At 40.2% G+C, this 288,358-nt stretch overlaps 4 protein-coding genes, 1 long non-coding RNA gene and 2 pseudogenes across 8 annotated transcripts; 4 read left to right on the top strand and 3 right to left on the bottom strand.

The window, feature by feature from the left end:
* Nucleotides 1-19,951: 19,951 nt before the first annotated feature.
* LOC122642938 lies at nt 19,952-45,859 on the top strand. The gene is made up of 3 exons (XR_006330132.1): nt 19,952-20,128; nt 45,220-45,345; nt 45,473-45,859. It is a non-coding gene; the product is annotated as an uncharacterized LOC122642938 (long non-coding RNA).
* A 22,027-nt stretch (nt 45,860-67,886) lies between these two features.
* Nucleotides 67,887-81,311, top strand: LOC122643485. The gene is made up of 3 exons (XM_043837103.1): nt 67,887-68,773; nt 81,058-81,159; nt 81,281-81,311. The coding sequence occupies exons 1-3, from the start codon at nt 68,085-68,087 to the stop codon at nt 81,309-81,311; spliced, it is 822 nt and encodes a 273-aa protein (XP_043693038.1). The 5' UTR covers nt 67,887-68,084.
* Nucleotides 81,312-96,860: 15,549 nt separating this feature from the next.
* On the top strand, nt 96,861-157,183 carry LOC122642422 (uncharacterized protein YpgQ). Of its 4 annotated transcripts, none has more exons than XM_043835890.1 (9): nt 103,701-103,711; nt 110,290-110,461; nt 119,986-120,016; nt 120,131-120,149; nt 123,580-123,677; nt 125,063-125,161; nt 128,158-128,330; nt 139,964-140,055; nt 157,170-157,183. In XM_043835890.1, the coding sequence occupies exons 2-8, from the start codon at nt 110,303-110,305 to the stop codon at nt 140,048-140,050; spliced, it is 666 nt and encodes a 221-aa protein (XP_043691825.1). In that variant the 5' UTR covers nt 103,701-103,711; nt 110,290-110,302; the 3' UTR covers nt 140,051-140,055; nt 157,170-157,183. The 4 variants fall into 4 exon arrangements, with proteins under 4 accessions (XP_043691821.1, XP_043691825.1, XP_043691822.1 ...); XM_043835887.1 differs by lacking the exon at nt 157,170-157,183 and adding an exon at nt 140,373-140,480; XM_043835886.1 differs by lacking the exons at nt 103,701-103,711; nt 157,170-157,183 and adding an exon at nt 96,861-96,890 and having other exon boundaries at nt 110,295-110,461; nt 139,964-140,141.
* Nucleotides 140,529-151,506, bottom strand: LOC122643484 (annotated as a pseudogene).
* Nucleotides 157,184-168,856: 11,673 nt separating the features above from the next.
* Nucleotides 168,857-249,087, bottom strand: LOC122644017 (tubulin-folding cofactor E-like). Its single transcript, XM_043837609.1, has 15 exons — nt 248,663-249,087; nt 245,804-245,974; nt 238,399-238,445; nt 234,336-234,482; nt 234,170-234,244; nt 230,736-230,845; nt 230,503-230,645; nt 230,344-230,405; nt 218,804-218,911; nt 218,670-218,704; nt 199,227-199,292; nt 194,033-194,124; nt 193,863-193,939; nt 193,692-193,769; nt 168,857-168,993 (listed from the first exon to the last, which is right to left on the bottom strand). The coding sequence occupies exons 1-15, from the start codon at nt 248,946-248,948 to the stop codon at nt 168,895-168,897; spliced, it is 1,596 nt and encodes a 531-aa protein (XP_043693544.1). The 5' UTR covers nt 248,949-249,087; the 3' UTR covers nt 168,857-168,894.
* A 4,289-nt stretch (nt 249,088-253,376) lies between these two features.
* Nucleotides 253,377-256,884, bottom strand: LOC122643483 (tubulin-specific chaperone E-like). The gene is made up of 3 exons (XM_043837101.1): nt 256,563-256,884; nt 255,466-255,542; nt 253,377-253,532 (listed from the first exon to the last, which is right to left on the bottom strand). The coding sequence occupies exons 1-3, from the start codon at nt 256,882-256,884 to the stop codon at nt 253,377-253,379; spliced, it is 555 nt and encodes a 184-aa protein (XP_043693036.1).
* A 19,678-nt stretch (nt 256,885-276,562) lies between these two features.
* On the top strand, nt 276,563-286,105 carry LOC122644040 (annotated as a pseudogene).
* Nucleotides 286,106-288,358: the final 2,253 nt, after the last annotated feature.

The raw sequence follows: 288,358 nt of genomic DNA, 5'->3' as shown, positions 1-288,358 counted from the left end.
CTATCTAAGTGTGTCAAAACCATTTACTGTTATTTTAAAAAATCATTTTGTTCATCTATAGCTACCCATATTAGCGTGGGGGCTGAGAATATTATCTAACACAAGGGGAACACTATTATACTAAGGGGATCACTTCCATGCTTTAAAAAGATTCCGAGCTCATCATTGTCTAGGGCTACTCGGAGGCGACAAAATGGGGTGTCTACACCCGCATAGGCAACGATCATGACGGTCCCATAGGCACCAATTGTACTCGGAATCCGGTTTTCGGCCAATGCCGATGCCCATTAGGTAATTTTTTTTTGTTTATAAAATTGCAGGGAGAAAAATCTCCCACTGATCACCTATAAAAGCCCCAATGGCCTCTGCTATCGGACACAGCTGCGATCACAGACACTACCCATAGGCCATGTTCACGGCGATCAGGAATGCACTGAATATGATCACCAGCCAAGTTGGTGGCCATCAGAATCATTTTTTTTTTCAAATCATATGTGGGAATAAATCTCGCTTTGTTTGCAATATCTAGCCAATGCTGCCACGGTTGCCGCTGTGAGGTTGGCTACTAGGCAATCTCTTGTTCCCTCTTTCTAAAGAAATGAGTCATCAAGGAATCCGACATTGATCGTCTGTTAAAACCCACAGGCCCCCTCCACCATTCGGGTGGTATGTGGAAGTGTTAATAATTTTTATTATGGTGGTTGTGGCCTCTTCAGAGCATTTTGATTCAAAGACCGTTAATGGTTGAAAAACCTTAATCAGACAATCAAACATACAACACGAGGCAAATACCACTTGCTCTGATACCACCTAAAAGGATAAATTGAAAGGGAGAACTTGCATAATTTATCTCCAGCATTCAGACTGAGGTTTGCCATCTCTATCCAACCCTTGAAGTGTTTGACGTTCTCCGACGAGAGGCTAAAGATTCTGAAGAATGACAAAGACAGTTCTTGGTAATCTTTTAGTTTTTGCCTGTCTCTCTATCTCACACTTTGATGGTAAGATGTGTATTTGTTTAAGTAAAACTAGGGACCCCAATACTCTATTATTTATTATCTCTATTTAATAACTTCTCCCATGAAGGTGGTTAGGTAGTTATGTTCTACTACTCAAGTGCAACCTAGCGGATTGACCACATCCACTAGCAGGTTTGTATTTGATTCTGAAGCTTCAAACCTTGGTCAAACTCAACCAATCAAATATATACATTGATAGGTAGGTACTCTACAGAGAGGGGGGAGGGAAGCTAACAACCAATAGGTTTGAACTCAAGACCTCCTGGTGAGCATGGGCTTAGCACACCACAGCTTCACCAACTGCGCTAGGCAGTTGTTGTTACCAATCAAATATATTCCAAAGATTCTAAAATTGCAATTAATGGAGGAATTAATGCTCAAGTGTTAGAGTAATTTAAAATGATTCAAAAGGGTTGGGGTTTTGTGAATCAGGACTACCATATTAGCTAGATTAGAAAACTTGGATTCGAATGTGAAATTTAAATCCAAAACCATTCTAACCAATTAGATTGTGTTTACAACAATTTGTTGGTTTTAGAAAATAAAAACTATAAGATGCAAATTGAATAAATCAATGATTTTTGACCTGTAACAAAATGGAAAGAGAATATGGAGATTTGCCATAAGCTCAAATGAGAGTAAGTTTCCCTCCACCCAAAGAGGACGGTTCACTCACCATCCTAGGGTTCACAAACCCCTCCTAGAATTTTAGTATGTTCCAAAATACCCTCCCGATACCCTTTCTTACCCTCTCCTGCCCATAGTGAATGGGATCCCGTTCACCGTGGGTGGAGGGAAACTCGGTCCAATTAAATAAGAACAAATGCATATTTAGAGGAAGAAAGAGATACTGCATAAGCCCTCCTCCAAAATAAGGTTGTTCCTAATGGGGTCTCCTAAAGAAAATTTAGGAAATTAAAATCAAATATGCTTGCAAAGATTGAAACAAAGAAGCACTTGACTAGCTTGCGAAATTCATGTGCTATTGAAATAAATCCTGGAGAAATAAAAAAATTTCTTTGTGGTTTACAATTCGTCAAATGGGAAAGAATTGCAAGTGTTAACCATTAGAAAGAAGTGTTTATCTTCTAAAAGAGTATCCATACCATCTTCATTTATTGACCGAAACTTATCTCATTTAAGTTTTTGAATTTGTTGTAACCTACACTAATTTCTGATTTGGTGGGGCAGTCTATAGATTTTTTGAATTTTTTAATTTTTTGTAACTTACAACCATTTTTTATTTGATGAACGACACTCTTTTTGACCATGTGAATAGCATAAGAAAATGCATTTGTGGGCACATGCCCCAAATTTATCATGGATGAACATTAGAGGCATAATATAAACAACCAAAATTGCGGAGATGATCATACATGATTTTTTTAAAGGACTTCAAAAGGAGTGAGACCATTAAGAAGTGGGTTCGGTGTGCAATTTGTTATATAACTTCCCATGCATTCTATTGATTTCGTATTTGGTTGGCCACTAAGTTAGCTAAATGTGACCAATGCCTTCCTCTTCAACCAAAATAATAATAATAAACAATGCCTTCCTCCACAGTGATTTGGAAGAAGAACAAGGAGAACAAAGAGTTTGTCACCTTAATATGTCAGTAGATGAGCTTAAACAAGCCTCTCACAAATGGTTCTCAAATTTTTCTATCTCTCTTATTGATGCAGGTTTTGTGCAGTCCAAAGTCAATTACTCTTTATTCACTTCTATATGGAAATCTTTGTTTACTATATTTTAGTTTATGTGGATGATACCATAATCACAGGCAATGACTCTACCTCTATTAACATACCCAATAAATTTTTGCACTTAAGAATTCATATCAAAGATTTGGATCACTTTAACATATTTTATTGGGATTGAGGTTGTTCATTCAAGCCAAAAGATTTATCTCTCTCAATGCAAATATGCCTTAGACATTTTGACTAACACAAGCATACTCAGAGGGCGTCCATTAGAATTTTTCATGGAACAAAATTTGAAACTTCAACCAAAGGATGGTCCACTCCTCTCTTATCTATCTATTGCTTGGTGTTTCATAGGTTGCCTCTTCTATTTTACAATCATGCATCTTGACATTGCTCATTTTATCAAACATCTCAACCAATTGATGAGTAAACCACAAGAATCTTATTGGTGAGCAACTTTGCGTGTTGTTCACTACATCAAGTCCTCTCTAAGTTCTCTCCTCCTCAAGTTATCTCATATTACATGCTTACTTTGATTCTAATTTGGGAGGTTTTTGTACTACCAGAAGATTTGTCACTTGCTTACTGTAAATGTAATTTTGGCACGACCATATGATTGGAGTACGTACATGAGCAAGTCATCACATATTACATGCTCCTTTTTTTTTTGGGTAGAAATATCTCATATTACATGCTCATTGTGATTCTAGTTGGGGAGGTTTTTGTACTTCCAAAACATGTCAAGCCAATGGTCTTATTGGAGGGGATGCCTCACGATTCTTATTCAGGGAGTTCCACATGGTCAAGGAGGAGAGAGAGTGTACATGAGAGCGATGTACACACCACATTTTTTTTTTTTTTTTACTTTATTTTGATTTTAAGTGATAAATTTTTGGGTTTTTTACAATTACCACCCCAAAAACTTTATTATTTACTATTACCCCCCCCCCAAAAAACTTTGAAACAACTGTTACCCCCCCTTGTTGCATACTAACAACCAACTACCCCCCACCGTTACAGACCCGTAACGGTGGGGGTTAGTAGTGAGAGTGTGCCTTTGTCATGGTTTTTTAAGGACCAAAATGCCCTTAATAGTGAAATAAACCGTTGTCACAGATATTTTAGGACTAAAATGCCCTTAGTAGTGAAATAAACCCTAGTTCAAAGGGTATCTTCATTTTCTCTGCACTTCATCCTCTTCGCTTCATCTCTGCTCTTCACCTGCTGCTGCAAACCGGAGGAAGAAGAAGAAGAAGGTCTCAGCCCTCTTCTCAGGCCACGATTTCTTCAGGAGTACAAAAGGATAGAGAGGTGCCACCGTTAAAGCTCTCGGAGCAAGACAGAAGAAAAAAACACAGTTGATTGCTCTCTGAGAAGGGAAGAGAGAAGCGAGCAAGGACAAAGGTATATTTTTCTGCTCAAACTCGGTAAGAACTAAGGTTTTTCGACTGAAATTTCTATTTGTTTTGAATTTTTTGAAAAGATTTACTGTCAATTTGTTGTTACCATAGATCTGTTTCGTTTATTGAACTTATCTGTCTCTCTTTTGTTTTATTCTTTCCATACCCTGCAACAATGAATAAAGTAGAAGTCTGCTATCTACTTCATTCCTTCATCCCTACACTGTTCTACAGTCATTATAAGTTGTCTTCAACCTTCAAACCTCTCTGCTGCAAGTCTCAATCTGTGATTAGTTTCTAATTTGTAGCGTGACCAACAGTTCACACACCAACCCCCTGCACACTTCCCTTGATTGTACTCTGTTTCTATGATATCGGCTTCCATTTCGATTTTCTCAACGGCCTGGAACCAATTGGTCGCCATGTCGGTCTTTACTTTTCCAACTGTTTCTTCTGCTTTTAGAGTGGTTTGATCATCATTCCTCCTTGCCTTTAGATTTTGAACTACAGTTTGAAGGTCATTGACATTGTCATTGGACCTTCTCAAGTGGTTTATCTATCGAACAAAGGGAGCAATCAGATAACTGTCAATAACACTCACAAATGGCCCAACGAACTCCATGAGAGGATGGGAATTAAAATCAGAAAAGGATAAAATAGAGCAAATGTGAATGAAGATCTGACTGAAATTTTTTGGAGATAAATTGGAGCGATGTATCTTTGTATGAAGATCAAGAAAATGCTAAAGGATTCAAAATGCAAAGACAAAGAAGCTTGCAAACCAACTTATGAAAATGGCAGAATTAGAGCTATAGATCAAGCAGAGAAAGAGAGTCGATAAAAATGCAGCTACAGAATAATAGAATGAAGCAAAGATGATGATGAAGGAAGGTGAAGAATACTTGAGACTTGAGAGGCCCGGCCAATAGTTTGGTAGGACCTGGTGAAGCAGAAGCTTTTACTTTACACAAGTGTGTGTGTGTATTTTTTAAGGTGGAGAGCTTATCTATTATAGCCTTAACTGCCCATTTATCAGCAGTAGACACCTCTCCCTTAGACTTCTTAACAAGGCACACAGATTCAAAATACATCAGCCAAGATGCATCATACAATATAAAATCCCAATGTCAGCCCTTTGACACTTTATTGCATTAGATAAGCTACCATTTCTTGACAGTCCATCCAGACAGTATGTGATTACTCACCCCTGTTCTTGAGGTCCTTGCAGCCTGGGCATGTCTTCTTCTCCTTATTTTGTCTAGTAATAACTTCCTGAGATGGCAAAGCATTGACTCACCTAGTAATTTGTTGTTAAAATTTAAGCTTGTCTTGACCAAGAGATCAAGGTACTCATTGAGTGGTCTTGAGAGAATGCACTTGTGCTTGGTTCTAGGACTTGGGGAACAAGTGGATAGTGATCTTTTTGTCAACTCATTTAGATCCCTATGTACAAACACCCAGCTGCAAATGGGTTTCTAGTAAATGAAAAGCCAAGGAATTTGTAAAGAAATTATGGAAGTGGGTATTTGTTTGACAATTCATGAAAACATCAAATACTTCTTTGTTTAAAAAGGAAACAAAGACTAATTAATCTATGGCTTGTTCTCTTGGAATGTTTGCAGGTAAGATGTCATCTGGGAGTGTGAATACTGGCTGTGCAAGGTGGGTGAGGTTCCAAAACATGGAATGTTATTGCCGGAGGAGATCTGCTGTGAGGATTTCAGAGTCAATGGACAACCCAGATAGGCTGTATTATATTTGTTTTAACAGAGACAATGGTGGTTGCAGATTCTTCAGATGGGCAGTACCCATTGGTGAAACAACCCAATCTGTGCATGGTAGTGATGCACCAAACAATGAGGGTGAAATAGAACAGCAGAGAAGTGAAGAGATCGGTAGTCTAAATATTAGATTGAATACTGTGGAGAAGAGTGTAGCAATAATGAAGATCACAAATCAAGTAGTAATAGTTCTGATTGTATTGTACTGTATTTGGAATGTAGTGATTTAAGTCTGGGAATTTCAAAGTCATTTTGTTGAAGTCTATTTTGGTTAGTCTTGGGTTGTAATCATGGATGTTTTTTAGTTTTGGGTTGTAATGATGGGTGTTAATTATGGTTGAATATTGTAGTAAAGTAGCATCTTGTGAACTGTTCTCTGGTATTAGAAAGGCGGTAGAATTAAGCATCCATGGTGTATGTTCAATACTCTCTTGACTACTGGATTTGTTTATTAACTTCTTCCTGCAGCCATTTTGCCCACTTTAATGTCATGAGAATCAAAAGATGATCAAGGAACCACAAACCCACAATGGATGTTGGCCATGGCTCTGTTTTCTTGCTCAAAAGGAAGTCCATAGCTCTGTAGTTTTGACCCTTGAAACACTCTCCAACACTTCAAATGGAAAGCCAAAGACTGATTGTTATTAACAAAATCCCTCATTTTCAGCAACTGTTTTCCATTACTTGGAATGAGTGAGCTTCTCTCAGAATCATCATCTCCACTGTCCAAGGAATTTATACAAAAGCAGGATGAGTTTGAGCCAGGAGAGATACAAAGACAATCCAAGAACTGAAAAGAAAGACTTCCTTAATTTGGTGCCTTTTTTATATTTTTTTTTCTTAAGTTTCCAACAGGTAAGTCTCTCTCTTTTTCTCTCTCGAAAGGCCAGGAAGAAACAGCACCCAATACCAGAGTACCCAATACTTGCTCTAAGGGGAATTTGGCAGTTCTGTAGAAAAATCAGTTATTTTGGTAAATTACCAAATGGTACCTAGACCTTGTAGTTAAGAGTAAATACTTGTGAAATTTCAGAAACAGAAGGGGAAATTAGACAGTGAATAGAGGCTGGAAAAATTCAACTGTAACTTGTTTGTTAAAGATTTACTAGCCTAAATTGTAACTTTAGGGAAGGGATTGGATATTGATATTACGTGAGTTTCACTAAACCAGGAAAGGCAGTTTTATAACAGATTAGGGACAGTTGGACTGGTAATAGGAAAGCCAGAAAATAAGGCATGGAAAGCAGACCTGTTGATTCAAACACTGGAACCAAATCCTCTACATGTCGACCACCAATTAAAATATGGACCCCAATTACCCCTAAAAGACAAAACTGCTGGAACTGATGGCTAAATTTAGGCTCCATTCTCCTTAGCCTGGGCTTCCAAATAAAGTTACATAAAAAATAGCACAGAGAAATATGGAAGTTTGTATCACATAAAAAATAGCACAGAGAACCTCAAACACAGAGATTCACAAATAAAGTTACTGAAAATCAAGTCCAAAGGATAGGATAGTAGTCAAGCCAAGTCAAGACCAGTACGAGTACATGTAAATAGTCTCTCTAAAAAAGTCACAATGAAATTACAAAGACCCATTGTGCTTAATCTTGTTACAAACAACCTATGACCCTACACCTTAATACCAGCCCAACTCCAAGACATATTTGTAACTCCCAAAGACATGGTTGCAGCATCTCATTGAAGTTGGCTCCTCAGCTCAAGATCACCTCACCATACCTACAAGTCATGAAACAAATTCCAAGTGACCAACTATACTTAAGTAAATGTTAAATGTTTGTTTTAAACAAATCAAGTTAATCAAGTTTTACACCCCATTGATAATTAGTAATTTAACTCATACCATTATTGTTGTGGGTTTGCTCTTCTGAATGCTATAACCTTTGCAGACTTGGCAGCCATTTTTCTCTTCACCTTCTCTTGTGCAGACACAATTGAAGTTGTAGTAGATTGCTGTGAGGACCTCTGTGAGGACCTGGTTACCCTCTGTGAAGAGGTAGCATCATCATCCCTGCTATTTCTCTTTCTCTAAAAAAGGCAAGAACAAAAACATTAGATTCTACATAGTTTTATCATGCAAAACTAAATATGACATTGAGTATGTTATCATGCCATACCTTAGGAGCACTGTGAGAAGTAGATGGTCTCTTGTCTTTATACTTGCAAGTCCTCTTGTTATGATCAGTACCTCCACAGAGTTGACATTTGATACTCCTTGTCTTCTTCCTTGAATTGCATGGGGCTGCCTCATTTGATTCTCTTCTCCTACTCATACGAGGTCTACCAATCCCCCTCTTTAATATTGGAGGAAGCAAGCCAGTCTCTTGTAGTGTACTAAGATCACTCATTGGGTAAATTATTTCTTGATAGGCCATTAAATATCTTTCTGTGGTGTAAGCTGGATCACAATAGTCCTCTAAAGTTCCCCTATAATTTGGAATGCAAACTCCAGCATGTTTACAAGGTAATCCCGTTGCTACCCAGACCCCACACTCACAAGTTGACTCAGTCATGTTAACAATATATCTTAGGCCAGATCCATCTTGTATCTCAAACAGCTCTCTACCTGCTGAAATGGGTACACAGTGCCTCATACCCTTTCGTACCACCTCCAGTTTCTCACAAATTATTGGAGTCAGCCTTGTGACACTGGTTAAGCCACTCTCATACCTTTTATGTAATCTTTTCATCATCTTCACTCTAAGACCATCCACCAAAGTAAGGATAGGCTTACTCCTCAAGGGTCCTACCCAGTGATTGAATGACTCAGTACAGTTGTTGGTGATGTGGTCACTTTTGGCTCTATGATCAAAAGCATGTCTTGCCCACATCGGTACTGGTGTTTTCATCAACCAATCATAGGCCCCTTCATTATCTTCCTTCATTTCATTCATAGCCTTTTGGAATCCATAGGCATTATATGATTTGCATGCAGCCCAGAACTGGCTCCTTAGTAGAATGCCACTACCCCATCGTGACTTGAAGTTATTGTATAGGTGTCTGCAGCAATGCCTATGGTGTGCCTCAGGGAATAATTTTGCAATAGCTTCAATAAGACCCTATATATGAAAAGAATATTCACTAGTTAAAAACCTAAACATTGTCATAAAATCACAAATATAATGTCAATGATATTAGTCATACCTTTTATTTATCTGTCATAAATGTATATGGAAGTCCTGTAGGTGTGACTGGACCAATGGCATCACGTAAACAACTGAGAAAGAATAACCAACTGTCAGTGGATTTATTCTCAAGCACACCGTAAGCAACTGGATACATGCCATTGTTTCCATCCAGTGAAACAGCAGATACAAGAACTCCACCATATATTCCCTTCAAATGACATCCATCAAGGCCCAAGAATGGCTTGCATCCCTTCAAAAAACCTTGAACACAAGCATTAAAGCATATAAACAAACGCTTGAACTGACGATCTACTCTGTATTCATCTCTGATTAATTCACTCTCTACCAGTCCATGTTGGAATCCATTCTGATATTCTATCGCTACTTGATTCCCAACATTTGCTATCATTATCATGTCTGCATAACTTTCCAGTCTCCTAAATGCTTTTTTATGACTTGAACTATCTTCCCCTAGGGCAATCCATTTAGCCCTATACAATTGCATATTGCCTATATCCAATGAATACTGATCACTCAACAGTTGTTCCATGGTTTTCAGACTCACATCTGGGTCCGATCTAATTTTGGACCCAATCTTTCCTGCTATCCAACATGCACTTACTCCCTTATTTCTAATCAATTTCATACATGTGTGAGTGGGAGTAAATGTCTTGATAGCAAATGTAATGCCATCTTTTAAACGTGAAGCATATATCTTCCATGGACACCCTCTTCCTGCACAAATTGCACTCACCTTTTTGCCCTCATTTTTTTTATCTTCAATGTCTTAAAACATTCTTGCACTTCATAATCCTTCAGGACTTCTCTGAAGTGCTGCGCATTCTTGAACATTTGTCCAACTGTCAAATGGATCCTATTGCTTGGATCCCTCACTATATCAGACTGGGTGGAACCATCCTCTTCCTCACCATTTGATCCCTCTTTATTGTTCTCTTCCTCTTCTGCATCACTTCCAAATTCTTCATAGTCTTCATCACAACTCTCTGAACTCTCACTTAAATCATCAGATTCTCCAGCTACATAATCAGAATCTGATGTGTCATTGTTCACTTCCTGTTCCTCACCCTCAAGTACCCTGCTAGCTGATGGATTGGTTGGATCAGCTAATGGAATGATTGCATCATTACTTCCCAAATCTATAGTGGTAGTAGTAGTTGTAGTAGATCTCACAATACTAGCACTCCTACACCTACTAGACATACCAACTTCAGTAAAAGAAACTCCACTATCATGCATAACTGCAGAACTCCTATTGTCAAATGTGACTCGGTTATGAGATGCAGTAGTTGGCCCAAGAACAGCGGTCTGATTGCTATTATGCATCACAATAGAACCACCCTTTTGAACATTCATGTCACCATCCCTTTGAATATTTTTGGCACCATCCCTTTGAGGGTTACTGAGGCCACCCCTTCTTATATTAGCTTTTGGCCTAGTACTTGTAGACATATTAGTAAGGGGAAAAATTGGATATGGTGCTCCAATCTCTGGTCTATTTCTTGCAGTATCACCCACAAACTGGACATGGTGTCCATTGATGGTAACATGATCAGTGTTGTTACCAACTTGGACATTGTAGACATACATGTGGATACAATCCACCTGAGTACCAAGCTTGTTTAACATTTCCATCACATCTTTATCTGTCTTCACTACCATATCTTTCATATTGTCAGTTGTCATATATTTGACATTGAAGTCCACAGATCTCCCTTTGGGAACAGTACTCAAAAGTGAGTTATATATATCACATACCATATCTAGGTAACCATATCGTTCAACATCAATAATCTTTGTAAATGTACCTTGAAGATAGTGATACTGTACTTCAGTCATTGTCATCTTGAAGATTAGAGACTATTTGGCTGCATGGTATATGGATTTTATAGAAAAGTGGGAGAAGCAATAATTAATCACATTAGTCAAGAACAGTCATTAAAATTCAGGTTTGACAAATTACATCTAAGTATCAATATTATTTGATAAACTTCTCAACTAAAGAAACAAATACAAGATTATCCATTAAGTCAGGTACAAATTTATATAAAGCTTCTATTTTCATTTCTATAATTCCAATAACTTGTAGTGCAACAAGGAAAGTAAAATTCCCCTCCCCCAATGGGAACTTGGTGGAAGATGCAAGATGAAAGGGAAACAAGTGTTATAAAAAAGAGTTGCAAGTAGTACTTGCATATTTGGGTGCAACCAAAGAAGCTAGAAGAAAAAGGAAAACAGTAAGCAAGTCAATAAAACTTGGGAACTGGCTGGACTCCATATACAACTGAATTATAAACTAAAATGAAGGGCATGAAAAATAATAGAAAGGTCCTTTTATTGACCCCAACTATGCATGTGAAGGTCATCACTATTTTTTTCATGACTCTGCGGATGCTAAGTAAATACACAAGATCATGTTACACATGAAATTAAAGAGACTGCAGCCCATGCAAACTAAAACTGTCATGACCATCCTGAAGCTATGCAGATAGCTAAGTTGTTTATGCCTGGAACACTCATTGCCAACAAAATTTATCATGAAAGCTTTCATTCCAGAGAACTAAGTCATGACAACAATAACCACATGAAAGAACCTCACATGCATTCAACTCCACCTTCAAGAAAAGCAAAACTAGATTTTAGGCCAGCAACCATCTACACATGGAAAAGCTTATGAACAAGAACAAGGGATATCTTTCTGGGGAAAAAGGTTTTCTTAACAAATGAGAAGACAGAATTCAACCGTTCGAAGGGAAAGACTAAGTTCACTTGATATTAAACCAATCACAAGATGCACTTGAGCATAAATTCATCTTTCTACAAACTGTACACCTCTGAGTCAATTTAACAAAAAAAAAAAAAAAAGGAAAAAAGGAGTTAAGCTTCAACTTCTGGTTTCCGTTGATGATTTTACCCTTTCAAACTCGTGAGTAAAGCAGTCTAAAAACTATGACATAGCAAAGTCAGACAGAAAAACTTTCAGAACTTGTGATTTTACACTGCAACATTTGCCCCTTGGGAAAGAAAGGTTTGCAAAATAGAGCGCTAATGCATCCACCCACCTGCTCTCTCTCTCTTATGATGTTCTGTGACAGAAAAAAAATAAATGACAACTAGTACCCATCCCACTCATCAAATTTCAGCCCTAAACAAGCAACTGAAATGCCTAAAAAATGAGTCTAAGGTGACAAGATTATGAACAGGCCACTATGTAAAATGTCATGCTTGTAATTTTGTGAAACTTCACAGTGACTTTTCAACCACTTCCCTTTACTGTTTTGAGCTGAAATTTAACCAAAATAGGATCTTAGAACAGGGAATAAGTCACACGAATGGTATATTCAGGCTGTGGTAAGGTTGATGGGTTAAGGGAATGGATCAGAATAGGGAAAACAGTATAGTAACAGTTTAGGGGATGGGAACAGAATAATGATATGTAGATAAAGGCCTGAAACAAATTAGTGTTTAATTTCAGGGGCTTAATTGCAGGCAACTAGTGAAATACTTCCTGCCAATCTCAAAACACAAGGCTGAGACTAGAGGACTCAATCCAAGGACAGGCTGAGATGGTAGGGGGGAAGTAACAGCAGATCCACAGGTCCAAAAGGGTTGGAATTTGGATCGAAGGGTCCTCTAACAGGGGGAAGAACTAGAATTAGAAGGTAGGGTCAAATTAGAAACTAATCACAGATTGAGACTTGCAGCAGAGAGGTTTGAAGGTTGAAGACAACTTATAATGACTGTAGAACAGTGTAGGGATGAAGGAATGAAGTAGATAGCAGACTTCTACTTTATTCATTGTTGCAGGGTATGGAAAGAATAAAACAAAAGAGAGACAGATAAGTCCAATAAACGAAACAGATCTATGGTAACAACAAATTGACAGTAAATCTTTTCAAAAAATTCAAAACAAATAGAAATTTCAGTCGAAAAACCTTAGTTCTTACCGAGTTTGAGCAGAAAAATATACCTTTGTCCTTGCTCGCTTCTCTCTTCCCTTCTCAGAGAGCAATCAACTGTGTTTTTTTCTTCTGTCTTGCTCCGAGAGCTTTAACGGTGGCACCTCTCTATCCTTTTGTACTCCTGAAGAAATCGTGGCCTGAGAAGAGGGCTGAGACCTTCTTCTTCTTCTTCCTCCGGTTTGCAGCAGCAGGTGAAGCGCAGAGATGAAGCGAAGAGGATGAAGTGCAGAGAAAATGAAGATACCCTTTGAACTAGGGTTTATTTCACTACTAAGGGCATTTTAGTCCTAAAATATCTGTGACAACGGTTTATTTCACTATTAAGGGCATTTTGGTCCTTAAAAAACCATGACAAAGGCACACTCTCACTACTAACCCCCACCGTTACGGGTCTGTAACGGTGGGGGGCAGTTGGTTATTAGAATGCAACAAGGGGGGGGGTAACAGTTGTTTCAAAGTTTGGGGGGGTAATAGTAAATAGTAAATTTTTTGGGGTGGTAATTGTAAAAAACCCTAAATTTTTTAAAGTCACATTGCATGCCAAGCCAATGGACTCACAAGAAGGGGAGGGGGTGCCTCATGATTCGTATAAAGAAGAAACCACATGGTTAGGGAGGAGAGAGAGTGCGAGAGCAGTGTACATGCTGCATTTTTTACTTTTTTTTTTTTTTTTGAGGTAACATACTTTCAAAGTGAATTGGATAAGGAGAGATTATTATAATTCGTAGCTCTATCCATTCATATGCCATCACTTTCCATGAAATAATCCAAATATCTATTTGATTGAATTGAAGATAAACCATATCTTTCTTCTTTGATATCAGCAACAATGAAAATCATATTTTATTATAAATAATTTTGACATATAAGAAGACCAACAGGTAAGAAAATTTAGATGATTTCCATGAAATAAAATATCTTTCAATAGTAAATATATTTTTGGTGCCACCCTTGGCTTGGTGGGACGATCTCTAACTTTTAATAGTGGAGACTAAGTCAGAATCCTCTCCCCACTTGAGTACCCTTCCCCTAGATCTCACAAAGTCTATGGGGTATGGGTCCTGCACTCCAAAGATGGGTCCCACACCCTATGGACAGTGTAAGATCCAAGGAGAGGGTACTCACATAGTGAGAGGAACTGGATTTGTGGAGACTAGGTTTGATGGATTATGGGGTGGGATAGGTTATGATTTAAAAAAAAAAAAACTTGTATTTTGATTTCTCTTGGTTGAACAAATTTTGTAAGATTTTTTCCTGATGAGGATTTATATATTCATCAACGAAAAGGTAGAGCAATGGTAAAGTTAACTTTGGGAGTGGGGGTTATTTGGTGAGGAGTTATGATTGTACCGAAAAAATGAAAAGACTTGTATTTTGGTTAAAATAATTATAGGGCAGGAGATCGCTACTTTGGTCGCATGGTCCCTACACCAACATCTGGGCCAATAGGGGAGCATGCTTGGGTATCTACCCAGGGGGTAAGGGCATCATTTCACGATGCCCTGGAAGAGTGTGCAGCCATGTAGGGGGTGCCACAAGGAAGAATCTTTTACCATTATATTTAATAAATGTGCAAGAGATCGTTGCTTCTTCATGTAGCCCTACACCAATGCAGGGGCCAATGAGCTCCTGTGTCTTAGCATAGGAACCATGCGACCAAGTAACGTTCTATTTTCCTTAATAAATTTTCAAAAAAAGGAACAAAAAATACCAATAGATAAAAGGTAGAATAATGATATTGTGCAAGATATACCTATTTTTTATCCTACATGGAGGGATGATGTGATGATCTCTTGTACATATAAGGTCCCCTTTAATTGCCAACATTCCAAACTCAATGGTTCAACTTAACCTTTAGGTCCTGTTTTTTTGAACCTTTTGTTCTATTGCTTTAAAGAATTTTGGCTTGAAATTTGATAGGACGATAAAGAAGGATAACACCAACATATGCAACTATAAAAAAAAATGAGTCAACATAAGTTGTCATGTGCTAGGAGCCAAGCTAGGGGCCATGTCCTCCAAACCCCCCTGGACCTTTATCTGCTCCATTTCCTGGGCAGGTCCATTTCCCAAGTTCCTCTAATAGAGGGGGCATAAATGACCACCCTACCTCTGCCCAAACACATTGCCCGGATGGGATCCACACCTTCTATTAGAGGAACTTGGAGAAATGGAATGCAGGAAATGGAGCAGATAAAAATACAAACCCCCTCCCCCCACCCCCCCTCATAAAAAAAAAAGTAAGACCATGAAGAGGTAGTTTTGTTATTTATAAAAACAAGCTATTGCCACCATTATAAAGGAAAAAAATTTGTATCCAAATAAAGGGGAAAAAATAGTTTGGTAGCTCCATAAAAAGTATCTAGTGTCTTGGATTATGGATTCTCTAAAGTGAGCACTTAGTGCGGAATATGTCACTGGGTGCCTTTAAATTTATTACTTTTTAGGTTTTATTAGCTGTGGCTTAAACCTCGATGTTAATAGCTTGCTAACTTTCCAACATAGAAGGGAATAGAAATATTTGGTCAGGTTATACAAGAAACTGGTTCAGCAGAGTGGTCCATATGATTTGAGGTTTTTTTTTTTTTTTTTTTTTTCTTTTTCTTTTTTCTTCTTCTTCTTCTAATCCAGACTTACAATTTGAATTTGGGTTCTAGATTGTCACTCCACAGTGTTACCTATCTATTCAATGGATAAAATTGCCATATCCGCCATTCATTATTGGCTAGTTAAAAATTGGTCAAGAACTTTGGCTCCAAAATAATCGAAGTGGTCCTCTTTTTATCCAATGTTTAGATTGAAAAAATTACCCTTTCCACTGTGACCCTACTTATATTGAATCATTTTGTAATGCAAATGGAACCAAAAAAAAAATAAAAATGTAGAATGTTCTTTTATGAACTAAATTTTCCTTCATGATTGTGTAATTCCCCCATTTACAGGGGACCTAAATCTGTTGCGTGGTATTGGGAGGGGCCTACAACTAGGTTTTGTCAAGTAACAAAATATCTTTTACAATTATCACCCCAAAATCTTTCATATTTACTATTACCCCCCCCCCCCCCAAAACTTTGAAACAACTGTTACCCTCCCCTGTTACATACTAATAACTAGCTGGCCCCCACCGTTACAGAACCGTAACGGAGGGGGTTAGTTGTGACAGTGTGCTATTGTCACAGATTTTCTAGGACCAAAATGCCCTTTTGGGGTGGTAATTGTAAAAAACTCCCTTCTCCTCCTCCTCCTTCTCCTTCGTCTTCTTCCTGCTCACATTAATCGTACGAACCTCCAAGCTGGGTTTAGGAGAAGAAGGAGGAGAAGGAGATCCTTTATTTTTTGTAAACCCAAATTTACCCCTCCCCTATCCATTGCCTTCTCCCTCCCTGCAACCCCACCCTTGGCGAATACCCATTTGTAGTCTGAGTTTATGAACGACGACAAAGATGGTGCTGGAGAATGTTCGATCTAATTTCTCTGCTTCTCTCTCCTCCTTTTCCACGCTCAATCCATTTTCCTTTTCCAGATTTTGTTTTCCTCTATCATTGTGAATGTGTTTTTCCCCTTTTTTTTTTGTGTGTTTTTTTCTTCCCATTGTAGATAAAAAAAGCTGTCAGTTATTAGATCTGGTTTTCTTAGTTGGAAGGAAGGTATCCAATGCTTTTTAGTTTACGAATAGAAAAAATATTTGATCAATTTAGAACGGAATTTGGCAGTTCTTGATTCGTTTACAAGCTCCTTGATTTGGTTAATCTCTCTGGCTTTTTCCAGTTGATCTTTCCTTCGAACTGGATATTTCTTTTTTTTGCAGTTTTGAGCTTAGGTCGTTTCATGATTTCCCCCTTTTCTTTCCTGATATGAAAAGATAAGACAGTCTCTTTTAACTCTTGACTGTTTATGTTTATTATCTCTGTAATTGAAACTGCTACATTGTCGAACAGTCCAAGAACAAGAACTAGATTTTGGTTTTGATCTGTTGTTTCAGGACAAGTTCACGTCTTTTTTTTTTTATCTTCCACCCATTCTCTTTTAATTGAATTTCATCCGGTTACTTGAAATTTGATAGTTTAAGAGATCCATGGAAGCTAGTGGTGGCGGTGGTCGAAGAAGATTGACACATCAGGTCTCAGTCGTCGACACATCGAATCTTAGAGATCTTCTCAGAATCAGATACGACGACGAGAGCTACAGAGAATCCTTGGCTGGGCTAACCCTCAGTGCAATCCTCGGTTGCGATGCGACGAGACTGGTGAGAGTTCCACCGGTCAGCCGTACAATCCTGGACATCATCGAAAACGAAGAAGAAGAAGAAGGAGAAGGACGAGGACGAGAAGGGAGTTTTTTACAATTACCACCCCAAAAGGGCATTTTGGTCCTAAAAAATCCGTGACAACAGCACACTGTCACAACTAACCCCCTCCGTTACGGTTCTATAGCGGTGGGGACCAATTAGTTATTAGTATGCAACAGGGGAGGGTAACAGTTGTTTCAAAGTTTTTGAGGGGGTAATAGTAAATATGAAAGATTTTGGGGTGGTAATTGTAAAAAACCCAAAAAAAAAAAAAAAAAACTCAAGTAACAAAATATGGCTAAAAATTGGGGCGAGTGCATAATATTGATCAAGGGCATTGCGTGTGTATAAATATACTTGAGAATTCATGCCAATAGATATGGGACATGATTGAATAACAGTTTGAAATTTGACATGTGGTTTATCCAAACTATTTGTTGCCTATACAAAATTCAAAATTGCCACAACATCCTACCTTGTGGGAGAATTAGGAGTCTTGCGAGAGAATCCTCTCTATAGTAGATTGATGTAAAGGCAAAGTTGTCTTTAGTTAATTACCATAATACCCTTATTATAGTATGATTCTTTTGCACCAAACAGTTTTTGGTAAATAGTACTTTAGTATTGTTTCATTAAAAAATAATAAATAAATGAAGATGGTGGTGTGTCAACTCTCAAAAGGTGTTTTTAATAAAGGCAAATATTATTTTAACCAAAGTTAGTGACAAAGAAGATGTAAATTTTTTTTTTAACCTATATACTGTACCACATTTTTCTCTCAAATTATTTTAATTTTTAAGGGAGAGGGATAAGCACACCGCCTGTGTGCACTAAACTAGCGAGCAACACTAATGGGGGCATAGGATGGGGTATCATATAAGAGGGAGTATGGGTCATTTCAAAGGGTGACGAGAGAGAGATATATACATAATGGGTGCTAACTTATGGTACACCGAAAGTGTGCTCAATCTTTTCCCTTATTTTAAAAACTTTTGTTTTACCCCCAACTTAAAGAACTATTGAAAACTTTATTGAAAAAAAAAAACCTTTTGAGAACAATACCGGACAAAGAAGAAGGTTACAATTTCTCATTCACCCCTCTAGTTAGATGCATCTTTTAAATAATGGATAAATTAAAAAAACAAAAAATTTGCGTGCTTACACTCTTTGTGTTGTGGTAAGAAAATATTAAAAAGATTGAGATGGTGAGGTATGGAAAAAGATAGTTTTATCTATTTATCTTAATCATGCAATAAATATGGACCGAGTTTCTCTTCACCCATGCATGATTTAATATGGGTATCAAGATCGGTATAAGTCTCGATCAATACTAACACTGATATGGATCAGCCACATCAACCTATATCAGATGATTTTACCCTCAGTTTTTAAAGAAAATTGATGTTTGGATGCTTTTGCCCTTACTATGAATCATTACATTGGTACAGTATCAACCAAGTATCTACACTAATATATCCAATCTGATTCCGATATTTATAACCATGCACATATAGTGAAGGACGTACCATCGGATGCCAAAATAGAGGGATATATAATTTCAACCCCAAATAATAGACACTAAATGTTGATGATGGAACAAGAGTCCTATCATATAGTCACATCATCTGGTTGAGGGGATTCTTCCAGCACACTAGTTAAGGAAAACTTTCACCTTAAAACATGGTCACATGATTCACATCACTAGTGTAAAGAGATTTCTCTTGTTCACCATTTTTTTTGGGCCGCCTGGAGGGGGAGAGGGGGTGTGTTTTTTCATGTACGGTGATGCATGTGCACAATCGACATTAAATGCGATTCAATTGACAGAATTGCTCAAATGACATAAAAACCCTTGTCCGCTTATTTGATGGAGTCGATGAGAGAATCCCCTGTACCTTCCTTATTTTTTTTTGTTAAAATCGAATTTTTAATCGAATGTTGATCGGTTGAAGTTGTATAAAATGGTAAGTGGCAACTACAAATGGTCAAGTGGCAAGTCCCTCACCTACGCATGGCTAACAACCAAACTTCCTCCTGTAACGGGACCACACGAAGATCGCAAAATCAATCCAAAGAAAAGTCTATTTTGCTACAACTGTACATGGTAGATCATATTGATTCTCCCCAACATTTGATCCTAGCCATCCATTACATACAACAATAAGATTATGGTCCCCACAGTTATAAATGTACATCATTTATGTGTACCGTCGGTACATCAGAAACATTCTCAGTAGAGATCTACGTGATCTAAACATGCAAAGATACTTATCAGAAAAAAAAACAAAGAAAAAAAACATGCAAAGATCACATAATGGGGACCACATCTTTTTGAGCGTTAGCTGGGACTGGATAAATGTGATGCAAAAACAAAAAAAAAAAAACACAATATAACTAAAGAATTGTTTAAACCATATACTTTTTAATCTAACCGTCTGATCAGAATATTTTTCAGAATTGTGAATCTTTTATTCTAATCCAGCGGTATTATGCACGTGCTCACATCTAAACGTAGATAAATGTCCTTGCTATCTCACCAAATTTACAATTCAACAACTTCCTTTCCTTTCTTCTGTGATTTTTCTACTCACGAGTAACGATTGGACCAAAAAATATCGTTATTACTACAAATCCTTTCTCTTTCCCTTCCCAAATTTTAATCACAGTCTCTGGTTTTTCGTGCCCCTCTCTCTCTTTCTCTCTTATCGTTCAAGGATTAAAGAACAATAGATCAAGACAGATTACCTTATAAAGGGAGCCGTCGAAGCGAAGCGAGAAAAGCGCGGATATCGGAAAGCTAATGCAAAGGTATCTTTCTAGTTTCTTCCCCGTTTCTTCCTCCATTTCTGTTAAAGAATTTCCCCCCCCCCCCCTTTCTTTCTGTTTTGTTCATATCTAACACTGCTGCAGTTAAATTTATCGGAGTTTCTTGGACCTTTAAATTTAGAGACTTTGATTCAGTGTAAGATTAGTTAAATCTATTGTGGATTTTTAGTACTATTAATTTTTAAAGTTTGTTGGTGATCAAATGTGGTCGCAGATATTTCAGGCTCCGTATGATAAATTTAGTGACGGTTTTGATTCGCTGTTAAATTTAGTGAAGCTTTTTCTCAACTCTTGTTTTGTATAATTATTGTTATTATATATTGGTGAATTGGATGACGCAGAAATATAGAAGGAAAAGGGAGGAAAATAATGAATTTAAAGAGGGTTTGTTTTGTTATTTGATTATATAGCGGCTGTTTAAATTTAGGGGTCACGGTTCTGTGGAGTTAATTGATTATGTTAATTAGCGGTTGCAGTCTGTTAGTGCACGATCCGTCCCGTTCTCCGAATGGCTGTACTGACCCACAAAACAACGTATGGGTCAACCCTTGCCCGTCTGGGCCGGCCGATCGAGCTCCGATGCCAAAATTATATTGCGCATGCACAGATAATTCAAGAATTTGAAAAAAGAGACATCCTTAAAACTATGGCATACCTGGCTATTTATAGGTTTCAAATCGTAGATCGTCATAGGTTTTTGTTGACAGCAGATCTTTGTCTCGATCTAGTAAACGCTGAAGTGGAGCGTCGTTTGAGTGGACACTTGTCTTAAGAGATCACGCCGAACGCATGACCCTAGCTCATGCGTCCCGTGTGATTTGGGAAAAGTAATTCCCTCTTCGCTTGCGCCTTCTTTGCCTCGGTCTTTTAAATGATCGGCTCGGTAAGAACCGGGCCGATCATTTTCTCGGGCCGTGGGGTTTAATTCTCTGCAGATTTGTACAAGATCGGTTCAACGTGGCCGAGCTGACGTCGAATAAACCTGGGCTGAACACGTGTCATTACGCCATTGGCAGGACTATGGTGGGTACATCATATGCCCCCCCACTCACCTGGACCATTTATGGTCTGGGCGAATAGGGCTTAAAGCCGTCTGGCGTCTGGTAGCGTCGTTCTCTGGTAACCGAGCCGATCTTCAGCGAATCGTGCTTTACACGTTGTTTGGATCCTGTCGTGCACCTCGAACTTCGCACCACCTATTGGCCACGTGTCGGGTTAGGGTCATAATGGTTCGGGTAGTCAGACCGTCGTGTGACAATGTCCATTAGATACGTGCTCTCCTGACCGTTGGATTCCCACGTCCCCTGGCTATAAATTGGAGAACAGTTGTGCTCCATTTGTCGTCCGCTGTTGTTTTGAAGGTCGCGCTGCCCCTTTGATCGGTTGGTTTCGTAAGCTCAGCACGTCATCTCATTCCAGACGAGGCGCCTTGTGATTTCTTCGGCTACAAGTAAGTTCTGCTCTCATCTCATGGGTTATAGTGGTGACGAATATAAACTGCCCGGGGTAAGCCCCTCGATTAAAGGTTATAGCCGTGACTCCGCCCCCAGCACGTCCAGCTCTTTAAACCTTGAGGACTTGCTTAGCTCGGCCTCTGATGACCTCAGCAAGGTTTGGCCCGACCAAAATGCGGCGATGGAGCCTGATCGTGAGATCCATAACCCCCCAACCCCGCCCCTCGATACGGGAGCATATGTCCAGGCGGCTGCCCCTGTCGTAGTTGGCGAGGTAGATGCCGATGTGGACATCCTGGGAATAGAGTGCCAAGGCTCCGTTCATAATGGGGCCGAGGAAGAGGCCGATCCTACCGACCGAGCTGGTTCAGAGGAGGTAAACGATGGCATCAGTAGTGCCGAAGAGGACAAAGACGAGGATGAGGAGAACGACAGTGACGAAACAGTATTTGACGAACCGGAACAGAGTGTGTACAATGTGGCTTCTATTCTGCACCCTTCCGATCTGACCTGGATCAGGAGACAATATTCCATTCTTGACGAGGTCGTCCTGAGGCTTCCCTCAAAGGAGGAGATGGTGTGTCATACCCAGGTTCCCTGGGTGAGTTTATATGAGAAGTCCTTTCACAATGGTCTGAGGCTTCCTACTTTGGACCTTGTGAAAGAGATTTTTAACCACTGGCAACTCACCCCTTGTCAATTGGTGCCTAATTCTTGGAGAATCATTCTTGGATTTTTCGTGTTCTTTAAAGGATTGATTGTGAGCCGAGCTTGTTGCTTTTTTTAAATTATTTTATGCTCAAGAAATGCAACCTGGACGGGTGGTATTATTTCACTCATCGTAAACTTGGAAAGAATAGGAAAGGGGTGCCCCTCTTCGTTGCCATGCCCACATCAGTCAAAAATTGGAAAGATCGGTTTTTTTATGCCGATATTCCCGGGTCACCCTTTAGATAGGAGTGGCTCGCAGTCAAACCGAGGGTTGTGAACCAACCTCTTCCCTTGAGTAGCGAGGATGAAAGGGCAATCGCCCGAGCCTCTAAGGCCAAAAGATTCGATGTTCGGAAGCTGAACTCCGATGATTTTCTTCAAGCGATGAATTTAGGTGAGTTTTAGTCGGCTCGTACCATAGCTCGCGCCCTGACCTTGTTGCTTTGGTCTGACATTGTTTTTCGTTGTTGCAGTGACGTTCAAGTTGGACACAGATAAACTTGCTCGAGCCGCTCTAGAAAAGAAACGAAGACTTGCCGGCGAGGGTGGGAAAGACAAGGGAAGAGGGGAGACGAGCTGATCATTGGCTTCCCTTCATAAGGAGAAAGGGAAAACGGCCGACAATGTTCCTTCTCGACTGCCCAAAGGCGATTCCAAAGTGCCTCCCCCGTCTGGTATTGTTGCAATTGACTCGGAGGGCAAGACAGGAAGGAATGATCGGAGGGACGAGAAGAGGAAAAGGGACGAACTTCCCTCCCCCCAACTAACAGGGGAAAGTCGACCTTGTCTCCCTCTGACAGGGATAAGAAGGAGAAATTGAAAGAGAAAGAGAAAATGCCCGAACCGAACTACTCCATTCGGTGGAACTTGAAGGCCGGGGACTCGGCTATGGATGACGGGGCTATCGCGTATGAGTGGGTTTCTAAGTGTCACCTTCCTCGCGACCGGAACGAGCTGAGGAATTTGTCTGATGGGGCCTTTCTGCTGATTTTTACAAGGTTTTGAGCATGGTACGTACTTCCTTACTACATCTTTCTGGCCCGTCCTGCTTCTCTTTTTGTTTGTTTGTTTTTAACATGATATTCCCCCTTTTGTGTTAGGGGTTTGCTTATGCGGCTGAGGCCGGCTTTCGGGTGGAGACTCTTTCCCACAAGCTCTGGGATTCTGGTCTTAAGCTCAGCACGGCTTTGGGTGAGAAGAAAGCTCTCGTAAAGGAGAAGGCTGCAGCAGATGCTACCATTGCCGAGCTTCGGACCAAACTAGCCAATCTCTCCGTCCAAACTACTCTCCTGACCGAAGAGCGGGATCGATACCATAATCAGAAGGTGGATTTGGAGAAGTTTTTAGCGAATGCCCGGGCAGAGCTTTGCGAGACGGTTAAGATGGCCAACGAAGATCGTCTTTCCGTGAAAATGTCCGTTATCGAGGACTTTAAAAGCTCAGAGGCTTTCTGCGTGCTCGTCACGTCTTACAACGCCGATGCGTTCGAGATGGTGCTAATCATGCTTTCCGCCATGTGCTATCCAAGCTGCCGACCTTCAATTTCTCTGATTATGATTACTATACTCCCACTGGCGAGACCGTGGTTGTTGAGGGGACTGATGGTCAGGTCGAGGCAGGATTAGAAGTTGAGCAAAAAATCCAGGTCATCGAGGCCGATGTTACCAAGCTCAATGATACTGTCGATGTCAAAGAGGATGGGGAATTGTAATTTTCCGACCTGCATATATGTTGGAGTCTTCTCTTTTCTTCTCTTTTTTTTTTTGAAAAGGTTGCAAAGATGTTCTACTTCTTCTTTTTGGAAGGACTAGAAAAATGTAGGGGGCTGGAAAGATGTAGGGAAATTGTATAGGACCCTTTGATGAGTTAAACAATCTTTTTTTTTTTTACGATCTTTATGGATTGGAGGTCTTTACCAACCCGGAGGTCGGCCTCGTCTACTCACGGATGAGGACGATCTTCGCTGATGCCTCTTATTGGAGTTCTTTACCAACCCCGAGGTCGGCCTCGTCTACTCACAGATGAGGACGATCTTCGCTGATGCCTCTTATTGGAGGTCTTTACCAACCCGGAGGTCGGCCTCGTCTACTCACGGATGAGGACGATCTTTGCTGATGCCTCTTATTGGAGGTCTTTACCAACCCGGAGGTTGGCCTCGTCGCTCACTGATGAGGACGATCTTTCGATGCCTCTTATCGAGGTCTTTACCAACCCGGAGGTTGGCCTCGTCTGCTCACGGATGAGGACGATCTTCGCTGATGCCTCTTATTGGAGGTCTTTACCAACCCGGAGGTCGGCCTCGTCTACTCACGGATGAGGACGATCTTCGCTGATGCCTCTTATTGGAGGTCTTTACCAACCCGGAGGTCGGCCTCATCTACTCACGGATGAGGACGATCTTCGTAGGATAGTAGACAAAAGGCTTGATAAAACGTTGGAAATCGTATTCATGTATCTTTTGGCTGTGTAACTTGAACGAAACAACAAAAGAGTTTCTTGATCATCTCCACATCTTTTTATTGATAATATTTCTTCATATGCTCTGAATTCCATGGCCTTGGGAGTTCTTCCCCATCCATCGTCTTGAGGTAATAGGTGCTGGGCCGAACCATTTTGGAAATCACGTAGGGGCCTTCCCAATTGGGGGATAACTTGTTGACGTTCCTTGGGTTTGAGGCACTGGCTTTTCTCACTACAAGGTCGCCGAGCTGAAACCATCACGGCCGAACTCTGCTATTATAATACCTGGCTGCTCTTTATTGGTGGATCTCATTTCTGATTCTTGCATCTTCTCTTACTTCCTCCAAAAAGTCTATATTGGCACGAAGGCCCTGCTTGTTGGAATGTTCATCAAAGTATGCCACCCGATGTGAGGTTGCTACCACCTCTACTGGAGCCAAAGCCTCGGTCCCGTATGCCAACCGGAACGATGTCTCTCCTGTGGGCGTTTTGATGGTTGTCCTATAGGACCATAACACGCTAGGAAGCTCATCTACCCACTTAGCCTTGGCGTCTTGTAGCCTCTTCTTCAGCTCGTCCTTGATTGTTGGTTTTGTAACCTCTACTTGCCCATTGCACTAGGGGTGTGCTATCGAGGTATTGCAGAACTCAATCTGGTATAAGTCGCAGAAAGCTCGGAATGCTCGGTTATCGAACTGTTTCCCATTGTCGGTGAGCAGGACCCGAGGTAATCCAAACCGGTAAATGATTTTGTCCCTGAAGAACTTTTCGATGTTCTTCTCCATAATTGTTGCTAAGGGCTCAGCCTCTACCCACTTGGTAAAGTAGTCTATGGCCACAACTAGATACTTTCTGTTTCCCGCGGCTGGGGTGAAGTTGCCGAGCAAATCCATCCCCCACATAGTAAAGGGAATCGGGTAGAGCATAGGTGTCAGGTGGGTAGACGGTCGGCGCGGCACCGATCCGTGTAGTTGGCATTGTTCGCATCGCCGAACATATTCTCTAGCTTCCCGCTGCATGTTGGGCCAGTAGAAACCCTGCCTCAGTATTTTGTAAGCTAGGGATCGCCCCGCCATATGGCTTCCGCAGATCCCTTCATGGACTTCCTCCAGTGCGTATCGGGCCCCATTTGGTCCAAGGCAACGCAATAGGGGGCTTGATACCGACCTCTTGTATAATGCTCTGTCTATCCACGTATAATTCGCAGCTCGTTGTCGTACGACGTGTGCTTCCTTTCCGTCAGCCGGCAGGACGTCGTGCTTTAAGTACTGAATGATGGGGTCCATCCAGCTTGGCCCCTCTTCTATGTTGCTAACTTCATCTGTCTGATAAGACGGCTTGCTCAGCTCTTCGATGTAAACAGATCGGTTTGCTGGGAAATCTGTATCCGTCAACCTTGATAACGCGTCAGCCCGCACTATTTTCTTCCCGGGGGATTTGCTGAATTTCGAAGCTTTCAAATTGCCTGACCAACTCCTTGGCCTTCGTAAGGTATTTCACCATCCGATCTTCCTTGGCCTCATAGGCGCCTCTTACCTGATTCACGATCAGTTGGGAATCACTATGAACTAGTATTCTTGATGCTAGGACAGCTCGTGAAATTCGCAATCCTGCTAAGAGGGCCTCGTATTCAGCTTCATTGTTAGAAGCTGGGAAAAGGAACCGCAGCGCATATCGGATCTCGAACCCTTCTGGGCTAATCAGAATTAGCCTTGCTCCACCTCCTTTTGTTCGACTTGATCCGTCTACAAACAACATCCAACAAGGCTCTCTGGGTCGGCTCGGGCCCGGTTCGGAAATGGTGTCGGGAAAAGTGCACTCTACCACAAAATCTGCTAGTGCTTGGGCCTTGATGGCGGCCCACGGCTGAAATTCAATCTGATGCTCGCTAAGCTCTACTGCCCATCCTACGAGTCGTCCTGAGAGGTCGGGTCGGTGCAATATCCTCTTCAAAGGCTGATTGGTCATGATGATAATTATATGGGCTTGGAAATACGGGCGCAATCTTCTCACCGCGGTCACTAGTGCAAAGGCCAGTTTTTCAATATGAGAGTACCTCAACTCAGCATTTACCAGTACGTGACTGACATAGTACACCGGCCTTTGTACCTGGGCTGTACAATCTTCTTTCACCAACACTGCACTTACTGCAACCTCAGAGGCAGCTAAATACATCTGCAAGTCCTCTCCGTGGTCGGGTTGGACGAGCAATGGAGGGTTTTCCAAATATTTCTTCAGGGTATTGAAAGCCCCCTGGCACTCATCCGTCCAACAAAACTTGCGCGGGTCCCTTAACCCCTTTAAGGCTTTGAAGAACGGGTGGCATTTGTCCCCGGCGCTACATAAATCTGCTAAGGGCGACGACTCTCCAGGTTAGTCGTTGGACTTCCTTCACCGTCCGTGGCGGTTGCATTTCTTTGATTGCCTTGATCTTTGTGGGATTAGCTTCGATGCCTCGCTTAGATACCATGTAACCAAAGAACTTCCCTGATCCAACCCCGAATGCACATTTTGCCGGGTTGAGCTTCATCTGATGCTTCCTGAGGACACCAAACACCTCATCAAGGTCGGCTATGTGGTCTTCCGATCTCTTGCTCTTGACGAGCATATCATCGACGTAAACCTCCATGTTCCTGCCGATGTGATTCTTAAAGATCGTGTTGACCATCCGTTGGTAGGTTGCCCCAGCATTTTTCAAACCGAATGGCATCGCTGTATAGCAAAAGTTCCTTGTTCGGTTCGGAATGCTATTAGAGACTCATCCGCCTCACACATCTTTATCTGATTGTTGCCCGAGTAGGCATCCATAAAAGTCAACATTTCATAACCTGCCGTTGTATCTATGACCTGATCTATTCTTGGCAATGGGTAGTTATCCTTCGAACAGGCTTTGTTAAGATCGGTGTAGTCTACACACATGCGCCATTTGCCGTTTGACTTTGGCACCATGACCACGTTCGCCAGCCAAGTGGGAAACTCAATAGGGCGAATGAAGCCCAAGCTCTTCAACTTGTCAACCTCTTCCTTAATCGCCGCCAATCTGTCTGTAGCGAAATTTCGACGCTTCTGTTGTACGGGCTTTTTGGTCGGATCGACCCATAACTTATGTTCGACCACATGTCGTGGAATTCCCGTCATCTCGGCTGCCGACCAAGCAAATATATCGGGGTTTGCTTTGAGGAAATCAATCATCTGCTTCTGATGCTAAGGGCTCAGCTGACTTCCGACATAAACAACTTTCTCGGGGCTCGTCCCTAGCTGTACTGCAACAAGTTCTTCCACCGGCTCTCCCCTTCGTTCGACCGCATCGTCCCTATGATTGGGTACCTCCACCGTGTAGGCCATTGCTCGGCAGTCGACCTTTGTCATTTTTACAAAAGCCGCGTAACATTCCTTGGACTTCTTCTGGTCAGCTCGGCATACTCCGACCCTGTTGTCTGTTGGGAATTTTATCATGAGATGTTTCGTGGAGACAATGGCTCCCAATGAATTTAAGGATGGCCGACCGAGGATCACGTTGAAAGCTGATACGACTTTCACCGCCATAAAATTTACCCTTATTGTCTTCGTGTTCAGGTGGGTCCCAGCCGTCAGCGTCATCTCGATCGTACCTTCAATGGTAGCAGATGCCCCAGAGAACCCGTACAGGTTAGTGCCATCTGGCTTGAGATCGGTGTCGGCGAGTCCGAACTGTCGGAATGCTTCATATGACATCATATCGACCGACGCGCCCGTGTCTACAAGGATCCGGTGGACCGGTCTGTTGTCGATTACTGCCTGTATGACCACTGCGTCGTCATGGGGCCAACTGATATTCTCCATATCATCATTGGAGAAACTAATGACTGGTTCTTTCTTGGCCTGCTTGTTTGCTGCTTCTGCGACCCCTACGAACCGAGCATGGGCTTTCGCCTTTCTGATAGACTCGGGTTTGGGTCCTCCCACAATGGTGAGTATAGGAGCGCCGGGTGCGACCTGACTTGTTTCTGCCCCCTTCGTGTAATTAGAACGTTGCCCATCGGTCCGGATCGGGATCGTCCTTCGTTCCTTTCTGTCCCCGGGTCGATCTTCATTCCTCCTATCTCGTCGGCCCTCCCTTCTATCCTCATCGTGGTAAGGGTGGTTTGTTCTCCTTTCCACCTTCGCCCTGTCCACGTATCGTGCGAGGTGTCCTTCACTGATTAGCTTCTCTATCTCTTTCTTCAACTGCCTGCAGTCATTGGTGTCATGTCCAGTATCTTTGTGAAATCGGCAATACTTGTTCGGATTCCTATCTTTGGCCTCGGTGAACATCGGGTCTGGCCAACGAAGTATTCCTCGGTTATGAATTTGTAGTAATATCTCCGAGCGCTTTGTGTTGAGCAGCGTGTAATCTGGGCTCAGCGCCCTTTCCCTCCGATCCGACCTGGTCCTCTTATCATCTCTTCTGGCTTGATGGTCGTCATGGCGATCTCTACGATCTTCTCTGTCAGTAACCTTCTTTTTGTCTGGCCCCCCATAGACTTCGCCTCGCGCTGCTAATACTTCAGCCATGTTCGCATACTGATTACATCGCCCCATGAGCTCAGGCATGGTGGTCACCTGGTTCAGGACTAGGGACTTAACTAGCTCCTCATCGGTCACCCCATTGTGCAAGGCATTAAATGCCATGGTTTCATCCAAGTCTTCCACGTCCAAAGACTTGTTCATGAACCGAGTTAGAAATTCTCTGATCGGCTCTCCCTTCTTCTGCTTCAACGCGAACAAGTTCGCCACTGTCTTCTTTTGCCTGATACTGCTCTAAAATCGTACCACGAAGGCCTTAGCTAACTCCTTCCAATGATTGATTGACCTCGGCTTTAACTTCGAGAACCACAGCGTGGCTTCCCCCTTAAGGGAGGCGGAAAAGGCTCGGCACAGCACCGCGTCTGTCCCACCGTAAATCATCATGACCGAAATGTAATAGCTGACGTGATCTACAGGATCGGTCTTTCCTTAATACATGACAAAGTTGGGCAGTTTGAAGCCTCGAGGTAGGTTGGCGTTCAGGATCTCGTCGGTGAACCGGTGATGTTGGGCTAAGGCATGCAATCCATTCCCCTTCTTATCCAAGCTTTTTACCCGATCGTCTAGTTCTTGCAACTGTTTCTCCCAGGCGTGGTTCGGATCAGGCTCAGCATTCTTACACTTAGACTCGCCGACTTCGATCTCCCCGCCTAACTTATTCTTCTCGGCGTGCGGGCTCTTTGAGCCATTACGTCCCCCCATATTTTTATCCCCCCTCCGGGCGCTTCTCTGGCCTGCTTGTCCCCCCTCCTGGATTCGATGTCCTGCTTTAGACCCTCTGGGACTCATCGAACGTTGGGTCGAACCTCCTGCTGGTGGCGGTGGTGGTGGGATGACCTGCTCAAGATGCCCTTGCCGAGCTATGGAGTCTAACCGTTCCAGACATGTACGGAACAACGTTTGATTCTCTAGGATTTGGTACTGCAATTGTTGAAACTGCGTGTTGGTGACCGGTGCACTTGGGTCAAGGCTGCCTAATCCAGATAACAAGGGCTGCAAGGGTGGTAGTAAGGTTCCCTGACTCCCCTGGACTGTGGGGTGGTTACTTGGTCCTCCTTGTTCGACGATCCCATGCTGTCCTTCTGTTGGCGGCAACCGTGCTTCCTTTGATGTCTGCCGGGTTACGGGTTGTCCTCCTCGGGACGTCTCAGTCCCGTCTGTAACCATGGCTTTTAGTGTGGTTTCCCACAGACGGCGCCAATCTGTTAGTGCACGATCCGTCCCAATCTCCGAATGGCTGTACTGACCCACAAAACAACGTATCGGTCAACCCTTGCCGGTCTGGGCCGGCCAATTGAGCTCCGATGCCAAAATTAGATTGCTCACGCACAGATAATTCAAGAATTTGAAAAAAGAGAGATCCTTAAACCTATGGCATACCTGGCTATTTATAGGTTTCAAATCGCAGATCGTCATAGGTTTTTGTTGACAGCAGATCTTTGTCTTGATCTAGTAAACGCTGAAGTGGAGCGTCGTTTGAGTGGACACCTGTCTTAAGAGATCATGCCGAACGCATGACCCTAGCTCATGCGTGCCGTGTGATTTGGGAAAAGTAATTCCCTCTTCGCCTGCGCCTTCTTTGCCTCGGTCTTTTAAATGATCGGCTCGGTAAGAACCGGGCCGATCATTTTCTCGGGCCGTGGGGTTTTATTCTCTGCAGGTTTGTACAAGATCGGTTCAACGTGACCGAGCTGACATCAAATAAACCTGGGCTGAACACGTGTCATTACGCCATTGGCAGGACTATAGTGGGTACATCACAGTCATTTCCGGTTTTCTGCAATTAGTGATTTTTTTTTTTAAAAAAATATTATTATTTTTTGATTTAGAGTTGAACATGGACAAATTTCCGGTTTTCTTTTTTCTGTTTTCCTTTCAAGTTTTGGTTCCTGGATATCATATCCTTGGCCTCTGCCAATGTTTATGCTCTTCTGTTTGGAAGTTATATGTTGTTTAGAAGATTTATCATACAGAGGTAGGCACATGGTGTTGGGAACTTTGTCTCTCTTTTCGTCAATATGTTATTATGATTGTCATTCTATGAATTTTCTTTTCCATTTCGTGACTTGTATGGAAGATGGATTTTTTTCTGCAAGTCTTGGATGCAGATAGATCGCTTTGTGTAAGTTATAGCTTTTTTTTTTGTGTTTCTCTAAGTTATCCTTGAGAAGATAGGCTCTTTGGTCAGGTTTCTCTGTATATTCTTTCTGAGAATGTAAATGCCCTCTGTAATAGTTCAATGTACAGGGTATTCTCAGATGTGAGTGGTAAATTAATACGACTTCTGTAATTATATTAACTTTCATTTTCAGAATGTGGGAGTTTCTTTAGTAATGTTGTATCCAAGAATTGAAGCTTTGGAGAAAAGTTAATTCCATTTGAAAGAGAAGAGTTTAATGGTCCTTATCTACGTGTCATTGTGTCCATGTGTTTGGCCTTCTTTGAGGGAGAATAGTTAATTTGTGTTTGTGCTTCATGTATTGGACTATTGCACAAAATTCCGACTAGGAACTGATGTAGTTTGGACTGGCAGTGCCCTTTTAGAGTTTAAGGTTTTGAGCCTTATTTTATTTGTTCAGGTACTGCAGCTGTTAGCAACAACTTTCCTGCCACAATTATTAGACTGCATAATTCAGTTGGTTGTGCTTTTTTTCCAATATTTCAATAAATATTTCTATTGTTAGTTGTTTCGCTCTTGGAGTTTTGTTTGTTATAGCTTGTACTAGAAGTATGTGCTCTATTGTTCTTACTATTGTTTTGTGTTTGAGGCTGGAATAAAATCCTTATAAACCACACACTGGTTTTGGGAAATAATCGAGTGCTACTAGTCCTTGTGGCCAGAGTAAATGATTAACTTCCACAAGCAAGTGTAAAATGTGTTGCCAACTTTTCAGTCCATGGAGCATAACACTTAACTTGATGTTGTATGTCAAATATCTTCCACGTTCTCATTGGGCTTCTTTCCAAATGTGCAATTTGGTTCTATAGATAAAATCTCGTTTTGCTATTGATAAAAAAATAATAATAATAAATTAAGGAAAACTTGCAATTCAATTTCCTTGATCCTATGCCCACCTTTGACCTAGAAGGATTTTCCTTTGAACTTTATATATTGTTCAGATGTGTTTGGTAATACACCTTGATTTCTATGGATACCTTGTCAGATGCCTTATTCCTCTCTTGAGAGATCAATTGTATATACTGTACATTTGAATGAAGTACAGCTTCCATACCAATGCATGGAAGCTTCATATATGGTTAATAGTTTGTAGACTTTAGCAAATGTAAAATAGCTCAGGCTTTTTAGTATCTTCTTTGACAACCCTAGAACACATGGAAATGCCTAGAAAGCGACTCATTAACTAGATACTGGGTTTTGTCATGGTATATTAATGTTTCCTTTTGATATCATTTTGGTAAGGAATTTTTGATGTGGTTTCAGTTTTCTTTCCTTTGCTGTTTTTTGTCAAGTCATGAGAGTGCAGTGATAACAATTTTTTAAGCAATGATTGGAGGGGTTTTTATTAATATATGTTTTGTAGATTAATCTGTACGAAAATGTTATAGCAGAAGCACGGTGAATGAGGAATTCAACCAAAAAAAGAAAAAAAAAGTAAAAATGTAAATTGTTCAGAAAAATGTATCAAGAAAAAGAAGAAAATTTAATACCCTCAAACCAAATATTGCAAATTATCTTGGAAACCCGAACACCTAGGTATTCTTTCTTAGATGCTGTCTATTCCATGGATCACCCAATTGATGTGCACATTTATTGAGCACTTACTCTGTCATAGATTTACTGATTCCTCTCCATTCCCCCATCCCCTGTTCGTCAAAGTAAAAACTGAAAGAACCCAAGTCCAAGGAAATCCATGTCTCCCGGGTTTCTGAATCAACTATGAACAAACAGTGGAAGGAGGCCAAATTTACTTTCATGCTATATCACAGAAAATGAAGAGATGTTTGGAGGGCTTACTTATTTCATAGAACACACATGTTGGCTCGTTTGCAACCTCTTCCTTAAAGATAATCTATCTAAAAAAAAAAAAAAAGAGAGAAGGGAAAACTGTCTACCTCAAAGATGGTCAAGAGTGAGTAGCTTATCAAGAGCAGCTCTCAACCTAGAATTAATGTCCTTAAAGATCAGGCACTAGAATAATCTTAATGGAGGTCTTAAAGCTGGAGTTTGTAACCTATTTTCAACAAACAATGGAATTATTCTGACCCACCTCCCCCCAGGCGTCTGCATCATTGAACTGGACTGAAATATTGGGTACAGAAATACACAACCTGCAATTAGGGTGGGATTTTGGTATCACTCCTGATGTCTAGAGTAGTCTCTTAGGAAGCACTTTGTTTTGTTTCCTATTTTTTTATTCTTTTGGGAGTTGGGGGTTTGCAATTTACTATTCTTCTGAGTGATTTTTGTAGTTAACAAATACTTACTGTAGGTGGTACCCACACAAACTAAGGAAGTGATTCTTGGGATGAGAAGCATAAAAGTTTTGCTTCAAAGTACAACTTCGAAAGAATGAAAAATCCAAGAATCAGTCGTGGAAAAGAATTCTAGTCAGTCTAACTTCGGAGAAGGAAAAAATTCTCTCAGATTCACTCTGAAGAAGTGATACCAACTTTTCCCACATATTGGTGCAAATTCAAACCCTAATTTAGGGAAATAGGGCTATAAGGCTTGCTGGAATGATTGGAATCTAGTATGTGTGTACAAGGAACAGATATAAACACTCTGAAATTTATCATGAGTTTGATAAAGAAAACTGATGAGGACATAATGAATAACAAAAAAGATGTTTAGAATGGAGAATAACAGATTTCAAACTTGGGAAATAGATAGAAATTGATTAATTGAATAAAAGGACAGAACAAGGAAGTGTGGAGCAATTGATAAATCATCAGAACAGGGAAGATTTTAGGGTTGGGAGAGAACTAGTAAAATATAAAGCAGATTGACTGGAAGTTTTGTCAAGTCTCCTACGGGATCTGTTCTATCAAGGGGAAAAAAATAAGATCCCTCTAACTGAATCGAAGGGGCAATAGATAAAAGAGGATATGAGAGAAAACAGGGCAGTATATATGGGTATGTAAATAGATGAGTTTAAATCTGATTTAAGTGATCAGATTTAATAATGAATAGTAGCTGAAACATATTTTTGGAGTTTCAGATCAAACTAAGCACAGAAAGAGTAGAAATAGAGAAATTGATTGAAAAGTATTGCAGGAGTGAGAGAGTAAAACTAACGTGATAATTGAGAAATTCAGACCTGATAAGAATTTTACTGAAGAGAAAGAGAGAGAGAGAACTTGAGAGTAAATAAGCAATTACACTGGCCTTTGCATGTCAGAACTTCCATACCAAAACTGAACTCTATTTTTTCTCAAAAACTGTAAATGAATGGAGGCTGCATCTTTTACTGTCTCTAAAGTAAGAAACCACCAACTCAGACTTGGACTCTAGAAAATCTATTAGTATACTCTTAAGAACTAAAACTGGAACTCAAACTGTTGACATAACAGAAGCACTGCATGAAGATCCTCTCAACTTAGCTTAATTTAAACATCCAATATTACATATTTGTCCAACCTGTGTAAAATAGAATATAAGAAATTTTCAGCTACCAACTTGAGCCTCTTTTTGGGCGCAAAATTGATTTTGAGGCCTTGTTCACCAACCTGTTTTGCCGTTCTATTATGTTCTGTGAGAGAACCAGAACAGTTGGTTGCCCTACAGATCTAATTCATAGTTCCAGATTTAATTTTCTGATCTGGTTTTTTATTTCTCTCATTGCGTATCTCTGTTATTCGCCACAATTATCAATTAATTTGCTGGTGAGTGTTTTGGTTTTTAAGTGGAACCTGGAACCGCTGTTATGGGTGATACTGTGATCCCATTTCTTTGACCTATGAACCTCACTGAAACAACTCAAATTGGTTTTGAAATTTGGGGTCTGGTTCCTCATTTATAAGCGATTCAAGAGGGGTATAAGAATTGTGTGTAAGATTTTTTTTATTGGTCAAGTTCCAAGTTGTGTTGTCTTTGCTAGGCAGTAAAGGTACTGCAGAAAGAGCTTTGAAGAATTGTAAATATTTTTCCATCCATATATTGAATTTGTTATTGGTTGTTTTAAGAAGCCATTGTGTTAGCAGTCCTTTCTGTTGAATTATTTAAAGTTAGCTACCGATAAGTTAGTCCTGTTAGAAATAAGTTTTTCTTGTTTAGTATGGAAATATATTTTTCTGGGATCGATTAAGTGGAGTTGGTTAGAAGGAAAAAGGAAAAAAATTGGGTTGAACATTTTAAACCTTATTTGTTAGATTATATTTTAGTTTTCAAGGCGCCTACCTTCTGGAAATAATTTATAGAACTCCTTTTCTAGAGAATACTTAGAGTTACATGCGGTCAACTTAATCATATTTGGAATGAGTTTGCTTATACCTTCATTGCTTCGTTGCAACTAGGTTGAAATAGGATAAGAACCTTTATCTTACTTCTTCAGTTATTACAAAACATATCTCCCATGGATGCTGGCCTTTGTTATTGATGAACAATGTCCGATAGATAGATAAGAACCTTTATCTTGTCTCCTCAGTTATTACAAAACATATCACCCTTGGATGCTGGCTTGGTTGTTGATGAACAATGGTCAATGTATACTATTTCCTGACTTTATATTCCTCCTTTTGTTCAAATGGTTGCTGGTTCTGGTAAAATTTGGAGTAAACAAATGCCACATAGTGAGTGAATTTTTAATTTCTAAAGTATGAAGGAGTAAACAAATGCCACTTAGTGAGTTAGTTCTTACTTTCTAAAGTATAAATGAATTATTTTGGTTACTTTTTATACTCCCACGAGGAGTCGGATTTGTTATAATTCTATAAGCAGATCCCAGGGAGGATGCCAATAGAATAGTCTGCTGTTAATTTAGGAGGTTACAAATTTTTGAAGACATACGTTGTCTTTAGACGTTGCAAGTCCATTGCATAAATCTTGGTTCTGCAAGCTTTACCATGTTGATAGTGTAAGACTTGTTTTTGAGACCTAGCCTTAATTCAGCTGGTTTGTGATGCAGTTGCTCTAGTTTGGTTGGACAAACATGAACCACTTTGGAAGCCCAAACAGAGCGTTGGTTCTAAACATAGTTGTCACGGCATCTAGGCGACCTAAGGCACTGGTGAGGGTCCAAAATCAAGGCGACCAAGGCGCCTGGATGCCTAGGTGGCGCCTTGACAACTATGGTTCTAAACCAGTTTTCTGGTCTGGCAAGGGCTGGTAGTTTACTTAGGATGCAATATTTTATTTTATTTTTTTGATTGGGTAGATACATGGGGGATGTTTTCTTGGGGTTATTTAGTTTCTTCTTTTCCAATTTAATTAGGAAGATAATAGACAACACAGACTTGATTATTTAATGAGAATGAGATCTAATTTAGTTTGCTCATGGTGGTGAGTGTGGTGTGCTTTGCTGGTCGATCATTGCTACCCCTCTTTTCTTTATTCTTATTCTTCTCCTTCCATTTTCCCTATTATCTTCCTAATCTCAGTTTCTGTTCTAGCAGAAGAGTAATTAACAGAGGGTTGGTCGGAACTTCTTCGGCAGAACTCTGTCTGGTCCAATATCTTGATCGAAGGTAGGGTTTCATAGGCGATCAGAACCCTGGAGTTACTTTTCCCAAGCCCTCCTCTGTTACGAGCAAGTAAACCCGTTGCAGGTCTGGTTTGCCTTTACCTCCATATCCAGTTTCTGGAGTTGGTCCTTGTGTTGGTGCCTACCCAATGGTGTTTCTATGATCTGGAATCAATCTTGCTAAGGATTATGAACCTGTTTGAAGCTTTTTTGTGCATTTGTAGCATGAGTTGGATGCCTGAATCACTCGCATGGAACTTCCTTTACCGCTGGTTCTGTTGTGCTCAAAGGTTGAAGAAAACCATTTCCCTTTCCCACGATTCTTAACCCTTTTACTTTATTCTTTAGTTTTCCCATGATGCCCTCTCCTTTATATCTTTTTCCACCATGTCCCTTAGCTAACTTTTACTACCTGCTTTACCCTTGTTAAATAAATCCTAAATACCTTACCCTTTGCTTTTACCTATCCAACAGCTTGAAGATTCTGATTATTTACAGCCTTGCCATTTTCCCTTGCAACTACAACATGTTTATAGTATTTTGCCATTCATCTCAATTGTGGAACTGTAGTTTGTTTGGGTGGGCGCACAATCAAGCCAATTAGTCCAACCTGTGTTTGCACCAGTTTGAGTTTATCATTAAGTGTACTATGTGAAACTCAATTTTCAAATAAGAAAGCCGTTTGATTGATCTAATAGGACAACTGATGACTGATTTCTTTCATTTAATTAAGACTTAAGAAATGAATGCAGCTGCTTTTCTCCCCCCTTCTTTTTTCTGTTTAGATAATTTATTTTACTAAGCTTTGTTGATTATGTCATGAAGACTTGGATGATTTGGACGTTAACTTAACCATTCTGAGATCATGTGTTGAAAAGGTTAGGACAAAATGCATAGTGTTCCTTGGGGTTGTAATGTAGTCCTAGGTTGGTAGGAGACCAACTAGGAACCAGTACTACAGGATCTATTATGAACTGGTAATCCGATTGGGGCAGAAAATGGTTTTAGGTCAAAATTAGGGTTAGGGTTTGAGGTGCTGGTTATGCTAGGCAGGTGTAGAGGAGTCTTATCAGTGAAGGTCTTGAGATGTTTTAATAGAGGGAAGTATGCTGATTTGAATTAACAGCAATATGGGGTTAGGATTTCGGGTTTTTGAAAAGAGTAAAAGAGGAGAAATCTAGGGTTTAGAGTGGGAGGATGAGGCTAGGGTTTGGATTGAGCCCTATAGGGGCAGGGATGGAGAGTTTGATCTAAAAAAGATGAGATTTTGCTGGCTGGTTTGGTCTGGGCAGTATTTTGGTTATGGGAATGTTGTCTAGTGATGGAGGGGATGTTAGGGTTTGGTGGTTTAGTAGATTAGGAGAAGAATTGGGGGATGTGGAATGTTTTAAACTTACAGGAATAGCAGAATTATCCTGGCAGCAGCTTGTTTGAAGGAGAAACTTGAATAAAAATTGAATCTTTGAACTTGAACTTGAATAAAAATCAGATCTTGAACTTGAACTTGAATACAAATCAAATTTTTAACTTGATCTTGAAGTTGAAGGAGAGCTTCAAAAGAACATCCAGGCTTCATACCGCAAGGTGTTGATTGGATCAAACACCAATCCCACCAGCCTTGATCAAACACAAGACAATCTCCAAGGGAGAAGAAGAGCAGCCAAAAGCTTTTCATTAATCCAAATTCGTGTACAATATTTGCCCCCCTTACAACCTTATATAGAGGACTCCAAATAGACTCCTAAACTAAAAAAGAAAGGCCTATTCCAATCCTTAATCTATTAGACTCAAAACATGGCTGGACTTATAGAGTCCTAATCCAGCCCAACCTAAATAACAATTAAATAGTCACATTAGCACTTAAGTTGTCATATGACCACTTCACCAAGTCACATGATCACTAACCAAATAAAAAGAAATCTACTAACAAAGCCCGTATGTAACATTATTACCCATAGTTTAGGCCCATAAAAGTATCTAGTACATAGAAAACCCATGGGATCAAAGGTTCAACATGTATATTACCCAACTAGACTTATTCCTATTAAAAGAAGCCCAGTTTGGTGATAAAACTGCATCAGGTTGTGGGTACATTGGTACAACTAATATTTTCAGAAGTATTGAAGAGGGTTTAGCCAGAGAAGAAGAGGTCTTGTTTTTCAAGAAGCTATACTGTTGCTTCAAATGATGAGATGTCAGGAATACAAGAGAGACTTGATGGAGAGTTAGAGGTATAGCCTACCTCTAATCTAAAAAATGTAAATGTATAGTGTTCCTAGGAGAGTGGTATCACTAATACTTTCAACAGAATGTGGATGGTGGAAAAATTGAAACAGAGAAGTAGAATGTTTTGAAAAACAATACTGGTGCTTCAGGTAATGAGAATAAGAGAGAATCCTAATGGGAAGTTACAGGTATAGCTGAGAGTATAGGTTTTGGCTTTCTGTAGCTTCTGTTATGTTATTGTAGAAATGCTTATGATTCTTCTTGCAGTCGAGCTTGGACTTTGGATCTTGCTTCCCTTGGGGTTTGGGGTCCCCCTCCCCCAAATTTTTGGTAGGGAGTAGTTGCTTTTTTCTTCTATTTATTCATTTCGCTAATAATTGGAGCCTTTATATATGCTGGAGTTTCTAGCTGGTAGAGTGGAGAATTATTGGCAACAGAAAATTGAAAACTTATTTTTCTGTATCACAAAACTGAAAATTCAGCAGCATATCTATACACGAAAAAAAAAAAGAAAGAGGAAATAGAGATCATTGGTGATGCAGGTGCACTATCTTGGACCGACCCAAACCCGTTTGGAAACCTAGACCGAGAACCGGGTCCAAATCTTGGTTTTTAATCTAGTAGGATATTTTAGGACTATTTATTTTTTTTTAATATTTTGTTAGGAGATAGGCTGGTAGCTACGTATGAAGTTAGTAGTTTCCTTAGTTGAGTAAAATTAGTTTTCTTAGTTTCCTTGTTGGGTTAATTTCTATTTCTTGTTTGAAATTTTCTTAATATATTGGCTTGTGATCGATGATACAGATTAGATTGACAAAAGAATGAATTGAGTTGTTTGGTTGAGGCCTGTGTGGCTGTGTGTGTGCGATCTTCTTCCCACCCCCCCTTCTTCTTATGCGATTTCCTCTCCCCTGCACTGAGATTTATCTCAGACTTCTTGACTTCTCCTAATCGTCCCTCTACCAATTTGATATCAAAGCTGAATGATCCATCATCCTTCCCCATCGATCTCTCTCTCTCTCGGTCTCCCTCCCCTCCCTTCGATTCCTGACTCCTGCAGCAACACTCCCTCCCTCGCAACATCCCATCTTCCTTTTTCCACCCGCAATGACTCACAAACGCACCCACCATCCCCACTGTCACCTCAATCGAACCCCTTTCTAGGGTTCCGACAGCACCAATAAAAAAAAAAAGATGTGAGAGAAGAATTTTAGAGGTAATCACATCAAGCATTCCTGGGTTCGTCGCTGCACTCCGGTGTATGATACTCGCAGTCTCCTAATCGAAGTTGAAGTTCCACTGCTGGTTCCAGAAATAGGAGAGTGCTTTTACATGTGTTCACCACTGGTTTTCCAAAGATCCATAGCAGAGAATCCAGCTCCAAACTTCCATGTCACCCGATAATCTCGTGTGGGAGATTTCTCCTTCACTTACTGGTTTTTCTCTGACGTTGTGAAGGAGGAGACGATCTCCTCTTCTCGAGCCACCACTTTATTCCTTATTTTCTTATTTTTTTTGGTTTTCCCATTATACTCCCTAGCACCTTTTTATTCTACCTTGTCCTTTTTTAAACTTCCTTCCTAGTCTACCCCAACCTTATTTTGTCCCTCCCTACTTTTATATTTTAAATCCTTTCAAGGTTCTTTTATTTACGGTTCTGTCACTAACTCCTTGATTTGAGTATCCTCTTATTTGTGTGGGCCATAGTGATTCCAAATACAAACCTGGGCATGAGTTTCTTTGTGTTTAGGTTTAAAATTTGCTTGCCCAACGGATAGCTTGCTGATTTGTTTATTGATGAAAGGCAAAGCAGCAATTTCGTCTAGCGATCTATGGTAGAGATGCTATCAAACAGTGACAAAACCATTATTGAGTCTAGGATTATGTATTCGTCGAATTCTCTGATCCTGAAGTATTGTGATGGTGCTTATTGTGAAGAGTTCGAATCTTCTCATTGCATTATTAAATTGGGTCAAGAATGGTTAGAAGAACGAAAAGGTGTTGTTGATTGTGATAGAACCTACAACTTTTTCACAAGCGCCAAACATTTGTTCTTCATGGATCGGTTGACGAAATATCCTTGGAGTCAAAGAAGGTGATACCGATAGTGCAGCCACAGGATGAACCGAATGAGCCAACACAAGAGGAAGACCACTCAGATATGGAACAACAAGTACCGGTCAAGGAAGACGAGACAAATATTATGGGTGAAGATCGAACGGGCTCTACTGCAACACCAAGCATTCACATTGAATTTGTTCTTCCTCACAGTTTTTCCAGCTATGGATGCAACCCTAAGGCTTCAAATTTTGGATTTTCGTCCAGTTGCAGACAATGAGCAGATAACCCCTGTTAGTGTGCTTGTATTTCTACTATTTTACAAAACTCGTAGCCGAGTTTTCCTCAGCACTGGGGGAATTATGCAGCCATGCAGGTGCACTATCTTGGACAGGCCCAAACTCGTTTGGGAACCCAGACCGAGAACCGGGTCCAAGTCTGGGTCTATGGTCTATTAGGATATTTTAGGACTTTTTTTTAAATTTAAATCTTATTAGGGGATAGCTATTTACGAAGTTAGTAGTTTCCTTAGTTTAGTAAAATTAGTTTTCTTACCGTATTCCCTTAGTTAAGTAAAATTAGTTTTCTTAGGCCTGATTTGGTATGATTTCTATTTGGAAATTGTTTGGTTTGATTTTTAATCTGGAATAGAAATTCTGAAATAGGTGAGGAGATATTTCAGTTTCAATTCTGAATTTGAAATTGATTTCACTATTGCAATTTAATGAGCCCATGGTTAATTTGATGGGCAAAGTATTAATTTCATGTTAAAAATAAAACACCACCCTTCTTCTCCTCCTTATGATCTCACCACCACCATGCCCCCACCACCTCCCTGCCACCACCACCACTGGGCCTCTGCCGCCACTGTTGTCACCACCACCTCAACACTACCACCTCCACTGCCACCGGCCCACTGCCGCCACCATCACTGCTATCACTGCCACCATCACCCCGCCACTATTGCCACCACCACCACCATCCTGCCTCACTGCTGCCTCTACCACCACCCTCTTTTTGGTCCTGCCTGTCCTGCTACGCACTGGCACCATCATCCTCTCCCAAAGAAATGTAGAGAATTTATTCTTAGAAATTGAACTACCAAATGGATTTCTTATTATTGAAATATTTCAAATTGATCCAACCGAAACAATTTCAATTTCTTGACCAAAATCTATTTGTTGACTATTTCATGAAATCAAATCCAAAGTTGAAATAGAAATCATACCAAATCTGGTCTTAGTTCTCTAGTTGGGTTAATTTCTATTTCTTGTTTGAAGTTATCTTTATATATTGGCTTGTAACCGATGATACAGATTTGACAAAAGAATGAACTGAGTTGTTTGGTTGAGGCCTGTGTGGCTGTGCGTGTGCGATCTTCTCCCCCCCTCTTCTCCTGCAACACTGAGATTCATCTCAAAATTCTTCCCTTCTCCTAATCGTCCCTCTACCAATCGGGGTTTAGGCAATGCAACCATAGTTTTCTAAAGCCTGAGACTATTAAAAGACTTGCCAATGGTTTTGTTATACTACTGTTTGGTTGATTATGTATACAATATTGCCTAGTATATTCCCTGTTTACTTTACTGTCTTTGTAATTTTTTTTTGGTACTGTATTTGCCTGTTTTTCTTAGTCCATTAAAGAAGGTTAGCACTTAGCAGTGAACATCTAATCAACTTCCTAATCTAGCCAATTATGTTTCTAATCTCTTGCCAAATTTGCCCATAAATTTGCAATTATAGAAAATTGCCTTATTGATTCGGATTGAAAGATCTAAAAGAGTCAGGGGCAGGCCTAAAATAATCCTAGGAGAGGTGGTGGGGAAAGACATGCATAGCTTAGGTCTCATTTCTTGTATGACTTCGAACAGAGCTGATTAGAGAACCAGGATTCATGTAACCTACCCCATTTAGTTGGTATAAGGCTATGTTTTTGCTGTAGAGAATTGCCTTATACCATGAGGGGAGAACTGGGCCCATCTAATGGTATTGATCAAGGTTCAAGAAGTTGGTTTCTATCAGTGTTTCGACCCTGGTTGAAACCTATAATTTAGATTTCGACAGAAACTTGACCGAAATCCCGCATCGTTTTGTTTGACCATAGAAATGGTCAAACGACTATAATTGGACTGAAACTTGACAGTGACCTTAATTAAGCATCCCTAAACACAATGAAACCTTTAGATTGTTGGAAAAAACACTCAAATTGTTAGTTTGATTTCGTACATTAAATTGGCAGTGTTTGCCGTATGGCCCGTACCTTGCCTGTATATTTCTCAAAAATAGCCTATGTTACACATGATTTAGTACTATAACATATAAAATATAATGAAGCCAATTAAAATATGCAATTGCAAGTTACAAATTGAGAAAAATCATTTAATTTAAATTTCACAATATTACATCATAAGTGTACAGTCACTGACTTCACATCAAATGTGCAAATAGGCAAAAGTCCCCTGCCCTTTGGCCTAGTCTCCTACTCTATGTTAATACCACATAGGGTTTCAGGTGGGCTCAAAAGATGAGGAAGACTTGCTGCTGAGTGCTGACAAAACCGTTCCTTCGACTTGATCACAAAAGATGGCTATGTCATGGTATGTCAGAAGAAATGTTCAAAGTCCATCACAACAGCCTGATATGTCTCATCATCCATATACTCTAGGTACCCCAACCTCGGATACAGATCACTGGGTCGGGAAGAAGAAGATGCTATCCACGAAAGATGCCACAACCTGTGACTGATCATCATGAGTAGTGTGGAATGGAGATGATGAAGAGCCATGCTGATCAAACCCACCATACCCACCACCCACCATACCAATGCTAGATGTGTCTGGAAATGATGGTGCGCGCCAATGTCCTGACTGCCCAAACCAAGTATATCCGCTGCTACCCTCCAGTCTGAGGCCTCCAAGTGTGTTAGACAAGGAAGAAACATCTATGTCCATGTTAACGCTGTCGTGCTCCTCATCTGGTCCCCATCTGCAGCGCAGGTGTCTGGTATAACCTGCATGTGTGGGGGGCATGTGCACCATTGACTGTGAGCCTGTAGATTGGCCAATGGTGACCAACATAAATAGAATTAAGCTCCAACCACTAAGTATTAACACTATGTTTCAAAAATTGGTTGCAAGATAATCAATTCTTTATACCAAAAATTTAAATCATAATTTCAAAACAGAAAATTAAATTCAACTCCATGAATTCATTGATCGGCTAATACTATTTAACAGATAAAAATTGAAGCCTAACCACTACATATTTACCCCTTTTTTTTTTGTAAAAAATTACTTGTGAAAAAAAAAGGTATTACGTCAAACTGTTAATCTTTAAGCAATCTCCCTCAAACTTGCTAAATCTCAGTTATAGATGACTTGAGCTAGCTTCCAACAAGTTCTTCCACCAAGAGTTGCAGCTGGAATGGCCAAAATCAAGCAAAAATTAAAGTTTGGAGTCAAAATACAGATTTCGGTTGAAACATGACGAGTTGAGTTTGAAATTGGTTGAAGCAGTACCCATTTCAAACGACTTATGGTATTTAAACTTAAGTGAATGTAACATTTCGGCGAAACGAAATCACTGAAACGTGTCGAAATGTTGACCGTAACATGTAAGTTTCGGTCGAAATCTGGTAAACCTAGTGAGTCTCATAGCATTTTGTTTCGAACTGTGCTGAAACCCATTTTTTTTTGGTCTATTTCGACCATCTCCACCAACTTCTTGAACCATGGTACTGATGGATATTGACTGGTTGCAGACTGTTATGGGTTTCCCACAAAAAATATAAATTTTGATTCAAAAATATTTTACCATTGGTACTTACGTGGACATCTGATTAGAATGTTGGTGCTTCTCCTATAGCTTTTGATTCACTAATTGAGCTTTCATTGTGAAAATTAAGATTGGATTGATTTTCGCTGTTAATTGTTTTCAATAGCACTTCCCCTCTTTAACTGTTAAGTGTCAACATGAACAGGTGAAACAAAAGATGCCGTGTTCCATTCGGAGAAGCAAGAGCAAAATTGAGAAAGTTGTGAAAGGAGGAAGTCGATCTCTGTCAAGGACATCTTTAGAACAGAGCAAACAAAAAGCTTTTTCAAAGGTAATACACTCTTTTGTTGCAAGGTTTAACCTTCCAAATGCTAAACTCCCGTTGTTACCTTGCTTTTGGTAATTCATTTACTGTCTGTGACCTGTTTTGGATGATGGATGTCCATATTATTTTTCAGGATCGTGAAGTATCTGATTTCATTCAGAAGAATTCTGATAAAAGGTAATATATGATTTGTTTAATGTTTTTTTTTGTCTGATGCATGGAACTCGGGTTGATTTGGTGATAAGTTGGGTTTGTCTATGGGAAGCGTATAATGTAGCTGATTCTCTCTATGCATAAGTTGTTAAATATAGGTATGGTGTTATTAAAATTATAAAAGTTGTAGCATTTAGATTTTACACAAATTCAATAGCTTCATGTATTTTTAATGATTAATGAAAACTTTTATTGCAAGGAGGAAGAGATAATACTTGGAAGAAAATATACTGGCAAATAAGGGCTGACAGAGATAGGCCCCACAAATACGACTAGGACAGTAAAACACTTCCAAAACAGAAAAAAGTGCTTGTTCAGGGGAGTTTTGTCTAGTCTGAAAAATTTAAACAAGCAGGGTATTTATTTTGGGCAGAAATCGGGAATGAGTATTTTTTTTGTTTTTGGGGAAGGAGTTTAGTGCCACATGCAATTATCAAGGCTATTTTTTTTTGGGAACAACCCAAGCTAAAAGAGGTGGGGGGGGGGGGGGAACTGTTGCAACTTCTTCACCCCTTTCCCAGAAAACTCGGTCATAACTTCGTATAAAGGGGAGCATTGGCAGCACTCAGCAGTGATGTAGGTATATCCCTCTCCTTTCTCTTCATTTCTCTCTCTCTCTTCCAACATCATTTTGCCCTTCCTTTCTCATCTGATCTTTCTCCGCTCCTTTGACTCCAAATTTCTCTCTCTTCCATCATCATTTTCCCCTTCCTTTCTTATCTGATCTCTCTCCCCTCCTTTGACTCCAAATTTCTCTCTCTCTCTCTCAGGTGGTTTAATCTTCAACCAGAAAAATCTAATAGAATACTAGAACAGCAGGATCAGACACAGGAAACAAATTCAGAATAGAAAGAAATGTTGTAACTTCAGGCAAACTAGTTAGAATGGTCTAAAACTTCAATCGATGGATCTGTTCAGTAGGTAGAACTGATCTGTAGAATTTGAATTGATTCTGATGACATAATTGTTACCTTCCAAATGAGTCCTGTGACTATAAGGACTGTTTAATAGTTGGTTGAGAGTTGATGCAATCAGTCTGATGATTCAGGAAAACAATAAAATAATCTTGTGGAGGATAAATCAGAAGCATGGAGCACTGCACTTACTGTGAGAGGGTTGGTCATTCTATTCTTGCATGCAAAGACAGGAAGGATGTGAATCTGAGAGATCGTAGATCCGACTATAATCGTGAGGAAGGTGGAGGGGTTGATTACGGTGTCGATAGTAGGTCTTCTGATCATAGATCAGACGATCATCTCTCTCATGCTGGGTCTGATGTCTGTTCTCTTGCCAGATTGAACAGTAATTGCTCTCTTCCAGGGTCAGAGGGAAATATCCCTGTGGAGGAGTCAATGCAGGCTATTCCGGAGACCGGCGATGACCAGGTGATGCAACAGGCGGATACCGCTATTGAGTTCTCTTGGCCCCAGCGGATCGTAGTCGTGGTAGAGGTCATGGTTGGCCTCCTGGTTTAGCAAATAGGACTGCATGAAACCCTACTCGAGGAGGGGGAAATGCTCATGGCCATGTGGAAAGGCCTAGCCCTCATGCACGTGAGACGACCAGGGCTAAGGGTGTATAGTTTATGGCTAGAATTGATATGGCATCCAAGGCTAAGGAGATCGAGGAAGGTCTCCCTGAAACAGCCACAAGGAGGTCAAAGCGACACCCTAAAGAGGATTAGGTTTCTAAGAACTCTGGTCACCCCGTTTACTCTCGCCATTAATCTGTTCCGTGTCCTCTTTTGGAATATACGAGGAATAAAGAAGGTAGCTGCTAAGGTTGCCTTGAAGAGTTTATTGAAGGACGTGTCGCTGGATATTTTGTCTTGCGGAACCTATGGGGTGGAGGTTTGTAAGTTTCCCAGCCTTGTCTTAACTAACTTGGGTTATTCTTTGAAATTTATTCATAATAGCAAAGTGGATAAAATCCCTATTTTATGGGTGTTGTGGAAGTCGTCTGTTTCTCAGCTGTCAGTGGTGGCATCGTTTGATTAGGTTGTTTCGATCAGTTTGCCTTGGATGGGTCAGCAAATCTTTATTTCCATGGTCCATGCAAATTTCTTTCGAGCTAAATGAAGGGAGTTGTGGATGGACTTATCTGCTCTCCCTGTTGTGTCGGCCCCTTGGTTGGTTATTGGTGATTTCAATGCCACCCTTGAATCTCATGAAAAGAGAGGTTAGTCAAGGGGCTTTTAATTTGGGATCGGTGGCTGGTTTTTTTGGCGCTATGATTGACACTTGTTTCTTGATTCAGATACCCTCTCAGGGGAGGAAATTTACTTGGTTGAACAATAGGAGATCAGGCCATGTTTGTGCTGTCTTGGATAGGGGTCTTTGTAATAGTGCGTGGCTCAAATTCTTTACGAATTATGCTCAAAGAGTTCTGTAGGGAGCTTCTTCGGGTCACTACCCTATTGCAGTATCTTGGGACTCTTTCCTGAGACCCAGGAATTGTCTGTCCAGATTCCATCGTTTCTGGATGGATCATGATAGTTTTATGGATGTGGTGAAAAGTTTTTGTAGTGTTGAGGTGACGGGTTCCCCAATCTGCAAGCTGTCCCACAAATTGAAATGGTTCAAATCTTTCTTGAAATCTTGGGCTCGAAAAACCTTTCCAAATATTGATGTGGCTCTGAAGGAGGCAAAAGTGGTCCTTGAGGATATTCAGGAAACCATAAATGGTGGGAGTTAATGATTGGCTGTTTGATCAAGAAGCAGATGCTAAGACAGCTTACCTAAATGCTTTGAAGCTCTATGAGAAGCTGTGGGCTGAAAAGTATAAAGCAAAGTGGTTATCTGGTTGTGATAGGAATTCAAAATTCTTTCACTTGTCTACCAAAGTTTGTAGGGCGAAAAATATGATCAGATGTCTAAAATAGTCAGATGGCACGGAAATTAGTGATCCTTTTCTCCTGGGTAGATATAGTTGGGAAAGAAAGAGAATGATTTTGGCTTGTCCAAGAGATAGAGGCCACCACTTTATTTATAGTCTAACATTATTACAAATATGGAAAATAAATCTTAGCACAATCAATATGTGCAACATGTGCATAATAAACCTAGACACTACTTGCATGATACAAGGAGAACCAAACCAAACCGGAGAAGGCTGTGTACATTTGACCCTTCCCAGACCCTGCTAGACGTGGGAGCCTTGTGCATTGGGTACGGCCTTTTTTTTTAACAAAACCAAACCGGGTCAATTTCAATTTCTTCAACAATCGAACCAGGTCAATTTCAAATCCTTTAACACTCCCCCTCAAGTTGGTACACGGATGTCATGCATGCCCAACTTGGAAATAATAGGATGGAAGGTCTTGACTGCTAATTGGTTCTCTGGAGTAACAAACTGAGTACAAATTAGACCATCTTCAATTTTCTCTTTGATAAAATGTCGATCAATTTCAACATGTTTGGCCTTGTCATGTTGAACTGGGTTATGGGCTACACTGATTGCAACTTTGTTGTCGCAGTAGAGCCTCATAGAACCCTCATGGGTTATCTTTAGATCACTGAGAAGCCTTTTTGGCCAAATAATTTCACATACTCATTGAGCCATTGCCCTATATTCAGCCTCAGCATTGGATCTGGAAACTACAGACTGTTTTTTTACTTCACCAGGTGACTAGGTTTCCTCTGAGGATTGTGCAGTAGCCTAAGGAGGAGCAGTGATCATCGATGGAGCCAGCCGAATCGGCATCAGTATAGGATTCTAATTTTAGACTTCCATTGTTTGAGAATAGAATACCTTTTCCAGGAGCTGACTTCAAGTACGGAAGCATTCTGTATATTGCCTCAAGGTGAACAGTGTTTGGATCATGTAGGAAACGACTAACAACTCCCATAGCATAGGCAATGTCTGGCCTGCCTGGTATGAGACAAATATAATGTCTTCTTATGAGGCGCTGATATCGTTCCTTATCCACAGAATCACCACCAGTGCTGCTGAGTTGGTGGTCCACTTCAATGGGAGATTCAACTGTTTTACAACCAAGCATCCTAGTTTCTTCAAGAAGATCTAGAACGTACTTTCGATGGGAGATGAAGATCCCTTTACTGGGTCGGGCTACTACTTTGATTCCCAAGAAGTATTTGAGATGTCTTAGGTCTTTAGGTCGAACTCGGTTGCCAATCGAGTCTTTAGAGGAGAGATTTCTTCATCGTAATCTCCAATGATCACTCTATCGTCCATATAAACAATGAGTGCTGTGACCTTGCCAATTCTGTGTTTGATAAATAGGGTATGATCTGCATTACTTTGTTTGAAGCCGAACTTTTGCATAGCCTTCTGAAACCTACCAAACCAAGCCCGGGGGGACTGTTTCAATCCATAAAGAGATTTCCGGAGTCGACACATTTTGCCAGCTGTAGTAGATGATTCAAAACCTGGAGGAATGTCCATGTAGACTTCCTCTTCAAGATCACCATTGAGGAAGGCATTCTTCATGTCCAATTGCTGAAGATTCCATCCCATGTTTGCAGCACAAGATAACAGGGCCCGAACTGAATTCATCTTTGCCACTAGGCAAATGTTTCCTGATAATCAATACCATAGGTCTGGGTGAATCCCTTGGCAACCAACCTAGCCTTATGCGAGCAATGGTTCCATCTGCATTTTGCTTTATAGTAAATACCCACTTGCATCCGATTGGTTTCTTTCCATTAGGACAAGGTACAAGCTCCCAAGTGTCATTTTTCTTTGAGGTTTGCATTTCCTCTACTATGGCATTCTTCCTTTTTGGGTTAGTGATGGCTTCCTTCCATCCCTGTGGAGTAGACACAGAAGACAGAGAAGAAACAAAGGCATGATAGGAGGGGGACAAGGACTTATAGGAGATAAAGTTAGAAATAGGGTGTTTGGTGTAGGTCCTTACTCCTTTCTAAAAGTAATAGGATGATCATCATGATCAGGAGGAGATTCATTACCTGGTGCCTGGGTTGGTGGAACCTGCTCGGGAGGCGGAGGTGAATATGGTATGTTTGAGATAATCCTTTTCTTGTGCCGATAATAGGTGATGAGATCCTTTTGTTTGGTAGCATCAATCTCACCCACTTGCTCCCCTTGAAGACGAATAGTATCAATGACAAAAGGAGGTGAAGGATTCTCTCTCCTAGAGTCTCCCCTTGAAGAGAAGATTGGTAATAAGGTTCATCCTTGTGAAAAATCACGTCCATAGTGATAAACAACTTGAGAGAAGGGGAATGATAACACTTGGAATGATAACACTTATAACCCTTCTAAGAAGCAAAATATCTAAGAAAGATGCATTTGAAAGCCCGTGGGTCAAGTTTTGATCGAGAGGGGGAAGAGTTGTGTGCAAAGTAGACACAACCAAAGATACGGGGCAGGAGATGAGAGGCAATAGTGGGACCAGGAAGCTGTTTGACTGGTGTCTTAAAATCGAGAGCAGTAGATGGAACTCGATTGAGAAGAAAGGCAGCAGTGAGGATAGCATCACCCCAATAGTACTTAGGAACCTGAGTGGTAAACATCAGAGACTGAGTGACCTCCAGAAGATGGTGGTTCTTTCATTCTGGGATATCATTTTGCTCAGGGGTGTGGACACATGAGGTCTGAGAGATTATTCCATGTGTACCTAGATACTGAAGAAACGAACTATCAATGTATTCCGTTCCATTGTCACTGCGGAGAACCTTGACCTGGGTATTGAACTGGGTTTAGATCATTCTGTAGAAGGACTTGAAGCAGGAGAAAGCGTCAGATTTGGACCGAAGAAGATACACCCAGGTTAGTCGAGTACTGTTATCAATAGAAGTGATAAACCGTTTAAACCAACCCCGAGCAATTGTCCGAGAAGGACCCCACAAGTTAGAGTGAATAATAGGAAAAGGAATTTTATTATCACTTGAAAAATACGAGGAATGGGTGTGCTTAGCAACTTCACAGTTATTACAATTAAAATGATCCAAATTACACTATTAGACTAAATAAGGAAACAGACGACGTAAAATATAAAAGGAAGGGTGACCGAGACGACAATGCCAATAATGGAGCTGACAGAGAGCATTGTCTTCACAGGTAATATGAGCTGAAACTGGAGAGGACCAGCAGTGAAACTGGGATCTAGGTAGTAAAGACCATTCCGTACTCTACCATATCCAATCGTTGCCCCCATCGCTTGGTCTTGGAAAACATAGTAGGAGGAAAAAAAGTGAACAAAACAATTAAGATTAGTGGTAAGACGGTAAATGGAAAGCAGGTTGGCATAGAGGTTGGCAACATGCAAGGCAGAAGATAAAGAAATAGTGGGAAAGCATGAGATAGACCCTTTACCAGAAATAGCAGAAAGAGAACCATCAACGACTCGGACCTTGTCTTTACCCGAACAAGGGGTATAAGCAGCAAACAAGTCCGAGGAGTTGGTCATATGATCCGAGATACCAGAATCTATTAGCTATGAGGAGTCAGAATGAGAGGACGCAAGAAAAATACCTGACTGAGCTAAATAGGAAGCAGGGGAGGTAGAAGAAGCCATGGTATAAGAGGCAGAACCAAATTGAGTCACCATACATTGGAGCTGAGCTACAAGTTGCTCTGCAGATATAGATGGAGTACTAGCAAGGACCTCAATAGTTTCAGTTAAGTGATCCTGAGGACGAGTAGAACCAGCTTTACCTCCCTTCCCGGCCCCTTTGGGACAGCATGTAATTTCCAGCAAGTCTCCCGACTGTAACGGCGACGGCCACAATAGTCACATTGTATGGGAGTACGAGTAGTACCAGCCTTATTGATCGACCCAACATGGTCCCCAGGTAGGGAGTCCTATGGTGTAGTAACAAGAGGAGACCGAGGAGCAGTAGGAGGTATCATGACAGAATGGCGGTGATCCTTATGCTGAATCATATTATAGGCTTCAAGCAGATTAGGAATTGTACTCCTGTTCAGTACTTGAATGCATATTTGATCATACTAAGGGTTAAGGCCAGTGAGGAAAGCATACACTCGTTCCGTTTCACGTTCCTTTGCAAATGTGGCTGCATTAATAGGGCTGGTAATGGTAACAAGATATAGAAATCCAATTGTTGCCATAATGTCATAAGGGCAGAGTAATAGGCTGATACAGAGAGGTCTTTCTGTCCAGTTTCTTGAGCATGACGACGAATTTCATAGATTTGAGCATAGTTGCTGGCTTCTCCTTGGCTGAATTAAGGACAAAGCTGGAACTAATGGAAGGCTCCATTGAGTTCAACAAGAACGACATGATTAGGTCATCATTAGTTAACTAGTTATACATAGCTGGAGATTCAGTGGACATAGGTGTATCACCAGTAATATATCCCAAAACATGGTTACCACAAATGGTAAGAAGGCAAGCACGAGACCATGCTAGGTAATTGATCTATTCAACTTAGTGGGTCCAGGTTGGAGAGAATGATGATGGTGAGGGGCAGTAGGGCGACTCAGGTCACCGCTCCCAGTACCAACTGTTGTGCTAGAACCCTCCATTAAAAAAAAGGACCAACAAAATGCACTTCAGTTGAAAGGAGAAAAGTTACTCACAACACAGAAGGCCAATAAAGAAGAGGCAGCAGTCACAAATTTACTAAACACACATTAGAGGTGTGTAAACGAAGACAGGTGAAGCACAAGGAGGCCAAGTGAAGCCTAGGAACGGAGGCAGAAGCATAGAAAGAGCAGGGCATGTCTTCGATAGAGCCTGTAGAGGCGGCAACAGGCTTCTAGAGGAGCAACAGGGGCCTCAAAGGGGCCAGACGCAGTGTTGGAATGCCGAGGGAGGTTGGCAACAGTGGTGGGAGGCCATGGCGGTCGGTGATAACAAGAGCGGGAGACCCTAAGAGGTTGGCAACAGGGGCAAGAGGCCCTAGAAGGTTGGCAGCAGGGGCGAGAGGCCCTAGGAGGTCGGCAGCAGGGGCAAGAGGCCCTGGTGGTCGGCGGCAGCAGGAGCAAAAGGCCTTGGTGGATGTAGCAGGGGGCGGAAGACCCCTAGTTGGGTTCAACAGAGCTGGAAGCCTTGGTCGATTGCTAATAGGCTAGGGTGGGGTTCTTAGTAGATACAGATAGGAGGCGAGAGCCCTGGGAGGCACAACGGCAGTGGTGGAGCGGCCATTGGAGCTAAACAGTGGTGGCGGATGTGGGCGGCAGCGATTGTGAAACCCGGTCAAATTTCCGAATAAATTTGAACTTTTGGAACTTGTGTGATTTCAGGTTCCAGCTCTCAGTTTATGGTAGCATCGATGCTATGGACTATATCGGTCGAGGATACAGACGAATCTCTTGACACTCCTATGGAGGACTCCAGGGATTCTTCTCAGCTTGCTCTGTTGGAGTCAGAGAACCCCCGTGAAACCCTGCACCGGAGTTACCTGTGCCGGATCTGCTCTCTGGAGGCCATGCAAAGGCTCTCCCTCAATTAAAATTATTGTAAGTGTAATTTATTTATATTTATATAAGTGTTTTGTACGACCGATTAGGATTAGAGGGGGTGTCTATGTAAATTTGCCCCTGTGGGACCCACTTTCCCAGTGGAGAACACTGTCCCGGACATTTACCCGTGTCCGGATCACCCTTGATGTCGCATGACATCATTTTGTACCTGAAATAAGGTAATAAATACAAAAGAATCAATTTTAGAAATAATTTATGACCAAAAGACGATTCTGCCCCTTAGTGGTTAAGTGTCATATATATATATATAACTTCTCTTAAATCATTCACAATTCACATCTTAGAGAAACTGAAAATTCGTTCCAGCATAGGAGAGAAAGAAAGAAAGAGGAAAAGAGAAGAGAAGAAGAGAGAAATTGGGGCTGCTCTTGAAGGCTTACCTCCCACAACCGAACCTGAACTTGAATCTCCATTAGAAGTGCTTCCAGCACCTGTTCTGCCTCTAATTTCTGGTAAGCCCTGAGAACCCTTGCTGTATCCTTCTCCTTCTCCTCTAAGTTTAGTTTATTTTTAGTCTAAATACACCTAAGATGGCTGGACTCCATTAAAGCTTCAAAGTTAAGCTTGAATAATTAGATTTTGTTGTGAAATTGGGCTGTTCTAACTAATTTCAGCCTAATCAGACCTGAAATTGAGCGTTAAACTCTAATTAGGCCTTAAGTGTTGAAGCTATTACCTGTATAGTAAACCCTAACTTAGTTAATTTAGGTTTAATTGAAGAAATTCCTAAATTAACTAACTAATTATGAAATTGGAAACCTAGGTAGACTGACCCACCTTGAAATGATGTTAAAACATCAAATTGGGCCCATGCATGTAAGGATCTGCCCAAAAATAGCAAAAACCCCAAATTCGGACACACCCCCAGATGGAGTTACAGGTCCATGGGCGGTCGACCGGCCCTGTTGGAGTCTGCATCCGGCTGGTCCTTTTTGGTGCCCTTGCTGCCCTGTTATGTTGGGAATTGTCCTGACTTCAAATTAGACCTAATAAATACTGTTTTGTCATGGTGTTTAGGTCTGTTTTTCTGCTGTCCTTGTTTGCTTTGCTGTTTTATTGGAGAATTACTTGACTGAACTAAACTCTAATGCAGGTAAGGGGATTCGACATTAATTTCCTGCGTGTTTATCACATTAATTTCAACTTTATGCTGAATGCCATGCTCATGCATCATTACCTCTATACCTGGAGCATGTAGTTTTCTAGTTTTTATTTAATGCATTAGATTGCATATAAAATAGGTTGCACAAAGACATACTGCATTGCATTTGCATTGATTATTTATATGATGTGAATTTATGATGATGGAATTCGGTAATTTATAACTCAGATCATGCTTGCCTCATCATGTTTAGACTACACTGGGCTAGGTTGATATTCATTACCCAGTACTGCGCCCCTTACCAACTGGGGGAAAGATGTTGGACAACCCGTGGCAGAGACCGATGTGTTAGTTCCGGGATGCCATCTTCTGTCCCATGTTAGTGGGTCCCTAATTCCGCTGTGGGAATAAACAGGCAGGGTTGGTCATTTGGGGGTCTGTCGGGGTCCGATGTGTTAGTTTCGGAACTGGCGGGTCCTCACCGTGGTAGAATGGTTTCGCTCGGGTGACCGAAGGGTTAGTTCCGGGACCGAGGTTAGCATCTACCACTAGTAGTAGTACTTATACCTCATGAGACTTAGTAACTGTGCTAGGAGCATACTAGTTAGGACATGCATAATGATTTACTGTGTATGTATGTTTCCCCCACCCCTTACTGGGCTCAGTTGAGAGCTCACCCCAGTGGACGTCCTTTTTTTTCAGATGAGACTACTGCCGTTACCGTTGCTGGTTCTGTGGGGATTGCTCCTTCTCAGGATGCTTTTTCTGTTACTGGAGTTGATACTGCTGTCCTTATTGAACACGATGCTGCGTGCTCCTGCGATGACTGCGCGTTCTCATGAACGTTCGGGCTGACCAGGCTACTCTCCTTCCTTTTTGGTTTATAACACTTTTGTATAGCTATAGTTACTAACCTGTTGGTTTTTGAGCTTATCTTATCTCTTTTTGGGTATCAATGTAAATGATGTACAAACAAGCTTCTTTTGAATATAATACTATCATTAGTCTTTCCTTATTTATTGTTTATTGCTCTATTATTGCTTCCGCTGCATTTTTAATTCTGATCATTATGGATGAAACTGTGAATAGAACACTGCATTTGCGATCCTGGTGGTATTCTCTGGGTGTCTGAGACATCCAGTCACACTTGGCCCTTTTTGACCGGGCCGGGGTGTGACAGCGATGGTAGTCAGTGGTTGTTAGTAATTGTCATACGTGGTACGACATGCGTTGGCGCATGTTCAATCAACCATGTCTGACTTGGTGAGGCCGGAGCCTCTAGATCGGTGGTGGTGCTCTATTGGCTGCGACAACAGAAAAAAAAACCAAGAAGAGTTTTTTCGCTCTAATACCAAGTTGAGAAAGAAAGAAAAAGAATGATTTTGGCTTGTTAAAGAGACAGAGGCTACCGCTTTATTTATAGTCTAACGTTTATAGATCATGAACTCGTCTCGAGTACAGGTTTCGAGCTGGCCAAATAGCGAGTTGGGTCCAGATCTTGGCGAGATCTCAACGAGTTGGGGTATTTTTTTTTCCCAACTAGATGGCTGGTTTTGCTGGCTTTTAAACCTATTTTGGGGCTGAAACTTGGTACACAGCCTATTTTGGCCATTTAAACACAATGGCACTATCAGATTTTACAAAAACAAAGTCCAAATAGGAGTTTCACTTTGGACCCGAGGTTGGTAGGCGACGCCGTACTAATAGGCCCTATTATGCATATAATTTAGTAATTAAAAGCAATCAAATCATACAATTAATATAAAACAACTTAAGTAAACATTACAAATATTAAAGTGTACAATACATCTATTTGTTTAACATATTACATCTATCATCCCATGCCATGTGACCGAAGCACGTATTCAGTCCCATATCGTTCCACAAAGTCTTCCCATGTCATAGTGCTACAGTGTTGCATATAGATTGGCACAAAACTCATATAAGTGTTGTCATCAACATATTCCAAGTCCCCTATCTTAGGGTATAGAAGAGCTGGTTGCGATGAGGGCCATGAGGCATGAAATCCCAGATAGTCAGGTGCGCGCCAGAACCAAGCTGAAAAACTACATCGCGCGCGTTAGCGCAACGGTACTCCTAGATCCGCTTTACTCCGCCCAAGTGCTTGCGCCATTGCTACTGTCATACTAAGGCTGCTGAAATACCATCGCCATTTATGGGTGTAGCCGGGTTGGGACTGGGAATATGTCCAAAAAACCTGATCGAGTGCTTTGCTTGTCGAACTCATGTGTTGACTGCCCAAACTGACCATAGCTACTATATGCGGAACTGGTGCTCTCGTGGCCATAATCATAGTCATGATGAGGCTGAGATGTATGCCACAACTGACGTTCACTAGTAGTATCTATACTCATGCTTCCAAAATTTCAAGCATGGTCTTCATACTCATGTCATCATCATAAGCCTGTGACTGTTTGCGATGCGGGCGTCTCTTGTACGTAGTGGGGACACCATGGTCTTGCTCTTATGTGGCATGCTTAAACTAAGACTCACCTGTGTAATGCACAAGCCCTGCTTGCGTCCCCAACTCATACTGATAAGGGTTTCAACCGGTACGGTTTCGGTATGGTACGGAAAATAGGTACCAAATACCAATACCGTACCATACCGCATAATATGCATATTTTTAATACCAATACCGTACCGAATGAGTACAGTTTCGGTACGGTATGGAAAACGGAATGGATTCTATACAAAAACGGTTTCAAATTCGGTATTGAAATCTGACTTGTAAAACGGTATTTATTCGTTAAAAAATCTGCAGGTGCCAAGAGAAGAAGGTCTGATCTTGAATTCAATAGAACTTCTCAAAATGGTACTTATTTGATATAAAAACTGCAAGATTGTATGAATCGATGGTGATTAGGGATTAGGGTTTTCTACTTTTGTGTAGCGTAGGAGAAATAACCGAAATAAGATCAGCCTCAAGAACTAGCAAGGCTCAGAGCAATCTCCTTCTCTTCTCCTCGGCCCTTCCAAAATCTACCTCTCCTCCACCCCTTCTTCCACCAGTAAAACTGATCCCTCTAAACCACTGATGGGGTTTACAGAAAACCATTCTCGCACCTTCTTATCTACCGGCAATCCCTGCCTCGACTTCTTCTTCCATGTCGTCCCTAATACAGCACCGAAGAGTATGAAAGAACGGTTAATTTAAGCATGGAATTACAATGCTTCAACCACTCTCAAGCTTATGTACAACTTGAGAGGTGTGAGAGGAACTAGTAAGTCAGACAGGGAGGCATTCTATACTGCTGCACTGTGGCTCCACAAATATCACCCTAAAACCCTCGCCTGGAACGAGAGTGAGAGAGAAGCTTTAAGAACCATCAATGTTAAAACTTAAAATAAGATGTTTGTTTTTTCCCCGAGAGGCCGAGACTGAGAGAGAAAGATATTGAGTTACCAAAAGAAAAAAGAGAAAGATATTGCAATGGCTGTGTGGCTATCACTATCAGCCTGTCATTCACAATTCCCAAGAAAAAAAAGCATGTCATTCACTCATTCTTACCTTTTTTTTGTTGATAAACTTCACTTATTTTTACCCTTCTATGTGGTACGGTACCATATGTGTAAAATGGTACAGTATCGGTACATACCAATGGTTTCAACTTAGAAACCGATACCGTACCATACGGAGGGTAATACTATTTTTTTTCTTACCGTACCGTACCGAATTTGTAATGGTACGGATTGGTACGGTTTTATGTGATCGGTTTCGGTTCCAAATTGACACCCTTACTGATATTGCTCGCGCATCCCCTCATGACGATTAGCATAATAACCACCACTCCGCATGCTACCAGCACCACCACTAGCATGGTCATCACTTCCTGCTGTAGCTTCAAAAGGTCTCAGTGACTCTGAATGCACACACCCCTCTTCCGACATATATTCGTCAACATCTGTTCTGACTGCGGACACATTGGTGGGGTCTGGTCTACCCCCAGCCTGATCCATTTTTGGCTGCACTACAAATATAAATTATTAGGAATATGTATATCTTAAATGTAATGCCACCTACCAGGGTCTAACTTTTGTCTACCCTCCACTGTAGCTTTTCGACTAAAACTTGCTCTGGCCTCTATGAAGTATTGGATTTGTTTTTATTTTAAAATTCAAACATGCCTTGCATTAGTATTTACTATTTAGTAATTAGTACATGGTACAATAAATTAACTAATTACATTCCTTTATTTATTACCAAGTCCCATACTCTCACCTCGTCATTTGCTTCAACCTGTGTCGATGCATTGGGCTCCAACTTCTCAATAACATTTTGAACTGCCTCTAGCAATTCTATTTTAGCCTAAGATTATGCGAATATACTTATTTTTCAGATAGTATGCTGGTAAAGTGGAAACCACAAATATAACTTGTTAGTGACTTAATGCTTTTAAGTTTTGAATATGTAAATGTAAAAACTTATATAAAGTGTAAATTATATTTAAGTTTTGAAGTCACCAGCTTTATGCAATGGATGACTCATGTGCTTCTCCCATTGATCATCAATGATGTTAATGTATGCCCTTGCACTCCGGGGTATGGCAGCTCTAATCATTTCCTTCATCTTCTGAAGGGCAACATAAATGTGGGGCAAGGTAGGCTTCTTCTCTGTATCAACCATCCTTGGTACTACCACCATTGGCTCTAATATGGCAACAACTTTATTCAAGTCTCGCCAGAATAAGTCATTTTTCCGAGATCTCGTCGAATTCTTTGTTCTTTATTATTGTGACGGTGCATATTGTGAAGTGTTTGATTCCCCTCAGCGCATAATTAAATTGGGTCGTGAATGCTTGGAAGCACGAAAAGGCATCATTGATCGTGACAGAAACTTGTGCACCTTACATCTTTTTCACATGTGCCAGATATTTAATCTTCATGGGTTAGTTGATGATGTTTGTTCTAAGCCAACAGAGGCAACACCGGTGATGCTGCCTCAACCAGAACAACAAATAGTGGCAACAAAAGATGAGAAGAACGTGGATCAAGTAATGACGGAATCCAGTGCAGTGAAAAGCGACTCTCTGTCATGAGTTCGTCCTTCCCATGATTTTCTAGACATTGATGCAACCCTAAAGCTTCATATTTTGGATTTTCTTCATGTTGCAGACATGGATTCTATAGCCCCGGCTTGTGAGCTTTTATTTCTTCCATTCTACAAAACTCGAGGACGAGTTTTTCTCAACACTGGGGGGATTGATGCAAATACACTATCTTGGGCCGACCCAAACCCATTTGGGTATCCAGACAGAGATGAACCGGGTCCAATTTTATTTATAGTTCAGTAGGATATTTTACTTTATGGTCTATTTTGCAAGTGGGTCCATTAGGAGTTTGATTTATTTGATAATTTCATTTTGTTGCTGAGTCGTGGTAGAGTTAGAGTTAGGCTTTTATTTTTAGAAGTCCAAGATATAGTCGAGTTCTATTTTAGTTTTAGAGTTAGCATAGGAGTGTTTTGGTTCCTTTTATTTATACCATGTAACCGTGCAATTAGAACTCAGATTGAATATAGAATAGTTGAGTTATGGTTTGAAGCCAGTGTGGCTGTGCATGTGCACTCTTCTCCCCCCCTCTTCTTATGCGGTCTTCTCTCCCCCTGCTACTCTGGTTTTTCCCTGCTTCCTCTCTTCTCCTAACAGGCCTCCACCAGTCTGGCTGACTGAAGCGCTGATATTAGAATGGATTCAAGATTTAGAGACTTTGTTGATATTGCTCCATTTAAACAGCAATCCTTGTAGGACCTCCATGTCACTTACCTAGCTGACCCTGTTTTGGATTGGACCACCTAATTAATAGGATACTGTCTACCTGTCTTGCCTGACACTTAAAGATGGAAAATACAAAAGAGAAGAACTAATCATTATCCATAACTTCTGAACTCAGGACATAAGGCCCTAAAATAATGAACAAGCCTCTTAGGTGTCTATAACGGTGGTCAGTGATGACCAAAAGTTACTGAGATTGTCGTGTTAGGAACTAGTGACAGTCATGTTAGAGGTCTTCTTTTACTGCCTATGTCAAATAAATTCTATTGTGAATGCCAAAGCATAAAAAACTGAACCTCCACATTCGTCATTGAGAGTTGTGACATCAATGGTCAATTATCTTATCGACCAGTGTCCTTTAGATAATGTAGTCCTAGATTGGTAGGAGACCAACTAGGAGCCAGTAAACTAGGATCTGTTATAAACAGGTGAATCGTCTAGGTCAATCAAAGAGGTTTTTTTTTGGTCAAATTAAGGTTAAGGTTAGGGTTTGATGTATAAGTTATGTCAAGTTGAGGTAGGGGAGTCTATTAGTGAAGGTTATGTTAAGTTTCGATGGAGGAATGTGTGCTGGAATGAATTGGCAGCAAGTTAAGATTAGGGTTTTGAGTTTTGAAAGGTGGAAGATGATGGAATCTAGGGTTTATAATAACAAGAAATCAGGTGGTTGATTGGGCTTAATATTTAGGTTGAGTGTGGGTAGGGTGGAGGGCAACAATATATGCTGAAAGTTACAGCTAAATCAGATGGTTAAATATGGAGTTATGGAGATTCTCTAGTAGAGATTGGAGAGAGGGGCAAATTTTTAATTTCAGAGAATCGGCTGGGTGGATGGTAATGAAATTTGGATAACCTCTCTTAGGGTTTGAGGAAGATTCAATATATAAAATTTAGCAGGTTCTAACTGTTAGATTTGGCTGGGCAGAATCTTGCAAAAATCTCCTTGCATGTGACCTTCTAGAAGGGAAGAAGAACAGTCACAGATTTTCAGTTCTAAACTTACTTGGGGATGAAGAACAGATTGGATCAGACATGGGGTGATGTTGTAGGCTTGAGCAGTGCTTGATGAAGTAGAATCACTCTTGAAATCAGAACTTGAATGTAGAACTTGAACATAATAGCAATGGAGAAACCAAAAACCAATTCGAACCACCCGGGCTTCATACCACAAGGTGTCAATTGGATCAAACACCGATTCCTTCAATGATCCACCAGGTTTCACACTGCAAGGTGTTGATTGGATCAAACACCAATCCCACCAGCCTTGATCATACACAAGACAAAAATCTTCAATGGAGAAGAAGAGCAACAAAAAGCTTTTCATTAATCAAAATTCGTGTCCAATGTTTGCCCCCCTTATAACCTTGTATAAAAGACTCAAAAATAGACTCCTACTCTAAAAATGAAAGGCCTAACCCAATCCTTAACCTATTAGGTAACTTAAACTGACTATGAAACTGAAATACTAAAGGAAATAGACTCAAAACATGGCTGGACTTTTAGAGTCCTAATCCAGCCCAACTTAAATAACAATTAAATAGTCACATGATCACTTAAGTGATCACATGACCATTATCCAAATAAAAAGAAATCTACTAACTAATCCCGTATGTAACATTAGTTCCCATAATTTAGGCCCATGAAAGTGGCGTATTACATAGAAAAATGGGATCAAAGAACCAACATGTATATAACACAACCCTAGACTTATTCCTAATAAAATAAGCCCATTTCGGTGATGATCTGCATCATTAGGCTTTAGTAATTTACCAGTGACCATTAGTAATTGCTCAATCACTGTATGCTACATCACACGGCACTTGTCCCTGCTTGTTCCCAGTTTACCATTTTCTTAGAACTCTGATATGAAGCAGCACACAATGACATATGACATTCTGACACTTATATCGTGTGCCAACTGTCAAACTTATACCTACCTTAACAGGTTACTTTGAATCCACATTTCAGAATCTGATCGAGTGGTCGGTTTGTTACCTTGGGAGCCTTGGGGTCCTGTAAACATTTTCCTTAGCAAAATACATGTTCTTGAAATGTGTGGTTCACCTGCTTTGGATTAAGTGGCCGGTTACCTAGGAGACCTTGGGTTCCTGTAAACAATTTCCTTATGAGAATATGCGTTCTTGAAGTGTTTGAACTGTTAACCACACATTGTAAGCATATTTAGTGAATAAAGATACTAGGATGCTGTTTTTATTTTCTGTGAGTATAATGTCAGCTGGTTGTAAATCGTCAATGTGGGTGCTCAAAGCAATGATCCCCATAAAGGCAACTTTTGGTCCACAATAGCTATGTGAACCAAGGTTTGAGGTCTTGGTTTTGAACCTGGTTTCGGTCAGGCTTGAAACTGAGTTGTCTCCGATCTCGGCTGAATTTGTGAATTTTTTTTTTCCGGCCCCTGGTTTCGGTCAAGCTCGAAACTGAGTTGTCTCTGATCTTGGCCGAGTTTGTGAAATTTTTTTTTCCGGTCCCTGGTTTCGGTGGCCATATGACTTAATCAGGTCATGAAAGTTGCAGGATAACCTATTTTAGGCCCTATAAACAATAATAGAACCCTTAAATTTTAAAAAACCTAACTCAAAATGGTAGTTTGACTTTTGGCCTATGGTTGGTAGTCTATGCTGTATATATACAATGATATGACCTATCTCGTACAATCTTTAGTACTAGAATACATAAATTTGAGTAAAAAAGCCTAAATAAGCATTAGGAATGAAAAGACATGAAATTGTAAACAATTAAATAAATCATACATCAAACATTATTTGTTACAAAGAGTCAAAGAGTGACATATATAGCACTATAAGAGTGAGCAATAAAAGTAACCATGTCAGTGAGTCACCTAGTATTGGAGAAAATTTTAATTGCAGAAAAAAAAACTCATTCATGAAGTCATAGATCAGGCGAGCATGTTCAACGTATAAAATATTGAACAACAAGAAGTAAATATACACCATATTTTTAGGCAAAAAACACTTTTGGGGAATAATGTATTACTTTCAACTTGAAATCTCCTCCAAATGATATTGATGTGCAGAAAATCTCTCAAATGTTGTTGTTAAGACTTAAGAGACAAGTTTTACTTGTTCCGGGCGAGATTTGGGGAAAAGAAATGAGGTTTTGAGATGTTTTCCTTCAAAACTTACCAAGACCACCGAGCATAGTTTGAGAACTCGTTTCATTTCGGTGTTTTGGGCTGACCGAAATATCGGATATTTCGGTCGAAATTTTGCATTTTTCTGTTATATTTCGAAAGGTCATTTCGGTGGGTTTTAGGCCAAGTTAAGGCCTGAAACTTCATGGAAACCCTATCTTAGGCTATATAAACACATTTAAATGTTCGAATTGCAAACATAGTCACCCAAAGTGGTGTTTTGGATTTGCACCATTGATTGGTCACGTACGGTCGAATCTGAATGTATAACTTAGTTAATTACACAGACACATGGTTTAAAACTTTAAGCACTAGAGGACATAATAAATGAATGATTAATAAGCAATTTAAACAAGTAAATTGACTTGGAAGTTGGAAACATAAAGTGAATGAGTCATAAGTCATAACTTCAGTCATAATATTAAGTGCAATAATTAAATAACAAGTTAAGAAGATGATATCAATATAACAATATCCCAATAGTCCAATACTAGTCAAGTAGTCATCTAGTGACTCAAATGTTTACAAATATTCTAATAATAATTACTTCGACGTCCAGGATCGACTTCACTCATAGTCCGATGGAGCCGACGTGCGTTATTCTTCGACTGTAGGACAAATGAATGTCACGTCATAGTATGGGAGGAGAAACAACTGAGACTAACGAGGAGAAAAAAAACCCAAAAAAACTAGAGCTTGTTGAGTCTCGGTCGGACTAACGAGTTTTGGTATTTATAAAGCTACTTTTGAAAAAGGAATCTCGATATCTTGCGAGATTTTTATTTTGTCTCGAGATATCACGAGGAGTTTTTGCATTTTTTTTATTTGAGCTGCAGCTTCATTTCAGTCAGGTTGAGATACTCGAATTATTCGAGATCTCGACCGAGATTTCGCGAGATTTACTACTATGCCACCGAGAGCCACCGACTCTGGTCTTAATTTCAATCAGATCTCGTCGAAGCATTGTATTTTTATTGAGTGAGTTGGTACCTTTTTCGCTGAAACGAGATATCGGACCAAGATTTCTGCGAGATGCTGAAATTTTGGCTGAAACCATGTAATATTTTGGTATCGCATGTGGTCTCGACTCGACCCTTGTTGAACCCAAAAAAATCACCGAGATCTTGCGAGACCTCGAACCATGATGTAAACAAAGTGTATAACCATCTGGTAAACATTATATCCTGTCTGGTCAAAAGTTAATGCTCCAAAGGTTCCAACCACTAGCTGTTCAGGATTTTTGATAAGTAGGCTTTTGGAGTAGGAGATCAACAAAATCAACAAAGGTGTATTGATTGATATACACAGCATTGTCCCTTGTATATGCTGGAGAAGAAACAGATCATATTCTGCTTATGAGAGTCTGGATGTTTAATATCATTCACTCTTTTCAGATAATGTGTGATACTCCCAAAATGCATTTATACTGAATAAAAAGAGTGTAAAATAGTTGTGTTTTATAATGCTGCTGGTAAGTGTCCAGACATTTGAGTTGAGTTGTATTCTCTGAACCATTAATGTCCTGGTTTCAAACCTGCTGAAATAGGAGTTGTTAATGACTTTTTGAGCTGGATCACCTTTGAGTTAGCTTCGTACAAATCTATGGTGCTTTTTACTTGCTCAAAACATATGTGGCCATTTGACATTTCTACTTGGCATATTCTATCATTTTTTCTCTATTGTAGACTGTAATTTGTCTCCTTTCTCATTCAATGTCAGGTATTTTCTCGTCGCTGGAAAGTTGTTGCACCCATTTTTCCACCTCTGCAAGGTCCTGACCAAAGAAACCAGTTGGGTTCTGGACCTCATGTGAAAATGGATGGTCTCGATTTGGTTCCTTTACCACCTGCTATTACATTCCATGCTGATCCACAAAGTACACAGAGGAGTCATCCTCCTGAACATACGTATTCTACAAATTCATTAACTGCCAGCGGTACTTCTGGGTCAAATTTTCTGCAACATTCTCAAACAAGGACCTCAATGAATAAAAGGACCAAAGCTGCCAAGGAATCTGGCACTTCCACCCTGCAGAATTCTTTTATGACCAATGATACCACTGCTTTGATCCAGGATGATTCTAATGTGAGTGTTTCGGCTCAACAAGTTAAGAATACTTCCAAATTCAATAAGGCTGTGAAGAAAAAAGAAGGGAAAACAATTCAAGAAGCCCTCATGCAGCACTGACTGTACCGAACCTGAAGCTTTTTGTGAAGAAGGTGTCTGTAGCAGTTCTACTTCTGAATCTTGTGCTAACAATGACCGGGTTAGTGGGGTTGGAGTGATTTCCGAGAATAGGTCGACTGAGAATGCAATTACTTCTGTGGTGTCTTTTCAGGAGAATAGTGTGAATACAAACAACAGTGAGTGCGATAACAGTGGTCTATTTAACCATTCTGCAACAACTAGAGTGTGCTCATCTTACATCAGTGAGGTGAATGAGTCTGAAGCTGTGGTGCCTTTACTACCCCAGGAATCTACAGGTGAACATTTACTAGTTAATCGTGAGAGTCGGATGAAAGCCACAGAAACACGATTTTCTATCGACAATGGGGAAACAGTGGATACCTGCCTGAAGGGGACCAGCTATTGTGAGGATACATCTTTGGAAGTCTTCTCTGATATAAACAGCACTCCTGTATTGGATTCGTTTTCTGATGGTTGGAACAGTGATTATAGTACCAATGGGGGTGACAAAATTCCTGTGTCAGAGAAGGTAGGGCAAGTAGTCTGTCAGAATCACTTGGGTACAATAATAGTGGTAGTTTGTCGCATAATGCTACAAAAGGATGTCTTTCTCGTGGAAACTCGTCAAAGGGGTCAGTGGATGCCTATAATCTTGCTGAAAGAATGAAAAGTGGAACTCAGGGCTGTAGCAGCAGTGATGGGAATTCATTTATACCAGGCAAGAGAGGTAGACAATAAAGAAAACTATCTGGGCACAGATTCAGCAGCAGCGGATGTTTACAAGGTCGTACAGGAAAAGAAAATAATCATTCTGTTTGGCGGAAGGTCCAGAGGAATGATGCAGATGGACACCTCTGCGAACCGAAGAATGTGGACTTTGTTAATTTGCAGTTTGATAATGCTTCCAAAGAGGCTCCCTTGCTTAAAAGGGATTCAAATGCTTCTGATTCAGATATATTAAAATCAGAAGAGAATGAGAACTTAAAGGTCAAGGTTTCTGAAAAGTTGAAAAAAAAACCCAGTGCATGCTTGAAGCCAGAGTTAAAATACTATCCTAGGAACGGACTCAATGCTTGTAAAATCACCTCAAATAGGTCTGCAAATGTTAATATGCAACAGAAGGATGCATCAGATATCCTATTTCAGGTGCAGTCAAACTCTCATTGTCACTTTGAATGTGTTACCACCAACCTTCAAGCAGATGGAGTTGACTGCATTCCTCCAGAAAGAATTCAAACTTCTCAAGATTGTCCAGAAGAAATGAACCAATGTGGAAGTGCCTGTACTATCAATGATCAAGCAGAACAAAACCAAAATAGTACATCATCTAGGAGTAGTGATTCTGTGGACAAGTCAAATCTGCAGGAGGTGCAGTCTCCAGTTGACCTTCAGCTTCCAGTAATTAATGGACCTGCCAAACCAGAAACAAATAATCATCCTGAGGAATACAACATGCAAGAACATAGTTCTGGGTCAATCTTGCAGAAGTGGGTACCTGTTGGGAGGAAAGATGCTGAGTTAAAAAGCATGAGGATACCTGCCAATGCATCAGTATCAGCTCTTGAGGAATCAGTTACAGATAAATGGACTTTGCAAAGCAGTGTGGGAGAGGAATTAAGTTCCAGTTGTGAAACTCCTCCTTTAATGGAATGCATCTCTTGGGAAGGATTCTGGGAATATTAGTGATTCACTTTCTGATGATGAAGTCGGAATTCTGAAGCCCATAGGCCATAACACTTGCATATCCAGTGAGCGGAGTAGAATACATGATGTAGCAAACTGTGTTTCAGCTGATCTATACAAAGACTGTAGGAGTTCTGCATTTAAGACTGATTCACTTAAGAAAATGCAAGCAGTAAAAGATGCCTATACGTTACAATTAGCTTCTGAATCTGTTCAATTTGCTACTGGTAGTCCTCTTGCGGAGTTTGAGAAACTTCTTCATTCTGCTTCCCCAGTCATTGCCCAGAGATACAGCATTCAGCAATGTCAAACTTGCTGGCTAGAGCGCGTTGGTGCTTCCCTGTGCACGCATCAAATGCCAAATGTGCCTTTGGGAGGCCTTTGGCAGTGGTATGAGAAGCATGGGAACTATGGTTTGGAAGTTAAGGGAGAGGACTATCTGAACTCAAAGAGATTGAGTATTGATCGTTTTGAGTTCCGTGCCTATTTTGTTCCATTTTTGTCAGCAGTTCAGTTGTTTAGTAAATGTAGGAATCATCCGATGAATAATAGCACTGGGATTTCCTCTCCTGAGGTCTCTGAAGCTTGTGAAATGAATGAAGCATCAGAAAGTTCCTCACATATAGGCCAACATCCGATTTTTTCAGTACTTATACCTGAACCTTACAGACAGGACGACAAAAGCTCATCACAACCTGTGAGTCTATCATGTCTGTCAGAGTCTTCGTCAACACGTATCAGAGATTTGTTAAATGATCATTCGTTTGGTTCTGCATGCTGTGATGATCCTGAGCTCCTTTTTGAATATTTTGAATCCGAGCGACCTCAACAAAGACGGCCATTGTTTGAGAGGTAAGCCCCTTTTTGCCCCAATATTTTCCTTAATAGTAACCTGTCAGCACTTGCTTTTCGGTTCAATAGCAGTCAATGAAATACACTGAATTTCTTTCTGCAAAATATGACACTTCTCTGTTGACTCAAATTCCTAGTACCTTGATTTTATTATTCATAGAAGAAACTCTTTGAAGCTTTTTTGTGGTTCCTTTTACAAGCAGTTCACATGAATTGTTATGGTAATGGTATAACTTTTCATATTTGTAGTATGGATGAGAATAAAATTTCAGGTTCACTACTTTTTGAGGGGTAATTAAGAGAAGTGACATATAATTGGCCTCACATACAAATTATCCCTGCTTGAATCGATTTAAATACAAGTAGATAGGTTAATGATATCGGTCACCCACATCAATTATTTTTGATAAGATATGAGCTGTTCTAGAAATAGGTTGACTTTTTAGTACAGATTGGCAAGAAGGAAAAATCAGTCGATAAAAAAAAATGTTACACATACTTTGTGTCATTGATCAACACTAGTATAGTTGAATAGAGAAGGAGCCAATAGAAATATCACTGAGACAATAAATAGAAGTCAGCTATGTCAAGTAACCTTGTCAAGAAGTAAATGCATACTGTTGTATGATTATTTGATACAAGCAATTATTTCCATAATACACTGAAAATGTAGAACAAAGGAAGAAATATGGAGATGCAGACAAGGTTTAGAGTATCGGGTATCGTATCGGTCGGGTGATTTTAAGAGACGTATCATATCGGAGATACGTATCGAACAATACAAATACACAGAAATGGTCAAGATACACATGGAAATACACTTTTGGAACAAAAAATAATATAAATAAGTAATATATAACAAGTGTCATGCATAGACACTAAAACAGTGAATAATGTATAACCAAACAAGTGCATTAAATTGAAATTGTTATAAAAGATGTGGTTTCTTACATGTTGTAATGGTCTATAGCCATGAAGAGTATTGGATGATGCAAAGGATGATGTTGTAACACTCCTTGATTCGTTTTTTTAGTCTAAAAGTGTGAAATACCAAGATTAAATGCAAGATTCTAGACTCCTGGTTCAGAGTTTTCCTTCATTTTTTCGTTATATTAGGAGTTGTATTGAGTCTGTGAGTGAAAATGGCTTTTTTATGGAATGTATTGATGGGCTGATACGTATCAATATGTATCGATACGTATTAAACCATTCACAGAACCATTTACTGGATGTATTGATGGTATCGATACGTATCGGCCGTTACATTTCGATACATTTCCAATTTTTTTTAAAAGTGACGTATCGGTATTGACCGATACTGATATGTATCGGTCCGTATTGTATCGTATCGGTACCTGCAATCAGGAAATGAGCGAAGGCGCTGGCACGTTCTAGAGCGTTGTAGCGGGTTAGACATTAAGTGATGTCTCAACTTGGGAATGAAGGAACGTACTCCGAGCAGCAATTAGGTAGCCCACAAAGGCGTTAGGGAGGTAGCCTTCCATTCACTTCTTGCTCGGGGGGGGGATCAAGGAACAACCGGTGGAGCCATCGGTGTGACAAGCCCTTCTATAAAGCCTGCAGCTCAGGTTCATCAGACAATAATAGGTGTTGGTTGAACCGTGGGCCAAAGAGAGGAAATAAAATAACTAGAATGGCTTGTTGTATTGATAGAAAGGCCCCTGGAAGTTACAAATAAAGTAAGCTAGGCGATGTGGGACTAAACCCACACAGCCAACATAAACTTAACTAGATAAAATAACATAAAAAATACCCCAAAAGGACCAGAATACCCCCACGGTATTCTGGAGTACATATATTCTAACACTCCCCCTCAAGTTGGATTATACAAATATGAAAGAAGGAAGATCCAGCTTGGACTAAAGAAAAAACTCTCTCCATAACAATGCTAACACTCCCCCTCAAGTTGGTGCATATAAGGTACTAATGCCCAACTTGAAGAAAATAGGAAAAATAAGTTGTTGCAGAATCCAGCTCCAAAATGAATGCAGCTCCTAAATAGACCTTCAAGATCTTGTAAAAAATAAACCTTCAAACTTGGATAGACTTAATCAGCAAAAAGGCATCTCTCACCAATCTTTGTCCAATATTGAATCTCTGAATTATAATCTTGAAGATAAGTAGCTAGGGTAGCTATCAGATGAGTCAAGCAGCAGTAAAAAACAAGCAGCGGAAAAATCAACCCAATTTGTAGAACCTCATATAGGCAGGTAATAACCAAACATCTTCAAAAATAACCAAACATCTTCAAAACTTTTAACACCAACCTCCCCCTTACGGCAAACTTAACCCAATAACAAAGTAGATACCCCTTTGGCAATGGTGAAACTTCTGACCTTCTATGTTTTGCACCAAGTGTCCCTGCATGTTTTGCTCTCTGCAATGGCTGCAGGTATACTGTATATAATCCCCCCCCATGTGTAGTGCACGTGGACATATGAGAGATGATTTTAGAGATGGGGCAAAACACAACATTCTAGAATTTTTCAATGGCTGCCAAGTGTAATGGAAAAAGAAGAAATGGTAAAGAAGAGAATACCATTAACTTCCAAGGTGGTTATGGGGAATGCCAAAGGTATGTTTTGGGAGGTGGTGAAAGAAAAACAGCAGTGGGACAATGAAGTAGGAGTAAATTAGGCAACATAGAAAGCTCCAACCTTCTTCCATCAATCAAACAAACATTTTGGATGGAAACCCCTACAGGGGAGAAACTCCTAACTCCAATATTCAGATCTGAGAAGTATACAGATCTGACTTGAAGTAAGGAAATGCTCCATTTTTCAAGGCTTGATCAATCTTCAAACAGGGAGGAGCAATTGTGCGAAAAACTCCAAGGTAGAAACTCCCACATGCTAAACAGTACTAATGAAGATATCCGGACAGCAGTTGAATGAAGACGCTTCAACAAAAACTGGATCAGATCTGAATCAGTAACAATGCTAGGATTCAAGCTACAAAGTATGCTGAATTTGAACCAGAAAAGCTCGACATAACTGAATAGGTTCGTAGGTGCAGCCAATAACCGTGGAACATACTGTTGTAGTCCCAAAGAAGCTGATCTCCAGGGTAGCAGATTCGAGTCTTCCATAGCGAAAGAAATTCGATATCCAATAAGAGGAAACTCAGTCACAATCATAGGGCAGCATTAACACATCAACCAGTCATGCTTACAGAAGCCAATCAATGACACCAGCCAGATAGGTAGTGAAGCTCAAAATAACCAGCAAATACAAGATAAATTACCAAACAAATCCATAGGTAGTTGAAGCAGCCAGCCATAGAGGAATAAGTAAGTGAAATAGGTTGTAAATTGAAGAAACCAAGCCAACAGAATGAACCGTAATTTTTACTAAAAAAACCGAATGAATGATGCTGAATAATGGGCTGAATACTCCTCTGATGTTTATAAAACTCTCCTAAAAAAATCAGCAATAGTGGACTACCCTAACCCTTAGATCGATTATAGCCAGGGTTTTGTAAAAAACCCTGAAAAGGAATACAAAGTGAGGATGACTTGTCAAAGGTGCTTGCTTATTGTAATACATGCTGACCACAACTGCTGGAATGGATCTCCAGTTCGAATGACCAATCTCCTTGGTAATGGAGACTTGATCTTCATGTGGGAGAAATACCAAAAAATTGCAGAAAAGGAGGGCAGCAGCTGTCTTGGGCAGTAGACCTTCTTCAAGCCATAAATAGTTGAAGTAGAATGTCCTTCTTGGTGGTAGAAACACCAACAAAAAACTCCAATAGCCGCAAACAATCCTAACCCTAAAATCGATATGGGTCAGGGTTTTGAAAAACCCTGAAAAGAAGGATCGATTGGGGTTAGGGGTCTTCAAACGCTTGGAAAGAGGCAAATACTGAGGTTGAGTGGTCTCTATAGGTGGAGTAATCATCCTTCAGAAAGACAGCAAGAATTCAAACTTGTAACCCTAATGTCGATTTGAGTTAGGGTTTTAACAGGGAACCATTAAAGGCAGGATGAGAAGTTTTTGCTGTAGGGACAGATCCAGTCATCAGATTGTGTTCAAATTAAGGTCAATTAGGGCTTGGATTAGTTGGGAAATATCTCTGAAATATTGGCTGCATCTGACAAGGGAAACCCCAAAATCGATTGGAGTCAGGGTTTTGAAAAACCCTGACAAGGTGAAATCGATTTGGGGATTTAGGCTGGAAAAAAAAAATTGATGGAGATAAAGAAAAAGGGAAGTTAGGTTTAGGAATAGGGTAGAATAGGGCTGGAAAAAGGCTGCATAGGGTGTTCCTAAATTAGAGGATCAGGTTTATAGAGATCTGATCTCAAAGAAGGGAAACTCCAAATCGCCGATGAGGCTTCTAGCAGGTTTTTTAGTAAAAAACTATAGAAGAGAAAGGGAGACAGCACTAAATCATCGATATTATGTTTACCTCATTAATGCTGCCCCTGTTTTTGGGCTGAAAGGGAGAAGAATAGGAGCAGGAGAAAACCGAGAAAAGGGAGAAGAAGAGGAGAGATCGATTGGAGGAAAAGAAGGGAGAAAATAGGGTTTTTTCTCTCTAACCTAGATCAGACCAGCTTTGATAGCATGTTGGTTGAACCGTGGGTCAGAGAGAGGAAATAAAATAACTAGAATGGCTTGTTGTATTGATAGAAAGGGCCCTCTATTAGGGAAGTTGCAAATAAAGTAAGCTAGGCGATGTGGGACTAAACCCACACGGCCAACGTAAACTTAACTAGATAAAATAACATAAAAAATACCCCAAAAGGACCAGAATACCCCCACGGTATTCTGGAGTACATATACTCTAACAATAGGCTTTAAATCATGGGTGCAGAAATTGTATATTTCTTATGGGTCTTTAGGAAATTCATTATGCCAAGCTAACCAAAAAAATATGGAAAATCGAAGTAGTTCTTCTTCAAAGGCTAATAAGAAAAACCAGTGTAAAGCTTGGGTCCCTTCCCCATTGTTGGTCATTTCAACTCTAAAGCTGCTTGGAACCTTATTAGATCCAGCAGACCCCCGGCCCCTTGGAGGAAGCTTGTCTAGTTCAAGCTTTATATTCCCCGCCATTACTTCACAATCTGGCGTGTCTTCACAAACTGCCTTCGAACGCAGTCCTTTCTTGGCCACCGCCAGATCCAGGTCTCTCCTTTGTGCAACTGTGTTGCCTATGCGGAAATGTGATAGAAGACTTGAACCACCTTTTCTTTGCTTGCCCTCTCTCCGCTTCCATCTGGAATGACATCCTTGCAAAATGTTGCCTTGGACGCGGAAAATTCTTCCCTTCTCCAGGAAGTGGATTTGGATAGACATCAGGTTCGAGAACTCGGTTTTGGTACTGGTTTTGCTCAGCCAGAAAACTGAGTTGGGCCGAGATCTCAGTAAGTTGGTGCATTTTTTTTTAAAACTTGGTAGCTGGTTTCGGTGGGTTTTTTACCAAGTTTGGTCATGAAACTTGGTATACAGCCTATTATGGGTCATTTAAACACAATGGCACTATCAGATTGTCCAAAATCAAAGTCCAAATAGGAGTTTCACTTCGGACCCTAGTTTGGTAGGCTACGATGTACTAATAGGCCCTATTCTACACATAATTTAGTAATAGAAAGCAATCAAAGCATACAATTAATATAAAACAACTTAAATAAGCATTACAAATGTAAAAGTGTAAAATGCATCAATCTTATCATATACATCTATCATGCCAAGCCATTTTGCCGTAATATATAAGCCTCTGAATGTGCCACATAGGATTCCCGTGTCATAGTGCTATTGAAGAATCGCACGTAGTCTTCCACACAAGTCATATAAGTGTTGTCATCAACTAACCGAAGGTACCCTATCCTAGGGTATGAAAGAGGGGGTTGCGATGAGATCGATCCACTGCTACTGCCACCACCAGGCTATTGAAATACCATCAACATGTATGGCTTTGTTGGATGCAGCTTCTCCGCATAATCCGACAAATTTCCGGTGGAAAATGGGAGCAAAACCATGCAATTTGGGTGCGTGTATGTTCTCTGCCGAGACCAACAAGATCTCAACTAGTCTCGGTCGAGATGTGCATTATTTATACAGGGCCAGATGCTTAATTGAACCGAGATCTCCGTCGAGATATTGTAAATTTGTAATCCTTTAGTATCGCCCCTAATCTCGTCTCGCCATCTCAAAAAAATGAATTATTAGCGAGATCTCACCAAGATCGGTGAGATCTCACTGAGTTCTTGTTCCGACATGGCTTTTGGTGGCTCCTCTATTTGTGACACAGTCGGACAGCTGACTATTTGTGCAGAAATAAATCATATTTGGATGGAGCGTAACATCAAGAAATGGATCTCCAACTCTCAGCCTCTTCGTTAGATTTGGGACTTCATTTCCTTTGACATCAAAGCCAAGCTCTCTGTTGTTTCTTCTTCTTGTAATGATGCCCCAAGGAACATGCATGTCGTTGTATCCTTGGGTCTCCCCACCCCCTCTTCTTTCCAGCACTCTGCCTCCCCTATTTGAGGCTGAGTCTTCTTGTGCAATTGTATATTTTCCTTCTCTCCCCTTTTCGGTGGCTTCTGTAGTCCTCTTTTTCTTTGGTAATGAAGTTTTTATTTGCCCAAAAAATAAAAGAAAAACCAGTCCCAGTCAAATGTGGTGGGCTAGGAGGTTGGCAGCCATCAGACCTAGAAGTAGGAGACATGCAAAAAGAAGATATTAGAGCTATTTTCTTAATGAATCAGATAAGGAGAGAGATTGGGTGGGGAGAGATAGAGAAAGAGGGAGAGGCATGTGGCTACTAAGATTGTTAGGTAATTTTTTTTGGGTGGGGGTGGGGGTGGGGGTGGGGGTGGGGGTGGGGAGGGGGGAGAGGCAAAGAGGTAGAGAGAGCTCATATGCCAATGATAGAGGGGGGGGAGAGAGAGAGAGAGAGAGCAATACAATGGTAAAATCCATTTAAAACAAAAGAAAAAGAGAGAGAGAGAGAGAGAGAGAGAGAAACAAAACAATGGTAAAATCCATTTAAAACAAAAGAAAAAAAAAATTAATTGTGGTTTGAGCATTTGGGAGCCTTGGCAGTGAACCAACTCTAAGGGCTATTGTTTTTTTTTGGGGGGGGGGGGGGAGGGGAGGGCAAGAGAGAGTCAAAGACGTGTAGAGAGCTAGTTCAGAATCAGAGATTGAGTAATGATGTTAGTTATCATTATGACAGAGGTCTACTTTATTTATGATGACAATGACAACCCAAGGGCAAAATAGTAAAAGAGGGAGAATAATAAAACCCCAAAGTAACCTAAGGTAAAGCAATAATATTCCAATTCCCAGTTCTCAACACTCCCCCTCAAGCTGGTGCAAATATAACAAACATGTCCAACTCGGAGACTAGTGCGTAGAACACCTTACAATTAAAGCCCTTAGTGAATACATCAGCTAGTTGATTAACAGAACTAACAAATGAAATGCTGATGACTCCTTGTTCAAGCTTCTCTTTGATGAAGTGTTTGTCAATCTCAACATGTTTTGTTCTTTCATGCTAGATAGGATTGTTAGCAATACTAATGGCAGCCTTGTTGTCACAGTAGAGGCACATAGGATCTTCAAAAACAATTCCCAAATCACTCAATAATCCCTTGAGCCACATGAGTTCACAAATCCCTTGTGCCATGGCACGTAATTCGATTTTTGCACTGGAGCGAGAGACGATTGACTGTTTCTTGCTACACCACGTGGCAAGATTTCCTACAATAGCCGGAAGTGGATTGCCTATCATCAATGGATCCAGCCCAATCAGCATTTGTGAATATTTCCTACCTTAGGTTCCCATTGTTGGAGAAGAGAATTCCTTTTCCAGCTTCCAGGGGCAGATTTTAAATACGTCTGTATACGATGCACTGCATCAAGGTGAGATGTCCTTGGACCATGGGGAAATCTACTGACGATGCCCAAAACATAGGCGATATCGGGTCTAGTTACTCTAGTATGAGACAGGTAAATCAGCCGTCCAATGAATCTCTGGTATTGTTCTCTGTCAACAGGATCACCCATGTCACCACTGATGATTGACCTCAATAGGAGAATCTGCAGGCTTGCAAACCAACATGTCATTTTCCTGGAGAAGGTCTCAGACATACTACCGTTGTGAGATGAATATGCCCTTATCTGACCTTACAACTTCAATTCCCAGAAAATACCGAAGAAATCCGAGATGCTTATTTTCAAACTCCTTTGCAAGTAGTGATTTTAGATGGGAAATTTCATCATTGCTATTCCCAGTGATCACTATATCATCAACATACACGATGAGGGCTCTGATCTGGGTTCCATCTCTTTTCACAAAAAAAGTGTGGTCAGCCTGACTCTGTCGATATCCAAACTTCTGCATGGCTTTCAAAAAATGACCAAACCAGGCCGTAGGACTTTTTGGGACCATATAGGGACTTCTTTAACTTGCAACTTTGGACAGCAGCAGAAGGGAATGAAAAGCCAGGAGGCAGGTCCATTTAGACTTGTTCAAGGTCTCCATTCAAGATAGGGAAAATCTGGTTGGATATAACTAGTGCAGGCTCTGATTAAGATGAAATTAACACAGGCAAAATCTGCTTTAGATTCTACTGTAAGGAGGAAGTCAACACCATGGAACAAGAACTCAGCTAGATCTCGCCGAGATCTCTCTAAAAACTCACTATTTTATGATGGTGAGACGAGATACTATGCAATACGAAAATATTACATCATCTCGCTGAGATCTCAGTTTGACCGAGATCTCAGTTCGACTCGATTGGGCCAGCCTTTATATAATTCTAGATCTCGACCGAGACCAGTCGAGATCTCGCTAATCTCGCTGGTCTCAGCAGAAAACAACCCCCCCCCCCCCCAAATTGCATGGTTTTGGTTGGATTTTCCACCGGAAATTCGTCGGATTGCATGAAGAACCTGCATACAACATCAAATTTGTTACATCGACAACAAATTCAAAGAAGTTTGAAGAAGTTTGGTGGATTACAAGGCAAACCATTTTTCCCAAAATCTATTTTTTTTCCAAAAAATGTGTCCAAATCTTGGTGGTTGGGTGTTAAATGTCAAATTAATATATGTTACACATCTTTGGCCAATCTGACTTCATGGAGTCCAATTTTTGCTAATTATTTTTTAAAAAATTTCTGGAAAAAAAAAAGGAATTTCTTGCAAAAAAAAATAGAAAAAATAAGGTCATATTCTTTGACGACATATTCACAGTCCCAAGCCAGCCATATATGCCGATGGTATTTCAACAGCCTGGTGGCAGTAGCAGTGGACCGATCTCATCACAACCGCCCCTTCCATACCTTAGGATAAGGCACCTTCAGTTAGTTGTATAGTTATCAAGGTGACCATGGCGTTTGAGGGCCTTCCTATGTGCCTTGGCGATAGGGTGGCCACCAAGCGTCACCTTGGCGAACAAGGCATTCTAGTGTTCTTTTTTTTTTTTTTATATAACATTTTATTTGGCACAAATAGCATATTAATTTTTATATAATGCTTACTTATATACTAAATAAATATGAAAGAATTTCAGTACATAATCAAGGAATTGCAAAATAGCATAATCACAGAATTACAAAATCAGTGGATCAAATAATCACATAATTACAAAATCAATGAATCACATAATTACTTACTCACATAATGACAGAATTACAAACTCACATAACCACAGATTAAATAGTTACATAATCACAGACTGCATAACTTATAATAACAGATGCATTTCATAAATTATACTAAGAAATGCACAATTTACATTGAATAACAGAAATTACAGCAGCAGCTACTCCGGCAGCAGCCAAAGCCACCGACCACCACTAGCAGAAGCCAGCCATAGAAGAAGAAGATATAAGTCAATAGGGCTGCAACAGGGTCGGGTTGGGCCTTTTAAAACCCCAACCCAACCCGGAGTCTCCTTAGCTGGGCCCAGGCTCGACCCGGCCCTGACTCAGGGTCAGAAAAATCCAACCCTGACCAGCCCTTAGGGTCAGGCCGGGCTGACCCTGATTGACCCTGATAATGGGGGGACAGAGATATGCAAGGGCTGGGGAAGCTGGGAAAGGGAGATGCATGGACTGGGCAGGCTAGGAAAGGGAGATGGGTTGGCCAAGCTGGGAAGAAGAATGAACAGGAAGAAGACAGGGTCGGGTTGGGCCGGGCCAGGCGGGGCTTAGCCCGACACCTCAACCCTGACCAGGCCTGACCATGACTTAGGGCCAGAAATTCCCAACCCTGACCTGCTGTCAGGGTCAAGGTATCTCAACCTGAGCCCTGTTCGGGCTCAGGGCGGGTTCGGGCCACCAGGGCCAAACTTGCACCCCACTATAGGAGAATAAGAAAAAAAAAGTAGAAGACGGTCAGACCTGGAACAAAGAAGAGGAAGAAGCTACAAGAAGAAAAGGAAAAAATGCAGATGCCAAAGCCACTGGCCCCACTAGCAGAAGCCAACCATAGAAGAAAAAGGTAGAGGAGAAGAAAAGAAGAAGCTAGAAGAATAAAAGGAAAAAAAAAGCAGGGCAGAAAGAGGGTTTCAGATCGTTCATGTAGAAAGAGGGTTTTAGACCGTTCAAGTAGAAAGCGGGTTTTCTTTTCAGAAGGAAAAAAAAAAAAGAAAACAGAAACAGGAGGAGGAGGACGGAAGAACTTGAAGGACAAAAGAAGGCAAAAGAAGAAGAAAAGGAAGAAAGGAGAAAGAAAGTCGAAACATACCTGAAGAACTTGTTTGTGCTGAACAGTAGCATCGGAAGCGGCATCTGCAGCGGCGTTGGCAGCAGCAACGAGTTCCTTCCCTTCTTTCTCTTCGCCTTTTTTTTCCTCCATCCCTTCTTTCTCTCTTCGATCCCTCCTTTATCTGTGTTGTGTTTTATGATATGCTTAAATGTATCTGCAGTATATCTAATGTGGTATAAAATCCAATCTAAATGCTAAAAAGGGTATAATTCCTTTTATACAAAAGTATGAAATGATTTAGTGCATCTACAGTGTATTGAAGCTACATACACATCCAATAAAAACATTAGAAAAAGCATCAAATTAATATAAATTAAAAAAAAAAGCTTGATAGACGATGCCTAGGGACCTTAGGCATCCCAAGGCGCCCTAGGCAACACCCAAGGTCCCAATGCGCCTGCCTTAATGACTTAATGAAAGGCGACCAACTGCCCAGCCCTCAAAAAAAGCCTGAACGCCTAGGCGACGCCTTGATAACTATGGTTAGTTGATGACATCAGTTATATGACTTGTATGGAAGACTACGTGCGATTCTTCAACAGCACTATGACATGGGAATCCTATGTGGCACATTCAGAGGCTTACATGTTGTGGCAAAATGGCTTGGCATGATAGATGTATATTTTAAGATTGATGTATTTTACACTTTTACATTTGTAATGCTTAGTTAAGTTGCTTTATATTAATTGTATGCTGTGATTGCTTTCTATCACTAAATTATGTGTGGAATAGGGCTTATTAGTACATCGTAGCCTACCAAACAAGGGTCCAAAGTGAAACTCCTATTTGGACTTTGATTTTGGACAATCCGATAGTGCCATTGTGTTTAAATGGCCCAAAATAGGCTCTATACCAAGTTTCATGACCAAACTTGGTCAAAAACCCACTGAAACCAGCTACCGAGTTTTAAAAAAAAAAGCACCAACTATCCGAGATCTCACCAAGATCTTGGCCCAACTCGGTTTTTTGGCTAGGTGAACACCGTTTGACCTTGCAGATTCAATGATTTGGTTATATGACTAATGAAGGAGATCAGTTGCAAACTGTGGAACGTGAAGACCACAATCAAGAGATATAGAAGATATAACCTGTACATTATGCTTCCTAGATATTAATGGAAGGGAGTTGTCAACAAGCCTAACCTTATTTTTACCTAAACACACAGAATAGGAGTCAAAACAATGACTACCAGTCATGTGGTCTCTAGCATCAGAATTGATGACCCAAGAAGGGGAAGCAACAGAAGTTGATGCATGGAAGGCGAAAGCCAAGGTACCCGACTGAGCAAATGAAGAGGTGTCTGTGGATGGAGAGCTGTCTAACTGCGCCATAACACTATTGAATCTTTTTCCTGACCATAGCTGTAGCGTTTGATTAATTACTTTTGGGTTTAATTAGTATCGTTTTACATCTTTTTTTGGTCTCTTGTGGTTCTTCACATTAGCTGGAGATGCAACTTGAGAATTAGCTGTTGTTTCAAGTTGCTTTCATCGTTTGATTTGGAACTAAATCTTGATCCTTCTCTTGTCTACCTAGGGTAAAAGAGTTGGTCAGAGGTGGAACTTCAAATTGCCGAGCTTATGGAGATCCAACAATGCTAAACTCCTTGGGTCTGCATGATCTGCACCCCTCTTCTTGGTTAGTAAAAGAACTACAACCTTGTTAGCTGTTGATATTCTGAAAATTGATGCTTGAAGTGGCGTTACATGGAATATAGTATGAGATTTGACTCAAACCTTTTGACATCATTACATTTCAGGTATTCTGTTGCTTGGTATCCTATTTTATAGGATACCAGATGGTAATTTTCTTGCTGCTTTCTTGACTTACCATTCACTTGGCCATTTGGTTAGCAGAAGTGCCTCATCTGATTCGTTTGGTGGGGATAATTGTATAGTTTCTCTGGTTGTGGGTCTTCAAAGTTACAATGCTCAGGTACATATGATTTTGTGCACTTTTCCGCTGATGTCCTGAATCAATTACCTGCAGATTAATTATCGTCATGGTGTTGGAGATGCTCCTAACATCATTGTTTCTTTTGAAAACATTGCATTGATTAACCTGTCAAATCCTAAGAATTTGTTTTGATATTATTTAAAGACTTTAGGTGTTGAAAAATTGTTGATTTATTAGGTTTTCTTCCATGTGAAAAGTCTCTTGTTAATTTATTTTGGAGTTCAATTCTCTCTTCCTACACTGTCACATTAGATAGCTTTTGCATTGGGATCTCTTTTGTAATATTGTGTCCAATTTAGCTTGAACTTTACCTGCTTTTCCCATATTACCTATTTCTGTTGAATTTTGGTTTCAGTTTTTGTTGATTCTGTTTCTTTTTCCCTCCTTGGTTCTGGGCTTGGTTGAGGGGGTCTATTATTATGTCTAGCTCTGGCAAAGTTATCCTTGTGAATTTGTTATTCTGAATCTTCTTATCTTTCTGGGATAATTATGATTGTCTAAGTTGTCTGCCACAATATTGGAACATGAGAATTTTTCTTTCTGACTAACTTTGCTAGATCATCACATTGAAATAACCATGATAAAGTTGAGAGATGTATAGTTTTATTGTTATTGTAATCTTTTACTTGAAAATTTTATGTTCTTAGAATGAAAATAGATGAAAATGTTAGCAAAAGCCATAGTTTAGGATTAATGTTGCAAGGCAGGCTTTCTTTCAAGGTCCAGCCATAGTTAGTAAATACGGAGTATGGATATATATGGGTACTGAACGGACCTAGACTTCATACTTTCAAAATTTTGACGTAAAAAAGCACATGGCAATAATTCAGTGCGTGTTTAATACATGTTTAATACAATTCCTCTCTTAAAGATCTGGAAGCAAAACATAGGGGCATATGTTGACTATGTGATGCAGATACACTACCTTGGGCCAACCCAAACCCATTTGGGTATCCAGACGGAGATGAACCAGCTCCAGTTTTTTTTTTTTTTGGATGAATAAAAATATATTACGAAGAAAAAAGAAGGAATATACAAGCCCAAGGGCAAAAAAGCCGAAACTAGGGACTAGTTAGGGCGCAAAATGGAAGAAGGGAGGCCCCAGGAGACAACAATGAGCCTGTTCCTTGGGGAATCCTTAACATCCTCGAGGGGGAGGGATCTAACTTTAGATGAAACATCAAAAAAATGGCCTTCCAAATCATGTCTAAGGAGCGGGAGTTGGATGTCCATCTTCTGAGGTTTCGTTCCATCCAAATGTGGGAGATAGTGGCGCAGAAGGCGACCTTGCCAGCCGAGTCGCAAATTGACTTCCCTCCGTATGTCATGTCGATCCAAATCCATTCCCTGCTTAGAGGAAGAGGAGTGCGCTGACCAGGCCAGCAATGGCGAAGAACTCGGGTCCATATGGAGGAGGCAAAAGGGCAAGTGAAAATAGGTGATCGACGTCTTCAGTCCCGTTCCAACAGAGACAGCAGCTGGAGGGGACCTGAATATGCCGATGAAGAAGAAAGGCTTGGGTAGGAAGACAGCTTGCAAGAGCGCGCCAAGTAGTGAGGCTATGCCGAGGAATGTGGCCACGAAACCAAACAACTCTGTACCAAGGACAAGGGGTCCCTCTATGTCTAACCAAATTCCAAGCGGAGTGAGAGCTGAATCTGCCCGAAGGGGGAGGAAGCCATAAGATGGTGTCGCCTCTGCCTCTATGCCCAGGGGGGATGGGGGGAAGGGAGCTCCAGAGATCGGCAAGGGGGAGGGGAGGGGGGAGGGGACCACGAGCCACTGGAGATGATAACGGCAACAGAGGCAGATCTGTCCAATCCGGGGGAGTAAATATCTCTAGGGCTGACAATGGAAGAGAGAACACCAGAAGGGTGCCACTTGTCAAGCCAAAGCAAGGTAGTCGAACCATCATCAATCCTGTTCGAAATGGCATCTCTGGCTAGCTGCCTCACCTGAAGAATTCTGCGCCAAACCCAAGAAGAATCAGCCCGAGGGCTAACGGAACAAATAGAGTCACTGCGCAGGGGTCCAGAATACACCCAAGAAGTCCAGATGGAGGATTTGTTGGTGAGGATCTTCCATATGAGCTTGATGGAACCAGCAATGTTGACATCTTTTATCCTCCTGAGCCCGAGGCCTCCTTCAGATTTGGGGACACAAAGGGAAGCCCAGCTCATAGGGTGGAGGAACCTGGCAGAGTCAACACCTTTCCAAAGGAAGGCACACATACTGCCTTGATGGTAGCCTTTGGAAGACCAAAAATACCGCTCCAATAAACATAGCAAGACTGAAGCACCGATTTGATCAGCTCGAGACGACCAGCGTAGGATAAGAGTTTGGCTTTCCAAAGCTGCAACCTCTTGCGAAGAAGGTCTAAGATGGGGGAGCAGTGGTGGGCAGACAGTCTGGCGGGGATAAGGGGAAGGCCAAGGTAGCGGACTGGGAGGGTGCCGATGGTACAACCTGTGAGGGAGGGAAGGGCAGCTTTGGTGGTGTCAGGAACTCCGGCAAGGAAGATTTTGGACTTAGCCAGGTTGATGCGAAGCCCTGAAAGGCCTTGGAAAAGGTGGAGGGAAGACATGATGGACTCAATGGAGAGAGGGTCGGCTTTGGAGAAGATCATAAGATCACCAGCTCCAGTTTCAGTTATAGTTCAGTAGGATATTTTACTTTATGGTCTATTTTGTAATTGGGTTGATTAGGAGTTTGATTTTTTTTTATTTTTTTATTTTTAATTGTCGTCAATGGAGTCGTGGTAGAGTTAGAGTGGATTTTATTTCTAAAGTCCAAGATAGAGTCAAGTTCTATTTTAGAGTTACGTTAGGAGTCTTTTATTTTCATCTTTAAAATACCAGCTTGTAACCGAGAAAGACAGATTGGATATGGAATAGTTGAGTTATGGTTTGAAGCCAGTGTAGCTGTGCGTGTGCACTCTTCCCCCCCCCCCCCTTCTTCTTATGTGATTTCTTCTCTCTCCCCTGTAATTCTGATTCTTCTCAGGTTTCCCTCTTCTCCTAACCAGCCCTGCACCAATTTGGTATCAGAGCCGAAGGATCCGTCATCCTTCCCAATCAATTTTTCTCTTCCTTCTTTCTCTGTTCAACATCTTACACATCCCATCCCAGCTCTGTACAGCACAGCAGCATCCATTCCCCAACTCCTTCTGACTCCAACAAGCAACCCCATCTTTGTTTTCATTCCCCACTGTAACTGCGAGCAAATATATACATATATATATCTCATTTCTGTTGTAAAACAGAGATATCGACTCAAAAACCCTAATCCATCCCCTTCCTGCAGCAACCCTCTCTCTGTGGTCTCCCGTTGAAACCCTACACCACCCCATTCTGTCATCTTCCACTGAAACCCCCTCCCCTTCTGCCAAACCCCCTTCAACTTTCACTGAAAATCACTCCAATTCATCAACTAAAAAAAAAAGCTCACTGTTGATTCCAGCGACAACTTCCCTCACAGCCTTTCCTTTATTTTTTGTCCTTCCTCGATCGAACCCCCTCTCACGCCCAGGATTCTGCCAAAAAAAAGAAAGAAAGAGAAAGGCGAGAACAAGAGAGAATAGAGAGAGACAGAGAACATCAAAAAAAAAGAGAAAACTCCTACCTGGTTCGAAGCTGCCGCTGCCTTCTTCCATCGAAGTCTCCGTCCTTGGCTGAAGTCCAAGTGCGTGTCAAACTCCACTACCGCAAGATATCCCCACTGCGATAAGTGCCCTCTTTGTTATTTTCCTTTTCCGAGTCCCTCACGATTCCTTTTTGTTCTTTATTTTCTTTAATTTTTTCTTTTTTCCCCAAATTACGCCTTTTATTCACTTTGCCCCTTATTTTACATTACTTCCTAGTTTGCCCTTACCGTTTTAATTTAATTCCTTTCCAATTGTATTCCCCATCTAACTTCTTTGTAATCCTTCCAGATTCTTTTAATTACAATTCTGCCATCATCTTATTTACTTCAGTTTATTTACCCATAAACCCACTACATCTTGGAAGTTGATCGGTACGATTTACTCCTTTCGATTAGCAATGGGTTCTGTAAATTGCAAACAGAACTTTCTAATTTGATGGCAGGTTTTTGGAAGCTTGCCAATATTAGCAACAATTTCTATGATAAGATGTCAAGCATGATACAATCTTCTGAATCCGGATCAGATGTGGAAGAAAATGTGGACAATGAAAGCGACAATCAAACTGAAGTACACTGTCTGATCTAGGTTAAAGTTCAAGAATTGATCAACGGTCCGATTTCAGTTGCGAAACTCCACGAGCTGATTCCATTGAAGAGACTTTGTTTGCTACCGACCATCAGATGAGTGTAACAATTGATCATGAGATGCGTTGGATCATCGCCCTATCAAAGCTGATGTGTGTGGATATTGATCGAGTGGTGCTGATTCTCTCGTTCTACAAAACTCGTGGACGAGTTTTTCTCAACACCGGGGGTATTGATGCAGATACACTACCTTGGGCCAACCCAAACCCATTTGGGTATCCAGACGGAGATGAACTGGGTCCAGTTTTATTTATAGTTCAGTAGGATATTTTACTTTATGGTCTATTTTTTAATTGGTTCCATTAGGAGTTTTATTTATTTTATAATTTCTTTTTTGTTGTTGATGGAGTCGTGGTAGAGTTAGAGTTAGGATTTTATTTCTAAAGTCCAAGATAGAGTCAAGTTCTATTTTAGAGTTACATTAGGAGTCTTTTATTTTCTTCTTTAAAATACCAGCTTGTAACCGAGAAAGACATTGAAATCTGGAATAGTTGAGCTATGGTTTGAAGCATAGTTGTCACGACGTCTAGGCAACCCAAGCGTTGGAGAGGTTCCAAAAGCAAAACGACCAAGGCACCTGGACGCCTAGGCGATGCCTTGACAACTATGATCCAGAAGCCAGTATGGCTGTACGTATGCACTCTTCCTCCCCCCCCCCCCCCTTATGCGATTTCTTCTCTCTCCTCTGGAATTCTGATTCTTCTCAGGTTTCCCCTTTTCTCCTAACCGGCCCTTCACCACTACGCAGCTGGGATATACATCATATAACAAACAGAATTAAGAACACATAACCCCTGCGGCCCTGTTCCACACTTCCACCCCTAACCCTTGGCCCCTCTCCTTGGATGTCAATAATTCAAGATTGGTTTATCATTAAATTAATAACACATAATCTCAACCCTTCATCTAGCTTTTGTCCCATCTAAACTTAAAAACAACTCATCAAAGGCTTCAACTTTGATTGAGTTTTGGTCTTTTCTTTCTCCTGGTCTCTCTTTTCTCTTGTCAAAAGGGCCTTTGACTTGGGCTTTAGTATCATCTACTTGATTTTCTGCAATTATGGTAGGCCCAGATAAGGTTCGTTCAAGGACACAACGTGACAAACCCCAAGTTCCCAACCACTCCCTTCACCCCTTCTACCATAAAAAGGAGAGCTCCACTCCACTTTCCTTCACAATGATCGAAGAAGAACAGAGAGAGTAAACTGACTCAAAAAATTTCTCTTGTTTCCCTATCAATTCATCATCACAATCATCTTTTCATTGCTTTTCTCCTCTTCTGCTTGGTGGAAAACTGCTATGGTGCTGCGCTCTTGTCGTTACTCAAATGAACACTAGTGGTTTCCGCTTCACCAAAAGCAGAAGGTTAGTGCATGCCTCATCCCTTTTTCCCCCAGCTTCCTTTTTCTCTTTTACCTTTTTCGCTCTCAAGATCCCACTGGATCCACTCTTGGGCTTGCTCTGTTATAATTGTCTTCTGGCCTCCAAGTCCAATTCAGTTAATGTATTGTCTCTAAAACATAAGGGTTAGGAAACCCAGCCACAATCAAAATTTCTGACTGAAGATTTCTCTCCCACACCCCCCCCCCCCCCCGCGCTTCCCTTCCCTTTCGCCTTTCCAAGATAATGGCATAAGCATATGTACTAGTGTAAGAATTCCTAGCTCAAGACGGGTGTATGGGTTGGGGATGACTGACACTTGGGTTCGCTAGGGTTTTTTTTTGTTAAAAACTGAAGTGGTAAGGGTTAGAAAATGAAGAGGAAAGAGACGAAGGTAAGGGTGTTGGTTATGTAAGGTAAATGTAGATGGTATGGCCATATGCTGTGATTTTTTAAAATTTTTTTTTAAATATATGGAAATCAATGCTTTTTAAAATGTATTATATGTATTTGTGTTATACACTTTCAATATGTGTTCCTATAAAACATGCATTTACATATATGGAAAAAAGAAAATGTTTTTTTAATCATTTGGTATGGTACGGTTATTTACTAGGTATGGGTCCACCTATTTAGGCCACATAGAATGTAAATCTCTAACTGTTTGACAGGCAGATATGATGCAGGTGCACTACCTTCGACTGACTCAAACCCGTTTGGGAACCTGGATGGAGATGAACCGGGTCTAGTAGGATATTAGTAGTTTATTTATTTATTATGGATTTATTTGTTAGTCTTTTGTTTTATTTTGAATTCGGTATAGGCAGTGATAGAGTTTCATAATGTTTTAGTTTTAGAGTTAGAACAGGAGTGCTTTGGTTTCTTTTATTTATACCAAGTAATCGTGCAATTAGAACACATATTGAATATAATGGAATAGTGAAGCGTTTGTGAGCGCCTGCGTGGCCAAAGTGATTGTGCGATCTTCTTTCCCTCCTACTTATGCAATTTCCCCTCTCCCCTGTAACTCTGTTATCCCTTCTCAGATTTTTTCCCATCCTCCACCGGCCCTCCACCTATTTGGTTTCATTATTCAATTTGAGGATTATGTATTCATCGAATTCTCCGTTTCTCGGTATTTTTTTTTTTGGAGTGAATAAATAATTCATTACCAAAACCCCAAAGCGGGAGGGGGGGAGAATATACATGGGAAAGAGAAGAGAGAGAGAGCCAAGACTTGTGCACCCTACATTCTTTTCACATGCACCAGACATTCATGGGTTAATTGATGACATTTGGTCCAAACCAACAAAGGCAACACCAGTTATGCAGCCTCAACCAGAACAGAAAATAAGGGCAGTGGAAGATGAGAAGATCGTGGAACAGGTACCAACAGAAGCCAGTGTTGTGAAAGTTATTCCCCATCATGAGTTCGTCCTTCCCCATGATTTTCCAAACATGGATGCACCCTCAAAGCTTCATATTTTGGATTTTCTTCAAGTTGCAGACGTGGAACCTAAAGCCCGTGCTTCTACCATTCTACAAAACTCGTGGGCGAGTTTTTCTCAACACTGGGGGAATTGATGTAGGTGCACTACCTTGGACCGACTCAAACTCATTTTTGGGAACCTAGATGGAGATGTAGCAGATCCAGTTTGAGTCTTGGGTCTAGTAAGATATTAATAAAAGGGTGTACCCAGTGCATGAGGCTCCTGTCACTGCAAGGTCCGGGGAGGGTCATAATGTACGCAGCCTTAACCCTGCTTTCTTAGAGAGGCTGTTTCTTGACTCGAACCCATGACCACTTGGTCACAATAGAGCAACCTTTACCATTGCACCAAGGCCCGCCCTCTGGTCTAGTAAGATATTAGTAGTCTATTTATTTATATGGATTTATCTTTTATTAGTCTTTTGTTTTAATTTGAATACGGTATAGGCAGTGATGGAGTTTCATTATTTTTAGTTTTAGAGTTAGAACAGGAGTGCTTTGGTTTCTTTTATTTATACCATGTAATTGTGCAATTAGAACATAGATTGAATTGAATGGAATAGTGAAGTGTTTGTGAGTGCCTGCGTGGCCAAAGTGATTGTGCGATCTTCTTTCCCTCCCTCTCTTCTTATGCGATTTCTCCTCTCCCCTGCAACTCTGATATCCCCTTCTCAGATTTCTTCCCATCCTCTACCGTCCTTCCACCAAGGTTATAATCTACTGGATTGGACATGTGACCAGTTTTAGTCCACAGCTCAATCTTATGGTGGTTTGGAAAATAGGATTCCCCAAAGAAGTTCTGCTACGAATAGGATATCGGCAATGAGGTTTAAGAGGAAAAGAAGAAATAAAAGAAAATATAACAAATTTCTTTTTAATAATACAAGAAATAAGAAAGTAGAAAAAAACTAAATGGAAGATTACTGAGCCGAGCTTCAAACAAATGACTATTATGGTCCAGTAGGAGAGTGTCTAAGAGAGATCAGATTTCTCTGATCCCTCAAGTACTGCTTCTGCGACAATATTCTCAGGATGAGACCTTAGTCAGCTAGATAAGATGTTATAGCAGTATTCGATGGGCTGTAAGCCTGTAACCACTTCTTGTGGAATCAATGAATTAGAGTACTGGAGATAAAACCAAGTATTTCAGAATTTGTGCAGAATAATCTAATTGCTCAGATATATGCAGGAAAATGATGGACACAATTACTGATAATGAAGAAAATTAGAATAAAGAGGAGTTCCTTTAGGATCCGCCTGGAACATGGGAAAGTCTATCCCCTATAGAATTCCAGTCATTGTGTAATGGGCTAGTTAGACCCCTTTATTATACACAAGTCAGACGTCCAAGTAATACTCAACATAGATCATCCTACTACATCATTTTCTACACATCCAATGGTCAAAATTTCCAGGTCACCCTTCCATGTAGCAAAATAATAGGGCTTGCTGATCTACATCCAGAATCATAATTATCAAGGGGTCGCCATGGTGTCCAGCCTCCTTGGTCGCAGCAGTGTTGCCTTGAATTTTGCCCCTCTAAAATGCCATGGTCGCTTTCCCGCCTTGATAACTATGTCCAGAATAGAAATCTCATAAGAGACTATTACCCCTTGAGAAAATCAGTCACAGCTTTCCTGATACAATTGGGAATCACAAGATATCAGTCTCATTGGTTAGGTTACTTAATAAATCTTTGAAACAAAACAAAATCCTACAAAACAGCAAAGCTTTTATCACCCAAAATTGACCCTGGAAACACGTGATGCTTTTACTGCTTCTAATTAAATCATCTATTCCTTGCCATTGATCTGTTGCTCTTTTGGCCTTAATCATCCATCAATGCCACATAAACCTTTTGCTGATTTTCGCCTATTAATCAGAAAAGATAGTCCTAGAACTACTGAAAGCAACATTAACCATTCTGCATTCTCCGTTCTGAACTTCTGTTATCGATGATTATACCTCTTAAGAGTAAGTGAAGAATCATTGGACATCCCACAAAGGGAATGAGACATACTGTAAGATCTACCATTGAAAAACTTGATTCAGTTACTTCAATTAATTGTTTAAAGATTGAGATTGGAGAATGTTACAAAGGAGAACATGGTAATCAGTAGTAATCCAATTTAAGCCAACAGGAAGAGAAGGGAAGAGGGAAAAAGAGCACATCCCATAACATGATAGACTGAGACTACCCTGTCTATCATGGGCTGCCTTTATTTATTTATTTTTTTGGTGCGAAAAGGCTGCCTTTATTTATAGATAAGAGAATTGAGTTGTATCCTAAGTAGGAATCAGCCTTGGGACACAGCTCTACTTGCAACTTAAAGAAGGAAAGAACTAAAATAGAAAGAACCAGAAAAGGAAACAAATATAAGAAGATATCACGATAGGGATTGGGACTCCCTATTGTGATCACTAATGAACTACCTATCCACCAACTATACCGCAGATAAAGACAAAATACCTTTGTGGTGTCTATAAATATTTAATACTCCCTCTCAAGCTGGAGCATACAGATCATGCATGCTCAGCTTTGAACAATTTTTCAGAAAGGATCGGCAGTCATAGATTTTTTAGTGCAAGAACGAGTACCTTTCCTAAGTGCAACTGGTAAGTCAGTGGGAACCTCAGGACCAGGATCAGATTGTATGGTGGGGTGGGCAAGAACTGGAGCTGAAGTGGGAGGCACAGTCTCACAGTCTCCTTGTGACGCTGATTTACCTGCAGTGAATGAGGTGGTGGAGTGGTAACAGGAGCATCATCAAAGGGCACAAGAACGGGAATAGAGGGTGCACGATCAGTATCTGCAATAGAATTCGATGGAGTAGCAGGAAGAGAATAATGTGATGTATTCTTGAAAAAATAACATCAGCACTGACAAACTGTCGATGAGTAATATGATCATAGCACTTGTACCCTTTCTGAGTTCTAGAGTAACCAAGTAAACTACATTTGGCCACCCTGGGAGATAATTTATCAATGTAAGGTTGCAAGATATAAACAAAACACATGCAACCAAAGACCCATGGTTGAACAGTAAATAGGGGATCATTTGGATATAAATAGAAAACGGTGATTGGTTATCTAGAACAGAACAGAATGTATCTTGTTAAATAAAAAAGAAAAACAAAAAAGCAGTGAGAAAAGTATCGCACCAAAAATGATCCCATGTTTATTGTTCTGCCAAACATGCATATGAATTATAAGTGACCGAGCATCTCCAATAAGTGTCTATTTTTCCGTTCAGCTATCCCATTTTGTTGCGGCGTATATTAACAACTTGTTTGATGAATCATACCATTAACCTAGCAAAAATTAGAAATCTCATGCTGAGTATATTCTAGAGCATTATCAGGTCAAAAAAATTTAATGGAAGCATCAAATTGAGGGAATTTTTTTTTTTTTAATGATAAAAGTTTTAAAAACAGTAATAAACTCAGAACAATCTTGTAAACAATAGTCAAGTCAAATGGGAATGATCATCCACAAAGGTAACAAAATAACAAAAGCCTAATCTATTACGCGCATAATAGGGACCCCAAATATCAGAGTGAATTAAAGAAAATAAAGACGGACTCCTAGGCACACTACGAGAAGGAAAAGATGATCGACCGATGATGTTTCCCTAATTCAAAAGCTTCATACTCAACACGAGAGGCAGATTTGCAACTTGGAAGCATATGCTAAAGCTTGGATAATGCCTTACTCAAATAAGGGCGTTTAGCTATAGTCGGGCCCTTGATTCTTGCCATAGCTTCATTTTCTCTTTAAACTGTTAATAGTTCTTTATTCATGCAAATCATTCTCTTCAAAGTTTCAAGTTCGCTCTAATTCTTCTCTTTACATCTCCAGCTTCTCAAAGCTCAATAGAATCTTGTCTGTGTCCTCCAGTCATCTCTTTGATTTTGTCTTTCTCTTTCCCTACCCATCCTCGAGTTCTCTTAGCTCCTCAGTCTCCTTGTATGCCCCAGGAAAAGATGCCTTTGAAGAGGAGGGGGACTACTAGTAGTTGTAACAACATCGAGTATGATCAGATTCGGGCCCATGTCCTGAATTGTGGTCCTTTTCCCACATTTGAGAAGGCTTATGCCATAGTGCAATCAAAGGAAAGTCGTCGCAACGCCATGGTTCACCCTATTTCTCAGGAACGATCAACCCTTTCCACTAGTTCTCAAAATTCTTCCCGTGGTGGTCTTTCACGTGGTATTGGTAACCGTTCTATTCCTAATCGTCCTCCAATGAAATGTGACTATTGTGGCAAGGAACGCCATATATTGGACAGATGCTGGAAATTACATGGGTGTACCACTGATACTCGGGGTCGCAGGCAGGGTCATTCCTCCTCTGCCAAAGCTCGTCATACTTCATCTAAGGACACTGCTTCTGACCAATCTCTTTCTCAGGAGGAACTTCTTCACCTACGTCATCTCATGACTCGGCTGGACTCATCTTCTTCACCAGCTCCATCTACGGCTTCCGCTACTTCCATGCCAGGGCACTCTGAACCACCTTCTTCTTCACCAGCTCCTTCTTCAGGTATTTCTTTTTGTGGCCATAGTTCCTCCGTCATATCCACTCCTGGATAATTGACTTAGGGGCTACTGATCACATAACCGGTTCTCCCACTCAATTTTCCCAATATTCTCCTCTGTTAAGTAATACCGAAGTCCGAGTGGTTGATGGTTCCCTCTCTTTTGTTTCTTGGAAGGACATCATAAGATGCACTCCATCTTTATCCTTTTCTTCTTTGTTGCATGTTCCAAGTTTTCTACTAACATACTCTCTATTAATAGTCTTACATGGGACCTCAATTAGAAAGTAACTTTTTTTACTGATCATTGTCTTTTTCAAGACTTGGTAACGGGTCATACGATTGGCAGTAGTAAAGTGACTGGTAGTCTTTACTTTCTTGATAGTTCTCCTTCAACATTGGTTTCCCAAGCCTCTTTCCGTGATTCGGCTGCATCTACATTGGCTGAGTTGTATTGGTGGTACGTCATTTGGGTCATCCCCCTTAGGCATTTTATCAGTTTTATTTCCTAGTTTAGTAAAAGCTTGTAATCCCAACAACTTTGTTTGTGATGCTTGCACTTTTGCAAACCAAACTAGAGCAATTTATCCTATTTCCGATAATCGAAGTTTGGTTCCTATTGGTTTAATCCATTCTGATGTCTGGGGCCCTGCCCATTGTGTTTCAACTTTTGTTTACAGGTGATTTGTAACTTTTATTGATTGTTTCAGTCGTACGACTTGGGTATATCTTATGTACCAGAAGAGTGATGTTTTTCCTTATTTTCTAATGTTTCATCGAATGGTCCAAACCCAATTTGATGCTAAGGTTAAAATAATCCGGTCTAACAATGGGAAGGAATATTTTAATGGTTCTTTTCAAGCTTATCTGTCCACTCATGGTATTATACACTAGACCAGTTGTGTAGATACTCCTGCTCAGAATGGTGCCGCTGAAAGGAAGAATCGACATCTTTGGAAGTGGCTCAATCTTTGATGTTTGCCATGTCCATACCACCATGTTTTTGTGGTGATGTTGTCCTCTTGGCAACATACCTTATCAATTGGCTGCCATCTAGGGTGTTGGAGTCTCGCTGCCCTATTGAAGTTTTATTGGGGTTCTTCTACTTTTGTGGTGCCTCCCAAAGTATTTGGGTATGTGTTATTTGCTTGCAACCATCATGTTCATGGCAAATTCGATCCCAAAGGTTTACGATGTAGTTTTTTTTGGGTTATTCTGCTACCTAGAAAGGATACAAGTGCTACCAACCTCCTTTCAGAAAATTGATTGTTACTATAGATGTTATTTTTCGAGAGTTGGAAGCATATTTTCCATCTCCTACTCTTCTTCAGGGGGAGTCTACCAATGAAGAGGTGCCTTTGATCACTTTCTTGGATGTACCTATTGTGGAAGACCCATCGGTTGAACTCGAAGATGGCATAACAAGGCAGGAACATGAGCAATCTCAAGTTCAGGGGGAGACAAGGAAATCTGATAACCTGAAGGTATTTACTCGAGGAACGTGGCATAAACAAAAGCAAGTTGATTATACCACCACCACGGCGCCTGACAAATCTTTTCTCCCTGATCCAAGTTATTCTCCTCCTACTTCTGGTGAGTCTCCTTTGGATTCTGATATGAACTAACCAATTGCTATTCGTAAACCCTGTTGAACTTGTACTCAGCGTCCCATAGCCAATGTCTTTTCTTATGTGTCTCTTTGTCCTTCTTTCCATGCTTTTGTTTCCTCCTTCCTATTTCCATTCCTTACACTTGGCAGGAAGCAATGACAATTCAAGATGGAAAAATGCATTAAATGAAGAAATGAGGGCCCTGGGAAAAAATGACACTTGGGATTTGGTGTATCTTCCTCTAGGAAAGAGACCGGTTGGCTGCAAGTGGGTCTTTGCAGTCAAACATAAGGCTGATGGAATAGTGGAAAGATATGGGGCAAGACTGGTTACTAGGGGATTCACTCAAACACATGGAATTGACTATCAAGTAAACTTTGCCCCAATAGCGAAAATGAACACTGTCAGAGTCATTATCTCTTGTGCAGCTAATCAAGGATGGGGTCTTTAACAACTAGATGTGAAGAATGCCTTTCTTCATGGGGAGCTTGAAGAGGAGGTATGCATGGACATTCCACCTGGCTTTGTTGCCAGAGAAACTTAAGGCAAGGTTTGTTGTTTCAAGAAGGCCTTATATGGACTAAAACAATCACCAAGAACTTGGTTTGGTCGTTTCCACAGAGCCATGGTGTCAATTGGCTATAAACAAAGCAATGATGATCATACTTTGTTTATCAAGAAGAGAGGGCAGCTTATCACAGTATTGATCGTTTATGTGGACAATATTGTCATCAGTGGAAGTGATGTTGATGAAATAGGTAAATTCAAGACTTATTTGGGAACTGAGTTTGAGATCAAGGATCTGGGAAGACTCGGATATTTTCTTTGGATTGAGGTTGCTCATTAAGCTCGAGTTATATTTCTCTCCCAACAAAAATATACACTTGACCTTTTATCTGAAACAGGAATGTTGGGTTGTGAGCCTGCAGACACTCCCTTGGAGCCAAATACTCACCTAAAGAATAAAGATGGAGATCCTGTGGACAGAGGCAGCTATCAAAGATTGGTTGGTCGATTGATATACTTATCACACACACGTCCTGATATAGCATTTGTAGTTAGTGTGGTAAGTTGGTGTATGCATGATCCTCATTCCACTCATCAAGAGGCAGCTTACAAGATCCTTCGATATTTGAACTCTTCTCCTAGGAAAGGTGTCCTTTTTTCTCCTCAAAGTCACTTGAGAGTTGAGGATTACACTGATGCAGATGGGCAAGATGTCCAGATGACTGGAGGTCTACCTTTGGATATTTTACTTTTGTTAGTGGGAATTTAGTGACTTGGTGGAACAAGAAGCAAGCTGTAGTTGCCCGATCCGGTGCAGAAGCATAATTCCGAGCTATGGCCCATGGTATTTGTGAGCTTCTTTGGTTACAAGGACTCCTCCATGATTTAAGTGTTCCTGTTGAGCTGCCTATGTGTCTATGTGTAAAAGAAAATCAGCAATAAGCATTACTTACAACCCTGTTCAACATGATCGTACCAAGCATATTGAAATCGATCGTCATTTCATCAAGGAAAAGCTGGAGCAAGGAGCAATAATATGCAACAGGGCAGCTGACTGGCTAGCTAATCAAGCCTGTGATTCAGGTGTGTCTTGCACCTTCCATCAGGACAGTATTCCCACAGGAAAGCTCCAGGTAATTCTTAGGGAAGATAAAGCAGGACTGCCGGTCCTTAGGAAGTAGGTTTGTGTTGGTCTTTTGTAAGGGATTTGAGTGGCTTCAGCCTGTGAGAGATTTATGTTTTGGGTAGGGGTTAGGCGGAATGTCCCCCCGTGTACGTTTTTTCTTGTTTGAGAGCAATAAAATTCTAGGGGCTTACCCGGGTCCCAGGTAATATTCGGGCGAAAAAAAAAAAAAAAGGAGCAATAATATGCATTCCCTTTGTTCAGTCTGGTGACCAGTTGGTGGAAGCAGCAGAGTGATATCGAAGACCGATGAACATGAGCAATAAGCAGTAACAGTAGCAGCAAACGATAACAGATAAAAAACTTTATTGTTTTTTTTTCCTTCTTCACCGCTCTGATACCATGTAACAATCCAGGATCTGTAGCCAGTAGCTGCATGTAGTGAGAGAGAGGATATAAGAGAGAAGAGAGAAAGAAGGATGTAGACCGAGAGGATGGGAGAGCTGTGCAATAGATTCAGAATGATCTACCGCCACATCCAAGCTTCTGTATATAATAACGTTAGAATGATTACATACTCAAAGTAATACTCTACTACACACTTCAAATAGAAGTCAACTGATTAAATCTAAGTCTTAAGTATAATAGAAAAGGTAAAACAAGTAAACCATGTGAACAAAACACACAACTTAAACTTAGCCAAGACTTGATCCCACTGTATATACCTCTAACACAATTTAAAGAAGGAAAGAACTAAAATAGAAAGAACCAGAAAAGGAAGCAAATATAAGAAGATATCACGATAGGGACTCCCTCTATCGTGATCACTACTAAGCTACCTAACCACCAGCTATATACTGCAGGTATAATGGCACAAATACCCTTGTTGTATTTACAAAACTTTAACAGGGAATAATCAGTCTCGGCCAATCTGAGCTGTCCTGACTGACATATGTTACATTACTGGACTAGGTGAAGAATCATTGGACATCCCACAAAGGGAATGAGACAAACTGTAAGATCTACCCTTGAAATACTTGATTCAGTTACTTCAATCAATTTTTATAGATCAAGATTGGGGATTAATCACTCACGGCCAATCCAGGCTGTACTGACTGACCCAATATTTAGATTTGAATCAGTACCGGTATGGATCAGCCAATCTAGATCATCTGATCCCAATTGTTGAAAAACCATGGTTAAAATTATCAGTAGGAAAATTGTTATATTCCTACTTCTGCTGCATTCCTAGTTTTAATTTGAATTGAATTAATTCATTAAATGTAAAGTTTAAACTAGTCTAAAACCCCCAGATCATATTTTCTTTTTTCAATGTTATTGAAGATAAACAAATGTATGTACTAATGCTTCTGATAATCTGCACCTCTTTTGTTTTTTGGTCATGTCAATGTTGGTTTGGTTGCTCTTGGACTCAGCATAGTTTATCCAATATGCATTTCATATTAAAGCCTAAAGCCTTCATGAGTTTGGATCCACTGTGATGCGCATTGCCAGGAATATCGTGCAGTCCATATTCAAGTAAAAACAAGCATCTAAAGGGGATTGGTTTGCTAGAATGCTGGGCAGGGTTCCAGGGTGCACATGTAATGGAACATCCTCTGGATGCTTTTTCAGGTTCCTTCAATTTGTTATGCAGAGGTATCCGTGTGATGTGTGCCATTGAAAATCCTGACTCATAATAAATGCTTTTTTTTTCTTGGGGAAGGGAACTCATCATGAATGTGCTTATGTGAGAGTTTTATGCTCCACCTCTGATTCCAACTCCATCTCATATCCTTGGTTACACTAAACAGCTCCCCCTCTTTTATGTACTAAAACCTTGGATATCTGGAAGTCGAGTTTAGTTGGCACTACTTTTGCATATAGATAAGAAACTAAAATTTGTGCTTGTAACAGATGCAAAACAAGCCAAAATATAAACCTTCTGACATGTGGTATATGCACAGGGTGAATGCTGGTTCCATTTGAAAGAAACTTCAAGTTTCAGCCCCTCCGAGATTTTGAAACAGCGGTTGGGAACACTAGAAGAGACTGCTTCTATAATGGCAAGGGCTTCAGTAAATAGAGGAAATCTTAAATCTGTGAACCGGCAACCTGATTATGAGTTCTTTCTCTCTCGGCGACGGTGATAGTAGGCTTGAGTTTTTCAGGTTTGTAGTTAATTTTTCTGTGTACTTTTCAGAAGTTTCATGATAACTTGATCAAAAATCAGTCCTAGCCAGAATTTTTCTTGGGGGGCAAAACTAACCTGGAGTAGGAATTAGGCAGCCTTTGCTTGTTTTGTACAGTTTAGTACTTGTACATTTGCTTTTCCTCACCATTAGACTTGGTGAGTTCTTCTGTTGTAGGTCTTAAAAATTCTGTAACCGTATCTTTCGAGTTCATGGATAACAGCTCTGAGCTTTAAGGTCTGTAACCATTGATGTATCATGTCAATATGGTTTATGAAGGGTTAATCAGGTCTTGCTTTTCCCCTGAGGAATCATGCCATGTTAATCAAGTGCTCTGGTTGTAAACCTTCTGTCTAGGCTCTTATCATCATTAATTTTTTTGTATGTCTGTTAATCATTTTTTCTACTGCTGCTTTAGTTTTAAGCCATCTAAACCACCCACTACCCGCTGAACTTGGCCCATTTGGTGATCTCATAATCATGAATTTTTATCCGTTGTTGTACGCATCGTGGCCCCACTGTGCACACATGGCCGTTGCTGCGCTGCACAATGCGTACAGCAGCGCTGCAGTTACAGCAGCGGATAAAGGTCCCATAATCATTAACATAGTAAATCTTATTAGGGAGAAAGAACTCTGGAAGGCAGTGTGGCCCCTGCGCTTAGACACGGAACGAAATGGGTGTCTGCCCCCATGAAGGGCAGTAATGACCGTCGTGTGCTCCTATTGGCGCTCGTGCCGGTGCAGGGGCCACGCATGAGAACACTCTCCTATCTGACAATTATTAAAACCTGATCCAACCCACGCTTGGAATGGTATTTCCCCTGGCATCATCATTAAAGCACACCAAGCAGAACGACTATCATTGATATCAAAAGCCGTGTCTGTAGTGATTATATAGGTGTATGAGATTTTATAGGGTTGAATGCAAGCTTGAGACAAAGATCCTGTGACTAAGTGAAGGGACCAAGGAGTTCTGTTTGGAACAAGCTTATTCCTTTTGGATCTGGTGTATCGGCAGATCCATATCAGTATCGGTTTATACCCTAGATTTTTGGTAAACAAAATGTCTTTTTAATCCAATATCGATTCAATATGGCCAATACATAGATTGTATCAATTTCACCAGCAACGGTTATGGGTACCAATACCGTGAACTAAAATCCTCCATTGATTCCGATATCGAGTCAGTTGGAAGCCAGCCGTCTGAAATTGTCCAAAACTCTAAAAATAAAGTATGAATTGATAGATTTGAAGCAGTTAGAATTGACCGATTTAGATTAGGATGTAACGGATATTCGAAAATCCAAATTTGCTTCCGTATTTGTTTAGGGATATTCGCATCCGTTTATAGATATCCGGAAAAATAATCGAATAGTGCAAGAAAAACTTTATCTGTTCCGAATAGATATCCAACTAATAATACAAAATTAAATAACTAATGATCTTGAGGGTTTTGAAGATTCAACAAGTTCCTAAGGAATGAAGAAATAAGAATCATGAGACTTCAATGAGAGACATGGATTGAGAGTGACTCATACCTGTGGGGGGGCGCGGGGGGGGGGGGGGGAGGAAAATCTGGGTTACACAAGTCAGGGATGTAAAGGATAGTTAAAAACCCGAATTCGATTTACATCTGAATCTATGCAGAGGTATCCGTATTCAATCATGGAATATCTGGATCCGATTACATCTGATTTGTATTCAGTCCATTTACATCTCTAGATTCAGACCCAAATTGATTGAAATTCGTCCGATTCTGATTCCTTAACGATGGTGCTTATATAGCGAAATCATATGGCAGGAAGCGAGAGAGAGAGTGTGAGTTTGATCATGTGATGTATTCCACGGTCGTTTGGAGTGGGATTTTATTAGGAGTCTTTTTGAAGAACTTGGCTTTTCTATCCATTGGTATGATATGGTCTGCTACATTTTTTTTTTTGTCCTCGGTTACTTTCTCTCTTAGGATTAACGGCTCTGCTTTCAATTTTTTTGAATCTTCTCCTAGAATCTTTTTTTTTTTGTTTTGGCCATGGAATGTTTTTCTAGGCTTTTGAATGCTTATAGGAAATTCTTAATTTTTTCAAAAGAATTAAAATTGCTAAGAATGCCTTGAAATCTCACTTATTTTATTTGCCTATGTTACCTTTGTGTTTTCTCATGCTACTGTAGAAGATGTCCAATTCATTCAAGCTATTCTTAACCTCTTTGGTGATATTTTTAGAGAAGAAATCAATGTGTCTAAAAGTGAAGTTTATTTTAGTTAAAATACTCCTTCGGAACTTCGATCTCAAATATGTTAGCCACTTCGCATGAAAGAATCAAAAAAAGTATTTTTACCAAAGGGGTTCTTCGAGTTCAAACAAAATTGGCCGACAGGAAGATGACCCTCTTATCTTAGGCTGGTAGAGCAACTCTAATCAAATCTATTTTAAACTCTGTTTCCACTTATCTAATGTCTTGTTTCTCCTTTCCAAAGTCAATTTGGTCCCAATTGGACTCTATAAGTACAAAATTTTGGAGAGGAGAAATATCCCATCAGAAAATTTATCCATAATTCTTAACTCAACCTTCAAATCTCTGGTGTCGTTTGTTAGAGGCTAAGACTTTCCCTCATTCTAACGTCTTTAGATCTGATTTTAACCCAAAAAGGGGGTTCTTACTTTTGCAATGGCTTCTTGCATATTATTCCCTCACTACAAAAAATGGTATGCCCATCTTTGATTTGTGGAACTTTATTTGGATATCTAAATTACATTTAAAGTTTCAACATTTTTTTGTAGAAACTATTGCATGAAGGCTTGGCAACTAAAGATAAACTCAACCGGTTCTTACATGTGGACAACACTTGTGTCTTTGTGGTGAATGTTCCGGGACAACTTGGCATGTCTTCCTTTCTTGTTCCTTTACAAAGAAAATATGGGTTGCAGTTCTATTGGGATTGCGAACAGAATTTATTGTTGCTCCCGCAATTTTCATTTTTCTCCAATCTTTTATCCATAATACGCATGGATCTAAAAAGGAGAAAGGTAATTTCTTGACCATATTTGCAATCACTTGTTATTTCCTTTGGTTTAATCGGAACCATTTTGTTAACTCTTTTACTAAACCTAATCCCTAGAGAGATTTTGCAGAATACATATAAATGGACTTCGGACTTCAACTCACGGGTTCTAATGAAGCCGCTCTTGGAAGCTCTCTTGATCATTCTCATGATTCCCCACCAACTCCCTCTTTTGTTGCATTTGTTTCTTTTCCAACTCCCTCTACATTTGTTTGTGATGGTAGCTTTCTACAATCTTCCAAGGAGGCAAGTTGGGCAGTCATATGTTTTGCAAATCAAAAGTTTGATTGTGCTATGTTGGACTGTGATTTTGGAAGGACCACATAAAAATCCAAGGCAAGAGTAGTCCTCACCAAATTGCAAAGAGCTCGAGAAGTAGGAATTCTAGATATCGAAGTCTAGACTAATTGTCAGGATGTGGTGGACTGGATAATAGGGGATAAGGACTCTTGGCCGTGAACGCTCTTTTCCATTCCATGGGATATCAAACAATTATCTAAAGTTTGTGGTTCTGTAAATGTTATTAAGAAAAAGAAGAGAATGACTTTTCTAGCTCACGCAATGGCAAATAGAGTTCGAGCTGAGCATTTTAGTCAAATCTTTTTAGAAGTAACTTGTATTTCTGATTTTTAGTTTAATTTTTTGTTTTTTTATCAAAAAAAAAAATAAAAATGATGATGATGCTTGGTCAACATAAGTTGACTAATCACTATTACTTTTGAAAGTTTTTTTTTTTTCTTTTTTCTTTTTTTTTTAGGAACAGGAGGTATCCAGCCTTTGGCCGACTAAATCCCCCAAGGCTCGTGTACGACCCCGTACACACACATGAACCGAGAGATACTGGGGCCCCCATGTTCGCCAGGGAGTTAGTTTCCTATTTCGCGAGTCGCCCACAAGGGGGGCGGTAGAATCGAACTCAGGACCTTTAGGAATCATATAATAATGAGAGAACTAAGGTTTCAGATCTACTTTTAGGTAGGGAATATAATGTCTTTAATTAACTCTACGCTCAGTTCGTCCATTGTATCAAAGATCTTGACTATTTCTATAGTCAATACTCGCCATGAGAATTTTCTTTTCTATCCATTATCACAAAAGGGAGCTCTTACAACTAAAATAGCGGGTAGATTCTTATCTTCTAGGATGTCTTCTATTTCACAAGATTCTAGGAGTAACCTTTAGTCTTTTTGTAGAAAACTATATGGACTTTATCTTAAGTTTAAATTATTCTTGTGAAAACTTCTTAAGAAGACACTAAAGATAATTTAAGTAATTTCTGAAGGTAAAAAGTTCTTTGAACCATCGGAGTAGGATACACTACCATTTTTATGTTTATCTTTCTCTTCCAAACATTAAATGATCTTTCTGTCCTCCCATGTATGATACTGCTTTATTGCATCTCATGATGCGTTTCCTCGTTGAAAGAGATTCACCAACACTTTACAGTTAGTCCAGATGGTAACGGTGGTGAGCTTTACTTTCTTGGTTTTTTGCATTCGTTCAAACCATTCTCTTGCTTCTGATTCCTGTGAGTTCTCTGTATATCCAAAATTTAAAGTTGCATAAATCAAATATTTTCCAACAATAACAATTGATGCCCATCCGACTTCACCTGGAGTTGGAGAAACTCTCTTATCACAAACAATGATACATGATGTAATAGGTGTAAGGGTATTTATGTAATATCCCTTTATATGTTCTAATATAATCCTACTTGTATTAATGCCCAGGCTGTGAGGGGCAATTTAGTAATTAACCCATCTGACCTAAACCCTAGTTTTCCTATATATACTAGCTGGAGGCAGCAGTCTGGGTATTCCAAACTAGATACTCAGGGTGTAATGCTTTAAGCAACCTTGTGCTTAAAACCCTAACCCTATCAATCTTAAAGCATTAGGATATTTGTTTCCCTGCGATCAAGATCGGCTTTGGATTTTGGATTTACAATTTGGTTTTGAGAGATCGTTTTGGCGTTCGTCATTCTCGTTCACGGCTTTTGTCCAACTGTTCGTACATCATCTTCGATCTAACTCGAGCCAGCAAACGATTTTGGAGAACGCAACTGTGAGCAGATTTCGTCTCAGAGAAGTTACTCGATCGATTTCTCTTTTGTTTTTTTTAATTCATAAAGGACAAAAGAGTTAAATCAGATTTCTCTCTCCTTTGTTTATTGTTTCCACATTCAAAGCTTTAGTTTCTGATTCCACACGGTCAAATCAAGTGCAGTTTTTTGTCCTTTTGTAATCATAAAGCTTTAGCTTATGATTTGAATGGCTGTTTAAAACAAAAAAAAAAAAAAAAAATTATGTGGAAAGCTACGGAAAAGGTAAAGCGGTCTTTGGTGCTCTATTTGATTTGACAGAAAGGTTTGATGTTTTGAAAAAAAAAAAAGAGGATACTTTTGATTTGATTTATCAAATCTTATTGGGTTCGGCCAATATCTACCAGCAGCCAGTACTAACGTGTACGGTACCAGCGTCGACACCACTGCAACTCTGCGATCTTTTTCTCCGTTATCTAAATTCAGGGTTCTCCATCTCAGGTGTGACTGTTCCTTGAGCATTTATTTTTTTTTATTTGAACTTTTGCTTGGGCATATAAACAAATCACTTAATATGGAGAAACATGCTGTTCCAATTGAGATGATTAAATTGGAAAGCTTTAGTGGCCCTGAGTTCAGTTCTTGAAAAAGGAGGACTCAGTTTGGACTGAAGTACCTCAATATTTTCTACACTGTAGTAAATAAATTTTCTGATTGTACGGACCTAACTGAAGCCCAATGGATAAGTGACGAAGACTTTTGCAAAGACTACCTATTGAACTGCCTGTCAGATAGGCTGGCAGAGACCTATAGTAAATATGAGACTGCAAAAGAGATTTGGGAAAACCTAGAAGCCCAATTCAAAAAGGAGGAGGACCTATCAAAAACTCACTTGGTTGACAAGTTTATGGACTTCAAGTTTCAAGAAGATAAGGAGATACTTCCACAAGTAACAGACTTTGAGAACTTGAGAACAAAATTGAACCAAGAAAACATCCCCGTTGTTGATGCATTCTTAGTGGGTGCAATTATCTTTAAGTTACCCTCTACCTGGCATTCCTTTAAAACTGAGATGCACAGAAAGAAAACACAAGTGGGGCTGGATGATCTCAAACGGTTCATTAGAATCGAAGATGAGAACAGAGCCAGGAATAACTTGGAGATGGTGAAACAACAACAGGCATCTGCCAATTTGGTTTCACAACCCAAGAAATATCCTAGGCAGTCCAAGCCACCTAAGAAAGAACCCCAACAGTTGGAGGCCAAAAAGACTAATTTTAAAAAGAGGGGCAAGTGCCTGGCAATTGTGGAAAGTGGGGTCACTATGCATCTGAGTGTAGGGGTCCTAAGAAAGGGAACACTGACACACCACAGAAGGAAGTTCACATGCTGGTGGACAAGACTGAGCCTACTAACTTTGTTGCCATGGTTGGCAAGGGTAAGGGGTTGGCCAGTACATCTTCAGATTGGTGGTTAGACTCTGGAGCGACTTGTCATGTTTGCAATAGCAAGGACCGCTCACCGATGTTGTTCAAGTAGCGGTAGATCCATTGTTGCAAATGGAGACGTCGTGGAAGTGGCTCAACAAGGGACAGCGAACCTGGTTCTATCATCAGGTAAAATATTAACTTTGAAAAATGTTAAAATCTTTCCTGGTTTTGAAAAGAATTTAATTTCCATTGGAATTTTGCTTGATGCTGGCATGTCTATTACTTTTAGTAGTGGTAGAGTAACATTGTCTGTTAACTCCTTTTATTTTGGATGTGCTTATAATTTGAATGGTATGTTTAGGTTGAGTTTAGCTAATGAGACAATAAACCAGGTTAACCATAATTTACTTGATCCCAAAATACTACATTGTAGGTTAGGACATGTGAACTATAGGAAAATGCTCAAACTAGCTAAAACTCATAATTTACCATTAGACACTTCAATTAGATTTAACAGATGTGAAGTGTGTGCTCAAACTAAAATAACTAGAAAACCGTTCAGACCGGTTTCTAGGAGCACTCAACTTCTTGAACTTATACATTCTGACATTTGTGACTTTAAAAGCTACACAACTAGAGGAGGTCGGAAGTATTTGATAACATTTATAGACGATTTTTCTAGATATTGTCATTTATACCTGTTAAAATCTAAAGATGAAGCTTTTGAAAAATTTAAAATTTTCAAGAATAGGGTAGAAAATCAGTTGAACTTGAAAATTAAAAGATTTAGAAGTGATAGGGGAGGAGAATACAAATTGACAGAGTTCAAGGAATTCTGTGCCTCTGCAGGCATAATCCTTGAAACTACTGCTCCTTACTCACCTCAATCAAATGGCATAGCTGAAAGAAAGAACAGGACGTTAACAGAGATGTTAAACTCCATGTTATTGATAGCTGGTATGCCCTCTTGCTATTGGGGAGAAGCAGTGTTGACTGCAAATCACATTCTAAATAGACTACCACATTCAAAACTGACTTCTACACCTTATGAACTATGGCATAATCATCCCTGTAGATATGACACTCTTAAGGTTTGGGGCTGTGTAGCTTATGTTAGGATACAAGACCCTAGGAGACCTAAGGTGGGAACTAGAACAAACACTTGTGTATATCTTGGTTGTGCAGAAGACAGTGCTGCAGACCGGTTTTTGGATCTATCAACCAATGTGGTGATAGAATCTAGGGATGCTATATTCTTTGAGGATAAATTCCTTAGAGATAAAGGCCTGACCTTGCCTGGTTTGATCAAGTGGTTACTGGAATCACCTTTGGAATCAACCAATTGTTTCGACACTACTCCACAATGCTCCTTGAATCAGAATCTAGAAGAGTATCTACTAGAGATCGAGTACCCAAGAATTTTGGTGAGGATTTTGTGACCTACCATTTAGAGGCTGATCCATCCACCTATAAGGAAGCGATGAGATCTAGGGACTCCCTGTTATGGAAAGAAGCCATTGATGAGGAAATGAGCTCTTTAATGCAGAATGAGACCTGGCACCTTGTTGATCTGCCTAGAGGGGCCAAGACAATAGGGTGTAAGTGGGTACTGAAGAAGAAACTTAATCCGGATGGGTCTATAGCCAGGTATAAAGCACGATTAGTAGCTAAGGGCTATAAACAGGTGAGAGGGATAGATTATTTTGACATCTACTCCCCGGTCTGCCATTTGGCAACAATAAGGATTCTTCTTGCCATAGCATCTATTGAGCACTATGTTGTGCATCAAATGGATGTAAAAACGGCTTTCCTTAATGGAGACCTAACAGAAGAAATCTACATGAACCAACCTGAAGGGTTTGTCATGGAAGGTTCTGAAAAAAGAGTTTGTAAATTAAACAAATCTCTCTATGGTCTTAAACAAGCACCTAAATTATGGCATGAGAAGTTTGACAAGACAGTAAAGAGCTTTGGTTTTCAAACCAGCAACTCGGATAAGTGCCTTTATTTTTTGTCTGAGTCAAACAAGGTCGCGATTATTTGCTTGTATGTAGACGACATGTTGATTCTAGGTTCTGATCTCTCTGTAGTGAGTGACATTAAAGAAATCTTGTTCAAAGAATTCGACATGAAAGATCTTGGTGTGGTAGACACCATTCTTGGGATGAGAGTAAGCTTCAGTGAGCAAGGGATCACCCTTAGTCAGACTCATTACATTGAGAAGCTACTTTCTAGTTGGGGATACAGTGATTGTAAACCGATTGAGACACCCTATGACTATAACAAACGGTTGAAACCTAACACAGGTGACATCGTGAATCAGTTAGATTATTCTAAACTGATTGGTAGTCTTATGTATGCAATGAGTTGTACTAGGCCAGACATAGCCTTTACGGTAGGCATGCTGAGTCGTTTCACTAGTAATCCTGGAAAAGAGCATTGGGATGCCCTATCGAGGCTGATGAGATACCTTAAGGGTACTCAAGGTTATGCTTTATGTTATAATGGACATCCTCCAACTTTGGAAGGATATTCTGATGCATCTTGGTGCTCAGATTTGGGAGACAGCAGATCCACCAGTGGTTATGTATTTACACTAGGAGGAGCAGCTGTAGCATGGAAATCCAAAAGACAGACTAGTATTGCTCTGTCATCTATGGAATCGGAACTTTATGCTCTAGCTTCTGCGGGAGATGAAGCAGAGTGGATAAAGGATCTGATCATGGATATTCCATTGAGGAGTTTTAAGTTAAACTCTATATCTATATTCTGTGATAATCAAGCAACCAAGACGATTGTGAATAACTCACTCTTTAATGGTAAGAGGAGACACATTAGGCTGAAACAGGCTATGCTGAATTATAGAACAGAACAAGGGATTATCACTTTGATTGATGTGAGATCGAAGGATAATATGGCAGATGCCCTTACAAAGGGATTGAACAAAGATCGAACATTCAAAACTACAGGGGAGATGGGGTTAAAGACCATTTAGTCAGGTCTTAATCTAACCCAATATTATTTTGAATTATTCGAATCTCATCTAGCCTTGGTAAGCATTCGGGACAGTTTACATGTTTCAGATAACTTAGTTAGGTTACTAAGTATGGGGGTTTGTGAAACCATTCCAAACTTGATGGTGTAGCAAATTTTCATGTGAAGTCTCCTTACTTTGTTATTCCACAAAGGAATATGAAAAATGTCTGATATGTTTCAATGATATTGTGCTAGTCTTTATGTCATTCCAAATTTGATGACATGTCTTTCATAGTATGGTGTACCATTCCAAATTTGATGATACAACATAAATCTATGACTGATATGACGAATACAGTATTCCAAATGGAAACATGATATGGTCCTTATGATAGAGACTATATAGGATCGAGTTCTTGTAAAGAAACTTGATGATGATGCTTATTGTTTTTTGATTTACCTTCAGCCATATATGAAATGTACTAAGTTCTTATTGTTGAACTAGATACTATTGTGCAAATGATTGAATTCATAATATCTTATGAAATTCATATTTGACAAATTACAGAGAATGGCGAAGATGGAGGAGAACGGTTGAATCTGGATCTCGATGAGGATGACTTACTTGATGAGTAAAGTCACATGGATTACAAGGACTTTTTCTTTTGATTATTTCTTTTGGTTTAGCCACTTGGATGTGGAACTTCGGATTTATTGTTGGGTTTAGTTTTGATCTAAAACCTTTGTTTTATTTCTTGAAGTTTACTTATTTCTTATTTGATTTATTGGATTATTGATATTCAATTTATATTGATTCAATTACTGATTGAACAATGGTTCCTATACATGTGTAATGGATATATGTAGAACATAGGAGGAGATTGTAAGGGTATTTATGTAATATCCCTTTATATGTTCTAATATAATCCTACTTGTATTAATGCCCAGGCTGTGAGGGGCAATTTAGTAATTAGCCCATCTGACCTAAACCCTAGTTTTCCTATATATACTAGCTGGAGGCAGCAGTCTGGGTATTCCAAACTAGATACTCAGGGTGTAATGCTTTAAGCAACCTTGTGCTTAAAACCCTAACCCTAACAATAGGTACCAGATCTTAATATTCAGCTCAATAATCATGGTTTCATTATGTATTCTACAATCCACTTGAGGATGAAAACAAAGGAGCTTAAGGTCCTTTATCCATTTGTTGACATTAAAAATGACATAAAAAGGATTACAAAGATTCTTAGAAATAAAACATTGATTTTGAGCAGTCCACACAAAATAACATGTAATTGCTAAAACAGCTAACAAAAAAGGAGAATCTAATTTGAGATATGTTTGGATGTAGGGATAATTTCACTTAAGAATCCATTATATTAGGTCCACTAAAGTATTCAATCCTCAAACCAAACATTCCTGCTACCCAAATTCTTTTAGAAAAGGAGTAAGAGATGAAAAGATGCCAACATGTTTCCATTTAGGTACCAAAAAAAGGGCAAAAGACATTAATATTTAAGAAATGGGAGAGGGTACTCTTAGCAAGTGGCACAAGAAAACGCATTATGAGATGCAATAAAGCAGTATCATACATGGGAGGGCAGAAAAGTCATTTTATGTTTGGAAGAGAGAGATAGACATAAAAATGGTAGTGTATCCTACTCCATCGGTTCAAATAACTTTTTATGTCATAGCCTAGAGCTCATGTACACAGTTTTGTAATAACCTCAACCCTATCCTCCTTCCACTAGGACTCTAATATAAGTTTAGGACTTAGTTATTGTAACTTATTTGGACTCTCTTATTGTAACCATCTCTGTACCTTATCTCCTCCTATTTAAACAATGGAATACAAAAGACGAATCAAGGTTGAACACCATTTACACTTGTGAACTTTCAGAAGTATTTGATCAGGGGATTTTTTTCATTTTGTGTGGGAGCTGTCTGGTGCAGACTGCACGCAGCCAAACAGTATTCTTCTTCCCTAATTCGTGCACCCTTACATAGGAGTGCGCATAATTACCACCCCACCCCTTCTGATGTAAGATATCACATCCAGATGTATTTTTGAAAAACAAAGCGTTGGTCAGATAGTCCGTCAAACGACACATTTCTGAAAAGTTTTTTCGGCGCGCTATTTCTTCATACTTCGCACTGCTCTCAGTTTCACTTCCTATTCAGAGAGAGAGAGATGGGTGCGACTGTGAAGAACGCAGAGAAGTTGGTGATGTCTGCCATGAAAGGAAATGACGCTTCTCACGATGCTGCACACGTTTTCAGGGTCAGAGATCTCGCTCTCTCTTTGGCCCATGAAGAGGGCATGTCTGCTTCCCCAGAGGCCATGGAGGTGGTAAGCAGAAATCTCTTTTTCCCAAACAGATATGCATTTCTGCTTCTAGGGTTTCTTTTTTATTTCTGTAATTTTTTTTTATGGGAATCGTGATTTTTCTTTTTATTCTTAATTTCTTTATTTTTTATGGGAATCCTGAATTCTCATTTATTTGTCTGTGTTACAACATAATTATTCAATTTAATTCAGTCTAATTATTTATACTCTATAATTTTATCGGCCTTTTCCTTTAAAGCCTTCAAAGTGCTAACTGTAATTCGAAATAGAATACAATAAATATTGGATTTTTTTTCTTCATTATATATTCTGGTCTTTCCTTACCACTTATTCTAGGGTGCTTGTAGGCATGCCTCTGGCTTTTTTTAGTTTCTTCAATCTGAATCAAATCACTCCTCCTTACTGGAGCATCCAAAGAGCATCCAAAAACCTCCGTCGAACATGGCCATGTCATGTCAAACGACTTTCTCATAGTTTATCATGAGTCAGAGCTCCTCCCAAATCAGCTCTAATATATCATTCCTTACTTTATCCTTCCTAATAAGGAATGATAATATTAGAGGTCTTCTAACCCTATAATGATAAAGAATTCAGCTATTTCGCAGTCCATGAATATGTAAATAGGAAAATCAAAGTTCCAAATTGAGGACTGAAATTAATGAAATCTGGAGAATCAGATTGTAAAAATGATGCGAGAAGTTCATTAAATAACCAATTGGCCATGTTACAGGAGAAAGAGCAATTTCTCTTTAACTTTATAAGGTACTAATTTCTATTCAATTCTCCATGTACAAAATGTAAATCATGTTATAATTTATAAATACTATGGATTAAATAACCAATTGGAATGCAACATCCTACTTAGACTGAAACCTCTAGAACCGTTACAACTCATAAACCAGAACATTTAGATGAGAAGGAACTCATCCTAAATACAACTCTAGTTAGGATAAATACTAATTGTGTCGGACTTCTACTTTATTAACTCTGAGCATAATCTTCTGTAACAGATGAATTTTCAACTTGAGGTGCCAAGCTGTCACTTTTCTTCATGAATAGGAGTCATCTACCGGCTTCATTGGTACATCTGTCTTGCTCATATCTGCTCCAAATTGGGACTTCTGGTTTTGGGTATTCAGTCTCAGTTCCAGATCCAGATTTGGATATGGTTCTTGATCTAGGTCTGCCACTGCCTCATGCCACTGATTTTTCAGCATAATCTAAGTTCTGGTATGTGGGGATATTGCATTTCTCCCAGAGTTGTTGAGGCCATGAGGCACACAAAAGGCCTGTATGCGTCTTGCTTCTTGAGGTATGATGAGTAACTGTGTGGCCAAAGTGATTTTGCAATCTTCTTCCCCCCATTATGCGATTTCCCCTCTCCCCTGCGACTCTGATATCCCCTTCTCAGATTTCTTCCCATCCTCCACCGGTCCTCCATCACACTTGAAGGGAAGCTTGTCTTTGTACCTACTTGTACCTTTTCTCAGTTTCCTAGTTAAGCAAGCTGTGATCTCGTCATCACTATCCTCATAAACTGCTCTTTTATCTTCAGCTTTTCCATAGCTTGTCTATGGACTTGCCTTTGCCTACTCTCATCTCATAGGTTGTAAGTGTATCATGCACTTCATCAAGTGTGATCGTGTCCAAGTCCTTGGCTTCTTCTATAATTGAGACCTTGGCATTTAAGGATCTTTTGACAAATGATGGAGTCCAACAGATCTTCGCCAACTCCCTTGATAAAATTTACTACCTCATTTACTCTGATCATGTAACTCTCAATATTCTCTTTTTATGTCATCTTTAGATTTTCAAACTGAGCTCTATATATCTGGAGCTTGGCTTTCTTGTTCTTGGTGTCATCCTTATGTATGTTCTTCAGTCTATCCAAGACTTCCTTGGCTGAGTTACAGTCCATCACCTTTGCCATTAGATTTTTGTCTAACCTTGACACGGTGGCATTCAAAGCCTTGAGGTTATGATTGTATGCCTTCTTGGCATCTGAATTTGCAGGAGATGTTGCTGGTTCTTTAACTGATGCCCACACATCATAGCCTAGAGCTCCAATGTATATATGCATTCTCCTATTCCAGAACATATAGCCAGTTCCATCAAACCTGGGTGTCTTCCCTGAATCATTTGAGGAACCTTCACCTGTAGCCATACTGTTACTGGATCACTCAGATGCTGTTCAAGCTCTCATTGAGCCTTGTGCTCTGGTACCAATTTTTTGACAATGATTGATACTGGGAGAGGGGGGGGGGGATGAATCGGTGTATAAACTTTTTCTTTTAATGGCCTATTGTACTTTGCAACTGACTATTGGCACTAAGGTTTAAAGTATCGGTATTGGGTATTGTATCGTTCGGGCGATTTTAAGAGACATATTGTATCGTGTCAGAGATAAATATCGATCGGTGCATAAACACATGAAAATGATCAAAATACACATGGAAATACACTTTTGGACACAAAAAACAATATAAACAAGCAATATATGTCATATATCATGCATATACACTAAGAATTGTGAATAATGTGTAACCAGACAAGTGCGGCACTTTGAAATTGTTATAACAGATGAGATTTCTTACATGTTGTAATCGTCTATAGCCATGAAGAGTATTGGATGATGTTGTAGCATTCCTTGATTTATTTTTGAGTCCAAAAGTGTGAAAAACCAAGATTAAATGCAAGAGTTTAGTTACTTGGTTGAGAGTTTTCCTTCATTTTTTGGTTAGAATAGGAATTGTATCGAGTCTATGACTGAAAATGCCTGTTTTAATTGACCAAAAAAACTCTTTTTTAATGGAATGTAGCGGTATGGATCGAGCCGTATCGATACGTATTAAACTACCTATAGAACCCTTTACTAGACATATCAATATGTATCGGCCTGTATTGGTCGTATCGTATCGTATCGGCCTGTATCGGTCGGTACATTTCGATACAATCCGAGATAGTTCATTTAAAAAAAGAGACGTATTAGTATGTATCGTATTGGTACCGACCGATACGTATCAGCCGATACAATACGATACATACCGATACTCTAAACCATGATTGGCACTAACATTATCAAACACACGGTCGTGTGCACACCATCCTGCAAACAAAGACACTTCCAAGATACACACATGCACATCCACAACATAAAATATATGTGGTTTGGCAAGTTACCTACATCCAAAGAGCAATGCCCCAGTTGGGCTTCATTTTTGCTCTACACTCAACTACTTCTGTCAGCTACAATTGACAAGGGCTACAACTCTTGTTTACCTAGCATCGAACCAGGATTGCGCCACAATGCCAAATGCAGTAGCTACAACTACGGGGAGCTATAACTCCCATATCCAGCACCCACTGAACACCCCAAGTACAGGTAACAAAACGGGCTTATAATTTTGCTCTACAGTTCATGCACACATATAGCCTAGACATTGATCAATACACAACCTAGCTAGTCAAATGGATTCAAGAGTACAAATGATAGGGTTAAGTGGTAGAGACCCTTACAACCCTCGCATACATGTCGAATCTTGGTACCTGGAGGAGATGTGAGTCACCGACGTCACCTTCAATGCTCACTGGAATCTTCAATTAACCCCCATTTGAAGAAACTTGAATCTTCAAGTATATACATGGATGTGGGGACCCCGTTCTTCTTTTACTTCTCTTTCGTGCACTAACTCATCAAGGACTTCAATGATGCTCACCATCCCTTCAACTTTCTTCGATGGAGGAATGCACCTTGAATTGGTGGTTGGAATTGAACCAATGCACTTCCAGTCACTCCTCTTCTGTCCCCTCTTCTTCCACTTTTCTTAGGGCTTTTCCCCTTCTTTGGTGTTGAAGAGATAATGAAAATGAGCCCTAAAACTCACTTAAGAATCTCAATAAAGGACCCAAACCCGAGCTTGCTCCAACCGCTTGGTTCAGACCAGTGTCTGTACACCATTACCAAAACTTCCATATCTTTCTCAATATAAGTCTGATTGAGCTGATTCCGGTTGATTTCGAAAGAAAACTTCAATCTCTACAACTTTGCTAGAAATAGCCATCTTCCTCTAATTTGGCCTAGAACATGCTCAAAAATCGATCCAAAGTCAGATGAACCAAAAACTTCACTAGTTGACATCACTTGCCACTCAAAAGGCTTGACTCAACAATGAGGATTTTTCCCTCAACAGTGGCTTGTTGTCTAGGTACTCCCCCCTTGAGTGTTGAACAGAATCTCTGGTTGTCGAGCATTTCAGACATAAAACTCGACATTGGGGCACTGTGGGTTGACATCTAGGCACTGTCGATTGACAGTGGCTCGTTGGCAATTGTGGGAAATTGCTCACCTGTATGAAAATGCCCATATTTTCCTTGTCCGAACTCTGATTGACCCAATTTTCTTTCCTTCGTACCGAGGACTTGAAGGGCTACATTTTTCATTAAGACACCAACAGCCCAGGTCTAGTGCACAAATCGCAAATGGAGGTTGAACTCAGCTGATGTGCAGAACACTGCCTTGCTGATGCACTCACAGACCATTGAGAATGTTTTTGCCGTAACTTCCAAACCTAATGTTGGATTAACCTGAAACTTGAAGGGTTGGAAAGCTAACTCATAGCTCTTCATTTCTCATGTTTTGAGCGCCTCCAAATTCCAAATGATGGACAGCTCAAAATACCAGTGAAGTTACTGCTGCTGCAACACTCCAAGCAAGATGCACCCACTACACCCAATGTTGCTACATGCTTCCAATCACTGTATAGCATGTCTGACACCTCAGCACTGTAACATCCCTTTTGTATCACATCTAGCACTTTCACGTCACTGCCATTGCCATTCTCGGCCAAACTTGCCATTGTACATTGTACTCAGCTCCAACTGATAGTGTTGACAATAATGACAACCATACAACAACATTCTCTGCCGCTTATTCTTTTCGTTGCTATTTGGATTTATTCGAAAAGAAGATCTTTCTAGTATTGCTGCTGATGATTGGTGTGCTTGAGTTGATATTTCTACCAGAATGAAGTTCTCTCTTTGCTTACTAGCGTCTACGACTGCTATATGTTCAAGATTGGTGTTGTTTTTAGTATATATATATATACACTCCAGCTTTAGGAGGGAGAGTTAAGATTGTTAGAATATATGTACTCCAGAATACCGTGGGGGTATTTTGGTCCTTTTGGGGGTATTTTTATGTTATTAAGTGTTATTAGCTTATGTCGGCTATGTGGGTTTTAGTCCCACATCGCCTAGCTTCTATTATTTGTAACTTCCCTTCTATTATAAATAGAGGGGCCTTTCTCTCATTAATACAATCAATTCCATTATTTTATTTCCTCTCTCTGACCCACGGTTCAACCAACATGGTATCAGAGTTGGTCTGATCTAGGTTAGAGAGAAAAACCCTATTTTCTCCCTTCTTTTCCTCCAATCGATCTCACCTCCTCTTCTCCCTTTTCTCGTTTTTTTCCTGCTCCTGTTCTTCTCCCTTTCATCCCAAAAACAGGGGCAGCACTAATGAGGTAGACATAATATTGATGATTTAGTGCTGCCCCCCCTTCTCTTCTATCGTTTTTCATTAAAATCCTGCTGGACCCTAATCTGCGATTTGGAGTTTCCCTTTTGTCTTTGGAGATCAGATTCCTATCACCTAAAGAAGACTGATCCTCCACTTTTGGAGCACCATATGCAGCCTTTTCCAGCACCCTCCTACCCTATTCCATTGACCTCCTTTCCTTTTTTCTATTTCTTCATCTTTCATTAACCTTTCCAGCCCCTACCCTAATCGATCTCAACTTGTCAGGGTTTTTCAAAACCTTGCCTCCAATCGATTTTAGGGTTTCCCTTTTCAGATGCAGCTAATTTTTTGGGGGTGATTCCCTACTACTACAAGACATACTCGGCCTAAGTTTGGACCCTTTCTGATGGCTGGATTTGTTTCTATAGCAAAAATTACTTAACCTGCTAATTTGGTTACTTGCCAAAAACCCTGACTTTCAGGTTTCAGTTTTTGCTAATTTTTGGAGGGCTGATTACTCCCACTTCAAGGACCAATCGACCTCAATATTGCACCTATCCAAGTTTTTTTGAAGACCCCTACCCCAATCGATCTCTTCTTTTCGGGGTTTTCCAAAACCCTGATAAAAATCGATTTGGGCTAGGGATGTTTGTTGCTCTTCGAGTGCTTTGGAGGTGGTTCTAACATTAAAAGAGAACTCTCCTTCATCAGTTCAAGGCTTGAAGAAGGTCTACTACCCAAGATAGCTGCTGCCCTCATTATCTTCGATTTTTAGGTATTTCTCCCATGTGAAGATCAAGTCTCAATTACCAAGGAGATTGGTCATTTGAACTGGAGATCCATTCCAGTAGTTTTTGGTCAGCAAGTATTACAATAAGCAAGCACCTTTGACATGTCAGCCTCACCGTTGTTAAAGACCCCTTCCCTACAATCGATATTCACTTTCAGGGTTTTTTACAAAACCCTGGCTATAATCGATCTAAGGGGTAGGGCAGTCCACCGTTGCTAATTTTTTGAGGAGAGTTTTATCAACATCAGAGGAGTATACAACCCATTATTCAGCATCTTACATCAGGTTTTTTAGTAAAAAAAATTCCAGTTCATTCTGTTGGCTTGGTTTCTTCAATTATCAAGCTGTTTTTCTTGTTCCTATATGGCTGGCTGCTTCAACTACCTATGGATTTGTCTGGTTATTTATCTTATTTGGCTGGTTATTATGAGCTTCACTACCTACCAGGCTGGTGTTATTGATTGGCTTCTGTAAGCATGACTGGTTGATGTGTTACTGCTGCCTTCATGTGGAATACTGCTGCCCTATAATTGTGACTATGTTTCCTCTTATTGGAGATCGAATTTCTCTCGTTATTGAAGACTCGAATCTACTACCCTGGAGATCAGCCTATTTGGGATTACCGCAGTGTGTTCCACGATTTTTTGGTTGCACCTACGAAACTATTCGGTCATGTGGAACCTTTCTGGTTAATATCCGGCATACTTTGGAGCTTGCATACTAGCATTGTTACAGATTCAGATCTGATCCAGTTTTGTTGAGGCTACTTCCATTCATTGCTGTCTGGATATCTTCTTAGTACTGTCTAGCATGTGGGAGTTTCTACCATGGAATCTTTTGCACAATTGCTCCTCCCTGTTTGAAGATTGAACAAGCCTTGACAATTGGAGGATTTCCTTACTTCGAATCCGATTTGTATCTTTTTCAGATCTGAATATTGGGGTTAGGAGTTTCTCCCCTGCAGGGGTTTCCATTCGAAGTGTTTGTTTGATTGATGGAAGAAGGTTGGAGCTTTCTATGTTACCCAAGTTAATCCTACTCCATTATCCCATTGCTTTTTTTCTTTCACCACCTCCCAAAACATACCTTTGGCATTACCCATAACACCCTTGGAAGTTAATGGTATTCTCTTCTTTACCATTTCTTCTTTTTTTATTACACTTGGCAGCCATTGAACCATTCTGGAATGTTATGTTTGGCCCTATCTCTAACTTAATCTCTTCTTATGTCCACGTGCACTACACGTGAGGGGGGGATTATATACAAGATACAAGATACCGCAGCCATTGCAGAGCGTAAACATGCAGGGACACTTGGTGCAAAACATAGAGAAGGTCAGAGGTTTCACCATTGCCAATAAGTATCTACCTTGTTATTGGGTTACGTTTGCCGTAAGGGGGAGGCTGGTGTTAAAAGTTTTGAAGATGTTTGGTTATTGCCTGCCCATATGAGGTCCTACAGTTTGGTTGTTTCCGCTGCTTGCTGCCCTAGTTACTTACCTTCAAGATTATCAGTCAGAGATTCATCCCTGGACAATTGTTGAAGATTGGTAACAATTGATCAAGTCTGCCCAAGTTTGAAGGTCTATTTTTTTTCAAGTTCTTGACGGTCTATTTGGGAGCTGCATTCCTTTTGAAGCTGGATTCTGCTACAACTTATTTTTCCCATTTTGTTCAAGTTGGGCATTATTACCTTGTATGCGCCAACTTGAGGGGGAGTGTTAGCATTGTTATGGAGAGAGTTTTTTCTTTAGTCCACGCTGGATCTTCCTTCTTTCATATTTGTATAATCCAGCGTGAGGGGGAGTGTTAGAGTATATGTACTCCAGAATACCGTGGGGGTATTCTGGTCCTTTTGGGGGTATTTTTATGTTATTAAGTGTTATTAGCTTATGTCGGCTATGTGGGTTTTAGTCCCACATCGCCTAGCTTCTATTATTTGTAACTTCCCCTCTATTATAAATAGAGGGTCCTTTCTCTCATTAATACAATCAATTCCATTATTTTATTTCCTCTCTCTGACCCACGGTTCAACCAACAAAGATGTTGCAGTATCTTGGATTCATCTTTGTAATTAGTCACGATATGGGAAGTGTACCTATCATGATTTGTGGTTAGTCATATAATTTAGTTAGTCTTTTATTGTTAGTTTAATTGGTTTCCTTGTATTGCTTGTAATTAGACATTGACTCTTAGTAGGTTTCATACTAAGAGTCTAATAGCTGACATATAAATAAAGCAAGAGGACCACGATAGACACTCACTGAATTTGTCGTTTTCAGATTTTTCTTATCATTCTTTTTCCTCTTCTACTTGTCATGTACGGGTTTCAGGTCCTGGTTTGTTACACCTGCTCTTGTATAGTCTTCCAGCCATGTTACATGGGCCATTTAGGTCCCATTATTCTGAAGCAAAAAGAAACTGGTCCAACCTTGAAAGGAAAAAGTAAAAGAGAATAAGTTTATGACAAGTATACAGAATAAGGTTCTTGAAAATAGGTTTTAGCTATTGTGAACCATCCACTGATTTTTATTTGGAGAAAGTATCTCCATGGGACTTGAAGTTATGTATATAAATAATATGAACAAGGATATAATTATTGGGTGAATTCTAAAGTCTTGTCGAGAGAATACTTGAGTGGATAAACACTGTACTCTATTACTACCAAATATTTATTGAATCTTCTGAATCATTCCTTGGCTTGCCACAACCATCAAGGTAATGAATATTTAGCCTATGTTTGGAAAGAGAATGGTTAAAAAGAAAAGTAAAAAAATTAAGGTGGGTTTGTGAGAAAGGTGAAATTTTATGGGTGTTTTTTGGCACAAGAAGAAAAGAAGATTATTGCCTTAGTTTTTTAATTTGTCTCTGGATTTTTAAAATTTACTCTTGACACTCTTTGAAAATTTCTCACCAAAACTATGAAATTTTTTGGCTTTTCTTGCAAGTAATTGTGCTTTCTTTTCTATGCCAACTAAAAACCTACCAGAATTTTCACATTTTACCCCTTCTCTTACTATGGTAACTTTTTTCTTTTTCCTTCATTCTCTTGCCAAATAAACATAACGTTAGGGAAATACATTCAAGTAATGTCACTGCTTTCAGAGCATGGTCCTTTGACTAAGATATACCATCCTCTTTTCTTTCTCTTTCAATGCCTTTTAGCATTTTTTTTATAAAGAGTTACTTTCTGAAGCTTTGATCTTCCTTTTCTTAGGTAGAGCTTGCCGCACTTCTCCATGATATAGGTATCTCTCTCTCTCTCTCTGTGTGTGGATATTGGAGTTGTGCTTATTAAATAAATCAGAAATACTGCTACTTTACATCTCTTTATACTGATCTCTTCTTTTTGGCTATCACAGGAGATTACAAGTATGTGAGGTGAGGATGTCTATATCTTTTTTTTTATTTTTTATACTTATTGTTAATGATGTTAATTATGATCAAGGAGTCTTGACTTTCTCTTTTTTTAATATGTAATTTTTAGGGATTTTCTTTGTCTACTTATAAATATAATTACTATAATAGGGCAGTGATTAGTTTGATAACTGCTTTGTGACATCATTTTTGACGTATCTGGATGCTGGACCATCCATTTGTCTAGGTGTACAGGTTGAGACCATTCATTTGACAAAGCTTAAAATCCATGATTTCACTGTTAAGCACCATGAAATCTTAAACCAAAAAACCTTAACTCTTAATTCACAAAATCTAACTCTGAGTCTAAAGACTCTAAACCATGTTTCTACCAAAAAAAGAATAAAGAATCTAAAACTATGTTGAACCTGCTGTGATTTTGGTTCCTGCAAACAGGAACCCCTTTGTTATTCATGTCTCTGGGATGCAGGTATTGCAGGAGACAGAGTGAGATTGATGTCCAGAGATAAGAAGAGGAGAGACAGGAAGAGAAAGAGTGAAAGAGAGGTATGTGTCACTATGATAGTTGCAATTTTGACAAGTGATATGGCACAGATGTTAGAGGGCCTTGATTTGCAGAGAGGAAGCAAGATCAAGGATGGAATCAATCAAAGATGAAGCAGGGGGGGGGGGGGGAGGGGTTGGGAGGGAGAAGATAGAATTGCCCTTGCTTTTAAAATCTTTTAAGAATTAATGGGTGAAATGTATAGTGATTGGATTTGATATCACGAATTCTAGAGACTTGTAGATACTCTTCAACTCATCTGCTAATGATTTAGCAGACCTGGTCTCCAATGAAACGAAACATCAGCTGACAATATCAGATGGAGGAACACGTCTGATAATGTGAGAGAATCATCAAGGATGGTCCCTACCCGTCTGAAACCATCCTATCACAATTCTTGAATCATCGTCAAACATGATGTTACTATAACCTTGTGAGGTAGAAGCTCAGCCTTCACTGAATCACCCTCCTGATGGGACCGACATAATCCAGAGAAGTACTGACTCTGCACTCGATGGGACCAAATTAAATCAGAGAAATCCCTGTACTATCTCTCACTGTGCCAGATGGACCAGGATTTCCATGAGAGCATTCTCAAAATCCAATTTCAGTTGAAATCTAAAGTGTGCAAGAGAACAAGCAAGAAAGGAGATGTGGGTAGAAGTTTGAAGAAGAAGAAGAGAAAGAGAAGAGGAAGAAGAAGAAGAGAATTTGTGGTAGAATGTTGTATGAGAGAATAAACTCCCTCACACCTATATTACTTTACTAACATGATATTAGGGATTACATACACCTCCCTAGGGAGGTAAATGGAAAAATACAATATGAGACAACAAGATAATAAACCAGTTCCCAAAGTACCCCTATTACATAAATTTGACCATGCCTGCCAGCAGGGTCACCCACTCATTAGCAATTTGGTCTGGATGATTCCTCCATCAAAGCATCATGGTCTAGTCCTGGAGAGAGCAGATCAAAACATCACTGAAAATGATGCTAGCTGCAGCCTTGTGTGCCACTTTGGTAGTTACCCTAGTAATAATTGTTGTCGGGGAAGAAAAAGAATCCCTAAAAAGTTTGCATCCTTTTCTTCCCACAGGCATCAGCACACAACAAGTAAGATACTTTGCCAAAATAACTTGCCCCTTTATTCAAAGGTCACATTTCAGCCCTCTTATGTCCTTACTCCTTTGGTGAAAACCTAGTCCACTTGAAACACCCTCAATAAAGGATCATACTCTCACGGCAAAGGAACAGAAGAGAAACAAATGGTCTGCTGATTTCCCACTCTCCTTGCACATGAAGCAAATATAAAGAGAGACCTTGTGAGAAATATCTCACCCCAAAGCTGTGTTTCGATTTGGCAGAAGGTTTCCAAATGACTTAAAAAGATATGGCTCCTGAGGGCTGTCAAGAAGATCTTCAGGATTAATACATTTCCTTCTTTTCTGTTTCTTCTCTGTTATATCTGTGGAGTTTCTCCAACAGATAACAGATTAACAGGTTTGATCTCCTCTTACTATATATCTTCTTCAATTTTTCTTTCATTCTTGAAATTGCAATCTTCGTTCTGTCTTTCTCATAATCAATCTGCTATTCTTATAGCTATTTTGGCCACTGTATTCTGTCCTGACCACCATGTACTAATATCTTCCTTTAAAGGGACAAAATCACTTCTTATATATTTCCAGATTGATCTTTTTTTTTTTTTTTTGGTTGAATAAAAGAATTCATTACCAAAAAACCTCAGAATGGGGAAAAGAAAATACAAGAAGGGGGGGGGGGGAGGAGGTGAAGCATCAGCAGCACCCAACTCAAAAGGGAGGGACAGAAGGCTGCAGAAGAGACAAAGGAAGGCCCCAGATACAACAATGTGCATGTTCCTTGGGGTATCAGAAATACTACCATGGGGCAACAAGTAATCTTGGAGCTAACATCAAAGGAGATGGAGTTCCAAACCTTTTCGTAGGAACAAGAATTGGAGGTTCGTCTTCGAAAATTATACTCCATCCAAATGTGGTTAATGGTAGCACCGAAGGTAAGCTTGCCAGTGACATCACATATCGACTTCCCAGCAAATGTCATATCCACTCAAATCCACTCTCGGGCAAGAGGGAGAATCCTTCTATTGCGGGGCCAGCACTTATTCAAAACCCTCTTCCAAATGGCGGAGGAGAAAGGGCAAGAGAAGAAGTGGTGGTCAACATCTTCCTTTCCACTCCAACAAAGAACACAGGCCGGGGGGACAGGGATATGAAGCTGGAGGAAGGACTGGATAGGGAGGCAATAAGAGAGGACTCTCCAAATAGTGAAGCTGTGACGAGGGATGTAACCTGAAAACCAAACAATCCTACGCCAAGGGGATAGGGTACCTCGAAATCGCACATGATTCCAAGCAAAGAGGGAACTGAAGGAGCCATTGGAGGAAGGGATTCAAACAATTCAATCTCCTCTAGCTCCCGGACCAAAGGGGAGATGGGGTAAAGCATTTCAGATGCCGGCAAGGGTCGGAGAGGGGTTAGGGAGGTGGGGGGGGGGGCAAACACCATTGGAAATAATGGAAGCAACAATGGAGAACTTGTGGATACCCGAAGCATAATAGCTCTATCTCCCACCACAGAGTGAAGGACACCCAAAGAGTGTCATTTATTAATCCAGATTCATCTTTAATTCTATTAAATTCTTATTACTCTAATTTCTCTCACTAGTTATCTATTTCACAGCCCTAAATCAGCAACCATTTTTTTTTCTTAATTCAATTCTAGCATGTGTGTGTACCTTATATAGGATGCCATTGAATATTTTGGTGTCTAACTTAATTTTTCTTGAATTTTCATTGTTCTTCTCTCCTTATTTTTGTTTTGTGTCATTTGGTATTTTGGTTTGTAGAAATCCATCTGAGGAGGCAATTGTTGAGAAATTTATTGAGCAGGAGGGTGTGGATGAGAAGAAAAGCAAGAAAATACTAATGATAATAAAAAGAATGGGTACCTTTCGACAAAATGATATTTTGAAATTGAGTTTCATTCTCTTTTCTTAACGTTAGGTGCTCACTTTACTATTCAGTATAATATGTTGGATATATGAGAAGAAGAATTTGGATCTTCTGTCCAATACCTATAGCTGTCATATCCATACTCTTGCAACTTCAGATGATTATTTCCATCTAAGCTGCAGTGTCTCAGCTTATGACCAAAGTCATTGGAGGGAAGGGATCTTGTTTTGGACAGCCATTGATATAACATAGAGACTCTCCTGGGTGATGCATCAAAATGATGTAAATATCCAATGACTGTAACTAATTGATCTCTGTTTTGAATGATTAGAATATAAAGCAAATGATCCATAAAAATCCATAGATTAGATTGCCTCACCTTGGTCTCTATGGCTTTGTTTGTTTCCTCATAAATCCCCTGCAAATGTAAATTTTCCCATATAATTTGCTTTGTTGCTGCTTGTTTCACCCTTGTAAAATTAAAGCCATGTAACATTTCATCTCAGGTCCACCACTTTTTAAGTGTTTTGCTCTTGAAAACTTTCAATTTTGTAGAACTTTCAGCTTGTAAAATTTTACAAGGTAATTATGGGGTGTTAGGGTTTATATAATTTTTTTTACCTTGAAAATTTCATATTCTATTTATAGAATCATAAGCATTCCCATTTTATAGTTGCAGCTGTTTCATTGTCTTTGTAAAAATCTACACATTGAACATGCATCAACATTTGTACTGCTTCAATTTCATTTCAGAAAAGGAACAATTAAAATGTTTCAGTTGAGTTTTCCTGTATTAACTTGGTATATGAACATTGTCCTCTTTCTCTCTTTCTGCTTCTTGTGTTTGTGTGTGTCTCCCCCCGACATTTTTAGACTACCTGACTGTTGCTCACTTGCCCAGGGTGGTCTGACATCACACAGCCTGCATCGAAATTTGCATTTAGTTAGATTATTAGGGTTGTATTATTGGGCCCAACTACTTATAGGTTTTTCTTATCAGCATCCTTTATACAGGTTCCGCCCCCCCCCCCCCCCCCCCAAATAAAAAAAAGAAGGTGAAAGTAATGCATTGCGAATTTAAAAAATGAATTTGAAGTTTTTTTAACATAAAAAATCGGACTTTGAAGACTAAAAATCAGACTTGAAGATTGAAAATTGGGCTTTGAAGCTGACTTGAAAAACTTTATTTTTCGAACAGTTGGCTTGACTTATTGGCCTTGGCTGCTCGCTAAGTTTGTGTTCTTAATTTTTCCATGTCCTGCTTCTTTTATGAATTATAATGAAGCTTAAGTAAGTTAACTGCAGGTCTAGTTACAATTGATTGCCTGCATAACCACAGGTCCAGTTACAATTGATTGGCCCATACTTTCTTCTCAGGTTTCAAGGATGAGCTTGGAGGCCATGGAATTGAAGAGTATTTTCCTGAGTTTGGGGTTGTGCAAGATGCTGATCGGCTTGATGCAATTGGTGCTATCGGTAATTTATTAGATTTATAAGTTTCTTTTTTTTTTTTTTTTTAAAAAAAAATTCTGTATGTGATTAAACTGATCAACCTTCAAGTGTTTAACACTATGATGCTGATTGAGGGAAAATAGTTAAGGTTTTGCGTGTGGCTTTCATCTGGATCTTCACCTCTGATTTGCACTATGTATTGGTGTCTCATTTTGTACTTGGCTAGCCACCTCAGAGGAGTCACTTCTGCTATTAATAGGATAATATCCACCATTTGGGACCATTTAGTGAATCAAATCTACAAGGATGGCAATGGGAAGGGTTAGTCAGGTAATGGCCTTACTCTTACACTCCAAGGGGTTGAAGGTGTCTTCATCCTTGCAGGGTAAGGGTAAAGACTGTAAAGCTTCAACAATGCTCTTTTAATCTCTTCTACTCCTTTTTTTTTTTTTTTGAAGAGGGGGGTTTAAAACAAATATGTTCTTCAAACAAACAAAAGCAACACCTACATTGCTTAGAAAGCATCACTTGGCCAAGGGGGACCAAAAAATCAGAAGATAAACTCAAGTGAAAGACAGCAACTAATGAGAAACTAGCACCACTTGTCTATTAGCAGAATAAGAAGGAAAAAGAATAACAATCAGATTTTGAGGAACTCAATTTTGTCTTTTAATGCTTTGGCTTGAGGGTTTGTAATCGGCTATGGGTATGGGCTTAAGAAGTAAGACTGTTTGGGTAGATTAAACGGTATGGGTTACATAGTTATCAAGGCGGGAAGGCGTCCATGGTGTTTTAGAGGGTTAAAAATCAAGGTGACACCGCCATGGCAGCAAGGAGCCCAAGGCGTTCGAGGAGCCTAGACGCAAGGCAACGCCTTGATAACTATGATGGGTTATGGTTATATGGATGGGTCCATAGTTCTCAAGGCGGGAAGGCGACATGGTGTTGGAGAGGGTCTAAAATCAAGGCGCCCAAGGAGCCTGGACGCCATGGCGTTGCCTACGTGACACCTTGGCGACACCTTGATAACTATGATTGGGTCAAGGGTTTATTGTGAAATGAAGCTAAAATTTTTTTTCTTTCCTTCGATTTTCATCAATAAAGTTGCTAGTTATGCCACTCAAAAAAAAATTTGTAAATTTTATACTACTTTGGACTCACTTCTTACCCATTTCCAATGCTTGTTTCACCTGGAAACTTGACCAGTGACATGGGTATGGAACCTCTATCATATGGACCTCCCTGTCCACCCAAATCAATTATGCAGTTTATCTTGACTATACAAGCTATTTAATCAGATTGTGAACACAAGGAAAATGCAGATGAATGGAGGAGAAAGATTCGGGTTCCAATTTATAAAAACAAAGGTGATATTCAGAGCTGTAATAACTATTGTTGCAGAAAACTAATGGCTCATTCTATGAATTTATGGGAGAGAGTTATTGAAACTCGCATGAGACAAGAAACGACTATAACAGAAAACCAATTTGGTGGTTTTATGTTAGAAAGGTCCACGACATAAGCAATTTACTTAGGAGACTCATAGAAAGATTTAGAGATTGCAAGAAAGATCTCCATATGGTCTTTATTAACCTAGAAAAGCTTATGATAGAGTTCCTAGAGAGTTAATTTGGCATGTACTAGAGTCTAGAGAAGAGATTTGTTTCAAGTAAATATATGGACATAATTAAAGATTTGTATAATGGTGTGGTGACTAGTGTAAGAACGCGCGGGGGGGGGGGGGTCAAGCTACTGAAATCCCAATTACAATTGGGTTACATGAAGGATCAGCTGTAACCCCTTATTTGTTTGCGTTTATCATAGATGATCTAACCAGAGACATTCAAGATCAGGTCCCTTGGTGTATGTTTTTTGCTGATGATATTGTTTTGGTGGGTGAATAAAAACAAGGATTAACGCCAAGTTGGAACTATTGAGATCATCCTTGGAATCAAAAGCTTGTAAGATAAGTAGAACGAAAACAGAGTATATGGTGAGTAACTTTAGTTGCACTAGGACAGATAATGACGTCGTGAAAATTAATGAGAGGGAGTTCTTGCAAAATGATTATTTTAGGTATCTAGTCTCAAATCTCAATCATAAATAAAGGAGGAGATATAGAGGATGATATTACAGACAGAATTAAAATAGAATGGATGAGGTGGAGAGGTGCGTCCGCAGTGCTGTGTGATCGACGTATTCCTTTAATGCTGAAGGAAATTTTTATAGGGCAGTAATACGACTGGCTATGATGTATGGTGCAGAATGTGTGGGTAGTTTAGAAACATCATATAGATAAACTCAGTGTAGCTGAGACAAGGATGCTGAGATGGATGTATGGTAAAATAGGAAGGATAAAGTAAGGAATGATCAAATTAGAGCTAATTTGGGAGTAGCTCCCATACATGATAAGCTGTGAGAAATTTGTTTGAGGTATGACCTTGAACAACGGAGGCCTTTAGATGCTCCAGTACGGATGAGTGATTTGATTAAAGGTTAAAGGTGCTAAAAGAGCCAGGGACAGACCTAAAATGACTTTGGGAGAAGTGGTGAGGAAAGACATGCATAACTTAGGCCTTGTATCATGTATGGCTTTGAACAAAGCTGATTGGAGGGTAAGGATACATGTTGACAACCCTGTTTACTTGGTATAAGGCTGAGTTGTTATTTCTGTTTGGCAGTGTTGGTGAAATTTACTTGATTGTTCCCATTGTAATGGGTAAGAGTAAAAGACCTAACTGTTTCTTCATAGAGTGTGAAATACCCTCCAAACTAAAGACGGGTAAGGAGTGTAAGTGGGTAAACAGATACCTGTTGCTTTTCCTAGTCCATTGTATGCTGTTATGAATCCCATTAACTTTGCTGAGTGTATTGTACTTGTTAAATTATGCCTCAGGGTATTTAAAAGTTGTCTCCTTCTTATCTCTATTCCAAATCTACAAATATCATTATTGCAATATTACATGTTTATGCATTTTAGAGATGCCAATGCCAGGTTCAATGTTGTATTCTGATGTCAGGAATTGCTCGGTGTTTCACATTTGGTGGAAGTAGGAACAGAGTTCTTCATGATCCTGCTATGAAACCCCGACTGGATTTATCGAAGGACCAATATATGAAGAAAGAGAATCAGACAACAATAAATCATTTCCATGAGAAGCTTCTCAAACTGAAGAATTTAATGAAAACAGAGGTACACTCTCTTTACAAAGCATGCTGTTCACTAGATAACCTCTCCACCATAGCTACATGAAGGGATTCCATGTGCTGTTCTGCATCAGCTGTCAATAACTCAGGCCCTAATTGAATTCAATTTGAAGTGAGACCCTGTTGGATTGGGTATATTCATATCTGGTTCAATTAAGATCCATCCATGGTATATCTTTTTGTACTCTGATTTTTATTTGTTATAGTTGTTATGGTGTTGGTGAATAACTGAGGCAATTATTCTTTTTCAATTCAATAAAAGCCTTATCCCATTATATGGTGTTCCTGTTCTGTCATTTGTAACAAACATCCACCACTTAGGTTTGATAAGGTGCAAGTTGAAGATGTTAAAAGGTCAATGTTAAGACTGAAAATGACTTTGTGCTAAATCCTATGGACATTTTTATATCTTTACATGCATAATTGGTCATGATTCGTTCATGGTTATCTATATAACCTTGTGCTTTGAGATTTTGGTTTGACAACTTCGCAGTTGTTGTGAACCCTATTATGAAATTGTTATACTGACATTTTCATAGTTTCCAAGGTGTCACCCAGGTGACTCCCTTGGCATCCAGACGCCTTGACAACTCGTGTCGCCTTTGCGGGTGTTTTGGTCACCTTGCATTTAGGCCCCTTCCAATGCCTTGGGTCGCCTAGACGCCATGACAACAATGGACATTTTAATCAATCTGGTCAGAATCTCTGTTTGACACCTCCAAGATACATTAGCTAATCAAATTTGTATGTAAAATCTATTCTGAAAAAAGGGCGTCCATAGTGCACAAGGCTCTCGCAACTGCAGGGTCTAGGGAGGGTCATAATGTATGCAGCCTTACCCCCGCTTCACAGAGAGGTTGTTTCCTAAGATTCGAACCTGTGATCACTTGGTCACAAATCACAATGGAGCTAGCAACCTTACCATTTGCACCGATGGAGCAACCAAAGTCTATTCTGAATCTGATTCAATTAGTTATTACAGAGCTGAAGATGATGCAGGTGCACTGCCTTGCACCGACCCAAAGCCATTTGGGTATCCATGTGATGATGAACCAGGTCCAATGGGTCTTTGGATTCAGCAGTGTATTTACTTTATTTATTTAATAGGGTTTATATTAGTGAGTTTATCATGTAATTTTCTGTTTTAGTTTTAATAGGTTATTTAGTGGTAGAGTCTATCTAGGATTTTCGTAAGTTATGAGTCCCTTAGAGTTAAGGTTAATTTCAGTTTCAGAGTTTAATTAGGAGTCTTTATTTTATCTTTAAATACTCTTGTAATCACATTTTATTTTCATTGAATGAAAAGTTTTGAGTTTTGTTACCAGATTGGTACAAATAAGGTTGTGCGACCTCTTCTCCCCTCTCCTAATGTCTCTCTTCTTCAGTTCGTCTTCTCTCTAAATCCCTCTCATCTCTTTCTTTATTTCTCCTTCATTATTACCCATCCTCTTCGGTTGAATTATGCACACCAGAATACCGTGGGGGTATTCTGGTCTTTTGGGTGTTTTATTTATGCTTTATTTATGTACCTTTGAGCAGGGTAGAAATGTAATTAGGGCTGTGACATTGTTCATGTGAACAGTGTCGTGAATAGTGTTTCCCTTTGTAATCTCTTTCATTAATATAAATAGAGAGCTTGATTGATCTCATTGATCATTCAAGCATTCCATTCTAATTTGTTTTGTTAACATGGCATCAGAGCCAATTAATCTGATCTAGGTTTCAGAACACCCCTCATCATTTTTTTCTTCTTCATCTTCTTCTCTCTTTCTCTCGGTCTCTTCTTCTTCTCCTTTTTTTCTGGTTTTCCACCCTTATTAAAGGGCACCACTAAGGAGGTGATCGAATGATCTAGTTGCTACCCTCCATCTTACCTCTACAATCAATGATTTAAAGAAGGTTTTTTGGCAATAGCTTCTACTTCCCTTTCTTCTGCGATTTTTGGGGACCCCTTCTTGAAAATCAAGTCTCGATCACCACTGGAGATTGATTGTTCGTATTGGAGATCCATTCTGGCAGCCTTGGACAGCATCTATCACAAGTTATCATCAACAATTGTAGCCCCCTACCCTACATCGATCTCAGCTTTCAAGGTTTTATAAAACCCTGACAATTATCGATTTTAGGGTTAGGGCTGTCACCTCTTGCTGATTTTTTGAGGGGAGTTCTATCCATACCAAAGGGGCACTCGACCTTGATATCAGCCATATCTCCCGAGTTTTTTGAAAAATTCAGGTCTTCTTCTCCTTGGATCAATTTCTCCAAATATCGATCTCCTTTCTCTGGTTCTTCTTTGTCTGGCTGCATCGCTCCCTTGCTGGTTCTGTTGATGATTCAACTTCCTTGCTGATTCTGTTGATTGGTTGTTTGCAAGCATGTCAGATTCAGATTTTTTTGGGTGAATAAGAAATTCATTACCAAAGAGGATAAAGAAATTACATGGCCCCAAAAGGGGAGCAACAAAACAAAGAATCAAAGACCAGGCCCTCAAAGATGAGGGTCTAGAGCAACAAGAGAGACAGAAGAGAGACCCCAGGAGACAACAATGAGCCTATTCCTTGGGGAGTCAATACAAGAAGAGGCAGGAACTGAGGGTAGTTTGGCCTTAATTTCAAAAGAAATGGAAGGACTGAGTATTTACCTTTTGCTGCTCTTATCAAACTCGATGGAACAAATTACTTAAATGTGGTCCAGGTTTACTTATTTGACCATTGCTGTTTGAGGACTTACTGGACATATCATTGGCAGTGACACAAAGCCAGCCAAAACTGGTCCTCTTCAGGATCGATGGGTGTCCAATGATGCTATGGTGATGTCCTATTTGCTGCACTCTATGTAACCTGACCTCTCCAGCAACTAATTATTGGATACAGGCTACAGCCCATCAAATATGGAGCGCTGCCAAGGAGACTTATGGGCAGATAGGGAATGATGCTCAGGTGTATGAGATTCGAAAGAAGGTTCGTGGCACCACACAAAAGGAACTGTCTGTCTCTAAATACTATGCTGCCCTAAAGAGTTTATGGTAGCAATTGGATCACTACTCAGATTTTCAACCTTCCACTGCTGCTGATATTGCTGCCTATCGCAAACACGTGGACAAAATTCGTGTCTATGACTTCTTGGCAGGCCTGAATGTTGAGTATGATCCCATTCGTGTGCAAGTCCTTAGTCGATCTCTGTTCCCTTTAGAGCAGTCCTTTGTTTTGGTTCATATTGAGGGGACTCGTAGGGCTGCTATGTTGCACACTACTACTGTTGATAGATCTGCCTTACAAGCTGGTTCCAGCGCTACTTCCATTACCATTACTGATGGTGGTAATGCTGCCTCCAAGGAGCTTGTAAAGTATGAACACTGCAACAAATCCTATCACACTAATGCTATTTTCTGGAAATTACATGGGAAACCTGCTGACTTTGAGGCGAAACGTGGTCGTGGGAAGTCCAAGTCCAAGGCTAATCCCACTGAAACTACTGTTGCTGCCCCTTCTACAGTCATTGGTCTCACTTCGGATGAACTTCTAGATTTTCGTCGCATGCTAAAGGCCTCTTTAGCTCCACTTGCTCTGGCATCTGCACCTGCTGCCCCTTTTGGTTCTCATTTGCTTCAAGTATTCCAGTCGGTAGTCATTGTGCATCGGCTGTCTCCAATCCTTGGATTATAGACTCCGGTACTACTGACCACATGACTGGTTCCTCCCATGTTTTTCACCAGTATTCTCCCTCTTCTGGGAAAGACACTGCTCGAGTGACTAATGGTTCCCTTTCTCCTATAATCTAGAAAGGGTTCCATTCGTTGCTCTCCTACCCTTACATTATCTTCTATTTTGCATGCTCCCTCTTTTTCTACTAATCTTCTTTCAATTAGTAGTCTTACCAAAGATTTAAACTACAAAATAACCTTTTTTCCTTTTCAATGTGTCATACAGGATCTGGTGAAAGGGATGGCGATTGGGGGTGGTAAGGTACATGGTGGTCTCTACTTACTTGACACGGGTCAGACTTCTCTTCCTCCAACTTCATATCCAGCTGATCAGTTACATTCAGCCACGTCTCCTGATCTCCGCCTATGGCATTGTCGGCTTAGCCATCCTCCCCTTAGAACTTTAGCTTTTTTATTTCCTTAGTTAGTCAAAGATTGTAAAATGGATGAGTTTTTATGTGAGACTTGTGTTTTGGCCAAAGAGACTTGTTCTAGTTATTCTCCTTTGAATAAAAGAAGTGTTTCTCCATTTACTTTAGTTCATATTGATGTGCGGGGCCTTGCCTGTCGTGCTTCTATTTCTAGTCATTTATGGTTTGTTTCCTTTATAGACTGTTATACTCGCACCACCCTGGTGTACATGATGCAGCACAACAATGAGGTTTTTCATTGTTTTTAGCTCTTTAATCGTATGGTCCAGACCCAACTCAATGCAACCCTAAAAATTCTACGTAGTGACAATGGCAGAGATTACATGAAGGGTCAATTCCAAACTTATTTGGATGATAATGGGATACTTCATCAGACCAGCTGTGTAGACACTCCTGCCTAGAATGGAGTGGTTGAAAGAAAGAATCGTCATCTTTTGGAGGTTGCTCGGGCCATTATGTTTGCACGGCAGGTCCTTTATCAATACTGGTGTGATGTTATCCTTACCGTTGCCTATCTCATAACCCCCTATGCTTACCCGTGTTCTTGATGGCCGTGCACCTACTGACATTCTCCAACGTTCTTCTTCCTTTGTGGTGCCACCGAAAATATTTGGCTGTGTTTGTTATGCTCGCAACCATCATCCTTATGGCAAGCTTGATCCTTGTGGCATTCGGTGTATCTTTTTGGGCTACTTCGCTACCCCAAAGGATATAAGTGTTGTCACCCTCCCACTCGGCGTACTCTGGTTACTATAGACATTGTCTTCCATGAATCCCTAGTGTATTATTCTCAACCACCTCTTCAGGGGGAGCATGATCTAGGTTTTGAAGATGTGTCTGTTGTACTACCGGTTCCTATTTAGGGGGAGCCATCTCCTCCAGCTCCTACTCCAGCCTCTAGTTCTGTTCCTGTTCAGGGGGAGCGTAGACTTGTGAGTCAGATTCCTGTTGATAAAGTCTACACCTGGATCCCTAAGCACATGGAGCAAGTTGAGACTACCACCACTACTGTACCTCTTCTCCAATCGTCAGATCTTGATCCAAAGCCTGCTACTCCATCTGGTAAGGATCCTTCTCTTGAATTAACTATTGCTGTTTGTAAAGGCATTAGGTCTTGTACCCAACATTCCATCTCCAATGTTGTTCCTATGATTCTTTGTCTTCTTCCTATCGTGCGTTTGTGTCTTCTCTTTCCTCTGTTTCTATTCCACAGAAGTGGTAGGAGGCAATTGCAGATCCAAAGTGAAAAGCAGCCATGATGGAAGAGATGAAAGCCTTATCCAAAAATGAGACGTGGGAGTTAGTAGTTCTTCCTTTGGACAAGAAACTAGTCGGTTGTAAATGGGTATTTGGTGTCAAGCAGAAGATGGATAGGTTAGTAAATAGATACATGGCAAGACTTGTGGCCAAGGCTGCAAAGTTGAATACCGTTCGGGTTTTATTGTTATATATTGTCAATCTGGGCTGGGAAACAATTGGACGTAAAAAATGCCTTTCTTCATAGAGAGCTGGAAGAGGAAGTTTATATGGAGATTCCTCTAGGTTTTTCTTGTGACAAGACTCATGGGAAGGTTTGCAGACTGAAGCGGGTATTATATGGGCTGAAGCAGTCCCCTTGGGCTTGGTTTGGCAGGTTCCATAAAGCCATGATCTCTGTAGGGTACAAACAGAGTAATGCTGATCACACTTTGTTCATCAAGCGTCGTGGAGATAAGATCACCCTTCTTATAATCTATGTCGATGACATAGTTGTAACCGGTAATGATGTTGCTGAAGCTTCACATTTGAAGACTTTCTTGGGACGGGAATTTGAAATAAAAGATCTAGGACAGCTAAAGTACTTCCTTGGGATTGAAGTTGCTTGTTCTTCTAAAGACATTTTTCTCTCTCAAAAGAAGTATGCTCTGGACCTACTCTCAGAGACTGGTTTGTTAGGGTGTCATCCTTGTGATACTCCTTTGGAAGCTACTACTCGTCTTAAAGAGAAAGATGGTGATCTTTTGATAAGGGACATTATCAACGGTTGGTGGGAAAATTGATTTATCTCTCCCACACTAGACAGGACATTGCATTTGCAGTAAGTTTGGTCAGTCAGTTCATGCATGATCCCTTCTCCATTCATATGACTGCTATTCTTCGTATTCTCCATTACTTGAAGTCATTTCCAGGAAAAGGGATTCTCTTGTCTCCGTCTGATCGTCTTCGTATTGAGGCCTACACTAATGCTGACTGGGGTGGTAGTCCTGATTGGAAATCTACTTCATGTTATTGTACGTTTGTAGGAGGTAATCTTGTCATATGACGTAGTAAGAAACAAAATGTTGTGGCAAGGTTCAGTGCTGAAGCAGAGTTCTGTGCTATGGCCCAAGGAATTTGTGAGTTATTATGGCTTCAACGTTTACTCCAAGATCTTAGTGGTTCTGTTCATTGTCCAATGATGTTGTACTGTGACAACAAAGCAACAATTAGCATTGCCCACAATCTAGTGCAGCATGGCCGTACCAAGCATGTGGAGATTGACGGACACTTCATCAAGGAGAAGTTAGAAAGTGGACAAATTTGTATTCCTTTTGTGAAGTCAGGTGATCAACTTGCTGATGTCTTCACTAAAGGGCTGAATGGAAAGATGTTTCATTCTAATTTGGTCAAATTGGGTATGTGTGATATATATGCACCAACTTGACGGGGAGTGTTGAATTATGTACACCAGAATACCGTGGGGGTATTCTGGTCTTTTGGGTGTTTTATTTATGCTTTATTTATGTACTTTTGAGCAATGGTAGAAATGGAATTAGGACTGTGACACTGTTCACGTGAACAATGTCGTCAACAGTGTTGTGAATAGTGTTTCCCTTTGTAATCTCTTTCATTATTATAAATAGAGAGCTTGATTGATCTCATTGATCATTCAAGCATTCCATTCTAATTTGTTCTGTTAACATCTTCGTTTATTTCTCATTATTTACCTTCACTACAGTTACCATGTTTTGACTAACATGATTTGCAGCCCAGGTGTTGGCAACGATCTCTACTTCCTCTCTCTTTTCCTGGTTTGAGTCAAAGGCAGCCCATCCTTGGGCGAACAAACCCTTAGAGTCTCATCCCTTAAACCTGTCCCGTGGTGAGAAACAATCCATCACAGAGAGCTGTTTCTCTGTTTTACCGCCAGCATATGTTTCAGAAGTTGGATTTCTTTTTTCATGCATTGTCTGAGTTGATTGCTTGCAGGTTCAAGAGAGTTGTGTCCAGCGATTCTCTTTGAAACTTCTGGCCGAACCATGGCCATATGAGTAGGCATCTAGTACCTGAACCCCAGTCATGCCTTCTGCCATTGTTTTGTCTATCGTGACGTTGAAGACAACCTCAAGGTTGTTATTTCAATTTCTTTTATCTAGTTTTCCAGATGAAACCTTCACTTTCCCACTATCCCTTATTTTCTGTGATTCCAAATTTACCCTCCCACCACTTACGTGAGTTTTATTCCTTTCTTTGCTTATTTGCTTTCTTTTGGATTTCCATTAATTACAAAATTGCCATCAACCTTGCTTAATTGAATTCTATTATTTGGGTGGGCCCATAAGCGTTCTGATTTGGGTCTTTTGAGCCCCGGATCTGCATTAGAACGTATGTTAAAGATTTCAAAAGAAATAACCTGGCTGGGATAAAATTCAGTCCGGTTCTATATAAGCGGGTTGTTGTACATGAATTGGAAGTTCAGAGGTCATTTTCTTTTCTATTGTGATTTTGGAGAACCTGAGCTCTTCCTTTGCAGCAAGGACTAAGACTCTTTGTGATAAAGGCAAGCAAGAAAGATTGAGCATTAGTGACATTGGTGGAAGCTGTGTTCCACCTCACAAGTGGCCGCACTTTAAGAGCAATGGGCCTGGGCCTCAAAATAATTGACCTAGGCCCCAAAATAAAAGGCCTAGGCCCTAGGCTTGAATAAGCCTTCTTGTATGTCCTTAATGGCTTGGTTATATGGGTGTTGGGCCTTGTGTCAAATGGTAGTTAGTTGTAACGGGCCTAAACTATAAGTCCAAAAGTATCTATCACAGAATCTATAAACCCAAAACTGGGGGGGTTAAGTCTTGCACAAAATAGTAGTTAGTCTATTTCTAATTAAAGTTTGCCTTGTTGCATTAGGATTTCCAATTAAGTCTAGAACAGGAACTACTTTTACTATTCTGGTTTCAGTTTTTGGAGTTGTGTTTTGAGAATGATTTATGAGGGGAAGGTACTGTCTATATATGAATGTAAGTATGTAACTGGCTCAATAATAGCCCACGGTTTTGAGAATGCTGAATGAAATAGGTTGAAGTTTAGGGTGAACTTGATAGTGAGCATCGTGATGTGATTCCCAGTGTCACTGGTCATGGCCTGAATGTTTTGCTGCTATCTACTGGTGAAATCCTTCTCTTTAAGTTTAATTTTTCTCCACAAACAGATTGGTTCTAGAATGCCTATAGCAATACCCTTTTTGGGTCTAATTTTTCTTAGTAGATATTTGCCATTAACTATTGAATTAGTTTTCAGTCTGTTCCATGGTTGTCAAGGCACCGCCTAGGCATCCAAATTCTTTCTTGGGTCCGAGGCAACAACATGCCTTGTTTACACTTTACGAGTTTACGATGATTTATGTTTATTGCTTGGTTTTCTGATGAATGTAAGTATATTATATCCTGTTTGTTTATTATATGTGGGTTTTCTCATATTAGGTCATTACTAGCATAATTATATCATATGACTTCTATGTTGCATATAAACATAATTATATAAAAATATCATTGCTATATTACATAGTCATTAATGAACGCCTAGGGTGCCCTTCTCTCCTAAGCACCCATCCAACGCCTTGGGTCACCTGGTCATAATGTAGTACTGAATTTGAATGATCAAAACAGTAGCCAAACAAGATCTTTTCACAGAGAAATAATTCCAGATTATAGGGACAATCCTAGCTGATCTAGGAGAAGGGTATTTATTTAAAAATTTGGCAAGCAGGAAGATAAAACAAGGGAATTGATTAATACTGAAGTCTGATGTGAAAGAGTGAGTAAACAGTTGTGAAATCAGTATATCGATGGAGAGAAAACAAACAGTAACCGGTAGCGGAAATACAGTAATTTCTCAAAGCCAAAACAGAATTCAGAAATTAGGTCTGAACTTGGTATTTGATTCTGTAGATAGATCATAAACAAATAACTGCTGGTTGTATTAAGATCAACATTGATGGGTGTGTGATTGGCAATCCTGGGGCTGGTGGTGTCTTGAAATCAAATTTGGGTTTTCCTATTAGATGCTTCTCCAGCTATGAAGGTATTGCTAAAAATTTTTGGGCTGAATTTGCAGCTTTCTTTGAAGGGATTAAGATAACCATGGCTCTTAATTTGGAGTGTTTTTGGATTGAATGTGATTCAAACTCGTTAGTGTCTTGTATTCAACATCAATCTTTCCCTTGGTGCTTTAAGCAGAAATAACTGTTCAGTAAAAGCTATTTGGACAGAATTTCATGGAGGATCTCTCAATGCTATTGAGAGATAAACGCGGTTACGGATGGTATAGCGAGACACGCTGCTTCTTCTGGAGTGTATTCTGTGTGGGATATCTCCCCCAGATTTGCTGCAGACGACATTAGTTGGAATGCACAGGGGAGGCCTGGGATCAGATTTGTTTGAACTCTGTAATTTTTTTTTTGTGTGTCAGATTACTTTTTCCTTGATGGCAATGCCAAAGGTGGATAGGTAATACGATTTTGGTTTTGTTATTTGTATGCCAGTAGTTCTGGCTGTTTTTTTGTTGTATTTCATTCATTCTTTTCTAATAAAGTTCTTTGCTGATCCTTGGCAAAAAATAAACAAATAACATATCGATCATCAAAACAGTAACTCGATGATGCCTAAAACAGTAGCTAAGATGGAGTAGAGGCAGAATAGGGAAAACTAAAATATCTCGAAATCAGGAGGTCAGAATATGCTGAAATTCAAACCGAGTTCATGAATTAGGTTCAAGAATATTAGGTCAAACTTGAGATGATTCTAATGGTTAGGTATGCTTGGCTCTACATTTCTACAAATGCTTTCGATAAGCAATTAGATTCAATATGGGTTGGTATTATAAATCCCAATGCCAAGCCAAAGTGTAACCCTTGGCCAGCCAGTCTACATAGGAAAAGAAGGCCAGTGAAGAGGCACGCCACCCATCAAAATACATAAAGCCTATCTCATAAACTCTGTATTAGGCACCCCTTTCCATAACAAAGAAAGGGGGTCATTGTCCTGTTCAACTATCTGAACATTTTCCGTCCTATATTCCTCTGCTGGTTAGCGATTATTTGCTTATCCATCATCTTTTCTCTATCTTGCACATGCTGTTTGCTGTTATCTATGTGTGGTTTTGCTTTGGGATTGTTCTTGCATGACCTTTGGGCTGACCTCGGTAGAACTCCATTTTGAGTCAGGAAATAGCCTTTCCACGAAGTGGAGGTAAGGCTGCATACATTGTGAGCCTCTCCAGACCCCACAGTGATGGGAACCTCGTGCACTGGGTACGCCCTTTATTGGTCTTGCATCTCCTCAGTATTGTAATTTTAAAAGTTCAACCAACTCTAGCCTCAAAAACAAGGAATCTAATCCAAAACCACTTGAGGAGAGATGCAGATAACTTGTGGAGACCTTTTCAAGCTGCTCATTGTTTGTATGAGCGAGGGTAAATTTAAATATAAATATAATAATATGCAAATGCTAAACACGCTATGAGGGAGACCTAAGTTAGCTCTACTATTGTAAACTAACTAGCATATGGTGGGATGTGGTTGACTGGTTGCTACCATAAAATCACTTAAAAGCTCAAATTGTTAGGGAAGAACAGCATCAATGTCTACGCCATCCTGGCACATGGAGCTCACATGGCATTTCCTTCCCGCAGCACCGAGGGGGAAGAAATATCGGGAAAACTCTTCTGATGCACTTCCTAGGAGTCAAACACTGAACCTCCCTGCTCTAATACCATGTTTGCTACCGTTTCACCTAAAAGCTCGAACTGTTAGGGAAGGACAGCTTCAATATATACATCAACAAGATGCCATCATTCTATGATCCTTCTTTGGAAGTCTCACTAAAATTGGACTCATGAATGACTTTGAATTTTGTTCTGTGAACTTTCTTCTGTACTGTTTTCCAAATTTCTTTTTGTGACTATCCTATCCAATCAGCAGATTAGATGCCAAAAATATGAATTGAAAATTATTGGTCAATTGCCCCAACATTTTTATAGTGTAGGGTCCGTACTTAACATGGTAACACTCTTACGTTTGGTACAACTGTACCGACTGATTTTGTTACCTATATCTACTCCACCTAATTTTTCTACTAGGTTGAATTTCTGTTTTTGTTTGTGCCTTGTCCTGCTCCTTTATTTGTCATTCTTCTTCCATTTTAAATTATGAGTTGACAAATATCTTTGGCTGTGTCGTGGCAATGATATCAGGCTGGAAAGAGAAGAGCCGAGAAGAGGCATGTGTTCATGGAAGAATTCTTAAAAGAATTCTATGAAGAATGGGATGGTAGAGCTTGAGTGAGGTGGGTTTTCCACTCTTCTAAATCAGTCTATATTTACCAGATTATTGTCTTTGGGTAAATGCCTCTTATTTCTAGGCTGGACGCCTTCCCCCTCCCCCCCCCCCCCCTCTTTTTTCTAGATCTTTTAACATTTAAATCCAAAATGTTATTTAGAACGTGAGTAAGAACTCATTATCCTGATGGAGTAGATCAAATCTCTCTCTGGAAAACCTTTTAGATAGGAAAATCCACCCTCCCACAACAAGAATACATGATAGTGTCTTTTTTAATTTACTGTGATGCAGCTAAGTTGGTATGTGCTTTCTTTCTTCTAGTAGGTGGAGTGGCACAAATCACAGAAATGATATGAAAGTTTGTTTCCTCATCACCCTAAAAGACTTTTGGTAATAAAGATCATACTTTCTGAAATGTTACCATATTCAACTCTGGAATTCTGGAAGATCAAAACAGAAGAATATTTCAATGTAAGTTTATTAATTTGTCAAACCCTTGTTCTGTCCAACTTTGGTATCTGTCTTTACTTTTCAAAAGGAGGGGAAAGAAATGAAATAAAATCGGTCTTCTTATGGACTAGGCAATTATAATTATTGGAATCTCCTCTCCCCCCCCCCCCCCGGTCATTACATGTTTTAATTTTTGTATCAAGATTATTAGAACTCTTTGTACAGACCACATCACTTCCTTTGTTATATAAACATTGTCACCAATTTTGGTTATAGTAAGATATTCCCTATGCATATTAACTTTCTCTACCTCCATTTTTCTTCTCTAACTCCTTCCCTCTCTCCCTGTCTTTCCTTCCCTCCCTACTCTCCCTCTCACAAATGTCACTCTCACATTGTACTTTCTTACATTTTTCTTTCCTCCATCTCTCTCACATCTTTTTTCTCTCCCCATCACAATCTTTCCTCATCCTCCCTCTCGCATCCCTATTTCTCGAGCCTGTCCTTCCACCATCGCTATTGAGCCCTAGGAAGAAAATGATATTGGAGTTGTGGCCATGCACACTTTAGTCTAGGAGGTTAGGAAGTCAGTCCTTAGAATAGATATCTCAGATTTGACCAAGAGGGAGAGGCTCTCTTCCAAGTTTCTTTGGATCCCTTTGAACGTCGGTTAGGGGAGTGATATTTATAACCAAGGAGGTTGTGTTGTCTCTAAGGAAATTTTCAACTAGAATCACTTAAATTCATTGGATGAAAAAAAAGGGCGGGGCTAGTGCACAAGGCTCCCGCCACTGCAGGATCTGGGGAGGGTCATATTGTAAGCAACATTACCCCTGCTTTTGCAAAGAGGCTGTTTTCAGACTCGAACAAATGAAATCCAATGGTGTTAAATGAGGGAGGATGTGTTTCATCCAATGAGATAGGATGAGTTTGAACTTTTTGCTCACATTTTAGCTGATCCAAAAGCTTTTTTGGATGGAAAATTTTGAAACTAGATGTATCCATGGCCTTGTGAAGGAGTTTGAACACAAACAAAAAGAGTATTTTGCGGCAAAAAAAAATTTCTTGCTACTATAAATAAGATTGATAATATGATTTGGGCTGATTTATTTTAACTTGTGCCTATTGTTTGTTTGATTTTTTTTATTTTTTTTATTTTTAGGTTTGCACAAAAAATTATATACATCATAAAAAATGAAGTAATTGGGACGGTTAACATTTTCCGCCACTATAGAAGCATTTGCAACAGTTTTTCCCTCTCAAAAGTGCAGTAATGTAGAAATATTTGGGACTAATACTTGAGGTGAGGTTTGAGTAGTATATTTAGATTTTTTCAGGTTAAGGGTAAAGCTAAATGACCCTTTAGTATTTCTTATTTTTCTTGACTGATTAATATAAATTTTGTTAGGGTTGCCTGGAGTTGTGGAGTTCTAGGGTTAAAAGAGTGTCTCTAATCTATGGAGTAGATCAATATTTGGAACAAAGTGCCTATATCTTCCTTTTCATCAATTTAAAACACTAGAGCAGTGTGCGAGTGAGAATTGTTAAAAAATATACAAGCATCTACTCGCTCACACATACACATACACATACAAAATATTTAAGTGTATACAACTAATAATAATTTTTTTTCTATAAAAAAAAAATTAGATGATATGATATAACAAACCTATTCCTCAAAATACTATAATTAAAATAGATTATTGCTCACAACTTAGTTGATACAATGAGTGAGGAGTTTGATCTTTTTGCTCACATTTTAACTGATCCAAAAAAATTCTTGGATGGCAAAACTTGATCTAGATGTGTCCAGACCCTTGCGAACGAGTTTGGACACTGTAACAAAAGAAATCGATATTGATGGCAAACTAAAACTATCTCTAAAAGAATTCTTTGCAACAAAAAAAAAAAAAAATCATTACTATATATAAGATTTATATTGTAATCTGGGATGGTTTATATTGACCGGTACCAATTTTTTTTCCTTTTTGGGTGTCGAGAATAATATCCATACTAAAATATGAAGAAATTTTGAAAAAAATAAAATAAAATAAAATTCCCTTGGGATATATATATATTTGCGACGGTGAAATATTTCTGCCGTAGAAAAACAAGACGTTAGTATTGAAAATTCAATTGAAAATGAAACTTCCGAAAAATGATAGGAAAGAAATAGACAACTAAAAATATAAGACAAAAATGTCAACAAAAAGGTCAAAGGGATGTGATTAGGGGTGTAAATGAATAGCTGAAATCCGTTTTCGTATCTATGTCCGTATCCGTTTAGCAATAACTGAATCTGTCCGAAAATTAAACGGATGAGAATACAGATAGGCTATAGCTATCTGACAAATCATATTTACATGTAAACGGATAAAATATCTGATCCATATCCGTGTCCATATCCGTTTAGCACTATCCAAATTCGTCCGATAGCTAATCAGATGCGGATGCAGATGTAGCACTATCCGAATCGAATCCGATCCGTTTACAGCCCTAAATATGATCGCATTTGAATCCCTCAAATGATAGGAAAATACCTTGCCTGGCTGTTTTTCTTCTATATATTGCCGAGCTTCCTCTTGCGGTACTGCCTTTGATGATCGATCATCTTGGCTTGCCTTTAATTTTCAACTTCTATAATTTGTAATCCATTTCATTTTGTAATGTTGAAAAGGAAGCTTTTGGGGTCGAGTGCTTTTGGTTTTTTTGTTTTTGTGGGATTAGGGGTAAGAGATATTTTGTAGTCATCCATGTAACAAGAGGACGAACCTGGGCACAACTGTGAAGTTATTCGATTGTGATCTAGTGGTCATGGGTTCCAATTGGGAAATAGCCTCTCCCCGAAACAAGGGTAAGACTGTGTACATTATGACCTTCCCAAACCCTATAGTGGCGTGAGCCTCTTCTACTGAGTATGCCCCTTTTTATGTATCCATATAACAATGAAAGTTGATAATAATAATAGGAGAAAGTTCTTCGTCCAGGTGTGTGGCGTATGCCAGCACACCCATGAGTTTATCTCTCTCCTCTCCATATCAAAAGACACCTTTGCCCCTTGTTTTGAGGAGGAGAGAGATAGACACATGGGAGTGCTGGCGTAGGCCACACTCCTGGACAGAGAAATAAAAAAAGTTTGGGATCGATTTTCCTTAAGCCACAATGAAGGAGTACCCCTTAACCCCGGCTTTTGGATGGATGGGAGAGGATATTGTGCAACAGGGAGTAAGTTTGAGTCATAGTTTGCAAAAATGGAAACGGCAAAAAAAAAAACGGAGTCTTATGGTACAGGTTTTAAAAAAACAAAAAAATTACAAACGGAGGGTCAAATAAAACAGTCAAAAGAACAAAGAAGGGTAAAAAATGAAAAACGAAAGATATAAGTTTTAAACATTTATATTTCAAAAAAATGGAACAAAAAAAAAAAAAACCGGCAATACTCTCATATAAATTGAGGAATTTTTATTTGAAATAAATGCTTCTAATTTCCGTGTTCGTGCATCGACTTTGAGTCATATTTACGTTGATGAAAGAATCAGGCCGATCAGAGTTCAGGAGAGACAAATATGGTCACTTAAGTAAATCATTGTTCAACAAGTCCAAGGTCTTAAAAAGACGTAAAAAAACATGTTTTAAACGCATTTAAAATGGGAATACTTACCATTTGTTGTTTTTCTCGTATGTTTCGGTAAAATGTGTTTAAAAAGATAAAACACGGGAATGCGTTTAAAAGAGAGTTTTAAACGCATTTTTGCTAACAAAGTGTTTGATCTTTTATAAATGGGGGATGCTTTAGGACCGTAGAATGGTGGCTGAACCTTCTTGCACAGGGTAGGAAAACTCTCCTTTAGAGGAAAAACAAAAAAAATCTTTCTCCATAAGTTTAACTTATTTTCAGTTTTACCAATTTTATTACTACTATTATTTATTTCTATACTGACGGCCGGCGGACAAAAATTTTTGACTTTAACCATGTAGCTAGTAAGGTTTTAGTAATCAATATCGAGATTTACAGATCACAATAACAATCCAAATATTGGCAGAGTCAATAATAGGGCTGATATCGGCGAGTTCCAATACTGATTATTAAAACTTTGGTGGCCAGTGTAAATCATTTCTAGGATAACCAAAAGCTGGAATTGCCACGTCATTTTTTAACATGACTATTGATAAGTGCCACAGAGATTCCTTCTTTGCATTCATCCAGCAAATGCTTTACCCTTTTTTTAAAAAAATTTATAAAATATCAGCACTAATTGGTCTAGTAGTCGCTGCATCAGCGTGGTAGTCAATGAAAGTTGGCACATAGGCATTGATTTGGTTGCAATTTTTGATTTTATTGGGGAATGAATGGTCTTTTCACATATAAAAGGTATTGATTTGTATCTAAGCATAGGAACTACACTAACCACACGACTTGTTAGCGTTCTTTTTTCCAGAATTAGGTCCTATTCTTACTCCCAATATTTGAGGTTTTTCCCCTCCTTGGGGGTCTTTCTGATGGATCCATTGGAAAATGAAGCGAAACAAATAAACTTACTTCACAAATCTTATTAGACCTAGAAATCTAGAATTAATATTCAAGATTAATTACCTTGAACACCATAAGTACGCCTGGAAGGGAACTTGGCCGTTCCACAATCCAACAATTCAAGGTAATCCAAATACCGAATCCGATCCAGTTCCTCTCCAAGGAGTCCATCGCATAGGGAGTACCCAGTTAGGCATCCAACAGCTGGGCTGATTGGGTGTGCACCAAGATGCGTGTAGGCACACATTCTGGCGTAGGCACAGTTAGCCCAGCCGTTGGATGCTCAATGGGCACTTCCTGAGCGATGGGGGTTGCTAGAGAGGAGGCCGATGATTCGGATTGACCGGTATTGGCCTGGATCAATCAATTTTACCCTTGATCCGATACCTATACCCAATTTAGAATGGGCCAAGTATCTATATCGATCTCAACCTTGATCGATACCGATATAATCTGAAAAATCCAGTCAATCCGATATTGATACCTCAATCCATGGTCGTCTTTGTTGATGAGTTGTTAGAAGTTTCTATGTGGGCTTAATTAATTACTGGGTCAGTCAATTAGTGGGAGTCTACACATGAATCAGTTCGGTTCGTCACATGTTAAGATAGGCCAACCCAATTCATTGTGGAACTGAGTTTAGGGTTGGGACAATATTATATATCCTTATCTTGCGTCCCAACAGTCTCAGTCGTATTTTTCCCTTCTTTCTCCCACAAAGAAGAGACTCGTGGAGTGACAGAAGGTTGTGGAAGACACAAGTCAAAGAGTGGTTGACAGTCTTGTGACAAGAGTGTTTTACAAGAGATTCATCACCAACATACGCACGGTGCAAGGTATAACTGTTTCCATTCTCCATGTTTCATTACATCGTATTCTAGGTTGCTCTGCATAATTTGCGATCGGGGTTTCACCCCAAAGATTTAATCTAACATGAGCTACTTACTAACCCCCACAAACATAGAAAGAAGAGCGTATCAATTTCACGATAGAGGACGGGTGGGGATAGATCTGACCCCTCCATGGGGTGTGGGTCCCACACCCTAGAGGCAGGTCCAACACCCCCATGGAAGATTCAGATCTATCCCCACCCATCCCCATGTGGGTAGTAGATCTGAACTCCACCACGATGGGGTCTAGGGATGATCACAATGTACGCAACCTTACCCCTGTTTTCGCATAGACATTGTTTCCAGATTTGAACCCGTACCACTTGGATGTCTCTCAATAGATGCCTGGATCATCTATGGCCTGCTGCCCGTAGCAGTCGTAGCAGCCTCCTAATGAGGCCCAGTGCAATGACCGCCTTACCCCTGCTCAGGCAAGGCTCTCGGGCAGGGATAAGGCAATCATTGCACCATGCCTTATTAGGAGGCTGCTACGGCTGCTACGGGCAGGCAGGCGGTAGACGATCCAAATTCTGGATCACATTCAAATCTCATCACGGGCATCACGGGCCAGAACAGGTGCGTGCAATGTATAGTCATTGATCAAGTTGCTTGGGTACGGCATGTTTGTTGGCACATCTATTCCTATCTCAATATGCACGTACCAAAATACTTTTCATGTTGGGCTTGTTTGGAGTCTATTTTGGAGGATAGAAAAGAAGTCATTTTATTAGGATATCTTCTTCTCTTCAAAACTATAAATGTTTTGTACAATTATATATATATATATATTCCAACATTACCTCTCATGTCATTTCGATCTTATCAAATATCAACACAGCAACTATGACCCCATTCTAGTAGAAGGTAGAACCACGACAGATTAACCAAACTTGGCTGAGTTATGACCACATTTCTGGGTGGACCCGTCTGGTTTATTTCATTTATGAGTTGAGACATTATGTGGGTTATACTCATTCATTGAAATATATTGTGAACTTGACATCTTGACATGACGTGGCTCATTTCCAAACATCAATTGGTGGTCCAATTAATTATGAGGAAACTTTCTCACAAAGCAATTAAAACATAAGGGGTGCTATTCTTTGTGCCGCAGCAGCTCAGTCTGCACCCAGGCACATGGGGGTTGGGCACAATGATCACCCTGCCCCTCCTTACAGACTGCCCATGTATCTTGGGTCAGATTACACTGTGGCACAGAGAACATTCTCCCAAAACGTAAATATATATGTAGGGTTGGTCTATGACTTCAATCATAGCCCACAATCAATAAATAATGTCACTTGGATGACCCAATTTCTAGATTCAACATTTTAATGCAATAGTGATATATTAAATATAGAGGTACCTATGAAGAATAAATAATGTTGTTGATAATAGAACACCTGTGTGTGTATGGAGAGAGAGAGAGAATCAAACACACACATAGAACAACACAACGATTTACATGGTTCACCTAAGATGGACTACATGCATCAACAGTCGAGTGATAAACTAGAGCTAGCTTCCAATATTATGATGAAGAAATTATAAAGTCTCACACACAGGAAAAAAAAATTCATTTGCAGTGTCTTAATCAAACGGTGCTCAATAGTGTGGGTCTGAGTGCTCGACACGTGGAAGAGTTGACATTCAAAAGGTGTTTAGCTCGAGAAGAAAGAAAAGAAAAGTAAAAAAAAAATGTGTTGCATTAAGCTCGCATCGTTGGATGAAGCTTCTTCCATGTGTCGAGCTCTCAGGATCACATTGCAGTGCACCACCAGATGCCCGCACTGCGAAAGATTTTAATCCCCCGACACAACACACATCGTTGTGAGGACATTCCTATCTATAACGTCTTAAACAACATTACAATATAGAGAAACATTAATTCTCGTAATTACAAAATATCTCTCCCCCATGTAAACAAATCTCTCTCCCCCATGTAAAACTTTTTAAAAAAAATTGGGATCGCTGGAGTTGAGGAAAAGTAAACAGTCCTGAGTGAGAGAGAGAGAGAGAGAGAGAGAGATCACACTTTCAAATATTATTAATTTTCTAATAACAGACAATGACAACATCAAATGTTATTCTCAATCCTTTACAAAGCCACTCTAGTAACATACACCGATCAAAACACTTCTAATTTTTGGTAAATAGATCAGAACACTAACAAGAAAAATAAAAAGAAGGAAATTCAAGATGAAAGAAAAATAAATCAAAATCACATATTAATCTTTTTCACACATTTAAGATTATTAGGCCTCTTTAAGTACGTCATCTTAAGCTTAATTAACAATTAATTAGATTAATCACGCCTGCTTAGAGTCACCTTCAACCCATATTTCATGTACATTTTCAATGCCAACTTTGGTACGTACCACAGGGTACGTAATTCTTCACCACCTTAACCTTATAACGGTAGATGATTGATGCAGCAACAAATTTCATCTGATAATAAGCAAAATCCTTTCCTAAACAGAGCCTTGGACCACCGTTGAAGGCCGTGAATTTGTACGTGCGCTGATTCGCTCGTAAATCGCCCATCTCTCATCCATCTTTCTGGTTTAAACTCTTTGCAATCCTTTCCCCATAAGTTTTCCATTCTTCCCATTGCATGCATAGAATAGATCACCTTCTCTCCTTTACGTAGCATAGTTCCATCTGGGAACACTTCATCTTCAATCAATAACCTAATAATATGACACACAATTGTAATTAGGTTATAAATTGAAAATATGGTGTTTGATATGATTTTTTTAAATCTTATTTATGAGAAATTGAAATTAATTTCATTTGATCGAAATAATGAAATAACTGAGGACCCGTTTCAATATTGAAATTAGAATCAATTTCAAAGCTATTTTGCAATCTAATTTAATGAGGATGTATTGATAATAAAGATAAATGTATCGTCATTTGACATGTTTAAAAAGAAATGAAAGTGTTCTAAGAGAAAATAGGTTCGGGTTCACCCAACCCATTTTGGGGGAAACGGTCATAATTAAAATTGCAATGATAAAGTCATGAAGTCTGTACTTTCGACATCAAAGTATAATAAATAAAAAGACAAATTTGAAATTCCTTTTATAAAATTGTATAAATTAATATAGAAATTCCTTTTATAAAATTGTACAAATTAATCTTTTTTTATTTTTAAAAATTCGTTTTATAAACAGGAAAAAATTTATAATTCATTATGATTATAATCATTATTTTTATTTTATTATGTTTTCTTTTCTTACCTTCTAAAAATAACCCAATCTCAAATAATACATATTATAAAGTTTGAACATACCTAATAAATAAATCAGGAAATTGTTTAATCTAAAGGATGATAAATGAAGGGATAAATATGTTCAACTATTTATTTATTATTATTATTTACTTTTTAGGGGGGGATACGGAGGGAGTAAGGTACCAGTTCAGACTCTAACTCGAGTCTCCTGGTGAACATGCGTATAAAGCGCAACACGGCTCACCAACTACACTAGACATTTGTTGGTATAGAGAAAAAAAAACCTATGTTCCCTTATTCTATTTTAACAGAAGTAAAAGAATAAAGTTACGAGGAAGCTATCAAGTAAGGTTTAGTTTATAGAGACAAAGTTACAAGGACAAAGCTATCAAGCATATATTGTTTTTTTTTTCTTTATAGAGACAAACAGAGTTTCAAGGAGAAAGCTATCAAGTATGGTGGGCCATAAATTTTGATTTCATGGGGGAGGCGGGGATCGATGATGGGTGGTAATTTCATGAGCCTCCAACGAGTGAGGGTAGGCTCCACATAGCCTGATAAGGATATTTTTCCATACATATATAAATATATATATATGTATGTATGTATGTATAATTGGCCTATGCCATCAATTTAAATGATCTCTAGTCTAATAGATGGTTTAGATTCTAAAAAAACTCAAACAAATAGAAAAAGAGCTTGAAGGAATCTTAGTTAGGTTACCTATCTAAGAGATAAGAAAATTAAGTAAACCATCCATGACACCACATATTTATACATGAATATTCCATGCATGAATACTTGAAGGTTTTAATGAAAGACATCAGAATGGAGTCAAATCGACAACCATATTTGTATTTTTGAAATGCATTCTAGGTTGATTTCGTATTCTCGAACGATAAAAACTACTATTTTTATCATCCGAGAATGCGAAATTGACATGAATCCCACTTTACATAATAAAAGGTCCATCTACATATAAATACATGCATATACATATGTGCATGCATATAAATATATGTGCATATGTATATAATGATGTGAGAAAGCAAATTACCTCTTTTTGATCCACCGGCACAGAAGGGTATAACCTAAGAGCTTCTGATAAAGCTGCTTGTAAGTACTCCATCTTCTTCACTTCCTCTGCTCTAAACACAACAGAATCCCTCCCTTCACCACCCTTAATTATCATCATCAGTCTCACTTCTCTTCTCAACTATGCCCAGAATTTTCTCTTCAACCGCCGGATTCTTGTCAAGTAACCAGAAAAACCAACTTAATGCAACAGAAGAAGTATCCCGGCCCGGCCGGCAAGTATGAAGTTTACACATATATCCCTCAAGAACTAATATGGCTTCCCTTCATCATCTTTTAACCTCATAAAAGCAGTTAAAAGGTCTGATTCACGCTTCTTTTCTTCATTATTATACAAAGAAAGAAAGAGAAAGCTCTTTCTTTCTAGTACGAATCACTTCGTTAGCGAACCCATCAACTTCTTTAATGGATTTCTTGAGCTTGAGCTTGAGCTTGAGCTTCTTCTCTGTTCCCAAATTAAGAAACCTCATAGCTTTCCATATACTTGTGGGTGTCACAAATCTTAATGTTGTAATCTCTGTTGCATCTTCAAAAGCTTGAGCAAATGGAATCTCCAGTAAATCGGATCTCAGGCAACCCGGGTCGACACCAAAGGCTATCTCATGCAAACATTATCAAATGTAAGCCGTAAGAGAATATTTTGAAGGTCCATGGGTACAAATTGTTTGATAGAATGCTCAAGAACAGGTAACAGACGAGAATGGACGAGTTCAAATAAGGAATCGGTCGTTAATTTACGAAACTCGGCGGAATGAAACTCGAGACTCGCCATTTTTCGTTGTCGCCGCCATTCTTCGTTGTCGGCGTTAAAGATTCCATCGCCGAGGAAATCTCTCATCGTCTCTAGGAAATAAGGGCCTTTAGGGAAATTGGGGAATTTATTCTTGAGAAGATGCTCTAAATTACGAGGGTCACTTGGTGATGGTAGCCTGTAGGTTGGTAAACCATGGACCCTTGAACTTAAAGGTACCGTTTGTACGGCAAAGAACGCCGGAGATCCATTCGTAGATATCACCACGAAGGGCTAAGAGTAATGAAGGCAACATGCATCCCGACGACTGGCCAAACGGGTAATTAAGTCATGTTGTTTTCTTTGCCTAGGAGAGTGTATGGTTAGGAAAATGATGATAGCGAGGAAGAGTTCTATCCCTTGAATCTCTGGCATGAAGAAGATGTGCCGGGAACTCGCATCATTTGCGAGTTCGCCGGAAGAGAGGATTGTTTGGTTGGCTGCAGGGTTGAACATGTTGAAGAGAAGGAATTGGTTGAAGGAGAAGGAGAAGGAGGAGGAGGAGAAGCAAGAGTAACACAAGCGTTTTATAAGCTAGTCAAGAGGATGAGGGTTCATGTGTTAATATAGGGTTGTGGTACACACTAAGTTGGTGTTGCTTGCCGTGCATGAGTTTAACTAACCGGTTTTAATTTGGTGAGCTAAAAGAAAGGTAAATTATGTGACTTGACTTGTAACTCTTAAGTTGACATTGGAATTTAACCGTTCTTCTCTAATGGGGATGTGTGCGGCACAGCGCAATCGCTGGATGTCCCCTAGCAGTACCTTTGGTGCATGTCTCCCTGAAAACGAGTTAAATTCCTAATCTTGTGGGGTGCGCTGTAGTATGCAGTCTGGGTCTTTTGTAGCGCGACAAGGTTTGTAACGCACCATTCGACGGCCTGCAGTGTTCGCGCACACAACCCAACACACAGGTGGGGTGTTGGATTAAATGCCCAAGCACTGTGGGCCGCGTTGGAGGTGTGCTACACTCCCTATCGCGCTACAGAGGAGCCCAATGCCATAGTGCGAGCTTGAGAGTTTGACATGTGGAAGATGCAATTTCCAATGGTGTCGGGTTTGAGAAGAAAGACAAAACCAAAATTGCCTTACTTGTTCTCATAGATGAAGCTTTTTCCACATGTCAAACTCTCAAGCCCATACTATAGAGGATTTTAATCTTAAAATAAACTGAAAATGAAATTCTATAGGCGGCGTGGGTTTGTGTGTGAAACATTCTTAATGGTTTAGAAGCATTTTTTAGGAATTTTTTTGGAGGCTGAGAAGTGGGTGTGACAGTTAACCTAAGTGCAACAGTCTATAATATAAATTCCTAATAGCCATTACTATTGTATTAGAAAGTAACTATGGGCGATTAAAGTATGGATTAATTATTCATGGGAGGATGAATTTTTTCATCCTCCTGTATTGTGAAAGTGACATGTGGAATTTTCCGATAACTTACGTTTGGAATCTTCCAATAAAGACGTTTAGTTTTCTCTTAACTGGATTTTGGGCGATTAAAAAATCCGTGCAACGTATGGTGACAATCATGGTCATGGTCATGGTCATGGTCATACTCATTTGGTTTTTTTTTTTCCTATGAAATATTGTATCGGTCACTTTCAATATCTGTTGTAGTCGAGATCTTCCTTCCACAAAATGGTCTATTTCTACACACAATAAAACTAGAAGATAGAGCGGATGCCCTGGAATGGGTTCCGGCCTTTCAAGGGAGGACTATCCGATGCCTAAATTAGATCTTCGAGTAATACAATAGTTAACGAGACTGAAGATGGAAAGTTTGGATCTAGAGCTTTTGGATTTCAACCAATGAAATAGTCACTAAGTCCTTACCTCCTCCTTTCTATGTTGCCCTTTTATATGACTTTGTGTTTCCCCCCCCCCCCCCCGGCCTCTTTCCTTAGGGTTGCGTATTCTTTAAGCTAGGCAGGGGGGGTCCGTTAACCGAATTTGTCAGTGTTGTTAGTGATTGTGCCTTTGGCCAGTCACGTGTAAAGTTCCTTGTGTACTCTTCAGGCGTGATGCTGTGGCTGGGGTTTTGATCGGGTTATGGATCCTTAATCCTGGACAGTTCATTGGTTCAACACTATTACGCGTGTTCTCATGGTATTGGAGGTCAAATTCCATATGTATCATATAAGTCTCCCACTCCTTCGAGTCTTTGTAGAGAGTCGATGAAGTAGAGTAAAAGTTTTGAGAAAATTGGATGGAATGCCTCGAGGCATATTTGTGCTTTATCTTACTCTTGTTGGTATATCAATATCGATATCGATTGATTTCAGTTTAATTCTGGATCAAAAAACAATTTTTTTGGGTAAAAAACACTTTTTAACAGTATCGATTATTCTGTATTAGTGTCGTATCTATTTGGAGCTCTGGCGATACTGATATGTCTTGACCGATACAATATTGGTAATTAGAATATTGGTCTTCACTATGTAAATCAGTTTTAAAAAAAAAGGGCGTATCCAATTCACGAGGCTCCCGCCATGGTGGGGTTTGGGGAGGGGGTCATAATGTATGCGGGCTTAACCTTGCTTTTGTAAAGAGGCTGTTTCCAGATTTGAACACGTGACCACTTGATCATAATGGAGTAACCATACCGTTGCACCGTATGTGTAAATTAGTTTGGTTTCAATTTATCTGTTCAGGTTCATTTCGGTTCAAGAAGTAATTGAATATAATTTGAAATTGAACCGATTGTTAATCAGTTCCAATTTCGCAAACCAAAACCGATTAATAGTGACTTCGGCTCGATCGGTTCCTCATTGGTTTACCCTTTATAGTTTGTTCCCAATGGGGTTGCAAAACAACTCTATGTTATTCCCCTCCACTAGGGCTGCAATAGGGTCGGGTTGGGCCGGGCTTTTTAAAACCCTTGCCCAACCCTGAATCCCCTTAGCTCGGCCCAGACCCGTCCTGACCCTGACTCAGGGCCTAAAAACCTGACCGGCCAAGCCTAGTCGAAGCCCGCCCTGATTGACCCTGATTGGGCCGGGCCGGGTGGGATGGCCCTGATTGGGTGTAAGTATGAAAATCTTTCTGCAGCTAGAATCCTCTTACCTAGGTCTGCAACAAGGTTGGGTTGGGCCAGGCTTTTTAAAACCCTAGCCCAACCTTGAGTCCCCTTAGCTGAGCTCAGGCCCGCCCTGACCCTAAGTCAGGGCCTAAATACCCTGACCCTAACCTGACTCTGACGAGCCAAGCCTAGCCCAAGCCCGCCCTAATTGGCCCTGCAATAAGCAAATTAAAATAACAAATGTAGGGAAGATGTGAAAGAGCAGACTTGAACTCAAGATCTGCTCATAGGAATTGGTTTTCATGCACCACAAACTACCAAGTTTGCTAGGCACTTATTTATATGTCTAATAACTTCTATTGTTTAATAAATAAAGAATTTTCTTCAGGGCCAAAATCAGGGTTAAAAATCAGGGTCAAACTGAGCCCGAGCTCTCAACCCTGACCCGACCCTACCCAACCCTGACTCAAGGCCAGGAATTTCTGACCCTAACCCGCCCTCAGGGCCAGAAATCTTAGCCCAGGCCATGTTCAGGCTCAGGGAGGGCCAGAGCGGGTTCGGGCCCACAAGGCCAAACTTGCAGCCCTACTCTTACCTTTGAATTAAACGTTCTGTCCTTTTCATTTCTCTATCTTTTCTTTGCATTTAATTGATTGATCTCACTTCTTCACCAACCTTTCAGAAGTTGGAGGGAGAGAGAGAGCAACAGCAACAGCAACAACAACTACATAGCAATAACCATGGATTCTTGTAACAGTGGATTTTTCCCTCTTCTTCCTGTGCTCTTCACAGTAAAGTGGTTATTCTAATCTTTTCCAAGAAAATCTCTTTCTTTTTATTTTGAATTTGGAGATGCTAGGTGGAGGTTTTTCAGATTTGTATTCAACTTGAAAGTTGAAAGATTTTGAGACAGGTCTTATTAGAGAAACTGGAGATGCTAGGTGGAGGGTTTTCAGATTTGTATTCAACTTGAAAGTTGGAACGATGAAAAAGAATGGCAAACAAGGGATGCTGTTGGGACATATGGGATTCTTTAAGATCGAGAGCTTTCTAGTTAGGGTGTTTTGGAGAGAGGTGAGAATTGTAGGCCTTTACCTTGGGGTATGAATAAGCCAGTGAGGTATTTGGGTTTAGATTAATGGTGAGGACAAGAGTTTAGGAAACAGGAAAAAAAGAAAAAAGAAAAAGAAAGAAAAAAATGTGAATCAGTTTTTTAAGAACTTAGAGAAGATAGAGAATCCAAAATGAGGTTTTTATCAAGCTCTTAGACCAAATTAAACATTAAATATTTATAAGGATAAATACATCTTTGCAGAACTAGGACAATAGGATTGTTCCTTCATGAGTAACAGTTGCAGAATTGATTTCCTTTAAAATGAAGATATTGAACTTGGATGCAACAAGTTTTACATGAACTCCATTATTCCCCCTTGCTTTCCATTCATAGATGTAGCACACTAGCACATATGTCCTGTTTGTGGAAATGCATTAGAGTGAGGTTTTCTTTCCATCCTATATCAGGAACTGTATTATGGTTAGAACTCTGAAATTGTGAAATCCTACAGAGTGTATAATTGATACTGTGACCAAACCTCTTATTTGATTAAACTGTAAAATTTTGGGGGGGGGGGACAATGGAATATCATGATACTGACTTCATTATATATAATCAGGGCAAAAAATTCAGGGCCAAAATCAGGGTCAGGTTGACCCGAGGCCTCAACCCAGACCCGACCCGACCCTGACTTAGGGCCAGGCATTTCTGGCCCTAACCTGCCCTCCGGGCTAGAAATCTTTAGCCTAGGCCCTATTCGGGTTCAGGGCGGGTTCGAGCCAACAGGACCAAACTTGCACCCCTACCCTCCACCCTCACACACGCAGAGGAATCAGTGGTAGTAAACCTGCAAATTTTGTTATTAGAATAGTTTGGAAGTCCAAACAAAGCCAACAAAAACAAAACGATAATGAGAGATGAGAGAGCCAGAGAGAATGAGAGATAAAAAGAAGTCTCTCTCTCTCTCTCTCCCTCCCTCCTTGTCTCGAAGCTTCTTTCTTGATAAAGCTTCTTGTTACCAAAAAAAAGAAGAAGCTTCTTTCTTGATGAAAAATAGAGAAGTAGTTTTCTATCCGAGAGTGTGGCCTACGCTAACACTCCTATGTGTCTATCTCCCTCCTCCTCAGAACAAGGGGACAGAAGTGTCTTATCATATGGGGAGGAGAGAGATAAACTCATGGGAGTGCTAACGTATGCCACACTCCCGGCTAGAGTTCTTTTTCTCTAAAAAGTATTATACTATTTAATTGATTTATTGATTTGGGATTGACGATTTCTCTGTTAAAATCAAAACAAATCGATTATTAAGACCTGATTGGTTTGATTTCTATTTCAATTTAAGGGGGTGATTTATATTTCAGAAAGTGTTTGGTTTTATTTTTGCGACTTATTTTAGTGAAATAGAAATCAAGTGGCATAGAAATTCTAAAATAACTGGGAAAAAAATCCACTCCAATTTCCTAAAAGTGCGGTGTGATGGAGTTCGGAGCTGAAAGCTTCACACTTAGCAGGCGCGACATCCAACGGTACCGACCTTGAGAAGAAAGAAATTAAAAAAATTGACTCAATCGACCTCAGACTATTGCATCTCGCAATTGCCAGTGTCAACCCCGAACTGCATCTCACTTGGCGATCAAGGAATTGCAGAGGATTTTAATTCAAATAACTAAAGAGCTGTTTCAGAATTTCTATTTCATTTGATTTCACTCTTGCTCTTTAATGAGCACATAATTAATTTGATGGGCAAAGTAGTGTTTTCATATTAAAAATAAAATACCACCCTTCTTCTCCTAATGGTCTCACCACCACCGCAACCATCGTCACACCCCACCACTGCCACTGCCACCACCACCACTTCCATGCCACCACCACCCTTCCCAAAGAAATATAGAGAATCTATTCTCAGAAATTGAACTATCAAATGGATTTTTTTATTCTTGAAATATTTCATATTGATACAACCAAAACAATTTCAATTTTTGGACCAAAAATCTATTTGTTGATTATTTCAAGAAATCAATCCGAAATTGAAATAGAAATCATACCAAATCAAGCTAAGTCTTTAAAATCAAAACAAACCAATTATTTATTGTTGGATTTTTAAAGGCTAGTTTTGGCACAATTTAGCAGTTCCATTTCATAGTTGACACCCTTATTTTTAAATTATGCGATTATGAATGAAATAAAATATTTTAGCCCTACATAACGGATGTGACACATGAAACTTTGATTTCAAATATAATGTATGAGTTATGTTATGACTTGACGAGTCTATGTGCTTTAAGCGGCACAACCCAAGAGGAGGTGAATTGGGTATTGCAGTAAGTATTGAGCATTTAATGCCCAGTTGCCCCAAGTAAGGCTGTATAGGTGGGCTTGTTAAGTGGGAATGGTGGGTGATTTCCCTACTATTCTAAGAGCATTAAAAGAGAGGTTTAGTATTTATGAAATGTTGAGTAGGGATCCCGTTTGATCTAGAGGCGACAAAGAATTGAACTAGCAGATATGATTGTTTGTGAATAGTAGAGATAGACAAGTGAGGGGAATTCTGTCTTATCGTTGCATGTTTTTTCAGTAGTAATATCTATATCATTTTCTTTGAGATTGTATTATGTTTTTAGTAATATGTATATCATTTTCTTTGAGATTGTATTATGTTTGTAGTAAAAAAAAAACAAAAATTTTGTGATAGTCCTCTTCTGTGCTACTGTGAGTCTGTGACTACAAAGAGGAGTAGATTGTCCTTTATATATACACAAAGTTGGATTCTCTCCAGTGCTACAGTGACTGGAACCAGGAGCAGATCCCCAGAGTTAGTGTGTATCTTTACCCTTTACAGAGCTCAATGGTAGTTTACGTAGATAATAAGATTCCCAGAAATAAATGATCATAGAAAGAGAATAAAAGATAAATGTTGTTTGCATTGTTTAAGTATCAAGCATGCCAGCTAATATATAATCAGATATGATATCCCACATTAATTTTTTCTACCATGCACTAATATTAACTTCTCCATAACTATATAGATAATTACAACATATTATACATGAACTCAACTAAATAAAATAGTTACACGTGGGCTCAAGTAAGAAAAATAACAACCATCCCTTAAGGTGGTGTAATCTCATGCATGCATGCCCAGTGCCATCCCTCATGCACGTAGCCAACCATCTCCATGGTGTGCACGTATTAAATTACATCTCCCTTGAGTTTGGTCTTTTCATCAAGACCAAGTTCTTGAAATTGAGCTCACGTACATGGCTTCCAAGTCCTCCTAGTTTATTTGGATGGTGACAACCCACTCCAGTTGATAAGAATCTTGTATTATACAAAGAGTGTCTTGAAACACAGGATGGATGGGGGAATCTGATTGTAATGTCATGTCTGGTGCTCTGATACTAGATGTTATGTGCACGACATGGAGAACAGATAAAATAGGGAAAAGAAGAAAGAAGGAAATTAAGAAGAGATAATTAAGAAATTAATAAGAGAAGAAATAGGATAATTTGTTGCTTTACAGGTGAAACCATGACGTTTTGGCTTATCAGGAGGTAGCCGATTTCTTTTCTTTAGAAAAAAACTATAGGAACCCAAGCAATAAAGCTTATCCCTTCATTCCTCGTACATACAACATTGAAAGATTACATAGTAGTTTAGATAAATACTAGTTTCCCGTGTCTCCCATTAGTTGAGAGAGTCTCAATTGAACCCACCGCATCTAGTTACTTTTAGTTACAACAATAATAACAACATCACATTTCTACTGTCACGTATAAAGTCCAACCCCTACATAATGTTAGTAAGATCGGATCATGACCTTGTACAAGTACCGTCCAAGGTCCTCTAAGAGGAGTGGATTTCATGTGAGTGGCCCAAGAGGGCCTTGGAAGGTACTTGTAAAAGAACATTGTTAATCGCCAGAGATAACAAACTAAAACTATTTATATAGAGAGGGCAATATTACAACTATATTGAAAAAAAAAAAATTTTAAATAAGTAGTACTCACAGCCACACCCGCACGCCTGTTCCCCCGGGACAGACGTGCATGAACACTGTTCCTCCGGGACAGGTCGAGTCATGCCAGAGCTGGCCCTGCCCTGCCGGGACTAGGGCCCCAAGGTGTTTCGAGGCCAGCTCAGTTCCCCACGTGGGTATCCTCCCTTTAGATCTCATACCGTTCATAGGATGTGGATCTCGCACTCTAAAAGTGGATCCCATGTCTCATAAACAATGAGAGATTCAAGGGGATTGGAGGGTACCCTGTGGGAAGAGGATCTCAATCTGAAAGAGCCTGTGGATCAGAGGGGAAAGATGTGGTGGAAAAAAAGGAGGGAGGTGATGCCCAGCCTCTCCCCCTTCATTTTCATTCTTTGCGCTTAGGTCCTTAGTACTATCATCTCTACAACAGAAGAAGAAAGGCTCATCCAAGGAATTCGGATTAAGAATCGAGCCCTAGCCATATCTCATTTACTTTTTGCAGATGATTGCCTCCTATTTTCTGAATTGAAGCTGCACCACATTACTTCCCTCAAGGACTGCCTGGATCTTTATTGTAAAGCAAGTGGACAAGCGATCAATCTTCAGAAATCCAGCCTTACCTTCAGCCCGAATACTCCAGTGCGCTTTAGGAGATGGTTTTCACGCATCTTGAAGGTTCGATATGGTGAGGGGCCCTCCAAGTACTTGGGATTGCCTTCGGAGATAGGGGTGTCCAAAAAGGAAGTGTTTAAGGAGCTAAGTATTAAATCCTGCAACCGCATCAAAGGCTGGAAAAATCAGCTGTTATCACATGAAGGTCGGGTTGTGCTCCTCAAATCTATAGGGTGCTCCCTTTCGAGTTTCGTGGCAGCTCATTTCTCTCTTCCTACCTCACATCATGATGATCTAAGACGGGCCATGACTAATTGTCTTTGGGGACAGAAAGGGGATGAGAACAAAATCCATTGGATTTCTTGGTCACGTCTTTGTTGCTCGAAGGAAAAAGGTGGGTTAGGTCTTAAGGACCCTATTCTACAAAATAGGGCGCTCTTATCCAAGGTGGCTTGGCATCTATGGTCTGACCCTAACTCGCTTTGGGCCCATTTTCTTAAAGCCATCTATCATCCAAATTCTGATTTCCTTCACGCTACAGTGGGTCATCGCCCCTCCTGGGCATGGCAAAGTCTTATTATTGGAAGGAAGGTGTTACAAAATGGCTTACTTTGGCAAGTTGGAACTGGAGCTGATATAAAGATCTGGGAAGATAATTGGATTCCCTCCTCCCCCACGTTGAAAACCCGTTATCCCAAGCCGGTGAAGTGCAATTTAAACAAAGAGTCAGAGCTCATTGATCCCATTAATAGGGTTTGGAAGGAGGAATTACTGAGAGAGTTCTTTCACCCTCCGGATATAGCGGCCATCAAGCAAATTCATCTCAACATATTCCCGAGGAATGACAAGCAGGTGTGGGGAGGTGCAAGAAATGGGCAGTTTTCTGTTAAAACTGCTTACCACACTCAGGTCAACCAACGAGACCACCTTGCGGCTGGCCAGGCTTCATCGTCTAACAGAAAGGAGTGGGAAGTAATTCCTCCCACGGTGTGGAAGCGTATTTGGCAATGTAGGACATGGCCGAAGATTAAAAACTTTCTATGGAGGTGTTGCGCTGAAGGAGTAGCGTCGGGGGAAGGGCTAGCAAAGAGAAATATTCCTATTGATCCAAGTTGCAGAAGATGTGGATATGAAAAAGAATCTATTAACCATGTTTTACTGGAGTGCCCCTTTGCGAGAGCCACTTGGTTTGGGAGCGACCTCAATTTCATCACCCCGGCTGATGATACTTCGCCATCTATAGTTCTATTTCTGCAGAACTGGGAGAACTTTATGTTTCCTTCCAAACAAAGAAGCAGAGAAGTTCTATCTTTAGCATCCTTTATATGCTGGTTCTTATGGTTGGCTAGAAACGACCTATACTTTAATGGTAAAGAGTGGAGTCCAGTGGATGTTGTTTTCAAATCTCAGAAGGCTTGACAGGAATTGGAAGAGATTCGTTATGGATTTGAGAGTGATACTCGATTGGAGGAAGATCAGACAACTTTGCTTCAGGCATGGCAAAAACCTCCCCACCAGGTCATCAAGCTGAACTGTGATGATGCGACATTGGCGAATACCAACTTGGGTGGAATCGGCTTCGTTGCAAGGAATTTTTTGGGTGATCCTGTAGCTGCAATCTCTGATAGGATGGAGTTCTCCAGTGTAAACTTGGGTGAAGCAGCTACTATTCGGCTGGGTTTACTTTGGGCTTTGGAGCAGGAAGTCTCTGAGATTATTATAGAGTCAGACAACGACACGGTCATCAGGTTGCTCAATGGTAATTCTCACAGTACCCCCTGGAGCTGGATGGAGTTCTCCATGATATTAGGACTATGGCTGACAATCTCAACTCTTGTATTTTTGCTTGCATTCCTAGGGTGATTAACACTGTTGCTCACACCCTAGTCAGGAGAGCCCTGTCCTTGACAAGTAGGACAGTTTGGCAGTCTTCCACTCCTTGGCTCTTGGATTTATGTAACCAAGATGCCTTGTGCTCAACTTGTCCCCCTTTGCAATAAAAGTTCTTTCTACCAAAAAAAAAAAAAAAAGTTTTTTTTTGGTAATACTACTTGAAGATTAATATATGAAGCTTGTTCTTCCATGTACATCATTAAATCCGTATGAAATATACTCATGAAAGTTAAAAGACAGTTGTAGAGTCTCTTTAAAGTTTTATGACCGTGTGAGTGAAATATTTATTGACAATGGGAGTTATGTAGAGGGAACGAACTAGGAGAAACCAATCTTGAATGAGAATGGGAGGGTTGATGCTGATGAGGGTTCTACGCCATAGGCTAATGGGAGTGAAATATTTATTGACCTTGGGAATGATGTAGAAGGACCAAATCAGGAGAAGCCGAATTTTTATCCTCTCTGTTACTGAAGCAGTCTTTATGCATCGCATCGTGCAGACTACAGAGGGCATGTGCACCATGTGGGGCCACTGTGCCACATGGCCTCTGCAGCACTGCACGATGCGTTACAGCACCATGCTGTAACAGGAGAGGATAACGATTCAGGAGAAACCAAGGGTGGAAAGGGACCAAACCAAGGGACAGCTGTTAGAAAACTCCTCTCCAAGGCAGCAGCCTCAGGTGCTGTAAGTCTGTGAGGAAATTAAAAAATGGTGACCCCCATAGTGATGGGACCTTTATCCGTTGCTGTAACAGGAGCGCCGTTGTGCACATCGTGCAACGTAGCAGCGGCCATGTGTGCACAGTGGGGCCTGTTGTGTGCACATGGTTGTTGTTGCGCTGCACGATGTGCACACCAGTAGATAAAAATTCATAGTGATGGGGGATCTTGCAGAAATGACCACTCTACCCATGCCTGAACATACTGTTTGGGTGGGGTCCACCCCTCGCTCCTATTAGAAGGACTTGGGGATCTGGACATGGTAGGAAATGGAGTAGATAATTTTATAGTGATGGTGTCTCTCTGTTGATCAAGAAGTGGCATTGTAAGTTTGAATGTTTGATCCTTTTAGAGTTGGTCCTAGTGCCCAGTGGTTATGAGTTCAGTCTTTCCTTTTTTCTCCTCTTCAGTTTTTTTTTTTTTGGCACAGGTGGTATCCAGCCTTTGTCCGACTAAATCCCCCAGGGCTTGCGCACGACCCTGCAACACAAATGAACCGGGAGATACTGGGCCCCTATGTTCACTAGGGAGTTTCCTCTCAGACGGGTGGCCCCAAGGGGGGAGGCGGAGTCGAACTCAGGACCTTTAGCTTCCTTAGGCCTTCCATTGCCAATTGTGTTGTCCCTTGCGGTTTCCTCTTCGAATTTTCCTTATAGCTCAATTCAGGTGTAAGGCCAGGACATAATTTGTTGTGAAGTTTTCTTCATTTATTTATTTATTTTCTTCTTTTTTTGGCAGGGTGAAAGAGAAAGATTTTTCGGACTTTATTGAATATATGATCCATTCACCCAAAAAAGAAGAGTCCCTTTTATATGGTCCGTATCACATTAATACTAGACATTTGTTTTAAAGAATGTAAAACCTAACCATGTCATTCATCTTTCATTTCTGACTAAGAGCACTCAACAAAATTTGCGGAAAATTAAAGAGTACTTCTACTAGCTAATAGATTGCCCATCTAAAATTTTCTCACTAATTGAAGATCAAGAATGTAACATTGTGTGGTTTCTTTCTTTGATGGGCGCTCCTTGGTTGCTAGCTTTGCTCCTATTGTTGAAAACCAACCAATCTAAAGCACTTTACCTCATAATGTCTCGATCTTATTCAAATCTAGTTATTAATACAAGCGGGACACACGAATAAGGATGCATCTTGTTGTCACCAAGGTGATGAAATTAGAAATTGTAACCTTCTTCTGGTTACATCTTATGTTATTGGAGACAGTTTTGATGTACAACTCTGCAAGCTATTCATGTGAAAGGGTGAGAGCTTCAAGACTTAAAAAGGGGGGGGGGGAGGGTTAATGTCTTTTCCGACTCCATGTGAGAGAGGATACGACCGTGCATGAAATTTTTGGCCTATTTATTCTAAAAAATTATTTAAGTTAAGATAAAAAAGGATTTTGTGAACAAATGATAAATGTATTTATAATCTATTCTTTCTACAAGGATAATGTTATAGTTCAACATATTACTAAGACAAATCCTTGTTCTCCATTTAAATGATAAATATAATTTAAGAAGATCAAATTCATAATGTATTTCTAAATGAAATGAGTGGACTAAAATAGTTTTCAAGTTATATTTCCATCTACACTATAGTGAAAGTTTAGTAATAAATGATTTGGAGAAAAATAAGAATTGGTAGGTAATGTATGAATCATATAAAAAAGACAGATATTAATGATGACAAGACACCAATGGAAAATGGTTGGTTTTGATAGAAACTTAATGAAAGTGATTGGCTTATAGAGATGCAAGAGTTGCCCTTTCCAAATCCAAATTTATTTCTCTACATACCAAGTGCTATTAAAATCTGTATTATCACCCCTAACCTACATAAATACTATGTCGGGATAATTTAATTTTTTATCATTACTCTTTTTAGGAGTATTATTGACTTTAAAGTACGTATTATCACCACTAACCCACATAAATACTATGTCGAGATATTTTAATTTTTTATCATTTTTTTTTGGTAAAATTAATTTTTTATCATTAATGTCCCTCTTTTTAGAAGTATTATTGACTTTAAAGCATGTATTATCACCACTAACACACAATTATATCCCTGGTTGCTAGTTGGTTTGGGGAGAGTTATAATGTATGCAGCCTTATCCCTACTTCGCAGAGAAGCTGTTTCCAGAGTTTCGAACCTGTAACCACTTGATCACAATGGAGCAATCTAACCGTTGCGCTAAGGTCCACACTACCTTGTATTATTACATTTGATTAGTTAATTTGCAGGTAATATAGAGACATAAACTTTTAAGAGAAAAATATGTTTCATTTTTTGAATCCTATGACATAGAAAAATACAAATCTTTTTTTTTTTTTTTTTTTTACAATCATATAAATCACATATTCTTTCTCTCACAATACATATTTATTTTATATTTTAATTATAAAGGTCATTACATATAAATTATTTTGTATAGATATTATGGGAGTTGATCTAGTGGACTGTCCATATCTTCCAGGTGGCATGTCTATTACACCCAAATTTTTTGTACAAGTAGGGGTCCATGTAATCTGCATACATGTCAATTCAAATTCAATCAAAGTTGGCAATGTGGCAATGGGCTTTGAACATTCATTGCATTTTGGAAAAGAAAATATTGTATTTAGAAGTTTTAAAATGATTTTAAGATTCAAATTACCTCAAAACATGCTTCCTTTTGTAAAGGTTTTAATTCCACACAACTTGCATGCACAGTTTTCTTTCATGTGCATGATGTCCAACACAAGGTACGTAGAAGAGGGATCATTATTGTCTCATGTTTCCTGCCCGGTACAGTGGTCCAGTACCTCTTATAGGGGGCAAGAAATGATGACCTAACCCCCTGCCTGAACACACTATTATCTGAGGGAGGTTAAGACATCATTTCTACCTCCCTACGAGAGGAACTGGACCACTGTATCAGGAAGGGAACAAGACCGAAAAAAAATTCCATAGGTGAGGTGGTTGATCGGTTGGCGCTATATGATGTTTCCTTAGAGGGTGCTTTTTGGCCTTTATGACTGTTGGGAGGTGGTGGTCGACTAGCCTGCCTAGGTGGTCGACCGCCAATACTTAAATGTTGAAATTAAATAATGGGAGTGACCTCCCTTGAAGTGTTTGGAGGTTGTTGGACATTATCTTTGAATACACTTTGCTTTCATAACCTTTCCAAACTCTTTCCTTTACTTGTGTTTCTACATTTTGCTATTTTCTTCCAATTTTGGTGGTTGATGTTTTGATTTATTGAGTACCACTCAAAGAGTCTCAATGTGGCCCAATATTCAGTACAACAACTACTATTATGACTAAGGAAAGTGACTGGTGGCACACCTCAATTCATTTTTCAATCTCATATTTGCGATGTGTTTTGATCGCAATATTTATTGTTTGTGGCCATGTGTTTGGTCTTCCAACCGTTAGTAATCACTATATATCACTTGGTGGATTATGAAGATACGTTTAACCAAAAATAGATTATAAAGATACGTAAAGATTATTTCTTCCAATTCTCTGTCCGGCCCAGTTTCCCAATGCCTCTAAAAATTACTAGAATGGCTATGATCTTAAGGAAAGTGACTGTTGACACACCTCAATCCATTTTCAATCTCATATTTGTGATGTGTTTTGGTCGCAATATTTATTGTTTGTGGCCATGGGTTTGGCCATCCAACTGTTAATTGTCACTATGTATCATTTGGATTACAAAGATATGCGAAAATTATCTCCTCCAGTTCTCTGGCCGGCCCAGTTCCCCAGTGCCTCTAATAAGAGGGTGGTGGATCCCACCCGGACAGAGTGTTCGGATAGGAGATAGGGTGGTCATTATGCCCCCCTTGTTGGAGGCTTTGGGGAATTGGGGCGGGCAGGAAACTAAAGGGGATAAAGATCCAAAGAAATGTTCAATATCCCAATTCTCTAGTCTTATATTCTACAATACTTAAGATCATCACTAATTTTGACAACATAGAATCATTTAATGGTTTTAATTACAAGGGAAGAACTCAAATGATTATATTCACATTAAGTTAATTGGCTATCTCATTTGCTTTAACCGAGCCTCTGTTGGTAGAGTGTGATGGCCATACTCTCAAAGCCAAGAGAGAAGCTTAGATACAAGTTGATTACCAATGCAAGAACAAAATTTTGTTGTCTAATGACTTATATAATCTGTATACTCCTTATGAATATGCAAATACTATTTGGCCTACACTAGAGAAGAAAATTGCATTGGAAGACACTAGTAGTAAAAGAGCAAGGGACCCAAGCAAGAGTAGGGCATCATCTAACAAGCACTGCCTATTAGTATAAAAAAAGTTGGATTGAACTAGTTGACTAATTTTGCAGTTCATACACCTGAGCAGTTGATTAAGGAATCAAGAACCTAACCTAAAATGACCTTCGTTACCTGCATCAGCCAACTCAAATAAACAAGTAAAGAGGGATTTTTCACTACTAGTAGACCATGCGCTTAAACAAGACTGCTTTTTTAGAGTAGAGAAGCTTAAGCTTAAAAGATCTAATAAAACAGGGAGAACTAATCTAAGAAATAAATGATTGAAATACGTTCACCGAATCCTTCTAGTAGAGGAAGAACTCGGCTTACTCACCAAGAATGCACCATAAGGAAAGGTTCCTAAGTCAGTTAAAAGTTAATTCAAATCAATGGCAGTACAATCAAATAAAACATGTTTTGTTGAATAAACAAATATTGCATCATTAACAACATAAGTAAACAGAGGTCCAGGTGAGGCAATCAATTATTCAAATCAACAATATTAGAATAAGAAGTTGATGTTACAGTAAGTTGGCCCAGTCTCTCACCCAATAGTTGTTGATTCAGTCAAAGAACCAGATCATCAGTACCAATAGTCACCTAAGTCAATCAAACTTTGAGGCATAGTTCTTAGCTTTAATCAATGGGTTGCAGAAAACCAGGGATTTGAGAATTTCAAATCTTTGGGTGGAGTGTGATTCAGTGTTAGTGGTAGTTAACTAGTTCCGATGCATGTGAACCGATTTCCTAGGTGTACTTGGCAAAAATAGTTTCGCCTGCAACGGTATGTTTTTTACTATATTTTACAATTATACTCCTTAAGAAGAAAAATATACGTTTCATTTGAAAATTTTGATTACCATATTTAATAAGACTTTTAAGATAATTCTATTACAAAAGTTTTTTGACTCCCCTTCCTTTCCCTCTTACAACCTAAGGTTCCATTTAGTCGCAAGGGGAATTAAAAAGAAGGAAAGTAAAATTTTCAAATCTAAAGAAGAAACTTTTGTAATTATTGCCCCACAAATTTGTCATTAACTCCAAACCATTCCTTATTTGGTTATTAAATTTCACTTTACTTTACATCCAAATCCCTTGAATTTTAAAAGTACAATAAAAATCATACCTAAAAAAAATCATTACTAAGCATAGTAATAAATTTAAGTTACTTATACAATCATGTTAAATGATGATTTTAAAAGCAATTTAAGTTTGAAAAACTTCACTTCCCTTCCCTCTAATTCCCCTTAAAAAAAATCATTACTAAGCATAGTAATAAATTAAAGTTACTTATACAATCATGTTAAATGATGATTTTAAAAGCATTTTAAGTTTGAATAACTTCACTTCCCTTCCCTGTAATTCCCCTCGCAACCAAACAAAGCCTAGGGAATCTACATGTCACAAGGCTTTGAGTCTACAACAACAAACTCACCTTTATCCCAACTGAATGGGATCAGCTACATGGATCCTTTAAAAACATAGGTTAAAAAAAAAAAATTCGAAATAAGAAAAGAAAAGAAAGTAAGAGGATAGAGGTACGGCCCAACAAGTTAGGAAAATCTCTGTTAGATCATGTTGGCAACATGGATCCTTGGCCCCAGAGGAAATTAGAGGGAAAATCTCAGCTTTGAATCCAGAATCTGAATATCAATTTCCTCTAGACCTCCAATGGAAAATGTACCGCATTGGCTGGGACTGATCCCTATAGCTTTTTCTCCTTTTTTAGATAAATTGCCATTTAAATTATAAGAAATTGTGCTCAGCAAACAACCCACCTCTCTCCCCCCGCCCCCAACCAGGGAAAAAAAAAAAAAAAAACTGAATATTGTTTTAGCAAGATCAAAAGGGGGATGAAAATTTTATCCTTCCGTATCTAAAGGCAGCACATGATAGACAAGATATGAAAAGGGTAACAGCTTCACAGTAGAATATTTCCATGCAACCTTAACAACCAAAAAGACAGTAGGCACATTTCACACATGCGAAAATGGAATTTTCATCCTCCCATCAGGCATGAAGCTTTTTGTAACTACACAAGTGTTTCCAAAAAGTAAAATACTATTACATAATATTTCCACCACCCACAAAAAAAAAAAAAACCTAAAACCTAATATAAGCTCTTTAACAACAGCCATAAGTCATTTGATGAAGTACATATCTGTGCAACCCATATTCTAATTCCAACATATTCCCAGGGAATTGATACAAGCCACAACAGTTCCTCATAAGACACCTTCTGGTTCAATGGTTTACGTTCACCATGAAAAGAAAATTCAATTTAATTCTAGATGATAAATCAATCGTCCGCATCGATTAGAATGGTTGCTTCATTGCCAGCTCCTAGCTCTATCAGAGAATCCATTTCATCATCAAGCAATAGAGGCATGGGGGAACCCTGCAATAGAAAAGTTTTTACATGTAAAGTACTAACTCAAATACATGACCATTTTACTCTGATTTTCTTACAGACCATATAGTAAGGCGATGGTATTTACTGCAAAATGTGTTGCAAACCATCTGATAAAACAGATCATTTAATACGAAGGTTGTTTTAAAATTAAGAATTTTCAATCTAGAGCTTTAAAGCAGTTACAAAGAAAATGTAAAATAAAGGTTGTCCACCTTTGTTTACTAAAGAAACCACCTTAGCATGTAACTTCATCAGATTTGTATGCCTCCACAAGCAGGGGTACAAACCTATACATAACACTCCAATGCAACTCAAGATAGAAACTTTAACCCATATTCAAACTCAAAGTTCACCTAGAACTCTAAAACAGAAACTAGAAACAAAATATGATGCAGAATTCCAGTAAAACGAGAAGAAGAGCAGCTTGTTGTTTTGGGTGGTTAAGTTTTTTTTGGGTTAAACTGAACCTACAGTTCAATATTGGTTCAAGTTAGACCCAATTTTAGGTCCCAATGGTATGGGTCATGGGCTTAGCGTTTTTGGGTTTTCTATTGTAATGAGCCAGTTTTATAAGCCCAAATATGAGCGATTTACGACCTATATGAAATTAGGTGTTTATTTCTATATCTTAGAATTTCCAGAGATTTCTATCTTTAAGAGTCTTAGTTGTAATGGAACTTCTCCTTAGCCCACACATGTGAGAGTTTCTTTTTTATGTTTTTCCTTAGTTTTATAAATAAAAGAAAAGGGGCTTAATATGATCCCAGATCACTAATGGCTAAGGTGAGGATCCCAAAAGAGAAAACCACAACCGCTGTGTAGAAACTAAAACCAGAATAAGAGAATTGCTTAAAAACTCTGAAAAGATGAGTCTGATGGAGCTGATTCTTTGGTCGAATGGTCAGTTTTAGATGGGAAACCAACCCTCAAAATTAGATCAGGATCCAATGGTCGGATCTAGAGCTTCAAAGGGGCCTAAAGAATATCAGGTAGTCCCAAAATAGCAACTCATATTCAGATACTGTAGTGAGATTCACGTATAAGAAATTTAAGCCCAAAACAAAGTTTCAATAAGTAGAAATCAGAATTAGCAACACACAAGTTCATAAACCAGAAAAGAAATCAGACCAAAAAACAGAAACAGATTTGAAATTAGCAACTAAAACAACAATAAAAAGTAGCCACAGATCAGATTTAGAAAAAGTAACGGAAACAAATTAGTAAGTGAGTTGGGAACTAGAAACTAGTAGCAACATGTAAATCAAAACAAGGTATAGGGCTGCTGCAGAACTCTGGACTCTAGAGAAGGCATTGTTGTATTCCCGACAAGTTGTGAAATCGATGAAGGAAGGAAGGATGGCAACATCAATGCGAGAAGCTGATTAGAAACTGAGAAAAGGAAAACGCAACAGAAATTTTGTGGACAGATGGCATGTAGAAGATCAAACAGAATAGTATCTAATATGTGCATGAATGAGAGAACAGAAACTGACCTTGAGAAGAAAAAAGAAGATAGAAGAGATGATATGGCGCCACCTAGGCGTCCAAGGGCCCTTTTACGGATGGGTGCCTTGGTCACTTTGTCGGTGTCGCCTTAGTTTTTAACCCCCTCAAATGCCTTGGGTTACCTACCACTTTGACAACTGTGTGGACTGGGCATCCCACCTAGAACTTGACCAGAATCTCACCAGTCCTCTTGGCAGCCCACCAAGGTAGCTGTTGCATCACACAATAGCATTCTGCATCTCACAGAAGTCAGTAAGTATAAGCTAAATAAACTGTTCAAATTGTTGCGGAAGTATGATCTCCTACTCCTTTATTTATAACCTTGCAACAAAACAAGAAAATAGTAATTCTTCATGCACAAGCAAGAGAGGTAATAAAATGGAAGACTTCTAGATTACTTGCCAAAACAGACGCTAATGTTGATAGAAAACTCAAAAGTACTAAGCCCATGGCCCATATAACCCATTGGGGAGTTAAAATTGGGCCTAACCAAAACTAAACCATCTCTGAACCACTACTTCAACCAAACCAAAACTGGTTCAGTCATTAAGAACCACAGGAACAAGATAAGGGCTGATTTCATACAGCCACCAGCTCTCCTCTACCTTCTGGAAATCTGCATCAACATAACTCCTCCACGATTTTGACAAACCCTGTATTATGCTTGTAATTTTCTGTAAGATGCAGCAGCAACCTCGGTGGGATACCAAGATGGACTAGTGAGATGCCAGTCAAGTTCGAGGTGAGAGGCCTAGTCCATATCTTCCTTGTTCTATCTTCTTTTTCTTCAATCAATAGGGGACAAATCTTTATTCTCTCTCCCTGCACATTCCAGTTTTCCAATTCTGTTTTTGTTCTTTTATGGTGCTATTCTATTGACTAATTACTGTTAGTTTCATCTCAGTTTCACATCAGGTTTTAGTACTGTTTCGTGGCCTTTTATAATTTGTTCCATCCTGTTGATTTGGAGCATCCACACACTTCTTTCTGTATAGAGTGTTATGGAAGCATAGTTAAAGGTTTCATTTGCCAAAATTTCAAGAAATTTCATGAAATATTTAGGTTTCAACAGATATCAAAATGAAACCTTGAACGACAAGTAAGTTTTGCAGTTTTTTGGTTTCAACAAAATGTATCATTTCAACTGAAATAATACATTCATTAATATAAAAATGAAATGAGTCGAACTTAGGACTCATTTCGTTAACATCACTGGTTTTGACAGAAAGGTTTGGGAAAACTTATGTTTTTACAATTTTTGGCCACATCACTCCTGTACAAGCATGGAACAAGTTGTTGGGCAGTAGTGGAACGTATCAAAAGCGAAGATTTGCTACATTGGAATATTTATGCAAGATTCAAAGTTGAGGTATACCAGTTTTCCAAGAAATTAAATTTCGCAAAAAAATAGGGTAAAGACTTAGTGGTTGGCCTTCATTTTTTATACGTTAAACCCTGTTGCCAAATCTATGACTTCATAGAGCTGGATTTAATTTTAAGTCGTTTTAATTGAAATACGTGTGTTCTAATACTAAATTTTGTGTAAAACCAAGAGGATGGACAAATTGGCCTATGCGAGTATTTGCGTTGAGGTCTTTGTGGATGTGTCCTTCCACCGTCCTCTATAAAGGTTGCAAATGATGAAGGCTTCTCCTTTAAGCATGAGGCCCACTACGAATAGCTCCCTCCCCAATGCCTGGTCTGCAAGTTATTCGGTCACCATACTCAGGCCTGCAGTCCCAAAGCTTCTGCCCCTACTGATGCTCCTGGAGATGTCACTCGGCCCCCACTTGTAGATATTCCAGCAAGCTCCCATACTGGCAGCTCCATTTATCCACCTCCCCCCCTCCACCATCCTTGATGTCCCGGGCCTTTGTGACCCCAGGCATGGACGGAGGAGAAGCAGACAGCGCAGGTTCTGGCGCTGAGAAAAAGCGGTATCAGGTTCTCCTCCAGGTCGCGATGGTTGTCTCTCTCTCCAACCATCGGTCCTTCCAGCAGTAACCGAAGGTTCCAATAGCACCTGTCTTTGCAGAACCCTAATGCCTACAATGAAGCAGATAATCCCCTTAAGCCACCTACAGAGTTGTTGTAGAGCCCTCTTGTCGATCATGTCCCTCCAACTTGTTGATCGATTAGTCGCTCTCACCTATCGGTATGTCCTGCAACCTCGTTACCTCCTCCAATCACCTCCCTTCCTTCCTCAGCCCCTTCGGCCCGTCTCCTGCTCCCTTCCTGCGAGAATCCCTCACCTCTGTTCAAGGTCCTTTGCCCCCTTCATCCTCCCCCTCTTTTGCCTTATCCCCCTTTTGCGATGGGCCTCACCACTACAGCAACTCGTACGCAACCATTGCTCTCTTCCTCGAGTCCAACCTTAGTGGGCTCGACAACTAATGGGCCTTCGGTTCACTTAAACTCCCCTAGTCCCCACTATTTGACCCAGCCCTCCATCGGTTCCCTGTCTTTGGCCCAACCAACCCCAGCCCCTCAGCCATTGGGTCTTCATGGTGGATCTTCTGACCCGTCCACCCGCTCGTCCTTCCTTTCTTCTTCACCGAACTCTCAACTTCTGCTCTCTGCCATGCCCTTTTCTGCAGCCCCTCTCCTCTCCCTTCGCTCCAGGGGAGATTTTCTATTCTCCTGTCCCTCTTGTTAGCCCCTCCCCCCCCTCTTTGGGAATATCATCGGCGACACAGAAGTAACCCTTCCTCTTCCTGTCTTGACTCCAATCTGCCCAATCCTCATAGGCTTTTGCGGCACCCTCTTCCCCCTAGACAATGATCCAAGGCATCCTCTGGAATGTCAGAGGACCCAATTCCTCGACCAAACATGCTAAAACTTTCTCCCTCATTTAATCCCAACACACAATTTTTTACTGCCTTCTTGAAACCAGAGTCCAAGAAGAGAATTCTTCCCGCATTGCATCCAGTATTGTCCCCTCCTGGTCCTTCTCTAACTGCTCCAATGTCCCAATGGCCAGTTATGGCTCCTCTATCCCCTCCAAATCCAAATTTCAGTGGATTCCTCTTCCCCCTAGTTTCTCCATCTCAGAATCGGTTCTAATAGTTTCTTCTTCACAGTAGTGTATGCCTTTAACCATTCTTTTAAGAGAGATCCTCTCTGGAAGGATCTTAGCAATATTGCTCAGCAGCTTGACCTTCTCCCCTAGGGGGTGGGTGGAGATTTTAGTATGGTCAGATTTGGGCATGAAAAACGGGGTGGTGGCACTATTGATTCTTCCTCAATCAATGCCTTTAATGATTGTTTGGAAGACATTGGAATGAATAATCTGAGATAGTCTGGCCTAAATTTTCTTAGCATAATATAAAGAGTGGTCAAGCTTGATAGAGTTCTAGTAAATAAAACTTGGTAGGTATCTTTCCCTCTTCCAATGCCTCCTTTGACCTCCCGGCATTTTTTATCACAGCCCCATCGCCATTCTTGTCCAACCTTACATCTCCTTCAGCCCCAAACCTTTCAAAATTATTAATATGTGGTCCTCTCACCCGTATTTCCTTTCCATTGTTAAAGAAGCTTGAGAGAAACCTGTCCATGCCTATGCTTCTCCGTTTATTGCCTTTGCCAGAAAGCTCTGTAATGTTAAAGGTGTCCTCAAAAGTTGGAACTCCTCCTTCCTTTGGGAACATCACTTCTGGGTTTAATATCTACAGATTTGAAGTTGTGTGCTGCAGTTTATCTCAGTTCTCTCTAGATCGATGTTATTCTATGGAGTTTGTATTCCCTACTACTGTTCTTCATATCTCCAAGCTTGGAGATCCATCTGAAGTTGAATCGCAACTATTTGAAGAATTGTTTGTGCTAGGAAGAATTTTCTCTGTATTGATTCATACAGTGCATGATGGCTGATCCCAAATCTACTTCAGACAATGTCAATGTCCAGATCAGTACTATCAAACTCACTAGAGTTTCCAATTATTTGTTACTACTATTCTTCATATCTCCAAGCTTGGAGATCCATCTGAAATTGAACCGCACCTATTTGAAGAATTGTTTGTGCTAGGAAGAATTTTCTCTCTGTATTGATTCATACAGTGCATGATGGCTGATCCCAAATCTACTTCAGACAATGTCAATGTCCAGATCAGTACTATCAAACTCACTAGAGTTTCCAATTATTTGTTATGAGCTCAGGCAGTTAAGGTTTACATTAATGCTAAAGGGAAGCTGAAGTACCCTCCAATCTTACCCTCCTGCTGATTCCAAAGAATCTTCTGATATCAAAGCCTATGAGGAGTAGATGTGTGAGAATGGCACCCTTCTTATATGGCTTTGAAACAATATGGATCCAGCTATGACAGCAAATGTCATGTTCCACACCATTGCAAAAGAAATTTGGGATTGAAGCAAACTTTCTCCCAAAATAAGAATATATCCTATATTTATGATTTATATGACAATTTTTAACTTCAAGAAGGGGGTCAGGTCTTTGAATGAGTACTTCGGTGCTTTTAAAGGTATGGGGGAGGAGCTAAATATTCAAAAGCCTCTTGCTACTAATCTAGAACAATTGAAAATTCAGCGGGAAGAATTTCATGCTGCATTTATGTCCGGATTAAATTCAAATTACCAATCTGTAAGGGGTCAGTTGCATGCTAGAAAGAAGGAGCCTTCACTTAATGAGTCTTTTGCATGTCTTCAACGTATAGTTACTCCTTTTATTGTCCACCTATACAGCGACCACCATGACCACAACCTTCCTACGCACGTCATCTCAGGAGCAGGTGATGTATCAGCTCAGGAAGCATCATCGGTCATCTTTTCTTGCTTATAGTTTGTCTAGAAGTTTGTCTTTATTTTTATTAGTTCATTTTAATATTTGGGTCCTTGTCGTGTAAAAAATTGGTTAGATTTTTCTTATTTTGTCACTTTTGTAGACGATCATTCTCGTTGGACGTGGGTATATTTGTTGAAATAAAACCAAGCTTGATGTTTCCATTAAAGTATTTTGGTCTGATAATGCTCTTGAATACACTCAGTGTAAAATCTCCGACTTCTGTTTAGCTCATGGTATGATTCATCAAATGAGTTGTTTATATATACACCAACAAAATGTGGTTGATGAACAGAAAAACAGACATTTATCGGACATAACTCGACCTCTTATGATCCATATGCATGTTCCCAAACAGTTTTGGCGTGGGCGGTCCTCACCACTTTGTTATTTAATTAACAGGATGCCCTTTTTGTTCTGGATAACTGTTCACCGTTTCTATTTTATTTCTAAAATCTCCCTTATTTTCTTTGTTGCTTCGAGTTTTTGGTTGTGTTTTGTATAGACCTTGCAGCCTCAAGATGATAAGTTGTCTCCTAGGGCTGTCAAGTGCCAAGTGTGTTTTTCTTGATTACTCTAGAACTCAGAAAGGGTACAAGTGTTATGATCCTATTACTCATCAGCAGTTTGTCAGTGCTGGTGTTACTATTTTTGTAGATACCCCATACTTTTCTCTTCCTGCATCTAGTTCTTCATTTGACACAGTTTCTGTTCGCGCTCCTCCAATTCCTATTCTTGTGCCATTTGATGCTACTCCGACTCTACATTGTCTGCGCCACTGAAAGAGTACCAATGGCGGAAGAGGACAGTACAGTCCACTTCTGTTCCTCCTACTTCACAGCCCACCACACAATCTGACTCTCCAGCTGAAGCTCCTACTTCCTCCTCATCTCCGACTGACTTGCCAGTTGCTCTTCATAAAGGTACCCGTTCTTGCACTCAGAAGTCCCTGACTTCTTATCCTATGGAAAATTTTGTTTCTTTAGCTCATTTTTCATCTCCTTTACATAACTTGGCTTTCTTCTTGTCTACTAACTCCATTCCTAAAAATCATCCTGAGATTTTATCTCAACCTGGGTGGAAAGTGGTTATTTAAACGGAAATGGATACAAACATGGACCCTAGTGGATTTTACTCCAAGTAAGGAAGATCTTGCGCATTGTCTCTACGAGAACACCATTAAGTACAATCCAGATGGCTCCATAGAACACTTAAGGCCCATTTGGTTGCGAAGGGTTAATACTTAGACCTCTAGGTGAACACCATTAAGTACAATCCAGATGGCTCCATAGAACACTTAAGGCCCATCTGGTTGCGAAGGGTTATTTAAATGGAAATGGATACCTTGATTTCTCGACAAACATGGACCCTGATGGATTTTCCAGGTAAGGAGGATCTTGTGCATTGTCTCTAGGTGAACACCATTAAGTATAATCCAGATGGCTCCATAGAACACTTCAAGGCCCATCTGGTTGCGAAGGGTTGGTGTGGATTATTTTGAGACCTTCTCACTTGTTACTTGTCTTAATTCGGTTCGTTTACTTATCTCATTAGTCATGAACAAGGTTCGAGAACTCGGGTCTCGGTGGCATCTCGGCCAGGCCAGAAACCTAGTCGAGCTGAGATCTCGCCGAGATCTCGGTGAGTTGATGCATTTTTTTTTTTTTGGACTCGGACCCCCAACTCAGTGGGTTGTACACATATTTTGGGTCTGAAACTTGGTATCCAACCTATTTTAGGCCATTTAAACACAATGGCATGCCCAGATTTGCCAAAAAACAAGTCCAAATATGAGTTTCACTTTGGACCATAGGTTGGTAAGCGACGAGTCATACTAAAACAACATAATCTATATATAATTTAGTAAAACATAGCAAATTAGCAATCAAAACATTCTAATTAGCACACATCAATCAAAACATTCAAACAAAATGTACATTACATCAATGTTCACTTAATTTGTTACATAAAATGAGAATGAACAAGAAATTCATCCCTATATCGATCCACATAGAATTCCCATGTCATGGAATTGCTATAGTGTTGCAAATAGTGTGACACAATTCCATATAAGTCTTCGATCAACATATACCAATCTCCCTATCTTAGGGTACATGGGAGGTCGTTGGTATGAGGTGTAAGATCCACTGCCATTGTCATATTGAGTTTGAGGCATGTATGATGGTTTGGGACTAGGAATGTATACCCAACACCGACCTAGAGCTTTGACTGTCATACTCAGCTGCTGACTGCCCATACTGACCATAGGCACTATAATTAGAACCGGTGCTCTGCTAGCCATAGTCATAGCCATGATGATCTTTGAGATGATTGCCATGGCGATGCTCGCTAGTAGTATCTATACTCATGCTTCCGAAACTTGTAAGCATGGTGTTCATACTCATTGTTGTCCTCCTCTGAGCATATGGTGATGTGAGTGTTTGCGACCCTTCTTTCGTTGTATGTTTTAGGGTAGCCACCATGGTCTTGATCTTGAGTGGCATGCGTGGAGACTCACTTGAAACACACAGGGTCCTCCTGCGTTCCAACTTCTTGCTCGTACTGCTCGCGCATCCCCTCATGACGATCATCATAATAACCGCCACTCCGCATGCCACTAGTAGCAGCAGCTTCACCACCATCACCATCACCATCACTAGCATCACCAGTGTCATCACCACCACCATCATCATCATCAGCAGGACTTCCTACAGCAGGCTCAAAGGTTTCGGTGACTCTGCATGTACACGCCCCTCTTGCGTCGACATATATTCATCAACATCGGTCTGCGATTCTGAGAGGCAATGGTGGGGTCGGGCCTACCCCCAGATTGATCCATATCAGGTGTACCACGATCCCTCACCCACTAGAATAGGGGATCCTCATCGTCATCAGAGTCCTCTTGAAAAATGTTGGACAGTTCAATGGGTTCTTTATCATTGGCCTCAATTCCTTCACGTATGTGCCTCATCCTTAATCTCATATTGTAGAGCACATACACACGCTCCAGATCGTTCGCTACCCAACCTATTCCGCCTCTTTGAATGTATCAATGAGAATGTACTCGATTGCGCTCACATCCGGAGGATGAACAAGTTCGTGAGAGCACTCTCACTGCTACCTTCCTCGGGTTGGGTGAACTTGTACCATAAAGCACCCACCATCATGCATTACAAATATAGAATAGTAAGAATATGTACATTCTAAAGAGATAAAATTATAATTCATAAATGTAATATCATGCCACCTACCAGGGTCTGACTTTTGTCTACCCTCCACTGCAGCTAGTCGACCGAAACTTGCTGAGGCCTCTCTGAAGTATTTGATCTATTTTCAATATGAGGCATTAGTATTTCCTATTTAGTAATTACATTCATAAAACTAAAGTGCGAAAGTCCCATACTCTCACCTCATCATTGCAAGCGACTTGTGTCTTTGGATGGGGCTCCAACTTCGAGTACGACTTGAACGCCTCTAACAATTCTATGTCTAGCCCAAGATCATGGGAGTAGTGATACTTTGGATTCAAATAGTATGCTGGTAAAGTAAACACCAAAAATATGATTTGTTAGTGACTTAATCGCTTTAATGCCTTTAGGGTTTTGAATATGTAAATGTAAAAAAGTTATAACATTTAAAGTATAAAGTATGTTGAACTCACCAGCCTTATGCAATGGATGACTCAAGTGCTTCTCCCACCGCTCATCAATGATGTTAGTGTAGGACTTTGCACTTTGAGGTATAGCAGCTCTAACCATTTCCTTCATTTTTTGGATGGCAGCATAAATGTGGCCTAAAGTAGGCTTCTTCTCTCGTATCAACCATCCTCGATCTTGCCACCACCGGCTCTAATATGCCAACCACTTTCCCCAAGTCCTTCCAAAATCCATCATTTGCAATGGTCCATTGTGCTTACCTTTGCTTCTTCGACTTAGAACCTTGCAACCAAACCATTCATGACTTGCAAACATACACCTTAGACTTCGCCTTACTCAAAGCTCTTCAATGCAATGTAATTGGTGGCAAATCGAGTGACACCAGGCCTCACTAAATCTCCATTGCATTTCTCCCTCATCAAGGCTAAAGCATAAGAATGGTTGTACACAAAAGTTGTCACTTGTCTTGCCCTATTTACCACACCCGCCACCAAAGTCTTTTTCCCTATGTCCTTCAGCATTAAATCAATAGAATGGGCTACACATGGGGTCCAAAAGAGCCGGATCCTCTTACTCTTCTTATTCATCAACTTCTCTCCAGCCTTTTTATAGTTGGAACCGTTATCCGTCACAATTTGGATAACATTCCTTGGTCCTACCTCCTCCACCACTTGCTTCAACTCCTTATACAAGTATGATGCATCCTTTATATGCTTTGATGCATCGATAGACTTCAAGAATATAGTCTTTCTATTGCAACTCACCATGAAATTTATGATGGACAGCCTAGTAGGTCCAGTCCAACCATCAGCCATAAGAGTAACCCCATATGTCTCCCACATTGGCTTCAAACCATCAATGTATTCTTTTAGCTCCTCTACCTCTTGAGGCAAATATACATTGTATAATTCAAATGGTGAAGGTCCCTTCCATCCTGCACCAGCCCTCCCTGCAGCATCAAGGAATGCATTATAGTATGTTCCTTGTGCTACATTGGCTGGAATGCCATGGTAAAGCATGAATTTGCTGAAGGCTTTTCGTGCTTTCTCTTGTTTACCACCAAATACTTGTGGGATGGTTGGCTGGTAGGCATCTTGTTGCCTAAAAGTGGTGGGATCCTGCTAAAAAATGGGTTCGGACTTTGTACTCGTGGTCGGGTTTGGGGTCGTGGTATATTTCTTGTCCCAGTGCTTCTCCTCCTCTCATCTTCTTGCACTTGATGCGGTGAGCCAGATCCACCACTCCTCTTGCTTGCTCATATGCTCTTATATTATCAAAATGAAAACTGTCTACTCTCAGCCAAAGTCTGCTGGTAAATTCTCCATTCAGCCTTTGATTGAAACTCACCAGGTGGAGGCCCAATGTCAGTATCATCTTCGCCACAAACCTCTGCACCAGCCCTCTCTAGTATTGCCTCATTAAACTCTTGTTGCATTCTTTCCCTCTCAGATTTTTTTAATCTTCCTCCTTTCAAATGTTGTGTCATTGCCACTTTCACTTGGATAGGAATATTTGGGCATGATGAAACATCCTTGCTGCACGCACAAGTGTTGCTTTAACCTGGTGGCTCCTCCGGATAGCAACTTCCCACAATAATTGCATTTGGACTTCTTTTTGTCTGCGGACATGGGAACTCCATGTTGCCATGCTGTATCAGACATTGCATATAAAATGTCTTATGTTTGACACTGTTACATAAAAAAGCATGTATTAATAACCATGGATCACTTAAAGTAAGGTATTTAAGACTTAAAGTATGTTATTCATAACTCTTAAACGTAATGTCAAGCTACTAGAACTATGAAATAACTATCTCTTATTTATCCCCTAACCCTAGTATTTATTTGTTAATTAAAAATAATATTTTGAATTTTTTTTAAAACTATTTATACCTTAAAGTATAAGAAAAATATAATGTAATGATGAATTTGACACCATTTGAAGTTGAATATTATGTACATATGTTATACATAATTTTCCATAAGCAATATGTATTTTTCCTTAATATTATATATATTTTTTTAATTTTTATAATATATTTATTAAATCTGAAAAATAAAATAATTTTTTTAATGGGTGAAAATAAAAAATTAATCCATGGGGCTGTAGAGCATCCCAAGTAGTTTAACATATATCAAAATCATTTTCAAACAATCACTATTCATCCTATTTTTTTCATTTTCTTTTTTCAAATAAATCATTTATTTTTTCAGAAATTATAATAAATAATTTATTAACTGAAAAAAAAATCCGACTCCATGAAGTGATAGATCGGTCAAAGATGTTCAACATATATTAAAACCACATGAATCTAACAAGGATTACAAAATTTTTTTTTGGAAAAAATAGATTTGGGGAAGAAATAGAAAACACCTTTGAAATCTTGCAAATAGGTGATGATGCTCCAAATTGGCACTTGAATCTTCACTTTGGCACTTCAATCTAACTCCAAACAGTGCATTCCATCCAACAATCGAAAGAAAGAAGAAGAAATTTGAAGGAGAGGTGTTTTTCCCCTTGGTTTAGAGCCTAAGAACTTCTGTTCCTGCTCTCTCTTATGTTGGAAATGGGTTTTTGGGTGAAAATTGGACTGAATACAAGTAAATAGCATCTTTGGGCCCAACCGAAATATCGCCAAGATCTCGGAGATCTCGGCGAGATATTGTTTTTTTTGTACTAAAAAAACTTGATTTTCACCTACGAGATCTCGGTCGAGAAAGTGCACTTTTGAGTACCGACAAGGAACTCGACTCGATTTTGCCCAAAACCGAGAAACTCGGCGAGATCTCGGCGAGATCTCGCGAGTTCTCGAACCTTGGTCATGAATTTATATTGGTCTCTGCATCAGTTGGTTATATGGTTCGATAATTCGGTTTCGCACCTGGTTTCAGTCAGGCCAAAAACCAAGTTGGACTAAGATGTTGGCAAGTTGATGCACTTTTTTTTTTTTTAAAACTCGTTTGATGGTTTTAGTGGGTTTTTGACCTAGTTTGGTCATGAAACTTGGTATACAGCCTATTTTGGGCTATTTAAACACAATGATACTATCAGATTTTCTAGAATCAAAGTCCAAATAGGAGTTTGGCTTAGTGGGAAACCAGGACAAACACTTATTTATGCCAAAAACCAGGACAAACACTTAATTATGCCTAATATAATTTAAGTAAATGAATTTTATTCACTTAAGATATTACTCATAAATAAGCATATACCCCCTATTTGAATCCAATAAAAATAGTTAATAAATCAAATTCCAAAAGTATAAAAAGTCAACCGCCAGTTCAAGAACAAAAACCAGATTTTCGACGGTAGGAGCAATTTTCAACTTTAAATGCTGGGGGTTTTTCTCAAATCTAAAAATTTCATAAATCTTAATACGGTAAAACATTGCTAAAAACCAAAAGTGTGGCAACATATTCGTTTGTTTTGATGTCTAAAAAAATATTTTCATTCAAAGCAATTTTGACAACATTCGCACACACCAAATAAGGTTTGGCCAACTTGGTTATCAAGAAAGTGTTTTTGTATGGTGATCTAGTATTGAGCTCTCCAAAGAGCAACTCTTCTCAAATTCTCAAAAGATGCTGAGGTAAATCCCATTTTAAGGAATCTTTGGTTTCAGAGAATTTAAGGGGAGAATTCTAAGAGTTTGTAAACTATACAAGTCAATTTATGGTTTAAAACAATCACCTAGAGCCTGGTTCGACAAGTTTACTTCGATTGTTACCCGGTGCAGCTTCTCACAATGCTATTCAGATCACTCTATATTCGTTCGGCCTCGGGATTCTATAATGGTATTAGTTGTGTATGTTGATGAAATTATCAAATCTGCGGTTGATGCATTTGGATTACAGAAGTGAAACCATATCTACATCAGCATTTTCGAATAAAAGACTTGGGTGCTCTCAGATATTTTCTTGGTATTGAAGTGCTTCACAGTATAAAAGGAATTAGTCTATCACAGAGGAAATATGTGTTAGATCTCTTGTTCGATATTGGTATACTTGCTTCTAAACCAGTTGATACTCCTATGGAGCCACACCTGAAGTATGGGAAAAATGATGGCGAAGACTTCGATGATAAGCATCGGTATAGAAATTAGTTGGGAAACTCGTTTATCTTAATGTTTTTTTTAGGGGGGGGGGGGGGGGAGGGGTGAATAATATTTTTATTACCAAAAGAAAAAGAAACAGAGAAGCCCCTAAGTGGCAAAAGGAAAATTTATCTTACTGTTACTACACCTAACATTTTTTTTGTTGTTGACGTTATTAGTCAGTTTATGGATTCACCTAAAAAGATTCATTGGGAGGTAGCATGTCTAATATTAAGGTATCTGAAGGGAGCTCCAGGAAAGGGGTTTATTTATTGACCTCATAGCATGTTGATTTGGTTGGATATTCTCATGCAGACTGAACTGGTGTTGACGGTGATAGGAAATCTACCATAGGTTAGTGTACATTTATTGGTGGCAACCTTGTCACATGGAAAAGTGAAAAACAAACAACTCTGGCTAGATCTACCTTTGAAACTGAATATAGGGCTATGTCTCATAATGTAGCTGAGTTGATGTGGTTGAAGTTTCTACTTCAAGAGTTGGGTTTTTTCAAATATGAAACTATGAAAATGTTTTGTGCTAATCGAGTTTTTTTTTTTTTTTTTTTTTTTTTTTTAGGGGGGGGGTGAATAATAAATTCATTACCAAAGAGGATAGGAAGAAAACAACAACCCTCAAATTGGAGGGAGGAAGAAACAAAAACCAACAACCAAAGACTCAAACAGGGGAGCCTACAGCTTGAAGAGAGATAGAGGGAAGACCCCAGGAGACAACAATGAGCCTGTTCCTTGGGGTGTCATTACAAGTAGAGGGAGCAACCGAACTAAGTTTGGTTTTAATTTCAAAAGAGATGGAATCCCAAATCTGATTGAGAGTATGAGATTTGATGGTCCATTTCCGTAAATTTCGCTCCATCCAAATATGATTGATCACAGCACAAAAAGCCAGCTTTCCAACCACATCATAAAGGGAAGAACCTCCAAAAGTCATATTAACCCAAAGCCATTCTCTGTCAAAAGGAAGAATCCGACGATTTCTTGGCCAGCATTTAGCAAGGATGCCTTTCCAGATGGAACAGGAGAAAGGGCATGAAAAGAATAGATGGTTGGAATCCTCAATCCCATTCCAACGGAGACCATAATTAGGGGGAATAGTGATGTGCCGATGCCGAAGAAAGGAGTGCGTTGGAAGGAAGTTAGAGAAGACTCTCCAGACCGTAAAGCAGTGCTAGGGAATATGGTGTTCGAACCAAACAAGTTTCCTCCAAGGTACAAGAGAGAGACGAGTCCGAATGGGATCCCAAGCAGCTTTAGAGCTAAAAGAACCCGAAGAGTTTGGCAGCTAAGTAACACTGTCATCCCCCTATGGTGGAGTCTTCTGGGAATAGTGGACAATAAATTCCAGATATTAGTAAGCACAGGTTTTGAGGTATCTGGGGGGTGGGGCCCAACCATTAGCATCTACGATAGCAGCCACCAAAGCATTTCTAGACAACCCAGAGCCATAAATAGTTCTAGGGCTGACTTGATGAAGGAGAATTCCCATAGGGTGCCAATGATCCAGCCACAGGGAAGTGGAATTCCCATTACCAATGTGAGAGTGTATAGATCCAAGGACAGTGGGGCGAGAAGCAAGGATTTTGCCCAAACCCAGGAAGCATCCGAAGAGATGGAGACTGTCCAAATGGAATCCGATCGAAGAAGCCCAGAATAAATCCAATCCACCCAAATACTTTTCTTTCTAGAAGCAATCTTGCATATCAACTTGATGATGCCAGCTGAATTCACCTCCTTGATCCTTTTGATACCCAAACCTCCTTTCACCAAAGGGAGGCAAGCTGAAGCCCAACTAGTTGGCCGAAGAAACCTTAAGGAATCAGAGCCTTTCCCGAGGAAAGAAGACAAAGGATTCCAAGGATTTGATGGAGTGAGGCAGCCCATAAATTCTAGACCAGTAGATGTAGGAAGCTTGCAACACAGATTTAACGAGCATCAGGCATCCTGCATAAGAGAGAAGCTTGCCTTTCCAAAGTTGAAGTTTTTTCCTAATAAGGTCCAGCATGGGAGTACAATGATGGGCCGATAATCTGGCCGGAATTAAAGGGAGACCCAAGTATTTTCCTTCAAAACAACTTTGTCCAGATCACCCCTACTTAGAAAAAGAAGGGACTTAGATAGATTGATCTTAAGCCCTGATAAAGCTTGGAAATGTTGCAAACAGTGCATAATTGACTCAAAGGAGCTAATGGAAGCCTTGGAGAAAATTATGAGATCATCAGCGAACGCCAAGTGAGATAGCTTGAGGGCTTTGCATTTGGGGATGGGGGTGATGAGCTACTGATCAGTGCATAATTGGATCTCCCGAGAAAGAATTTCCAGAGCTAATGTGAAAATGTAAGGGGAGAGAGGGCAACCTTGACGAACACCCATAGTAGAAGCAAAATAGCCAGCTAGGCTGCCATTAAACAAGAACTGAGAACCTGGGAGCAAATATGCAGCAATGGATCCAATGGATGAATACCGGAGGAAATCCCATCTTAGCCAGCACTTTGTCAATGAAGTCCCACCCATAGTTATCAAGGCGGGAAAGCGACCATGGCGTTTTAGAGGGGCAAAATTCAAGGCGACACCGCCATGGCGGCAAGGCGCCCGCCATGGCGCCCAAGGTGTCCAAGGCGACCAAGGAGCATGGACGCCATGGCGACGCCTTGATAACTATGGTCCCACCTCAGAGAATCGAAAGCTTTGTGAATGTCAATCTTCATAAGAGCAGCTGGGGCATGGTTCTTTCTCTCAAAACCTCTGACTATCTCATTGCAAAGGAGGATGTTATCCGAAAATGTTCCTCCCTGGGATGAAGGCGGACTGATTTTCACTAACAAGGAGATCCACAACAGTCTTGAGCCTGAAAGCAAGGATTTTTGCAATAAACTTGTATATCAGGTTATAGAGGGCAATGGGCCCGAAATCCGACATCACTAAAGCTCCCTCCTTTGGAATGAGGCAAAGAAAGGTGTGGTTCACCCCTTTAATCTGGCTTGGATTAAAGAAAAAACTTATGATAGCTTTGATGAGATCATCCTTAATAATTTCCCAAGATGCTAAGAAGAAGCCCATACTGAACCCATCCGGCCCAAGTCCGAAGGAATGGCACTAAGGGACTGAATAAGCTCATTAGGAATGAATTTATTGAGCAAATTATTTGGAATCAGATCAGCAGCATCCAAAGAGCCAATAAAAAGATCCTTGAAGTAGTTCACAGCCAAGTCTTTGATGTCTGTCACAGTAGTAACAGGAGAACCATCCGGAGCAACCAACTGTACTATGGAATTGAAGTTGGATCTTGATTTCATAGATCGGCAAAAGTAGGATGAGTTAGAGTCCCCTAGCTCCAGCCACTTAATCCTAGATTTCTGTCTTAAAAAACTTCCCTCTTGGGAGAGAAGCAAAGATAGCTCAAGGGAGGCAGCTTTTTCATCAGCAGCAAGTTGACAATTGAGGTTATCCGATTGGATTTGCAGCTGAATGATAGTAGTTTATCCTTGCAATCCTGTACATGCTGGGATATTTTACCAAAAGTATTGGTGTTCCAATCTTTGACAGCAGTTTTCACAATCCTAAGCTTCCTAGCAAAAGCAATAAGGGGAGAAGAAAAAGCTTGAACAGGCTTGTCCCAAACATCCTCGACAGTGGTAAGAAAAGTGGGGTGAGAGGACCACATGTCAAAGTATTTAAAAGGTTTAGGACCAAAGGAATTGTATGGTTGGATACATTAACAGATAGGGCTATGGTCAGAAATTCCAGGGGTGTCAAAGATAGCATAGGAAGAGGGAAAGGAAGCAAGCAAATTTTCATTGACAATAACTCGATCAAGCTTACAATCAATACGGGAGCTCCCAGCTCTTTTATTGCTCCAAGAGAACGTAGGGCCAGCCCAGCAAAGGTCATCCATACCCAAGTCCTCAATACCATAATTAAAAGCAGCCATAGAATCAAGATCCAAATAATCACCTCCCTGTTTTTCAAAGCCAAATCTAATCACATTGAAGTCTCCACCAATGCCCCAAGGGAAAGGGCCTATAAGACTAGCAATGTTGCGGAGATCCTCCCATAAAAATAGCCGCAGTGAAGGGCAATTAGAAGCATAGATAACAGTGAAAAAGAAGGTGAATTGGTATAGGCATCCGAGAAGCTTAAGTGGAGGAATTGGGCTGAAGAGGAGACCAGGGAAATCTTAATTTTTGAAGAGTCCCATAAAATCCATATACGACCATCTGGGTGATGGTTATAATTGGATAAGAAAGACCAACCCGGAGCAATGGAGTTCAAAATTCTGGCAGCATTCGGCTCTTTAACATGAGTTTCCAGCAAGCAATAGAAGGTGGAATGATGAAGCCGAATACGGGCTCTAACAGCAGCATGTTTACAAGGGGAATTGAGACACCGAGTGTTTCACACAACTCCGTGATTCATTTGGGCATGGAGAGAGGTTGCACCTGAGTCCCCTAGAGCCGGGACATGACACTTCGAGACGAGAAGGAGCTACGGTGATGCCGGTTATAGGAGCAGTCAAGAGAGTTCAAAGCAATAGGAGCCAAGAGAGCAGGGGAGTTGCAGAGGTTATTGGATAAAGGAAGAGGATCGGGTAAAGGAGAAGGTGAGTCCTTGTCGGATGCCAAGGAAGAGTTCAGATCTACTACCCACATGGGGACGGGCGGGAACAGATCTGAACCCGCCATGGGGGTGTGAGACCCGCCTCTAGGGTGTGGGACCCACGCCCCATGGAGGGGTCAAATCTGTCCCCACCCATCCCCATGTGGGTAGCTGATCTGGATTCGCCAAGGAATCCCCCACCCGATGACCCGACCCAGGTGGATTTAAAGGAGGAATCAAAGGGTCTAATGAGGGGGCCACAAAGGTGTTACCTACATTACCAGTAACCTTGTGTTTTATGTAAGGACCAAACGTATTGAAGTTGACTATCACTTTGTGAGGAATGTTGTTATGATGAAGTTGATTGTTACTCTGTTTGTTTCGCCTTCAGCTCAGTTGGGTGATATATTTACCAATCCTTTATTTAGTCTTGCCTTTCGTTGTTATCTACATTTCCAGTAACCCTGTGTTTCATGCATAGTTCAAAAATTCGTTTCGTCTCGCTCGAAATCTCAAATATTTCAAGTATTTCGGTCGAATCAAAACGAAATGCAAGTTCGAATTTTAAAAATGCAATATGTCAAAATTTTTGGAATTTCGGTCATCTTAGTTAGAAAATCTCAGTAATTTTGGTCATCTCGTTTTGAAAATTTCGTTTATTTCGGCATTTTACACCCACAAATGGCCAAGCAAAACTCATAGAAAAAATACCATATTTCGACTCTGTATCTCGAAAATTTCAGTTAGACCGAAACACCGAAACGAAACAAGATTTTAAACCTTGGTTTCATGTAAGGACCAAACATATTGAAGTTGACTATCACTTTGAGAGGAATGTTGTTATGATGAAGTTGATTGTTACTCTGTTTGTTTCGCCTTTAGTTCAGTTGGGTGATATGTTTACCAATCCTTTGTTTAGTCTTGCCTTTCGGAAGGGCTGTTCCAAGTTAGTCATGGGTGATTTGTATGATCCAACTTGAGGGGGAGCGTTAAGTTGTGTGTAAAATATCGTAGGAGTAATATTTGTCAAGCCTACGATAGGAGTAAGTTGAGTTTTGTTTTAAGTGCAAGTCAGTAAGTTAGTCTTTTATTTCTTCTCTACCTCTATTAGAAAACTTCTAGTAATATTGCAACTGGTTTGCGTATTATCTATAAAGGTAAAGTCGGACTATCGCATGGATTGTTTCTCTAACTAGGGATGGTCCTCCTTCTCTCTTTCTTCTCCCCAGTTGATACTGGTTCTCTTGTTTTGCTAATATCACGCTACTATTTTGGGTGTGCTTTTTTAAATCCAAGAAGATTCGGGACCTAATTTGGTCATTTGGGCCTTGAAACCCTCACTCGAAACTAATCACCAAAACCTTCTAGGTGTTTGACCAAAATTTCGCAGTTTCGAGAAATATTTTGGCTCAAAATCGAAACCTGGAACTGTCATAGTTCAAGGTTTTGTCGTAATTTCACAAAATTTTGCGAAAGATTTTGTTTCCAACAGATGCTGAAACAAAACATTAAACGAAATGTAAGTCTTGTAGTTTGTCGGTCGATATTTTGACTAAATTTATGGTTTCGACCGAAACAATACAACAAACAACAAACAAAGGCGGCTACATGGATCCAAGCAAGACAAAGAAGGAAAAATTGAGGTTTAAACAAAGAAGGGAGGATGAAGAGGTGGAGAAAACAGGGATGGGAATGAGATGAGAAATGCCAAAACGGAAAATGACAAATGAAAGATAAAAAATAAAAAGAAATAGGAAGAAAAATGGAAGGTGTAACTAAGAGGAACGAGTCACAACCCAGTACGAAAGAAGAATCCCAACTAAATGGGTGTGCTACATGGATCCTTGCCCTCCAATAGGCTCTATCCGAGGTCAGACTTGTAGACCTTGGCTATGTAAGTCCGTTCTCACATCTTCACCTATGGTCATTTTAGGCCTTCCTCTAGCTCTTTTAACCCCTTCAATCGGGATCATATCACTCTTCCTTACTGGGGCGTCCTTAGGCCTCCGTTGAACATGAACACACCATCTCAAACTACTCTCTCAGAGCTTGTCATTGATTGGGGCAACTCCTAAGTCAGCTCTAGTCCTATTATTTCTTATTTTATCCCTCCTAGTTTTTCCACACATCCATCTTAACATCCTCATCTATGCTACATATAACTTCTCAATATGACACTTCTTAACTGCCCAACATTTGGCCCCATACATCATAGTCGGTCGTACAACAGTCCTATAGAACTTTCTTTTAAGCTTTAAAGGAATATGACGACACACAACACTTCAGACGCACCTCTCCACTTCAACCATCACACTTTAATTCTCTGTGAAATATCATCCACTATGTTACCTTCCTTATTTATGATTAACCCCAAATATGTAAAATAATCACTTTGTGGAATCTCTCTTTCCCCAATTCGCACCATGTCAATGTCCATCATAGTTTGACTAAAATTACACATCATAACCTCCGTCTTTGTTCTACTAATCTTAAGGCCTCTTGCTTCCAAGGATGATCTCTATAGCTCTAACTTAGCATTATTCTTTGCTTTTGTCTCATCCACCAGAACAATATCATCAATGAAGAGCATACACCACGGGACCTCATCTTGAATTCTCTTGGTTAGATCGTCCATGATACGCGCAAATAGGTAAAGGGCTTAAGGCTGATCCCTGATGTAAACTAATCGTAATTGGGAATTCCTTTCCTGACCTCCCACAGGTCTCACACTAGTCACCACGCCCTCATACATATCTTTATTTACATCCACATATTTACTCGATACCCCTCTCTTCACTAGAACATGTTGGATTAAATCTCTAGGGACTCGGTCATAGGCTCTTTCCAAGTCAATAAAGGCCATATGGAGATCCTTGTTGCTATCTCTATATCTTTCCATGAGCCTCCTTAATAAGTAGATAGCTTCTGTCGTGGATCACCTGACGTAAAGCCAAATTGGTTCACAGAGATATGAGTCTCTCTTCTCAAACGGGCTTCAATAACCTTCTCCCAAAGCTTCATAGTGTGACTCATTAGCTCAATGCTTCTATAGTTAATGCAGCTAAGGATATCACCTTTATTTTTGTAGATTGGGACAACAATGCTTCTCCTACATTCATCTGACATCTTCCTTGTGGTCATAATCTTATTAAACAGATTAGTTAACCATTATACCCCACAACCATGGAACAAGAACTTCCCGAGATCTCGGTAATATCTTGCTTTTTTGCACAACCAAGACGAGATTATAGGCAAAATAGAAGGAATGCATTGTTTCGGTCGAGATCGAGATCTCAATACGATCGAGATTGAACCAAACCTTTATATAAAATGGACTTAAACTTGACTGAGACCGCTGAGATCTCGACTGCTCTCGGTCGTCTCGCTGGTTTCGATAGAGAAGCTCCAAAAAACACTAAAAGTTGTTTTTTATCCCATTTTTTAAGGGAAAATCGTCGGGTTGCATGGAGATACTTCAGCAAACATCAAACTTGCAAGATGTACAACAAATCCATACATGCTGATGGTAGTTCGACAGCCTGGTAGCACTAGCAGTGGATTGATCTCATCACAACTGCCTCTTCCATACCCTAAGATAGAGTACCTTCAGTTTGTTGATGACTCCACTTTTATGTATTGCGTGGAAGAGTACTTGTGATTCTTCAGTAGCACTATGACATGGGTAGCCTATGTGTCACAGAGAGAAGCTAACTTGCTTCGGCAGAGTCAACCGAGGTCTCAATGTTTTGATCTAGCACGACACTCGTCTGTATGATAGAATTGGAAATTTGGAATGATGTATTAGTATTAAGTATTTGAATGATGTATTAGTATTTGATGTATAACTGTATAACTGAGAAGTGATTAAAGTGAGATCGAAAGAGGAGTTGATAGAGGTCTATATTAAGATTGATCTATTTTACATTATTACATTTCCAATACTTATTTAACTTGTTTTACATTAATTGTATGCTTTGATTGCTTTCTATTACTAAATTATGTGTAGAGTAGGGCCTATTAGTACCAAGGTTCACCTACCAACCTAGGGTCCGAAATCAAACTCCTAATTGGACTATGATTTTGGAATATCTGATAGTGTCATTGTGTTTAAATTGCCCAAAATAGGCTGCATAACAAGTTTCACGATCAAACTAGGTCAAAAACCCACCGAAACCATTAAACCAGTTCAAAAAAAAAGTACACCAACTCGGTTTTTGGCTTGAGCGAAACTAGGTCCAAAACAAAGTTCTCGAACCATGCCCTCAACTTCCTGGGGTTTTCCACACTTCTATTGGAATCTCATCTGGGCCAAGTGTCTTGCCTGCTTTCATCTTTCTTAAGGCTTCTTTAACTTTCGCTACACTAACCTTTCATATGTATCTATGGCGTGCGGTGTCTTTTTGGATAATGAAATTGTCCAAGTCATTTCCACATGTCCTATCTTGATTTAGTTGGTCACAAATATACTCATCCCATCTCTTCACAATGTCCTCATCCCTTACGGCCTTACCAACTCTTCCATCTTCCCCCTTGATACAACTCACCTGGTCGAAATCTCTACTCTTCCTTTCTCCCATCTTAACTATCATATATATAGCTCTTTCCCATTCTTTTGTGTTTACGCTGATATAGAGATCCTCAAATTTCTTCGCCCAAATGAGATTCCAATAGAAGTGTGGAAAACCCTAGGAAGTTGTGAACAATACATATTACATAGACACCCAAGTACACTGAACAAGACATATGTCAAACACCCACTATTCCATGTCTCCATAAAACAAGTATGTCATTTTTTTTCAAAAAAAAAATTTATGGGAAAAGATAGTTTACCTAAAATAGTTGGATGTAACCAAATCTTCCTCAAGAAGCAGAAATTGATCTCTTTGAAGTGATGTGGCAACCCCCAGCAGTGTTTAGAGGAGTGATGTGGCAAAAAGGTTCAAGTTTCTAGGTCTTTGGTGCTTCTCTAGGTCGAAACTAGCGAGTTTTTGACAGTTTCCACTTAAACTTGCGAAAATGGGGTATATTTAAACCCTTGTTTGTATCATTTCGGCAAAACAGTACAAATAGTACCAAAATTTCACTGAAATGTTGAAATTTCAACCGAAATGATGTAAGTTTCAAGTTTCGTATATAGTTTCGTCTTGAGCCATTCGAAATTACCTAGTTTTTCACACTGAAATTTTGCCAAGTTTTCGAACTATGCTCACAAGCGCCCACTCAAGGATTCCGCCTGTTCAATACCTATGCTACCAATGCATATGTGGCCAAACCAGCCGCGCGCACCATTCCTTGTGGCAAGCCACAATGCCCTTCTGAGGAAAGGACGCCAAGGAGGGTGAACAAAACACCCTTCCTCAAGGTAGACCTTACGCCTTCGCCCCTTTTCCTCCAGGAGACATCAACCCCCTGACAAAACATACTGTCACACTTTAGACTATCACAATTCTTTGGTTTCTCAAACTGCCCGTACACTTCTCTACAATGCTAGCATGATGACACGGTACTTTGACATGGCCCGTGCAAGGAACAATGCCCATTCTAAGCCCACGAGCCACATGCATGCCTCCAAAAATGTCATGGTTAGGCTGTGACAAGGTACCCTGGTGCTAAGAGAACCAACACAAGAACCATTCTTGGACAAAACTAGGCTTATTCAGGTCTGCATGCCAGTTCACAGGTATGCTTTTCAATTCTTCTTCCCTTTTGTTTTTTTCTATTCTTACCCTTCTGTCTTTTTCCATTTTTACCCTTTTGTTCTTATTCTTCTCCTTTTTCCCCTTTTAAACTGGATTTGCTATGGGAGACCAGATTAAAAAAAAAAAGTGGCCTATCACCTTGGCCTTTCCACAGTGCCTTGTCACCTAGCATTAATATCTGATCACAGCTCTTTCAACTGAAAAACAGATATGTGTTGGTAGATACATAGACTTCCATACATGCTATGGTCATGTCCTCAAACCTAATAAAATTATTCTGTAATCACCAATAGCCATAGAAGTAAAATCCTCGGTGGTACACACCTCTTCTTGAAGAAACAATTTCAGCTTGAAGGATTTCAGTTTGAAAAAGCTCTCACAAAGAACCTTAAGCTTGCCAACCTATTAAAAAAAGAAACAATGAAACATTAGAGGACTCTTTCCAACGAAATAACAGAGAATTGAGACTTCTAGGAATAAGATTTGGCAATTTACTGTAGTAGTGGCTGGCAATTTCTTTGTAAGTGGTGGCTTTTCTCCAAGTGATGCTCCAACACATTTTAGAGTGAGAGCTGCATAAGGAATCAAAAAATTGTAGGAACAATTGAAATCATAGGTCCAGGAAAAAAAAAAAAAAAACAATCTTCAACGTATCAGTATCATACAAAGAAGCCCTGCAGCCATTTTCTGAGGGCCTGCAGCTCCTACTGATTGCTTCTCATCGTCAATTCCATGTAGTTGTTTAAGCTCCACAAATCTGCAACAGAATTCCACCCTTTGTGAGATAACACAAGTTATTGTCGACCAAAAATTTTCTTTTGATGCGAACAACAATAACTTGTACTCATGACAAGAAGTCCAAGGTAAACTACAGTTTTCAACATTTCGATTGACCTCATCAAAATCAAGTTAATATTCCAGCACAAAACAAGCCCCAAGGAAATTGAGAAACCTTATTTCCCACTATAGCCAACCAATTTACATCACTGAAAGGAAAGATAATAGCGGAATTGAAGAGGATTTGAAGAGTTTGAACTAATTTCAATGATTTTTAAGTCAATTTGGTGGCGCAAAGTGAGAAGATCTATCAGTTCATTATATATTAAAGAGAAGAAAATTGGTTTCCATTTTTTTTAAATGTCAGTAACACAGTAGGATTTTTCATTACGACATGAACTATGTGTTATCTAGTATGACCTGAACTGATATACACATTCATACTAGTAAATTAAAGTATTAAACCTTTCTGTATGTATTAATTTTATACTTTTTTCCCAAAATATTATCCACAAACTACATAGTTCTAAGACAAATTACAAAAACTAAAATTAATGTATTAAATCATTACTTTTATAAATAACGATATGCATACAAAGGATCTATTGGGGTGATATTTCATACTTTTTGCATATAACTGGATTAATGCATAATAAAATTTTATTACAGGTGAAATTTTTGCCGGCTGAGAAGAACTTATGCCTTTCCCTGCCAGTTAACCTGATCCTCCTTCCGCCTCCCCTCCAACCTTCCTAATCTCTCCTCCTCCGCCACCTGAAACCCTAACCCACAATGTCTCCCACCCTGCTGGCCTGGCCTGGAACTCCCGATTCACTCAAACTACCCACCCTTCCCATGTAGGCCACTCCCTGCACTTTGTCCCACCCACGATTATTGACTTGGAAAAAACAGCCTTCTACCCTAGTAATCTTCTGGATAATTGAGGCTTCTAAATGGAAAAATGCTATTGTTGGCCAATTTATTGGCTCACGCCCTGCCTTCAACATTGTGAAGTTATTGTTATCTAAGCAATGGAGACCAAGTGGTTCTTTGAAAATGCACCTCCTAGATAATGGTTTCTTCATATTCAACTTCTCCGAGGAAGATGACAAGCAGCGAGCTCTCGAGGGTTGTCCCTGGCAAGTTGGCAAGAACCCTATTTTCCTTCAGCATTGGGACAGGCACCTGCAGCTCTAGAAAGTTGTTCTCTACTCGATCCCTTTGTGGATTGCTCTTCCCAGTCTCCCTCTGCATTTCTGGTGTGAAGATGGACTCAGCATAGTTGGTTCAGTATTGGGAAAACCTTTGTATTCTAATGGCCGAACCAAGAAGCAAGATAGATTAGCCTTTGCAAGGATTTGTGTTGAGGTTTCTGCTGATGAAGCTCTTCCCTCTTTCATCACGGTCTCCGATGACGCTGGGCACACCTTCATTCAACCAGTTGCCTATGCTTGGATCTCTCCCTAATGCCCTGTTTGTTGTGTTTTTGGCCACGGCTCCAAACGTTGCCAACCTTCCTCTCCTTCCAGAGAGCCTCAACCTTCCACTAAGCCTTCCACCGCTGATACTTCAAACCTGAACCTCTCGCCTCACCTTCCTTCCATCGCTGCCCACTCCACTTCTATCCATCCCCATACCATCTATCCCCCACCCCCTCCCACCTCTTCCCACCCCTCTTCCCACCCTAACCCTTCCACATCTGGAGTCCTCCATTCGCCTAGTCGTGGTCGCTGCAAGTTTCACCGCCGCTGGTGACAACGTGATCAAGGTCTCCCTGGCGCTGAATCTCCTTGTAGAAACAATCGGACATCTTCCCGCCCGCTGGTTCATCATTCTACAAGGACCATCGGTCCCAAGAAGTTCTCTCCTCTGCAAGCTCCAGCCGCTGAACAGCCTGACACGGATACTGCGACAATCTCTGCCATTCCTGACACTTTTGAAACACCTGAGATTGACTCTTGTCATTTGCCTTGCCCTACGCCCTGTCGCCATCCGTCTACTACTTCACCCACTGGTGCTTCAGCTTCTGTGACTCCTGTTGCTCCTGCCCCTTGAGCAACTTCCCCCTCCATCCATCGCTCTAGTGTTTGCCCCTTTTCCACTGGTACCCCTACGAATCCTAATTCATATTCCCCCCTTTTACCCCTTCCCTTAGCTTCTCCTAAAAGGGGGCCCACACGCATTCTCCTGTCGTCCCTTCTTGGACTGGGTCCACCCTTTAATCTTGCTGGGTCTAACCACTCCCTTCTCCCAAACCCCAGTCGCACTTCTTCAACCCTTACCTCCCCTATCCCTCTTCCGGTTCAACCTTCTCTCCTTAACTTAACCTAGTCTTCTTTACTGGGATCGGTTTCAGGTATGGATCTGCCCGACCCTTCTTCTTTACACCCTTCTTCCACACCCGACTCTTCTTAGCTTCTCTCCCTCTCTCCCCTACCTCCCTCCGTCGCTTCTATTCTTCCTCACTCCTCTTCTATTCGCTCCTTTGAACATCGCCACAAAAGTATCCCCTCTCGCTTTGACGCCAACTATGTGCAATCTTCAATGTTCCCTCTCAGGAATTCCAAATGAATCAAGCTCTTCTTTGGAACTCTCGAGGCTTAAACTCGATCAAACAAGCGGAAGATAGAAACCACATTAAAACCCATCATGTTGCCTTTTGTTGCCTCATAGAAACTAGAGTTGCTGAAGCCAACTCTGCTCTCATTGCCTCTACAATTGCTCCATCCTGGTCTTTTCTTTCCAATTATCACCATCACGCTAATGGGCGTCTCTGGCTGCTCTGGAATCCAGCTAAGATGCAAGTCTCCCTTATTGCTCCTTCCTCCCAATTCCTTCATCTCAAAATTTGTGATTCTCAAGGAAATCATCCATTTTTATTCTCATCCATTTATGCTTCAAATAGCTTCTCAGAGTGTATTCTTCTTTGGGAAGATCTCCGTAATATTGGCCATCAAGTGGGATCCTTTCCTTGGGGTCAAGGTGGTCATCTCAACTATGTTCGATATGGGTATGAAAGAGGGGATTATCTGGACACCCCCTCGGTTAGGCCTTTAATGATTATCTTGCTAATATCGGCACCGATGACCTTCTATGGACTGGGCTGAAATTCTCCTGGCATAACAAAAGAAGTAGTAGTAGGATTGCTTGCAAGTTAGACAGAATTTTGGTTAATGAAGCTTGGCTATCTGCTTTTCCTTTCTCTCATACTATCTTTAAACCTCCTGGCATCTCCGACCATAGCCCTATATGTCCAATGTTTTAGGTCTCGGTTTCGCCACAAGTTTCGCCAAGCCACAAAACCGAGATATACTGAGATCTCGGCGAGATCTTGCATTTTTTCTTGCTCAACTCGATGGTTAGTTTCGGTGTCCATATGGCCAAGATAGGTCCTGAAACTTAACATTCACCCTATTTTAGGCCTTCTAAGCACAATGGAATCATTAGTTTTTACAAATTCAAACCCAATACTTTGACTTCAGATCTGGGTTGATAGTCTATGGCTAATGGCGTATGTGAGGTCTACCCTAGGCTAAGCCACACAATATTTAGAACTCATATAACTAAAGTAGAGGTGTAAACAACTTAATTAAACATTAGGAATTAAAAAACATCAAACCATAAATCATTTAAGCATTAGCCATCATATTCATATTTCATAATCATACATGGTGCTCCAATCGACGGTTTACTAATAATTGACTAATTGTTTTAGATCTTGGAAAGAGACATAGATTAAACAAATACAAGCTAGTTCTGAAACGATTGTCGGACTGGATCATCGTAATGACCATGTTGTTGTTGAAGCTTCAATCTTCAGTTGGAGGTGAGATTTACCGCAAACAATCACAAAACTTCCACTTTGTCCCTTCACAGTAGACCAACAAAGACGAGACATGCGAAACAAAGGCGAGATTTCGACTTTGGGGTTGAAATCTCGTCGAGAGGGGGGATTTTATAAGATTTAAGTTGGTCGAGACCGAGATATGTGGTGAGATCTCGGCAACATACCGAGATCCCGGCCAAGATTTTGTAGTATTTAAGTATCGCCTGTGATCTTGTCTCGAAGTCCACCAAAACCGAGATAATAGCAAGATCTCGCCAAGATCTTGTTCCATGTATATCTCTCCTCATCCAGCCTACATATCTTTTGGACCAAAGGCCTTCAAATTTTTTAAATATATGGACATCCCATTCAGACTTTCTCTCTGTAGTCTAATCTGCCTGGGATAAACCTGTCCATGCTTATTCTACCCCTCTCTTAGCCTTAGCCAAAACGCTTCACAATGTGAAGGGTGCCCCTAAAAGATGGAATTCTGAGTCCTTTGGTAATGTTACATCCCTGGTTGCTGATTGCAGAACCAAGCTCTCCGACATTCAAGTAAGGCTTCAAAATGACCCTCTCAACGCCATTCTGGCTGAGGAAGAACAGCAAGCCTCCTTGGATCTGTCGAATAGTATAGCCCAAGAGGAGAGTTTCCTAAGACAAAAAGCAAGGGAGAAGCGGTTAGAGCTTGGAGACGCTAATATTTCTTATTTCCATAGATCCATGAAGGCCAGAATCAATGCCAACTCCATTTCCTTGCTTTTAGCTCCTGATGGCTCTTCTCTCACTTCTGTGGATGGTATTAAGGCTGAGGCTGTCTGGTACTTCAAGCAATTGTTCTGTCCCATTACCAATGATGCATCTGATCCTATCCCGGAGGGTCTTCTTAATAAGTTCATTCCAGACTCCATTCGAAGTTCTCTTCAGTCCATCCCAACTGAAGAAGAGATCCTTCGGGCTGTTCATTCTCACAAGGTAAATCGATCTCCAGGTCCCGATAGATTCAGCATGGGCTTCTTCTCATCTTGTTGAGACATCATCAAAGGGGACCTTATTAAGGCTCTCCAGAGCTTCTTGTACAATCCCAGCCAAATCAAAGGTTTGTGTTGCGAGTTACAGAGTGCATCAGTGATAGAACAGTAGCCCAACAAGTTAAAAGAAAAAAAATTGAAATACACTGATTCACCCAGATATGGTCCAACAAGTTCTGAACTGGAAAGGAATATAAAAATGTCTTAAACTGAGTTGGATATTACCTTGGATGGAGCTTCTTAATCTCCTCTGGATTGCCTTGCATCTTAGTCATTACAAAGCGAACATACCTGCCACATAACTTCCTAGTTAGATACTGTAATATATCACCCAACACCCTGCTTGTACATCTGAGTTACATGACATGCCACATACAGTAAAAAACGGATTTCTGCACCAGTCCCAATTAGCCAGATGAAGAATAATAGAAATGGTTTTCTATGTAAACATTTTGTAACCCAGATCCAACAGGACCTTAGATTGTTAAAGTCAATGAATGACCTCTAAAGAAATTTATTGCAGTTTCATTATGTTATCTGAAGGACATGTATATTTTCTCATTATCTTATTTTATCTTTCTGTCTGGCTATCTCGTCAACTTCCTTTTTATTAGTAACAATGGAAAATATTTTAAATATGGTAAAGGACATGTAAAAGTATAAAATCTGTTATGTAAGTGTGTTGAGACCACTCACATTCAACAGCGAAGAAAAATACAAAAATAAAAGAACAATATATTGTTCGTCTTCCAGGCAGGCAGTCCAGCTGGCTCCAAATGGTGCAAAATCAATGTCCCCAAACTCCTAGTCAGACAGGTCCAGTCATGCAAGTACCAGCCAATATCTGAACAAATCCTTTGAATAGGTCAAAATTTCAGCTAAAATACCCTCCAAATCCTCCCTTTCACAGCCCCAACACCAAAATGAAAGGAACCATCCTCCACAACTCTCGGGAGTTACTCAGTCCACATCTGGGGACCAAAGTAGTAGCTTCCGTCCGCAAAGGAGTTCCGGGTGTCCAGGGTTTTCCAGAAGATGCTCAACCTAGAGGTCCTGTAGCCTCTCCAAAAATCATAAATAATATATCAGAATCAATTTTGTTTCACTCCAAACCAACAAAGCTAGGGTAAGACTTTCCACGGACCACTGATAAGGCAAGTTTCCTGTACATGGCCACATGAGTACACATTAAACCAAAAACTGAACTAGATTTCCTTTCAAAATTATAGAATCTATTTGATGTAATATGAGTACAAGGGTAGAATTGTCCTAGGGATATATTTGTCATTGTACGCATTCTAGAAGCTTCTCCTTTCTATTATAAATAAAGCTGGCCTGGGTCCCATTAGACACAAATCATTATTCCTCTCAGAGATTTCTTCTTGGTATTAGAGCAAGGAAATCTCTCGGGATCCACACCCTAGCGGCCTAGCCTATGCTATCGCCAGAGCCCTAACCCAGCCACTGCCGACAAAACCCTAGCACCACCACCTCTCCTCACCCTCGCCACTCTTCTTTCTCTACCTCTCACCTTCTCGCCTCTCTCACCCTCTCACCTCCTCTTGTCTCTCCCCTTCTCACCTTCCATTGAGGGCCAACCCTAAGCCACCGAGGGCCTCTTTGTTTGTTGTAGGTTTCACTATGCCTTAAATCCAGCGTTATCAGGATGATTGCTGGATTTTTTTGTGAGCATGATTGGATGTTGTAGTGCAGCTCTTGATCTGTGATATGCAGCGGTTGGTAGAATTGTTATTCCGTTTGTTTGAAGTTGCTTGCTTGCATTCTAGCTATGTCGGACAGCAGTACTATGTCGATTGGAACTGAGGGAATGGGTCAGAGTACACAATGTATTTCCCTCCCTCCCCATTAGCCCCATCAAGCTTGATGGGAGCAATTATCTCATGTGGTCGAGCTCGTGTTTCTTATCGATTGATTCCTGTGGGTACACTGGATATCTCACAGGTGAAGTTGAGAAACCTACTACAGCTGGTCCCTCTTCGAAGAAGTGGAGTTCAGATAACTCCCTAGTCATGTCTTTTTTGATAAACTCCATGCAACCCAATACGCCCAGAGTTACCTCTTGTTGGATTCTGCTGAGAAGATTTGGAAGGCCGCCAAGGAAACATATTCTCAAGTTGGGAATGCTGCTCAAGTTTATGAGTTAAGTAAAAGGGTTCACGGTATCAAACAGAAGGAGCTATCCCTTTTGCAGTACTATTTGGAATTGTGCAGCCTCTGGCAAGAGCTTGATTTTTACGAGACTTTTCAAGCCACATGTACTACTGATGCCACTAACTTTAAGAAGCGAGAAGACATGCTGTGGATATATGACTTCTTGGCTAGTCTCAACATTGAATATGACCAAATTCGTGCACAGGTGCTCAGTCGTGCTCAGTTAGAAGAAAGCAAGTGTATAGTCATGTTGCAGCTCATTACTCAGGAACAATCAGCATTGTTTATTGGGGCTGGTTTTTAGCCTAAGGGTGGTTTCACACGTACTAGTGATCGTCCCACATTTGATAGAGAACCTGTTAAGGCATTAAGTGCGAGTATTGCGGAAAAGAACGCCACACGAAAGACTATTGCTGGAAATTACATCGCCGACCTACTAATGGTCGTAGCCGAGGTCGTGCCTCCTCTAATTCGGTCCATGTACATCATACTGAGATCACCAATATTGCACCCATGGGCAACTCTCTATCACAGGATGAGCTACCACTTCTCCGGCGTCTGATGACCAAGCTAGAGGCTTAGCGCCTACACTAGCCACCGCCATCTACTGCTGCCAGCTCTGTTCTTGCTTCCTTCGTCTCTAAGTTTGTCCATTCAGGTATTTCCTTTGCTGGTCAGAGTGCATCAATGGCCTCTGTTCCTTGGATTATTGACTCCGGCGCCACTGATCATGTGACTCAATGGTCAAGTAATTTTTTCAAGTATTCTCCAAGTTTACATAACGAATGAGTTCGTGTTGTTGATGGCTCCCTTTCCCCTGTTTCTGGGAAGGGATCCATTCAGTGTTTCTCCACCCGTGCTTTACCTTCTATCCTTCATTTTCCTAATTTCTCAACTAACTTTCTTTCTATTAATAGCCTTACTCGTGATTTGAATTGCAAAGTCACCTTCTTCCCGTCTCATTGTGTTTTTCAAGACTTGGTGACGGGAAAACGATTGGCAGTGGTAGACTCGGTGGTGGTTTATACTTGCTTGAGGACTCTGCTAGTTCGACAGCCTCTGCTATCGCTCCTCAGGCGCATCAGTTGGATTCTTCTTCTACAGCTTTATTTGAGTTACCTCGGTGGCATAGACGTTTGGGTCATCCACCTCTTAGGACTTTAGCCCCATGTTTTTCCCCATTTATTCAAGCAATGTAATCCGAACAATTTTCTTTGTGATGCTAGCATTTTTGCTAAGCAAACCAGAAATGTTTATCCCCTTTCAGATAATATAAGTACAGCCCCTTTTCTTATAATACATTCTGATGTGTGAGGTCATGCCCGGTGTGTCTCTGTGACATGTTATCATTGGTTTGTAACTTTCATTGACTGTAATACTCGGATTACATGGGTCTACTTGATGCACAACAAAAGCAAAGTGTTTCTCTGTTTTCAGATGTTCCACAGCATGATCAAAACACAGTTCAAGGCAAAATTGAAGATTCCACGCAACGATAATGGTACTGAATACAAGGAGGGCACTTTTCAATCCTCTTTAGCTGATCAGGGTTTCATTCACCAAACAAGTTGTGTTGATACTATTGGCCAAAATGAGGTGGCTGAACGAAAGAATCGCCACTTATTGGAGGTGACTCGCTCGTTGATGTTTGATATGCATGTGCCTTTGTGGTATTGGAGTGACATTGTCCTTACTGCTACTTATCTAATCAACCGAATGCCTTCTCGTGTTTTGGCTGGCCACTCTCTCCCTTGGATGCCCTCCAAGGTTCTACTCCTTTTACTCTCCCACCGAAGGTGTTCGGGTGTGTATGTTTCACTCGCAATCATCATCAGAATGGGAAATTTGATCATTGGGGTCTTCGAGGTATTTTCCTTGGCTACTCTACTACTCAGAAGGGCTACGAGTATTACCATCCGCCGTCCTGCCGTACGTTGGTTTCCATGGATATGGTCTTTCATGAGAGTGAAGCGTACTGCTCTGGGTCGGCACCTCTTCAGGGGGAGCATATTGGTGAGATGTTCTGCTGATTTTCCCTTTTGACAACCACCCTACAGATCACTCATTGATTTCTCCTGATGATGTAGATTCTCCTATTTAGGGGGAGCCTACCGATCCTCCTATTCAGGGGGAGACTACTGACACTGCAGCTGGCAGCCATAGTTGTCATGGCATCTCAGCGACCCAAGGCGTTGGAGAGGGTCCAAATGCAAGGCGACACCAACCAAGGGAGTAAGGAGTCCAAGGCGCCCGCCTAGGCGACGCCTTGAGTGGCAGTAGACCATTACAAGTGTTTGTTCGGAGTCTCTCTTGAAAACAGCAAGATGATATCACTACCACCACTGCTCTACCTCACCAATCGCTGCCCTCGGACCCAAGTTCTCCTACCACTAAGTCTAATAATGTTCCTGCATTCAAGGATCCTTCTCTTGATTTACCCATTTGTATTTGTAAAGGAATTAGGAATAGAACTTGTATGCAACATCCTATTTCTCACGTTGTGTCTTATGACTCTCTTTCCCCTTCCTAGCATGCCTTTGTGCTTTCTCTGAGTTTTGTTTCCATTCATCAGAATTGGCAAGAAGCTGTGGCAAACCCTCTCTGGAAAGAAGCCATGTTAGAAGAAATGAAGGCTCAAGATTCTTTTGTATGCTATTAATCAAGGATGGAAGCTGCAACAACTCGATGTTAAAAATGCATTCCTTCATGGTGAGCTTGAAAAGGAAGTGTAAGTGGAACTTCCTCATGGTTTTTCAAGTAAGGAGACTCAAGGGAAGGTTTGGAAGCTGAAACATGGGTTGTATGGGTTAAAGCAGTCTCCCAGAGCATGGTTTGGTCACTTCCATAAGGCTATGGTGTCCGTAGGGTATACACAGAGTAATGCTGATCATACTCTGTATATTAAGCGGTCTGGCGAACACATCACCATTCTTATTGTTTATGTCAACGATATCTCTGTGACAAGGAATGATCCAGCTGAAATATCCAAACTAAAAGGTTACCTGGGACAGGAGTTTGAGATTAAAGACTTGGGTCAGCTACGGTATTTTTTGGGCATTGAAGTAACTCGTTCTAGACAAGGCATCTTTCTCTCCCAACGAAAGCATACCCTGGATCCTTTATCTGAAACTGGAATGCTTAGGAGTCGTCCTATTGATGCACTATTGAGGCTAATTCTCATTTGAAGAAGGATGGTAACCCAGTTGATCGAGGACAATACCAGCGGCTGGTTGGCAGATTGATCTATCTCACATACTCGGCCACATATATCATACGCTGTGAGTCTGGTGTCAATACATGCACGATCCACATAGCACAACATATCGTATTCTTCGGTACTTGAAGTCAGCTCAAGGGAACGGAGTACTTTTCTCTCCCCATGTTCATATGAAAATTGAGGCCTTCACAGATGTTGATTGGGCCGGTTCACCAGATGATCGTAGATCTACAACTAGCTATTGTATCTTTGTTGGAGGTAACCTTGTGATATGGCGAAGTAAGAAGCAGGCTGTAGTTGCGGGATATAGTGCGAAAGCTGAGTTCCGTGCCATAGCGCATGGTATTTGTGAGCTACTATGGCTTAAAGGCCTTCTACAGGATCTAGGTGTTCCCACTCAACCACCTATGATGCTTTATTGCGACAGTAAGTCTGCAATCAGCATTGCTCATAATCCGGTTCAACATGATAGCACCAAGCAAGTGGAAATTGATCGTCATTTTTTCAAAGAGAAGATAGATCAAGGAGTTATTTGTATACCCTTTGTTAATTCTGGTGATCAGTTAGCTAATATTTTTACCAAGGGTCTTAGTAGTAGAATCTTTCATTCTATTGTATCCAAGTTGGGCATTTGTGACATCCATGCACCAACTTGAGGGGGAGTGTTGTAATATGGGTAAAAGGGTAGAATTATCCTAGGGATATATTTGTCGTTGTATCTATTCTAGAATCTTCTCCTTTTCTATTATAAATAAAGCTGGCATGTGTCCCATTAGACACGTCATTATTCCTCTTAGAGATTTCGTCACTATTTATATCAGCAATGTCAAAGCACCGCCCAGGTGTTTTGGCATGGATCGGGCTTTGCATAAGTCAATCACCTTGGCACAACTATTCGACGACTACAATTGAGTCACTAGGTGCAACTAGTCAACAACCACCTGTGTAGGTGTTTCACCATCATGGTCTCTTGACAATGTTATTCTGTTGAAAACTTTTTTTATTATTATTATTATCTTATGTTGGGGATTGCATGATAAAACATGTTCCCATCTTTCATTTTTTATTTTTGCATTTACTACTTCAAAGAACTAATTTCATGTCTTTTCGTTTGCGATAATGTTTAATCGCTATGACATGACTGACTAACACCCACAAAGTATGTCAACACAATAACTTTCTAATAGTGAAAACTACAAGCAAATATTATATATATTAAGTTAGAAATATTGATGAAGTGAGGAGATTGAAGATTTAACACATGCATCTCAACGCAAGAGACACGAGTTCGAGTCTTGCATTTTGTCATTTCATGAAGAGATTCCAATTTATTCACTAACACAACCCAGTGACATGAAACTAACATGGCATTGACAAGATAAGATCATGTAACATGAATCTAACATGATGTGGCATGTCCTATTGACATAAAACTAACATGAAATTGATAGCCATAAGATGTAGCGGTTTTGACACAAGCATGACCTTTATTAAGAGGTCATTTCGAGTCTTGCATTTTGTCATTTCATGAAGAGATTCCAATTTATTCACTAACACGAAACTAACATGGCATTGACAAGATAAGGTCATGTAACATGAATCTAACACGGTTTCAACGTTGTCCGCTTTGGGCATGAAAAACAGGGTGGTAATTCTATTGACTCTTCCTTTGTGAGTGCCTTCAATGATTGAATGAAAGACATAGGGGTGAATGACCTGAGATGGTCTGGTCCCAAATTCACATGGCACAATTGAAGGTCTGGAAGCAATCACATTGCAGCTTGACAGAATCTTAGTCAATGAAGCCTGGCTGGCCTCCTTCCCCTCATACCATGCTACTTTTGACCTCCCAGTCATTTCTGACCATAGTCCTATCTCTCTCCTTGTGCAGCCATACATCGCCTTTGGCCTTAAACCTTTCAAATATTTCGAGATGTGGTCCTCCCATCCAGACTTTCTCCCCCCTTGTTACCAAAGCTTGGGCGAAACCAGTCAATGCTTTCACCCTTCTCCCTCATTGCCTTTGCTAGGAAACTCCAGGATGTCAAATCAGCCTTCAAAAGTTGGAACTCTTCCACCTTCGGGAACATCTCCTCAGTTTCTGTCTGCAGAGACGAACTGGCGTTCATTCAATGAAACCTTCAGGTTGACTTCTCCAACCCATCCCTTGTTGAAGAAGAAAAATTGGTCTCCTTTGAGCTCATTGCCCTCCTTGCTCAAGGAGAAAGCTTCCTAAGCCAAAAATCCAGAATCAAATGGCTTGAGCTAGGCGATTTCAATTCAGCCTATTTCCACAGATCCATGAAAGCCCGCACCAATGCCAACAACATTTCTTTGCTCATTGCCAATGATGGCTCCACCCTTCTAAGTGTCGATGCAATCAAGTCTGAAAACTGTTTCTTTCTTCTTTGAGCTTTTCCAACCCCCCCCCTCCCCCTCTCCCTCTCCCTCTCCCCCATTCCTAAGGGCCTCCTCAATAAATTTCCCCCCCCCCCCACCTTGCGGCCTTCCTCCAAGCCATCCCTTTTGATGATGAGATCCTGGCTGCGGTCCTCTCCCATAAGGCCAACAAAGCCCTTAGTCCTGATGGTTTCAGCATGGGCTTCTTCTCTGCCTGCTGGGACATCATCAAAGCCCTTAGAAGATTGTCAACCACACCTTCCATTGTCTCATTCCTAAGAAAGACAACGCTTCCTCTATGTTGGATTTTCGACCCATCTCCTTGTGTTACCTCTATAAATTCATCTCCAAAATCCTTGTCAACCGCCTCCTTCTTGTTGACTTCCTTGTTAGTGCCAATCAATCTGCCTTCATTGCCAGTAGAAGTGTAAAGAGATTTAAAATTAGGGAAAGGCTTGGATGATCTATTCACCCCCAAGCACCTCTTTATTTATAAGAGTAAACAATAAAATTATGTACATGAGCAATGTGGGACTAAACCACATACAAAACAAATAAATAAACAAAGGGAAAAAGGTCCAGAATACCCCCCCACGGTATTCTGGCCCATATATCTAACACTCCCCTTCAAGTTGGAGCATATATATCATGCATGCCCAACTTGACTACGATAGGATGAAACAACTTGCTACTCAGTCTTTTAGTGAACACATCAGCAAGTTAATCAGTAGCCTTCACAAAGGGAACACAAATGAGGCCGGCTTCAAGCTTTTCTTTGATGAAATGTCGATCAACCTCTATATGCTTAGTGCGATCATGCTGGACAGGGTTATGAGCAATGCTAATGGTAGCTTTATTGTCACAATAAAGCATCATAGGAAGATGGACAACAACACCAATATCTTGCAATAATCCTCTAAGCCATAGAAGTTCACAAATGCCTTGGGCCATCGCACGAAACTCGGCTTCAGCACTGGACCTTGCCACAACATTCTGTTTTTTGCTACGCCATGTGATAAGGTTCCCACCCACAAAGGAACAATAGCCAGAGATAGATTTCCTGTCAGTAGAACCAGCCCAATCAGCAACAGTATAAGCTTCAATCTTGAGTTGACCATTGGGAGATAAGAGGATTCCCTTTCCTGGAGCAGACTTCAAATACCTCAAAATACGACGGACTGCATCCATATGAGAGGAATAGGGATCATGAATGAACTGGCTCACCATACTTACAATAACTGCTATGTCAGGTCTTGTGTGGGAAAGGTAGATTAGTTTGCCCACTAACTGCTGATCACCACCCTTGTCAACAGGTTCACCCTCTTTCTCCCTAAGTTTTGTAGTAGCATCCATAGGAGTATCTGAATGATGACAACCTAGCAGCCCTGTCTCAGTCAATAGATCAAGGACATATTTTCTTTAAGAAAGAAAGATGCCCTTTAAAGAGCGAGTAACTTCTATCCCTAGAAAATATTTTAGAGGGCCTAGATCTTTGACCTCAAACTCACGACCAAGGTGAAGCTTTAAATCCTTGATAGCAGCACCATCATTACCAGTCACCACGATATCATCCACATAGACTATGAGAAGAGTAACCTTATCACCAACTCGTCTGATGAACAAAGTGTGATCAGCATTGCTCTGCTTATAACCTACTGAAATCATAACCTTATGAAATCTGCGAAACCAGGCCCTAGGTGACTGCTTCAGCCTATAAAGAGCACGTTTCAACTTACAAACCCTGCCCCTAGTCCTATCATCAGACAAGCTTGGTGGAATGTCCATATATACCTCCTCCTCAAGCTCTCCATGGAGGAAGGCATTCTTTACATCTAACTGCTGAAGATCCCACCCAAGATTTGCAACACAAGATAATAACACCCTGATAGTGTTGAGTTTTTCCACTGGTACAAAGGTCTCCTGATAGTCAACTCCATAAGTCTGAGTGAACCCCTTTGCAACCAGACGTGCCTTATACCGATCCACTGAACCATCAGCCTTCTATTTGACCACGAAGACCCATTTACATCCCACTGGTTTTTTCCCTAGAGGAAGAGCCACAAGATCCCACGTATTATTTTTGTGTAGTGCTCTCATTTCTTCCAACATTGCAGCCTTCCACTTTCCATCTGTATATGTTTCCTGCCAATTTTGAGGAATAGAGACAGAAGAAAGAGAAGATACAAAAGCACGAAAAGAAGGAGAAAGAGAGCTATAAGAAACAAAGCGAGATATGGGATGTAAAGTGCAAGTCCTAATACCTTTGCGATAAGCAATAGGTAGGTTGGAAGAAGAGGGATTACCAAGAGATGAAGGATCCGGGTCTGGAGCCGGCAATTGGATGGGTACTAGTGCTAAAGTGGGTTGCAGCTGCCCTCTGTTGGATCTGCCCCTTGTATAGGTGATGATGTTGGGGTAGTCAATTCTCTTCTGAAATTCACCAATAGTTCTCTGGATTGGAGTCAGCTCCCCCTGGATAGGAACATTAACAACACTATTTTCTATGGTCTCCCCCTGTAAAGGATTCTCATCAGGTGAGGGAGGAACAGCCAAAGGATGTTGGTCATCCAAAGTAGGCTGGGCAGCAGCCGTGGGTGGTGGTAAAGTAGGCTGGGAAGCAGCCGTGGGTGGTAAAGAAGGCTGGACAGCAACCTGAGGAACCTCTGGTAGAAGAATCTCAAAAGGCACAGCTTCACTAGAACTCTCCCCCTGAAGAGGTGGCAAAGAATAGTAAAAAAGGGACTCATGGAAAATAACATCCATACTAACCATGGTACGGCGGGAAGGGGGATGGTAACACTTATAACCTTTATGGGTCAGAGAATAACCCAAGAAAATACAACGAAGTCCCCAAGGTTCAAATTTGCCAAGAGATCTAGAATCCCTAGCATAACATACACAACCAAACACCTTGGGAGGCACAATAAATGAGGATTTTCCCATCAAAACATCAGAGGGGCTACGAGAGTGAAGAACCCTAGAAGGCAGCCTATTGATGAGATAGGCCGCAGTGAGAACCGCATCCCCCCAATATTAAGACGGGACATTCCTCGCAAACATCAAAGCCCTGGCCATCTCTAACAAGTGGTGATTTTTCCTTTCTGCCACACCATTCTGGGCAGGGGTATCAACACAAATAGTTTGATGAAGGATATCCTGATCAGCCAAATATTTTTGAAATTGTGACTCTGTATACTCTGTTCCATTATCACTTCTCAATACTTTGAGAGTAGCCTGGAACTGAGTTTGGATCATTTAATGAAGATGCTGAAAATATGAAAAAACTTGATTTATTGTGTGCAAAAGATATACCCAGGTATGCCTAGAATGACAATCAATGAAAGAGACAAACCAACGATGGCCAGAAATAGATTGTTTACGACTAGGGCCCCAAACATCAGAATGCACGACTAAGTCCTTGAAGGCCATCTGCCAGTCAAGTATTTGGGCCTCCCTTTGATCCCAGCCAGGCTCTCTGCTCATCACTACACTCCCATGTTGGATCTCATCAGGAAAAGGGTTCAGTTATGGAAAGCCAAGCTCCTTTCCTATGCCGGTAGACTAGTCCTCATCAGATCTGTCCTAGAAGCTTCCTACATCTACTGGTCCGGCATCTATAGGCTGCCACAAGCAACCATCAAGTCCCTGGAATCCTTGTTAGCTACTTACCTCTGGAAAGGCTCTGACACGCCTAGGTTTCTCCACCCTCTCAAATGGGCTTCAGTCTGTCTCCCAAAAAAGGAGGGTGGTCTAGGTATCAGAAGGATCAAAGAAGCCAACCGGGCTGGTATTATCAAGCTCATTTGGAAGATAGCCTCTAAGAAAAAGAGCATTTGGGTTGATTGGGTTTACCCGAGACTCCTCCGGCAAGACTCTATTTGGACTGTTACTGTCTCCTCTGAGGCTTCTTAGGTTTGGCGCAAGATCCTGGAAGCTCGTCATCTTGTTCAAAGTCACATCCACAATCACATAGGTGATGAGCTCTCTACCTCTCTTTGGCTGGACAACTGGCACCCCAAGGGAATATTACTCCACCTTGTCACCCCAAGTGTTATCTATGCTTCGAGTCTTCATAGGAAGGCTCGGGTAGCTATTCTCCATCTTGATGAATCGGCTCCCCCCCCCCAACCTCCTCTCCGCAGTTAGCTCTTATCTAGAGTGAGCTTCAGTCTATCAGCAGAAGGTTGCCATCTAGGGGAGAGTGTCTCTTGGAATGCAAACAGCTCTCCTACATTCTCCTCTAAAGGAGCTTGGAACCTTATCCGGCAGAAAGGTCCGATGGCTATTTGGAGGAAGCTTCTGTGGTTCAGGCATCACATCCCTAGGCACTGCTTCACTGCTTGGAGGGTCTTCACCGAATGTCTTCCTACGCAAGCCTTCCTTCGCAGGCGGCTCATCCAGGAGTCCAGTTCTTACTGCCTTTGTTGGAGCAACCCGGAAGACTTGGCTCATCTGTTCTTTGATTGTCCTGTCTCCAAGGCCATACGGAAAGGCATCCTCTCCAAATGCTGGCCTGCCCAAAGAAGGATTGTCAGTTTCTCTAGAGAATGGATTTAGGTTGACATGACCTATGGAGGAATTTCTTTGTGTGATTCTGTGGGAAAGATGGCTTTCTGTGCTGCTCTTAGTCACATTTGGATGGAGAGGAATATTAGGAAATGGACCTCCAAATCACGTACCTTTCAGCAGATTTGGGATTCTATTTCCTTTGAAATCTCCTCAAAGCTGTTGTCTGCCCCTCCCTCTTTTTGTAAGGACACCCCAAGGAACAGGCTTATTGTTGTCTCCTGGGGTCTCTCTAATGTTTCTCTCTCTTCTAGCTCCTGTTAGCTAATACTCTCCTAGCTGTGGGCTCTTGTATTTCCCCTTTAGGAGACCCTTTCTTTTTCTCTAGTAATTATATTCTTTATTCACCCAAAAAAAAAAAAAAATAACTCCTATTGGAAATTGGATAATTTGAACGTGTCTGTTTGGCTAGAACACAAGCCTCACAAAAAAAGTCATCCTTAGTACGAAGGGTAACCAGACTAGGAAATAAATGAGCTAAGATTCCTTAAGGGAGGTAACTTAACCTAGAGTGCCACTGGTAGAGTTCAAAAGAGACCGTGGAGTTCTGGTGTGGCAGAGAAGGCAATGGTAGTGGAGAGAATCGACCGTCATCAAGCAGGTACAGCCCACCGTGCACTTTACCCATCGTCTTCCCAGATTCCAGATCCTGAAACACACAATGAGAAGGAAAGAAAGTGACTTTGCAGTTAAGATCACGAGTAATACTACTAATGGAAAGAAGGTTAGTAGTAAAGTTAGGAATGTGCAAAACAGAAGACAAAGGAAGAGAGGAAGTGCAGTTGATGATTCCCTTTCCAGATATGGAAGAAAGAGAACCATCAACCACCTTGACCTTGTCTTTCCTAGAAGTGGGAGAATATCTGTGAAACAAACTAGAGGAACTGGTCATATGATCTGTAGCTCCAGAATCTATGATCCAAGGATGGGAACCTACAGAAGCACAATGACCTACAAATGTAATACCTGACTGGGCAAAGTGTGAACCTAAAGGAGCAGAAGAATTAGCAGTAGCTGATGTAGTAGACGCAGTAGGAGCGGAAGACCTTAGCGTACGTAGGAGTACTTATAGATCATCCTGGGATAGACCAGTATCAGTAGCAAGGGCTGCAGTAACAGTCTCAGTCTGATGGGCCTTGGTCTTTGTCTTTGTCTTGGCAGCCCTTTTTGCTTCAAAGTCAGCTAGTTTCCCATGAAGTTTCCCGTACTTCTCTTTGGTGTGATAGGGTTTGTGACAGTGCTCACAAACAACAGTCCCTGTAGTAGAATCACCAAGAGAAGCTGCCACTAGGTGCAGGAGTGGCAGGGGCAGCAGCCTTGAGAGCTGATCTGTCAATAATAGGAGGGTGCAACATGGCAGCCCTATGGTTCTCCTCAGAGGACACCAATGCATAAGATTGTTCAAGTGTGGGAAAAGGCTTATGGCCCAACACCTGAACACGAATCTGATCATACTCCACATTTAAGCCAGCCAAAAAATCATATACTCTGATCTTGTCCACGTGCTTCTTATAGGAAGCAATATCAGCCACTGTAGGGTGGAAGTCAGAGAAATGGTCCAACTGTTGCCACAGACTGCGGAGAGTAGTATAGTATTTCAAAACTGAAAGGTCTCCCTGAGTGGTGTGAAGGACCTTCTTCCGAAGTTCATATACTTGGGCATCATTGCCAAGCTGCCCATAGGTTTCCTTGCAAGCAGCCCAAATCTGGGAGGCAGTGTCCAGAAGAAGAAAGTTATGCTGTAAATCTGAAGTCATAGAGCCTATCAGATAAGACATGAGAACACCATTATTGGCAAGCCACTTTTCCTTAGCAGGTCCTTGTTCAGTGGGCATAACACAAGTGCCATTAATATGGCTGGTGAGACCACGGTCGGCAATGGCAAAGGAGGCAAATCTGGACCATAGGAGGTAATTCGAGCCATCAAGTTTAATAGGATTTAGTAGGATGCTGTGGTAGTCTATCTTGTTATGACCATCATTAAGTGGCTGATCTGAAGTAGTTGAAGAGTTGATACAATCACCCATACTGGCAGCAAATAAGCCCAATATTAACTTCAAATTAAGGGCCGAATCACCTCTCTAAAAATCAGAAACAGCAGCAAAGGAAGAGCCCTATATCGATATTGTCAGGGTTTTGGAAAAACCCCTGAATTGTGGAAATCGATAAAGGGAATAGAGAGGGACAAAAACTGCAGATAAGTGGCTGCAACTGAAGTAGATTGACCCTTTATAATGGAGGAAATAACTTGCAAAAAATCAGGTCCAATAGGCAGTAGTAACCCTAAGATTGAAAGGTGTTAGGGTTTTAAAAAAAACCCTGTAATGGTGGAATCGATCTTAAGGAAGTCTTCAAATCTGTGGGATAAGAACTGAACCAATAAAAAACAATCCTGCAGCAGGTTGAGGTCTTCAAAATTAGGAGTTGATTCCTCTGTTGTAGAAGCAATCTCCAAAAAAAGCTGAAGAACCAATATCGCAGGCAATTCTAGTTTGTTCCTATCGAGAAGAATTATGGAGTATAAATGAGGTAATGGGAGCAGCAACTGGATTACATGATCACCTCATCAATGCTTCCCTATATGGGGATGGAGAACAAGAGAGAAAGAGAGAAAGAAAGAGAGGGGAAGGAGATCGAGAGAAAGAGAGGGGAAGGAGATCGAGAGAGAGTGAGAAAAGGACTGAAATCGAAGGTTGTTGGTCCCTAATTCGAAATCTGCTTTGATACCATGTAGAGAGATTTAAAATTAGGCAAAGGCTTGGATGATCTATTCACCTCCAAGCACCTCTTTATTTACAAGAGTAAACAAACAATAAAATTATGTACATGAGCAATGTGGGACTAAATCACATACAAAACAAATAAATAAAGGGAAAAAGGTCCAGAATACCCCCCACAGTATTCTGGCCCATATATCTAACAAGAAGCATCTCCAACAACATCATCCTCTGTCATGAAATTGTCCATGGCTTTGATAGAAAATCCCATTCCCCCGCTGCCCTCATGAAAATCAACATCCACAAAGCTTTTGACTCCCTCAAATGAGACTTAATATTCAATACCCTTCTCAAGATGGCCTTCCCTTCTATCATTGTCAACTGGGTCCTCTCCTGCATTTCCTTCACCTCCTTCTTTGTTTTGATCAATGGCAGCCCTGCTGGATACTTCTCCTTCTCTGTGGGTATCCATCGGGGCTGCCCCCTCTCCCCCTTCATCTTTTCCTTGGCCCTTGAAGTCCTCTCTCGTAGCATACAATCCAAAACAGATCGGCTCCTTATCTCCCCTATCCCTAAATGTAAAGCCCTTAAACTCTCCTACCTTGCCTTTGCTGATGACCTAATGGTCTTCTCCAAAGCTAAATCCTCTTCCATTTTGTCCATCATGTCTTCCTTGAGCCTTTTCAAGGGTTTGTCGGACCTCCGTATAAACCTTTGTAAATCCCACTTGTTCCTTGCAAGGGTTTCTGAGGCTGAAAAGGCCTCTTTGCTTCAAATGGCTGCCTTCCGGTCAAATACTTGCGTCTTCCTTTGATCCCTTCCAGATTGTCCGCTCATCATTGCACCCCCATGTTAGACCTGATCCATAAAAGGCTTCAACTCTAGAAGGGTAAGCTTCTATCCAATGCAGGGGGGCTTGAATTGTCAGATCAGTCCTCCTACATCTATTGGAGCGGTGTTTTTTGCCTTCCCTAGTCTATTATCCAGGCTATTGAAATCATTATGTGCACCTTCCTTTGGAAAGGAACAGATTCCTTGAGATTCCTCCATCCAATCAGTTGGGTTACAGTCTGCCCCCCCCTGGATTTGTCATCTCATGTCTGCTTTTTGTGAAAAAAGACCAATTGAAGTGGAGGGTTTCTTCAAACAACAAGGAGCTGAGTCAACTATTCAATCAAATGATATTGGGCACGTTTCCCGTCTTAAGCCTTGGTTTGAAAAGGATCAAAGAAGCCAACATTGCGGGTACTCTCAAACTGATCTGGAAGCTTGTAGTAAAGCAAGACAGCATATGGGTCAATTAAGTATATTCTGGTTTTCTCCGTAAGGATTCCATTTGGACGGTTCCTTTTCACTCTGATGTTTCTTGGATTGGCACAAAAGCCTCAGCCTCTGCCCAATAGCTATCAAGGCCATTTCTTCCAAGACAGTGGGCGAAGAGTCCACCTCCCTTTGGCTTTGATAAATGGCACCCATTGGGTGTCCTGCACTCTATTGTGGGGGAATGTGAAATCTATTCTTCGGGCATCTGTAAGTTCTCCCCTGTTGCCTCCATCATATCCCTAGGTGCTTGGTCCCCCCCCCCTCTCTCCCTCCCCAACCCTTGCTACGATATGGAATGCCCAGCACCCCCTTGCCTCTTGGTTAGCATTCTAGAGGAGACTCAATTGTTTGGCTCTTCCTCTAGAGGATCTTTCAGCCCCCTTTCAGCCTGGAATCATGTCAGATCTCATGGTTCCCTTTCCCCATGCCGCAAGATAGTTTTGTTCAAAGGTCATATCCCCACCACAATTTCACTGTATGGAGAGCCCTCTCGTGTTGCCTCCCCACCCAATCCTTTCCCCTTTACCGCCATATATCTGTGCCTCCGGCTTGTGTTCTATGTTGGAATGGAGTGGAAGATGTTGACCATCTCTTCTTCTCATGCCCCCTTCTCCTCCTCCGTTGGGAAAAATGTTTTGGGTAGGTGTTAGCCCCATATCAGAAGAATTCTCCCTCTTGCTAGGGAGTGGATCTGGATTGATATGACTTTCGCAGGGAACTCGATATGTGATATGGCCGGCAAGCTTGCCTTTGGTGCTACAATTAAAGGCAAACAGCTCATAAAATACAGCTGTGAAGATAGACCGGTGTTTTAAATACCGACAAATCAACTTCCCTTTTGGGGATTTGCCCTCATACTCAACCTCTTGTTGCAGAGCTACCTTAACCGTTGAATGGGACGGGACAGCTTTCCAGGTATGTACCCAACTCATACCCTGGTGCACAGGTATGGAGGATAAATAGGGAGTATACCTTAACCACATAAGTTTCAGGCCATATTAGTCATCGGTTATGGGAGTTTCCTCCTATGTTCAACAGCTGAGATAGCTGTGGGTGAGAGACCTAGGCTGAAAAGGCCATCCCCTACCGTCCCCCCCCCCCTTCTTCTTCTTCTTCTTCTATCTTCTTTTCCCTTTCTCCTTACCCTGCTCGAAACTCCCTTGTGCTACTACTGTTGCTGGATTACTTCAAGTACTGGAGTTCCCTTTTGAAGGCTGCAACCACACCAACAATCAAGGCTGTTGCTGCTACTGTCTTCCTTATTCGAGTGCAGGCTGCTGTTGTTCTTGGACTTGGAATCCTGCAGCAACTCTTGGGTGTGATAACTCCTTATCCCTCAACCAAACCCTGCTGGATTTTGAACATCATTCCATCCCACCATCCACTCCATTCGATCTCAGTTTCACTCCATTCCACTGGCTGGATCTGGCCTGCGCCTTAATCACACCATCAGACTGAGCTTGGATTTTCTGCAGAGCTTCTTCCCTATACAAGCACCACTCGACCTGAATTTGGCTCTCTTCTATTGGCTGGATTAGCTTGTACAGATAAGTTTCTTTTACTTTCTAATTTGGTTCCCTGCTGATAACCAGTAACCTAGCCATCCTATTTCTTCCCTGTTTGGAGGGCTTGCTGGTAATCCTAAGCATGGTTTAAAGTATCGACCGTTACGATACGATACGGACCGATACGTATCGGTATCGGTCGATACCGATACGATACATACCAATACGTCTCCTTTTTAAAAAAAAAAATGAATTGTCTCTAATTGTATCGATCGATACGATACGATACGACCGATATCGATATCGATACGTCCAGTAAAGGGTTCTGTGGGTGGTTTAATACGTATTGATACATATCGACCGATACGGCTCAATACATTCCGATACATACCGATACACACCGATACGTACCGATACCATCGATACATTCCATAAAAAAGCCATTTTCACTCACAGACTCGATATAACTCCTAATCTAACAAAAAAATGAAGAAAAACTTTCAACCAAAAGTCTAAAATCTTGCATTTAATCTTGGTTTTTCACACTTGTAAACTAAAAAACGAATCAAGGGGTGCTACAACATCATCCTTGCATCATCCAATACTTTTCATCACTATAGACAATTACAACATATAAGAAACCTCATCTTTTATAACAATTTCAATTTAATGCACTTGTTTGGTTATATATTATTCACCATTTTAGGTTTTATTCATGACACTCATTATATATTGTTTATTTATATCGTTATTTTGTTCCAAAAGTGTATTTCCATGTGTATCTTAGCCATTTCTATGCGTATCTGTATTGTTCGATACGTATCTCCGAAACGATACGATACGATACGTCTCTTAAAATCACCCGACCGATACGATACCCGATACCGATACTTTAAACCTTGATCCTAAGACTTACACTCGTGACTTTACCCTAATATTAGCCCTATCGAGTGGCTGTATCTGGTTGTTAGTGTTGGCTTTATTTCTGAATTTCGGCCTATACCTTACCCTGCCGTTGAGGGTTATCCTAAGATTGACTGCTGAGTTTCCTGGGTTATCTGGGGCTAAATCTAACCTAGATTAGCTCTTCATTATCTTAAGAATCAGGTGAGAAATTTAGTGGATGGAGTATATTTCACTATTTAAATTAGGCCAAAGGTTATGAGCACGATCGTACACATAACAGTGCGACAAAGACCAACGTAGGTAGAAATGACCTAAACCAGCCTTCCCCCCTCTATTTGAAGAATCGTGTATGGGTGGGGTGCCGTGGATGAATCCCCTCCCCTTTAAAATAAACAAATAAGCTGACAAGTCACCTTCTCTACTAACTCTTATTGAGAAGTGGAAAATTAAAGGATGCTTCAAAAAGAAGACAACATAAACAAGAAAATCTGCCAAGCCTTCCAAGGAATTGTATCATTGTCGACTGTCCAGAGACACAACAATGGAGAGCTTCTGAACAGAAATAATTCAAAGATTATAGTCCAATTAGCAAGATTTAGAAGAATATGAAACCATGCAACCGTGTGATTTATTAAATATTTTTGTACATATATATGGCTTATTCTAAGATAGAAGAAGAAAACAGCCATGAAGAGACCATCCTAATAATAAAGTAAATGGTGTAAAGAAGAAAAGATTCCATGGTAAAATTGAATAAATAAAACATGCATAACTCGTATTGAAATTCCATGCACACACCATCCGATGAGTAAGGATTAAATGTCCACATGAAAAATGGATACCCCAAGAGAGAAAAACATACCGGATCTCAGATTCTTTCCGTTCACGATGACTTACCTGAAAGGAGTAAAAGAAAAGGGTGTAACAGATTACTATAACATAATTAAAAAAAAAAAAAACAGGGGTCGAACATACAGAAAAGAGCACGCTATTTACCTCACTTCCATTTAGAATTTCAACTTTTGCTAAACGTGCAATCAGAATAAATCTAGGGAGACCGCCTTTTCCTGGATCAGCTATTGGATTCTCAGAAAGTCTAATATCCTTCACATAAAACCCACAGGAAGACAATCCAAACCAAAAGATAATTATTAGCAGGTCTCATAGACAACACCACAAAAACTCGATCACAGTATTATTCCGTTAGTTCTTTTCTCCTGTTATCCAAGGGCATAGTTCACATCAAACGTCATTCTCCAATAATTCGGCAAAGTTAGGGAAGTTATTTCAAGCATTTTAGCATTTGGTGATGGTAAGGATCCATGTAGCCGACCCCATTAGTAGGATAAGGCTGAGTTGTTGTTGTTGTTGTTGATGATAATTCTTCTTTTTTTTTTAATGATAGTACTTATTCCTACACTGTGATATCTTGCTACCATCAACATTAAGCAAATATAACACCCAAAAAGGAAGTACGACTATCATCTTGTAGCCTTTTGAATTAGAAACGAAATCTGCATGCATCTCCCACCACGAGAGTGGGGTAATGGTGATGTTTTCAAAGTTAAAGCAATAACAAAATTCACGCAAGGAAATGACAACCAACTAGCCCGAGACTGAAGAGACTATGCTAGAAGACCAAGGGCCTTACAGCCTGACTTCTTATGCAACCTACCTATAAAAAGAGAAGAAAAATAGGGTGAAAAGGAAAAAAGAAAGACTACCAATGGTAGTCCAAGCTTCTTCGATGACCTCTTACTTGCACAAAACTATGCTCCAAGAAAGGCCATTGTCCTCTAACTGGTCGAATATGAAATACATCCGAAAGCTGCAGTCAGAATATCAAGTCTCAATACATATCGCCATATCATGCATATCGGTCTGATACATATCAGGATTTGCTCCTTTCAATAGAATATCAGAATATGACACCTTGGGGAAAAAAATACATGTCTCAGTATGTCTCAACCCATATTAGTTGATATGACCCGAGACAGGTCAATACAAACCGAGAAGCTCCGCCAGCAACAGCAGCAGGAAGAAGGATGATAATGAAGAAATCACAGAGGCAGAAACTTTCTTAACAATCAAAAGTAATCAAAAAATAAGCTCAACTAATGAATAGGTACCCTATTCTCAAGAGTAAAGTGCCCACCATAGTACGTCGAGGCTTTTTTCTGCCCCTGGGCATGTGAATCCCTTAGTTCGCCTTTTTTTTATTTTATAAAATTGATGCAATTTCTAGCACTTCCATTGGACAGTGTAAATTGTTTATATACAGTCTCATATCATGCATGTGTATTAAAAAAAAAAAATTTGATACCCTTTCTAGCATTTGATGGGATTGTGAACATTAGTTAGATGCACTGTCATGCATTGTATCATTCATGTGCATAAAAAAAACACAAGGGAACCCAAGTTATCGAAAGACGAAGAGAAGGATCTCAATTTTTTGAAGATGAAGGAAATCGAAGAGATGCTGCTGCCGATGCCAACCCTGATTGAGGGCCTCTTCTAATGACTGCAATCACACCGACGAACAGGTAAGTTTCTTCCTCCTTCTCCTCCTCCTCCTCCTCCTGTTTCTGGTTTCTTTTTGTTTTTTTCCCCCTCTACTTCTTGGATTCTTGGGTAGCTCCATCCAACAGAACCCCGACACTCCTCCCTGAAACCCTGTCTCTACGCTGCATTTCTTTTTTCTTCTTCTTTTCTCTCTTTTTTTTTTCTTTTTTGTTTCTTCACTTTGTCTTATCTGTTTTCCTGTTTCGTTTTCTTTTTCTTCCCCTTTCTTCTCTTCTTCTCTATTCCCTGTTCGTTCATGTCGTTTTTCTGTTTTTTTTTTCCTCGTTATTGTGGGCCAACTTCGTTGCAGAGGCGATGGCCGAATCCATCACTGCTTCTGGTCCAGCAGCAATCGACTCTAGAATGATGGCAGACTGACTACCAATGTTCGAAATTTCGGTTGAAATGACTGAAGTTTCACAAAATATTTCGATCTTAGATCGAAACAAAACTAGGTGCAATACCTCAGTCGTACCTTTTTTCGGTCGAAATGTTGCAGTTTCAGCAAAAATTCAACCATGTTTTGGATTTTGGTATCGTTTAGGTCAAACCCTTCGTATAAAAAACATGTTTTCAATCGAAATTCCGCAGTTTAGATGAAATTTCAACCATGTTTCGAGCTTTGGTGTCATTTCAATAGTTTCGACCCAAAGAGGGAAAAACTTCCTAGAAAACCTCAGGTTTTGTTATTCTTAGCCAAATCACTCACATATCTTTGTAAGGAACCATGTTTTTTTTTTTTTTTAAAAAAACATTTGATAGTGGAGAAAGTTTTCCTTAACCACGTGGTGAAGGTTCACCACACCATCCTAAGGTTCACAAACCCTACAGGGTTTTAGTATGTTCCCCAAAATACCTCCCCCGCGCATCTGAAGCCCCGGGATGTATGGATTCCCATTCACCGTGGCTGAAGGAAAACTCGGTCCATCGATAATTAAACAAATGGTTTCTAATTTAATGTTTATTCATTCCTAAATCATATTTTAGTTGTTTTAATTGATTTATGTGTGGTCAAGTACTAAATTTTGTGTATACAACATCGTACAGCATGCATTACCAACCTAGGGTCCAAAACCAAACTCCCATTTTGGGTGTGTTTCTTTACAACTAAGGTTACACAATGATTTTTTCTTTTTTGTTTTTGGGATGAATAAAAAATTCATTAACAAAGGAAAGAAAAGGGTGGGGGGGGAGAGAGAGAACAAACAAATAGCAATCAAATTACAAGACCCTGCCTTTACAAGGGAGGAAGAAAGGGCTTGAAAGAAAAAAAGGGGGGAGAACCCCACGCAACAAAAGCACCCAAACAAGGGAAGCAAGAGAACTCAATAAACACAACTAAGTGTCTAGGCACACGGCATGGTCGCAACTAGCCTTACTTAGGGCCAAAATCTTCTCATTGATGGGAAAGGGATAATTTCGTGGTGGCAGCTCCTTGCAATAAGGGGGCAACTAGTGTTGCTGACGATACACACGAAGGGAGGGGGGGAACCGATAAGGCCGATGGAGGCACAGGTAGAGAAGAAGAGGAGATAAGCTTAGAAAGGGCCGAATCCCTTCCAATTGAAGAATCCAAAGAAGCAAAGGGAGGATGGCAGATGGTGGCTTGGGCCAAATGGGTTAGGGATTGGGGAGCAAGAACCTTATGGGCCTGGAGAGGGGAACAAAAGGAGTGCTGGGCCAGGTGGCCCAAGATGAGGGAAGCAGGGTTTAGTCTAGAATAAGAAGGGTCCACAAAGGGGGATGGGATAGCCAACGGGGGAAATGAGTGGGACCCATGGATGAGGGGGAATGAGTCAAGGAGGACGGGGGGAAAAGAATTAAGCCAGCAGAGGGCCCCACCCAGGGGCAAAAGGGGGACAGGAAAGAGGGGGGGAAGGGTAGGATTGGACTAGGAAAGGGAAGAAACTGGAAGGGCGCCAGAAGGAAGATTAGGGTAAGAATTGGCTGAAAGGTGAGAGGGACAGGACGGAGAAACCTTAGGAGGCAGGGAGGAAGCGTGAACCACAGTAACCTCAGGAGTAGCACCGCAGTCGAGAGCAGCATCACGGGCGAAAATAGAGGTCAGACTACAGGAGAAGTTCGAACCGATGGGTTTAGAGAGAGCTGGTGGGGAGGTATCGTCGCCAGTGGGAATTCTTCATTTGAGTACGACGTCTTCCTTGGCTAGAAGAGCGAAGGCAGTCTCTAAGGTTATGGATAATGCCAGCAGCACGCGAGAAGGATGAGAGAGAGCGAGCAATGGACGCATCGTTGATTGCAGGAGTGTTATAATATGGGAAATAAGGGTAGAATTGTCGTAGGTGTTAAATGTTGTGTTTCCCTAGGGGCATTTCTGTCCTTGTACTCTCATTGCATTTATTATAAATAGACATGTGATTGTGTCTCACTGACACAAGTCACAATTCCTAAAGTTATCATGGTATCAGAGCAGGGAGAATCGACCTAGGGTTTCCCACCACCACCGTCTCTCTCTCTCTCTCATCCTTTCTTTTTTTTTTCTTTCCCTAGCTCCGCCACCTCTCTCTCTCTCTCTCTCACCTCCTTCCTTTCCCTAGCGCCGCCACCACTTACCATTGTCGTCTCCCTTGTGAACCTCTCTCTCTCGGTTTCCCTTCTAACGTCACCGATAGGCAGGGAGTCGCGCCTCCCTTGTTCTGCCACCCCTTGGTGGTGGTGTTCTCATCACCGAAGGCTTTTTTTCCCTCCTTTTTTGGTTCCAGCCTCTCCATAATCTAAACAGGCTGCTATCTCCTTTTTTTAAAGAACCTTTTTTCAGATATGTTGATGATCTGATTTTTTTCCCTGTTTTTTCTTTGACCTGTGGTTAAGTTTTTTATCCGCACCTTGTCACGATGGGAGATGCTACTTCTTCTGCTACATCTACTTTGGAGATGTCAGTCTTCTTTGAAGATCGAGGCGCATTTGCAGACAATTATGCCATTCGGAAGAAGTCTTCTACAGAGGGAAAGCCTGTTACGAGTAAGTGGAGACGCTTTTTCAAAACCAAAGAAGGCTATGATTGGGTTGTAAACTCTGTATATTGTCCTAATAAGGAAGGGGAAAGAGTTAAATTCTGGGAAGATATTTCTTACATCAGATTCTGGAAGAGTGAAGGAATCCTTTAGGGATGCGGGGAAGATAAGTTTTGCTAGAGGTAGTTCTCACAATAGCTTTCCCACTTTCCCTGCCTTTGCCGTTCGACTGGATGGCAGCAACTATTTGATGTGGTCCAGATCCTGCTATCTCAACATCAATTCTTGCGGATTTGTGGGTTATCTCACTGGTGCAAAGAAGAAACCCCTCACTACAAGTCCTAAACAAGACAAATGGAGTTCTTCCAACTCCCTTGTGATGTATTATTTACTCTCCAATATGACACAACTTACTCGTGGTTATTTGTTGTTTGATACTGCTGCAAAAATTTGAAAGGCCGCTCAGCAGACTTACTCTCAGGTTGGGAATGATGCACAGGTATATGAGTTGTGAAAGAAACTTCATGACACCAAGCAGAAAGAACTCGACCTGTCCCATTACTACTCCGAGTTGCGAAGTCTGTGGCAGGAGTTAGATTTTTATGACACTTTCCAGGCTTCTACCCCTGAAGATGTGATCAAGTTCAAGAAACGGGAGGATAAATTCAAGGTGTATGATTTTCTTGTTGGGCTGAATGTAGAGTACGATCAACTCCATGCCCATGTTCTTACCAAGGGTCCCCTTCCCACCTTGGAGCAGGCATATTCACTGATCAAATGGAGGATAGTCGGCGCAATGCCATGATCCCCCCCTTCTTCCCAGGAGAGACGGCTCTTGTATCTGGTTCTCCTGCACCACCTAAAGGTAACTCGTCTAACTCCAGTGATTGTTCTAATAAAGAACCTATTAAATGTGATTATTGTGGGAAGGAGAGGCACACCAAGGATTTTTGTTGGAAGCTTCATGGGTGCCGTACCACTAATTCTACTAAGGGTTGTGGTCATGGGAGACCAGCTGCCCATATAACTAAAACTATGGTACCCGATACACCTATTGGTACTGCTCCTTCCATTGGTCCTCCCGCCAATGCTAAAGATGAACTGACTAAGTTGCTGCACAATTTGGTTACCAAATTGGACTCCAATGCCAGTTCTGCTCCTGCTTCCGCTTCTACTTCTACTTTGGCTTCTTCTGACACTCTATGTATTTCTTTTGCTGGTTTATGTCACTCTACCATTTCCAATTGTTGGATCCGTGACTCAGGTGCTTCCGACCATATGACCGATGAGGCAAATCCTTTCTCTACATATTCCCATGTTCAGGTAAGGATAAAATTCGCATTGCTGATGGTTCTCTTTCATCCATTTCTAGGAAGGGAACCATCACTTGTTCTCCTACCATGTCTTTACATTCGGTTTTACATGTTCCGAATTCGGCTACCAACCTTCTCTCCATTAGTCACCTCACATCTGATCTTAATTGCAAAGTAACTTTTTTCCCTCATTGTTTGTTTCAGGATCTGGTAACAGGAGAAACGATTGGATCTGGTAAAGCTGATGGAGGTCTTTATTTCCTTGATGCCGCCTCTTCCTCTCTTCGACATGCTCATCCCACTGTTGTTGAGTCTTCTAGTTCTCCTGATTTGTTACTTTGGCATCGCCGTTTAGGCCATCCTCCTGTGGGAACTTTAGTTAAAACTTTTCCAAATTCATCTTCTGGTCGTAAACGGAAGGATTTTTTTGTGATGCTTGTGTTTTAGCCAAGCAAACTCGTTCTTCATACTCTCCTTTAAATTCTAGAAGTACTTCACTTTTTATGTTAATTCATTCTGATGTGTGGGCCCTGCCCGTTGCTCTTCTCTTTCTGGTTATAAATGTTTGTTTCTTTTATCGATTACTGCACCATTGCACTTGGATTATTTGCTGCATCATAAAAATGAGGTTTTTTCCTATTTAACTTTCATTCTTTTGTTCAGACCCAATATGATGCTCAAATAAAAATTCTCCGCAATAATAATGGGGGGAGAATATTGTGATGACGCATTCCAGGCATATCATGCATCCCATGGTATTTTGCATCAAACCAGTCGCATTGACACCCCGGCTCAAAATGGGGTAGCTGAACGTAAGAATCGTCACCTATTAGAGGTTGCGCACATGTCCTTCTCTTTGAAATGAATGTCCCTTCCCATTTTTGGGGTGATATGCCTACCCGTGTCTTTAAGTTTCAATCTCCCATTCAGGACCTTCAAGGCTCCACCACCTTTATTATTCCACCCAAAATTTTTGGCTGTGTCCTATGTTCGTTACCATCAACACCCTAGTAAATTGGAACCGCGGGGCTTCAAGTGTATTTTTGTAGGTTACTCTCCTACCCAAAAGGGCTACCGCTGCTATCATCCCCCTTCTCGTACGATGTTTGTCACCATGGACATTATCTTTAATGAAGTTGTCCCTTTTTATGGTGTACATCTCGTCAAGGGGGCGAGCTAGTTAGTGTCGATATACCTGATATGCCTATATCATCTCTTCCCATGTCATTGGTTCAGGGGTCTTCTACCCCAAAGGAAACTCAACCTACTGTCATCCCACAGCCTGTTATTCAAACCTACACTCGCCAACGCTCTAGTCGTGGGATGCAACTTGACACTGCTACAGCTGCTCTAGATCCAACGGCTCCTTCTGCACCGGATCCATCACCTCCAGGTAATATTTCTGATCCATCACCATCTCCCATTATTTCAGACCGTTCTTTAAACTTACCCATTGCACATCGCAAAGGGGTTAGAACTTGTACGCAACACCCCATTTCTCAAATTGTGTCGTATGAGTGTCTTTCACCTGTATATCGTGCATTTGTGACTTCCTTGTCCTCTATTTCTATTCCTAACAGTTGGCTCGAGGCTCTTCAAGATCCTAAATAGAAGGCAGCTATGATAGAGAAAATGCATGTGCTTGCAAAAATTGGCACTTGGGATTTAGTACCACTTCCTCCCCAGAAAAAAAACAGTCAGTTGCAAGTGGGTTTTCACTGTCAACCAAAATTCTGATGGTACAGTGGAAAGATACAAAGCCAAATAGGTTGCTAGGGGATTTACCCAAACATATGGTCTTGACTATTAGGAGACCTTTGCCCCGGTTGCAAAGATGAACACCATCCGGGTTATCCCGTCATGTGATGTCAATCTTGGTTGGGAGCAGCAACAGTTGGATGTGAAGAATGTGTTTCTTCATGGGGAGTTAGAAGAAGAAGTTTACCTAGATGTACCTCCGGGATTTGCTACTAGGGAAACTCATGGGAAGGAATGCAAACTCAAACGTGCTCTCTATGGTTTGAAGCAATCTCCTAGAGCATGATCTGGTAGATTCCACAGTGCTATGGTAAAGTTTGGTTATACCCAGAGTAATGCCGATCACACCCTCTTCATTAAGAAGTCAGGAACCAAAATTGCCATCCTTATTGTTTATGTGGATGATATAGTTGCCACGGGCAACGATATGAAAGAAATTGAAAGCTTGAAACTACTTCATGGGAAAGAATTTGCGATAAAAGATTTGGGACCCTTACAATATTTTCTGGGCATTGAGGTTACCCATTCTACCAATGGGGTATTTCTCTCTCAGCAGAAATACACTCTGGACTTACTATCAGAGACTGGAATGTTAGGCTACAAGCCAGTCGATACCCCTCTTGAAGCTAATGTTCGTCTCTCTAGTAAAACAAGTGACCTTGTAGACAAAGGGAGATATTAGAGATTGGTTGGGAAGTTGATTTACCTCTCCCATACCAGGCTGGATATTGCATTTGCAATCAGCAGAGTGAACCAGTACATAAATAATTCTTATTCCACTCATTGGGATGTTGTGATCCGTATCCTCAGGTATTTAAAGGCTGCTCTAGGAAAGGGGATTTTATTTTCTCCTAATGATCATTTGCGAGTGGAAGCTTTTACAGACTTTGATTGGGCTCCTGATGACCGCCAGTCCACTTCTGGCTATTGTACTCTGGTTGGAGGTAATTTGGTGACTTGGTGAAGTAAGAAACACATTGTTGTTGTCCGTTCTAGTGTTGAGGCTGAATTTCGTGCCATGTCCCATGGCATATGTGAGTTGATGTGGCTTCAGGGACTACTGATTGATTTAGCACTTCCTACTTCACTGCCCATGTTATTGTATTGTGACAACAAGTCTGCTATTAGTATTGCCCATAACCCTGTCCAGCATGATCGCACCAAGCTTGTGGAGATAGATCGTCACTTCATCAAAGAGCGATGACATGAATAATGGCTTATGAACAATGTGCCCACAGCCTCTTTATTTATAATCAGAGATCATTACAATAAATGAAATAAAATCCTAGTCAAATCACATGTGCATAATGAACCTGGACACTTATAATGTATCCGGGTCCGGGTCACAGGTAATCCGTGAACATTCAACAAAGAGAAACTCGAACAAGGACTCATCTGTATTCCCTTTGTCAAAATTGGTGGCCAGTTGGCTGATATTTGGTTGAATAGCAAAGTTTTTTGTCCTCTTGTGTGCAAGTTGAGCACGTGTGATATCCATGCTCCAACTTGAGAGGGAGTTTGCAATATGGGATATAAGCGTCGAATTGACCTAGGTGTTTTATGTTGTGTTGGCTTAGGGGCATTTCTGTCCTTGTACTCTCATTACATTTATTATAAATAGACATGTGATTGTGTCTCATTGACACAAGTCACAATTCCCAAAGTTATCAAGGAGCCATGCAACCGACGACTGGAGTAGATTTCATTGAATCTCCCAGAGCAACACCAGTAGAATTAGAAGTGACCGAACACCTTGCATTTCTGGCAAATCAAAGGGACCCATTCGAAGTCAATTCTTGTTTGAATGAGAACCCCTCATCATCGACGACCATTATAGAGGAGGGAGGAGGGTCATCAACTGAGATTTCTATGCATATCCTCGCGAAAGCAAGCCTATCCATTTTCTTTGTTCTACCATCAAAGTAAAGAGGTTTGCGTAGAACAGAACCCACAATGTTAAGCCCATCCTTGCACCAGTAATGAAGTGGAAGGCCTCGTAAGATAATCCATACAGGAATGGAGCTTAGGTTGATGCACTGGAGTTGTAAATAGCAATCCCAATGCCAAAGGAAGATCGGCTTACGGCCAACATGCCAGGGGCCTCTTTCTAGCGCCCGGATCTTATCTTCTTCCACAGAAAATTTGAAGAAGAAGAACCTGTTGTCTAGCAGCAAGTGTCCATGAACCCAAGGTTCTAAGACTCGGGTCTCGGTGGCATCTCGGCCAAGCCAAAAACCGAGTCAAGTCGAGATCTCGGTGAGTTGCTGCATTTTTTTTTTTTTGACTCGGACCCCCAACTCGGTGGGTTTTGCACATATTTTGGGTCTGAAACTTGGTATCCAGCCTATTTCAGGCCATTTAAACACAATGGCATGCCCAGATTTACCAAAAAACAAGTCCAAATATGAGTTTTACTTTGGAATCCTACAAATAGGTGATGATTCTTGGACTGTTGGAGTTGAATCTTCACTTTAGCACTTGAATCTCACTTCAAACAATGCAATCCACCCAAGATTTGAAAGAAAGAGAAAGAAATTTGAGGGAGAGAGTTGTTTGAGTGTTTTCCCCTTTGTTTAGAGAGCTATGGACAGAACTATTGACATTTCCGAGTTCTGTCCATTGCCCTCTTTTAATAAAAATGGGCACATGGGTCAAATGGGCAATTAAAATGGGTAAAAACCATGTTCAAACCCGATACCGAGATATTGACCTTTTAAAACTAAAAAAAAAACTGGAAAAAATGTGTACCGAGACAATACCGAGATCTCGCCGAGAAAGTGTAATTTTAGAATGCGTATGGCATCTCGTCTCGGGATCTCACGAAATCGAGAAACTCGCAGAGATCTCGCGAGTTCTCGAACCACGCATGAACCATTGACAATAGGGAAGGGAGGGCAGCTGCCAATGAAATGGCCAACCAAGGAGTTGTTCCACAGAAAATTTGAAGATGACGAACCCGTTGTCTAGCAGTAAGTGTCCATGAACCCTTGACAATAGGGAAGGGAAGGCGGTTGCCAATGAAATGGCCAACCAAGGAGTTGTGCCATTTCCTCTCTCCAAGAGATCCTCCTATCTTCTATTCTCTTAAACAGATTGTAGACAGAAGTTCTTCCTCCATTGCCTTTCACAGTCCCTGACTCCTCCCTTCAGATACTAGTTGTAAAAATCTCTATCTCTTTTTGTTCTTTCTTTCCTTGTAAATGTAAATGTGGCCTAAAATAGGGTTTCCTAAAAGTTTCGGGAACTAATTTCACCATTTGAGCATCAAAACCATCAATCAAAACCAGTAACAGAAACCTTCTAGGTTTCATCCGAAATTTCACAGTTTCACGAAATATTTCAGTTTCGAGCCTGGTTTTGAAATATTTCGTGAAAGTTTTGAGACCAGTAACCAAAACCTTGAACCTTGCCACTACAGGGTTTTGCATAAATTATAAAAGCTATGATAAAATCCTTGTGTTTTTACGAGTAAAGCGCAAAACTTTCTATTTTACACATAAACCTTCTTTTAAGATTAAAACTAAAGAACCATAAATAGATGTCTGGCCACCACCTTGGGTCGCCTTGTCGCCATGACAACTATGGTGTCCACCTGATGTTTGAAAATGGTTGTGTTTCACTATCCAGAAGCTTTAACTGCAGGCTACCTCTTGGGTGAGCAATGATAAAAATTTTAAAAAAAAAAAACTACATTTTCAGGTGTTTTTGCAAGAATAATATACCAACTAGCTGTTCGAATGATCATGCAGATATGAGTAGAAGAAACACTAAATCTTTGTTCTGACGATAAACAGTTTGCAATTGCATAAGCTTGCAAGATATTCCATTCCAATAGCAAGTACACCAATTTAATAGTCATACTATTCACAGCCAATCATAAGATTCAGAAAAGTTTAAGCAATCAGCAATTCAAATGAAATAACCTCACCACCAAATTAGGGAAATAATTCAAGGTATCCACAGATGCCTGATCTTCAATCTTGTTACCCCCTGATGCATATGGGACACTGTCAATCATACATAAATACATACACACATGCATGATTCATTAAAAATGATGAAATAACAAGAACTGAAAAGTAAATACCTAGAAGAAGGCAGCGTAGGTTTTCGAAAGGCTGAAAGTGTTGCTCTGTCCTTTCTAGACCATTGTGCAAATCAAGCCTTGGAACATAATCAGGGTAAGAGATGTGGTTGAGATTGTTCTTGTTCAAATGAAGCTGCTCTAAGCTGAAAGCAGAACACCATATTTTAACAGTTTCTAGAACTTCACTAGTCACAACTAATATAGGAAGCTTTATGAGTTGAGAACAAACTTACCTTCTTAGCTCAGAAAGCTTCAGAATTTCATCCCATGTAGCTATGCAGTTATCCTCCAAATTTAAAAGCCGCAAAGAATTAAATCCTTCAACAAAATTGGAGGATGAAGGCTGAAAGAGGGACACAAAAATAAAACTAAAAATAAAAAAGGTGTTCCAGACTAGCAAGAAACAATTTGAAGAACAATTGGCAGAATTGATTTGGGAAACATGAATTTGCATATGCTGTTCATTGACTTTGTGACAATATCAGAAATTAACAACCAGCAACCATACAAGAGAGAGAGAGCAGAGAAGAGCTATGGAGGAATAAGAGATGACCGCTGAGAGACTAGCAATGGATAGTTTCAGCAGTCTCCCACGATTTGTATTTATAACCCAAAACAATAGCTACAACTTAGGGAAGTATCCTAGATAGGATACAATACTATAAAAGATAAGATCCTAGCTAAGATAAGAGAATGTAGATAAATCTAACTAGGAAACAATAAAACAAATCTAACTGCTAACACTGATCCAAGATAGGGACACTCTCCCTATCATGGTAGACATGTATTTGTACCCCACGGTACAACATGCACTCTTTAACACTCCCCCTCAAGCTAGAACACACTAATCAGCCATGCCTAGCTTGGAACAAACTTTCCAGAAGGTTGGACCAAACAAAGGTTTGGAAAACATCTCGAAGTGGGTCAATAGAAGAAACAAAAGGAGTAACAATCAGCTTGTTCAAGACAGCACTCCTCACGAAGCGACAGTTAACCTCAATATGCTTGGTTCTCACATGAAACACCAGATTACTAGCAATATAGATAGCTGTTTGCTAATCCCAAAACATTTTCATAGGTAAAAGGACTGGAAAACCCAACTCCTGGAGCAACGATAATGCCAGAGTCGACCTCGAACCAATGAAACCAGTGGGAGATCTACTGCAGCAGGATCAATACAATGAAAAGAACATATTAAACTGCAACTTTTTTTTTAATTGCTACTTTTCTGATACATATTAAGAAGAACATAAAAAGGATAAGAAGAAGAAAGGGATATAGAAGAGAATGGGGGTAGGGGAATGGGCTTCTCACCCTGGGTCTCTCACCCACAGCTATCCCAGCTGTTGAAACATGGAATTTCTCCCATAACCGATGGCAAGCTTGGCCACAAATTCTATTCTCCAATTCTCATCCTTCCTTACAATAGGGGGCCTATTAATAGCTTAGGCAAGCTTACAAAATAGAAACTTCTTAAAACCAAAATAGAAGGTAGGAAAATAGCAACTAATGAAAAATAGAAACTACTAAGGCTTTATAGATCCAGCCTTCTAAACAAGCAAGGAAACAAAAATAGAAACAAAATGAAATTAGAAGCTACATAATATACTTTCTAAAACTGAAAATAGAAACTAAACTATGGCAGCATTAGGAGAGAATCTTTCTCCACTTGATGGGTCCACAAAATCTTCAAAAAAAAACTATCTCCACACAAGGAAAATATGGGCTGTGGCATGGTTCACGTGAACAGCGTCACAACAGTGTTTTGGTCTTTTAACTTCTTCATGCTTCACTTTGGACTTGGGCTGAGGCTGCCTTAGGGTTGATGCTCCATCGAACCAGCAAAAGCTTACCACATCATCAGACCAGGCTGCTTCTCACAGCAGTCGAATCCACAACCTTGCTGGGCTGGTTTTGGGGCTTGTTCCTGCGGGTACACATGGACTTGTGATCTACATCAAACGATCTCAACCACATCAATTCAGCTGCAGTATGAGCAATAGCTCAATACTCAACCTCAACACAAGACCTAGCCACAGTTGTCTGCTTCTTGCTACGCCAGGTAACCAAATTGCCACCAACAAAAGTACAATACCCTGTGTCAGATCTTCTATCACTATCAAAACCAGCCCAATCAGAATCAGAGAATCCTACCAGCTCAACACTCTGATGAGGACACTAGGACAGTAAATGAGCCCTTTTCCTGGAGCCCTCTTTAGATACTTTAAGATACGACAAACTGACTCCCAGTGAGCCTTCTTTGGTGATTGCATAAATTGACTAACGACACCAACAGCAAATGAAATGTCAGATCAGTGTAAGAGGTTTATCGATCTACTGCAGAAGAAGATGAAGAACATAAAGACAACGTAGAAGAAGATGGGGCAATAGCCATGTCATGGTAGGAGTATAAGAAAGCAAAGACCAAGAAGATAAAGGGGGCATTGGAGCAACAGAATCAGAAGTTGACAAAGATGAAGAAGAAAGAAGAGGAGAATACCCAATTTGGCACTGCTCCATGCTTCATCTTATATGTGCTGTGGTGTTGCCCTCTACATGATTTGGGGCATATCTCTGAGACTTGACTTTTATGAAAGGTGCCAAGGTGGTGACAGAATAAACACAGGTTCCATGGCCAAAGCTAAAACACAACTAAAACCCACTATTTTGAAACCATCAGAAATGGGAACTGGTAAGATACACCACACTTTGAAATGGACCAAGGGTTTTACCACTACACCATTCAATAGTTGAATAACTCCACAGCCTTGGACTCGAGGGATTACCAATTTACCATTTAACTTTTTAACTGTGTGGTGATGTACTGTTGTTTGCATTTATTGTATGTTTCTAATCCCATACGCTCCACCAAAAGAATTTTATTGACTTTAAAATGGAAATTATGGATGTACAACAAAAACTGTGCCTTGGATGTCACCCACAGAAAGGAGTGGGTGAAAAAAAAAACTTACACAACCTTAGATGAGAGAAAAAGGACTAGCTAAAAATGAGCTGACTCTCACTTTGTAGGATATGATTCATCGAGTATACTCTCCATATAAATCTTTATCAATTCTGTTCACAACCTACTCCCTGCATCTTTAGAACTTCATGCAGTTCCATGAAGCAACTTGCAAAGTTCCCCCCTCATGATAGAGCTAAAAGATCAAGGAATAGGTTTAACAAGGTATATGTCTTTGCAAAAAGTGGTGAGAAAAGACATGCATGGATTAGGTATAACAATGTCTATGGCTTTGAATCGAGTTGAATGACAAAACAGGATCCACGTAACCAACCCATTTAGTTGGGATAATGCTTACTTGAGTTGAGTCGCAGATATGGAGGAATAAAAGTGGAATAATTAGCATTATATGTTAAAATTTACATAGACAAAATTAAATCATGCCAATAGAATGAAATAACTACTCTATCTGTCAACTTACAATATGATTGGCCAACCAAATTACAATTCTGATAAAATAGGGAAAGAAATCACCAGGAGTGTAGAGGATAACTGATGACACAATCAGAAACTTGAAAATGTTTTTCAAAACTGTTCATGCATGAAGTAATTATTTTAGAAAAGAAAAAAATGGAAAAAAAATACCATACCATGAATGATTAAGCATCGAAATAAATATTAATCTTACAAGAAAATAGTGCCCACCATTATTTCCTTCAAATTGTTTCCCATTAAATGGAGCTCCTCAACTGCAGGAAGTGATTGCTCAAGTAATTCAACCTGCAATCATTTAAAATTAAAGTAAATGATATTAACTGATTCAAAACGGGTCAAAGAAAAGAACGATACAAGGAAAGAAAAAAAATTATACCTGTCCCCATGTTATACCACAACTATTCAAAACCAAGATGCGGATGCTTTTCAGTAATGGGAGTCCAGCAATTTGCTTCACCATATAATTATTGGTAAGATTCAGAGCTTCAAGAGCTGGCAACCCTTCACAGATGACACCAACATCCTTCATGAAAAACGCCATTGTTTCTAGTAAATAATAATGATTCATTGAAGTGTGTGTCAATATTTATAAAGCAGTTCCCAAAAAAAAAAAAAAACATATCTACCAGCAGATTAGGGCTATCATTGTATGAAAGTAGTCCAGACCAAACCCAGATGAAATGTGGAGATGGGACCAGATATAGTTCAGTAGAGATATCGTATATTTATCTACAACCAAATGCATTATGAGTCCATGCAAATCCAGTCTGGCACACATACTGTATGAAGATAATAGAAACTCAGGTCCACGAAATCCATGTCTTTAATATGAATTATCATATGCATGGACCACCTAGACTGGGTTTCTGACAAAGTTCTGTAACCCTTGCATTTTGGAAACTCTAGTCTCAAATCTCAACCAATACAAAATAATGATAGAAAAAGCACATGCCAAGATTTGATACATCTAACATCTCTAGATCTCTGGAATGTTGGAAAAGGATCTTTGGGAAAGTGCAGCCACAAAGTGCAAGAAGTCTTAGTTCTTTAGGGAGTTCCATATATTATTCGAAGAACTAATAAAACCAAACAGATTAGCTATTACTTAAATCTAAAACTAAGTCAGTAAAACACGCCTTTGTGTTCTCCTTGTGCAAGTGACTTAGGCTGCGTATCTTGCTTGCAACCAGATTAGTCCAAATTGAAATGCTAAAACAAGCATGGTGCTATGAACAGGTATCTAGCACTCCATTACAAATTGGAACCAACTTTGCATATCTAATTCAAATGTGAAACAACTATTGGCAAAAGTGCCAGCTGTCTCCTAAGAGAAGGTTTGCTTGAGATCATTCCAAACTCCAATTGCAGTCGTATGGAACATGACATTGTGATGCAGATCAAAGAGGGATCTACTATGGGCTTAAGACAGAATAATAGAAGGAAGAGAAGATAAGGGGCTGTTCCAGGACTGTAAACAGTAACCGTGAACAGTAGCTTGGAAGAAAAAAGAGAGAAGAGAGGAAATCGATGGGGAAAGAGGGGAGAGAGGAGAGAGACAAAACCAACCAAAAAACTATTCCATTCATTCAAAATCGTGAGTAGGCTATGCCTTTTACATATTTAAATAAAATTGCAGACAGAAACAAACTATGAGTGGAAAACACTAGTTAGTCAACCATCTTAATCCTAAACAAACTCAACTAAAAACAGAAATAAAGTCTATCTAAACCTTCCAATTGTAGGATGCAATAAAGAGTCATGTGCTGAGTAGGAAACTTAATAAAAAAAAAGAAACAGATTTTGACCATGACTGGACATGCCTCAGCCTGCATGAACAACTAAAACAATAAATAAACAAATAATTACAACCCAAATAAGAACCCCTACAGCAGGAACTTGCTGATAATTTTCCTGATTTTCAGGAACCGCAAGCTTTATAAATCTGCTGGGGATAAGATTCCTAGAATGATTAGTTTTCATAATCGTATCTGTGTGGAAGAATCCAAATGGGTCCCACGATAGACTGTTAGAGTTTCCTGATAAAATTAGAAAACTGAGATCTGTTCTGGCCAGATTCATTGAATGTGGACATTAGAAATAATCCAGTCAATTGGACCATGTCTGAACCAGAACCGTGATTATGCTTCTGCATTACATTGGCAGCGATGGCAGGTTCCATGCTGTTCCATAACCAAATAAGCACCGGATCATTCTCCTGCATCCACTCCTCATGCTTTAACAGCAGCAGGGTCTTTGGCATAAGCAGAGGGAGGATCAGACTGGAGATATTGCAACTACCCTCTAGCATTAATGTAAACCTTTACAGCCTGAGCCCATAACAAGGTAATATGAGACTCCATTTAATTTAACGGTAGTAATTTGCACATTGACATGGTCAGTGGTGGATTTGGAATCAGCCATCATGCAACAGTAGTAACCAATATGAGGAAAAACCAGAATTTGGGGAAAATATATCAGCAACGGTAAGGGTGCTCCATTGTAACCAAGTGGTCACGGTTACGAGCCTGGAAACAGCCTCTCCGCGAAAGCAGGGTAAGGCTGCGTACATTATGACCCTCCCCAGACCCCGCAGTGGCGGGAGCCTTGTGCATTGGGTACACCCTCTTTTTTTTATATAAGCAGCAGAACCTGACATCAGATAACCTCCATATGTGGATCGAATGATCCTTCGTAAAAAGGGAACAAAGCTGTAAAATAGCAACTTGATCTGACTAACCAGCAGCAGCAAATGAGATGAAAACAGCCTCAAAAACAGAGTACTGCAGGCTCTTATGAAGAAAAGTTATTGCCTTCAATCAGGAGCTCTGATTGACTCCAAAACACAACCGAGTTGACCAATAGGCTAGATCAATAAGGCCTTAAAAAATCATACCAATCAGATGGATGGATTGGAAGTAATTGCAAGTTTATAATTCTGAAACAACACAGAAACCAGAAGTAGAGATTTTCAATAGTAAGCAATCCTGATGTCAGAATGATACCAAATCTGGATCGGGTTTCCCTTAGTAGGCGGGCAACAATGCCCTAAAAGCTCTGATGGATCTGTTGATTAGATCCCTAGTACCACTAACAAGCAAGTCGATTCCAGAAGGGAAAAAAATACCAGAATACAGTATTGCATAATATGGAGATCAATCGTAGACCCAGTGAGGCTCTGATCAGGTCCACAAAAGTGATCGACTATGCTTACCAGATATCTCAATAAGTTTCTAAAATAGTAAGTCAATATGTGGACTTGAACCGAGATAGGAACCAGATCTGAATAAAAAAGGGTGTACCCAGTGCACGAGACTCCCGCCACAGCGGAGTCTGGGAGGAACTAGATTTGAATCTGCCCAGAAAATAAACCCAGAACAGGGTACAGCCAGCTCTTGTAGAAAACATAAATAAATTGATCATCTCCATGCAGTATCATTCAAATCATTAACATATAATAAAAGATTCTAGTTCTCCATTTACATAACTAGACCTTCAAAGCAATAGTTGCAGCAAATCAACGTGGCTACACACCTTAAATCAGAGAATACGTAGGGCCTCCAAAACAGAAATTGAGAAGTCGCTATTCCAGTTTATTGAAGCTCTGATACTATGTAATGGAATCAAAATTCAAGAAACCAGGATGCAGAGAAGGAATACGTAGGGCCTCTCAAAACAGAAATTGAGAAGTCGCTATTCCAGTTTATTGAAGCTCTGATACTATGTAATGGAATCAAAATTCAAGAAACCAGCATGCAGAGAAGGTAAGAAGAGAGAAAGCAGAGAGGGGATGTGTGATAGATTAAACCAATCTATCGCCAGCCCCTTTATTTATATTAAGTAACCAATCTTAACAGCAATAGGAAAATACAATTACAATAGGAAAGTACTAATGACGCTACAAGACTCTAACTTAGATAAGGAATAAATAACAAAAACTATCCCACAGTAGAGAAGTCCATGAGGGGCCATAGACCTTCCAACCGATACACACTCTCTAACAAATAATTTGAATGGTGCACTCAAATGGAAAAACGTCCTGAGATTCTGCAACTTACATATGACATTTTGAACGAGTATTTATGTATCAATGAGTCCTAACTTATTGATTGAACATAAGTTTAAGAAATTTAAGGCAAGCTAGGCATGTGTGACAGTTAAGATCCAACCAGAGGAAAGTGTAAGTATAGGCTCTCATTTTATTGACTTCCACGCAGCATATTGCATAAGTATTTTCCTCTATTTTCATTCACTACTTCGTCTAAGTGAATACCCCAATTGAGCATTAATGACATTCAAATGTCCCTTTCTTCTGTAAATACCTTCCTTTCCCTTCTACTACAGGTTTTCAATTTGTACAAAGACATTATGGAAAATTTCAAAAATTTACCAAATTTAAGTTCTAGGCTACTTCAAGTATATGGAACCCCGAAGAAACATACTTGCCAGTCTGAAAGCAAATTTCCAGTCAAATCAAGCTCCTTCAAATCTGTCATAAAGCATTAGAGAGTCAAATGCAATATCGTATAAATGCTCAATCCATGAACTTTGAACAATATGAGCAGACTTAAAACTTGAAGACAACAGAATCATCTAATTTAAGAAGATGAGTTTCAGTATTGAGTAGACAAATACATGATGATGAAGACAGTGATCATGATAGTGAAAGAGAAATTATATTAGAGAAGTATTCTAATCACTCACTCACTCATTTTATTCATATAATTTATAATATTCTTCATTTCATTTTCTAAAAGCAAGGGCCATTGCTTAGAGCAATGGTAAAAGGTTCGGGCAGCCACTTTGCGCAAAAATGCCAACGTTAGGACCAACTCCAAACTCACCCCTCCCAGGACCCCACACTCCCACAGAGGCAGTGGGGACCAGCACTGGGTAATGGCCCTTTTGATTTCATTTGAAAAAAGCCAAATAGACTGTACAGTATAGCTGACATGCATGACGTACATGAGTATACAAAATTGTATCATTAACAGAAAGCTGCCTCTGTTTGAGGCAGCCGTAAAACCCAAAAAAAAAGTCTCTACTACACAATTGGATGTGGCCTTATGCATAAAGTATCTCTCCCTACCCGGTTCCTTTGCTAACGCATCTGCTATTGAATTTGCACTTCTACACCTCCAAGAGAATGCGGTATTCCCCTGGTTGCATAGTAATCAGATGTGACAAATTCCATGGGGTCTCTGCTTTCTTGGACATTCATATTACCACTAATGCTGAATCCCCTCAACTATAGATGGGTCCATGGTTGAGAAGCATACAGCAAAAGTCCTTGTATAACAGCTTTGGTCTCCACTGTAAGAATCTCCCCTTCCAGCCACTTATTTCTTTCAAGTTAATCTAACTAGGAGAAGATAAATTACATGACTACTACCAAGTGGCATGAAGGTAAAAAGAGAAAAAGTACAACATATCCAAGCCCTCAAATATATTTTCTTGCACCCACCATGGGATATGGCCGCCATTGTCACTACACCCAGAAGTCAATCTGTTCATTATTCCTCCAAGTAACCAAATTATCCAACCATATCCAAGGGTAATACACAATGTTCTGAAACCTGGTATGCTCGACTCATTTTCAGTGGTGAGTGGTGGATCACTATTCACTTGGTTGGCCAATAGGACTATGGTGGGACAACCACTGGATCAAACGGATTTGATTTAAAAGGCAATAAATTCAGCATACTTAGCTCAAATGGTTTTTATTTAAAAGTCTGTACATTTTGGGCTTAATTTTATACCATAATCCAATAGTAATTTAAAACCCAGTTTAAATTTACTACTTTACCCAGAGTTTTTTTGAACTCTGCTAACTTAAAAAGAAAGCACTAAATTACTAACTACTTAGATCCATTAAGATTATACTGCATATTGCTACATTTTGTACCCTGGAAAAATTTTTAAAAAAAAAACATGAATATAGACACCACACAAAAAAAAAAAAAAAAGAACACAATATAGAAAAACAAATATTATCGTTTGAAAACCTATACCATTACGTTCAATGCCATGAGCCTTGTGCCTCACCCTTTTAACAATTGGAATGCCTTATCTCATGCAGTATCATTTAAATCCATTGACTTAGCTAGATAATAAATAAGTTGTACTCTTAACCTAGTTTAATAATTATTATATATTAAAATTTACATATAGGAAAAGTCACTTCTACATTTGGGCGTAAACCAAGATTGTCTTAACAGTGACATTTTGAGCCCAACGGAAAGCTCCTTCATCAAATTAACCGATGGATGGTTAGCTCACCCTGGGATCAGCTTTTTGAGGATCGTGTTGTGTCAAAAGCTGGTATGGTTTTTTTGTGACTTTTGTAGACAATCATTCTCGGTTAACTAAGTTGTATTTATCAAAATATCGTTCACAATTCTTGTCTATCTTCAAGGAATTTTATATTGAAATAAAAACTCAGTTTGGTGTTTCCTCTAAAATTTTCATCATGAAATTGCTCTTGAATATACTCAATATACAAATTTCATCTTTTTATTCTGAGCACGGTATTATTACCAAACTAGTTCTTATAGACCTCAGCAGAAAGGTGCAACTAAACAGAAAAATCAACACTTTTTAGAGACTGCTCATTCAATACTGATTCATTTTAATGTTCCTAAAGTTTCCTAGGCAGATGCTATTTTAACTGCCTGTTACTTGATTAATCGAATGCCATCGCCTGTTCTTCAAAATTAATCTCCTATGTCTGCCATTTTTCCTACATAACCATTGTTTCCTTTACTATCCCGAGTTTTTTGTTGTACTTGGTTTGTCTATAATTTGAGTCCAGCCATTGATAAATTGTATCATCGGGTTGTCAAGTGTATCTTTCTTGGATACTCTCGTACTCAAAAAGGTTATCGATATTATGATCATGTGACCTGGAAACAGTTTGTCAATGCCAATGTTACCTTCTTTGAAAGTACTCCATATTTCTTTGATAAGATTCATGTTATTAGGCCGTCCTAAGACATCTGCACCAGTTATTGTTGTTGCTTCTCTACCGCCCTCACACAATCTAATACCTTATCTGTAGATCCTGCTCATCCGTCCACCACTGCTAACTTACCAAATACACTTATACACTTCGCAAAGGTATATGTTCTTGCACTCAACAATCTTTGTCACTCATCATATTGAACAGCTTGTTTCTATCTCATATCTCCCCATCTTCCATTCATGGCTTTGCATATCAATATCTTCCCATTTTGTGCCAAAAACCTATCAAGAAGCGCTATCTCATCCTGGTAGAAATCAGTTGCGGATGTGGAAATCATAGTCGCTTAGGCGTCCAGGCACCTTGGTCGCCTTGGGCACTTTGTTGATGTTGCCTTGCTTTTGGACCCTCTCCAACACCTTAGGTCACCTACACACCGTGACAACTATGATGGAAATGGATGCTCTGTTAAATCGTCAAACACGGTCTCTAGTCGATCTTCCTCCAGGGAAGGATCTCATAAAGTGTCCTTGGGCGTATACCAATCAGTATCACCATGGTGGATTTGTTAAGACACTTAAAGCTCGCTTGTTGCTAAGGACTATACTCGAATATATATGGTGTTTGTTCTTCCAGGGTGGTCATTTTGGTGTTTTCTGTTGATGATATTATCAATTCTGATAATGATTTGTTTGGAATTGAAGGTGCCAGTTTATTTGCAGCGGCACTTTCAAATGAAGGATCTAGGTGCTCTTAGGTATTTAATGAGTATTGAGGTTATTTGGAGTAAAAAAAAATATTTGTCTTTCTCAGAAAGTATGTTCTTGATTTTTATCTGAGACTGGTATGTTAACCTCTAAACCTATTAATACTCCAATAAATCCTTTTTTTTATCTAAGATTGGTATGTTAACATCTAAACCTACTAATACTCCAATAAATCCTCATCAAAAGTTTGCAATCTATGGTGCTAAGGAATTTGCATACAATCATCAGTATAGAAGGCTGGTTGGTATACTTATTTATCTCACTATAACTAGGTCAAACATATCTTTCGCAATGGGTGTAATAAGCAAGTTCATGGAGATGCCTAAGCAGGATCATTGGGAGGATGTGCGCATTTTATTGGTATCTTAAAGGTGCTCTAGGAAAAAGTCTAATTTACAAATCTCATGGGGATGTTGATCCTGTCGATTACTCATATGTTGACTGGGCTAGTGCTAAAGGTGACAGGTCCACCACTGGTTTTGTATATTTGTTGGTGGTAACCTTGTCACTTGGAGTTAAAAACAAACTACAGTGGTGTGGTCTAGTGCTGAATCTGAGCATAGAGTTATGGCTCATTAATGTAAGACTAGAACCAAAATAGGTCTAATCCCAGTCAGGATCAAACAGAAAACCTCCAGTGAACAAGAAAGAGAACAATGGGATCTCAAATTGGTCGGAAGAGAATGATGAGATCTCAAATTGGTAACCACAAGAGAAATAATAAATAAATCCCACAAATTAGTGACTTGTTGAAGCTGCAATTAGGGCTGACTAATCTTCTCCATAGTAGGATGAATCCCCAAATTGAAGAACTCGATCAGAACAGGAGAAAGAAGAGATCGAACAGCTTTTAGGGTTTTTGAAACCCTAGATTTCCTTGGATCGATGATGGGTTATTATTGCAAGTTCGGCTGATTAAATTGTGCCCTGGCAGCAATCAATATGATGCCGTAATCCACAGAAATCAATGAGAACAATCTGCTGAAAGAAATCCCAGCAACTTTGTAGAACTCTTGCAATTGAATAGGACAGAATTAGGGTTTGGAATCAAGAACCAATGGAAGGGAATGTGGAATGGAATGGGTATCTCACCCTAGGCCTCTCACCTATCCTCTCTCAGGATTTCAACAATTGCTCAAGCAAATTCTGTATTCATTCAATCGTGGCTGGCTCTCAAGAGCTGTTACATAAATATAGCTTAATGGATGAACAAAAATTAGAAACTAAAGTCTAATTAAGATACTAACAATACTACGATTACAACTCAAATACGAAACTAAATAAAAGTCTAATAAATAAAACCTGTCATCAACAGTCCACAATTTTACTGCTGGTGTAGGGTAATCCCTACACCTACGGTGCTGCTGGTGTAGGGGAATCCCTACACCTGTGCCCGTATTTTTTTAGTACAGCCTAAATACATCAGTCATACTGCAATTGAGTTGATGTGGTTAAAATATTTTCTTCAAGACCTTAGCTTTCCAACTAATAAGCCTATTGACATGTATAGTTAAAATCAGTTTGCCGTCTTTTTTGCCAGTAATTCAGTTTTTTTATGAAATGACTAAGAAAATTGAAGTTGATTGTCATTATGTACAGAATGTTGTGATAAGGAAGGTGATCTCCACTCCGTTTCTTAGCTCTGGTCAACAGCTTGGTGATCTGTTTATTAAAGCCTCTTTTTTAAAATGTATTTCTTCAAGAATGTTACAAGCTGGACATGGTGATATTTATACTTCAACTTGAGGGGGAGTGTTAAGAGTTACTACCACAGGAGTATACTTGGAATATCGCTTGTTATTAGGGTGTTATGTGTCTTATGAATGTGTTACATAAGTAGTGAGGGCATACTTGTCATTTCTTCATATTTTAATTATAAATACATACTACTACAATCGATTGAGGGTTAAGTCATTGTCCACAATCGGTAGGACTGTTTTGCTATCTTTTCTCTCTTCTCCCTCTCGGTTCTCTCTTCTTTTCTTCTTCTAGTCATTGTTGCTGGTTGGTCTAGATCTGAAACTATCACAATAAGCAAACATGGTGATGCAGATTCGTCACCAAATAGGGCTTGTTTCATTGGGAATAAGTCTAGGGTTGGGTTACATACATGTTGGGCCTTTGATCCCATGGGTTTCTAATGTAATAGGCCACTTTTATGGGCCTAAAATATGGGTATATAGGTTGCATACGAGATTAGTCCAATACTTAGTTTATTTTTATGTTTTTTAATTGAACCGGTTCAAATTGGTTGCATCCAATTGGTTCAATTTAAGTGATCATGTGACTTAGTTAAGTGGTCATGTGATGTAGGTTGGGTTGGATTAAGACTCTATAAGTCCAGCCATGTTTTGAGTCTATTTCCTTTAGTATTCTAGTTTCCTAGTCAGTTTAAGTTACCTAATAGGTTAGGGATAGGGTTAGGCCATTCATTTTTAGTGTATAAGTCTATTTTTGAGTCTTCTATATAAGTTTGTAAGGGAGGCCAGCATTAGATACGAATTTTGATTAATAAAAACTCAGCTTTATGCTTGCTGCCTTTGTTGCTGCCTTTGCTCCATCGTGAGTGTGCCTTGTGAGTAATATCAAGGTGAAGGGATTGGTGGATCTCCAATCGACTCCTTGCATCGTGAAGATCGGGAGGGCTGCTACTTATCTCCTTGCATCTTATAGATCGGGAGACCCCATTGTTCATCTTCAAAGCTGCTGCCATTGAAGATCTCTTCAAATCCAGTAAGTTTGAATCTGAACTTTGTTTAAACCTTCTTCTTCTCACTCCTACCCTAACTAGGATTCCTCCATAACTTCAAATCTGTCCATTAGTTTTAAACCAAACTTTCAGCATACATCCCTTACATCATTATTGACACTCGATCCAAGTTTCATCAAACCCCCACCACCCTAAACTCTAGGAATTGACCTAAATCCTAGTGCTGTCCATTCGAACCAGCAGCCCCTTTTGTTATTTGATCCTGTTGTTTGGCTCCTAGTAGGTCTCCTACCTATCTAGGACTACATTACATGGTTCATAACCAAAATTGTGTTTTTGTAAATAGAAAATCAGAAAACATTGTTTGATAACATGATATTTTGGGAGGATTTTTTAAAATTTGTATGTTGATGAATGATTAAGACCATAAGATGAATCTCAGGTCACTAGTACCATTACCATATGTTAAAGTATTCTTTCACAAGCTTGTTATCGATTTGCATAATGGTTGGGTCTTAATAAGCAGATCAGTGAACTCACAAAACTGTAATACATCAAGAGGTTAACAAGTACTTTTGAGTTGGTCCTCTAACATGAAAGATTATAGTTAAAATTAGAAGCTGCTTACCCTGAATTTTTATGAATTTTAAGAAGATTAGATAGGAATCTTGTCTGGGTTACTAGCTTTTAAACCGTTTTCTTACTAGAGAGAGGGAGAGAGGGTGATTCTAATCCACACTCAATGTGCCTGCTCTGGAGCAATCCAGTTGCCCCTCTACTCTCAAATCCATTCCTAAGTGGCAGAAATTCAGCCACCAGGAGGTACCCCAACTGGCAAGTATTTAATGGAATCCTTAAGCTCCTAATGAAAGTCTAGTTTGATAGGAAAGCAGAGAGAAGGCTGAGAATACTTATAACTCTGTGGCGAGGCATTGATGAGAGAGCTGAGAGGTTCTCTCCAGAGTCGACTCTACAGGCAAATGACAGAAATGCCCTGATTATATGCACATATGGCCTAAAAGATGCACAAAACTGTTTCCAAGAACTCTTTATTTTTCTGTTTAAAGTATTTGTTTTTCTCTGATTTTTTTATTTTCAAAATTTTTAAAAACATGCTTGCTACCACGCACTTTTTCTACAAGAAAGGGTTCTTTTTTTCTTTTCAAAACATGAAAACAACTTATTGTATCAAAAAATGTAGCCCTAGTCAATCCTTTTCTCAACTTCTCAAGCTTTAGTCAAAGATAACTATGCCCCCAATAAAAAAGAGGAAGATTAACATCATTGTTTACATCCTCTGTTGTAATAAAAGCACTACCATGAACAAAAGCATATTTAAAGTTCAAAGCAAGTGTTAAATCAGGGAAAGATCTAAACTATCGTAGTACAATAGGAAAAGGCAGCTGACTTACTTGGCACTACAGCATTGATCTGACCAGGGGGTACAGTTGAGCTAACACCTAAATAAGATAGAGATGCACCTACCAACTCTTCAAATCGACTTAGCTTATCCTGAACTTTATTTTTACCAACAAGTTGGATTGCTACTCGTCTATTTCTTGCTGAAAGAACATACATTTCTTCTGCAAAATAGGAAGGGGCAAATTATTACATGTCACCCTCAACATAATTATAAAACCGAATATTCAAAAATACATTATGCTTTTGTTGATTGTTATTCATATCAAACAGATGTTACAAAAACATATGGTCAGAAGAAATAAAATTTTCAACCCAAATCAAAAAAGTGATTATCCTTAATACAAACTCCACCCAATAAACCATAGTAAACTGCTTAGCTCCTGATCCAATAATTTCATTTTTTATATTCCTTTTTTTATATTTTTTTTATTCTGAAAGAAAGAATATCTAACCAACAACAAAAAACAAAAACAATAATTATTCTCTTCAGTCATGAGTTAGTAGTGGCGAAAAGAAAAGAAAGATTTTTTCAGTCTTCCCTTATCAGCACTCCAATGCTCTCCACAAACATTATCTGCCAAGTTTGGAAACTCCTCAAAAAAAAAAGCCCCACCCAGAGGTGCACCAATATGACTGATGCAGCCACAGAGGTATTAAATGGTTATGGGCATTTTTATTTATAGGTTTGAGTTGTAATGAGCATAGTTGTCAAGGCGCCGCCTAGACACCTTGTTGGTGTCACCTTGATTTTTCCCTCCTCCAACACCTGGGATTGCCTAGATGCCGTGACAACTATGATAATGAGCTCCACTATAAAGCCTAAAAGTTCAGCCTAAAAGGGTACACAAATCTTAAGTCTTTTCCCGGCAGCATTAGGAGTTTGAAAGTCTAATTTATAGTTTTGGTCCTAGTCATAGGAGGATTTATGATAATGCATGTTTTTACAATGAACTCAGCCACTCCATAAATATGGACAATTGACTGGCAACTCAAAGACCCACTTGCCGATGGCATAAATTTAAGACACATGTTTCTTTCTTTTCCCTCTTCACACTCTAACATATTATACTATCATATCTTGAGGACAGCCACTATGTGTAAAAATGCCAAAGGTTAGGACTGACTCCAAACTCACCCCTCCCAGTAATGTAGTCCTAGGTAGGGGTAATCCCACTAGGAGCCAAGGTAATGGGATCACACAAGAGCTGGCCGATTGGGTAAGGGTTCAGAAATCTAGGTCAAAACTAGAGTTAGGGTTGGACAATGGCAATGGTTTATGGGGTTTTAATGTGCAGGTCTAGGGTGCTTTTATGGCATACAAATAATAGGATTTGGGAAGGTTCTAAAATTCTACAATTTTGGACAGAATTGTGTTGTTGGCTTTGGGTTTTAATGGGGTGAAGGAATGGAGGGGATAGAGTGGGAGTTATATGCTGGGTTTTGGATCAAGTGTAGGGAGAAGTGTGGGGGATGTATGCTGGAAGTTTGGTTTGAAACTGATGGACAGATTTGAAGTTATGGAGGAATCCTAATTAAGGTAGGAGTTGCAGGTGTAATGGAAGTTAGGGTTTGATGGATGGAGGGGGTGTGGATTAGGTCTAATGAAGGAGAATGGCTAGACAGATTAGAAGAAGAAGGTTTGAAATCAAATTTCAGATTCAAACTTACTGGATTGCAGAGAACAATGGCAGTAGCTTGATAACTTGAAGAAACCTCCCGATCTTCACGATGCAAGAAGTCGCAGGAGTCCACCCACCCTGTACCACCTTGAGATCCATGAGGATGCAAGCACTCAAAGAGTAGCAAAGCTAAGAAGCAGAAATTTTGAATATTGAACTGTGGGGGAGCCTCCCACGATGGTGCTTATTTATAATCAAGGCTGAGCCCAAAATCCTATTCAAATTAGGATTGATAATTCCCAATCTGATTCCCAATTACAAACAGCAGACTTGTACTCCAAATCTGAGTACAAAAACAAATTTAAACAAATCAACCCCCTAATAAAATCGTGGAGGGGAAGGAAATCTAAGCAATAACTTAAAAAGAATTAAAAGGGGGAAAAGACTGATTTGCCCCTAATAACTTAGACACTAAAAAAAAAACTATAGGAAAAGGCTCCACCGAAAAAACAAAACAGTAGCCATATCATGGCTTCTTCTTCTTCCTAGTGCTTGGACCTGCTTCACCCAGGACCCCGCATTGACGAGACCAACACTGGGTAATGGCCCTTTTTTTATATTTTGTTGCTTTATTGATTGTACAAAATAATTACAGGTCATTCCATGTATTATTTTCCAACTTGCATGTTGCATGAGAATTCAAAAGGAGCTAGACGGGAAGTTTTTGAGAACTTCTTGTCCACCAATACATTACAGAGATCAACAGCAATGTAGAGAAATTGTGATTGAGATTCTTAGCTATTTCCTACTGAATTCTAAGAAAGGCTGTACATGGGGTCATTTAGTATTCTATGAGTGTTAGAGATGATAAAGCGATTGTATGTCTTTCACGATGATTTATTTTTATGTATTATGGTAATATTTTTGCAGCTATAATATTCAATCCAATGATTATAATCATCCATACTTCCCCATCAAAAATTTTCATTGCTCAGATATCCAATATAATTTTCAATTGCATTTTAAATACTCTTTTTTCAGTCAACATTTTACTCCAATCTGCCTACTTTGGATACTCAAAATATCTAGATACTCTACCTAAAATGAAAACTACAAATCAACTATGAAGTTTTCTTTATCCAACTCCCAATTAAAGATTAAATGATAAGAACGCAAATAATTAAATCAGAAAAAATAAATAAAGAATGAAAAATATGACACTACTCATACCTTCTTCTTCTTTGGTGGAATTGCCTCGATATCGGAGTTCAAGTGCCTCCAAAAATGTGATACCAGCACTTAAATTCTGAGGCCGGACAAATGAAGCCGATTTTTCACCTTTCGCCTTGAAGTACTGAACTCCATTAATGGAACCATCATGTTTCCCTTCTCCATTGTCCCAATCAACACCAACCCATATTCCCGGATAACCTTCAACAGGTCCAACATACTTCACAGTACCAATTCTCCGAGAATCACCAACAAAATGAACTCTTTGATTGATTTTGTACCCCATATTCTCTTCAAAAGCCACAGATTCTTCCGAAACGCGAACTTTATCAGTGAAGTCCTACATTTTCCGTAGAGAACACTACGATCTTGAATGACACATTAGCAGGGGAACTGCGTAGACCAAAGTAACAAGGGTTTTGATTAGATAATCAGAGATTTTAGCTTCTTTTATTGACCTATGACTCGCGTGAGATGCCGTGGAGATAAAGAAGCGAGGAATGGAGAGAGAAAATCATCGATCATTACTTGACAAGGTGTTGGAGATCGCTGTTGCCGGGAAAAAACGATGGGCTTCCACCGTGATACCTTAGGCCTTAGCAAAACGGATAAAAATCTTCTCCAATTCTTTAATCTGGCAATTCCTAGCAATACCACCTTCACTGCACGACACGTGGATTTTTATAATCCAACGGTTGTAAGAATGTTGCCCCATATTTGAAATGAAAACCCATTTTTTGATCGGGTACGACAAGAACCTGCCCCATCCCCTCTTTCGTATCTCCAAGAGGAGAGACTGAATCAACCAAGTCACGGAGCTCTCATGCGCCCTTCTCTGATCTGCGATTTGTTCTTGGCTGAAGGCCGGCTATCTTCTCCGGTGGTTCTGTCACTGATATTTGTTTTGGGTTCGGAGTGAAAGAAACGATTTTACCGTCAAGATCCAGTTTGGGGATCTGTCATGTGGTTTGTGCGAGGTTTGGGGATAACTCTTCATCCGTGATATTCCAAATCCCCTAAGTTACTCTTGAGCTTCTCAGGATCATGTTTTTTTCTTTCTTTCTGCCAAATCCCTCCTTTTTCCCACCTTAGATTCATATGTTTTATTTCCTTGAATTCAGAAGTATGTGATTGCTTCTTGAATTTTCAATCTCTTCGATCTAGATCTGATCTGCCTTTTCTTTCTAAACCTTTTTTAATGGATTCAGTAATCTTTTGGTAATTATTCGACAAAACAATTAGTATTCAAATGTAAAATAAAACTTTTTTTTGTAAGAGGATGGTCTGCGATTTGAAAGCCTCTCTTTCTTTTTGCGTTTTTTTCTTTCTCTGACTCGGGCTTACGAAGGCCTAATAAGTATTCAAATGTAAAATAAAAAACGCAGAAAGTAGGTCTAGTGTCAAACCTGCAGCTCTCCAATGGTGGGAAGGCTGGAAGATGAACGAGAAAGAGAAATCCGAACGATTTGAAAGCCTCTCCTTTCTGCGTTTTTTTTTCTTCTCAGATTTTGGGTTTGCATTCTCAGGTCTAGTGTCAAACCTGCAGCTTCCCAATGGTGGGAAAGGAAGAAGATGAACGAGAAAGAGAAATCGGAACGATTTGAAAACCTATCCTTTCTGCGTTTTTTTCCTTCTCAGATTTTGGGTTTACATTGTAATCGGGTCGGGTTGGGAGGAATCAGCTATCAAATCGGGTTGTGGTTCCTGAAATGGTGTAAATTAATCTCCACCACAAGATCTTGTTATGCCACGTGTTGCACAGGGAAAATGGTATTGCCGGGTATTACCAGATTAAAGAATTGGAGAGGATTTTTATCCTAGTAAAACTGTGGAAGAGAGGACCAAGGATTTTTAAACTCGGAATCGGAGTCGAATCGGTTGGAATCGATCTGCAAAACGCTAAGATGAATTGCTTCAAAGGTGTTGGCACAGTGGTGAGCCTAAACTCGAACGTCCTAAGTTCGAATTCCACTGCCCTCACCTCCTTGGGCCTACCATCACTCAGTCACAAGCTAGTTGGCCGCTGTGACAGAGGTTTAGTGCGACAGTGAGCGCGGTGGTCATCCTGTTGCTGGGGGATTAGTTGGGCCAATGTGTGCAGATACCCCTTGTAATAAAAAATATAAAAAAAAATTTGCTTCAAAACATATAAAGTCGAGATCAGTCAAAATCATTTCGATCCAAATCGGCTAATTAAACTGATCCGATTTTTGAAACAATAGAGAGTACTTGTTCTCTTATGTTTCCAGAGTGTTTATGAGCTATGCTTCAAAGTATTTTTTCTTGTTTTTGTTCTTAGGGAACAGTTATGCGTGAGTGAAAAGCGTTCTCGCACACAACAACACCATTTTTTTTGTGCAAAAAAGAAAATATTTTATTAAATTTCAGCAAGACAAATTACAATGTCCCCACAATTAACAAAATTTTGTTAGGTTAACATAGATTGAATGCCTAAATTACCAGTTTCCTGACAAAGTTAGCACTGTGAGAATCCTCATTTATATTAATATGTAGGACCTTGAGAGACTTGATAGTTTCAGATGCCCGTAAGAGAACAAAGAGAAGTTGTCATGGCCATACAATAGAGGATGGAGATTAACCTACAACATTGGGTTTTTGAGACAACGGATTGTCCCCCTCTTAATGTGCAAGTTGTCATAATTTCTATTGAGCACAACATGCATTGAATTGTTGTTGTCATTGTTGTCTACACAATTGGGTTGTGTTGGTATTCTTGATGGTCAACACACTCACTCAATTGAGCTAAGATGCATGCATATTGATGGCCATCCTGGAGATAAGCAGAGTTAGCACAATTGGAAGCCTATGAAAGCATTGCTTGTGATTTGTTACAATTGGAGGCTATAATGAATAGCTTGTTTGTCGGTTGACATGGCCAACATGAGAACAATAGTAGTCATAGCTATGAGCTAGTAGCAAAACTTGAAAACATAATGCAGTAGCTTACAGAGACACTTTGCATAAGCATTACCTTCAAGATAGTTCCGAGTTGACGCTATAACAACGATCAATATCAGTGAGTAGTTGTGTCAAAGAGACATCTCAATTGGCATAGCTTGTGAGTAGGTTGATGATCATGGTTAAGCCGGTACTGTTAGTAAGGCATCATGTATAATTGTCAATGCCTAAGATGGATAGCCTAGTTGGCATTGCTGGTAGTTGGTAGTAGGACAAGAACTAGCCCAATCGGAGTTAGTAGTGACGAAAAGAGAAGAAAGATTTTTTCCCTCTTCCCCTATCAGCACTCAAATGCTCTCCACAAGCATATCTGCTAAGTTTGGAAACTCCTCAGAAAAAAGCCCCATCCAGAGGTGCACCAATATGAATGATGCAGCCACAGGGGTATTAGATGGTTATGGGCATTTATTTTTACAGGTTTGAGTTGCAATGAGCATAGTTGTCAAGGCGCCACCGAGGCACCTTGTTGGTGTCACCTTGATTTTTCCCTCCTCCAACACCTGGGATTGCCTAGATGCCGTAATGACTATGATAATAAGCTCCACTATAAAGCCTAAAAGTTCAGTCCAGAAGGGTACACAAATTTAAGTCTTTTTCCAGCAGCATTAGGAGTTTGAAAGTCTAATTTGTAGTTTTGGTCATAGTTATACTAGGATTTATGATAATGCATGTTTTTATAATGAACTCAGCCACTCCATAAATATGGATAGACAATTGACTGGCAACTCAAAGACCCACTTTGCCGATGGCATAAATTTAAGACACATGTTTCTTTCGTTTCTCTCTTCATACTCTAACATATTATACTATCATATCTTGAGGGTAGCCACTTTGTGTAAAAATGCCAAAGGTTAGGACTGACTCCAAACTCACCCCTCCCAGGACCTCGCATAGGCGGGACCAGCACAGGGTAATGGCCCTTTTTTTTATATTTTATTGCTTTATTGATTGTACAAAATAATTACTGGTCATTCTATGTGTTATTTTCCAACTTGCAGGTTATATGAGAATTCAAATGGAGCTAGATGGGAAGTTTTTAAGAACTTCTTGTCCACCAATACATTATAGAGATCAATGAGCAGTCTAGCAATGTAGAGAAATTGTGATTGAGATTCTTAACTATTTCCTACTAGATTCTAAGAAAGGTTGTACATGGGGTCATTTAGTACTCTGTGAGTGTTAGAGATGATACAGCGATTGTATGTCTTTCACGATGATTTATTTTTATGTATTATGGTAATATTTTTGGAACTATAATATTCAATCCAATGATTGTACTCATCCATACTTCCCTATAAAAAATTTTCATTGCTCAGATATCCAACACAATTTTCAATTGCATTTCAAATACTCTTTTTTCAGTCAACATTTTACTCCAATCTTCCTACTTTGGATACTTAAAATATCTAGATACTCTAACTAAACTGAAAGCTACAAATCAACTATAAAGTTTTCTTTATCCAACTCCCAATTAAAGATTAAATGATAAGAATGCAAATAATCAAATCAGAAAAAATAAATAAAGAATGAAAAATATGACACTACTCACACCTTCTTCTTCTTTGGTGGAATCGCCTTGATATCAAAGTTCAAGTGCCTCCAAAAATGTGATACCAACACTCAGATTCTGAGGCCGGACAAATGAAGCCGATTTTTCACCTTTCGCCTAGAAATACCGAACTCCATTAATGGAACCATCATGTTTCCCTTCTCCGTTGTCCCAATCAACACCAACCTATATTCTCGGATAACCTTCAATAGGTCCAAGATACTTCACAGTACCAATTCTCCGAGAATCACCAACAAAATGAACTCTTTGATTGATTTTGTACCCTATATTCTCTTCAAAACCCACAGATTCCTTCAAAAAGCGAACTTTATCAGTGAAGTCCTGCATTTTTCATACAGAACACTACGATCTTGAATGACATATTAGCAGGGGAACTGCGTAGAATAAAGTAATACGGGCTTTGATTAGATTATCAGAGATTTCAGCTTCTTTTATTGACCTATGACTCGGGTGAGATGCCATGGAGATAAAGAAGCGAAGAATGGAGAGAGAAAATCATTGATCATTACCTGACAAGGTGCTGGAGATCACCGTTACCGGGAAAAACGATGGACTTCCACCGTTAAACCTTAGGCTTTAATAAAACTATGGAAGAGCGGACCAAGGATTTTAAACTCGGAATCGGAGTTAAATCGGTTAGAATCGATCTGAAAAACGCTAGGATGAATTGCTTCAAAACAATCCAAGGGATGTTGACGCAGTGGCAAGCCATAAACTCAGACGTCCTAAGTTCGAATCCCACTGCCCTCACCTCCTTGGGCCAGCCATCACTTAGTCTCTAGCCCGTTGGTCACTATGACAGAGGTTTAATGCCACAGTGGGCATAGTAGTCGTACGATTGCCAGGGGATTAGTCAGGCCAATGTATACAGATACTCCTTATAATTTTATTTTTTTTTTTAAATTTGTTTGAAAACATACAGAATCAGGATCAGTTACAATATTTTCGATCTAAATCGGCTGATTAAACCGATCCAATTTTTGAAATAGTGGAGAGTACTCGTTCACTTATGTTTTCAGAGTGTTTATGAGCTATGCTTCAATGTGTTTTTTCTTATTTTTGTACTTAGGGAACAATTATGCTTGAGTGAAAAGCATTCTCGAACATAACAACACCATTTTTTTTTGGCAAAAAAGAAAATAATATATTAAATATCAGCAAAAGAAATTACAATGTCCTCACAATTAACAAAATTTTGTTAGGTTAACATAGGTTGAATCCCTGAATGGCCAATTTCTTGACAAAGTTAGCAGTGTGAGCATCCTCATTTATATTAATATGTAGGACCTTGAGAGACTTGATAGTTTTAGATGCCGTAAGAGAACAGAGAGAAGTTGCCATGACCATGCAATAGAGGTTGGAGATGAACCTACAACATTGGGTTTTGGAGACAACCCTTTTTTTTTATTTTTTATCTTTTACAACGGATTGTCCCCATCTTAATGTGCAAGTTGTCATAATTTCTGTTGAGCACAACATGCATTGAATTGTTGTTGTCATTGTTGTCAACACAGTTGGGTTGTATTGGTTTTCTTGATGGTCAACACATTCACTCAGTTGAGCTAAGATGTAAGTATATTGATGACCATCCTGGAGATGAGCAGAGTCAGCACAACTGGAAGCCTATGAAAGCATTGCTTGTTATCTGTTACAATTGGAGGCTACAATGAGTAGCTTGTTTGTCGGTTGACATGGCCAACATGAGAACAATAGTAGTCATAGCTATGAGCTAGTAGCAAAACTTGAAAGCATAATGCAGTAGCTTACAGATGCACTTTGCATAAGCATTACCTTCAAGATAGTTTCCAGTTGACGCTATGACAACAATCAATATCAGTGAGTAGTTGTGTCAAAGAGACGTCTTAATTGGCATAGCTTGTGAGTAGGTTGATGATCATGGTTGAGCCGGTACTGTTAGCAAGGCATCATGTATAATTGTCAATGCCTGAGATGGATAGCCTAGTTGGCATTGCTGGTAGTTAGTAGTAGGACAAGAACTAACCCAATCGGAGTTAGTAGTGGCGAAAAGAGAAGAAAGATTTTTTCCCTCTTCCCCTATCAGCACTCCAATGCTCTCCACAAGCATATCTACTAAGTTTGAAAACTCCTCAGAAAAAAGCCCCATCCAGAGGTACACCAATATGAGTGATGCAGCCACAGGGGTATTAGATGGTTATGGGCATTTATTTTTACAGGTTTGAGTTGTAATGAGCATAGTTGTCAAGGCGCCACCGAGGCACCTTATTGGTTTCACCTTGATTTTTCCCTCCTCCAGCACCTGGAATTGCCTAGATGTCGTAATGACTATGATAATAAGCTCCACTATAAAGCCTAAAAGTTTAGTCCAGAAGGGTATACAAATTTAAGTCTTTTCCCAGCAGCATTAAGAGTTTGAAAGTCTAATTTGTAGTTTTGGTCCTAGTTATACTAGGATTTAAGATAATGCATGTTTTTACAATGAACTCAGCCACTCCATAAATATGGACAAACAATTGACTGGCAACTCAGAGACCCACTTGCCGATGGCATAAATTTAAGGCACATGTTTCTTTCTTTTCCCTCTTCGCACTCTAACATATTATACTATCATATCTTGAGGGCAACCACTTTGTGTAAAAGTGCCAAAGGTTAAGACTAACTCCAAACTCACCCCTCCCAGGACCTCGTATAGGCAGGACCAGCATAGGGTAATGGCCCTTTTTATATATTTTGTTGCTTTATTGATTGTACAAAATAATTACAGGTCATTCCATGTATTATTTTTCAACTTGCATGTTATATGAGAATTCAAATGGAGCTAGACGGGAAGTTTTTGAGAACTTCTTGTCCACCAATACATTACAGAGATCAATGAGCAGTCCAACAATGTAGAGAAATTGTGATTGGGATTCTTAGCTATTTCCTACTGGATTCTAAGAAAGGCTATACATGGGGTCATTTAGTATTCTGTGAGTGTTAGAGATGATACAACGATTGTATGTCTTTCACGATGATTTATTTTTATGTATTATGGTAATATTTTTGCAGCTATAATATTCAATCCAATGAATGTACTCATCCATACTTTCCCATAAAAAATTTTCATTGCTCAGATATCCAACACAATTTTCAATTGTATTTCAAATACTCTTTTTTCAGTCAACATTTTACTCCAATCTGCCTACTTTGGATGCTCAAAATATCTAGATACTCTACCTAAAATGAAAGCTACAAATCAACTATGGAGTTTTCTTTATCCAACTCCCAATTAAAGATTAAATGATAAGAATGCAAATAATCAAATCAGAAAAAATAAATAAAGAATGAAAAATATGACACTACTCACACCTTCTTCTTTTTTGGTGGAATTGCCTCGATATCGAAGTTCAAGTGCCTTCAAAAATGTGATATTAGCACTCAAATTCTGAGGCTGGACAAATGAAGCTGATTTTTCACCTTTTGCCTGAAAATACCGAACTCCATTAATGGAACCATCATGTTTCCCTTCTCCATTATCCCAATCAACACCAACCCATATCCCTTGATAACCTTCAATAGGTCCAACATACTTCACAGTACCAATTCTCCGAGAATCACCAACAAAATGAACTCTTTGATTGATCTTGTACCCTATATTCTCTTTAAAACCCACAGATTCCTCCGAAACGCGTACCTTATCAGTGAAGTCTTGCATTTTTCATAGAGAACACTACGATCTTGAATGACACATTAGCAGGGAAACTGAGTAGAACAAAGTAACAAGGGCTTTGATTAGATTATCAGAGATTTTAGCTTCTTTTATTGACCTATGACTTGCGTGAGATGCCATGGAGATAAAAAAACGAGGAATGGAGAGAGAAAATCATCGATCATTACCTGACAAGGTGCTAGAGATCGTCGCTGTCGGGGAAAAATGATGGGCTTCCACCATTAAACCTTAGGCCTTAACAAAACTATGGAAGAGCGGACCAAGGATTTTAAACTTAGAATCGGAGTCAAATCGATTGGAATCAATCTGAAAAACGCTAGGATGAATTGCTTCAAAACAATCTAAGGGATGTTGGCGCAGTGGCAAGCTGTAAACTCGGACGTCCTAAGTTCGAATCCCACTGCCCTCACCTCCTTGGGCCAGCCATCACTCAGTCTCAAGCCCGTTGGTCACTGTGACAGAGGTTTAATGCCACAGTGGGCGTAGTGGGCGTACAGTTGCCAGGGGATTAGTCTAGCCAATGTGTGCAGATACCCCTTGTAATTTTTATTTTTTTTAATTTGCTTAAAAAAATATAGAATCAAGATCAGTTACAATCTTTTCGATCCAAATCGGCTGATTAAACCGATCCAATTTTTGAAATAGTGGAGAGTACTCATTCACTTCTGTTTCCAGAGTGTTTATGAGCTATGCTTCACTGTGTTTTTTTCTATTTTTGTTCTTAGGGAACAGTTATGCTTGAGTGAAAAGCGTTCTTGCACACAACAATACCATTTTTTTTTTGGCAAAAAATAAAATAATATATTACATATCAGCAAAAGAAATTATAATGTCCCCACAATTAACAAAATTTTGTTAGGTTAATATAGGTTGAATGCCTGAATGGCCAATTTCCTGACAAAGTTAGCGGTGTGAAAATCCTCATTTATATTAATATATAGGACCTTGAGAGACTTGATAGTTTCAGATGCCATAAGAGAACAGAGAGAAGTTGCCATGGCCATACAATAGAGGTTGGTGATGAACTTACAATATTGGGTTTTGGAGACAACCCTTTTTTTTTATCTTTTACAACGGATTGTCCCCATCTTAATGTGCAAGTTGTCATAATTTCTATTGAGCACAACATGCATTGAATTGTTGTTGTCATTATTGTCAACACAGTTGGGTTGTGTTGGTTTTCTTGATGGTCAACACATTCACTCAGTTGAGCTAAGATGCAAGCATATTGATGGCCATTTTGGAGATGAGCAGAGTCAGCACAACTGGAAGCCTATGAAAGCATTACTTGTCATCTGTTACAATTGGAGGCTACAATGAGCAGCTTGTTTGTCGGTTGACATAGCCAACATGAGAATAATAGTAGTCATAGCTATGAGCTAGTAACAAAACTTGAAAGTATAATACAATAGCTTGCAGATGCACTTTGCATAAGCATTACCTTCAAGATAAGTTCCGAGTTGACACTATGACAATAGTCAATATCAGTGAGTAGTCGTGTCAAAGAGACGTCTCAATTGGCATAGCTTGTGAGTAGGTTGATGATCATGGTTAAGCTAGTACTGTTAGCAAGGCATTATGTATAATTGTCAGTGCCTGAGATGGATAGCCTAGTTGGCATTGCTGGTAGTTGGTAGTAGGACAAGAACTAGCCAAATCGGAGTTATTCAGAAGAAGTCATGCCATCTAAACTGAGTGAAGGTTATTCTGCCATATGCAACTGGTCTGAACCAAGTGGTTAGACCATGCACGAGATTAGGGCTTTTGTTAGCCTATTTAATGAAGTTTTTGGAGCTTCATTATTAGTTATTTCTTGCATCATAAGAGAGAGTTATCTTAAGGGAGAGAAGGGAGAGTCTCCACAAGAAATCTAAGAAGACTACTTTCAAATAGACATCGATTATACTCCATTAAAAGGTTTCTTCAAGTGATTCAAATACTATCAAGGGTTTGTATTGAAAGAAGAGATTGAGAAAGAAAAGAATAAGAAGGAAAAAGTAAAAGGAAGAGATTGAAGAAGAAATAATACTAACCCATAAAGGTTGTGAAGTGTGTTTGAATCAATAGCAACTTAGGTTGTGAGAGCAAGCTTGTGGAAGCATCGATTGCTAGTAATTGGAGACATCCGGTCGAGTGTATACCCTTGTTAGCTAACCCTTATTTGAGCATTTCCCCTTTTATTATATTTCATAGACTAAGTGTTTGATAAAATATCCATAAAAATACTCGAGTTGTAAATTGGGTTAGGATTTGCATTATATGTGCTTCATTGTAGGACAAAAATTATAAGCCCCTTATTTATTGTATTTTGGAGGTGTTTAGTTATAGCTGGACACACATGCGTTGTAGCACCATCACTGTTAAGGAAGGAGCAAACACTCATGGGTATGTCCATGGATCACTATTTTGGTTTGCATCATTTATTGGGAGCCTTCTAAGGTAGTATTTTATCAATGGTGGGTGTTTTGACAACAAACTTGTCCAATGAGAGTGTTGCCATAGAGATCTTATGTAAAAGGGGTTACTTAGGGGCCAATAAATGTCTAAAGATAGCCTAAAAGCTTCATAATCGACTCTCATGCGTAATTGGCATCGTAATCTTTCGAGTATAAAAAGTGAAATTTTTTGATAATTTACAGAAATCGATAACAAAGGGGATTGTCTCGACAATAAGGCACTATCGAAGAACAGACCTTGATGTCGGGTTGGGGGCTTCGAATGTCTCCTAGAGGTATTATCGACCTGTACATTTGGTACAATCGATATTAGGAATGCACTATTCGACAAATGGCAGGGATGGCTCGCTTGTGAGGCACTTGGATTAGATGTGGCTCATTTTCGACTTGGGGGCCTTACTTGTCGACCTTCCTTGTTGAGTGTTGAGTGTTGATTGTTGAGTATGCTTTGCCACTTTGGCCAATTCATTTTTGAACCAATTTAGTTCCATATTGAATTGGATCAGGCTGGGCCTATCTAAGGTTGGACTGGGTATCACAACCTAACAACTAAACAAGGCTCAAAGCTATTAGTATGACACACTAAACAATCTCTAACAAAAAGTGTGAAAATTAAATAAAATGTCTACAACTCTTCTAGGATCTGAGGAATCTGTTTCTAGCTAGGTTAGGCTATACTTATCTTTAAATATAAACAATTACAATACCTTCAAATATAAACTAAATATTGCCTTCAAAAAATGTAAACTTCTGTCTCAAAATATTACTCCAAAAAAGTCTTCACACAAAGCTTTATCCCAAGGATCTAGCCACTCCCAAGAGTTGAAGTCATCAATCTAAAAAAGATTCAATAAAATAGTGGTGAGCACAACTGTCTTAGTAAGTACTTAATTCACGACATGAAATTATATTTACGTCAATATAATACAAAATTACGATCTAAAAGACAAAATCGTAATTTGAAAGACAGAATCGTAGTTGGAAGACATTTAAGCATCATTCACATGATTCAAATGTGATGAGAGGTTTCAGATTTAGGATTCCTATAATGACACTAATTAGACCTATTCACATACATACATATTTACTTAAATTCACTAATTTATATCATTAACAAATATTCAATCATTATTATTTACCAATACCCAAAAAGGGACACAATTCAATCATTTATTCCAATTACAACTTTCAAAAAAGAAAGATCTCATTCACATATCAATCCTAATGATTCAATTCACCTGTCAATATCAATGATTCATTTCCAATAAGGGGATAGGGATTCGATTCACATATCAATCCCATTACTAATTCTATCAATGAGAAAATGTTCAATTCACCTGTCAATATTAATGTTCATTTTCAATAAGGGGATATGGATTTCATTCACATATATCAATTCCATTATCAATTCCATTAATGGAAAAAACTTCAATTTACCTGTCAATATCAATGGTTCACTTTCAATAAAGGGATTGGAATTTCGTTCACATATCAATTACATTACCAATTTCATTAATGGGAAAAACTTCAATTCGCCTGTCAATATCAATGATTCACTTCCAATAAGGGGATAGGGATTCCATTCACATATCAATTACATTATCACTTCTATTAATGAGAAAATCTTCAATTCACTTGTCAATATCAATAATTCACTTTCAATAATGGGATAAGAATTCGATTCACATATCAATTTTATAAATAAGAAAAGGTTAAATTTGTTGCGTGTGAAAACCTCCGGTACTTGGTTCGCCCGTGGATGAACCTGCAAAAACCAAGCAATGAGCGCAAGAGGGCCGGTGTGGCTCCGGCCTAGGACTCTCCGATGCTCAAGTCAGGTCTTCAACGCGACAGCGTAACTGTGTAGTCAAAAGCAAGATGATGAATGGTGCTCCATACCTGGGTATTTATAGAGTGAGGATGAGATGAGGCGGTTGGGAGAGTCCTAGTATGGTAGGAGTCCTTCTTTTGGAAGGCTCTCTCGCGTAGAGCGGAGTGGAGAGCTATTTTCGGGGTCGGACTCTTATTAAGGTAAGAGTCCATGTAAATTGTGATTTCATATTACGCTGGGATCGTGGCTCGATCCTTATCCCGTGATTCTCGGGATGTGCTGGCGTGGCCGCGATCCCCGGTGGGCGCTATGGTAGCCTCTGTGGAGGAGGGCTCGGCCTCGGAGGTCGGCCTAGGAGGTCGGCCTGGGAGGTCGGCCTGAGAGGTCGGCTTGTTAGGTCGGTCTCAGCAGTCAGCTCGGCCTAGGATGTCCTGTGTATGCTCGGTCAGGAGTTTATGGCTGACTTGTGTGAGCTCGGCCTCAGCCCCGGTTGACTTGTGTGAGCTCGGCCTCGGCTTCGGCTTCAGTGCTCGGTCTCGGCTTTAGTGCTCGGTCTCGGCCTCAGCTTCAATGCTCGGCCTCGGCCTCGGCTTCAGTGCTCGGCCTCGGCTTTAGTGCTCGGTCTCGGCCTCGGCTTCAGTGCTCGGCCTCGGCCCCGGCTGACTTGTGCGAGCTAGGCCTCGGCCTCGACTTCAGTGCTCGGCCTCGACTTTAGCTTCAATGCTCGGCCTCGGCCTCGGCTTCAGTGCTCGGCCTCGGCCTCGGCTTCAGTTCTCGGCCTCGGCCCTGGCTGACTTGTGCGAGCTAGGCCTCGGCCTCGACTTCAGTGCTCGGCCTCGGCTTTAGTGCTCGGTCTCGGCCTCAGCTTCAATGCTCGGCCTCGGCCTCGGCTTCAGTGCTCGGCCTCGGCCTCGGCTTCAGTTCTCGGCCTCGGCCCTGGCTGACTTGTGCGAGCTCGGCCTCGACCTCGGCTTCGGCTTCGGCTTCAGTGCTCGGCCTCGGCCTAGGCCTCGGCTTCAGTTCTTGGCCTCGGCCTCGGCTTCAGTGCTCGGCCTCGGCTTTAGTTCTCGGCCTCGGCCTCGGCTTCAGTGCTCGGCCTCGGCTTTAGTGCTCGGTCTCGGCCTCAGCTTCGGATTCAGTTCCAGTACGTTTACGTGGTAGCTTTTGGTTGGTTGGGGGATTTTATGACACATCACAGGCCCCCCCACTCATCAAGGCTCGGCTCGTCCTTGATGAGTGTCATCTTTCGGTCCGCTTAATGGTTCTGTTCTGAGGCTAAGTCCGAGCGCTTTCCTTTGGCGATTTGACGTTGTACTGTCTATCAGTTGGGGTGTCTGTGCCACAGTACTCGGCGTAATGATGATGCTCGGGATTTTGAACCGTCTTTTGATTTGGATCGTTGAATCACACTGAACTCTTCCTCTTCTTCTCTCTTTTTTTTTTTTTTTTTTTCGGTATGTATAGGGCCGAGCTGCCTCTTCATGTACTGTGCCGAGCAGTCGGCTCTTTAATCAATGAAAATTTCATTTCTCAAAATTTGTCCAACTGTTTTAGCTCGGCAATTTTAGCCTTATTTTCCTTGTGTATGTTGTTCCCTTTGATGTTGTGGCCGAGCTTCCTCCATAGCTGAGCGTAATGCCTTAGTTTAGTTTTAGACGTTGTTCAGCTCGGCCATGGGGAGAGTTTGCTCTTGTTGGTTCAGACGTCGGCCAGTCTTTATGGGCTGGTCTTATGACTTGGTTGCCGACCTATGAGGGTCGGTCTTTGAGGTCGGCCAGGTCTATGAGGACCGGTCTTACAACTTGGTTGCCGACCTATGAGGGTCGGTCTTTGAGGTCGGCCAGGTCTATGAGGACCGGTCTTACGACTTGGTTGCCGACCTATGAGGGTCGGTCTTTGAGGTCGGCCAGGTCTATGAGGACCGGTCTTACGACTTGGTTGCCGGCCTATGAGGGTCGATCTTTGAGGTCGGCCAGGTCTATGAGGACCGGTCTTACGACTTGGTTGTCGATGACTTGGTTGTCGTCCATCCTTTGAGTGTCGGTCTTTGAGGTCGGCCTGGTCTATGAGGACCGGTCTTACGACTTTGCTGTCGACCTATGAGGGTCGGCCTTTGAGGTCGGCCAGGTCTATGAGGACCGGTCTTACGACTTGGCTGCCGACATATGAGGGTCGGTCTTTGAGGTCGGCCAGGTCTATGAGGACCGGTCTTACGACTTTAACTTGGGAGCTTGCAAATACGTTAAGTGGTGGAGAAAGACTTTATTGAATCAAATGTCGGAACTGAAGCCGAATACACGCGTGCTCAATTATTGAAAAAACTTCTTCAAATTTTCCGAGTTCCACGGTCTCGGCACCTTCTTGCCCCCCGGAGTCTGCAAGCGATACGTTCCAGGGCGAATTTGCTTGGAGACTATGTACGGGCCTTCCCAATTTGGTGCTAATTTTCCTTGTTGCTTCGGCTGGGATGCGCTGAGATGAAGTGGGGTCAGGTCTTCCACGGGTCGTCCTCTTCTCTCGATAAGCTCATCCCGCTGATCTTCTGGGAGATGCTCGACGCACATGGCCATTCCTCGAACATTTCCCTTGTTTTGCTTGACGAAAGTAGCGTAGCACTCTCGTGCCTTCTTTTGGTCGCCTCGGACCTCGCCGACACCGTTCTCGGTGGGGAACTTCATCTTCAAGTGAGTCGGGGAGATGATGGCTTGGAGGGCGGTCAATGAAGGACGGCCGAGTATGGCGTTGAAAGCCACTACCGACCGTACCACCATGAATTTGACTTGGATCGTCGCCTGGCATGGAGCTTGCCCAATTGTGACTAGTAGATCGATCGAGCCCTTGATGGTCGCGGCCGCTCCCGAGAACCCGTGAAGCGAGGTGCCTTCGGGCTTGAGCGCCTCGTCGCCGAAGCCAAATTGTCGGTACGCTTCCAGTGACATAAGGTCCACGGATGCGCCGGTATCGACCAATACACGGTGTACGGGTCTGTTCGCAATTTCTACCTGCACCACTAAAGCATCGTCATGAGGTAAACTTATACCTTCGAGGTCGGCTTCCGTGAAGGAGATCGTCACCGCCGGCTTGAGTTTCTTGGCGGGCATCTCGGCTACTCCGACGAAGCGAGCGTTTGCCTTAGCCTTTCGAGTACTTTCTTGCCCGGGCCCTCCGAGGATAGTGTATATGGGGGCTCCCTTGTCATTGCTCGGCCCGGATCCGTCCTCCTTATTCTCGGCTCGGACCTTGTCATCATCTCTTTCAACTCGCCTGTTTTCGGCCCTAGGCTCGGCTCTTCTTTGATCTCGGTCATCAGGCCGCCGACCTCCACGATCTTCTCGGCCTCCTTTGACATATCGCTTCAAGTGGCCCGCTTTTATCAGCTCTTCGATTTCTCTTTTCAGCTGATAACAATCTTCGGTGTCGTGACCGATGTCCTTGTGGAATTGGCAATATTTGTTGGGATTCCGAGATGACCCCGCTTGCATCGGTCGGGGTCGACGGATGTACCCCCCATCTTGTATTTGCATCAGGATCTCCTTGCGAGATGCATTCAATGGCGTGTAGTCGGGGCTCCGAGCTCGATCCGACCTGTCAGCTCGGCGATCCGTCCTTGGCCTTTTGTCTTCTCTTTGGTCGTCTGTTGTCGGCCTTTTCTCGTCGGTACGACCTTCGTTGCCCTTCTGGGCTTGGAGGACCTCAGCCATATTCGCGAACTCGTTGCACCTCTCCAAGAGCTCGGCCAGGTTTCTTGTCGGCTTACGGGCCAAGTCCTTGATAAGGTCCATGTCGGCCAATCCGTTGCTCATAGCCGTATGGGCCGTGGCCTCATCCAAATCCTTGATATCTAAGGATTCCTTGTTGAAGCGGGAGACGAATGCTCGGATCGACTCGTCGGGCCTTTGCTTCACGCTGAGGAGGTTGACCGTGGTCTTCTTATGTTTCATACTACTCTGGAAGCGCGTGACAAAGGCTCGGCAGAGTTGAGCGAAGCTTTTTATGGAATTCGGCGGCAACCAGGAAAACCATGAGGTCGCCGCGCCCTTGAGGGATGCAGGGAAGGCTCGGCAAGAAACGATCTCGGTTCCCCCGTACATGGTCATCATCGCATTAAAGTAGTTGATGTGATCTGTCGGGTCGGTCGTCCCGTCATACCGGTCGAACGGGGGAGGTTTGAAACCGTGTGGTAGCGGCGCGGTCATGATCTCGGGAGGATAAGGGTGACGCCCGACCAAAGAGTAGGCATCCGGGGTCGCTTGTTTCTTTAACCCCTCCACTTGCTCGGCCAAATCTCGTAGCCGCTTCTCCAGCTCGGTTTCAGGTGCTCGGCCAACCGGCTCCTCGGCCCGGGGTTGATAGGGTCGGTCGTCCCGCTGTAGTCGGCCATTCTGGTCAGCTCGGTCCTCACCATCCTTCCTTGTTCTTTTTTCTTCTTGGAAGTTGGACCCTCGGGGGCTCCCCTGTTGTTCTTCTCGGGGAGGTGAGCTCTGACGCCGGGGAGTATGACGCGATCCTTCTCCGTGTCTCGGCGCACGCCTTTCAACCGGGTCTTTCCTTTGTTCTCGGAATATCCTCGGCGGTTCGTCCTCTCCGATCCGTCCAGAAAATACCGACCTCCTTGCTACAGAGCCGGCTGGTTCAATTTCCTGCCCTGTTCGCGGGCTTTAGCGATGTTCTTGTTCACCCCGTCGAGCGCCTCTACTGGGGCGCGGAGGTGGAGTCTTCTGACGAGACGGGTGTGAGGACGCAGCCCGACTCGGCTCGGCCCTACGCCGGCCACCATTTTGCTGCAAGTTTCTTTCAGCGCGGGCCGAAGCTGGAGGGAGCGCGGCCGGCGGCTGGCCCATCAGCCCGCCTCGGGCCATCTGGTTCATGAAGGCGCGCAGCATCTCGTTGGTGTGGAGCATCTGCAGCTGCAAATCCATGACCTGTCGATTATTTGCCGGGGCTTCTGGGTCCAAACTCTCCGGCAAGGGTGGCGGTGCAGGTAGGACATTCCCGTCCAAACTTGGCTCGGCCTGTACCCGGCTAGCCGCGGCCGTGGTTAGTGCACCTCCCCCATTCCCGCTCTCTGGAGGGGGAATGGTGCCCGTGATGGGCTGCGCACCACCTGCCCTAGGGGGTCTTCTGTTTATCCCCTGCCGAGAGGCTTCGGGGGGCGGTGATCGTCTCGTCGGCACAACGGGTTGCGGCTCCTCCGTACGGGAAGTAGAGCCATGCTGCCCTGACCTCGTATGCACCATTATTATTGTTCTGGGAATTGGCGGAAACGACGATGACTTGCTGATGTCGTTCCCACAGACGGCGCCAAATCTGTTGCGTGTGAAAACCTCCGGTACTTGGTTCGCCCGTGGATGAACCTGCAAAAACCAAGCAATGAGCGCAAGAGGGCCGGTGTGGCTCCGGCCTAGGACTCTCCGATGCTCAAGTCAGGTCTTCAACGCGACAGCGTAACTGTGTAGTCAAAAGCAAGATGATGAATGGTGCTCCATACCTGGGTATTTATAGAGTGAGGATGAGATGAGGCGGTTGGGAGAGTCCTAGTATGGTAGGAGTCCTTCTTTTGGAAGGCTCTCTCGCGTAGAGCGGAGTGGAGAGCTATTTTCGGGGTCGGACTCTTATTAAGGTAAGAGTCCATGTAAATTGTGATTTCATATTACGCTGGGATCGTGGCTCGATCCTTATCCCGTGATTCTCGGGATGTGCTGACGTGGCCCCGCGATCCCCGGTGGGGCGCTATGGTAGCCTCTGTGGAGGAGGGCTCGGCCTCGGAGGTCGGCCTAGGAGGTCGGCCTGGGAGGTCGGCCTGAGAGGTCGGCTTGTTAGGTCGGTCTCAGCAGTCAGCTCGGCCTAGGATGTCCTGTGTATGCTCGGTCAGGAGTTTATGGCTGACTTGTGTGAGCTCGGCCTCAGCCCCGGTTGACTTGTGTGAGCTCGGCCTCGGCTTCGGCTTCAGTGCTCGGTCTCGGCTTTAGTGCTCGGTCTCGGCCTCAGCTTCAATGCTTGGCCTCGGCCTCGGCTTCAGTGCTCGGCCTCGGCTTTAGTGCTCGGTCTCGGCCTCGGCTTCAGTGCTCGGCCTCGGCCCCGGCTGACTTGTGCGAGCTAGGCCTCGGCCTCGACTTCAGTGCTCGGCCTCGACTTTAGCTTCAATGCTCGGCCTCGGCCTCGGCTTCAGTGCTCGGCCTCGGCCTCGGCTCGGCTTCAGTTCTCTGCCTCGGCCCTGGCTGACTTGTGCGAGCTAGGCCTCGGCCTCGACTTCAGTGCTCGGCCTCGGCTTTAGTGCTCGGTCTCGGCCTCAGCTTCAATGCTCGGCCTCGGCCTCGGCTTCAGTGCTCGGCCTCGGCCTCGGCTTCAGTTCTCGGCCTCGGCCCTGGCTGACTTGTGCGAGCTCGGCCTCGACCTCGGCTTCAGTTCTTGGCCTCGGCCTCGGCTTCAGTGCTCGGCCTCGGCCTAGGCCTCGGCTTCAGTTCTTGGCCTCGGCCTCGGCTTCAGTGCTCGGCCTCGGCTTTAGTTCTCGGCCTCGGCCTCGGCTTCAGTGCTCGGCCTCGGCTTTAGTGCTCGGTCTCGGCCTCAGCTTCGGATTCAGTTCCAGTACGTTTACGTGGTAGCTTTTGGTTGGTTGGGGGATTTTATGACACATCAAAATTATCTGTCAATATCAATGATTCATTTCCAATAAGGGGATAGAGATTCGATTCACATATCAATTCCATTACCAATTCAATCAGTATAGTCTATTTTGAAATACTCAATGCGATCCAATCAATTCAAATAATACCCATTGATGAGTTCAAATAAGGGCTCAAGGTCCCTTATGGAACTCACTCTGCGATAGTCGAGGACCTGAGATCCCATAGGAGTTCACTCCACCGACCAATCAAATGGGATCTAATATAAACTGAATAGGGTCCAATATATATCAATATCCTCATTGGCATTCTAGATGAGGCCAATCAATATCCTTATTGGCATCCCAGATGAGACCAATAACAGTCCAATATCCACTATTCATAAACCTTTCATTGAGTTTTTTCACAATCACATCAAACAAATTCATGATATTATACCATTCCAATATGCAGATTTATAATTCTAATAATCACAATATACCAAATCATAATCATATAAATCATTCATTAATTCAGATTTATGATTCCATCATTCGCAATATACCAAATTATAAATATATTAATCATTCTTGTATATCAAATTTATGATCTAATCATTCACCATATATCGATTCATAAACATACAAACCATTCTTGTATTTCAGATTTGTGAGAAACACAATCCATTCGTCAAATTTCTAATCAAACATATAATCAACCAATTTCTAAAACCTGAAATCATAAATCAAGGTACTCCCTTTGAAAACCCTAAGTTAATAACAACAATCTCATGCTGAATTTATATTAGATATTTACCTTCATCAAACAATCAGAAAGATCTAAAATCAGAACTCATAGAATCAATAACACAACTCATGGGCTACCTTTTTTCAAATCGATTTTGGAGTTGCTCTCAAGCTATACTTGAAATGATTGATGATAAAATGAGGGAATCAATTTTTTTGATTGTTGTGGGACAAAGAAGATCCCTTTCGTGCTTCAGAATGGCAAGTTGTGAGGGTAGGTTTCAAGGAGAAGGGAGAGGATGAAGGAGGAAGAAGAGAATGAAAATCAAGGGTTTTGCTTTTGTTTCATGCCTCTTTCTATCGAATGGTTGAAGACTAATGCAGGATAAAAAATATGAAACCAACTACCGTACTCTTCAAGCAACAATAGAGGGTGGGGATATGCTCAACCGACACGATATAAGCTCTTCTAAGGCTGTCTTCAAGCTCTTCAAGGCTTGAAAGGAAAGAAGTTTTTTGAGACTTCAAAAGGAGAAACTTCAAAATCAATTCAATTTTCATCTCTCTTACATTGTTCTCCCTTTATATATTTAAATAATAAAAAAACCTAAATAAACTGTAATCAATCTCAATCATTCACCAAATTAAATCTTACGATCGAGATTTTGTAAAGATAATAAGCTTAATCAAGGTAAGTTCGAATAAAATAGGTTTCCTTGGTACAATGCATTACTGCTTTAACTACTTCTTCCACCCTTTTAAGATACTACAACTCCTGGAGACTTCACCCACCTTAGAACTTCCTTCCACTATTTTGGGAGACTACAACTCTTGGATACTTAATCTATTTTAAAAGACTCTACCTCCTTGGGAATCTACATTAATTACATAACTACCCATGGGCTTGGGCTGATCCATCAACTAAATAAAAATCTAAAATAATTAGGGATAGTAAAACTACACTCAATTATATTAAACAATTAATCATAAACCAAAATAAATAACAAGCTGCAATTCTGGGCTTGTATCATACCCCCAAGTAGAAAAAACTCATCCTCAAGTTTTAGGAGTCGTTTTGACACTTTGCTCAATCAAATCAGTCACTAAACGAAGAAGATTTCATTTTCTCACTTCTGATTCATGGATGACAACATTGTTTCAAAATTATGATCGAATCTACTCTGATGGTGATATTCATGGCTTGGATAAGTTGATGTTGACACCACATAGTAGAAATTGTCAAATAAGGATCATCAAACTCATTGTAAATGTCAATCCATGGGGCATGTGCATCTCACACCGCACACTATCATACATCATAACAAACCTTATAATTATGCAACTATTCAATCATTATTCCTTTCGAAATCTGAAATCATAGATTCATAAAAGGCAAACTCGGTTTCTCTAAACTCTTCCTGTGCACTAAGTTTGCTGCAATCATGGAAGAAAAGTTTGGATTTTGTGAATAATGGACCAAATAAAAAATCTCTCTCAATTTTAAGAACCCCATGCTTTGACTTCTATGGCTCCACCAAGAGGAAGTTCTATTCGATAGAGAGCTGCCATGTCGAAGTGGTTGTAACTGAGTTTGATTGTAAGAGAAAACATAATGGGCAGCCTACTTGATCGACGTACCTTGGGGTGAGCTACCTCCATCTCGGTCAGTATGATGTTGCCATTGATCGATAAAAGTACTGGTACCACACCGTAATGCGGGTAGAACTCTTGTTGTGTTTCTGAAATAAAACCTAGTTCAAGCCTTTCAAAACTACTGTGTTCGTCGACTTCGTCATCCGGGTACTCATTGAACATTGGAGGTTTGCTAAAATCAACATGTGTCGTGAATCGATTGTCAACAACATTGTCTTTCATTGACTCATGATCTAGAGTCAATTTATAAACTTGTTGGCGAAGTTGTTGATTCTCCTCTTCAGGTTGATCATTTCAACTAGAGCTGTATGGTTGCCTCTACGCATGGGTGCCATAGCAATTCTCCAGCTAGCTCTGATACCAAATAACGCAGGCTTGGAGGCTTGAAACCGACTACCATACTCTTCAAGGAACGATAGAGGGTGGGGTTGTACTCAGCCGACACAATACAAGCTCTTCTAGGCTTGTCTTCAAGCTCTTTAAGGCTTGGAAGGGAAGAAGTTTTTCAAGACTTCAAAAGGAGAAACTCCAAAATCAATTCAATATTCATCTCCCGTACATTGTTCCCCTTTACATATTTAAAGGAAAAAAAAAAAAAAAAGAAAACCTAAACAAACCCTAATCAATCTCAACCACCCACCTAATTAAGTCCTACGGTCGAGATTCCATAGAGAAAATAAGTTTAATCAAAGTAACCTCGATTAAAGTAAATTTCCTTGGTATAATGCATTACTACTTTAACTACTTCTTCCTGCACTTTTTTGAGAAGCTATAACTCTTGAAGACTTCACCCACCTTGGAACCTCCATCCATTTTTTTGGGAGACTACAACTCTTGGACACTTCATCCACCTTGGAAGACTTACCTCCTTGGGAATCTACATTAATTAAATAGCTACCTATGGGCTTGGACTGACCCATCAACTAAATAAAAATCTAAAATAATTAGGACTACTAAAACTATGCTCAATTACATTAAACAATTAATCATAAATTAAAATAAATAATAAGATAGAATTTTGGGCCTACATCAAAGACATATAATAAATTTTTTTTCATAAAAAAAAAACATTGTTATGCTTTACGAAATTCTAAAATGACCTTAGTTCACAATTAACCCCCTTTGGTTTCACAAATATATTAAAAAACTATCATTGTTTATGCCAAACATCGTTTAAGTAAATGTTTTTGGTATTTCATTTACTTAAGATATTATTTATAAATAAGAAATACTCCCCATTTGGATCCAATAAAAATGATTAGAAAATCAGATTCCAAAAGAATAAAAAGTTAACTCCCCCAATTCAAGAACAAAAATTGAATTTTCGATAGTAGGAGAAATTTTCAACTTCCAAATGCTGAGGTTTTTCTCAAATTTAAAAATTCTATAAATCGAATTATGGTAAAACATGCTAAAAATAAAAAATGCGATAAAAATAATCTTTTATTCTATCGTCCATAAAATTATTTTCATTCAAGCGATTTTAAAAACATTCACACACTTTAAGTTTGATTGGAACATAACTTTGTCAATACAACTCAAATTTAAGTATTCTTAGACTTGTTTGAAAGATGACATTATACCTTTTCTAATTCAAAAGTTTCATGCAAATCTAAATTCATTTGATTAGTCAAATTCGTAGGAGAACAAATATAATTTTTTTTTTAAGAGTAATTTAATTTTTCCATAGACAAAAATCACAAAATCATATTTCTCAAGAACGATGTAAATTGATGACGAGACTATGAATACCATGATAATGATTCTGTATTATATAATTTAGCTAACATAAGCTAGATCACAAGTGTTGGGTCCTTTCATTGGGAAATGCCCATATCTTTGGATCTATACACCCGATTCAGATGATTCAAAATCCATTTTCATCATTATTTCATGTATTTTGTCTTGGCAGGGGAATTAGGACTTGGGCTGGTTGGCGCGTACTGCCCCTAGTGTGGGTCCCACTCCTTAGGAATGTAATCTTTTCCCTGTAAAGTGGTATTTGAGTTTGTTTTTATGCTAGATGTGGATATGTGAAGTGATCCATATATCATGGACAATAACTCTTATCTTGTTATTTCGATGCTAGAGGTATTTTGGTAATTTTTCATGAACGATTTGTGGAAGAAATCAGGGGTGTGGGCGACCTTCTTGGTCAGTAAATAACACAACTCTCAGCCTTGGGGGATACTCATCATCGTCTAGGTGATCTCCAAATTTAGGTGACAAAATGCGATGTCTAGAGGGGCTTAAGCCAATCCACGAAAAAACATATATTTCTACAGACTTCCCTTTGTTCATCAAATATAACAAATGGGCTAGGCACCCAAATAGAAGTAGAAGGCTGAAAGCCCCCGTCTCTTCCAACGAGGATCCTCTTGATAACCATTCTCTTCACAACTCTTTTGTCTTTGACCTTGATAATGACGTCAACGATGACAAAAAAGAAGGAATCGTTATCCCCTCCAATTCACTGCCCCCTCTAATTCCTCTAATTCCTCACATGAGGGCGGAAATAACCACCCTACCCCTGCCCGAAAACACTGCCCAAGGTGGGGTCCACTCCCCCTATTAGAGGAATTGGAGGTGCCCGCGAATTGGAGGTGATAATTATTCAAAAAGAAGACCCCGTAACACAAGGCTCCATCTATTTTCAGGGATAGAGGCATGCACAATATCCCTACCAGAGCCACCAAATTGATCCCTAGAGATACCAGCAAATAGATCAACGCTGAACCCATCCACAACCTCATGCGACTAGGAGTACTATTTCTTACTAGCCGAAGGTGAAGAAATATGAGGTTTATCTAATGAAGACTGATTAGAACCAGTGAAACAACTATGAGCTTTGCTCCAGCTGAAATAACCCCCTTACCCTTCATGTGAACCTCCCCAAAAGTTTCACAAAGATTGCCCTAAGGTAGGGATCACCACTGAATACAACATCTGCTCTAGGAAAGAGGAACTCCAAGAAAGAAAGAAATAAAAAGGAACAGAAGAGAACTTTGCAACAAAACAAAAGAGAGAAGGCACCAAAAATTACACAAGCAAATGGAGGGAGAGAAACAAAAGCATAACCCAGAACATGTAGATGAAGAAGGAAGAAGCTCGCCGATAACTGGAAGCTTCAATGACGTGCAGAGAGAAGAAAAGTGATGTGGTGATTCTAACCCTTGGATATCTAGGAAATGATTTAAATAAGCTACATCTCAAAATCAATTATTAACCCTCTCATCTACTCCCATGTATTTCCATATACCTCGCGCTCTCGGTAGTCCTGAATAATTTTTTTTTGGTTTGTTTTTCTATAGTTAACTTTAATTTAGTTGAAACTTGACATATGAGTACACGAGGATCTTGGGATTTACTTGTTCTTAAAATTTCAGTTCCACATAATTCTTCGTGTGGCAAGTCTAAATGCCCATCCACCATTTAGGCCCATGGATTGCTATTTATTGGGATTTTTTTTTGATGAACAAAAATTATTGGGGATTTTTTTAAGGAATTAAAATTGGGAAAAAAATAGTGCACAACGTCAGCTCAAAAATGAAATTGTTCATCCTCTCAACCCTCATATATCATCATTGTTCATGTGAAGGGGTGATATGACATAAATGCCCCTCTCCTATTGTCAAATTCCAGAATGGGATTCCCTCATTAGCCTGAAACTGTACTCAGGCAATGTAGTGTAGGGAACCCTCTCCCATTAAACTTATTGGAATTTGATTCTCTCCACCCTCCCCCCCCCAAAAAAAAAAAAAAAAAAAAGAAAAAGAAGAAGGTGTCCAAAATCAATTTATAAACAACCCAATTTGATGTTGTTCTTGTTAATTTGTTTCTTTCGATATTTTCAGGGTTTGTCGGTCATAAGCCTGTTGTTGGCTATGGGCTCCTACCCTCTTCTTCTTTTTCCTAGAAAACAAAAATTATTTTTAGATCACCCTTTCTAGACCACCTCTTTTTCATTGTTAGAATCGATTATCTTGTCTTATATATCATCTTCAACCTAGTGTGTTAAAGTAGAGGACATAGCATTTTGAACTTCACCATTATTGTATCCAGAAAAACATGGGCGTCACTGATGCCTTATAATCTTTATTATTATTACACAGTTCATCTCTTTTGGTCGAATAGTTGTTGAAGCTCTAGCTAGGGTTGTTGTGATGCTTTTCTAGCTTTTTACTCCTCCCACTACTTGGATCAATGAATCCAATTAAATTCCCTCTAAAAAATATAAGTCCAGTGCGCCAGCTTTCACTTTTGTTTTTATTTGTTATAAAATACTTTCTTATTATTAATTGATTGTTTTGGGGATCTCATTTCTGTAAACTAATTGTAATCTCTCCATACATATTTCTCTTTGAAAGTCTTGATATATAAATAGAAAAAGTTGGAGAAGTTTAGGTTGGGTTAGGGGCCTCTGTGAATATATTCCTAATCTAGAAGTGTGCCACTACTTTCTATAGTTGTTGGTTTTTAGTTTATTTGTATGATCAGTGATTGTTTTTAGAACTTGGAAGGAGAGGCTTAGGTTGGTCCTTGGTGGCCTGTGTGGAATTCCAAATCCAATATTTGCCAACTATTTTCTATGATTATTGATTGTTTATTTATTTGTACAGTCAGCAACTATCTTTATTTTCATAAAAATATTTGTCCCATACCTCATGTAAGTCATCTTACAACTTCTAGATCTCTCACTTGACAAGTTGGATGGGGTTGAAAGACTTGAAGGTCTCTCTGCTCACATGTCAAGTTTTATTTTGAATATTTTTTTTCCCTTTGATAAAAATGAAAAAAAAAAACAATATATCTACAAATACCAAGGGCTATCCCTCAGACATTCGAAGACAGGCCATGGAATGGAAGTGCCCAAAACAGTTCCACACGTCAAGAATCGTGCCCTCCTGACAAGAGAGTCAACCACGCTGTTTTCCTCCCTTGAAATGAACACGAAAATATATGATTTCAAATTAGATGTCAAATGAGTTGTAACAGTCATATTCGTTGGGGCATTACTTGTAGAGAATCCTTGTAATGCTACAACATTTGATACACCATTGGCCAGCTGTGCCATTATGGGTAGTGTTGCTTGATTGTTGAGAAATTGATGACTTTTATAACTCATAACTAATTGAAGAAGCTCATTGCCACCTATAACGGAAGACGTGTAATGGATGAAATTGAGGTAACTTATTCTCGCTAGGAGATGCTAAAACGGATGAGCTGTAACTGCTGGCCAATTATGGAGTTGCTGAAATTGAATGCATGCATGTAACCACCGGTCAACTGTGAAGGTTGATGAGCATTATACCTTGTAGCCATTTGATAAACCTCAGAAGCCATTAACGAATGGACCCATAAATGCTTACTGTTGCGAGGAGTTGCAGAGAACATGGTGGTATAACCGCCTGCCACACATTGGGCATTTAAATGTGTAACTGTTTGAATAAAGTTACGATCATTTAATGCAAAGGCTAGTTGAAGGGAACAACCATGAGGATTCACTGTAACGGCACTGACGGGTGAACCACCTTGTTGGCAACCAGTATTCATGGCAACGTTAAGGGGACCCAAAACAACTTCAAAACCAACATGATAATAAACAGATCCAAACCGAACAACCCAAGAGACAGCCCAAGAGAAGATAGAACACCTAAAATACACAAAGAGCTAAACTATGTAGAGGATCATATGGGTTGAACGACTCCTTTTTTCTGCACAAGGAATTGATTCCTAGCTAGGGTCTCTAGACCCCTTAGGAACGATAGCTCGACAACGTTCCTCCATATCCGAGCGAATACTTTTGACAATTACTGGAATGGTGTTAATTTTATTCTGAACGATTTTGACATCGATTGGTCCAACATTAGAATAAATCTTTGAAAAACATATACGAAAAATGTTCTTTGCCCAGATACAGTGGGACAAAATGATCACCTAACCCCCACAAAAGACGAAAATACAGTCCCACAAGATGCTCGCGCGTGCGCTCTCATTAACTGCCGTATAAATGCTCCCCCAAATATATATATATGAAAGATGCCATTAATCCATGGAAGAATATATGATTGAAACTTGTATCTAATATTTGGCACATGTCTGAATCTAGACAATTCCTAACAAATTCAATGTTCCTTTTCACGTGTTGGCTGGACTATCTAAAGATTCTTTTTCAGACCACCATCCCAAAAAATGGAAAAACAAAAAAAAAAAAAAAAATTTCCTTGTTTGCAAAGTCAATAACTGTCCTTTATTCTTTGAGAAACTGTCCTGCCATTTTTGGATACCTCTTATCTTTTTGATCTTACTGTGACTTCATCTTATATAGTGGATGATACACCTCTCTAATATCTCAGCTTTTGAGAGAGTGAGAGAGTGAGAGAGACAGAGAGAGACAGAGAGAGAGATGGAAGTCTGGTTTGTGAAGGCTATATGGAGTTTGTGTTTGGTAGGGTTTTGCAGTTTGATCGGATATATCTTAAATGTTGTTTGGATGAAGCCGGAGAGGCTTCAAGAGAAGCTTAGAAAGCAAGGAATCAAAGGACCTACACCTTCTTCTTTTCTATCTGGAAATGCTGCTGAGATGACAAAGATCAAATCAGAGGCTTTGAATATGAAGCAAGTTAAAGACCATTTAGAGATTGCTGCCCATGATTACACTTCTGCTCTCTTCCCATATTTTGAACATTGGAGAAAACAATACGGTACACTTTCATTTCATCTTTTTTCTTCTTCTTCTTCAATTCTTCTTTTGCATGAGTTTCTTAAAGTTAGTGGAAGCTTCACACTAGTGGTGGTGGTGGTAGTAGAAATCTTTCACCACATCATCCAAGGGTTCACAAACCCATATAGGGTTTAATTATGTTCTCTAAAATATCCTCCCGATCCCCTCTCACATGCATCTGAAGTCCCACGATGAATGGATTCCGTTTCACTATCGCTTAAGGAAAAATCGATTCATGAGAAAAATGACATTTTATATGTATTAGTAATGTGCCCATTTAGAGGCATAAATTCAATCATATGACCCAACATGTTTTCCATTTTTTTTTATAGGCTAAAAATCTTTCAAGGATAAGAAGACTTTTAATCATTTCTATTCACGTTATTTTGAGATGTAGACACAGTTTTAAGTATCGGTATCGGATCAACCGTATCAATCGATTTGTAAATGATATACGATATGAAAATCCATTTTTCAATTGAAAAAATGGAAACTGAAAAATGGATAAAACTGATACATATCAATATTGGTGGTGATCGATACTTTTTCAGCTTAAATTTAATATGATTGGCATAGTTAGAGATAGAGGGAACCAAATCCTCTCCGGTGCCAGCTCATCCAGCCCGTATCCAACGATTACATAATGCATTGAGATGTGTGTTAGATGCTCCCAGCCGTCCAATGCACGTTGGATAGTATCCAGGTCAGAGATAGAGTCTATAGCTTAGGCCTTGAACCAATAAGCTGGTATGTGGCAGACATTGGTCATATGCTGTGATTGTGATTGGACCAGTTGAACCAATCCATAAAAAAGATATTATAGTAAAGTAAAAAAGAGGTACGGCACTCGGTAATTTAATGTAATTAATTATATCAATCACTGTTGGATATTAATTGGCACTATATTATGTCCTATCATAGCATATTATTACAACTAAGCAGACACTCACTTTCTTATTTAAACAAAAATTAAATTAATTTAATATATTAAGTAAAAGATATGTAAAATGATTTGGTTCTTTAAGACACTAACAGGACTCTCTAGAATCTTTTAGGACAAATAAGGTAATTGTTAGGAAAGGTAAACCACAGATGCCTTAGCTCCTTCAGTTGGGTTTGATACCTTAGGATTTGTTTATTTTCAATTTTTCTAATTTTTTTGTGCAAGAGATGCCCACTTGGTCGCATGATCTCTACACAAGTGTTTGGATCAATGGGTGAACACGTCTGTAGGGGGCAGATGCATCATCTCACGACTCCCTGTGAGAAGACGTAGGAAACACCACCAACTAGAGATCTTTTTCTCAATTATTTTTTACAAATTTTTTTGGGTAAAGGGTGATCTTATTAATGATTTTTAACTAGGGCGAGCTGGTGAAGAAATTTTTTTTTTTTTTTTCGATAGGAGCTGTTGAAGAATTATTAATTCTTTTCCATTTAGGCCAAGTTTATTGCCTTATATAAGGCCTTCCTCATGGCTCCTTAGTTGGCACTCATTTATTGTCCATATCACCATGTCCACTCATTTGTAGAAAGTATATTGACAGTCCTAACCTTATGTATTACCAAGTTGAGGGTTAGTTTTTAACATTTGGAGTGAATCCACATAGGAAACTGACTCCTACCATTTTTTGTTTTTGTTGCCTTCTCAACAGAGATGACAATGGTCAATGGTCCATGGAGAGAGTTAATGGGAGGGCTCGATTGGGTTTGGGTTGAGTCATATTTTAAATGGGCATGGCCTTTTTATGGCCAACACTGACATAATTTCCTTTCTTACTTCATGATTAAGGCTTGGATCCTCTACTGCAGAGTTGCCCTGTCCTGCCGAGCTATATAGACACAGTAAGGCGGGAAATGAATGCCTTACCCCTGTTTGAGTGCTTTGTCCGAGTTAGGGAAAGGTGGTCATTTCCTGCCTTACTATGTCTGTGCAGCATAGCAGGATGGGGTAGCTCGGCAATAGAGGATCTGGATCCCTGCATTTGATATGTATTCTAGGTCGATTCCGCATCCTCGAATGATAAAAATAGTTGTTTTTAACATCCGAGAATGTGAAATCGATCTAGAATACATAGCAAATACTACACAGTTTTATCTTCCCTTTGTCTTCCCCCCTCCCTTATTGCTTTCATCATAACCTAGGCTATAGACATTGATATTGGTGGTTATTGCCATGTTGATATTGATACGATATGGATTTGATCACATCAACATGTATCAAGAGTAAATTTAAAAACAATTCACCTTTTAGCCAATACTCTTGATCCATATCGATTTCAGATGCCAGCAATATTGATACAACAAATGATACTAATACCTTCATCCATGATCATAATCCATACCCACCTCAAACTCGATGGGGAAGGGTGAGGAGAACATACAGTGCAAGAGAGAATGAAGGAAGCACATACCCACAGAGAGGAGGCATATGTGTGCTAAAGGTAAAGCAAGATTCACCTATGGGAATACTGTTTGGTCATGTACAGCCTACGCCCAAACACAACCCCCCTTTGAAATGATCACCGAGTCCCTTACAAATGAAAAACCCCTGATCGATGCCTCTGCGTATCCCCTCATTGGCCACGTGCTAGTGTAGGCAGCATTTTTCTTTCCTTACTTCCTTTTAATGAAAAGGAGAAGTAGATAAGTAGATTAGGTCTTCTTGATGGTGGAGGTAATAATTGGGATGACCATATAATTAATTCGGTTTTTGATCATATGTAATGGAGACTGCCATAATGCTTTGCTAATGAAATGGAATTTCTATAATCTATAGAGGATTGCTATATAGGGCTATGATAGTTAGTAACTGTTGATCCTATTATTAAAATTTAATATAGGAGAAGTACTATTCGCCATTCCACCATGGGCCCAACTTTATTGAAAGCCGGATAGATAGGCATAATTACAATGTCACAACCCTAGTATATATTCCTCTAAAGTCTAAGCCTACATAATGGGCATGGGATCTATGAATTTTTATCCTCTCCTATTACAATACGGTGCTGTACTGCATTGTGTGATAGCTGCAAAAGTCATGTACATCATGTGAGGCCCACTGTATCACATGGTCTCTACAACACTATACGATACAGTACAACACTGTACTGGAGAGGATAACAATTCTAAGATCTATATATATATACATGTTTGCATGTAATGACATCTCCCATCTCAAAGAACAGGATGTATGAAAAGAGGTGCTTCAAGAACCCACGTGATCAGAAAAGGATAGAAAGTGTAAGAAAAAGAGAAAGTGTGAGTTTTTTACTAAAACTTGGTACCACATTTCACTCATTCATGTCTCTCCCTGTCTCATGATGACTGTCCTTTTTGCTGTGTCAAATCCCCTTATCCAAATGGAAGGTCCTTAATCACATTGTAAGTCTTTTCTCCTTCACATCATTCATCCGTCCTTGAAAGACCTCATGTCCCTTTGTAGTGTGGGCATCTAACAGTGCAATGTAGTGTGGGTCTGATAGGTCAACAAATAGACGAAGCTTCATGGTACCAGCTCGATGCAAGATGGCTTTTTTTTGTTTTTCTTCTCTTTCTTCTCGAGCTTGGCACTATTGAATGTCGCATCTTTCACGTGTCAAGTTCTTAAACCCATACTGTATTGCACCGCCAGATTAAGGCACTGCAGAGGATTTTTTCCCCCTACATGAACTCCATTCGTCAGGGCCACCTGCACTACCAATCCATCTAAAGCTCTTTAGTACACACCTTCTTATAGATGCGCGGCAACTACCATTGCCAATTAGCCTGAGTGAAGCTACCCCCAATCATTCTACAATAACCTCTCTCCTCTCCCCATAGGAGAGCTATTTTCAGTAATTCGACCAAAAAAAAAAAACAATAGACCTTAGTAATTCAAAAACTAAACTATATATAGATGATCTTCTAGTATTTTTTTTTTTTTTTTTTTGCTTTTGTTCTTATCATTGAAATTAAGTTCCTAATTTGCACAAGTTTAATGTAATTATAATTTTTGTGCAGTTGAGTCATGGCCGGGTTAAGTAAGGCCCATTCTATATGTAACTGTAACCCATGATCCACTGAGCATGCATGGCTTGTTGTTCTTCTCTCTTTCACATATTTTAAAAGTTTTGTTGTTGCAGGTCGATCTAGTATTCATGTATTCAACTGGAAGGACACAACACTTGTATGTGAATCACCCTGATCTTGTGAAGGAGATAGGTCAAGTTATATCTTTCGATTTAGGGAAGCCATTGCACTTGGCAAAGACACTTAACCCTTTACTAGGTAAGGGTGTTCTGGTCTCCAACGGTCATGTTTGGTCCCACCAGAGGAAAATCGTTTCAGCCGAGTTCTTCATGGACAAGGTTAAGGTAAGTATCTAATAAAACACTCATATCTCTTCACTCTCTATAAAAAAAAAAAAATATTGATTTTAGTGAATTCTTTTGTCTATAATTTAATTTGAAAGTTAATCTCAATCTTTTGACCCACCATGTTAATTTAAGTTTTTTCCCTAGTTTTTGAAATGGTATTTGAAGGTGTCAACTACTGTAGCTGATAAGGGTATAGTAGTTGATCTGAGTGAGGTCTTGGGATTGAAACCAACGTTCACCCAACAGGTGGGATGGGTTTAAAATATTATAGGATTTTCTTCTCCGTTAATATATCCAGGGAAGTATAATAATGCTTTACTATTTGCCACATGACAATATTATGTCTTTCATTTTTTTTTGAGTGTCAACTTTCATAGTTTGTCTTGTGTGTTTATCTTGTGGGTGTAGGGCATGGTGGGGCTAATGCTGGAGTCTAGGCTGGCATTGATAGAGAAATGGGAGAAGCGAGTAGTTGAATCTGAAGGAGGGATTGCTGAGATAAAAGTTGATGAACATTTGAGGGACTTCTCTGCTGATGTTATCTCTAGAGCTTGTTTTGGGAGTTCCTACTCTCAAGGCGAAGACATCTTCTCTAAGATCCGGGTCCTTGAAAAGATGTTATCCGAGAAAGGCTTCCTACATAAGGGAGCAACTTTCAGGTATGTATTTACTACCTCATAACCATGTAAATCTCTCTCTCACACATTTGTGTTTGTGTGAAGGGGGACTTAACTTCTCTCAGGTTCCTGCCCAGTCAAGTTCGTAGGTTCCTCTCATAGGGGATCGGAAATGACGACCTCACCCCTGCAAGAACACACTACCCGAGTGGGGTGAGATCGTCATTTTTGCCCTTCCTATGAGAGAAACCTACGAACTTGACCAGGCAGGGAACTTGAGAGGAGAAAAACTCAGGGTCAATGGCTATTTTTACTGCTTGTTTTGCTACGTTTCAGAATGAAGTAAAAGGAGGGTAAATAAAGGGAAAAGATCCCCTACGACATGTGGACTGTGGAGTGGGGATCCCGAATTTGGATCGTCTATGGCCTGCCTGACCGTAGCAGCCATAGCAGCGCCCTAATGAGGCACAGTGCAATGACCGCCTTACCCCTGCTCGAGCGCCTTGCCCGATCAGGGGTAAGGCGGTCATTGTGCCGCGCCTCATTAGTGCGCTGCTATGGCTGCTACGGGCAGCAGGCCGTAGATGATCCTGATCCGGGGATCCCTACCCATGCCCTCTCATTTAATGAGTCGTGGGGCTCACATTGACACCTTTATCTCAAACAAAATTGTAGGTCTCTATTCAATGAATCTATCTCTTGTCCTCTTAGTATTGCGGTTCTCCATTGGTGGGAAATCTCTGTCCAAAAAAAAAAAAAACAATTATAATTTTGCCATTGTTATTAAAAATAATTGTGTAAGTGGCTCAATATATTAAATATGTTAACTAAATTGTGATAAAAAAAAAATGTTGGTCACATGGCTCCTTCACCCAAGCATAGGAGCATATGAAAGTTCCACCCTATCCTCCATGAAATAAAAAATCACATCTATGTTGATGCCCCTGTATGTACTTTCATTGACCCACGTTAGTGCCGGCGCTACACAACCAAGAAAATCACTCTAATTCATGGATGAGATTCTCTTCATACTATGTGTTTTGGATTTTATGATGAGTAGCTTTCTGTACTAGAAAACAATAAGGTGGTACTCATAGAATGCTATGAAGATAACTGCCCAATAGAGGCTGCTGAACGATTAGATTCTAACCTAACTCAGTTCCTTCCCCCCAATGTATATGATGTAAATGTCTTTGTGATCCCAAGTTTACTGATGTAGATAGCTTACTAATGTCCTTATTAAAACACAATCTGACAAAAAAAATTTGTCAAATCCTTTTATAGTTTTGGAGAATATATTCCAAGGTTGTGAATGGACTGTTTGGGCCGGTGAGCTGTGTGGGCCTACACAATCTGTGAGGCCCAGACTATTTTCAAAGAGTTATGTCAGCTCATCATTCCAAAACTTAGGTTAGACATCATCACAGAGACTTGTGTGTGTGTGCGTGTTGTTTGTTGTGGTTGAACATCAACAAAGAGACACATTGGTCTACTTAGGATAAGGGTTTTAGTAGTCGGTATCGGTATTGGTATCAATCTTTCTCGATATTGATCTAGATGGACATTAGATCGGTTTGTATCGATCTGGATTGGTGAGGGTTACCCCTGTTTTATTCCCAAAAAAAAAAAAAAAAAAAAAAGTTTTTATTTTTATTTTTATTTTGTCTGTATCGATCCATCGATATGGGATTAGCTAAGAATCTATATCAGTGTCCACTAATATCGATACCGATACAAATCGATCGATCCTATATTGATTCCTCAAACCATGCTTAGGATCAATTGGATTAATGATTCAATTTTTATAATGAGGCTTTGAATGGACAGAAGTTCTAAGATTTAGATATTTGGTAGCAAAACAAGTACTCCAAGATTGACAATTCCTTCAAATTAATTTTGTGGAATTTTTTTTTCTAAAATATTATGAGATTTTGGTGCTGGAATGTTTTCTAATATTTTGTAATTTGATGCATTTTTTTTTTGGTTTCTAAATGGATTACATGATATACAAATTGAATTATAAATAAAGTTCCTCAATATAATTTTTTTTCTGAATAAATCAAATACCAGTGATATAATAATAATAATAATAAAAACAACAACAATGCTGCTTGGTCATGTAGCCCCTATACCTAGACACATGAGCATGCCAAAATATCACCCCAACCCTTGTGAAATAAAAAATCTCATCTATGTACCTTTGTGCACTCTCACTGCCCCCATGCAGGTGCATGGGCTATGTGACCAGGCATCGATCTCTTGTCCTAACTCATAATAATAATGATGATGATGATTACAATGACGATAATTGATATTCTTTTTATCATTGAAATATTTAGCTAAAATTTTATAAAATAAACAAATTCTAAAATCTAGAGAGCCACACAAATTTTATTTTCAATTTCTTACTTGAAAACAAAATTTTGAAGAATTTAATTAAAAGAAAAGTTTTGTTAGAAAGTGATTCTGAACTGAAGCTTTGATGTTGCTTACTTGCTTTGATTAATGCTATTTTTTTTATTATAGAAAATTTCCAACCAAGAGTAACAGAGACGTATGGAAGCTAGAAAGAGAGATTGAATCATTAATATTGAAGACAGGGAGCGAGAAGAAAAAACCTTGGCTAACCCTAGCTTAGAGAAGGATCTATTACAAATGATACTAGAGGGTGCTAATGAGTGATAAGTTAAGTAGAAAAGCCTCTAATCGCTTCACAGTTGCTAGCTGCAAGAACATCTACTTTGCTGGTCATGAAACTACAGCAGTTGCTGCAGCTTGGTGTTTGATGTTATTAAGTTTATATCCCGAGTGGCAAGACTGCGTTCGTCGAGAAGTTTTTCAAGTTTGCAGAGATGGAATCCCAGATGCTGATGCCCTACGCAAGTTGAAAACGGTATATGCAAATTACTTAGGCCTGATTTGTATGATTTCTATTTTAATTTCATGGGGTGTTTTCTATTTCTGAAATTGTTTGGTTTGATTTTTACATTTTATTTTAGTGAAATAAAAATCAAATAGAATAGAAATTCTGAAATAGTTGAGAAGCTCTTTCAGAACTTCTATTTCATTTGATTTCGCTCTTGCTTTTTAATGAGCACATGATTAATTTTATGGGCAAAATAGTAGTTTTATGTTAAAAATAAAACACCACCCTTCTTCTTCACCTAATGGACTCACCATCACCCTTTCCAAAGAAATATAGAGGATCTATTCTCAGAAATTGAACTACCAAAAGGAATTTTTTTTTTGAAATATTTCAGATTAATACAAACAAAACAATTTAAATTTCTTGACCAAAAATCTATTTGTTGACTATTTCATGGGGTGAATACTATTTATGAAATTGTTTGGTTTGCTTTTTACACCTAAAAATTCAACTGGAATAGAAATCCTGAAATAGCTTTAATTTTGAAATTGAAATTAAAATTAATTTCACTTTTGCTCTTTAATGAGCTCATGGTTAATTTGATGGGAAAAGCAGTAATTTTATGTTAAAAATAAAACACCACCTTTCTTCTTCCCCTGATGGTCTCACCACCACTACCGTCACCACAAACACCACCACTATAGGGGGGAATGACCACCCTGTTGATGCCTCTGTGCGTACTCCCATTGGCTCCCCCACATGCACAGGGGTCACGCTCCCCCCACAGAAATTCATAAGTAGTAGTCACAAAAAAATGTCTGAAGTGACTAGTTATTATTCCTTACTGCAACTGATCATCTAGCTTTACCTTTGTAGGTTGAAATGGTGATTCAAGAAACCTTGCGACTCTACCCTCCTAGAGCATTCATATCAAGAGAGACATTGATAGATACAAAGCTAGGAGATCTCATTGTTCCCAAAGGCATAAGATTGTGGACTCTGACACGCACATTGCATAGAGACCCAGATGTTTGAGGACCAGATGCAAACGAATTCAATCCAAGTAGGCTTGAAAATGGTATCTCTGAAGCTTGCAAGTATCCACAAACATATGTGCCTTTTGGAGCTGGGCCAAGGTTGTGTTTGGGAAGGAACTTTAAGGAACTTTGCACTGGCAGAGTTGAAGATTCTGCTTTCTCTTATGGTTTTCAAATTCTCTTTCTCTATTTCTCCAAAATATCAACATTGCCCTAAATTTGTGATGATTGTGGAGCCTAAGTATGGAGTAGATCTCATAGTAAAGAAAATATAGACTGAAAAATCATGTGGATGATAAGAAAGAGGGTTTGGTTGTAGGTAGATAATGCTGGGCTTAATAGACTTTGTATGGATGGATATGTTAATTGTTGTCCTTCATGGGTTTTTATATTACTCTTTAAAAAAAAAAAATTCCAGCATTAAATAATAAGACAAAACATTGTTTGAATGAGCCAAGTAGAAATGGTTTTATATGGATTTTTTTTTGATAGGTCCCTGCTCTATTCTATTATAATGGGAAGGGAAGGTGTGAACCAGGAGGCTTGAACCCAAGACCTCTTGGTAGCAATGGCCTATTAAGAAAACAACGTTTAGAATGACGATTTGCAGAAGAAAAACGAAAAACAGATAAGCCACACAACATCAGAAATTTACGTGATTCACCTCTAAGATGGGAAGTTACATCCACGGTTGAGCAATAGAACACATTTCACTATTCTCTGGAAATGTTACAAAATCACACTTACAACCCTCTCAGAAATAAGAACATTATATAGAGAAGCCCTAACCCGAGGAAGTACAGAAATACCGTTAGACCCAGAAATTGCCAAACCGGACATGGTTTGACCAAAACATAACGTATATCCCAAAATATACTGTTTTGAAGATCTCGATGAGCCCAACACAATGCGTTTTTGGCAATCCGAGGTCGTTTCGAAGCTGAAACAACCTTCCGAAGATCCCAAATACACTTTTTGGACCAAAGTCAGGCTTCACCAATAATATGGCTTTTTACGCACCATGAGCTACCAAGTGTGCTAGACATTTGTTCATAAAAAAAGAATTTTAATACTACTCTCACCCAAACACACTTAACTACGGAGTTGTGATGGGAACCGATGCATTAGTACTGGTATGATCGCACCCTTTTTTTTTTTTTTTTGATGAAAAACAAACCAAACTAGTATTAATATTGCTCAGATCTTATGTTACAACTGTTTTTAGCCAAGTTTTTTGCTATCGCTATACACAAACCATTCTGAACAAGCCTAAAATGTATATGACGTGACTTGTCAGATATATACATAAACCAGTGAAATAAGGGCCAGGGCCATCTATATATGGTAGAGGATTGAAGAGTCTGTATAACGCGTACCTCGTCACACCAAATCTCTTTAATCTCCAACCCAAAACTGGCAGCCTTGTCCAACCCCTTGCGAAGAGCACAACCGTAGCTAGCTAGATCAGCAGTAAGAGGTGATCTTCCTGCATAAAAAAACCTAAACCTTCCCTTCAGCAGAATGATATATGCCCAACCAGCATCATCTTGTCCAGCCCCAGAGAATCCTGCACATATTAAAATAGCATAATCATAAATTGGTAAAGTAAAGGGAGGAAACATCCAAATTTCTTCTTTGACGTCAGACAACAGCTCCTGAGAACCCGAAGGCACAGGAGACAGCTTTAGGTCCCATATCCATGTTGACACAGTGGATAGTAACTCTACAGGGTTAGGCTGCCCTGAACTCAGCACCGCTTTGTTCCTATGCAGCTAGATATAATAGCAGGTAATAATAAAGACACTAAAAAACCATTTGGACAAAATCTTGTTTGATTGAAGTTGAAGTCGAAAAAACCGACAAAATTCATTGATGTCCTCAAAGCCCACCCAGTCGGGCCTTAATCCGAGTGGTCCTGCCGCCCAGATGTGTTTCACCCAATTGCATGAAAGGAAAAGGTGACATAGAGTCTTAGCACCATTTCCACATAGAGCACAGGGTGTATCAAGCGATGTCCATCTGGAAAGGATATCCTTGATAGGGAGTCCTGCATTGAGCAAACGCCAGAAAAAGGTCTTAAACTTGGGGTGAATTGGAAGTTTCCAAAAGAATTTCCACCAGCCAACATAACTTGCAGTAGAGTTGGTTGACCAAGATTGTAATTCCTTAGTAGCAATTTTAGTGGAAAAAAGACCTATCTTGGATTTGGAGCAATACCATCGATCCTCTTCAGAGGATAGGGGGGTAGTCTGTATAAATGACAACATAGCCGGTGAAATAAATTGCTTAAGAAGATCAACATTCCATTCAGAGCCTAAGGAGAAATGAGAAACGGGCAACAACCGACATGGTTTGTCTAAATGCAGTATGGCAAAGTTGGAAAGATTACCAGAGATCTTTGGTATCCATTTATCATACCAAAAAGACGTATTGGGGCCAGATCCAATCCTTCGACAGACCAATCTTTCTAAATCTGGAATGACGTTGGAAATGCTATTCCAAATCCATGAGCCTTTCTTACCCCTAGAGCAAGGATAAAAAAAGCTAGTATTATGGAAATATTTAGACT

The sequence above is a fragment of the Telopea speciosissima genome, chromosome 10 (assembly GCF_018873765.1).
Source record: "Telopea speciosissima isolate NSW1024214 ecotype Mountain lineage chromosome 10, Tspe_v1, whole genome shotgun sequence".
NCBI lineage: Eukaryota > Viridiplantae > Streptophyta > Magnoliopsida > Proteales > Proteaceae > Telopea > Telopea speciosissima.
This window is presented reverse-complemented; position numbering and strand designations above follow the sequence as displayed.

Bases quoted from the DNA above. Each gene is read 5' to 3' on its own strand.
- LOC122642422 (XM_043835890.1), top strand. From the start codon at position 110,303: ATGGGTGCGACTGTGAAGAACGCAGAGAAGTTGGTGATGTCTGCCATG. The intron at 125,162-128,157 runs GTAATTTATTAG...TTCTGATGTCAG, and splicing joins TGATGCAATTGGTGCTATCG to GAATTGCTCGGTGTTTCACA. The intron at 128,331-139,963 runs GTACACTCTCTT...CAATGATATCAG, and splicing joins AGAATTTAATGAAAACAGAG to GCTGGAAAGAGAAGAGCCGA.
- LOC122643483 (XM_043837101.1), bottom strand. From the start codon at position 256,884: ATGCAAGACTTCACTGATAAGGTACGCGTTTCGGAGGAATCTGTGGGT. The intron at 255,543-256,562 runs GCAATTCCACCA...CTAAACTTTTAG, and splicing joins ACTTGAACTTCGATATCGAG to GCTTTATAGTGGAGCTTATT. The intron at 253,533-255,465 runs GTGAAACCAATA...TGAAAAATGCAG, and splicing joins TGGAGGAGGGAAAAATCAAG to GACTTCACTGATAAAGTTCG.
- LOC122643485 (XM_043837103.1), top strand. From the start codon at position 68,085: ATGCAAGCAGTAAAAGATGCCTATACGTTACAATTAGCTTCTGAATCT. The intron at 68,774-81,057 runs GTAAGCCCCTTT...TTGTCTACCTAG, and splicing joins AGACGGCCATTGTTTGAGAG to GGTAAAAGAGTTGGTCAGAG. The intron at 81,160-81,280 runs GTTAGTAAAAGA...ATTACATTTCAG, and splicing joins GATCTGCACCCCTCTTCTTG to GTATTCTGTTGCTTGGTATC.
- LOC122644017 (XM_043837609.1), bottom strand. From the start codon at position 248,948: ATGGGGTACAAAATCAATCAAAGAGTTCATTTTGTTGGTGATTCTCGG. The intron at 230,846-234,169 runs GTGGGCACTATT...TCCCTCTTTCAG, and splicing joins ACAATTTGAAGGAAATAATG to CCTTCATCCTCCAATTTTGT. The intron at 168,994-193,691 runs GTGTGTACCACC...TTTCTATTGCAG, and splicing joins AATTGTTTCTTCAAGAAGAG to GGTTCCCCCATGCCTCTATT.